At 45.5% G+C, this 236038-nt stretch overlaps 2 protein-coding genes, 1 long non-coding RNA gene and 2 pseudogenes across 4 annotated transcripts; 3 read left to right on the top strand and 2 right to left on the bottom strand.

Moving 5' to 3' along the window:
- Window positions 1–49799: 49799 nt before the first annotated feature.
- LOC126540242 (uncharacterized) lies at window positions 49800–56844 on the top strand. The gene is made up of 2 exons (XR_007601490.2): window positions 49800–50126; window positions 56539–56844. It is a non-coding gene; the product is annotated as an uncharacterized lncRNA (long non-coding RNA).
- A 32299-nt stretch (window positions 56845–89143) lies between these two features.
- On the bottom strand, window positions 89144–89312 carry LOC126541015 (U2 spliceosomal RNA; annotated as a pseudogene).
- A 23362-nt stretch (window positions 89313–112674) lies between these two features.
- Window positions 112675–233725, bottom strand: LOC126540243 (polypeptide N-acetylgalactosaminyltransferase 11-like). 2 transcript variants are annotated; one of them, XM_050187044.3, is made up of 14 exons: window positions 233393–233725; window positions 231980–232068; window positions 224536–224695; window positions 218828–218908; window positions 211070–211158; window positions 201786–201955; window positions 193665–193795; window positions 186496–186734; window positions 183547–183664; window positions 175980–176132; window positions 157388–157633; window positions 154295–154396; window positions 138762–138893; window positions 112675–131403 (listed from the first exon to the last, which is right to left on the bottom strand). In XM_050187044.3, exons 2-14 carry the CDS (start codon window positions 231982–231984, stop codon window positions 131260–131262), a joined length of 1770 nt encoding a protein of 589 aa, XP_050043001.1. In that variant the 5' UTR covers window positions 231985–232068; window positions 233393–233725; the 3' UTR covers window positions 112675–131259. The 2 variants fall into 2 exon arrangements, with proteins under 2 accessions (XP_050043001.1, XP_054931881.1); XM_055075906.2 differs by having other exon boundaries at window positions 233577–233725.
- On the top strand, window positions 148206–150117 carry LOC140216173 (uncharacterized; annotated as a pseudogene).
- Window positions 211986–218263, top strand: LOC140216172 (uncharacterized). The gene is made up of 4 exons (XM_072286585.1): window positions 211986–212011; window positions 212613–212796; window positions 213037–214602; window positions 218186–218263. The coding sequence occupies exons 1-4, from the start codon at window positions 211986–211988 to the stop codon at window positions 218261–218263; spliced, it is 1854 nt and encodes a 617-aa protein (XP_072142686.1).
- Window positions 233726–236038: the final 2313 nt, after the last annotated feature.

Raw genomic sequence — 236038 nt, 5'->3', positions numbered from 1 at the left:
TCTGTCGCTGCGCTGTTTTGCAGCCCTGTGGATCCAGCAGGTAGCGTAGTAGATTCCATATCCTAGTTAGGCCTATATTTCCGTCCATCCTATCGCAGGTGGACTCCCAGTTCTGCCTGGTTAGTTTGAGCGCGTAATCTTCTATACTTTTATTGAGCCTAGCGATCCGTCTCCTGAGATTGCGGTTCCACCTTTGCCTCCTGAGCCGTTTTTCCATGCTGAGCTTAGCTTCCCACATATGGAGGAGGTGGCTGTCCGCTATCTCCAGTGCGGAGTCCTCCGTTATCTCCTTGGTTGCGTTTTTAACGTTTTTAACGAGGTTGCGAAATCAAATCCCGGCCACGGCAGCCACATTTCGATGCAGTCGAACTGTTTAACCACCCGACTACTTAATTTAGATGCACGTTGAAGAACCCCAGGTGGTCCAAAATAATCCTGAGCCCCCTCCTACGGCGTGCCTCGTAATCAGGTCGTCGTTTTGGCACATAAAACCACATAATTTCATTAACTTTAATTTTTAGATACATGGGCAATCCAATTACTTCTGTGTTTCAATGCATAGAAGACCGCTTTGGTAAAAAAGTACGTGGAACAACAGTGCATTTTTACGGCAAATTTGATGGCACGCATTTCCAAATGGCGTCATTCCTGAAATTCATTCTAAGTGGATAGATAAGCCTTGCAGGCTCACTGGCTACAATCCGTGAATGGCAATATGTACCGTAACGTAATAAACAAAATGATAATTCGTTTATTTATGTTAATCAGTTGAATATATGTTTCCGTTTGTCGTGCAAGTAATCGCAGCCTCGCTGAATAATCCAGCTCAATGACTTGAATTATGTTAGTAACAACAGGCTATTTTTAAAAATTCAATAAAACTTAAAAATGACCACCGTGCATGGGCTTCCAAATTATGTACCAGAATATATGCAATTGTTAAGATCGCCGGACATGTTCGCATGTGACATGAACGTAAACCGTGACGTCACAATTGCAGTAGAGACCGTACACTATTACTATACGGGCGCCGAACCAATAATAAGCGCACGTGCAGTTTTCGTTCCTCTCTCAAAGGGCCTCTTACCAGGCTTGGGAATTGTAAACCGACAAGTGCGGAGCGTACGTGGTGACGATCGCGTCCCCAAAGTGTCAGCTGCACGGCGCGAAAACCGTCGAAATTTCACACAGAAGCCTCGGCGGAGCCTCGCATACAGAGTCGAGCTCAAATGCCTCTCTCCGCGCAAGACGCACTGTCCGCGACGTCACCGATTACAGCACGTGACATCGGTAAACCGTCTAACGCAAAATGCGCAATACCGCCATAGGGAGTGCGGCGCGTACAAAATGGCAGAGAAGGGACCTAGGGACCGCGTGACGCGGTCCCTAGGCTGAGCTATGGAGGGAGGAGGGGAAGTCGCTTGCGGAGGCTAGCCGAGCTAGAAGGAGATGGCCTACGTCGGCAGTGAATGTCGACTCCTGACAACAAGGCCACGCAACATTTCCATGTCTTTTATCGCCTCCAATAGTGAACCATTCTGAAGAACACCTGCAGTAAGGAGGTGCCCTACAGCTCCCAATATTTAAAGTAAGACCAGTGCACAACAAAATTAGTTTTGGAGAAAGGCTCAGGAACATTGATTAAGAGGCACAGGCAGCTAAAGCGCGGAAACGTACTTGGTCCTTCTACAAAATCTTGTACCCCCCCCCCCCCCCAAAAAAAAGAAAAGGCATTTTCAAATAAAGTAACGGCTCCTACGGAGACGGGCTGTCCGCGGTGTGCCCATGGGCTTAAAGGCAATAGGTGGTACTTAGTCGCTAATGAACACATACACATGAATTACTCTAATCTTTCTTTTTCTAATTTTAGCGGGCTCGCTGTAATTGGGAAATTCAAGCGAGTTCTGCGTGCAAGAAATATAAACTCATGCATCTGGCCACATGCGAGTAAACTGTGGCAGAACAAACTGCGCGCGCCTTTCACATTGCGCGATACCAAACTGAGAGGCTGAAACGGGCGCGTGGCCGTACATGGTCGTACCCCTCGAGGTGACGTTACTGCTTACGTCACCGCGCGGCGATCAGCCAACGCGCTGCGCCTTCATCGAGTGCGTAGAGCGCAGTTGCTGCCAGGTGGCGCTTGTTTTCCGGCCGCGGACGGGAACCAAAGGTCAATGGGTCGCCTCGCATTGGGCGCTCACGGGAATACTACAAATGAAGCTGTGCAGGGTGATATGGGCTGGACTAGTTTTGAAGTGAGGGAAGCTCGCAATAAAATTGAGTATGAAGAACGGCTGAGAAATGGGGAAGAAAGTAAATGGGCTGTCAGAGTGTTCAGGTATCTGTACAGGAAAAACATTGATTCACAGTGGAGGTAAAGAACTAGGAAACTTACCAGCAAGTATGCGGCCTGTAGGGTGAGCAACACAGCAACAAAGAAGGTCAAGCGGAAAGTTAGAGAGGCTGAATTAATCTCATGGGTGGCGGCAATGGAAAAGAAACCTGCCATGAGTAACTTCTTAAGAGGAAAAAACGAAATCAGGAAAGAAAGCATTTATGATAACTCAAAGGGAAGCTCATTACTTTTCGAAGCGAGATCGGGATGCCTTAGAACACGCACCTATAAAGCGAGATATAAGAAGGAAGAAGAAGCATGTGCTTGCTGCGGTAAAGCTAGGCAAACTAGGGAGCATGTTTTATTAGAATGTGAGGACGTCTACCCAGCGGTCGATTTAGGCACCACTGGCCTCCTTGAAGCCCTTGGGTTCAGAGGGAGCAGTGATAAAGCAAACATGTCCGCAATAGACATTAGTAAGAGGCGACTGGAGGATTGGTGAAAGAAAAGTAGGGAAACGACAAAACACGGAGACGTACAAAAGCACAGTTAGCAATAGGGGATCAGAAAATTTGGGCGTGGTAGTTCAGAGTGTTTTTTTTTTTTCTTTTTTCCATTGTTTAACCTAGGTACGATATTATGCAGTATAGTAGCAAGAGCTTGGTGGCGCAACCCACCGCCCCGTTCCAAAGGGGACGCTCATAATATCCATCCATACATCCATCCGCTAAAGTCCCTTGATAATTTGAAAGTATCGATACTATTTGAACACTGCCGCTGCCGCGCGACCTACTCGCCTCCTCCTCGCCCCCTTGCGCGTTCCCCCGTGGCAACCAGTTTTGCCCCCGTTTTTCTGCACGACGATTGGTCTCCCTGCCGTTGGCCTTGGAAACGCGCGGATCTTCAGTTTTGCTTGTGTTTGTCTTTTTCGTTCGGGCCATTTCCCTCCTGAGCACGGCTGGCTCGGCGCTTTAGCTCGGCGTAGTGAACGTTGTACGCTTTTCCTCCCCTATGTGCTTGCGCTATGCCGGGATGTTGCGCATATAACTGCAGCAAGAAGCCTGAAGATTGTTATGCCGTTTTTATGATACCACAAGTAAAGCGTGACGGCTTGCGCAGGAAGCAGTGGCTGCATGACATTGGCCGAAAGAACTCTCATTCGACAAAGAACAGCGTTGTTTGCGAGCTGAGGCGTCTTTCTTACAGCTCGTAGCAAAGCATCCCGTAACGCTGCATTTTTTTTTTTCATTCTTCCGGCCTACCAGCGTTTTTGTTGCGGTTGTCCTCAGTATGCTTAATATTCTGGGGTGGCCCCATGCATCACCTCGCACGTCGCTAACTGTTGTTATTCAGTCGAAAGTGCAGCATTATAGATTCTGCTTTGCGCCCTGAAAAAATTAGTGGCAAGTATACCAGTGGTATTGCAGGTGATGAGCGTTAGCTAGTCAACATTGCATTTTTTTGTTTTAAGGCAAAAGCATTTACATCTCTGTTTCAAGGTCGCGTTGTAAACTGGAAGTATCACGAGACCCAAGGAAGGCCACAGGTGACCCAAAGCATGTCCACCCCTGTATAAGAGAATGATTACCCAAGTTGATTAATGAATCATTATGATTGACATAAAGTGGATTAGGGAGGATTAAGGTTGATTAGATTGCAACAAAGATTAAGGTGGATTAGAGTGCATTAAAGAAGATTAAGATGCATGAATACAGATTAAGGTGGGTGGTGGAAGATTAGGTGGATTATGGTGGATAAAGGTGGAGGGTTGATGAAAGGGTGTTAGGGTGGATTAGGGTGCATAAACAAGGATTAGGAGGGATTAAGGTGGTTAAAGAAAGATTAAGGTCGATTAATGTGGGTTAAGGTGAATTATGGTTGATAAAGGAGGATTAAGACCGATTAGGATGAATTGGGGTAGATTAAGGTGGATTAGGGATCATGGAGCTGGATTAGGGTGTATTAAGGTATATTGGGAGTATTAAGCAGGATTAAGTTTGATTAATATGCATGAATAAGGATTAAGGTGGATGAATGAGGATTAAGGCGGATTATAATGGATTAGGGTTGATAAAGAAGGATTAAGACCGTATAGGGTAGGCTAAGGTGCATTAGGGGCGATGTAGGTTGATTAGGTTGTATTAAGGTGGATAAGGGTGGACTAAGGTGAATTAGGGTTCATTGAGTGACGCCTCTGCATCGGCGTATAATACAGAAATAACATATACTGGTGCCTGGCTGCCACAAAGTTTCAAAGTGCGTTCGAGATACCTCGGTGCATTGCCTAGTACGATAGATCTGTGCGTGACATAGTCAATGCCTTTGAAGGCGAAAAAAAAAAAGAAAAGCTGAGTAAACGAGAAAGAAATATTACGCAGTTGCAACGCACATGTTGGAATCTATGTGCTGCGAAGATTTCGTGAAGAGGTTAATTGAATGCTACAAAACTTAGCGTGAGGCGTGCAAAAAGATTTCTTTGACGTCGTCCTATGCAATGCGTCATGTCACGAAATGTTTTTGTTTATGCGCCGCTCAGGTCGCAACTTTAATGTCATGCAATATTTATGCTCTACACCGTCGCAAGCTGTGCCGGAAGGCAAACAGCAGTTCGTGGGAGGAAAAGATCTTAATGAAGAGAAAGCGTGTCTCTATAGTTTGCTCCTCTTCACTGGAATAAAGCGAAGTGCAAGACACCGGGAAAGAGAGAGGTTGATGGAAGGTAGCTGCAAGGTAGTACAATGGAAGGTAGTACAATGATTTACTATATACACGTTATTTAATTCGCGCATGTGCCTTTTAGACGAACTGCGTGCAGCAGTAATCGCGCCCACACAAAACATACGAAGTCGAATCAGAAAGTCTTTTCCTCTATTTTTTTTATTAGCCAAAATAGGGTACATATAGGTAATTACAAATATAAACGTACTTTTCTACGTACCTTGCACTATTTTTCCACATAGTCCCCACACCTGTTGAGACATCTGTCATATCGCAACACTAAATTTGAGATACGCCTGTGGCAGAATTCGTCCGGCTCACTGTGGAACCACCGTCGGACTGTTGTCTTGGTTTCACCGTTGCACGTGAATCGCTGTCCTGCCACGAACTTCTTCAGCGTAGCGATAACGTAGAAATCGCTAGGAGCGAGGTCCGGACTGCATGGTCGGTGGTCCAGACTCTCCCAGTGAAATGACCGGAGCTTGTCGGCGGTTCTGATTAGCACATGTGGCCTCGCTTGTCGTAGAGGATAACCGCGTTGTCCACATCGAGAATCCCTCGGTGTTTTTGCCTGATGGTAACCAGCCGACGTGACAGTGTGGAACAATAACTGTCGGCATCGATGGTTGCACCTTGTGGCATGAAATCCAGCAGGAGCGGTCCTCGGCGATCCTAGAAGACCACTAACATGACTTTCCCAACAGATGGCACTGAACAGAATTTTTTGTCACAAGCGAACCCGGATGTCTCCACACCATGCTCTGCTGCTTCGATTCCGGCGTAAAATGCAGTATCCACGTTTCATCTAGAGTAGCATGTGGTCCAGGAAACTTTCACCCTCCTAAGCATACCATTGTCGATGGTTCAGTGAAGCAATCATTCGCTTGCCTTTCATCATGTCATCCAACTGCGTAGGCACCCACCGACATGAAACCTTCCTGTACCTTAAGGACCCGTGAAGGATGTAGTAAACGCTCCCATACGAAATGTCAAGCTCCTGGGAAATGTCTTTGAGGTGCACACGCCTATCCACTTTCACCATTGCATCCACTAGTGAAATTCCAGTCAGCGACGCATGCGGCCTCCCCGAATGTTCATTGCCATGCAAGTCTTCACGGCCTTTTGCTAACTCACAACACCACCACCTCACACTCCTCAAAGCGAGGCATCTTTCTCCATACGTCGGCTGCATTTCCATGTGGATTTCGATGGGCATTCGTCCTTTGCTCCATAGAAAACGAATCACAGTCCGTTGCTCGTACGCCGTGGACGTGTGGAGCACAACCGCCACCTTCAACAACAGACAGCAGCGCCGTGCCGCGGACTTACCGGCAGATAAGGCCGGGCCGGCCCAAGAAAGGTTCAACACGGGGAATGAATATGTTGCCTTCGCATTTACAGCCGTAATTTGGCTAAAAAAATAGGGCAAAGACTTTTTGATTCGCCCTCGTATAAGGCAATGTTTCACCATTGCACAAATCTGATATGCACCGAAGGCATTTTAAACGAATTCACCACCTTTTAGTCTTTACGGTTACCGAAACCAATTGGTTGCTATCTACTACAAGAGTGCATCACACATCTGAGCTGCGCAATTAAGATGATTAGGCAGGTATTAGGATTATATTGCTCAAAACTGTAAAAGTACAATTTATTTAGGCATAAAATAATTGCACAGCGCCCTCAAATTCTCAAACACAACTCGTGACTCTTTGTTGGCATTGGATAAGTGGCGAACGCGACACATTGGAAATGAGGGACGGCTCAGTGGAGGGCTCTGGAATAATTTCTACCACCTGGGGTTCTTTAACGTGCACTCACCTCGCGCAGTATGCAGACGCCTTTCGTTTCGCCTCCATCGAAACGCGGCCTCAGCGACTGGGACTGAACCCATCCTCGACCACAGACGCCGAGTCAGTCCGTAAAGATTGCTTTCACCGTTGCACAACGCCCAGAAATCATCAAACCTAGCTGAAAAATATGCGCCTTTGGATAATGCTTGGCAATTACGCTATCTCAAAAGGACGCCGGCTTTACTGGCGGCCATCTCGGACAGCACGCCAGCAAGCCGACAGCGGCTCTCGAGTGGTCTTGCCCAACCAGGAAAATTAGAAGGAAATGTACACAGTCTGTTAACGGTATGGATTTTTACGATGACATAAACGCACGGGTACAACTGAATTTAACTTAAGACCTCTATCGATAGAATTTCTGGCTATAAAAATATTTACGAACGGCTGATACAACACGCGCGATTCATACGAAGAAACCTGGCCTTAGGATGGCAAATAAGGAACTGCCAAAGATGTCGAAAATACTGTCTCGCTTCTCTGCAACTATTTATAGTCAAGTTTCACTTTAGTTGACAGTGAAGTTTCGTGATTTAAACGCGCTGGGCAGTGAAATGAACTGTACCGCGGACTTTTGAAGAGTGAAATGCTCAGACTCCATAGCTTCGGTGATGAAAATGCTCTTCAAGAACAGCAAACGCTCCGGAAGTGCCAGAAGAGCTCTTATCGAATACGGAAAAAGTCAGAATGTACCATTTAAATTAAGATATAACAAGCTACTAATTGGTAAGAAATGCTATGTATACGACGCCACTGAGCAAAAGGTCTGTGAATTGAAGCCGTTAAGTAGCACCTCAGATGATGCCACGGCGTCTGTTCTATCCTTAAGATCAGGCCGCAATGTTCTAACGGCGCGCCCATAGGATAACGCGAGGGGTAGGGACCTCGATCCTATAATATCAAAACTACCGGTTCTTTTTACTAATATTCGTAGCTTCTTACCTAAAAAAGGTGATCTCTGTAGCCAAATAAATGATTGTGATGCAGACATAATTGCATTAACCGAAACGTGTTTGACGAGTAAAGCAACAAACTCTGAGTTATTCTACTGTAATAAAAAGTATAATATTTACCGTACTGATCGCGCTAACACACTAGGCGGTGGTGTCTTAATTGTTGTTAATGAATGCTTTGACTGTTTACCTGTAGCCATATCATGTAACATTGAATGTGTATGGTGCTGCATTTCTGAAAATTTCAAAAAAGTTGTGATCGGTGTTTGTTACCGACCACCATCATCAGCCCCTACTTTTTGCGATAGCATGTACGATTGCTTGTGCCAGATTAGTGTTCGCTTCCCCGGAACGCCAATATTACTCATGGGCGATTTTAACTTCCCGAATATTTCCTGGTCAAGCATGTGTCCTTTACTAAATACAACTTCCGTTGAATCAAAGCATTTTGTAGAGATATGTGCTGATTTCAACCTGGTTCAGGTAGTTACTTCCCCTACACGTGTAACAACCACCACATCATCTCTTTTAGATCTTGTTTTAACATCATCAACAGATATCATATCTAACGTTACACACTCACCCGGCTTGAGTGATCACGACGTCTTGCATTTTTTCATTAGCTTGGCAATCCTACCGTCCCAAAACAGTATTAAAACCATTCGTGATTATAAAAACGGCAACTTCACCGCTATCAACAACGAACTTGCTCTTTTCCTTGATAATTACCTGCCTAAAGTTGCTGAGCGCTGACTGGATACTAACTGGAATATATTCAAAGAAAAAATTCACGATCTTGTTAACACGTTTATTCCGAAGAGGCGCGTTTTTTCGAATAACAATGCTTCATGGTATACTAAATCTTTGAAACGCCTATCTAACAGAAAAAAACGTCTTTTTCGCACCGCTACGCGGACGGAAAGCCAGGCTAAATGGTCTGCTTACAAAGAAGCTGCCTCGGCCTACTCATCTGCGATAAAGAACACAAAATTTTCTTTTTTCAATAATACCCTTCCGAACATGCTCATCAATAATCCAAGGAGCTTCTGGAATGTAGTAAGGCCTAGTGCATCGAAAATCATATCACTTAGCACGTCTTCCGGTGAGCCTATACCTCGGCAGCACTGCGCTACGATTTTAAATAACGTATTTATAAAAGCTTTCACTCCTTCAGCACATGATAACGACCTTCCTAGGCTACCATGCTGCAATTTTTTTCCTATGGATCCTGTAATTTTAAGCTCTACTGGCATAAAAAAAAATAATAGACGCTCTTAAACTTACGTCTTCTTGTGGAATAGACGAAATCACGACGAAATTTCTAAAAAATACTAGTGAGTATTCCTCTATCATCTTAGAGAGCATTTTTTCACAATCGTACCTGTCCTCATCCTTGCCTCATGACTGGAAAACAGCAAAGATTATTCATATCCACAAATCTGGCGAAACTCAAGATCCTTTTAACTACAGGCCCATATCGATTACCTCAGTACCATGCAAAATTATGGAGCATATCATATTTTCTAACCTCGTCAACTTTCTTGAAGAAAATAATTTTTTCTCTAACAGTCAACATGGCTTTCGCAAATGTTTTTCTTGTGAGACCCAGCTGGTAACTTTCACTAATGACTTACATGTATATCTTGATAGCGGTTTTTTGACTGATTGCATATTGTTGGATTTTTCTAAAGCTTTTGACAAAGTGAAACATGTACTGCTACTACACAAACTAAGCGCACTCAACATTGACCCGGGAGTACTCAGCTGGATCCAATCGTTCCTTTCTTCTCGTTCCCAATTTGTTGTAACTAATGACTCCACATTTCGCGCGGCTCCAGTTGAATCAGGTGTTCCACAAGGGTCTGTTCTTGGTCCTCTTTTATTTTTAATATATATTAACGATTTACCTGATAACATTTCCTCACAAATTTGTTTATTCGCTGACGACTGCGTTATATATCGAAAAGTGACTAATGCATCTGATATAGCTACCCTTCAATCCAATTTAAATAACATATCTAACTGGTGCCTCACTTGGTGCATGGAACTCAACATTAATAAATGCAAATCTATGCGGATTTCTCGCTCTAACACAACTTGCCCTACCTACGCCCTTAATGACTGCCCCCTTCAATCCGTTACATGCTACCGTTATCTTGGCATTCATATAACTAGCGATCTTTCTTGGAAGCAGCATGTACAGTATGTAATATCTAAAACTAACCGCTCCTTAGGATATTTGATGAGAAATTTTTCGCTTGCGCCAGTTTCATTAAAACGGCTTTTGTACACGGTTCGGCAGCGGTGCACTTGTGTTCAACGTCACTGAGATTCATATCTGCTCTTTGCAGTTCTTTCATCGCAGAAGCCGTAGAAGATTGCTATCGGCCAGCACAGACCGCACTGCTGGGATCGACGTGAAGGCAAGACTGACGCCCCCCAGACATCGGCTGTTAACCGCAAGCATTGGTTTTGCGACGACAGAGGGCTGCAAGCATCTTCTGCTGGGCTTAAAAGGGATCGCCGAATCCTTCCTCACGGCAGTTCGGCAGCGGTGCACTTGTGTTCAACGTCACTGAGATTCATATCTGCTCTTTGCAGTTCTTTCATCGCAGAAGCCGTAGAAGATTGCTATCGGCCAGCACAGACCGCACTGCTGGGATCGACGTGAAGGCAAGACTGACGCCCCCCAGACATCGGCTGTTAACCGCAAGCATTGGTTTTGCGACGACAGAGGGCTGCAAGCATCTTCTGCTGGGCTTAAAAGGGATCGCCGAATCCTTCCTCACGGCAGTTCGGCAGCGGTGCACTTGTGTTCAACGTCACTGAGATTCATATCTGCTCTTTGCAGGTAAGCATTGTCCTTTGCTATTCCAAAACAATACCAGTGCACCGCTGCCGAACGCACCTGCCGAATGTACATGTGGCCTAGTCTGCTGCTGATTTACTTGTTGTAAATCTTTGTTTACTTTTGCATCGATTTATTATGCCAGGGGAAACGGCTAAAGCGATTGAGGACTTGCGGCGGGAGCTGAGAGCTGAGCTCAGGGCAATCAAAGATAGCTTGCAAGATGTAAAGACACTGAAAGAAGACATTCAGGACCTAAGGACACTAAGAGATGACATTCATAATTTGCTTCAAGAAAATAAAGATCTTAAAGCTGACAACGCGCGACTGTCACGCCGCATCGAGGAGCTGGAGCAATACCAGAGGGGAAATAACCTCGAAATTAAGGGAGTGCCACTTGATGGCGAGCCAGTGATCATAATTAAAAAGATTGGTGCGCTTGTGGATGAAGAAATTACCGATGCCGACATTGATGCATGCCACAGAGTGCCGACTGCAAGACATGATGAGACAAATATCATCGTTCGTTTTGTCCGACGCACAAAACGCAATGCTGTCCTTCAGAAGGCCAGAAAAATCCGGATTAACACTACAAAACTGGGTTTTGAAGAATCTAAGCCAGTCTACGTGAATGAGCATCTTACCCGTCATGGTAAGCAGCTTCTCGGTGCGGCGACAAAGAAAAAGCGTGAAGTAGGCTGGAAGTTTGTGTGGACAAACGGTGGCAAAATCTTTGCTCGAAGGGACGAACAGTCTGCAACTTTGCGGATAAACGCTACGAGTGACCTGGAAAAAATATCCCGCGAAACTAAGTGAAGTGATTAACCACATGCCAGAAATAGCAACAAGCAAGAATATGGCAGCTTTAAACTCTTCTCACTACTATACTATAAACGCCTTCAATTCTTTGGCAGAGACTACTCAGAACCAATTGCGAGTGTTCCACTTGAACGTGCGCAGTATAAGAAACAAACAAGAAGAATTACGCGACTTCTTCACTTCATTGACCGTTGAATTTAATTTGATGTTATTCACAGAAACGTGGTTAAGAGTTGAAGAACAACCCCCATTCTTTCAAAACTATGCTTATCAAGGTGCTGTTAGGTCGCATGGAAGGGGCGGTGGCGTAGCCGCGTACATCAAACGACCTATGTCTCATGAAGTTCTGCGTGATTTTTCGGTCGTTAACAATGATGTTGAGTGCCTTACCATACATGTGGAAAACAATGTAGCTGCCGTTATCTATAGGCCACCCGCAGGTAACAAAACAAATTTCTTCGAGTTCCTAGACAATCTACTGCGACACCTTACTTGTACTGGTCTGTCTTTCGTGATAATGGGTGACGTCAACATAGATATGCTATCGCATGATGCCCCTTCAAGACAACTGACAGAATTAGTCACATCTTACGCATGTGTAAACACTATCGTCGAAGCAACAAGAGTGACACCCAATATTGCAACTTTGCTTGATGTATGTATTACGAACATACACCCACCGAATTGTGCTGCTGGATTGCTGACGCTAGGAATTAGTGATCACCTTCCAGTTTTTTGTCTTATCCCCTCTTTGTGTGGTAAACGTAGTCATGTACCAAAGAAGATCATCCGCAGGATAAATGATCAGTCATTGAAACTCTTTTACGTTCTGGTTGCTACCGTTGATTGGGCATGCGTATTAAAAGAAGACGACCCTAGTAAGGCGTACAATATTTTTCTTGATAAACTTATTGCATGCTACAATCAAGCATTTCCAACGGAACTGAGTAGGCCAAGATGTAAAAGAATACGGAAGCCCTGGATTAACAACTCCTTATTAAAGAAAATAACAAAAAAGAACCGTTTGTTCCATATGTTTTTAAAAACGCGAGGAGAAGATGCCCTAATCACTTTCAAACAGTATAGAAATAAACTGAGCAGTGAAATTAAAAATGCTAAGGTAGAATATTATGAACAGGTTTTTGCCAAAATAGGTAAGGATCCTAGGAAAATATGGAATGAAGTAAAAAATCTAACTGGGAAGAAAGAACAATGTACCGTACTAAAAATAGTCACACCTACAGGCACACTAACCGGTCTTGAAGCGGCCACCGCCCTTAACGCCTATTTTGCCACGAGCGCAGTGTACGAGCAGGAAAATGATGAAGAGCATAACTTGGTTGATAACAGCGTTACGATAGTGAACTCTATGGTTCTCGCACCAGTAACTCCTCACGAAATCAACAAACTTATCAATGGGATTAGAAATGATGTTGCTTCTGGTTCTGATGAAATTAAAGCAATGCCAATTAAACATGTGTCTGAAATCCTATCCCCCATCCTAGCAGACATAATAAATAAAATGTTTGAGACTGGAATCTTCCCTGACTCGCTCAAGATAGCCCGCATCTGTCCTATTCACAAGGGTGGTGCTGAAGGAGACATAAGCAACTATAGGCCAATCTCGGTCCTGCCTGTTCTATCGAAAGTATTTGAAGGGGCCATAAATATAAGACTAGAAAAATTCTTTGCGAAATATGGGGTAATAAGTGACATGCAGTTCGGATTTCAAAAAGGAAAATCTACCGAGGACGCACTTCTCAGTATCAAGCATGATATTATACATAACTTTGAGCACAGGCTTTACACGCTAGGACTGTTTGTAGATCTACGAAAAGCTTTTGACTCAGTGTGTCATGATGTGCTATTAATTAAACTAAAAAGATACGGTGTTCGCGGCGTCGTCCTTAAACTAATAGAGAGTTACTTAAGCAATAGGCTTCAATATGTAAGTGTCCACCAAGGAACGACTACAAAAATAGTAATTAAACAAGGTGTTCCTCAAGGCTCTATTCTTGGACCGCTATTATTCTTAGTCTATATTAATGATCTCTGTAGCATCTATAATTCCCCTAAACTAATAATGTACGCAGATGACACGAATATTTTCTTCACTGCACGTACCCTTACAGAGCTTCAGGAGATTGTTAATAAGTATATGGAGTCACTTTCTGACTGGTTACATGCCAACAGGTTACAGTTGAATACTAATAAAACCAAATATATTATATTCGCTCCGATTAACAAACCAATGAAGAATGATATTCATATTACCTTTCGGGGCACTCCGTTAAAACAAGAGGTTAAGCAAAAATTTCTGGGAGTATGGTTCCAAGAAAATTTGTCTTGGAACACCCACATTGATAATCTTGCTTTGGAGCTCAGTAGATCGCTCGGCTGCTTGTATAGAATAAGCTCACTTATACCTTTGTGGCTTAAAGTTTCTCTTTATTATACTCTCTTTTATTCCAGACTTTCCTACTGTATTTTGGTTTGGGGTACAACCTCTAGTAGAAACTACCTCCGAATACTAAAGTTTCAGAAGCGTGTACTTCGCCTACTCGAAAGATATGCAGGACACCCACAAGACTTGCCAACAGGTCCACTGTTTGTAAAGTATTCTCTGCTAAGAGCTGATGAAATTTATTGCTTCAAGTTATTGCAGTATGTACAAAAACATAAACTACACGCATTTAGCAATCCCGCTGAAACACACACGCTCGCCCTTCGAAGGCAAGAGCGCAGAAAGCCTCGAACACGCACGAATTATGGAAAACAACTTTTAAATTACCAAATTCCGGTGCTTCTAAATAAACTTCCAGATGATGTCGACCTCAACAAATCGATTAAGAAAAAAACATTCAAAACAATGGTTATCGAGAAAGAAATTCGCTACCAGTGACATCTCATTTAAAACCATATGTAGCGTTTGTCTGTAAAACAGTGCTCTTTTACTGTGTGTTGGATGTCGCCTTTTTTCTCTTTTTTCATATGTTCGCTACGATGATTGACATTTTGCATTTGCGTTCATATGTTTTTTTTTTTTTTTTTTTTTTCCCGTTCTGTCACATCTATGACAAGAAATCTGTTTTATATATTTGTGTGCAGTGATATGAACTAGATCCTCTATGACATAGAACTGTGTAGAGTGTAACTACAAATGTGTGTGCTGTTTTTCTCAAATCTCTTTTGTAATATTGTCGAAACTGTATGCGGAGGGAGGGCCTCGTCAGGCTAGTAGCCTTTAGCTCTCCCTTCGCTTTTTCCTTGTATTGGAAAGAAACCAATAAACAAACAAACAAACAAACAGACATACGTCCGCCACCAATTAGAATATGCCTCATCCGTTTGGGATCCTCATCAGATTACATTAATTAACGAAATTGAATCGGTGCAAAATCGGTCGGTTCGTTTCATCTTAGCTAACTACCATCGCACTGCTAGTGTTACATTAATGAAGAGAACCCTTCAAATTCCATTATTATCTCTTCGCAGAAAAGAATCACGCATTTCCCTTTTTCATAAAATCTACTACCACAACGCATCTCTTCGCCCTCTTTGGATCCAACCTGCGCCTTATTATTCGGCTCGTCGTGACCACTTACACAAAGTTAACGTACCCTGTCATAACACCGTCGCGTGCTCACAATCATTCCTTCCTAGGACTTCAGTCGACTGGAATAATCTACCAACATCATTAGTAAGCATCAGTGACCCCACTCGTTTTAAGAATGCACTAATCAACATAAAATAATGTATGGTAGCAAATGGCATGATTATGTGTTTATTCGTGAACATTGTCTGCTTGCTAAAGTGTATTCTTTGTGTATTATCATGTTATGTAAGCCTCTGATATTTGTTATGAATGTATTACTACTTTTTTCATATTGCTTTTGTTCGTTGGAAATTCCTTGAACTAATCCTGCATTTTTTACTCTTCGAATGTATTCTCGCCCCTCCCCTCTGCAAAGTACAATTATGTACCTTGAGGGTATCACAAATAAATAAATAAATAAATAAATAAATAAATAAAGTATCAAGTACGACGCCATTTTGAAAACATCGCATGACGACGATTTTGTTTGCTTCTGTGATTGGCTGGCGGAACAACACAGCCCAGCGCGGTCGTGTGCCTTTGTTGCCATGACATCATCGGCGACTGGGTGGTGGCGCACGCTTCTGTCGCGCAGTCACGTAGCTGGTCGCCGCCGTGAAGCACGTTCCGTGCGGCACTCCGCTTTCCTCCTCACGCTTTCACATCACTCTACTCTTACGCTGTCCTTTTGACCCTGTCGTCATACGCTCGTTTTGCGCTTTCCTTTTTGCGCTCTCTACGCTATCGCAGTCTTTCATAATCCGCGTGCATGTAACGCACGGTTACATGCATGCGAAGCCGAATGTTAGAAAACCTCAAAACATCTGAAGTTTAGTTAAAAATAAACTAAATAGGGCTGTTCGAATAGTGAAACTTCCCAATCGAATCGCATACGAATATTCGAGAGAAAAAAATATTGAAATATCCATCGAATATTTTTTTCATGTGTAACGAAGTTAAAAGTAAAGTTCGTGTGGAGTTTGTTTCGTAAATAAAAATCTGGAGGACGCTTCAGCTTCACCTTTAGGAGTGGAACGCGATAGCATTCAAAGATCCCCGACTGCTTCTAACGGTTCCATGCAACTGCAGCTCATGTAAACGTAACGTTTACCGGGAAACGAAGGCGGCGAACGCTATGCACGAATGCGAGGTTTCTGGTAGAAGCACCGCCTCTTGCAGGGACCGCGATGGATCGATGGATGGATGTTATGAGCGTCCCCTTTGTAACGGGGCAGTGGGTTGCGCCACTAAGCTCTTGCTATTATACTGTCTAAAGTACCTACCTAGATTAAAGAAGAAAAAAAAGACAAGATGAATTCCCATAACCACATTTTCTGATACCCTATTATGAACCTTGTTCTTGTACGTATTCGTTTTTGTCGTTTCCCTACTTTTCATCCACCAATCTACCAATTGGAATCGCCTCTTACTAAACCCTACTTCGCAGATGTTTAGTTTCCCCTTGCTCTCGCTGAACCCAAGGGCTTCAAGGAGGCCAGGGAAGCCTAAATCGGCCGCTGGGCACATATCTTCACGTTCTAATAAAACATTCTCCATCGTTTCCCTAGCTTTACCACGGCAAGTTCATGCGTCTTCTTCCTTCTTATATCTCGCTTTATAGTGCGTGTTGTAAGGCATCCTGATCTCGCTTCGAAAAGTAATGAGCTTTCCTTTGAGTAATCATAAATTCTTTCTTTGCTGATTTAGTTTTTTCCTCTTCAGTAGTTACTCATGGCAGGTTTCTTTTCCGTTACCGCCATCCACGAGATTATTTCAGCCTCTCTGACTTTCCACTTGACTTTTTTGTTCCTGTGTTGCTCACCCTACAGGCCGCATCCTTGCTGGTAAGCTTCCTAGTTCTTTTCCTCCACTGTTAATCAATGTTTTTTTTTTCCTGTAGAAATACCTCAACACTCTCCCAGTTCATTTACCTTCTTCCATATTCCTCAGTCATTCATGATAATTGATTTTACTGTGAGCTTCCCTCACTTCAAAACCTGTCCAGCCCATATCACCCTGCCCAGCTTCATTTGTAGTCTTCCCGTGAGCGCCCAGTGCGAGGCGTCCCACTGACCGTTGGTTGCCATCGAGTCCTGATTGTACCCCTGATTTCAAGCAAACAACCGCATTACCAAAAGTAAGTCCTCGAACCATTACACCTTTCCACATAGCCTGGAGCACCTCGTATCTATTGTATTCTCATAGCGTCCTGTGTTTTATTATGGCTGTATTTCTCTTCCCCTTTACTGTTATTGTTTTTTCCTGTTTCCATATATGTATAGCCTTCGTTTATCCAGATACCAAGGTATTTATATTCTCTTAGACGAGGTATTTTCTGGCCCTGTATTGCCACTGCCTGTTCACTGTTTTCATTAAATATCATGACACCTGATTTTCTAACACGAAATTTCAAAGCTAAATTGTTGCCTTCCTGTCCACAGATATTAGCTAGACGTAGCAAATCACTTTGGTTGTTAGCTAGCAACACAATGTTCTCCACATAAAATAAACCTGGAAGCTGCTGCAACACTTCTGTATCCGCCTGTTTGTATGAGAGAATAAACCCGATATTACTTCCTTCTAGTGCCCTCTCCATCCTCAACATGTACATCGTAAACAGCAGTGGGGATAAGGGGCATCCCTGCCTCAGTCCCTTGTTGATATCAACTTTCTCCTCGCTCCGCATCCCTTTTAATTCAACGCAAACGGTATTTTCTTGGTAAATCGCTCTCAAAAGCTGTAAACAATCGTCACCTAAGCCTTCCCCTTCCAGAATATCCCACAAAATGTTGCGGTCTGCGTTGTCATAAGCTTCTGTAATGTCTAAAAAGGCCAAATATAACGGTCTGCTGTCTGCTTTTCATACTTCAATACACTGAGTAAGAACAAATAAGTTATCATCCAAACGCCTACATATTGTAACGAACACTTAAGGGAGTCCAGACACAACTATATATTGTGGGCTAACTTGTGCCCTGGGGGTAAATAAAAAGCACTGCCGCGTTCTAAACAGGAGATCAGGAATGCCTTTTTCTTGTCTCTCGAGCGTCGCGTCCCCTCTTCTTCCTCTTGTAGACGCCGACAACGGCCACCTACGATGCGAGTGCGTGCGGCGAAAACACGTGCCATTATTTCGTCGTCTTTTCCACCAATACGCCGTTGTCCTCTTGAGCGGGCGCACGAACCTGCGCGCGTTGTTTAAATATGTTTCTGTCTTGTATCATCATCCCCCCTCCAAAACGCATCGTCCCGATGCGTAAATAGACAAAATTGTTCCTCAAGTTGTTGTCCATACTAAAGTGGTATAAGGCACAGAATAGATGTTTGGTCGAATATTCACTGTCTGTCATAATATGGCTTCAGTCTGACCACATGTACAGTTTCTGTGCGACGCCGGCATCGTGATGAGCTCACTTGTCCTTCTGGCGTAACTTCGTAGTTCAGGGGACCGATGCGGCGAAGTACTCGGTAAGGGCCGAAATAACGGCGCAAAAGCTTTTCGGACAGGCCGCGCGTCCGCACGGGAGTCCACACCCATACTCTGTCGCCTGGTGCATAGTCGACTTCCCTTCGCCGCAGGTTGTATCGGTCCGCGTCGATGCGCTGCCTTTGTTGAATGCGATGTCGTGCCAGCTGACGTGCTTCTTCTGCCCTCTGTGCAAAGTCGCTGATGTCAGGGTTCTGTTCTGTACTGTCGCTGACAGGCAGCATTGCATCCTAAGGTGTGGTAACTGTTCGACCAAAAACAAGCTGGAATGGCGTTACTTGAGTGGTCTCTTGCAATTCGGTATTGTAGGCGAATGTTGCATAGGGTAGTATCTTGTCCCATGTACGGTGCTCTAAGTCTGCGTAAATTGACAACATATCGGTCAGCGTCCTGTTCAATCGCTCGGTTAGCCCATTTGTTTGAGAGTGATAGGCAGTTGTTTTCCTGTGGCTGGTATGAGTTGGTTTCATAATGGATTGCATCAAATCGGCTGTGAACGAAGTTCCTCGGCCCGTGATAATAATAGCAGGGGCACCGTGTCGTAATACTATCTCGGTGACAAAGAATTGAGCCACTTCAACGGCCGTTGCACTGATTAGAGATGATGGCTCGGCATATCGGTTTAGGTAATCCGTCGCTACTACAATCCATCGTTTCCCTGATGACGATGTCGGAAAGGGACCGAGCAAGTCCATTCCTACTTGTTCGAACGGGGCTCCTGGGGGTTTTATTGGTTGAAGGAGGCCTGCGGGGTTTAATGGAGGCGTTTTGCGTCTTTGGCAATCCCGACATGTTCGTACATATTGCTGTACTGAATTCCATTGCTTTGGCCAGTAGTACTTAGCATGAATTCGGGCGAACGTTCTGCTCACTCCGAGGTGTCCTGCTGATGGGTCATCGTGACAGGCTTCCAAGATTTCTGATCGCAAAGCTGAAGGAACGACGGGTAGAAATTTCTCTGTGCTGTGCTCAAAATTTCTTTGTACAGGACGCCATTTCTCATCACATACGATGACAATCCTCGGCAGAAAACTCGCGGAACATGGACGGGGTGTCCTTCGAGGTGCCTGATGAGTAGGAGCAACTCGGCGTCAGACTGCTGGTGTTTGGCCATCTCAGATGTGGTCACTGCTTCAAGAAACGGAAAGTCGTGTCCATCTTTTACAAGAGCAGATTCGACCGGCGCACGTGATAAACAATCAGCGTCACTGTGCTTGCGACCTGACTTGTACACGACCGTTATGTCCTATTCCTGCAGCCTCAGACTCCATCTAACAAGTCGTCCAGAAGGATCTTCCAGGTTGGCAAGCCAGCACAATGAGTGATGGTCGCTGATTGCTCGGAACGGTCTACCGTATAAGTATCGTCGGAATTTTCCTATGGCCCATATTACTGCGAGGCATTCTTTTTCTGTGGCTGAATAGTTGGTTTCAGCCCTCGAAAGAGTGCGGCTGGCGTATGCAATCACTCTTTCCTCGCCATTTTGCCATTGAACGAGGACGGCACCGAGTTCTAAATTGCTGGCGTCTGTATGGATGTCTGTTTCCGCTTCCTCCCCAAAGTGCGCAAGGACCTGGTGGTTTTGAAGTAGCCATCGTAGCTCATTGAATGCATCTTCTTGTTCACTTTGCCAGACGAAAGGAATATCTTCTTTCGTTAATGGCATTAACGGTTCGGCAATCTTCGAAACATTTTTGACGAAACGCCTGTAGTAGGCACAAAGTCCTATGAATCACCTAGCGGCCTTTTCATCGGTTGGTCTAGGAAACTTTTCTACTGCTGCGGTCTTCTCAGAGTCAGGACGGATGCCTTCGGAGCTAATCACATGGCTGAGGAAAAGTAGCTCATGGAAGCCGAGGTGACATTTCTGTGGCTTTATCGTCAGCCCTGCTGAACTAATAGCTTTGAGCACAGTCCTTAGTCGTTCCACATGCTGAGAAAAGGTGGTAGAAATAATCACGACATCGTCAAGATAAACCAGACAGGCCTACCACTTTAACCCGGAGAGCACAGTGTCCATGCGCTGAAAGGTACCAAGTGCGTAACAGAGGCCGAACGGAAGTACCTTGAATTCGTATAGTCCGTCTGGTGTGGCGAATGCTGTCTTCTCACGATCTCGTTCGTCCACTTCTATTTGCCAGTATCCGCTTTTGAGGTCGAGAGAGAAAAAGAATTTCGCATCCCGTAGTCTATCGAGGGTGTCATCGATCCTCGGAAGTGGATAGACATCCCGCTTTGTGACGACGTTTAGCTTCCGATAATCAACGCAGAAGCGCAAGGTCTGATCCTTTTTCTTTACCAGCAACACAGGCGAAGCCCACTGGCTGGTCAATGGTTGAATTACGTCGTCTCTAAGCATTTCTTCGACTTGTTTGCCGATGACCTTTCTCTCCTTCGGTGACACGCGGTAGGGATGCTGGCAAATAGGCCTCACAGCTTCGTCGACAATGATACGGTGCTTGGCGATGGATGTTCTCTGGACTTTCGATGTCGTTGAGAAACACAAAGCGAATTCTCGTACAAGGTTCTCTATTTGCTGCTTCTGGCTCGGTGATAATGCTGCTTCGGTGTTGACGGATGCGAGTATGGAGTCTACGTTGTCAGAATCCAGTAGTGCAGCATCGGAAGGACTCAAATCCGTAATCTGTGCATAATCGTTAAGGCGGGCAATGATGGTTCCCTTCGCAACATGCTGGACTTCATTTCCAAAATTAGTCAGGAAGACAGTTGACCACCCGTCACGCAGCCGAACAAGACCCCTTGCCATACAGATCCCTTTTTTGAGTAAGAGACCAGTGTTACTGTCTGCTATTCCTTCATAGTCGCTGAATACGGTGCTTCTTACGGCGACAGCTATGCTGTATCTTGAGGGTATCGTGACGTCGTCGTCTATAATATGAAGCGCATCAAATTGTTGTTCACACTCGAACGTCGCGATGGCGTGCTTTGTTGAGAACGACACACAGGATTCCTGCAAGTTGATAACTGCACCCTTGACCTGCAAAAAGTCCTTTCCAATAATTAAATCCCTTGAGCATTCTGACAGGACAATGCAACTGGCGACGTATGTAAAGCCGCGTATTCCGATTCTAGAAGTGCACCTGCCCACCGGGTTGATAAGGTGTCCTCCCGCGGTTCGAATTTGCGGTCCTCTCCTTGTCAGCACTTTTTCAGTCTTCTGGCAAGTACTTTACTTATAACGGATTGGTCTGCGCCTGTGTCTACTAAAGCAGTAATTTTGCAGCCGTCTATAAACACACATAAATCGGAAGCAACGTCACTCTTTTCGCAACTGCTCTCGCGTCCGTTCGTTATATTTCAGAATTGGCGCTGGAGGCTCTGTTCTTGTGGCGACAGTGGCCTCACCTCCACAGGTCACCGGTATTAGTTTTCCCGACGTGGGCTTTGGGGGCGTCGCCTTGGGGAGCTTGAGGATGAACGCGGGCTCGGTGATCGATACCTCAGCGGCACTGTTGACCGAGGTTGATGTTGCTGTGTAGACTGCGGACTTTGGCGCGTTGACAAATACTCCTGGATCTCGAAAGGGCGTTCACCCTTTCTTGGGCAAGGAGCGTTTAAGGAAAACCCCCGAACTCCCGCTCTGCGGTATTCGCACATCCTGTAGAGATGACCAGCTTCGCCGCAGTGGTAGCGCAGTGGGATTCTATCAGGAGTGCGCCATATGTAAGCCTTCCGGAATCTCGTCTCCGGCGGAGACGGCAAGAACCGAGGTTCGGGTAGATGCGTAGTTGCCGCGACGAAAGTACGTCCTGGAGATCCTCTGAGTACCTCGGCGCACGATACTGTCCGCCGTACCGGTGACGACACTTCCGGCTGTGCTGGCGGGTCCTGTTCGCGGACTGCTTGTCTCACTTCTTCGCGAACCACTTCTGCTAACGAAGAGACCGCTGTGGGGCCGTTGTTCAGCTGTTGCCTCTGGAGTTCTCGAAGCACAGTTCTTACGAGTTCTCGTAAGACCTCGACGCTGTTCCCGAACATTGCCGACATCGCATCCATAGAGGCGACATTCATATCGCGGTTGTAGAGTCTCGCACGCTGTTGAAGAGTCCTTTCCATAGTTATTGCCTCGGAGCGGAATTCCGCGACGGTGCGTGGAGGGCTGCGAACCAAACCGGCAAAAAGCTCCTGCTTCACACCGCGCATCAGGTGCCGCAGCTTCTTGTCCTCGCTCATGCTCGGATCGGCCCAGCAGAATAAGCGGGACATACCTTCGAGATATATTGCCACGCTTTCGTTGTTTCATTGGCTTCTTGCTTGCAAAGCGGCTTCAGGTCTTTCCCGGCGGTCTGTGTTCGGATACGTGGCCAACAGCTCCCGTCGGAAGTCATTCCACGACCGGAGGACAGCTTCATGGTTTTCAAACCACGTTCGCGCACAGTCTTGAAACGCGAAGTAAACGTTGCGGCGCTCCCGGTTTTCGTCTCATCCATCGTAGTCAGCGACGCGCTCAAAGCCTACCAACCAGTCCTCGGCGTCTTCGAAGGTGTCGCCGTGAAAAGGCTCGGGCGTCCGCGGCTGATCAACAACGATGCGGGTTGAGCCTCTCTGGGATGTCATTTCAGTATTGTCTGCTGCTGCTATTGTAGTTTGCTCCGGCAAGAGGAAACTCAGGCGGCTCACCACGTAGGCGACGGCTCGTGCGCTGGTGGACAGGCGTGAGCTCGTGTCTGAGACGGCGTGGTTCCGGGCTGCTTTCTCCAACTCGAATTGGGCTGGAAATCATTGCCCCGCACCTCCACCAGAATTGTAACGAACAGTTAAGGGAGTCCAGACACAACTATTTATTGTGGGCTAACTTGTGCCCTGGGGGTAAATAAAAAGCACTGTCGCGTTCTGAACAGGAGATCAGGAATGCCTTGTTGTTGTTGTTGTTGTTGTTGTTGTTGTTGTTGTTGTTGTTGTTGTTGTTGTTGTTGTTGTTGTTGTTGTTGTTGTTGTTGTTGTTGTTGTTGTTGTGCTGAGTGGCCGTGGCACATACCCACAGTGGGGGATTGGCCATGAATCGGGTGGTTCAATTAGGTGTATAAAAGTAATAATAATAAAAAGGGAGTAAACAATTTGAGCATTGGAGTTTAAAAGTACACGTTTTGTGTTTGGAGAAAAAAGAAATAATCCGAAGAAAACCGGGTATAAAATAATAATAATAATAATAATAGATAAGAAATAAAAGAAAGCTATGGTTGGGAGGGGAACGATCAGTCTAACATAGGAATCGATTGGTTTTGATGAGGTAATTTCGGATTGCCAAGCAAACATTTCTGTGACTGAACCCAATAATGGAGGTTCCAAAAGATAGGATCACAGGCACTGATAAATTTAGACCAACAGAGCGAAGCGGGATTTCGAGTAGTCCTTTTCTTATAATAGCAAAACGCCTGCAAGACAACAAGAGATGGTCTATTGTCTCCGCTTCGCCACAGAATGCGCATAATAGTGAGCGAACCAGACCCGACCTGTGGAGGTAGAAGTTCAACGCAGGTATACGGCAGCGCAGCCTCGTGATGGACGCTTAAGTTTTCCGCGTTCGGCAAAAATCTCTGCGCCAAGTGTGCAGAAGATGTCGGAAATCCACAGAGTTGGTAATTGCGGAGCCTGACACTGCCTGTATAATGACACTCCTGCGAAATCTAGAAGCAGTAACATGAGCAGTCAAAGGGCAGCAAGGGAGAATGAGGCCACTTATCGATGCCTTGGCTAGAGAGTCTGCAATTTCATTTATGATTAGCCCTTTATGGCCAGGCACCCAAATCAAACGCACGCGTCTCAAGTATCTAGGTACCAGCGATTGAAACGTCCTCATCGCGCGAGAATCACTAGAAGCAGTAAGGTATGAGCACAATGATAACGAATCAGTGACTATCACGGCTGACGTAATTGATGGTCCTAATTTGCGTAATGCCAGCACCACGGCCATGAATTCGGACAAAAAGATCGGTATGAAATCTGGCAGCCGAACAGAAAATGTCCAATCGATAATCGAGGAAAATATTCCTACACCTGACTTTTCTTCACATTGTGAAGCATCTGTCGCAACTACAATGTTTGTTTGAAGGTTTTTCCGATGATCTTGTAATATACCGTCTAGAATACGGTGTGCAAGTAATTTTGCATTATTAGGAAAAATGTCATCGAATTAAATATCCGTTGCAACAGCACTGTCGGGAATAGGAAGTACATCGCATATGCGCACGCCCAAAGAGTCAAGTAATTTTTGCACGAATATAATTTGCGGAGTATGTAGTCGCGGCCAGATGACACCGAAAAACAATGCAGGAGATGAAATAAAGATTGTTTGGGGATGACGCAGCGGTGATTCATAATTGCTTAAGAACGCCTGCACTGTCAAAAGCCGGAACCTGCACGAAAGAGGAGGAACACGGGATTCTAGATAAAGAATAGAATTTGCAAAAAATTTAGGAAGACCTAAACACAGGCGTAATGCCTCTCTTTCTAAGAAGATTAGAGGACGGGACGTGTAGGCTGGAGCTCCAGAGAAGAGCACGCAACCAAATTCTAATACAGGGCGAACGTACACACAATATATCATTAGGAGTGTATCTCTTCTCAATCCTATTCGACGACTGCTCAGCCTACGCAATATGCCAATTGCGCGGGTACCTTTTCCAATCACATGATCTATGTGTGGGCGCCAGTTGAGAGAGGCGTTATAAATAATTCCGAGGTATTTAACAGATTCCACCTGTGGTATGTCTTGAAAGTGGTAAGACAATGAAATTTGCACTATGTCACGTATCGGAAAAACGAGAACAGCACATTTGCTGGCATTGAGTGTAAAGTGACTAACGTCTAACCACCTCTCCCTAGCATAAAGGTAAGTTTTCAGTCGTTGTTATAGCGTGTGGATTTCATTTGCAAATGCGAAAAACGCAATATCGTCTGCCTAAACATAAGTAGTTACTTCTTGATGACAAGGTAGTGTGCTCATGAGAATATTAAAAAGCACCGGGGAAAGGACTGAGCCTTGCGGTACGCCTCTCGTTTGTTTGTGCTTAGAAGAAGAAACGCCGCTTTCGTAGCAATAGAATTCTCTTTCACCTAAGAATGACTGAATCCACGCTACTATATACCCAGGAACACCACAGGATGTTAACCGATTGATCAATACAGTGTTCTCCACAGTGTCGTAAGCTTTAGCGATATCGAGCGTCACTAAGGCAGCGTATTGTTTATGACGTCGAGCGAGTTGTATTCGGCTTTCTAAGTCGACGTGGGCATGCCAAATGGAGCAGCCGGCCCGGAAACCAATCTGACACGGACTAAGAATGGAATTATCATTAAAAAATTTCATGATACGAAGCTGAAGAAGCCTCTCAGTGAATTTTACTACGTTTGATGTAAGCGCCATAAGCCTAATGTTCTCCAATACACACCTTCCTTCTTGTTTCTTAAGTATCAATATTACTTTGGCGAGCTTCCTTTGCAACGGAATCCAAGCATATTTAATTGAATAATACACCTGGTCTAAAAGAACGTTAGGTGATTCCTGTAACAATATTTTTAACATTGCATTTGTGACACCGTCAGGGCTGAATTCGGTAAGCATATGCACTCTCATTTAGTTCAGCTAAGGAAATTGGAGTAAAGCCATCCCAAGGATCTAATGTAGAATGAAGAACCGGAAGCCTGGCCGTAAATCGATTTTCTAAGCCTTCGGCAATCTCTTCTAGGGAGGCGCTCAGTTCTAGCGGGGTCAAAACAATTGAGTCTAATGTTAAGGGTGTTGGTAGCACCTTCCTTGCACGTAGGAATGCAAATAAAGCACGCTTGTATTTTTTTATTTGATAGATAATCGTAATGCCTAATATCGTATTCCTCTTTGGCTCGATTAACAGTACGCTTAAATACACCAGCGTGAAACTGATAATTTTTCCAATTTGTCGGGCACTGATTATGCAGGAGCATTTTCCAAGCGGCCTTTCTTTTTCTATAGTCCCGCGTACACTCATTATTCCACCAACGACAGCGGTGCCTTTAGCCGAAGGGATGACAAATTCAGCTTGCTTCCGGGAATCCACTAGAATTGAGCAAATGGTTGAAGTGATTTCCTTATCATTGGCATTGGCAACTTTCGAAACGGCTGAAAGCAAGAAAGTCTTAAATTTCGTATGGTCCACAAATCTGCATGCCTCGTATTCTAAAGATGTTATTGTACAATTGATTTCAAATGACAAAGGAAGATGATCACTGTTGGTTGCTGAGTCAACCGCTACCCACGACAAAACCTTGATGCCAGCGCTACAATATGTTAAACCCAACCGAACGAAAGGGACCTCTAGCAAACGTTACTTGTCCGGTGTTCTGACATGAAAGGCGACTATCAATAGACCACTCCCATAGTCGCTTACCACACAAATCTGTTTTTAGCCCCCACGACACGTGATGCGAATTAAAATCCCCTGCAAACAAAATTTCTTTTCTACAGGCAGCCACAGCCCTATCAAGTTGACGTGTACTTTGCACACCGGTGGGGAAATAAGTATGTGTAATTGAAAGTGGATGGTATCCTGGGAGACATAAATCTATGGCCAAAATTTCACAGTTGGAGTCCATGATTTGAAAAGAAATTTTTGCCTTCTGACAGATTTTACTGGAAACAAGTATCATTAATCCTCCACCTCACGAGTCTCGATCTAATCGGAAAGACCGAAAACCTTTTAAATGAAAATTTTTCTCTGGTGAAAGCCACGTTTCTTGAGGAAGTAAGATATCTGGATTGAATTGAATAGATTGCGAAGATAAATCAGTTAAAGCTGAAAATACAGAGCGACAGTTCCACTGCAACACTTTCAACTGTCCAATGGTGTTGAACGCACAGCAGGGGCAACTGCCGCCTTTAGAATACTTTCTGTAAGCACAGGAGATGGTTGACTCTTTTTTGATTTTGGTTTCATAGTTTTTGAAATTGGGGACCCCATACGTTTGGGAGCTCGAGTGTCTAGTTCCATATCTGTGACACTAACAGTGTCTGAATAAGAGGGCTCATCTTCGCCTGGTTGGGCTAGCGGAGTAGCGTCTGTGGAATGTTCTGCAACTGTGGAAGGCGTCTCTACGTCGTTGCTAGGCATTCGAGGTGTGGTGTTAGATACTGGGCACTGTATTGGTGTCTTAGTGGTCTGCATTATTTGCATCATGTGACTCGAAATGATTAGCGCTAAGCAATCAAAGAGACTGGATATCAATTTATCCATAGCTTTAGCCATTGCTTTTTCCACAGCAGAGTCAATTGCTTCTGAGAGATTAAGATCCATCCTTGGAGTGTTGCGCGCTGTAACACCAGAGTATCCGAAGGCCTGGTCTTTGATAACTGAAACTGCAGCTCTTCGGGAGCAGTGACGGCGGTCGATTATTTCAAGAATTTGTATTTCTTGAGCGCGAGCTGAGCAGTCCGAATAGTATGCTTGGTGTACTCCCCCACAGAGGCAGCGCTTTTGAGATTGAATAGAGCATTCACTTGAAGAATGACCATCCCCACAGGTGCGGCAACGCAAGCTAGACTTACATCATCCTGCGTTGTGCCCGAATCTCCAACAATTCTGACACCGGATTGTACGTGACGCAAGCGGCTCCACACGGAAAACAAGAGGCCGCACCTTTATTTCACATGGACGTGATGTGCCCACAAACGTTGCAATTGTAGATTCTGTCGGTACCCTCTCGTTATTTGCCGGTCGATTGCAACGGTACATAGCAATGACGTCTGCTGCGGAGAGCTTGTCCAGGGTTTCAGTAGGACATAATCGGGAGTCTACGCCCCGTACAAGACCCTTGGTGCACGCAAAGTGAGGCGGAATAAAAGCACTCACCGGGGTGGAAGCGAATGAAGTGCATTTCAAGAGGTCTTCAACACAGGTTTGGTCGGGTGAACGACGCACTATACCTCCCCGTCTGAACGCTCGCACATCAGTGATGGTCTGGAAGTGGTTGGACGTGGCCTTAAGTGCCTTCTGGACAGCCTGTGGGTTCGTGATACTGATGGAACCTCCATTAGTAGGCACAAGCGCCACAGGAATGTTGCTGACGCCACTGCGAAAAAATAAATCTATAGGCAATTTGTTAGGTGGCAGGGATGCTGACAGGAGGATCGCGCCTGGCCAGGAGAACTGGTCGACATCAACTCAAGACGGCTGACGCAAAGAATGCCAATCAACCAGGAACATAAGGTTAGTGAGACATCTGAAACCACCCGATACTTAGCCAAAACACCACTGCAGGTCAAAGAAACGGTCGCTCTGTCGAGGCGAGCAGCCAGTCTTCGTCCTTCTTCCCAAGGATTTCAAGTTCCCCGTGGTCCATTGGGTAGCAATAGGGCAGCACTCACTTCTCTTTCGAGCGTCGCTTCACCTATTCTTCTTCTTGTAGGCGCCGACAATGGCCACCTACGATGCGAGTGCGTGCGCCGAAAACACGTGCCATTATTTCATAGTCTTTTCCTCCAATACGCCGTTGTCCTCTTAAGGGGGCGCACGAACCTGCGCGCGTTGTTTAAATGTTTTTGTCTTGTATCAATATTCTAAAGCCATTCTGAAGTTCCCGAAAGTGCCATTATTTTTTGTCCATGCTTGCAGGTTTAATTTGATGGCCTGCATTGCTAGCCTGCATATTGCCGATGGTCGACGGTCTACACGAGTGAATCCTATCTTTCTCCCCCTTATCTTTATAAATTAAATTCATTCTACTCTGTCGCCAACTGTCTGGTATTCGCGTATCTTTTAAAACATTTTCCACTGCTTCCACCAAAGCTTCCTTACTTTTTGGTCCTAGATCATTATACAGCCTAACAGGAACCTCGTCTAGCTCTGTGGCTGTGCGCTTAGGAATTTTCTCTTCGGCTTTCTTTCAGTTGAAATTTGTCAGCACCAGCTCCTTTTCCACCTGGGTCTCTTTCATGCTCTTTTTTTCTTCAAATACAACCTCGTCATTGCCTTGGAAAGATTCGGCTGTTATTTTTCGAATGTACTTTATTGCCCCTTCCAGTTTGTTTCCATCTTCGTCAAGGATATGTTGTATTGTTGTTGACTTCCTGCCTAATAATTTTATGTGGTTCCAAAATATTCTAGGTGCGGCCTTCTTTTTCTCACGTATTTCTGACAACCAACGTTCACTTTCACCTTTTATCTTTGTTTGCACCAGTATTTGAACCATAGACTTTTTCTCCCGGTATATTTCCCATTTACTGGTTACTTCACCCTGCGGCAACTGCACCTTCTTTGCCTGCCTGTGCTCTCGGGATGCTTTCTGTCGTTCGGCGATCGCTTCCCGTATCTCCCTGTTCCACCAGCTTTTCCGTTTCTTTCTTCCTTTCCAACGAACATGTTGTTTCTCTTTCCGTATTTCTGTCGTTATTACACTTAGAAGCTCACCATAGTCCCACTCTTTACTTAGCCATTTGCCAAGTACTTCCTCGACTCTAGTGACTATATTTGCTACTTCTTCAGCTTTCAAATTTGGACTGGCCATGTTGCGCTTCTTGCTCTATTTCCCAACTACATATCCCATTTTCAAAATGATGCGTTTATGGTCACTCCCCATGCTGTTAAACCCTTCCTCATCAATGACCATTTCTCTCAACTTATCATGCATTTCTTCTGTCATCAGACACTAATCAAAGGTTGACTGCCGCTTTCCCACTTCCCACGTGATCTGCCCTTCACACTTAGGCCCTATATTCACGATAACGAGGTTATGTTGCTCACAACGGTCACATTGACTTCCCGCTGTTGCCGGTATAGCCATCTAAATCCTGTATGTGGGCATTCATGTCACCTATTAGGATAATTTCAGTATCATTCCCGAAACCCTTAATATAAGCACTTATGCGTTCCACTAACTCTTTATTCTTCTGTGTGCAATTATTTCCGGCCCACAAATACTTAACGACCAGCCAAGTTCTTTTCCCACTCATTGTACCTGATAACCAAAGATGCTCTTGACATTTTGAATTTACTTTTTTCCATTTGGCTCCCTGATGGATGAGCATTCCGACTTAGTTCTGTTGAACCCTTCCGAAACATAATTCTCAATCACTGGTGGCTCTTCCGAGTCTCTAAGGCGCGTTTCTGTAACCGCATACACCCCTATTTGTTCTCTATTTAACGGCTCCTCAATCTATACACACTTTTCCTTTCTTCTGCCGCCCTGCATGTTCATGTAGCCTATTGCATGGTGAGCTCTCGAAATGCGGCGGCGGCGAGCGCCACTTGGATGTGTTCCAAGGAACCGGAGGCGCCGCTTTATGGCCTTTGGTATGCGCGGCGGCACGCGCAAATCTCGGAGGCCATGGCCATTCTATGAATTCTACAAACACCACAAAGGAGGGTTCTGTTTTGAGTTTCCGCGTAACATAATTATGTTTTTTTTTGTATATTCAGATTACGGTCCGACGCACTCATGTCTGCAGGTTGCGAGTAACTCGTACTTGACGATTTTTTGACGTATTTTACAATGAGGAATTCAATTATTTAAGTAATGTCCTTGCGCTACGTGTAGGGCCTGTGTGGTTGGTTATGCGTGGTTCAAAATGATTTTTGCCAAAACAAGGGTCGACGCTGCACGCGGGACGCCGGATTTTCTGAGACACGGTGCCGTTAAGGCTTTCGCGTTGAAAGAGGCCTAATTATGCCATCCATGCATCGGCAGTGCGTGCAATGGCCGTTCGGTCAACACAGGGGTGACTAAATGAAATACAGCTGCTTTCAGTTATCCGGTGCATCAGGACAATGGCAAACGTGAACCGCAAGTCACCAGATTCCCATTGAGTTCTGTGTTTCCTGAAGGACGGAATTGTGATACTGCAGCAACTCACAATGTTTTAAAGGGACGCAAACGTGGCTAATATGGCCGAATCACAAATTCCTTCGGCTGAATTCGAACAACAGATTTTTAATTATTTGTCTACTGCACCGCCTATAGAGGCGCCACTGATAGCCACTTAGCGGGCGCATCCAACAGTGGGCTCGGGAGCAGCAGCAGACAATCCTTTGCAGCAAGGATAGCTGAAGTTCGCGGCTGCGATTTCTCCTTTGTTCGGGTACCAGGCTGCTTCTTCTGCGGTAACAGCTGTAGGGAAGACGCTGGCCTCTGTGGGAGCGGGTATGAACACGATGTTACCGGTGTTTGGGACAACATAGTCACATACGTGCCAGGTGCGTCCCGCAGACAAACTCCACGAACCCCGTTTACATGAAGTGGAGCTCATGTTAACTAGCCGCTAAATTTTGTTGAGCAATGCGATGTCTCAATCGTTCTTCTTTTTTTTAAATTCTACCCTTGCCGTAATGCTGCTTCTGTACCTCAACAATAAGCACCCGTCGTCAGTGCAGACTTATATCAAACAAATCGGCATGGTGCAATGTCTGCACATGCTGTTGTTATTTTTCTTCCGATGAATACATGTGAAATCGCCGAATACGTGCAGTCAAAGTCGCCTCAAGAAGAGTAATTGCGAATTTATTGATGGAAACGCGTACACAAGTCAACAAAGTCACCAAACGCACGGGTTAATAAAAGCGCGTGTTAGCACCATACCGCCTATGCAATTCTGCTGCATACGCCGATTAACTGCTATTCCCGCTGCAGTTTTTGCAATTTTAGATTCCCCAAGGGAGCTACTTGGCAACGTACAAAGCTACAGTCTAACCAACTTTTCAGTACTTTTTTAATGTTACTTGAGAGTGAGGCCACATGATATATTTAAAGGAGGAGCAGTGCCAGTTGAAGTAGGACCGCTGGCGGCAAGGCCGGGTTCAGTCCTCTGCGGCGTAAGCATAATAACAAAGAATTCAATTCAGTACAAAATTCTCATGCAAGAAGGAACTACGTTGTGAAAAAAACAAATCACTCGGCGTGTTCAGTCTGCTCAGACAGCATCGAAGTGTGATGACTTCCCAGATGTGACGCGAACTTTTCAGCGAAAAATGGAACAAAGATACCATATGCAGCGACTATTAGCAATTCTCGCCCTGAACTACCTATTTTCTAAACACATTTCCCAAAAAACCACAATATCTAAGATGCCCTCGGGCGAGAAGAATAAAACTGTTAAAAAAGCGTTTGTTTGGTATCATTCCTATAAGACACATCACGATTTAGACCCTTTACAAACGAGGCAGGGTGAAAACCTCGCACCTCAAAAACAACAGTTATACATGAAACGACTAGCAATAGTTCAACATGCGCGAAGCGACACATAAAATAGATGGAAAAACATTAAGTGCTTGACAGCTAGTGCGAAGATTTACCGGGCCACATAAAAGCAAAAATTTCAGTTCTTGCAAGCTTCAGTAGCTTTAACATACAACAAAATGTGCTCGTGTATCCGTGCTGTGTCTAGCTAGCGCAACGCGTTTAAGAAGCGGCAAACAATATAAGCGACAAATGGCATTCGGAACTTTAGTGAAATGCCTTTTAACCGCTTGCTGCCGACGAACTTCGTCGGTGACCCGTTTAAACATGATCGAGTGGAAAAAACAACGACGCGACAAAGGAAAGGATGAGAACAAGAAATTTGCCGACGAACGGCGGTGATCCATTGCTACCGTTGCTCCCGCTGATGAGGCTTTGCGGGGAATGATTAGAACCGTATCGCTAGCACGATTTGCCGGTATTTGAGCCCCCCGCATTCAAGAATTCTTCTTCAACATTCCTTGAAGCTTTCGCCAGTCCACACATGCGAAGGCTGTTGCTTGTCTTGCTCTGGAAACGTGAATAAGACAGAGAAGCACGATCAACGACGCAGCAAACAACGGCGCGCGGCAGGCTCCCTACCCGAGTGTTCTGCGCAAGGCCGCCACCAGTGGCGCGTCCGTCGGCGCGCACTCATATTGAGGAGCAGTTACAGAGAGAACAAATAGGGGTGTGTGCGGTTACAGAAACGCACCTTAGAGACTCGGAAGAGCCGCCAGTGATTGAAAATTATGTTTGAGACGGATGCAACAGAACTCAGTCGGAAAGAAAGGGCGGGCGAGTCGGAATGCTCATCCATCAGGGAGCCAAATGGAAAAGAGTAAATTCGAAATGTCAAGAGCACCTTTGGTTGTCAGGTACAATGAATGGGGAAAAAACTTGGCTGGGCGTTACGTATTTGTGGACCGGCAATAATTGCGCAGAGAATAACGAAGAGTTAGTGGAATGCATCAGTGCTGATATTATAAGGGTTTCGGGAATGGTGCTGAAATTATCCTGTTAGGCAACATGAATGCCCACATACAGGATTTAAATGGCTATACCTAGAACCACGGGAAGTCAATGCTAGACCTTTGTGAGCAACATAACCTCGTTATCGTGAATACAGGGCCTAAGTTTGAAGGGCAGATCACATGGAAAGCGGGAAACCGGCAATCAGCCATTTATTACTGTTTGATGACAGAAGGAATTCATGATAAGTTGAGAGAAATGGTCATTGATGAGGAAGGTTATAGCAGCATAGGGATTGACCATAAACGTGTCAGTTTGAAAATGGGATATGTAGTTGGGAAAGACAACAAGGAGTGCAAAATGGCCAGTCCACATTTGAACGGTGAACAAATAACAAATATAGTCACTAGAGTCGACGAAGAACTTTGCAAATGGCCAAGTAAACAATGCGAATATAGTCAGCTTCTAGGTGTAATAACGACAGAAATACGGAAATAGAAAGAACATGTTCTTTGGAAAAGAAAAAAGAAACCTAAAAGGTGGTGGAACAGGGAGACATCGGAAGCGATCGCCGAACGACAGAAAGCATCCCGAGAGCACGGGAAGGCAAAGAAGGCGCAGTTGCCGCAAAATGATGTATCTAGTAAATGGGAAATTTGCCGGGACAAAAAGTCTATGGTTCAAATACAGGTGCAAGCACAGATAAAAGGTGAAAGTGGACGTTTGTTGAGAGAAATACGTGAGAAAAAGAAGGCCGCACCTAGAGTAATTTACAACCACATAAAATTATTAGGCAGGAAGTCAACAATACAACACCATATCCCAGACGGAGATGGCAACAAATTGGAAGGGAAAGCGGCATTATATTACGTCCGAAAAAATATCAGCCGAATCTTTTCAAGGCAATGACGAGGTTGTATTTGGAGAAAAAAAGAACATGAAAGAGAACCAGATGAGAAAGGATCTGGTGCTGACAAATTTCAACTGAAAGAAAACCGAAGAGAAAATTCCTAAGCGAACAGCCACGGGGCTAGACGAGGTTACCGTTAGGCTGATGGATGAACTAGGATCAAAAAGTAAGGAAGCTCTGGTGAAAACAGAGGAAAAATTAACTTTAAACGAAAGACGAATACCAGACAGTTGGCGACAAAGTAGAATGAATTTAATTTTTAAAGGTAAGGAGGAGAAAGATAGAATTCACTCGTATAGACCGTTGACCATTAGATCGGTAATATACAGGCTAGCAATGCAGGCAATTAAATTACAGCTTCAAGCCTGGGCAGAGAATAATAGCATTTTGGGAATACTTCAGAATGGCTTCAGAATAGGTAGGCGTTTGGATGATAACTTATTTGTTCTTACTCAGTGTATTGAAATATCAAGAAAAGACTTGGAGGTCCCTCCCCAGTCTTTGACTATGGGTCTTCCTGGAGTTACTTTTTCCGTACACAATTTCAATCGCATCAATACACTGACATTGAAACTGAGTAAGCAGACCGTTATATGTGGCCTTTTTATACATTACAGGAGCCTATGGCAACGTAGACCGCAACTTATTATGGGATATTCTGGAAGGGGATGGCTTAGGTGACGATTCACAGCTTTTGAGATAAATCTACCTAGAAAATACCGTTTGCGTTGAATGGGAAGGGATGAGGAGTGAGGAGAAAGATTATATCAACAAGGAACTGAGGGAGGGGTGCCCTTTATCCCCACTGCTGTTTATGATGTACATGGTGAGGATGCAGAGGGCGCTGGAAGGAAGTAATATCGGGTTTAGTCTCTCATACAAACAGGTGGGTACAGTAGTAGAGCAGCAGCTTCCAGGTTTATTTTATGCGGGCGACATTCTGTTGCTAGCTAACAAGCAAAGTGATTTGTAACGTCTGGCTAATATCTGTGGACAGAAAGTCGGGAATTTCGGTTTGAAATTTAGTGTTAGAATATCAGGTGTTATGGCATTGAATGAAAACATTGAACAGACAGTGGCAATACAGGGCCAGGTAATACCTCGGGTAACAGAATTTAAATACCTTGGTATATGGATAAACGAAGGCAATAGATATATGGAAACCCAGCAAAACACAATAACAGTGACGGGGAAGAGAAGTGCAGCCATAATGAAGCACAGAGCGCTATGGGGATACAATAGGTACTGTTGCGACTTTGAGGTGATCCCGTAGCCCTCATCACCCGTTTCGTGACAGAGCATTGTCAGGTCTCTAGTCGGTAGCGAAGACTCCGAGTCAGGCGTCGGAGAGAATAAAAACGGGATATTATACACTATATACAGGTCATTATACAGGACAAGATCGGATCCGCACGGGGGCCGAGAGCTAACAGCAAACGCGACTGTTCCCGCACGGCGACGTCCGGCATGACTCCAACGCGTAACACATCTCACTCCACTCGAGAGCGGCACTCGGCTCACGGTGGTTCCGTGGATCCGGTTCTCCAGGCGGCAGCGTTGGGGCGTATAAAGCCCCGGGAGACGGTTGTCACTCAAACGGCTCAATACAAAGCCAGCACCTGACGGTCGTCCGAGAGGTCCAACCAGCGACCGCGCTGGCCACCCGCTTCAAGTTTGCCGCGTGCGGTACCTCCGGGGAAAAGAAAGACTGGCGCCTGGCTGTCTAGCAATTTGCTGCACGTTTGGACATGTCGCTCGCCGATGCTCCTCCACAGGATTCCGCTGCCTGGCGGCGCAGCATTTTGACTTGTCAAGGGAGCGTTAGGACGCTGTTCCCCTGCGGCGCAGCACCGGGTTTGTCCAAAGGGCGTACGCAGGGTAAATTCTTTATCTTGTATATTCGGAATCCGGGCTAGTTTTACGGGCACAACAGCATCCCCGCCATCAGATAAGGCGCCGGGAAGACGAGCTGCCTCCACGTGGCTCGGATTCCAGGCGCGCACGTTCGTCAGGCTCGTGCAAGTTCATGTCCAGTGTTCGGACGCCAGGTAACTTCACGTGCTTAGGTCCCACTCGCCGGGACAGGAGCTCTGCTCACAGCATTGTCGCCAAGGCACCTTGACCAGCTCCGCTGGGGTCGTTCCGATGCCCTTGCTTCTCGCCACTGGTCATGTTTGGTCGTTCTGCAGCTTGTAAAACCGACCGGAAAAGTCAACACCCAACACGAGCAAGTGCTCTCTGTCTCCCATCAAACACCAGACAAGGCCATAATCCAAATCAACCTAACTAAATTGCTATCCCCCTTTTTACTCCCGCTGCAACAAGAGGCAGGTGTACGATCTGGTGCACAAGGCTCAAACAACCATTTTTCCAATTAACAACACACCAAAATGTCAGAAACAATTAATAATCAACAATAATAATGAAAATTGGAATGCTCCCCTTGAAATCACTTGGGCCAAAAACATACGACTGAGGAAGCAAATGAGGTCATTCAATCTTTTTCCCCATTCCCTTTAAATCCTCCTTTTGGGCGGCACATAGACGCGCGTCCAACGTCAGCTGTTCCAGCATTAGCTCTAAATCACATACCTTCATATCAGCCGTCGTCAGGATTTCGGCCCCTTCCTCATCGGTAGCACTTACCGTCATGCTTATAATCGCGTGACGCTGAATGTGGGGTTTCATCAAGTTGCTGTGGTAAATTTTGTAGGGCCGTCTCCTTAATTTAACTTCGTAGTTGGTATCGCAAAGCTTGCGGGCCCCTCCCAATGAACCTCGAGCTTGTTCTTTTTTTTTTTTTTTTTTCGACGGTCGCACCAACATCACTTGGCTACCTACTTCGAAGGTGCGTTTTTTTGCTGACTTGTCGTAGTATTTCTTTGATAAGGTTTTCGCCGCCTTCATGTAATTCTCTACAATATGTTTGGTTTTCCCGAGCCTCTGGAGGAGGTCCAGGACGTTCGAGACCACATTTGGGTCGTCGTCACTGCCTTCCCAAGACTATCGCAGCATGCGCAGCGGAGTTCTTAGGCTCCAGCCATATACAAGCTCCGCGGGGCTAAAGCCAGTGCTCTCGTGGGGAGCCTATCTCAAGGCGAACATAGCGGCGGGAATGCAGGCCTCCCAGTCACAGTGACGCTCAAAGCACAGGGCTCTGAATATTCGCTTCAGCACCGAGTGCATCCGCTCTACTGGGTTAGATTGCGGGTGATGGATGGAACTGTGCACTACTTTAATGCCGCATGTTTCCAAAAAAGTAGAAGTTAGGCAGCTGGTGAAGACGCTGCCATTGTCGCACTGAACCTCGGAAGGGAACCCGACGCGTGCGAATATTGAGAGCAGAGCGTCCACGAACTGGGAGGAATTTAGCTCCTTAAGAGGTACTGCCTCGGGGAACTTGGTCGCGACACACAGGGCGGTCAGAACATACCTACAAAGGTCAGAACATACCTACAACCGTTCGTTGATTCTGGCAGAGGGCCTACAATATCGATTACTAGTCGCCGAAAAGGTTCGGATATGACTGGCACCAACTTCATCGGTGCCTTCCACTTGTCAGTGGATTTGCCGACTCTGGCAGGTGTCGCAAGATCGCACGAATTGTTCGACATCCTTCCAACAATACGGCCAATAAAACTCCTGAGCCATTCTAGCCTTGGTCTTTTTTAAGCCAAGATGCCCTGCCCACGCATTTTCGTGCGCAAGTTCCAGTAACTGTCGGCGATATTTTCGAGTAATCAGAAGCTGCTCATATTTGCGACCCTGCTTATCCGTGTAGCGGCGGTACGATAAGTCAGATTCCTCGTAAAATGAAACCCCTCTTTTTTTCCACTCCCAGTTTCACGCGCTTCATCAGATCGGCTATTGAACAGTCTTCCTGTTGCTCGCGAATCAGTTTCCCTTTCAACTGCAGCTAGCTCCTGCCAGCTGGCGGAAACCGGAGCGAGTGTGGAGCCCGCGTCGCCTAACTGCGGCGTCGTGTCCATATCGCGGCTAGCACTGCACCTGTCACTCCCAGTCACTTCCAAGACACGCTCACCCAGGCCAGCCTCCGAGCTCTGCCTCTCCCGTGCCTGCTCGCCACTCAAGTTACCTTGATGGGTCCGTGTGCCGCACCGCTGTTCGCTCACCGACGCAAAGTCAAGTTCCCTCGACAGCTGGCGCGCTTTGGATCGCGTGAGGGCCATGTACGCCACGTCGGCAAAGAATGATTTGCCCTGAACCTTCAGCAGCTGCTCCGAGCTATTTGAGAAGAGGTAGGCAAAGTGCTCCAGGAGGGCAGCAGACGCAGTGGCTTCTGTGTTGTTTCCCAAACTCTCCTTCAATGATAACCGTTGCGATCGGTAAACAGACACTCTCCTCATCGGCCACTGGCCGTATCCAAGCGCACTCTCCCGTAAAATCACTCGAGGAGACGAAAGACGGGCGGACAACGTCCATAGTTGCTGCAGAGTCCCGAAGTGCTCTGCACTTCTTTCCGTTTACCTTTATTTCTTGCATATATGGCTCCACTAGTCGCATGTTTTTGTTAGTTTCCTGTATTGTTGCAAAAGCAATTTTCTCTTGGCAGTTCGCAGCGATATGTGCCCTTGCTTTTTGCAGGTTAACGGCTTCCGTTTTTCAAAAGAACGCGTCGTATCGTTTCGCTGCTTGGGACCATCGTTAGCATTCTGAGATGCATTCTGTCCTTCCCTTAGAGTTTCTTTGGTAAAGGACTCGTCTTGCGGAAACTCGCGACGCGTGATTTGCTTCCGTTCGTCGGGCTTCCCGGAAAAACCATCTTTCCTATCTGCTTTTTTTACGCGCATTGCCTTGCTGTGCAAGCTGCCGCGGGTGTAATACTCTTCCGCTAACTCCTGCTGCCTTGTTTAACTTAACCTCCCTTAGCCTATCTTGCAGCCAGAGCCTGACATCCTCATCAATGCAGCGGTATAACAGCTCCAACGCGATGGATTCGACTATTTTGTCGCGGTCGTCGTGAACCTCTTCGCCCTTCAGCCATTCCACCAGGTCGGCTTTTAGACGAAACGCGAAGTCAACATTCGACTCCCTGCCCTTTTTTGCATACCGGAACCTTTGCCGGAAAGCTTCGGGCGACAATTTGTACTTCCGCAGTAGCGCTTCCTTCACATCACTGTAGCTTTCAAACGCCTCTTTCGATAAGCAAGTTATTACGTCTGATGCCTCCCCAGGAAGCAATGCTAACAGATTCTGTGCCCAGAGGGATCGCTCAATGCCATTCCGTTCGCACACGCGCTCAAAATTCACGAGGTGTTTGGCCATATCCTCTCCGACGACAAAGGGTGGAAGTTGATCGCGTATTCTGGGACCGTTAGAAGTGAGACTAGGCGCCGGCGAGCTATTTCGGGTATCCAACTATTTCATTTTAACCTCGTGCTCGCGACGTTCCTTCTGTTTCCTTTCCTCCTCGCAACGTTCCTTCTCCCTCTTTTCCTCCTCGCGACGTTCCTTGTCTCCCTGCCGCTCGCGACGTTCATTGATATCCGCCCAGGCCTCTCCGGCTTCATCAGCCGTTACGTCCACAGTCCTCATGACCTCAAGGATCGCATTCTTTCTTTTTGTTGAGCCCAACTTCTCACAAATTTGGAGAAGTTCCTTGACCTTGTACTTCTCCATCGTTCACACTGTCCTCTCGCTGTTTACCTTTCTTGAATATACCTGCCGCACGTTACTACAACGCTGCTAGTAAGACATCCGCAAGTATTTCACACAGTGCCCTGTTTACCCCTTCAGCATCTCCTGGTTTTCAAAACACTCTCACTAGGCTTGAAACACACAAGGTTAACACAATGCAACACCAAATCCTTCCCTAAGCTACTATAACCTGCGCCAGAGAAAGTCTGGTGTTTGAGGTAAACTTCAGGCACTCACCGCGCCGAGGTAGCCGATGCCGGTCAACCCCGAGCTGCCATCCAGTGTTGCCATTTTGAGGTGGTCCCGTGGCGCTCGTCACCCGTTTCGTGACAGAGCGTTGCCAGCTTTCTAGTCGGTAGCGAAGACTCCGAGTCAGGCGTCGGTGAGAATAACAAAAGGGACTTTATACACTATATACAGGTCATTATACAGGACAAGATCGGATCAGCACGGGGGCCGAGAGCTAACAGCAAACGCGACTGTTCCCGCACGGCGACGTCCGGCATGACTCCAACGCGTAACACATCTCCCTCCACTCGAGAGCGGCACTCGGCTCACGGTGGTTCGGTGGATCCGGTTCTCCAGGCGGCAGCGTTGGGGCGTATAAAGCCCCGGCAAACGGTTGTCACTCAAACGGCCCAATACAAAGCCAGCACCTGACGGTCGTCCGAGAGGTCCAACCAGCGACCGCGCTGGCCACCCGCTTCAAGTTTGCCGCGTGCGGTGACCGCCAGGGAAAAGGAAGACCGGCGCCTGGCTGTCTAGCAATTTGCTGCACGTTTGGACATGTCGCTCGTCTGTCCTGCTGCATGGCGGCGCAGCATCTTGACTTATCAAGGGAGCGTTAGGGCGCTGTTCCCCTGCGGCCCAGCACCGGGTTTGTCCACAGGGCGTTCGCAGGATAAATTCTGTATCTTATAGATTCGGAATCCGGGCTGGTTGTACGGGCGCAACAGTACGAGGTGCTCCGAGGTATGTGGAAATGTGTAATGGTTCCAGGACTTACTTTTGGAAATGCGGTTGTTTGCTTTAAATCAGGGGTACAATGAGGACTCGATGGGAACCAAAGGTCAGTGGGACGCCTCACATTGGGCGCTCATGGGAAGACTACAAATGAAGCTGTCCAGGGTGATATGGGCTGGACAAGTTTCGAAGTGAGGGAAGCTCACAGTAAAATTAAGTATGAAGAACGACTGAGGAATATGGAAGAAAGTTAGTTGGGCTGGGAGAGTGTTGAGGTATCTGTACTGGAAAATCATTGAATCACAGTAGAAGAAAAGAACTAGGAAGCTTATCAGCAAGTATGCGGCCTGTAGGGTGGCTAACCCAGCAACAAAGAGCATCAAGTGGAAAGTCAGAGAGGCTGAAATAATCTCATGGTTGGCGGCAATGAAAAAAAAAACCTGCCATGAGTAACTACTTAAGAGGAAAAACGAAATGAGGAAAGAAATAACCTATAATAGATCAAAGGGAAGCTCATTACTTTTCGAAGCGAGATCGAGATGCCTTAGAACACGCACCTATAAAGCGAGATATAAGAAGGAAGAAGACGCATGTGCTTGCTGCTGTAAAGCTAGGGAAACTATGGCGCATGTTTTATTAGAATGTGAAGACGTCTACCCAGCGGTCGATTTAGGCACCACTGGCCTCCTTGAAGCCCTTGGATTCAGCGAGAGCAGGGGAAAAGTAAACGTATCCGCAATAGAGATTAGTAAGAGGCGATCGGGAAATTGGTGGAAGAAAAGTAGGGAAACGACAAAAAACGGAGACGTACAAAATCAAAGTTCGCAACAGGGGGCCAGAAAATGTGCTTGTGAGAGTTCGTAGCGGTTTCTTTTTCTTTCTTTTTTTTCTTTTTTAACTTGGGTAGGACATTAGGCAGTATAATAGCAAGAGCTTGGTGGCGCAGCCCACCGCCCCGTTCCAAAGGGGACGCTCATAACATCCATCCATCCATCGATCCACTACGCGAATGGGCTGCCTCAAATCGAATGATTCCTATTGAATCGCTGAAAGTTCCGTTCATTAAGGGTCTGGTCCGTCTGCGCAGCAACTGCGGTTGCCGTGCAGCAGAATGGTTCGGAACAGTATTTATTTGCGTCGGCTTGTCTACTATCCCGGCACTGAAAGGTGCGGTTATTCCTTACATTCGACTAGGAACGAATGTCCGACAATATTTAACAGTTAACCTTCGAATTTAAACGAGTCGAACAGGAATACGGAATATGAAATATAAAAATAGAATAGGAAATTCGTATATCAGGTGTCTGTCTCATTGCGTGGCATTCAACCGAAGCTTTTCGAGAATGCTTAGCTTAATGTATATTAAACAGGAGCGTTTTAGAGCTGTCTTTCGTTTTCTTTCTTTTTTGTCGTTTCAGTGGATGTTGGGCCCTTCGCCCCTTTTTTCTGCTTTGTGGGTGTCGCCCGGAAACCCTATTGCTTCGACGCTATCAGCTCGATGATTCAAATTACCTGATGCGCCATTACAGAAGGTATATGGGAAGCGTCCTACCCTGGGACTTTCTGAGAGGGTGAAGCACATCACAAGAAGGAGTTGTCGAATAGCATGCAGTGACACATTCAGCGGGGCGCGATCAAGCGGAGGGTGCGCACTCCACGTGACCGGAAAGCCTAGCAGAATTCACGCTTCGCGCATTTCTCGGAACATCGTGTATGATGTATAAAAATACTGACCACCTGCCTTGCGTAAGAACATGGCGGTGGCCTTCAAAGCAAAGAGCATCGCCGTGCACCTGACCAAACGAGTCAACGTCGCTTTAATTTGCGATTTCTGTGCTTGCTTAGCTTCTGAAATTCTTTTACTCATTTCCAAAGATACTGTCAACGTCAGTTCTTCAGTCCTTCGTCCTCAATAATCGGTAGCACTGCTTAGTTGCGTCCTCTTTCTTAAGAAAAACGGTACCATTAAATAAAAGTTTATTACTTCAAATTGAGAATACTTCGGATCTACAGCAAAGGGTCCCATGGTCTCCGTCTTGACTGAAGGCTCTTGGCAAAAATAAAATATGTGTGGAATGAAACAGGCCTATGACTTAAAGTTGCGAAAATCAGCAAGGCAATGAAACAAGGTCTGCGAGAAATCTGCAACGAGAATATATAGACGAGATAACTTATCAGTCTTCTATGTTTAGCTTAACCCGCGTCCGGGCTTGACAGGACGCCGAAGCATAAAGCGTAATTGTGCTTGGCAGCCTTCGTGAGCCGCTCGGAAGATATTGAAATCGAATACACTTATTCGAGTCAAGGTATTCAAATCGGAAATCTGAAGTTCTATTTCTTCTTCATCGTGTTTTATGCTTCTTGCACTTCCAAGAATGAAGCGCCCTACCACACGATTCTGTAATACCCGCAATGACCTTGAAATTTGCGCGGCTGAGTACAAAGGCTACTACGATTGCTGAAGCATCGCAGCAAGGGAAACAGCATCGCACACGTATATGATCCCTCAGGGCAAGCGTTGTGAGAGTGTAAGGAACAACAATGATCCTTCGCTGGTAGCTTACTATAAATCTTCCAATTTTAGGGGACTAGGCAGAAGCACCGGTGTGTTCAGGGAAATGAGCAGGATTAATGATGTTTTATTATTAATAGACAAGATACCGTAGAAGGGAATATTACACAGGAGTTCCCGAGGGCAAAAAGGGTAATGGGACCTCCTGTACAGCGTATAAGTAAAATATAAACAACAGTTGCATCAAATAATGTAAAATATATTAAAAAACAGCAAACGTAGCATTGGTTTAGATTTGACAGTACTAATACAAATCAGCTGCAGACATGCTAGTAAAAAAGTATAATAATTATTATTACATTCTACTAATTACAGAACTATAACGCCATTATGAAAGTAAATGGATAATGAGACATAACCAAACAAACTTTTATTAGTGCAGCGTAACCAAATGTACATTTGGAAGGGAGAAAAGGATGCCCTTGTATTATCTTTCCTTTCCATGTCATATTGATTTTTACGTCTAAAGGTACATAAATTTGATATTCCAAGCGCGTACTTCAAATGTGCCTATTGAATTTGATTTTTTTTTAAAGTTGCCAATATTCAAATTTCGAGTACGAATCGAATAGTCTAATATTCGATGCGTATTCGATTCGAGAGTTCACTATCCCATATTGTCGAATATTCGTTTCTTTCGTGTACGTAATGGATAACTTCACTTATTTGAGTCTCGAGGGAGACAGAAAGATAAAAGCGGGGATTTTTCGGAATGACTCGGCTGCATGAGAGTTGTGTTTGCTGCGCGAATGCATCCGTTTATTAGCAAACACGGGGAAAATCACTTCTGTTCAACAATTTGCAGTCATTCAATGCGAATTACTCACTTTAGAAAGCCTATATACAAACTTATGGTCGTGATCAAGGGCAAAACAATTTATTATTTGGCCATTTGCACCACGATTCCATCCATTGAAAGCAATGTGCGGTGTTGTAATATCCCACTTCTCCCCTTGAACGTACTCAAAATTCTACGTTCAGGTGATGACGCGCTGTTTCTTTTTTTTTTCGTTACAGAATTTGTCATAGTGCAACAGATAAACTAAAGCTGTTTTTTCTCATTTACAAGCTCCTCGATTGACCGGACATCCTGTCGTGAACGCCATTACACGCATAATCTGTGCAAATAATCCATGCGAGTAATGTCATAGGCCCAGTTCCTTCCTTTTCTTTTACAAGGAAAATTACACGCAAACTTTATATTTCGCTGGGTTTACAAATAAGACATTCAATATTCGATTCGATATCTGCAGGTTATCCTTCTCGAATATTCGTACTCGACTGAATTCGAATATTTCAGAATATAACTAATTCGAATTTAAATATTTGAACACGCCACCAGTTATGTCAATTGGAGACTATTAACATGAATAATATTTTTTACCTAATAGCTCTGCGGAAACCGCAAGGTGGAGAGAGGGAAATAATAAAGGGAAAATGAGGCGCCCACCCAATCGTAGCAATTGCTTCAAAAGAAACCCATACGGGTTCCTCGAAAGAAAAGCCTCGCAGTTGAAGAAAAATTTGTCCTAGTCCGGGACTCGAACCCGAGACCTCCGCCTATCCGGGGCAGCCGCTCTACCAACTGAGCTAACCAGATAGTTAGCAGATTGCAAGGCGAAGTCGAACTTGTTAACAAGTCGGGGCAAAGGCAAGAGTTAATAGTTCTGCGCAAGCCCTCAAGGTGGGTTTCGCGTATGGGTTTCTTTTCTAACAATTGCTATACGATTGGGTGGATATCTCATTTTCCGTTTATTAATCGTGTCTTTTAAGCCATAAATATGTAAAGAGACATATATAGCTAGGCTAACTGGTTCATAATTGGCTCGTCTTAAAGCAAGCGAGTAGTTCGTTAATCAACACTGACTACCACATGTGCTAAACATAGCTGGCTTCGTAGGGTGGTTATAAACGTGGTTATATAGTTATCAAGCTACGAAAGAAGTAAATTGGTCCATGGATTATGCGATATTTGTGCGAGATTCATTCTTCTCATTACTCTCTTCCTGATCCATTCTCCCGCCGCACGATGGAGCCACTACTGTGCGATCCGTCGTCCATGCGTTTTTCAAACATAAGTACTTGACAGGGTTCGCACGGGTGTCGCTGACCCAGTGCAGACGGCGACTCTGTACGCCTTCGCTTGCGCACTTATCCTAAAGCACTGACGGTCAGCTTAGGCGGGGCCAGTATTTTACAAAACACGTGAATGGCAAAAAGACGAGAAAGATGCTTTGGGGGGAAAGGCACTTTACGTAACCATATAAAGGCCCACTGTTCTCAAGTCGGCACGACTACAGGCACGCATTTGAAACGGCGGCAGCGCAAAAAAAGAAAGACATGGGTGGAGGTAGGACAAGGACGACAAGTTTATGTTAGGTAAACCACATCTCATTAACTGATCGATGCAATGTTAATGTTTATAGTCAGATTACAAATAAGTACAGAGAATATAACTAACCTATCTACTTTGATTTTTGTTAACTAGGAAACAGTGCTCAATGACGTAGTAATATCGAAAGTCATCAGGAGTGGAATACGTCAGAGAGATAAAAAAGCAAATATGCACAACTGATATTCTAGTGAAATATATAACAGAAAGCAGTAAAGGTAGAGTTGTGTAGGTTCTTTAGTGGGGGCGGAACGGATAATGAGTGGTCTCGCACACTAATACGGGAGCGTGTTTTGTCACGATTCATTCCTTAACAATTGATTCGTCATTGGCTGTGGTGCAACTGCGACGACGTTATCGCCTGGATCGACCACTCGACACCGCAAATCCTAAGGATATTGCGAAAATGAAGCGGGTCGCTAAAGAACACGGTTCGAGCATGAGTGCTAGCAGAAAGCGAACGCACCTAAGGATTCGGCAGCAATGCGAAGGGCTTTGAAGACATAGAAGGCTGACGCCGGACGAATGTAAAGGAGAGCATTTCGCTATTGAGCCGAGTAAAAAAAAATGTGAAGACGGTGGTGGCAGAAAGTTGGCTTACGGTTTACATTTAGATACTCCTTGTACATGGGCACACATCAGGATTTAGCGGCCTTCCTTCTTTACCTGAAAAAAAGAATACTTTATTGTTCGGGAAGTCCTCCACACATTACTAATGTACTTTAAATCCTATTTACCTCTAGTTTTACTATGCTCCGCAACATGCAATTCTTAAGGTTTCCGGTAATGTAGCTCCGGGGTTTCTTGTATGTATGAGCTGTAGAGCTCTTAGCGGTCTCGGGGAACCAGCCCACAAAGTTGAGAAATTCTCACAATTTTTTTAAATGTTGGCGCTTCTCTTCTTTACTCGATACATGTTTTTGACAACGGTCATATATTTATGAAGATTATTTACAAGCATTTGCAAATTATTTTTTATTTCGCCCGTTAAGGACTTCATTGAGGGAAGATTTCACAAATGGTTATCGCATATATATGTGCACCCACAGAGAAAAAGTAAAATTTGGACAACATAGAGCGCTTTCAAAGAGCTCGTGGTCATTATAGTTAGCCTATATCATAACGGCGTCGCTGCTATGAGCTCCCCCAGCGATGTCCAATGGCTCATGTTTCGCGCCAGCCAAACTCCTCATATGCCCGCAAATCCTCAAGTAATTTTCAGGCATTTTCCTGGAAAATTTTTTGTTATTCTGCAGGCTGCAGTTTTCCGCTCTGCGTGGCCTGCCCAAATCCATTCCTTTACCGTCGTCTTAACCAGAACAACAGCTACATCCGTTCACTCTGTACGTCATGCGCCCTGCTTCTGTCTGGGCATTGCGCCTACAATTGTGTCCGCTCTACAGTCTGATTTCGTGGCCGTTGTGACCGTCGTCGTCGACGTTGTTCCTCTTTCAAAACATGGCTCATGCTTATTAGCCACACTGAAGGCAATGAAAAGCAGATTTAACAAGAACAGATGAAATAATGAAAAAAAAAACTCGAAAAAGAAATATTGCGCAACACACGGACAGCAGAATTATGATACAGCATGCATTTTAAAAAATTATGTACACCGTGCTTGGCACATTTAGGAGCGTAACTTCCCAGCTGCTTTATTAAGCTTTTGCCAAGCTGCTATATTGGACTTATCGTTAGTACCCAAGTGACAATAGGCTTTAGGTCGGTAAACGTAAGCCTTGATATCTAAATAGAAGTACACAAGTGTGCATAAATTACAATATAAAAGCTTCATTCTCGTCTTCTTAAACAAATTTAGCATTTTCTCGCTAACCCCTCTAAGTTCGTTTAGGCTAACAACTCAAATTCACAATTAGGCGAAGTGCAATATACCGTAACACGGGTCACGGTACTGGTCCCTCTTCTTTTTTTTCTCAGTCATAATTAATAATTTGCAGTCTCGAGTTTCTTCATGTATTCATTTGACATTGACTGTTCGTCTTTTTATAAATAAAATGCCCTAACACAACATTCTTCAATCACGCATTAACGCTGTCTCAGAATGGTGAGGCGTTTTGAAGCAAAGTAACAAATCGAAATTTGTGCGTGTGTCTAGATTAGCTGCTAATTTACGTGCCTGTAGCTTCAATAACATCCCAATAAGCAGTGTGCAGTCTTATAAACACCTTGGCGCTGACATTGGTAGTAATTCTGCATAAAATATCCGTATAACGTGCACTGTCAACCACGCTGACTGTTCGGATACCTTCGCCATATCTTTGCCAAGTCACCTACTGTCGTTAAATTGATGTTGTACAAAACACTTGTCCATACAGAAGTAGAATATGCAGTCTAATATCCATGTCATGCTGATTTAGTATACTCTCGCGAACTGTTCCTAAATATCTCGGTCCGTTCAATAATCTCTAAATATAACCGAACCGCGAGCGTCAAATACATGACAAGGTCTCTGGAACTACATTGCCTTGCGTCTAGACGTAACTTTTCGACTAAACGTCTTTTACAAAGTTTTTCATCATGCTTACCTGCACAATCAACTAGTTCCTTCTGCCCAATACACTTCACACCGCATGGATTATATATATATATATATATATATATATATATATATATATATACACACACACTTACCGTGCACATACATACTACATCTCAGAAGTTGTCGGCGGCACTATGGAAGCTGCAAGGCTCCTAGCCAATGGGAAGGCCGAATTCCGTGTGTTCATCCGCGCCGCGTCGTCTGCTCACCGCCAGAGTAATTGGCGCCACACGACGTGCACGCGCAAAGGTCACAACAGTTTGTCACGCGTCGCGTACGTGTCGCGTACGTATTGCGCTCCATTGCAGGCAAAAATACAACTGTTTAATCGCGCGAACAATCAGACAGTTACACCCGGAACTACGCAAGGATATTACCTATGTACGCCTCGTGCCATCGGTGGTGCTGCAAACGAGATGCAGCATAAAGAGTGGGCGTGTTTTCCTGAACTTATGATAACCATTCAATACTATAACAATCTAATGACCGCATATTTGATGTCAAGTGCAGCTCTCATTATCGTGCTTTTCCTTTGTCCGCTGTCTTTAGTTTTAGCTAACATTTTACAAATCGGAACAATTTTGTGACCTATTAACCCTTCGTTTTTGTACTGTATAACTCTCGACTCCCCTCTGTCTTTTGATCCTGATTGGCATGTCTTGACCTGACCATAAATAAGTAAATCTACGGCTTGTGAGCAAGCATTTAGGCCCAGAAACAAAGAATCCTGTTTACGAAACTTCTCTCTCAGAAAAGCCTTGCTTCATTGACAGGCACACGCAAGCCAGGAATGACAATTAGCCTCATGGCACCCCGGTCGCCGCCGGCGCTTGCGTAAGAGGATCTTCGAGACCATGGGCCCTAATTTGGGCTCCCAGTGTAGCAAGTTCAAAAGCGCATCAACGCTAGCGTACGCGGTTCGCCAGAGCGGCTCTTCGGTGCCGTTTCGTAAGCGCTCTCCCTCAGCCGGATGTACTTGCGCGACCCCCAACCCCTCTTTCTCTGAACGTGTGTCACTTAGAGAAACAAGTTATATGAACAACCGCTTCGCTTTCTTTTTTTTCTAATTGTTTGTTGCGAGCGCCTACAACCGCATGCCCGTAGGCGCGCGGAGACCTTTACTCTCCTACGTTGGTGTCTGCACGGGCTAAAAAACAAAAGAAGAAAAAAACAAGTGCTGAATGACGCGCGTAACGGCTGTCGGCAGACAAGCATCGGCCACCGAGCGACAGCCACGTCCAACCATCGGCACCAGGCGCCTTGCGGGCCGACCGCTCTTGCAACGCAGTAAATCCGTAAGTGACGATACCGCAACCTTCTTTCTCCAATGATTAAGCCGAAAAGATGCTCAAAGTTTGTAAAGGCACAAAAGAAGTCGGAAACAACCAGAAACTGTTGTGAATACGTGAATAGGAAGCACGCCGGCGAGCAATACCTTAGTGCCTTCGACACAATATGCAGGTAGCTGAGTAAGAAACAAAACGCTGTATAATTACCTAAAACACTGGGCGCGTGTTTCGTGATATTTCTTTTTCATCTACCATTATTTTTGCCCTTAATCACTGGCTCGCCCGAAGGCGTGTCCCTTTAGCAGAACGGGCAGAACGGGCAGAATTAGCAGAACGGGCAGAAATTTCCTTATGAAATCGCAGCTTTGGATCTTACACCATTGCATCAACAATTATTTATCTAATCAGATAACTGGCGAACTGGGCGAATTAATTCCGATACCGCTATCAACACCACCTAGATAACAATTCTTTTGCCAATCTTTACGCCTACCCAAATGGCGGTGGCATAAGAGGCGACCTGGGCGGCTTATAGCCATTGTGGAACCAACTTTTCGAACGTTTATTTTCAGTTTACATTCTTTCCGGCCTTCCTCGTTCGTTTGCATACGACACCGCGTACTTGTTATCGCTGGAATCGGCCGCTCAGCGTGGCGCAGGATAAGAGAAATCAATAAAATGGCCTATTACAAAATACCGCCCCTGCCGTTCAGCAAGCTACGCTTGATAGTCGAAATGTCGGCCCTGCTATGTGACCTGTCTGCACTAGGCGCTCATGGCTGTGAGGTTGGTTAAATACACGGCTAAATCATTAAAACTAAGTTCTTCCGTTTGGCGATAAGGACCATGTTCCGATAAACTGAATCGCCTTTGCCTTTCACGCAGTATTAGGTATACGTATACGTCGGGTTAAAACAATGCGACGACAGCTTTTATCTGCCGTCAGGATGTCATGACCTGACCAATGCCAACTAATGTTACCGCGTGCTCATCGCATGGCTTTGCATAACTTTCTGTCCTGTCCCCTAAGTCAGCTCACGGGATCTAGTCGCTGATTTTCTAAATAAAGAATATACTCATTCATACACGCACGAATGTCGATGGGCTGCGGTACACTTTGCAATCCTACAGTGCAATCCTACCACCACATAATTAGGTTCCGGTAACATACACAGAACACAAAATGCATCAGGTGCCGGGCCTCTCGCCTTCCACTGCAGACAATAGGGATGCGATCCAAAGCCAGAGGGAGCAACCTTTATTAGCGGTATACCAGAGAAGAACGGGCGGCAAATTTTAGACGCTGATGAGGCTTCAACGCTCCAAGACAGGTGTACACCGGTATCCCGTCATATACTTAATATTTCGTGTAAGAAATATCAATTTTTACAGATCAGTGCGCTTGCTGCACTAGTGATAGTCGATGAGAGTCAATAGAGATGCATGTGACTTTCCTTCTTGCGTCACTGATTATTTTGTCTGTTATTTATGTTCCGGAATGCTTGTTCTATATGCCTTAGACCTTGGCCAATATGCCTTGTCGGCTATTGAGTCATAAAATTAAACCTCTTTTTTTTTTTCATTCTCTTCTCACGCTGCCGACGAAGTAAGGTGCAAACTTCTCTCAGACAAGGCTTTCGAACTGGCCAATTGGTTTGCACTAATTATGGCGAAACAGCGCAGACGACCTCACAGTCTATATAAGGAAGAGGGCGCAGAGGGCACTACGTTCTCTGTAAGTGACTCGGGCTGCCGGAACGAAAAGACGGTAAAGAACAGACAATAAGCAGGTCATACTTGATGCCAAAGACAAAAAAAGAACATGAGTTGAAAGAGTGACTTGAGTAGCATAGCAGCAATACGTCGAGTAATTTTGAAGTAGTTAAGATGGCGACGAGGAGTCTGCGGTGCAATGTATGGGGTGACTGAAAGGCAGCGGCATGGTCTTTCAAGGGGCATTGCCCCAGTCGCTCAACGTAGGTGTCGTTGCGGCGCAATCCAGAAATGGCGATACCCTGGGTTGAGGCGCCGAAAAAGGCATATTGACTTCGGAATGTGTTGGTGAGGGTGTTTCAAAAAATATATTTAAAAAAAAAGGAAATAAGAGGGGGGGGGGGCGAAACCGGAATAACAAATGGGAGGGTGACGTGCGCAGAAGTGGGCGGGGGCAAGTGTACATGGGAGAAGGGGGTCGTACAGTTGATATACACGTAAACACCTGAAAGAGTATATTAAATTGAGTAGTAGGCAGGAAGAACATTCGAAATGGAAAAGTAGGTGAGGTCAAGAATTAAGGTTAGCTGTTGGCATAATGTGTTTTGTGTCTTGGTTGATGATATGAGAATTTCAGATTAAGGTAACCGCTTTTAACGTTGCCACGGGCCAAATTAATTCCCGTCGGGTGTAGGCAATTAAACTTGTGTATGAGGTATGATTCCGTATATTTCCTTTTGCGAGGTGAACGGAAGTTTGTTTTTAGTATATAAAGCTTTGCTTTGTCAAATATATGACCATGTTTATTAATGTGGCTGGCTACTGCTTTAGGTAAATTGTGTTTTGTGTCCGCGCGGTGACCGTTGAGTCTTGTATGAATTTGTTGTCCAGTCTCACCTATGTAATTTTTGCTACAAGCGGCACATTCTAGACAGTAGACTACGTTGCTTGATGTGCAGGTGAAAGCCGAAGTTACCTTGTGCGCGTAATTCGACGCTGTACTTTTCTCTCCCTTTATAACCAGCCGCCACCGACAACAAATGCACGTGACGTCACTGCACTAACTCTTTAAAACTAACATGCCGAGGATGACGAGGCCGCCTTTAACGAAGATAGGTCCTGCTATCGAAACGTTGACCAGCCTTTCTGAGGCACCTTATCCCTGTTTACAAACTTTCTACCACAGTGGCAAGTATCAGGGCATCCTCAGTAATTTGCTACCCTACTTATTTCTACGAGCTACTCTTAGTTTGTAGGTGTGGGGGTCATGACGTCACTGGTTTGCTCCACTGCTGCGATAACTGCGGCTGTCACGTGCGGGTTGTCGCGAAAAGGAAACGTTTTGTGTTCCGGGCTCGTTACCAGAAGTCGTTATCTGGCGTTAATGATTACGGCGAACCTGTTCATGCCCATCGAATACTCAAATAATTCCTTACAAATAACGGTATGAAAGGGGAAAATTGGCATCCGCCCGAATTGTAGCACGAAGCTCCGAAGGAAACCCATGCGGATTTTTCAGAAAGAAAGCCTCGCAGTTCTAAAGGTGTTCAGGTACCTCGGACTTCTCTTCCCTCATAATTTGTCTTGTAACAAGCATACCTACCTCTCACGCACACTAAGAAACATGGAATAAATGAATAACAAGAGCTTGGCTACTTCCGACAAACCTTTCGTGCGGTTCCTATAAAACCAAAGCGGCAAACATACAAAATGATAATTCACCCAATCTTCCACTATGAGTCTAATGCTCGGAACCCTATTAAAAAAATGATATGAAATATATTAAGTTTACGCAGAAGAAAGCTGAAGGAAAGCCCAGAAGATGACCAAGTTAAAGGAAATTTGATAATGCGTCATGCCTGCCAATATTATACTAATCCATAAAAAGAGATTACTAAAAGAAATGAAGGATTATAGGCCCATTGTCTCGCTTTCAATAGTGTATAAAATGCTCACCAAAATAATTTTCTTTAGAATCAGAGCAACAATTGAGTTAGGCTAAACACCCTCCACCTCCCCCTCCCCTCCACGGGTAGTCAAAATCAATTCGAAACCTCACTATAAGGCGTGCCTCACAATCGAATCGTAATTTCGGCACATAAAACGCCAGAATTCAACTTCGTGTTTTCAAATAACGTTCGCTCTTTATTCGGCGCGCCTGTTCCCAGAAAAACAAGTGGCGCCCAACGACAGCTCCGAGCACGCTCGGCAGCCGTCGAAAATCTGAACAGCGCGTCAAACGCGTCTGCTTTTAGACACGACTCGTCGAAGGTTCCAGAATGTCTTTCGCTGTGGTTCCGGCGCTGGCGCCCGCGTGCTTTCCAAAAAGTAGCACGATGCAATCCGCGAGTCACGCATACGGTCAGATTATAAAAGGTGCGGCGACGCCAGACAACGGATAGAATTAGTAACATCTTCATATTTAGAACCGAGGTTGAACAGCGCGAATAAAACAAGGATACGAAGTCAGAAAAAGAAATAGTTTTTTTTTTTTTTTTAATGAAAGATTATGATGCTGATGTATATGTGACTGGTGTACGTATGACTCTGCCGGGAAAGGCATAAAATGGCTGAAGAATATAAAATAAACTTCCAGTTGGCCGTCAGCGCTTGTCTGTGGCATTTGTTTCTTCGTGTCCTTGTTTTATTTGCACTCTTCAACCTTAGTTCTAAACGGATATAACTGTCGCTAACATTCGAGGAACTTAAAAATACGCGCAGGCGCCTCCTGCGCCGAGCAATAATGTTCAACATTTGTTAGCCGGTGAAACGCAGTCACAGGAGGAAGATAAAGAAGTGTGTCAATATGACGATGACGATGACGACGTTACGGCCCCCACATGGGAGCCTTGTGTTTTCTTCATGCTGATTCCTTCCGTCGTGATTTCTCCCAAACAAAGGAGTTCATCAGACTGTCTACTTCGACTGGAGAAAGCTATCCGTCTAATATACCGCAAATATGACAGGGATTTTGCACGTCCCTTTAACCTACCTTTAACCCCCCTTTAACCCTTTAACCTAATATATCACTTATTGTCTTTACAGTGATACCTTCAACTTCCTTTTCCTACCCTAATTAGCTCCAACATGCTCTTTCATTCACGAAATCTTACTCATTTCGCATTGGAATTGCCAACAACGCTCTCTGCAATGCCTGTCCTTGCGAGGAGATGCTAGAACGCATTCTGTGCGACTGTCCTGAATATAATGTTCAGAGACAGTCCCTGGCTTCCGTTCTAGCGCACCTTGACAATAGACCATTGTCAGTTGAAACGATTTTCACATGTCGGCGACAGAAGACAGCTGAAGGCAACGAAGGGACTACTTCGGTTTTTGAAAAAGACGGACTTTGACAAGCGGCTGTGACAGTGATGTCACGTGCCACGGAAGAGTGACGGTCTGTAACTAACGATGTGTGTGCTGTGCTACGTGCTCTCTCTCTCTTTCCTTCCCATCTTTCAACCCCCCCCCCCCCCAACCGCTCGCATGTGTAGGGCAGCAAACCGGTAGACCTAAACTGGTTAACCTCCCTGCCTTTCCTTCTCCACTTTTTCCTTTTCCTTGCCCCTCACATAAATGCATAATCACTAAACCTCTACGTTTCCGTAGCTGTCGCAGCTTAAACCTTTGCCTAGAACCAACATACCTAACAGCTTACCTGCCCTCACAATTTTTTTCGTAAAGTTTAGAAATTAGAGATCCTTTTACGATTTCACGAATGTTGCATCAAGTTTTAAGAAAAATAAATTCTTTGCGAAAATGTTCACTCATCGGTTTTGCGACTTGCCGTTTGAAGTTTTCTCGTGGCGAAGTGATTTCAGAAGGGTACGTTGTTCGAGTATGTGTATACAGACAGTTTCCTGAAGAAGCTGAAATTAACGACAGCAAATGCGCTGAAGAAGTCACTGTTCTCTGTTTTGTTGCTTGTCAGTCTCCAGTGTTCCAAGTTTGCTGCATCTAAAGGTTCGAAAGGTCTAAAGGGTCGTCAGTAAAGTATATATTAGTTGTCAAAGCTAATTTTACCGAAGCTGTTCAGCAACAACAAAAGAAGCACAAAACGCGGTGCATGATCCAATCATAAGACCTACGGTGCTCGGTCGACAGACCTGTGACGATAGGGCGCATAATTATAATTATATCTTCCACTGTGTTTTGTTCATTTGTTTCGTTGAACAGCTTGGGTAACGTTTCTCCAGTGACGTCGGGTATGCATCCCTCAAAAGCAGTACGTAAGTTTTTAAATGAGTATGCAAGTAAAGTTTAAAGTAAGCTTTAAAAAAGAAGGAAACTTCATGCAATCCCTCCTCTCCCCTTTGTGTGTGCGTGCGTGCGTGCGTGCGTGTGTGTGTGTGTGTGTGTGTGTGCGTGTGCGTGTGCGGGTGTGTGTGTGTGCGTGTGTGTGTGTGTGTGTGTGTGTGTGTGTGTGTGTGTGTGTGTGTGTGTGTGTGTGTGTGTGTGTGTGTGTGTGTGTGTGTGATTTTCCGAATTTAAAGTTGACCAAGCTGGCAGTAAAATAAAAGGTTTCTTTCTTAATTTCAGTGCAGAACGTAGGGGTGTTCTACCTGAGGTGCTCGTTCATTGCCCTTAACTGATTTTTGTTACTCCGTTTCATACCTGATCTTCTCCCTTCTCCTGAAATGACCCCTGCGGGGATAAAGGACAAATCATTAAGTCAATCAATTAATAAATAAACCTTTACCTGCAGCTGTCCTATCCATGGCCAGTATGGTCGGCAAGGCCACCTTGGCAGGCGTCACACTCCTTACTATCGTGATGCTGGTGGCAACCGTGGCCCAGGCCTGCGACCCTTCGGAGTGCAACTCTCGGTGCATTGGCGACGGCGGACGCTCGGGCCGGTGCATCGGGCGCGTCTGCCAGTGCAGACAACACGGCAAACGCAGCGTCGATAGTCACCTGCGCACGTGGCCAAAGTACAGGATTGCGTCATGAAGTGTGCGGACACTTATGTGGTGTTGCCAGCGTTCAATAAATACGTGTTTCGATCATCGTACATGCTCTTGTGAACTGCTCGCAGCCTTTTCCAAATCTTTTGAATCAAAAGCCGCTGCGCGAGTGACTAGAACCCTCACCGAAGCCAGTGGTTGGGCCTCTAAGGGCCAGCTACGCGGAAGCTTTGTCCGTAACAGCAGCGCCACTGCGCATTCAGTAGCCGCTGGAGGAAGCATTTCGCGGCGTGATGCGGATGTTATGCATCTGGGACTACTCGTCATCCATTCCGTAAAGCTGGATTCAGACGACAGGGCGGTTGTTCGCTGGTCCAGACCGCTGACGAGCATGATCAGGCTGGGCTGCAACGAAATCGCGCCGCCCGCAGCTCGTCCGCAGAGTCCTTGTGCGTGGCGAGATTCAGTGGCACTGATCCATGTCATGCTTGTCAGAGGACTGAATCAACGACCCTTCTAGCCAAGTCGCCCTGTAAACCCAAACTAACGGTTTGAAAGAAAGTCGGTCAGTGACACTGACTGTCCCGGTTTTCATTTTAAGCAAGATATGCTTTTGCTCACATTGTCGGCGACCTTCAAGTGACCTTGAGCCAAAAGCCAGAGCAGTTATCCGGGCACTAAAACGAGAACATCCGGGCTTGTTGACAAGAAAATTTGTTCACCCCTAGGCACGCGTACAACTGTAGTATAAACATAAAGTACAATATAACGTATAGCACATGTAATACGTCATACTTTATATAAACAAAACAGGTTAGCAAATGAAATAGTAAATGATGTCTGCTTGACACTGGCTTTGCCACACATATACAAAAAAAAGACACCATTACAACGTCCATGTAAAAACATTATTGTCAGCTTCTAATTCACGAATGACACCCGGCGCACATACAAGTACAAAGTCTCTACTCAGACAAACAGAATTAGGGCATCATTTTGGCTGTAGGAAGACTATGCCTCGGGAGACGGTTAGGCGCCGCGTTGACCAGAGGCGAAGAAACTCGGTACTCGGCTTCAAGATGACCCCATACTACAATCCGTAGTCTGCGCATTCTGGGGTACATTGCCCTATTTGACTGTCCAGATCGTTCTGAAGTTTTGCGGAAGCACCACAAAACGTAGCTAGCGCTGTAGTATACGAGACTTGCAATCTGATCTCGGCGCTGTGGTGGTCGCACGATGGATGTTCCAAATATTCTTGCAACTAGCTTCCAGAAGGTGCGTGCTACAAGCCACTCCTTTACTACATGCGCGTTGGTCTGCTTGTGCGCAATGCATATATTTATCATTCGCTACCATATGCCAGCGTTCAAGCCTGTTTCGTGTACTTAAAATGCCCCTCTGATATTTCCAACGAAAATCCTTCATTTAAGAGGGCATATCAGGTGAAAGCACGGCTGTCCATGTTTGTGTACCAGCTGTCCCTGGATGTACAGCTGTCTCACTCATTTCACAAAGTCTTGAAACTGGTGTCGCACGCCACTTTGTATTTCTTAGTTGTACAAGCTCGCTTTGCAAGCACGCAGCCGCCGCATAGTGCGGTGCTGGCGTTACCGCTGTGGGAAACAAGTTGCCTGTATTTCACGGCGTAAGCGTTCGATGGTAATGGCCCAGCCAATAAAGGAGCAGTGGCCTACCTGGGTACTCATCATCATCAAGTAGATCACACGTACTGTTAGTGCACAGCAGCGTACCAAATGTAACTATGCACGGCAAGCTCCATTCTCCGTTGGAGTTCGGCAGACGCAAAACTGCTGCGCTATGTCTTGCGACTTGTTTAGCCAGAACCATGAAAAAATAAGCGAGTTTACTACGTGTACTGTTGGTGAAGGCGGGAGAGCTACCCTTGCAGCATACCACAGTTTACTGCACAATACGTCCTTAATAAAGAAAGCCTTTTCTCTTTTCTGCTAGTGGTAGTGTTGACGCGGTCACTGCTTCCGACTGTTCTTGAATGAAGCTGACAATGTCTCTCCACGTGTGAGATGAAACACCACTTGTGCAAAATTTGATGCCTAGTATATGCATATGCGCGTTCTGTTTAATGCGAGAACAAAACGAGTAATTATCCAGTCAACCACTGAAAAAACGCGGTCTCTGGCCCCTACCCTTTGCACAGGACCGCATTACATTCGCTAGTTACTGCCCGAACAAGTTACAAAAATATTGTATCCGAGTTCCTCCTAATATTTGTTCACAACATCCCTCAAGCTGTAACTTCTAGAACAGTGAAGTTTATTTGTCATTTCCAGTTGCGCGTTCAAAAGGCACATACAGGGCACCATACATATTGTCACAGTCGGTAATGTGGGAAGAAGAGGACGATGATGGTGGCCTTGGAGACGACGAAGAAGAGTGTAGTATTAGTGTAGGGTAGTATTAGACCGACCTACAAGAGGTGGCGGATTAATTACATTTATCTCATCTAAAATTTGCCATAAGGCTAAAATTTCATTTCAACTTTCTACTCCAGAGTGTGAAATCCTAGCGATAGAGCTGGTTCTCCCGGAATGTTGTCCCTTTCCCGTAGTTAATACATATTTTCCAGCTGGCGTACAGGACACTAGCACACTGGATAGTGTTATTAGCTCTTGCGGACGTGACCTTGTAATCACAGGTGATCTCAATTCTCACCATACCTCATGGGGTTTAAGAACAGATTTGTGCGGCACCCGATTGTGGAACTGGTCGTTGGACAATCGACTAACGTGTGTAAACTCCGGATCTATTACGTTTGTGAGAGACCGATCTTACTCTTCACTAGATCTTACATTCTGTGGCCCGAGTCTCTCCGTAACTTCTTGGTCGACCATTGATTGGTCGACAAGCAGTGATCACCTTCCAATAGTATTTGACGTTGCACGTCCTGTAACATTTCTGATTGACCAGGTTCGAACTTTCATAAATTACAACATTTTTAAAAAATGCTTACGAGATGTTCTTTCATCTCTGTCCGATGCGCCTACAGAACACAAAACCACGATTATCTGTTCCGCTTTGGAAAGTTCTCAAAAAAAGGCTCAATTTGAGATTAGATTGAATAAAAGAAATTCTTACAGTCCCTGGTGGAATGAAGAATGCACTCGAGACTACAGAAAGAGAAAGGCTGCTTGGAAAAAATTATTGCATAAACAAAGTCCCAAAAATTGGAGTGACTATAAATTTGTTCAAGCTGTCTTCAAGCATACAGTTTCTAAAGCCAAAGATGAATTCGACTGTAAGCGTTTTGATTTCTTGTCTAACAATAAAAATAAGCGTGCATTGTTCCGTTTTCTCCGCGGCAGAAAAGTTCTTCCGCGTCCAAATTAATACTGACTCTATAATCTTAAGTAGCGATGAAATGAAACAATCACTAGAAGAAATCGCGAAGGGATTAGAAATTCGATTTTCTTCTGTCTTGCCAAGTTGGTCTCGCTTACGAAGGGCATCAGATGATTTTACAGCAATCTCCATGTTAGAATTGGCTGAAATCGTGGAACGACTTCCAGATTCAGCTCCCGGCGTGGATGGGGTAACATCTACTATGATCAGAATTTTATTTAAGGAAGCTTCTGATGACCTTTTAGCTTTTGTAAATTGCTCAATTCGGTTCTCATGGATTCCGTCTGCGTGGAAAATTGCTAAAGTCATCCCTATTCTTAAAAATCATGGGGAAGCATATACGATAGATAACATAAGGCCAATTGCGCTAACTTCAAATTTTGTTAAATTAATTGAAAGAATTCTATATGCCCGCATGATTAAATTTATACAGAACAAAGGCTTGCTTAGCCCCTGCCAAATTGGATTCCGACCATCATGTTCAATTTGGCATGCTCACGTGGACTTAGAAAGTAGAATAAAATTAGCACGGCGACAGAGGCAAATAGGTGGTCTTGTGACATTAGATATTTCCAAAGCCTACGACAGTGTATAACACTTAACTTTACTAGATATGTTGCGAAATCTAGATATTCCAAATTATTTTTCAAACTGGATTGGTGAATTTTTAAATGGAAGAACATTTTACTGCTGTCTAAGAGGCGTTTCCTCGAGTATATATAATCAATCACGAGGTGTTCCTCAAGGAGCTGTCACTTCACCATTACTATTTAATATGCTGATTTGTTCCATTCCTCTTCATCAAGATGTACAAACATACGTAGACGCGGATGACATTGCTTTCTTTGCATCCGACAGTGATATTCACTCTCTATATTATCGACTACAGAACTACCTCAACGCCATAGAAACCTGGTTAAACAAAATTCGCCTTTCACTTAACGTTAGAAAATGCTCGTTATTGGTTTTCCCTCTTAACAATCCCGTTAACATATCGATATCCTATCGCCTCGTAACTATACCTCAAGTGGAGTCGGTGAAATATTTAGGTGTAGTATATGACGGTACCCTCAGCTGGCTCGGCCATATTGACCAGTTTGAGTCAATATGGTCAGAAGCCTGGTGGTCAGTAGAGTGACGTACAGCCTCCCGTACTACCACTGTACGAAGCACGAAATGCAACAAGCGGACGCAATCCTGAGGAAAGCCCTCAAGACGGCGCTCCACCTACCGCAGTCAACATCGACCGACAAACTCCTGGCCCTGGGGCTACACAACAGTCTCGAGGAGCTCCAAGAAGCGCAGATAATCGCGCAAATGCAACGACTAAAGCTATCGGCAACGGGCAGAAGACTCCTGAGCAGATACGGCGGTGAAGCTACCATAAAGGAGACACAAAGCACGGAGACAATACCGGACGAATACAGAAACACCATCAAAGTAGCACCGATACCCAGCAATATGGACCCGAACCTACACATGGCACGAAGACAAGCAAAAGCAGAGTATGTACAAAGAACACTGGCAACTAGACACGACACAGTGTACGTAGACGCCGCTACCTACACTCAGGCCAGAAACCACAAGAAAAGCAAAGTCGCAACGGTGATCAACTCGGAGCTAAAAGAAATCACCAGCGCATCAATTCGGAACTGTACGGTAGTTGAGGCCGAAGAGGCAGCCGTGGCTCTAGCGGCAGCGGAGGGCTACCGATCCAACAGGTCCTTAACCATACTCACAGACTCCCAAGCAGCATGCCGCAACTACCTAAACGGCAGAATCAGCCACAGCGCGCTCCGCATCCTCCGCTCAAGTGGCAAAACCGTCAACAACCAGGGCAAACACACGATAGTTTGGGTGCCGAGACATACCGACATTACGGGAAATCAGGAGGCGGATAGGATAGCTCAAGGGCACGCAACAAACCGAGCATCCAACAATCCCGACCCCGCTGAGGAACCCGAGCCGGTAGCCCAAAGCTATTCAGAGATACTAAACTACTACAGAGGCATCAGACGAAAATACCCGCCCCCTCACAAACAACTAAATAGAGAAGACGCCGTAGCATGGCGACAGCTACAAACGGGAACATTCCCGTGCCTAAACATGCTAAGCAAGATCTACCCCACGCAGTACGAGAGCAAGTGCCCATGGTGCGGAGACAAACCAACCCTACACCATACCACATGGGCTTGCCAGAAAACAGATGGGCTAGCCATAATAAAAAACCCGAGTGCGGAACAGTGGGAGAGGATGCTATCCAGCGACATCCTGAAAGTCCAACAAGGACTAGTAAGGCGTGCACGCAGGGCAGCTACCCTCAGCGGAGCCCTGGACTAGGGGAACCGACCCTGGAGAGAAGATGGAAGACTCCATCTGAAGCCGCAAAAATCACTGCAAAATAGAGCAAATAAACGTTTTTCATCATCATCATCGGCCATATTGACCATATAGTTAAAAAGGGAGTGCGAGCAGTTGGTATGCTACGTAAGCTGTGCAACAGTCGGTCCGGAATGCGGAGAGATCCACTTTTAATGATATACAAAATGTATGTGCGGCCCATTTTATAATTTGGATGTGTTTTATTTTCTGGTTCTCCAGCTTATAAATTACGTCCCCTTGTTCTACTTGAGCGAGAAGCCCTACGACTGTATTGCGGATTACCGAAATGTGTTGCCAATAGCATACTACACCAAGAAGTCAGGCTGCCCTCAATATTGTGTAGATTTCGTTTACTGACGGTGCAAGCAGTCTTAAAATTGTATGAGTCCCTTATTACAAGATTGGAGTACATATTCATTTCCCAGCCTGCACTATTCTTCGGAGTACACTGGCATTGTTTTCATACACCACAGGTGGTCTACGTACAAACATTGTTCAATCCCTTAACTGTACGTCTCTGGGAGGTACCACCTATTTGTGATGTGCGAGAGAACCTACAAATTATATATGACATCTACCCAAATAATGCAAAACTTCTCTCTTATAATATATTAAACGGCTTATTACAGGACCATTTATTGAGTTTATCTATAAGTACGGTCATTGCGACAGACGCCTCACAGTGTGAAGAAAAATCTGGAATTGGCGTTTTCTCTCCCGCTCTAGACTGGTCATTTGCAATCAGGATTCCGGACTTCTTTTCCGTATTTTTGGCTGAATTTATAGCTGTAGTTCTAGCCTTACGCAAACTAAATTCGTCAGTATCGGCGGTAGTAATAATAACAGATTCTTTATCCTTATGCTCCTCGCTCATAGCAAATGGTGTCACTAACCTTTTACGTACATTTCATTTTCTAGTGCCTGCCCGCATAAATTTAATTAGATTGCCTTGGGTGCCTGGACATAAAGGATTAGTCATGAACGAAATGGCTGACTGTCTCGCGAGAGCGGCCCTCAGTGGCCCTGTATTACCATTACTTCCTACAATAGCTTACCTAACGACTACCAGATTCAGGAGATATGCAATTATTCAATACTTTTTGAACCTAGCTGTAGCTAATTTTTCAGAATATCGACAGCTCCTATTCCCTTGGCCCAAAAATTCCTTTCACACCGGAAAAACTGAAGTCATCTTTGCCCGATTACGTTGTCGAATACCAAAATTAAGCTTCTATCGTCACAGGGCTGGACTGGTGCCCTCCCCTCTGTGCCCAGTCTGTCGAGAAGATGAAACAATAGATAATTTTTTCATATTCTGCCGACGTTTTACTTCTTTAAGAAAAAATATTCTGGAAGCAAGATTTACACAGCTTGGTTTAAGCTTTTCAATTATAAATATCCTTTCTCTAGGAGCCTCCTCTCTAGGAAAGTGCCACAGGAATATTTGCTCAACCGTTGAGGAATTTATAATTGCTACAAAGAGATTGTCTTGAATTCTTAAACATATTATTTTTGTTCGTTTCCTCCAGTTAGTTTTACCAATTTTAGTGTTTAATAAAGATTGCCTAATTTCACCCAAACCTTGGCCAATCCCCCACAGTCGGTGTGCGGCATCGCACAAGGAATACCATACCATACCTATCGCTGCTCTACGCTTGTTGGCTCAGCCATTAAAAGCCATCTGTCTATTTAGACGCACGCTTCTTCCTTCCCGTAACATCATTGGTGGACGTGCGGGGTAATCACTTGTGCAAGACGGAGCTCCACAGCGGATGTAACCTGGCCGCCATGTCATCCGAAGGAGAGAGTTCAACCACGGCCCCGTCGTCGCCACCGACGGTCATCCTGGCCCAGCCTCGCGACCCTGGCATGTTTTCCGGGATCGACAACGTTGACGTCGATGACTGGTTGCAGAATTACGAACCGGTCAGCGCACACAACAGGTGGGATGACACACTTATGCTGGCCAATATAATATTCTACCTCAAGAAAATAGTGCGGGTCTGGTTCGGAACACACGAAGAAGAGATTACGAGTTGGGACCAGTGCAAACAGAAGCTTATAGAGATTTGTTCGGCAAGCCAGTCGGCCGCCAACGTGCTGCGAAGGACCTTGGGACGCGTGTACAGACGTCCACTGAATCTTACGTTGCGTATATCCAGGACGTCCTTGCCCTTTGCCGCAAAGTGTATAACAATATGGCAGAGGCAGACCAGGTCAGCCACAATTTAAAAGGCATCGCGGACGATGCGTTTAACCTGCTTGTTTACAAGAACATAACAACGGTCAATGAGATCATTAACGAATGTCGCCGCTTTGAAGACGCGAAGAGTCGCCGCATAGTTCTACAGTTTACGCGTCTACCTAATACCGCAGCTTCATCGACGTGCGAAGACATTTGTTCACCGCGTGAGCCCACTTCCTGCGAGAACGTCGTACGTATCGTTCGGCGAGAAATCGAAGCAGCGTCTCCTGCCACGCAGTGAAACAGTGCTTTGACGATTCCCGACCGCTTGTGTCTCTCATTCAGTCGGTAATTCGCCAAGAACTTGCCAATGTGGGTCTTCCGCCCATCTGCTCCGCCAGCCGTCCTGACTTTGCTTCGTCTGCTGCCTCTGCCCCTGTTCACCGGAGCCAATACGGTCCATATCCGAGCTATCGCAACCCAGCCGAATGGCGCACACATGACGATAGACCCATATGCTTTTACTGTGGACGTGTGGGCCACATCTCTCGCCACTGTCGAAGTTCCTGGCCAGCCCACTCTCGACCAAGCTTTCACGCCTACCGCCGCTGCCCAACGAATCCTCGCCCGCCATCACTCTCCACCGAGGTTGAAGACGCTCCTGACAACGCTCGAGCCACTGTGACCAGCCGCTCACCATCACCACATACTCGCCGCTCCCGTTCGCCCTAGCTGCGTCGCTCTCCATCCCCTGCTTACCGTCGCCGCTCTCCGACGGGAAACTAACTGGGGCAGCTCCTAGAGATGACGCTGCTCTAGAAGCCCTGCCTGAAATTCCTCTGCTGACCCTGCCTACTAATCGGAACCTTCTGGACGGGGACGTGGATGGTTTGCCCGTTACAGCACTCATCGACACTGGAGCCCAAATTTCCATCATGAGTGCGGAGCTTCGCACGCTCTTGAAGAAAGTACTGACTCCTGCTCCGACTCGCCTGCTGCAGGTCGCCGGCGGTGGAACTCCGGCTGTGCTTGGAATGCGTACTGCTCGTGTCAATGTCGCCTGTCGCCACACGTACATTTTGTTTAGTGAGCTCGAACGTTGTCCTCACAATGTGATCCTCGTATTCAACTTTTTGGCCGCCCATTCTGCTCTGATTGACTGTTCCGCCGGTGTTGTACAACTTGACCTACCCCTACCTGTTCCCGTTGACCTTCCTGCTCAAGCTCCAACTCAGCTTTGTTCCGCGGATTTTATACGCCTGCCATCTCTTGCAGCAACCAGCATCCCTGTCTTAGCCGGCCCACCTGTACCTGACGGAGATTATGTCCTTACTCCCGCGACTTCAGTCCTGCTTTCTCACTATGTCTCCTTCCCGCACACCATCGTTTCTGTTGCGGACAATCAGACATGTCTTCCCATCCTAAATTTCGGACAGTGCCCACAAGTACTTCCTCGTGGCATGTCTCCTGCCACATTGTCACCGACGCACGAGTGCCACATTTCCGCTCTATCTGTTGCGCCGTCTTCGACCAATGCTCATTCTGCGCCTTCTGCATCAGCCCCGACCGATGACTTTACAAAGATGATTGCACCGGACCTCTCAACCCAACAAGCCGCAGAACTCCGTGGTCTCCTCGAATCCTACTCCGACATTTTCGACCTGAACTATCGCCCTTTGTGTCAAATTACGGTCGTGAAGCATCGTATACATACCGGCGATGCAGCAGCTGTTCACCGATGCCCATACCGGGTGTCGCCTTCTGAGCGACAAGTTATCCAGAGTGAGGTTGACAAGACGCTTGCCAAAGGGATTATTGAACACTCTTCCAGCCCGTGGGCGTCCCCTATTGTTCTCGTCAAAAAGAAGGATAACAGCTGGCGATTCTGCGTTGACTATCGTCATCTAAACCCGATCACCAAGAAGATGTATAACCATTTCCCCGCATTGACGACGCTCTGGATTGTCTCCACGGTGCCACTTATTTTTCATCTATAGACCTTCGCTCTGGATATTGGCAAATTTCCGTGGATGAAATGGACCGTGAAAAGACCGCATTCGTCACACCAGACGGCCTATATCAGTTCCGGGTAATGCCTTTTGGCTTGTGCAATGCCCCGGCGGCATTTGAACGGATGATGGACATGCTCTTGCGTGGTGTGAAATGGTCCATCTGTTTGTGCTACTTGGATGACGTCATCGTATTCTCTTCAACTTTTGCGACTCATCTTGAAAGACTTTCATCTGTTCTTTCTGTTTTTCGCACCGCTGGCTTGCAGCTCAACTCATCACAGAAACCTTGAGATTAAGGGCGTTGCAGAAACTCCGAATGAGTGTTTAACCAATATCCTCGCTAAAATAGGTGCGGCCATCAGTGAACCCGTCTCCGCCAGCGATATAGACGTAATTCACAGGGTGGCAACCAAAGACAAAACAAAGAAGAACATTATTGTACAGTTCATAAAGCGCGAAAAGCGAGACAAAGTCTTAGAGAAGGCAAAGAAAACAAAACTTACGAACGGAAACCTGGGTTTGTCACTGGAAGCTTCCGAAACAGAGGCAAATTTGCCTATCTTTGTAAATGAACACCTGTGCCAATTTTTGAAGAGATTGCTTGGTATGGCGGTTGCGCGCAAGCGCGAACATGCCTGGAAGTTTGTCTGGGTCAAAAAAGGTGGCATTTTTGCCCGTCGCGATGAAGCGTCAGCCGTTGTGGCAATAAGACGCGAGAGCGATCTGGACAAGATTACTGCGACAGGATAAGAGTGCGCATGCTTGGCGCGAGCACTAAGATTTCTCAGCATGTGCAAACATGGCTACCGATTGTGTGCTACCTCAGGACATACGCGGTATCACAACTCAGAATCCAGACAGGCTTTTTAAGCTTTTTCATCTAAACGTAAGATCCATTCAGTATAAATTTGACGAAATTATCACCCTTTTAGAATCATGCAGCGTTAGATTTGATGCACTCATGTTCACTGAGACTTGGTATGGTGAAAACTCGGATCACTTTGTTTTACCGTGTTACAATCATTTCTTTTTAAATCGGAAAAATTGCAGAGGCGGCGGAGTCTCCATTCAGGTTGCTGTACCAGGTTTTGAAATGCTACACGAATTTAGCACCGTTACCAGTGATATTGAAATAATTTGTATTAAGAAAAATAAGAATGTGTTCGCTGTGCTGTACAGACCTCCAAGCGGCAATCTCGTCACGTTCTTAAACTACCTTGATTCTTTACTTTCTTGTGCCAATGAAAATGGATGGTTACTAGCAATAGGCGGTGATATGAATATCGATGTTCAAAAGGTCTCAAGCCGGGCGTATGACTTTTTGTTTTTGTTGCAGAGTAATGGTTTTCAGAATGTTATAGCAACGCCAACACGCGTTACTCTTTCAACTGCATCTGTGCTAGATTTATTCATTACTAACTTAAATCCTAATAACGTTTTCTCTGGTGTCATAAACAGTGACCTCAGTGATCACTTACCTACATTTTGTATGCTTCAGCGTAACAGCGCATTGAAACAAAAGGAGTGGCCTGAACTCACGTACCGGGAAATATCATCTATCACGTTAGAAAATTTTAGGGATAAGATCGCTCAAACAGACTGGAAGGAAACATTTACTTTTGAAAACAGCAACAAGTGCTATGACTCATTTTTAAGAATCTTCAAGAAACATTATTTCGAGTCTTTCCCATTACGCACATACCGTAAACAAAAAAGGTTGCGTAAACCATGGATCACACATGAACATATCAAGCTTATTAAGCATAAGAACAAACTCTTTGACAACTTTCTTAAGTCACGTAGCATGGAAAAATTAAAAGAATTTAGAATGTTTCGAAAAAGGTTGAATAAAGATATAAAAAGATCAAAAAGCGAATATTATAAGCGTGTATTTGACAACAACTGCTTGCGTGATAGCGGCAAAGTGTGGAGGAAAATTAACGACGCATTAAACAAGAGCACTAAGGATGCCACGATTGACAACCTTGTTATACATAACAAAAAGGTTCGTGGAAAAGAATTAGCTAACCTTTTTAACGATTTCTTTGTTGAAATTGGCACTAGTACATACTGTCATGAAGCTGCTAATCATATTCCGAGATTACCCCACACAATGTACTTACTGCCTACATCCATCGCTGAAGTAACAACATTATATCAGGAGCTTAAAGATAGCCGTAGCCGTGATGTAGATGATCTAGAAATCAAACCAATCAAATACGTCATAGATTTAATTGCGCCAGTGCTTACACACATATATAACGTCTCTCTTTCGACGGGGATTTTTCCAAACAACATGCAGGTAGCAAGGGTTTCAGTAATCTACAAGAATGGTGACAAAAATTGTTTAGGTAATTATCGCCCTGTGTCAATCTTGCCTGTATTCTCTAAGGGACTCGAGAAAGTGATTAATTCTCGCATTGAGAAATTTACTAGAAAATATAACCTTTTAACGGACTACCAATTTGGTTTCAGAAAGGGACGCTGCACCGAGACAGCACTTCTAGCTCAGAAGGAAGAAATATTAAACAATTTTGAAAATAAGTTAATGACATTGGGTATACTCTTAGACTTTAGCAAAGCCTTCGATCGAGTCAACCATCCAATATTGTTAGATAAATTAGAGCATTATGGGTTTCGTGGCACAACACTACAACTTATTAAATCTTACTTGAGTGCGCGCCATCGTCGAAGTAAATAAGCATAAATCTCACCTACGGTCTATTGAATTTGGAGTTCCACAGGGTAGCATACTGGGACCAATTCTCTTTCTTTTCTATATTAATGACATTGTAAAAATATATGAGGATTGTAGATATGTTATTTATGCCGATGATTGCTCGGTGCTCGTTAAAGGAAAAAAACATTGATACTGTAAGACAAAAGGGAAGTGCGTTCTGTCACAACTTGCAGATTTGGTGCCAGAACAATAGGCTCATTCTTAATGAGTCAAAAACTAAGTGTGTGTTGTTTCGCACCCCAGGTACCTTAGAAAATATAGACGACCATATTGCTCTCGGGCCATTCAAAATTAAAATAGAAAAGTTTGTTAAAATTCTAGGTGTCATTTTTTCAGAAAACATGTCTTGGAATGAACATGTGAAAACTTTATTACCAAAATTAAGCAGAGCCGCCGGTGTATTAAGCCAGAACCGTCACACTTTTCCACTCAGCATTAAAAAGATGTTATATTTTGCACTCTTTAACTCTCACTTACATTACTGCATGCTAATATGGGGAAACACGACAGCATTGAACTTGCAGAAACTCTTCCTTATTCCGAAGAAAGCACTTAGATCTATAGAAAATTCCCCGTTCTTAGAACACACAGAACCACTCTTTCACAAACATAAAATTCTAAAAATCCACAATATATACAAATACAAATTATTAAGAACCTATAAAAACGCCACATTAGGTAGGGCGGAACTATTCCAAGAATTATCAAATCTCAGGAAAAGTACAATTTCCTACCCATTCCGATATCAAACGCCATACTACGTTCCCTCCTCGCGCACCCATTATGGGAAAGAAAAACTTGACTACGCCCTGGCAACTGCACTAAATGAGCTAGACCGGAAAGGTGTGGACGTTCTGACCCTTACTAACAAAACCTTATTTGACCTGTTTGTTTGACTGTATTGAAACTGCTTATGCTTCTAAATGTTCTTGTAATTGTCATTTGTGATCGGACTGTCTTATCGTTTATTTGCTGATATGTTTATATAACTGAATCAAGATAACAAATCGTCGTGTCACTGCTGTTGTAAGGGGTGGCTAGAGCTTAGTCAAGCTGCACATATGCAGCTTTTTTCTCTGGCCCCCTATTTTCGCAGTAACAATGTATTGTCTGCAGCGAAAATAAAACTTGATTGATTGATTGATTGATTGATTGATTGATTGATTGACTGATTGACTGATTGATTGATTGATTGATTGATTGATTGATTGATTGATTGATTGATTGATCGATTGATTGATTGATTGATTGATTGATTGATTGATTGATTGATTGATTGATTGATTGATTGATTGATTGATTGATTGATTGATCCAAGTGCCACTTCGGTCACCGCCAAATAATCATGCTCGGACACCTCGTCGATTGGTCAGGCATTCGCCCCGACCCCGCTAAAGTTCATGCTATGCAGAATTTCCCCGTACCAACTTGTGCCAAAGATGTTCGCAGCTTTATTGGCCTTTACTCGTACTTCCGCAGGTTTGTGGAAAATTTCGCCCATGTTGCCCGTCCCCTGACTGACCTCCTGAAGAAAGACGCTCCTTTCAGTTGGGGCTCTGAACAAGCGTCTGCTTTCTCGCAGCTCATCACGCTGCTCATCACACCTCCTGTTCTCACCCATTTTGACGCCTCCGCACCGACAGAAATCCGCACTGACGCCAGTGGCTACGGCGTCGGCGCAGCTTTAGCTCAACGCCAATGTGGGCACGACCGCGTCATCGCCTACGCCAACCGCCTCCTCTCTCCCGCAGAGCGCAATTACTCGATTACTGAGCGCGTGTGTCTGGCCCTCATTTGGGCAGTGGGCAAGTTCCGACCTTACATATATGGTCGACCAATTACAGTTACAAGCGACCACCACTCCCTTTGTTGGCTTTCCTCCCTCAAGGATCCCACCGGACGCCTCAGCCGCTGGGCCCTACGGCTGCAGGAATACGCATACAATGTGGTCTACAAGTCGGGTCGTCTACATCAGGACGCCGACTGCCTGTCTCGTCATCCCGTCGAAGTACCGGATGGTTTAGTGGATGTCGCACCGATCTGCGTTCTTTCGCTCTCTGCCTTGCATGACATTGGCGCTGAACAACGACGCGATGAGTCGTTACGCCCCATTATCGAACGCCTGCTCTCTGATCCGTCTGACCCATCCCTTCACATGTTCGTACTACAAAATGGCATCCTGTATCGCCGCAACATGCACCCCGACGGGCCCGAGCTCCTAAGCGTCATTCCGTCGCATCTGCGACAGATTGTACTGCAGCAACTGCACGACGTTCCCACCGCTGCACACTTTGGCGTCACGCGGACCTATGACCGGATTCGGCGACGGTTTTTCTGGCCCCGTCTCAACCGCTCCGTCCGGCGCTATGATGCCGCGTGTGAGTCGTGTCAACGCCGGAAAAGACCAGCTGTGCCATCTGCCGGACTGCTGCAGCCTTTAGATATACCGGCCGACCCTTTTTTCGCGTTGGCGTTGATCTTCTCGGACCATTCCCTGTATCAAATGACGGAAATAGGTGGATTGCCGTCGCTACAAACTATACAACTCGCTATGCCATTACTAGAGCCCTACCGACCAGCTGCGCTACAGACGTCGCTGATTTCTTGCTTCAGGACGTTATCTTGCACCACGGTGCACCTCGTCAACTTCTCACCGATCGCAGCAGATACTTTTTTTCCAAAGTCATTGACGACCTACTTCGATCATGTGCTACTAAACACAAACTTACTACCACTTACCATCCTCAAACTAACGGTCTTACTGAACGCCTGAACCGCACATTAACTGACATGCTAGCAATGTATGTTTCCTCCGATCATCGCGACTGGGACATTGCTCTACCATTTGTCACGTCCGCCTACAATTCCTCGCGCCACGACACAGCTGGCTATTCACCCTTCTATCTCCTCTTCTGCCGTGAGCCGACTTTTCCTTTCGAGACTATCCTTTCGACCACACTCGACTCGCCGACAGAGTACACTCGGGATGTCATAGCCACAGCGACCCAAGCACGCCAGATTGCCCGCATTCGTCTTTCGGCTTCACAGACACGCCAGAAGTGTTACGACCAGCGCCATCACGACGTGCATTACGAACCAGGTGCTCTTGTGCTAGTTTGGTATCCAACTCGGCGTGTTGGTCTTACGGAAAAATTCCTCTCGCGATACTATGGCCATTACCGCGTCCTTCGCCAGGTGACCCCTGTCACATATGAAGTGTCTCCGCTGAATGCCACGGTGCCTTCACCTCTCTCTGACATCATCCACGTTAGCCGTCTCAAACCTTACCTTTCTCAGACCGATGAGCCGCACCAATAAGGTGCTTTTTCCGACGGGGGTGATGTCGCAGTCGGTAATGTGGGAAGAAGAGGACGATGATGGTGGCCTTGGAGACGACGAAGAGTGTAGTATTATCGCTGCTCTACGCTTGTTGGCTCAGCCATTAAAAGCCATCTGTAAATAGACGCACGCTTCTTCCTTCCCGTAACAATATCATTGTCTTTTGGCGCTGAGCGCTCTTTGAACGCCATCGGTCCATGAGTACCGCGGCGCGGGTTTCGCGTCGCCTCGAGAGATGGCGTCTCCTGGCGTGGCGCCTGATTAATGGCGTGGCGTGGCGCTGATTAATGAACTAGGACCAAAAAGTAAGGAAGCTCTGGTGAAAGCAGTGGAAAAAACTTTGAAAGATAGACGAATACCAGACAGTTGGCGACAAAGTAAAATGAATTTAATTTATAAAGGCAAGGGGGGAAAAGATGGAATTCACTCGTAAAGACCGTTGACCATTACATCGGTAATATACAGGGTAGCAATGCAGGCAATCAGATTAAAGCTTCAAGCATGCGCAGAGAATAATAGCGTTTTGGGAGAACCTCAGAATGGCTTCAGAATAGGTAGGCGTTTAGATGATAACTTATTTGTTCTTACTCAGTGTATTGAAATATCTAAAGTGGAAAGCAGACCGTTATATGTGGCCTTTTTAGACATTACAGGAGCCTATGACAACGTAGACCGCAACATTTTGTGGGATATTTTGGAAGGGGAAGAATTAGGTGACGATTGTTTACAGCTTTTGAGAGAGATTTACCTTGAAAATACCGTTTGCGTTAAATGGGGAGGGATGAGGAGCCAGGAAAAAGTTCATATCAACAAGGGACTAAGGCAGCGGTGCCCTTTAACCCCGCTCCTGTTTATGATGTACATGCTGAGGATGGAGAGGGCGCTAGAAGGAAGTAATATCGGGTTTAATCTCTCATACAAGCAGGCGGGTACAGTAATAGAGCAGCAGCTCTCAGGTTTATTTTATGCGGACGACATTGTGTTGCTAGCTAACAAGCAAAGTGATTTGCAACGTCTGGCTAATATCTGTGGGCAGGGAGGCAATTTAGGTTTGAAATTTAGTGTTAGAAATTCAGGTGTTATGGTATTCAATGAAAACAGTGAACAGACAGTAGGGATACAGGACCAGGAAATACCTCGGGTAACAGAATATAAATACCTTGGTATATGGATAAACGAGGGCAATAGATAAATGGAGACACAGGAAAAAACAATAACTGTGAAGGGGAAGAGAAATGCAGCCATAATGCAGCACGGAGTGCTATGGGGATACAATAGGTACGAGGTCCTCCGAGGTATGTGGAAAGGTGTAATGGTTCCAGGACTTACTTTTGGAAATGCGGTTGTTTGCTTTAAATCAGGTGTACAATCAGGACTCGATGGGAACCAAAGGTCAGTGGGTCGCCTCGCATAGGGCGCTCACGGGAAGACTGCAAATGAAGCTGTGCAGGGTGATATGGGCTGGACTAGTTTTGAAGTGAGGGAAACTTGCAGTAAAATTGAATATGAAGAACGGCTGAGGAATATGGAAGAAAGTAAATGGGCGGGAAAAGTGTTCAGGTATCTGCACAGGAAAAACACTAATTCACAGTGAAGGAAAAGGACTAGGAAGCTTACCAGCAAGTATGCGGCCTCTAGGGTGGGCAACACAACAAAGAAAGTCAAACGGAAAGTCAGAGAGGCTGAAATAATCTCATGGGTGGCGGCGATGGAAAAGAAATCTGCCATAAGTAATTACCTAAGAGGAAAAAACGAAATCAGGAAAGAAACAATTTATGATAAATCAAAGGGAAGCTCATTACTTTTCGAAGCGAGATCGAGATGCCTTAGAACACGCACCTATAAAGCGAGATATAAGAAGGAAGAAGACGCATGTGCTTGCTGCGGTAAAGCTAGGGAAACTATGGCGCATGTTTTATTAGAATGTGAAGACATCTACCCAGCGGTCTACTTAGGCACCACTGGCCTCCTTAAAGCACTTGGGTTCAGCGAGAGCAGTGGAGAAGTAAACATGCCTGCAGTAGGCATTAGTAAAAGGCGATTGGAGGATTGGCGGAAGAAAAGTAGGGAAACGACAAAAAACGGAGACGTACAAAAGCCCAGTTCGAAATAGGGGATCAGAAAAGTTGGGTGAGGTAGGTCATAGTGTTTGTTTTCTCTTTTTTATTGTTTTACCTAGGTAGGACATTAGGCACTATAATAGCAAGAGCTTGGTGGCGCAACCCACTGCCCCGTTCCAAGGGGGGCGCTCATAACATCCATCCATCCTCCTCCAGGCGCTTCTACCCGCCGCGCTGGCTTAGCGGTTATGGTGTTGCGCTGCTGATCACAAGGTCGCGGGATCAAATTCCGGCCGCGGCGACCACATTTCGATGGAGGCTAAATGCAAAAACGTCCGCGTCCCGTGCATTGGGGGCACGTTAAAGATCTCCTGGTGGTCAAAATTAATCCGGAGTCCGCCAATACGGCGTGCCTCTTAGTCAAATCATGGTTTTGGCACGTAAAACCCCACAATTCAATTCCGTCTTCTCTAGCTGGGCAGTGCGCTCTGTCTCCCTGGCGACTTTCGCTGCCTGTCGAGCGGCCTTCAGCCGGTTTCATTGCGATAGCAACTATATGGACACTCTAGGCTGATTTCTTCCTTCACCGTCGGCGTCGCCGTGAGGTTCCGTATGAGTGAAAGCGTGTGAGGGTGAGCCGGCGAACGCTGTTCAGACTCGCGTGCGCTAGCGAGGAACGCGGCCCGGATGCGTGCCCTCTCCTGTGGTGCGCAAGGCAGGCGGTCAGGCGACAGAGAATGGGCGTTCTTCTCCGCCGGCTGCTGCGGTGCCTCGATGCCCTCTTCGCCCGCCGCTCCGTACAGAGTGGAGACAACCGCGGCGTCTACTACGGCGTTGTATACGCTTTACGTAGTATACGCTAGTATACGTAGGGCGAGTTCATCCAAAACGAGATCATTCGGGCAACCAGTCAAGACCGCATTACATACGCTACTTACTTCCAAAACATTGGCTGGGGCTTAGCTAAGGTTAAGCCTGGATATCTCGAAGCGAAAAGGTTCGGTGATGCTGCGTAGTGAAGCTTTTCGCTTCAAAAAAGTTACAAAAATATTGGTTCCGAGTTCTTCCATATGTTTGTTCACAATATCACTCAAGCTGAAACTTACAGTACACTGAGGTTTTATTTGTCATTTGCCACAGCAACGTTCAAAATGCAGATACAGGGCGCTATGCACTTGATTGTCATCTTTTGGCGCTGAGACGGAGTTGCGTGTGCTCTTTTCCACACCAGTCTGTGAGGTCCCCCCGGCGCGTCCGGCATGCCGGCAGCGCCGGTAGCGTCCGAACTCATTAACGTCCAAGCCGGTAGCGTCCGGTGCACCGCTGATGGCTGTTTGACCGAGAACAGATTTGCAATGAGGTTCTGTCTGTGACAAGAAACTATTGCGTCCATATGAACTAGTGCACAGTATGGCGTGGTGCGGTGTGGTTGAGTGTGCCGTTGCGAACATGCACTACACCCATTTTAAGATTCAAGCTAGTATCATCTCCAACCAATTTGCTGTGCCAGTAGCCATTTCATGCTTACGTCTGCTCTCCATTACGGGAGAGCCAGCATTTTATCCTTCTAGCAGGGCAGCGTACATGTGGACCAGTGCACAGTATGGCGTGGTGCAGTGTGATGTAGTGAGGTGTGCCACTGCGAACATGCACTACACCCATTTTAAGATTGTGGCTAGTATCATCTCCAACCAATCTACTTTGCCGGTTGCCATAATCATCCTGCGCATAATCATTCTGGAGACGCAGCGGTGGTGTAGAGGTAGAGCATCCGCCTCGCGTGCAAGAGCACCGTGGTTCGAATCCCGGTGTCGCGCAATTTTCCACCGGATTAAAAGAAATGAATGAATGTTTAATGGCGCAAGGGCCAGGTATGGCCAAAGAGCGCCATGCTAAAGTTAATGAGTTCGTAGTGGTCTAATGGGATCTGTGAAGTTAGTGAGACGTGGCTGTAAAGGGGCCTAAAAGACGTTGGTGCAAATGGCATAAAATCTACGCGTAATAAAATAACGTCATTGATTAATGACGTTTACTCTCAACACTAAAATGCGTCGGGAAAAATTATGCAATATACAAAATATGTGAGATGATAAAATTGTCTAAGAGCACTACTGCCTCGCCAGAGCCCTTGAAAAAGGGCCGAGAGGCATGTGCTATGCGAAACAACTATCACAGCGCTATCCTCTGGAGAGAGTAGGTGCTACGAACATATGGGGCTAAATTACATGTAACACAACATCTTTCAGGAAACCTAAGACTGCGTTGGTGTCAAAGAGCGGTTCTGGGCCGGCTAACATTACAGGATGAAGGGGAATGTGCTGCCGGCATGCTAAGGTAAAATGTTTCTTTCTCTCAGATTCGGCTTTCCGACACTCCAGGAGGACGTGGAGGACGGTCAGCCTCTCCCGCATCTCCCACAGGTTGGAGGCTCATTTCCAGTGAGCAAAAAATTATGGGTGCCAAATGTGTGTCCTATTCTTAGACGACAGAATAGGACGTCTGTTCGGCGTGATTTTGTTGCAGTAGGCCAGAACACTAATCGTGGCCTTATTACCTGCAGCTTATTATTTGTTTCTCTGTTCCACAAGCGTTGCCAGTAGTTTCGCGGTTTCCTGCGCAAGAAGGGCCTCAGATCTGTGACAGGGACTGCATCGGTAGGATTAACAGAATACGATGCAATTGATATGGCCATCTGGTGCGCCAGAACGTTACCTTCGATGCCCCTATGACCCGGCACCCAGCATATGATGACATGCTGGTTACATACATACGCTTTACATGGGACGGAATATAGTTCATTGATTACTGGATTTTTGTGCTTACAGAATGACATGAAGGCCTTCGCAGCACTTAAGGAGTCCGTATATATAACAGATTTTCGGGTTTTGTTTTCCTTTTATACTGCACAGCCGACAATAGTGCGTAGGCCTCAGCCGTAAAGATGCTTGTTTCCGGATGCAGTACATCGGATTCCGAGAAGGATGGACCGACGTCTGCATAGGACACCCCCTCGCGTGACTTCGATGCGTCTGTGTAGAACTCCGTGCAGGAGTGCTTGTACTGGAGTTCCAGGAAATGCATTCGGATTTCGATATCTGGGGCGTGCTTTGTAACTTGTAGGATAGATATATCACATTGTATCAGCTGCCACTCCCAAGGCGGTAGCAGCTTAGCTGGAGGCATTAAACGATGTTTGAGGAGTGGAACATCCATTTCAACACTAAGCCTTCTTACACGAAGTGAAAAGGGCTGTCTTACAGAGGGACGATTACGAAAGAGTGTAGCATATGTCATATCATTAACGGTATTAAAACACGGACGTTGAGGATTAGAGTGAACTTGCAGAAGATATGTTGGGCTGGTGTGTGTTCTCTGCAGATGGAGGGACTACTCATATGATTCGACATACACACTTTCAATGGGACTTGTTCTGAAAGCGCCAGTGGCCAGTCGGATCCCTAGATGGTGGACCGGATCTAGCATCTATAGCGCGCTCGGGGCGGCAGAATGATAGATCACGGTACCGTAGTCCAACCGTGATCGAATGAGGCTCTTGTAAAGATTCATTAAACATTTCCTGTTGCTGCCCCATGTTGTGTGGGATAAAACTTTCAGTAAGTTCATTGTTTTTAAGCAATTGACTTTGAGATATATTATGTGTGGAATAAAAGTTAGTTTAGAATCAAGTATGATGCCTAAGAACTTGTGTTCTTTGTTCACAGGTATTCGTTGACCATACATTTCGATACTGGGATCTGCAATGAGCCCTTTGTTTCTCGTGAAAAGCACACAAGAACTCTTGTTGGGGTTCACTTTAAATCCGTTTTCGTCTGCCCATTTGGACACTTTGTTCAGGCCGTGTTGTACTTGCCTCTCACACACTGCAAGGTTGCAGGATTTGAAGCCTATTTGTATGTCGTCTACATAAACGGAATAAAGGATGGCTGGCGGCAATGAAGCACGAAGGGTGTTCCTTTTCACAATAAAGAGCGTGCAGCTAAGCACACCTCCTTGGGGTACACCAGTTTCTTGTACAAAAGCTCGTGACAATACATTTCCGATTTTCACGCGGAAGGTACGTTTGGACAGATAGCTTTCTAGTATGTTTAACATATTTCTACGGATGCCCATTCGCGATAAGTCTCGCAGGATCCCGTATCGCCACGTTGTGTCATACGCCTTTTCCATATCGAGGAATATCGACAAGAAGAACTGTTTACGTACAAATGCATCACGGATATTTCCTTCAATGCGCACCAGATGATCAGTCGTAGACCGCCCTTTTCTGAACCCACATTGATAGGGATCAAGCATATTGTTAAGTTCAAGGAAGTGTACTAGTCGACGATTAATCATTTTTTTCAAATAGTTTACACAGGCAACTTGTAAGAGCTATCGGACGATAACTTGCCGCCAAGGAAGGGTCTTTACCCAGCTTCAAGACGGGAATAACAATAGCTTCCTTCCATGAGGATGGGAGGTATCCGGCAGCCCAGATACATTCGAAGAGAGCCAGAAGTGTCATCTGTGTGTCGCTGTGTAAGTTTTTAATCATGTCATATATGATTCTATCAGCTCCCGGTGCTGAGCTTCTACACGTGCTTAAGGCAGTTTTGAGCTCGGCAATATTAAAAGGACGGTTGTATGGTTCATCCGGACGGCATTTGCGATCCAAAGCCTTAAGTTCAGCTATTTGTTTATACTTCACGAATGATCTTGTATAATGTGTGGAGCTTGATACATGTTCGAAGTGTTTGCCCAGAGCGCTGGCCTGGTCTTGCAAGGTAGTCCCTTGGTCGTCTACTAAGGGCAAAGGGTGGATTTGCTGCCCCTTTAGCTTTCGTACGCCATTCCATACCTTAGACTCTTGAGTGTAGGATGTGATGCCCGAGAGAAACCTCTCCCAGCAAGCCTTCCTGGCCTGCCTCCGGGTGCGCCTTCCGTGTGATTTTACGAGTTTAAATTCCATGAGATGTTCTGCAGTTGGGAAACGACGCAGCAAACCCCACGGTTTTTTTTTGTTTGTTTCTTTCGCGCCAGTCTGCACTGCTCATTCCACCAGGGTATCCGTCTTTTACAAGAGAGACCCTGTGTTTGTGGAATGAACTTTTGAGCTGCGTCGAGTATAACACAAGTAAAATATGCTACTGCTTCTTCTATGTTAAAATCACTGATAAGATCTCGTGATAAGTAAGTGGATGCGTTAAAATGATTCCATTCGGCGGAGGCTAGGTTTCCACCGGGGAGCGTGTGGAGGGCATTCATGTTGATGTATTAAATTTAACGTTATAGGGAAGTGGTCACTTCCGTAGGGATTTTTGGTTACATGCCATTGTAAATCAGGGAGAATTGAGGCAGAGCCAAGCGACAGGTCTATTGACAATAATGAATTATGATAAATGAAATGATAAACGATAAATTAAATGATAAATGAAAAAAAAGAAAATCCGCGTGTTGATAAAATTGCATAAACAGGCCTGGAATGCGGCCTGATCCTGGTGACCAGAACCGGTAACGCACTCTCTCACCAGTGCAGGATTGTCCACCCTGGTGCACTACTTGGCTACAACCTCCTATATGAATACAACAATCAAACCCCGACCCTCAGTCCCCAGCAGCTGCGAAGCAACTGACCACGGCGGTGGCCAGACTGCGACGCATCAGAGGGTGCTAAGAATCCCTGGTTCCGGACAGGCCGCCATTGTAATCTGAACCTGGCAACGTTTAACGCTAGAACGTTATCTAGTGAGGCGAGTCTAGCAGTGCTATTGGAGGAATTAGAGGGCAGTAAATGGGATATAATCGGGCTCAGTGAAGTTAGGTGGACAAAAGAAGCACAAACAGTGCTAAAAAGCAGCCACGTCCTGTGCTACCGGGGCTTAGCGGAGAGAGGAGAACTAGGAGTCGGATTCCCGATTAATAAGGATATAGCCGGTAAAATACAGGAATTCTGTAGCATTAACGAGACGGTGGCAGGCCTTGTTCTGAAATGTATTAAGAGGTACAAATTGAAGGTCGTACAGGTCTACGCCCCTACATCTAGTCATGATGACCAGGAAGTCGAAAGCTTCTATGAAGACGTGGAATCGGCGATGGGTAAAGTCAAAGCAAAATACACTATACTGATGGGCGACTTCAATGACGGGTAGGCAAGAAGCAGGCTGGAGACAAATCAGTGGGGGAATATGGCATAGGCTCTAGGAATAGCAGGGAAGAGCTATTAGTAGAGTTTGCAGAACAGAATAATATGCGGATAATGAATACCTTCTTCCGCAAGCGGGATAGCCCAAAGTGGACGTGGAGGAGCCCGGATGGCGAGACTAGAAATGAAATATACTTTATACTCTGCGCTAACCCTGGCATCATACAAGATGTGGACGTGCTCGGCAAAGTGCGAAGCAGTGACCATGGGATAGTAAGAACTCGAATTAGCCTAGACTTGAGGATGGAACGGAACAAACTGGTACGTAAAAATCCGAACATTGAGTTAGCGGTAAGAGGGAAAATAGAGGAATTCCGGATAAAGCTAGAGAACAGGTATTCGGCTTTAACTCAGGAAGAGGACCTTAGTGTTGAAGACATGAACGACAATCTTATGGGCATTATTAAGGAGTGTGCAATAGAGGTCGGTGGTAACTCTGTTAGACAGGATGCCAGTAAGCTATCGCAGGAGACGAAAGATCTGATCAAGAAGCGCCAATGTATGAAAGCCTCTAACCCTACAGCTAGAATATAACTGGCAGAACTTTCCAAGTTTATCAACAAGCGTAACACAGCTGACATAAGGAAGTATAATATGGATAGCATTGAACATGCTCTCAGGAACGGAGGAAGCTTAAAAGCAGTGAAGAAGAAACTAGGAATAGGCAAGAATCAGATGTATGCGTTAAGAGACAAAGCCGGCAATATCGTTACTAATATGGATGAGATAGTTCAAGTGGCTGAGGAGTTCTATAGAGATTTATACAGTACCAGTAACACCCACGACGATAATGCAAGAGAGAATAGTCTAGAGGAATTTGAAATCCCACAAGTAACGCCGGAAGAAGTAAAGAAAGCCTTGGGAGCTATGCTAAGGGGGAAGGCAGCTGGGGAGGATCAGGTAACTGCAGATTTGTTGAAGGATGGTGGGCAGATTGTTCTAGAGAAACTGGCCACCCTGTACACGCAATGCCTCAGGACTTCGAGCGTACCGGAATCTTGGAAAAACGCTAACATAATCCTAATCCATAAGAAAGGGGACGCCAAAGACTTGAAAAATTATAGACCGATCAGTTTACTGTCCGTTGCCTACAAAGTATTTACTAAGGTAATTGCAAATAGAATCAGGAACACCTTAGACTTCTGTCAACCAAAGGACCAGGCAGGATTCCGTAAAGGCTACACAATAATAGACCATATTCACACTATCAATCAGGTGATAGAGAAATGTGCGGAATATAACCAACCATTATATATAGCTTTCATTGATTACGAGTAAGCGTTTGATTCAGCCGAAACCTCAGCAGTCATGGAGGCATTAGGGAATCAGGGTGTAGACGAGCCGTATGTTAAAATACTGAAAGATTTCTACAGCGGCTCCACAGCCACCGTAGTCCTCCATAAAGAAAGCAACAAAATCCCAATAAAGAAAGGCGGCAGGCAGGGAGATACGATCTCTCCAATGCTATTCACAGCGTGTTTACAGGAAGTATTCAGAGACCTGGATAAGGTTAATGGAGAATACCTTGGTAACTTGCGATTCGCTGACGATATTGCCTTGCTTAGTAACTCAGGGGACCAATTGCAATGCATGCTCAATGATCTGGAGAGGCAAGCAGAAGGATGGGTCTAAAAATTATTCTGCAGAAAACTAAAGTAATGTTTGACAGTCTCGGAAGAGAACAGCAGTTTACGATAGGTAGCGAGGCACTGGAAGTGGTAAGGGAATACATCTACTTAGGGCAGGTAGTGACTGCGGATCTGGGTCATGAGACTGAAATGATCAGAAGAATAAGAATGGGCTGGGGTGCGCTTGGCAGGCATTCTCAGACATGAACAGCAGGTTGCCATTATCCCTCAAGAGAAAAGTGTATAACAGCTGTGTCTTACCAGTACTCACGTACGGGGCAGAAACCTGGAGGCTTACGAAAAGGGTTCTACTGAAATTGAGGACGACGCAACGAGCTATGGAAAGAAGAATGATGGATGTAACGTTAAGGGATAAGAAAAGAGCACATTGGGTGAGGGAACACACGCGGGTTAATGGCATCTTAGTTGAAATCAAGAAAAAGAAATGGGCATGGGCCGGACATGTAATGAGAAGGGAAGATAACCGATGGTCATTAAGGGTTACGGACTGTATTCCAAGGAAAGGGAAGCTAGCAGGGGGCGGTAGAAAGTTAGGTGGGTGGATGACATTAAGAAGGTTGCAGGGACAACATGGCCACAATTAGTACATGAACGGGGTAGTTGGAGAAGTATGGGAGAGGCCTTTGCCCTGCAGTGGGCGTAACCAGGCTGATGATAGTGATTATGATAATCATTCTGACATGTACTCTCGACTACGGAAGAGCCAGCAATTCTTTTTTTTAGGGGGGGGGGGGGGGGGGGGGGAGTGCAGTGCTAGCACGGCGTCTCCGGTGCGTTCATTCGCAGATAACGGCGTTCTCGAATATGGCATATCAAATTGCTTTCGAGCTTCTAGAACGCCCAATCACGCGTGGCAGGCTGCACATGTTCGGCTCGCGATGCAGCCGAGTCTGACGGCACAGGGAGTACCCCTAGGCACCCTCGCGGCAATGAAGGAGAGTCAATACACAGCCACGATATTTATGCATGTTCACAGTGCTTCTTATTAGACGGTATCCCCAAATATGTACCAAAGCAACACACTGCAGTCATTGCGCATCCAAGCAAAGTGTGGGATGTGGGATTGGTGTGGTACAAGGCAGGCATGATCGCAGAACGAGGACGTGTGGAACGCAAGGGCAGGACAACAGAAAATAGGGAAGAAGGCCACCTATGGGCAAGACAAGCTGGCAGTTGAGTACTGCAGGCAATCGATGAGGATAGCAATAGGGGCTTGTTGGTACGGCATATCTTATTTTGTTATAGCCCAAGCTTGACACGGACAACAGAAGGCACATATGACACTCACAGCGCTGTGTGTGTCAGATGTGCCTTCTGTTGTCCGTGTCAAGCTTGCGCTTTAACAAAATAAGATACTGCAGACAAGCTGGATTTCATTAACATATAACAAAGCGCACGCGCCGCTATCTCGAACGCTATCGTCACCACGCAAGCGTTGACGTATACGTGCCTGAGATAAGGACTCGGTCTATTACCTCGGCGATAAAACTGATTTGATTCGTAATCCCGATGCACAAACTGGAATTGACGAGTACACTTATACGTTCGCAATGCCAAGCTCGGACTGTGGTTCACAATTTCAGATAACAATCGTATATATAGGTGTACAAAAATGCCGCAGTTTCGCCCGAAAGGCGAACCATCGATTATGATAGCAAACTAAAAAAATAAATTATGGGGTTTTACGTGCCAAAACCACTTTGTGATTATGAGGCACGACGTAGTGGAGGACTCCGGAAATTTCGACCACCTGGGGTTCTTTAACGTGCACCTAAATCTAAGTGCACGGATCTTTTCGCATTTCGCCCCCATCGAAATGCGGCCGCCGTGGCCGGGATTCGATCCCGCGACATCGTGCTCAGCAGCCCAACACCATAGCCACTGAGCAGATAGCAAATTAGTAGGCAGCTATAAGTAAGGATAGTAGTTTTATTGGCCACATAACCTTGCAAACATTCACTTGCTAAATAAATTAAAAAGCACGGTGTAACGCGCGCACAAGCAAACATGAACTTATCTCACTCGATGACAGCAGAAACTGGCTGTCAAAACGCTGTAGTGAGGAAGCACGGCAGCAACAAGCGAGGGAATTCACATTCGCGCAGCCTCTCGCTTCAGCTAAGCGGTGAAAACACAGCGCACACGAAGCTATCAGCACTCCCTGCATTCTGACCCCATCGCAGATCGCTTTCAAGATAGGGTCCACGCAGCCGCGCCATACGCAGCAGCCACCGGAGTGGAACGCCTCCCCGCCTCCCTCCCCTTCAACCGGTGCCTTGCGTGCGACGGAAGACGGTGCGCTTCCTCCCGCTTTCCCCCCTTGCGTGCATAATATTGAGCCGCAATCTTCAGCTCATCCCCGAAGCTTTCACTTGCACGTACAGCATACACCTTTAAAAATTTTGCACCCTTTGGGTCGTGTCTTGTCCCACAACAATAATCTTAATGTCTTGCCCGCATTTCCTTTCCTTAACGCTAAATACCCGGTACTTCCAAGTTGCAAACGGCTTGCACGTTATCAGCGTCACACAGCATTTTCAACAGGGAAGTAGCAAGCGCCGAGTTTTCAAGAATGGAAACGCAAGCGAGGCAGATGATAATTATTGTTGGGAGACAAGATAACCCTCAAAGGGTGTAAACTTTTTTAAAGAGTGTATGGCGCGCAGCAATGTTATCGTCCTTGGACTTTATATAGAACATGAAGGCTACGGCGATGGCAGAAATGCATGTGGAGTGTCCGTAATATTGCTATCGCCTTAAATATATTCTTTATTTGCGCAAGGCCTGGTCCGTATACTTATTTTGCTCAAGGGAGTAGGTGGCTACGTGTCTGGAGGCACTCAAAGAGTCACTAAAGAGAAACATAAAATCCTATTACACAGAGAAAGTGCCCTTTCAACCTAAGCTTTACTTTCATTATATTCGAAGTAATATGTAGAACTACTAGAGGAAAGAAATAAATTCCACAGTTCCATCCTTTGAATTTCGCTTAGAAACCCCAACGCCGGTAAGTTAGTGTGGCGTCACGGATTCCAAAGTATGTTTTAGCGTTTGGGTCGTTGTGACTGTGTATAAGTCCGTACAATTTGCCAACTTGTGTCTTGGCTCTTTTACAATACAACGTAGTCTTTCTCTGCCGATAAAAAAATAACTAAGCCCGCTAGCATGCCCGCCCACGGCAATGCTAGTGGGGGAACTTTAGGGCATCTTCGCCACCTGTCTTTATAGTTTTCGCGCCTTTTCTGGCTGACGACGCCTCTTGTCAAGGTAAGAGGGTCTTTTTTTACTACTGCAAATTCGTCATTTACTAATAACTTTCTTTTTTGTTTTTGATTAGTCTTTGTCCCTCTAAAGCCAACTTTCCCACAGTGACGGTGACGCGGGGCCCTCCGTAATAGGAATCAACCTTCGACGTGCGAACGTTTTCCGGCCATAAGTTAGAAGCAGGTGGCTTACCCACACTGGCGATGAAAGTGAGCCCCCAGCGATATTCTTTGATTAACCTATGAAGTGAGGGAAGACAACAATAAGCGCTGTGCCTTCCCGCATGCAAAGGATCGACCTAGAATTATTTCTGGGGCCCCGAGTTTAACTGCAGTGTGGGGAAGTCGCGGTACCGAAGCCCTCAGTCATAATTCGTCCTACGTTGTGCGGAAAATGCTTCGCGTGCATTAACATAGTTGCCACAATGCACGGTATATCTGCTTAGCTTTATTTTTTTAAATCTTTACGCCTCTTGCGACACCTTTTAAGCAGCCTATATGCCGGAATGTTATGCACAGATCTGGAAGCTTATGAACCAACAGACAAAATCACAGCACACAGCAGTGGTTTATAAAGCACTGGTGTCTTACGAATTAAAACATCTTCATAATGGAAAAGTACTTATTTTAAAATTGTTCGCTTAAATAGCATTCTCATCATCAAATAATTTTTTTGTAAATACATTTTCTCTATGGTGCCTCTTGTTTTCTGGTTTCACTATCACATCACATTGATTGGCCACCTTGCTGTTGTAACATTGCCACAAATTGTAAGTCATAATGATTTGTCTCTGGTATGATATCAAGTGCTTGGTTGCGTGCTCTAGTGAAAGTGATTTAATTAAGCTAGACTAGATACACCGCACAATTATGTGCTATGATATACCATAAGTGAATTTCTGGATAAAGTGCTTCATAAAATTGGAGGACGCTTAAGCTTCGCCTTCAAGAGTGGAACGCGATAGTGTTATCGCACCCCGTTCGCACCGCCCGCTCATTCGCTCGGTATGCTCTTGAGTCGGCCCCAATGCGTTCAAACGAGACGAAGGGGAGAAGCGGGCGAGTGGCGCGCCACCTGTCGGAGCAGCGCCGTACATTGCGAGGAGGAGGTCTTCTGTGTTTGCCGCAAGATGGCTCTGCGCGTGCGCCAAGCGCAGAAGAAATGTAGCGGAAACGTACTCCGCTATTCGTTTAACTGCGACTTCTGTAATTTACATGCTCATAATTACCGATATACACCACAGTATAACTTTCTACGGCACGTTTCTAAGGCAACACCGCATTCACTAGAGGCGCTTTCGTCGCGCTTTGAACCATCAAACTCATGGCTGAGTGGTAGCGTATCCGTCTCATACTCCGGAGACCCTGGTTCGATTCCCACCTAGCCCATCTAGCAAGTTTTTATTTATGAATTGCCTTCCGAGATTTTTCGCTCACGGCCAACGACGCCGACGACACCTGTTTTGCTGCGACACGAGTTCCTTATTGCTGTCGCGTTAAAATACTTTCTGCTTGAGCTGCAAAAAGGTACAAGGAAGCTTCAGTGAAATTCGCTTTCCTGAATACACATGGAGAGGTATGTATTCTTGTGTTGTACTCTACGTAAGGCATGATGTGTATATGGCTGGGGAGCACGCTAGTATACTAATGAAAGTATACCTAAGTGTGGTAAATAAAAAACTAATAGGTACCACGATGTGGTTGGCACTTGTTGCATTGATAACAATCATGCTGCAATTCTAATCCATGCATGGTTCGGCCTCCTGCGCATTGATGTGCGCCACAGCGGCCAAAACAGACACCGCTCTCCGGGCGTAATTTGTGCATGCATCGCGGGTCCGACAGCGAATTGGCAGGCCTCTGGAAGGATGCGCAAAGCCCAGTTTTTGAAAGAAGGTACATGCTTGCTTCGTGAAAAGGTGCAAGAATGCTGTTTGCCCTCGTATCATTACTGTACAGCTGTTAGCCTTTCCTTTGTCCGCATTTTTCGTGACCGCATCCGCGGACAAAATTGTCGGCCGATCCCGGAGGCAGTGCAATATCGGGCCGACCCGCGGCAAAGGTGAAGCAGGCTTCAGCACTCGCAAAAGTGAAGGGAATAGTGCATACATTATTATTTAGAATTACGCAAAGAGCATACAGAACAGCATTCGTTTCAATAAAGAACAAGCACAAACCAAGTATCGAAACCGCATATTTGATGATAAGACGCTCCTGAAAACAATGAAAAGCACGTCGCGCTCCCCGCATACGTTCTTGGTAAAGATTACTCTTGCGCAAGATGCCACGGCGACAGCAGCGTGCGACGTGGTAAGTGACGTCACTAGCCTTTCGTATATAAAAGAACCAATGCCCGATGCGATTGCTTATATAGTGGCTATGGTCTTGGGCTACTAGTGGTGACGGTATCAAATCGCAGCCACAGTAGCCGCATTTCAATGGGGCGAAATGCGAAAACACCCGTATACTTAGATTTACGTGAACATTAAAGAACCCCAGGTGGTCCAAATTTCCGGAGTCTCCCACAACGGTGTGCCTCATAATCCCATCGGGATTTTGGCACGTAAAACCCCATAATTTCAAAAAAAGTACTAATTTCATTGTTGTTGCAGAACCGCTATTTGTAGGGAACGCTCAGTTAGGACTGCCGAGGAGCAGCGTGAATACGAGGAGCGGCAAATGAAAAAAAAACGGCAATACGACTAGCGGGGACAGGCTGTCAAAATTACCATTACTGCCGTTATTCTGAATTAACACTGCTACCATTAGTCTAAAGTAATAAAGCATTGCATACCCACCTCAGCTCCAGGCCCCTATACAGCCTCGCATTTATTAAGGGTGATCTAACTTTAGACGCAGCACAGAAGAAGCGACAAAGTTGGAACCGCATGGAGTGATAAGCAACGCGTTATTTTTAGCTCCTCCCTCGGCACGGTTGTAGTGGTGGTTTTGAACAGCTTCGCTGGACATCCGCTTTCGCAGAGCCGGCATGGCGAGAAGAAAAGAAACTTTATTAAAAAGAATGGTGCGGCAGTCTTGGTTGTGGGGATGGCGAATTATATATATTTTTTCTCCCCGTGTGTACAGCGCTAGCGTGAGGTCACATAAACAGACTGAGACATAAAAGCATAGCTGTATATGGCTAGGGTTCCTGTATTTTTCATGTCCCTGCGTCAGCAATAAAAAAAAAACGTGAGCGTGGGACAAATCCGGAGATAGTGCAATACCGGGGCGGCCAACGGCGGAGGTGAAGCAGGCTTCAGGCCCTCCACCCACTACAACAATAATAATATTTATTGCCACATTGTAGAGGATACACAGAGGTTCAGGCCCGTCAAAGCCAACAGGAGGCTTGAAGGACTGGGCCCGGTAGTTTACGGCAGAGGTAACAAAATAGAAACAACAAACGGAACATTGATTCAAAGGAACAATAGGTTCAGCTGAAGAAATAGAAAAACAAGGCAATCACAAAACCAGTACCAAGGACATCAGTGCTAACTCCAAGGAAACAAAACTTAAGATACATAATCTCATAATTCTAAGCACAACTGTAAAAGAATACAAGAATCAACACAACGCTCTCAAATGAGTCTTTAGGTTCCGCATAGAGTTTGCAGCAAAAAGTTCTTTTGGTAACCCATTAAAAATGTCCGGCACATAAGCACACCGTCTTGCCTTTTCATACCTTGTTACGCTCCGTGGTGCATAATATCTAATGGTTTTTCGCAACTTCCGGTTAGGATCATATTTAATTAAAAAGTATGAATTCCAAAAGTGGCGACGAACAATTGTTTGTACGAAAAGAGAATGGAATGAAGACGTAAGAAGCTGAAAATGTCATTCATTCATTCATTCATTTTTATTTCCTTAAAGACCCCCGAGGGGGTATTACATAAGGGGTGGGGTTTTTTTGTTAGACAGAATATTGTTGATAACGATCAGTGCGATGTTATATTTGATATGCTATGCATGAAGCACTTGTATCCATCCGCCCATCCGCCCCGGATGGGATATGACAATTATATGCAATGATCTTGAACATGTTTTTCAAGACGCTATCAATTCGTCAATGCCAACGGGAAGGACGTGACGCAAATAAGGTGATTCCGTATCTAAAAACACTATACGCAAGTGCATAAATTAGTTTTCTTCACATACATTGGAGCCAAAGATCTGATATTAAAGGGTAACGATGAAACCTTCCGTAGCCTGGTACAACCGTAAGCCAAGTGGTCATGCCATGATAAACTGCTATCGAAAACCACCCCGAGATATTTGTACGAATTTACGTATTCAACGGGTTCGCAACGACAAGAGAGAATCATGATCATGTAAAAATACTTGTTTGTCTATAAGGGCTGTCTTTAGCGGATTTCTAAAACATTATTTTGGTTTTCTGTGTGTTAGCTGAAACTCCGTTCTCAGCGACCATTTCATTACATGAATCACGTTTTCCTGCAACATATTAACTGCTGTCTCGTAGTTTATATGTCTTGTGAGCAAAACAGTGTCGTCCGCGTACTGAAATATTAAACACTCGGAAGTTATTAAGCTCAAGTCATTTGTAAATATATTAAATAGTAGTGGGGATAGAATGGATCATTGTGGTACACCAGCCTTCACAGGCAGCTTGCTACTATATTCTGATTGGCTGTTTAAACTAAAAATTTGAGAACGACCGCTCAAAAAGTTCTTGAGAATGGCATAAAAGGGACCTCGAAAGCCTAGTAAGTACAGTTTTTCGAAAAGAATACTATGGTGAACAGTATCAAAAGCTTTCTTTACGTCTAGAAAGAGAGCACAGCTAAACGAGTTTTCCTGAAATGCTGCGTACAACTGGTCTGCAAATTCCTCCAGAAGATGTATGGTGCCCCTTCCTGGGATAAAACCATATTGACGGTTTGAAAGGACAGCAAATTTGTTTAAGAAGGACATCATGCGTTCAAATAGAAATTTCTCCAGTATTTGGGAAAGGATCGGCAAAACAGATCGGTCGATAGTTCTCAACTGCGTTCTTCTGACCTCCCTTGAACAGTGGTCTTACAATAGCGGCCTTCAACTTTTCTGGCAAGACAGCATGTTCCGAGAAATTGTTAATCAGAAAGAGCATAATGTCCGAAAGAGCGTCAAAGTTCCGTTGCAACAGTGCCGCCGATAAGTCATCTATTCCAGCGGCCTTACTCCGCTTGAAGCTAAACACTAATCTGGCAAGATCTTCCTTTGATAACTTAGGAAGATATGTGGAAGCTGACAGATTCTTTTAAAGTGCATTTTACGCCTTGTCGAGCTGCTGCCATTTCTGCTGCGAGCGTGAAATGCTTATTGAAACTATCAGCTTTTGAAACAGGCTCTTCTACTGAAATATCAAAACTAGGCACATTCCCGTCTTGTCCACGAAGATGGTTATTCAGGGACCACATCTTTGCAGGATTTTTAAATGCTCGTTTGAACTGCTGTTGAAAGTACAGCCGTCGAGCTGATCGAATAAGTGCTACAACTTTGTTTCTGGCGGCCCTGTAATCTGAGCGAATGGCTCCGTTTTTAGGAGCCTGCTTGAAACGTCTCCAAAGCCAGTCTCTGTTCGCGATTGCCCGTAAAATTTCAGGACTAAGTCAATCATGATTCCGCCTTCTTTTAGGCGTAAATTTTCACGTACACGTTTTTTTTTTTTTGAGCTCGTCAACTTTACGGCACATCTTTAAGTAAACTACCTCTGCTGAATCGGCCGCAATTAAACTTGCCCAGTGAAAAGATGCCACAATGCATCCAACTTTCTTTCATCTGTTATTGACACGGGTATCTCACTAACATCCCTGAAACTTGTTCACTGTTCCAGACTGAGGAGAAAAACGGCATGCGGTTAAATAATGATCAGCTAGCCGCTGAGAAATGATACATGAGGTCAAGGTGTGATTCGGCGCACGAACAGCGATGTGGTCAAGACATGATTTAACTTGACAACCGCTCAAGAAATCTTCACGGGTGGGGGAAGTGATCGTGTTTTTGTTTTCAATTCCATAGGCTGAAAGTGAGGATAGGTAATCTGAAATAGAAATTTTGTCTGTGCTTAAGATATCAATGTTCAGATCACCTGTTAGGCAGAACAACTAAGCATCTTTGTACCTGAGAAGTATTTCCTCGAGTTCAATTACAAATCTTGTCATGCTACCAGATGGCGGTCTGTATACCGCGAGTAATGTAAAAGCCGCGTGTAATAAATTCACGTTTAGAGCCAAACATTCCGCATGCATAAATGTAATGTCAACAGCTGAAACATCGTATTTTTCACTCGCAAAGACAGTGATCCCTTCTCCACGGCGTACCGGGCGTACAATAAAACTAGCACGATAACTGTTTACTGTGAACGTATCTAAACAGGGCTCTGATGCAGTTATCTCGGTGAGCACAAATATATCCACAAAACCTATAGATTCTGCTAAAATCTTGAATTGTTCCCAATATTTGCGGAGACTACGAATATTCAAGTTTATCAACGTGAATTCATGATCTTCGTTTCGGCCGAAGTTTGCCTTAAACGTGGCAAAGTCTGGAAATTCTAGTGTGCGAGGTAATGATCGATCAGACATTTTATCTTATCGATGTCCGAGTCGCAAGTAATTCGTATGAGTGTTGCGGCTATGTCTTTCTTTGCAAAGATTTTGACGCCTCTTACACATATGAATTTGTAGCCTGCTTTCTTTCCTGTGGTCCTTGCTAACCAAAATAACCTCCTGTTGAACTGCGACAGATTTTCATTGAAATACAGCTAATCCAATGATTCCGATTCACAAAAGCTCTGAAGCTTGCCTCGCGCTGCGTACCAGCGTTCCCGAACAGTAATTGAAGCGAATTGTACCAGGATCGGCGGAGATGGCTTCTTGCTTCGAAGACGGTGTATAGACACCACTTCTCCATTACGAGGCTTCTCTAGCTCGAGTTTCTCGGCCAGCTCATCAAGGAACTCAATCAGGTTTTCATCTGTTCTCGATTTCAAGCCATGAATTTCCGTGTTGACGTTCCTGCTATGTTGTTCGGAATCATTTAGGCCTTGCTGCAGTTGATGAATCAATGATTCTTGGGCGAGTACCTTTTCTTGTAGTTGCTGCACTTCTTTCCTGCAAACCGGGACTTCCTCTTTATCAGCTCTAAGTTGTTCGACCGCATCATTGTATTGTGCAGATAGGAACTTCACGGATTCCTCTACGTCATTAACCACTGTACAAAGCCTTGTGAATTCTGCCTTTAACAGAAGCAGGGAATCCACCTTCGCGTGGAGCTCTGGCAGCGATTCCACATTTCGTTTGATGTCCTTTATCTCCGCTAAAAGTGCTGCTAGCGTATCAGAGCTGTCCGTAGGTTGTGGCACCTGTTGCGAATTGGAGACAGTACGTTTTTTGTTAGTACGGCAGGTTTTTCACACCCAGACTTCTTTCTCGTTTCTGTGGTCCCATCGTATTGAACGTGTTTGGAGCAATGCCAGAGCAGTTCTGCCCCAAACGGTACGGTTCTTTGCAATCCATACATTTAATATAACGGTCATCGTCGGGCAAAGCCTTCTGACACACAATACATTCATCACCGTCACCCATAACAGCGCAACAATACACACTAACACTCGACAGTCAGCAGTCGGCGGCAAAAAAAAAGAAACTATGAAACTAAAGACAAGGTACAGAAAAGCACTCTACCTGTGCAGAAAATAAACGTCAGGCTGTGGCAAAAATCTGCCGCCGACTGCAGAAGGCCGGGAATCAGTCCAGGCTTTTATAGGCAGCGCTGAGACGAACAGAAGCCCTCTGGTGCTCTGGCTGGTCGAAGGGGAGGCGATCTTGCTTGTACCAGCGTGAAAATCGCCGCGTGAAGATCTTTCGGTTATCACTCTTGGTTGCTGACAGACGATCGCTAGATGACCCGGGCTGTACGACGCATGCTCCTTGTCTGCATTCCCTTGAAGTGCCTGTGCAGAAAATAAACGTCAGGCTGTGGCAAAAATCTGCCGCCGACTGCAGAAGGCCGGGAATCAGTCCAGGCATTTATAGGCAGCGCTGAGACGAACAGGAGCCCTCTGGTGCTCTGGCTGGTCGAAGGGGAGGCAATCTTGCTTGTACCGGCTTGAAAATCGCCGCGTGAAGATCTTTCGGTTATCATTCTTGGTTGCTGACAGACGATCGCTAGATGACCCGGGCTGTACGACGCATGCTCCTTGTCTGCATTCCCTTGAAGTGCCTGTGCAGAAAATAAACGTCAGGCTGTGGCAAAAATCTGCCGCCGACTGCAGAAGGCCGGGAATCAGTCCAGGCATTTATAGGCAGCGCTGAGACGAACAGGAGCCCTCTGGTGCTCTGGCTGGTCGAAGGGGAGGCAATCTTGCTTGTACCGGCTTGAAAATCGCCGCGTGAAGATCTTTCGGTTATCATTCTTGGTTGCTGACAGACGATCGCTAGATGACCCGGGCTGTACGACGCATGCTCCTTGTCTGCATTCCCTTGAAGTGCCTGTGCAGAAAATAAACGTCAGGCTGTGGCAAAAATCTGCCGCCGACTGCAGAAGGCCGGGAATCAGTCCAGGCATTTATAGGCAGCGCTGAGACGAACAGGAGCCCTCTGGTGCTCTGGCTGGTCGAAGGGGAGGCAATCTTGCTTGTACCGGCTTGAAAATCGCCGCGTGAAGATCTTTCGGTTATCATTCTTGGTTGCTGACAGACGATCGCTAGATGACCCGGGCTGTACGACGCATGCTCCTTGTCTGCATTCCCTTGAAGTGCCTGTGCAGAAAATAAACGTCAGGCTGTGGCAAAAATCTGCCGCCGACTGCAGAAGGCCGGGAATCAGTCCAGGCATTTATAGGCAGCGCTGAGACGAACAGGAGCCCTCTGGTGCTCTGGCTGGTCGAAGGGGAGGCAATCTTGCTTGTACCGGCTTGAAAATCGCCGCGTGAAGATCTTTCGGTTATCATTCTTGGTTGCTGACAGACGATCGCTAGATGACCCGGGCTGTACGACGCATGCTCCTTGTCTGCATTCCCTTGAAGTGCCTGTGCAGAAAATAAACGTCAGGCTGTGGCAAAAATCTGCCGCCGACTGCAGAAGGCCGGGAATCAGTCCAGGCTTTTATAGGCAGCGCTGAGACGAACAGAAGCCCTCTGGTGCTCTGGCTGGTCGAAGGGGAGGCAATCTTGCTTGTACCGGCTTGAAAATCGCCGCGTGAAGATCTTTCGGTTATCATTCTTGGTTGCTGACAGACGATCGCTAGATGACCCGGGCTGTACGACGCATGCTCCTTGTCTGCATTCCCTTGAAGTAACTGTGCAGAAAATAAACGTCAGGCTGTGGCAAAAATCTGCCGCCGACTGCCGTATCCTTATCCTAATAATAATAATAATAATAAAATTAATAATAATAAATATGCATTGTTGAAAATGTATGTCCAACCATACACCCTTGACTCGCAGAAGGACAATGCCAGCGACTGTGTGGATGTCCGTGCCGTACAAATGATACCCGCTGTGTGTATATCTCCAGGCACACCCAAGTGAGATATCGAAAAGTTAATTCATGACTACACACTTTGCATGGGTTAACCACGATGGCATTGCCCCTGTGATGATCATCGTTGGAGACTTCAACGAGGGCATTTAAAAACCAAACAAGAAATGGTTCCCTTAGTTTGTGCTGGAAGAAATTCGTTTGAGGTGCCACACCAACCCAAGTCACTCAACTGCTCAACAACGGTCCTGTACAGATTTTACTTTGATCAAGATTCTGTCTAAGGTTGTAACCGAACCAATCAGTGTATATCACAATAATAATAATAATAATAATAACAATATTTATTTCCATCGGGATGATGAAGGAGGTTGTGGGTAAAAGATGCTAGTAAACGGCAGCTTGACAAAGGCCCACAGCCCCCCTCTACAGGGCAACAACAGCAAAGCAGGGAAAGACACACACCAGTATAGATATAATCTCTTCGCAATTTAGCAGAGCCAAAAATAGCAGGATCATTTCATAAATAAAATAAAATAGAAACAAAGAGAATAGAACAACAATAAATACAATAAATACAGAAGGTATAAAGCAGTACAATAAATACATGATTAAATATACACATTATAGGAATGCATGTGGAGTTCTTAAGAATGTGTGCAGTGAAGCTGTCGTAATTCATGTTTAGATATTTTAAGTAGGTCAGTCCCGGATTTTTTATAGTTGTATAATAGAGTTGGAAGTGTGAAGGACAGTTTTCCATTGCGTAGTTGGTTCTAGGAGTTGGTACAATCCACTCCTCTTTATGACGGGTAGGGTAACACTCAGTGCTCTTTTCCAGTAATGACAACTCATGCAGAGATTCAAGATGATATTTTAGTTCGCGCTGGAATGCAAGTGCTAGCTTATAATTGTAAAGATTCAATACTGGTATTATGTATGCTTTGGAGAAAAGACCTTGTGATTTACTGTTGTATGGTAGATTAAAAAGTATTCTGATTAGCTTTTTTTTTAAGTATAAAGATCTCTTGCGAATTTGCATACGTGGAGACTTGTTCTGCAACCCCTACGGTCAATCACAAAGATATCGTCACTAGCATTACCAAATGTTGAAAATAAATGCATGTACCGCTGCCTAACCCTGCGCGATGTGCTACAGCTTCGCTGGTCATCCACCTTCACAGACTGAAACGGCTCCTCAATTTGGTAATGACAGTGCAAACAATGACCGTGAGCTTCAGGAACTTGATGCTGATTTCCTGTACGTCAGCATCAATGCTCTACAATAGAGTGAAACAAATGTTAGGCAAACGTGTCTGCTCGAAGGAGTAATGTTTACCAGTCACTCACCTAGGTATGCATATCAGCGTCATCATCAGCCTATTTTTGTGTCCAATGGGGGGAAGGCAGAACGAAGGCTTCTCCCTGCAATCTCCAATTACTCGTGTCTTGCACTAGCTGATTCCAACTCGTGCCTGCAAATTTTCTCATTGCATCACCCCACCTAATTTTCTGCTGTCCTCGACTGCGCTTCCCTTCCCTTGGCACCCATTCTGTAACTTTAATGGTCCTTATACAGAATACATACCGCAGTAGGAACAAAGGACAGGTCGAGACAGGACAAGCACTGTCAATACCTGTCCTTTGTTCTTACTGCGATATGCATAGGCGGAAAGCTTTCATTTTTCCCGGAGGGGGGGGGCGGTTCTGGGGCGCGACCTGCCTTCCTGACTCCACCTATATAATATATATATATATATATATATATATATATATATATATATATATATATATATATATATTGCTACGGCACAGTACTTGCGATGACAAAGAGGCGAGCAGTGTGACGACGACGACGACGACGACTATGGGAGGCTAGCGCGAGCTGTTGCCTCTTGGCCAAGTGCGGCGTACTTACTTGTAAATATACTTGTATATAGCTTTTCGTCTGCGTCTTCCTACGTAACATATCTGGTGGAGGTGGACGTTCCCTGTACCTCGTCACGGAGCTTCACAGCGGACGGTACGTCGAGCCTTCCTTCATGGCTCCCGGCGACAACAACTCGACTCAGCCGCCTCCGACACCTGCTGCCACTTCGACGACCTACATCGCTCTCCCCGCTCCCCGTGATCCTCGCGTATTCTCGGACAAAGATGGGGAAGATGTCGAGGACTGGATCAGCCTGTACGAACACGTCAGCCGCAATAACCGGTGGTACCCTACTATCATGCTCGCCAATGTAGTCTTTTACCTCGGTGGCACACCTCAAGTTTGGTTTTGGACGCACGAAAATGAGCTCACCAGTTGGGATTCGCTTAAGCAAAAGCTCCGAGACTTGTTCGGCAACGCCTACGGTCACCAACTTGCCGCGCAGAAGGCTTTATCCGGCCGTGTGCAGACGTCAACAGAGCCCTACGTCACGTACATTCAGGACGTCTTGGCTCTGTGCCGCAAAGTTGACGCATACATGACTGAGTCAGACAAGGTTTCCCACATCCTCAAAGGCATTGCCGATGACGCCTTCAACTTGCTCGTTTTCAACAACGTGGCGACGGTGGATGCAGTTATAGAAGAGTGCCGCCACCTGGAACTCGCTAAAAACCGACGTATCGACCAGCAGTTTGCCCGTCTGCCCAACACCCCAGCGATATCTTCCTGTGCCAACGCGTCTCGTCCCAACAACACTGGTGGTGTTACCAGGATCGTCCGGCGTGAGATCGAGGCCGCCTATCCGGCTGCCTTCGACTCCAGCTCCTCCAACACACCTGCCGTCACGGTTTCCCTGATCCAGGCAGTTGTCCGACAGGAGTTCGAAAACATGGGTCTTCACACCATCTGCTCGGCCCATCGCCTTGATACCTACCCGGCTTCTTCGATTCCGCCCCGTCCCGCATCTTATTACCCACCACGTTTCAGCGACCCATTTGAATGGCGCACTGATGACAATCCCATTTGTTTTCACTGCCGTCGAATCGGGCACATTTCTCGGCACTGTCACAGTCGCTGGAGTAACCCGACCCGGTCTACTTATACTGCCTACTCTCGCCCCCCAGGTGGCCCTTCTCGTCCCTATGCCGCACGTTCCGATAATGCCGCCACTGATTCTCCTGCGCCGAACCGCCCCTATTCTGGTTCACCTTCGCCCCAACGATGACAATCTCGCTCTCCCCAGCCCCGTCTCCTTTTCGCCGACTCCCTTCGGACGCCGCTCCCAGCCGGAAAACTAGACGATGCAGCGCCTCGAGGTGACGCTGCATTGCTCCCTACGCCGCCAAATCCTCTACTGACGTTGCCCACTCATCTGAACCTTCTTGACGCGCAAGTCGACGGTGTTTCTGTATCTGCTCTTATAGACACTTTGGCGCATTTGTCGGTAATGAGCGCTGACCTTCGTAACCACCTGAAGAAAATAATCACGCCCGCCACGAACGCCTGTTGTCCGTGTCGCCGATGGCGGAACAGCCCCCGTAATTGGTATGTGTACCGCCCGCGTCTCCTTCGCCGATCGCTCCACTATCATGCTATTCAAAGTCATCGCCCACTGTCCCCACGACATCATCCTCGGCTTAGACTTCCTCTCCGCACATTCTGCTCTCATCTATTGTTCCGCCAGTATTGCCTTGACCTTGACCTGCCTGTTATGGATCCCGCTGAACCACACCCCAGTCGCCTCAGTTCCGTCGACTTCGTTCGCTTGCCACCTTCGGCACTGACTTACGTTGACTTAATGTCATCCCCACCAGTGCCCGACGGTCACTACATCGCGGCTTCTATGTAAGACGTCCTCCTTACACACGGGATTACAGTACCTCATACAGTTTTATCTGTTATGGCGAATTGCGTCTGCCTGCCAGTGGTCAATTTTGGCTTGACGACACAAGTGCTACCACGCGGGATGTCTCTGGCCCAGCTTTGCTCATTCGAGGATCACTCAGCAGCATCTATTGCAGTAGACGACAATTCAGCCAATCTTCCTCTACCATCGCAGTCGGCAACTTGTACCATCGCCAACTTACTGGAAATGATTGCGCCCGACATGCCGTCCGAGCACGCTCGTGAGCTCTACCGCGTTCTGTTTTCTTACCACGATATTTTTTACTTTAACGATCGTCCTTTGGCCCAAACTATACCTGTTAAACATCGCATTAATACCGGTGATGCCCCTCCTATTCATCGCCGCCCGTATCGAGCGTCACCGGCAGAGCGTCAAGTTATTCACGCAGAAGTTCGCAAAATGCTTGCCAAAAACATTATTGAACGGTCATGTAGTTCATGGGCGTCACCTGTAGTGCTGGTAAAAAAGGACGGCTCGTGGCGCTTTTGCGTGGATTATCGGCACCTTAACAGGGTTGCCAAAAAGGACGTGTATCCCCTACCTCGGATTGATGACGCCCTTGACTGCCTCCACGGTGCTCGCTCTTTCTCCTGTATTGACCTTCGCTCCGGCTACTGGCAGATTGCCGTGGACGATCTCGACCGCGAGAAGACTGCTTTTGTTACACCCGACGGTCTTTATCAATTCAAAGTGATGTCGTTCGGTCTATGTAACGCTCCTGCCACTTTTGAAAGCATGATGGACTCCCTTTTTCACGGTTTCAAATGGTCCACGTGTCTGTGCTACTCGGACGACGGTATAGTATTCTCCCCAACGTTCACTTCCACCTCGAGCGCCTCTCAGCAGTTGTGGACGTTTTTCGTCGAGCCGGTCTGCAACTCAACGCATCGAAGTGCCTATTCGGCCGTCACGAGATTACCGTACTCCTTGGACATCTCGTTGACGCGAACGGAGTGCAACCGGACCCAGGCAAGATCCATGCTGTTACGCACTTACCTCTTTCGAAGTGCGTCAAGGATGTGCGCAGCTTCATTGTCCTTTGTTCGTATTTCCGCCGTTTCGTGAAAATTTTTGCGGCCATAGCACGACCACTAACCGAGCTTTTGAAAAAAGACGCCCCTTTCCAGTGGGACGATAACGAGACCTCTGCATTCTCGCATCTAATCGACCTTCTCACAACGCCTCCCGTTCTGGCCCATTTCGATCCTTCCGCCTACCGAAGTCCGTACTTATGCCAGCGGTAACGGAATTGGCGCAGTACTGGCACAATGCCAGCGCGGCAACGACCGTTATTGCTTACGCCAGCAGGCTCCTCTCACCCTCGGAGCCCAACTATTCCATCACTGAGCATGAGTGTCTAGCCCTAGTTTGGGCGGTTGCGAAGTTCCGCCCATACTTATATGGCCGACCCTTTTCCGTTGTCACAGACTATCACGCGCTTTGCTGGTTATGCTCACTGAAAGATCCTACTGGAAGACTTGGTCGCTGGGCCTTAAGCCTCCAAGAATATTCGTATTCTGTCACCTACAAATCTGGCCGACTACACAAGGACGCTGACTGCCCGTCTCGCTACCCGGTAGATCAACCTGACGACGCCGACAGTAGTACCACCAACGGCATTTTCGCTAACATCGCCGATGAGCAGTACCGAGACCTATCGCTGCGAGCACACATCGAGCGTCTGCGCTCTACACCAACCGGCCGGCGCAGCCGTTCGCCGATATGTCCTTCAGGGCGGCATTCTGTATCGAAGGGACTTCCTCCCTGACGGATCTGATCTTCTTGTCGTGCCAAAATATCTACGACGGACTGTGCTCTTTGAGATGCATGACGCACCCACTGCAGGACATCTTGGGGTAACCCGCACGTACAACCACGTCCGCCGCCGCTTTTATTGCCCTGGTCTCGCTCGCTCCGTCCGACGCTATGTTGCTGCCTGTGATCCCTGCCAGCGTCGGAAAACACCTAAAGTGCTACCTGCCGGTCATCTCCAGCCGATCATCGTCCCTGTGAAACCGTTCTTTCGTGTTGGATTAGGCCTCTTCGGTCCCTTTCCCATGTCATCCTCTGGGAACAAATGGGTAGCCGTCGCAACTGATTACGCCACCTGATACGCTATCACGCGGGCTCTCCCTACCAGTTGCGCCACTGAAGTCGCGGACTTTCTCTTGTGTGACATTATCTTACTTCATGGCGCCCCGCGACAGCTGCTTACTGACCGTGGTCGTAACTTCCTCTCGAAAGTTATCGCCGATATTGTGCGTTCCTGCTCCACTCAACACAAGCTGACTACCTCATACCATCCTCAAACCAATGGCCTGACAGAGCGGTTAAACCGTACTCTTACCGATATGCTGTCCCAGTACGTTTCCAAGGAACACCATGACTGGGACATTGCCCTTCCTTACGTCACATTTGCGTATAATTCTTCCCAGCACGACACCGCCAGATTTTCTCCGTTTTATCTACTGTACGGTCGCAAACCTACCTTGCCCCTTGACACGGCACTTCCTCCTGCTGCGCGATCTCAACAAGCGAGTATGCGCGCGACGCCATCGCCCTCGCCGACCATGCACGCCAGCTTGCCCGTACTCGACTGACGGCCTCGCAAACCACTCAGCAGCGTCAGTACAACGCCCGCCACCGTGACGTACAGTTTTCGCCTGGTGCGGTCGTGCTCCTGTGGTTGCCCTCTCGTCACGTCGGACTTTCAGAAAAGCTCTTGTCGCGATACACATGGCCCTACCGCGTGCTGCGCCAGGTGACGCCTGTGACGTACGAAATTGCTCCTGTGAGATCAACCTCGTCCTCTACTCTGGCATCTAGTGATGTCGTGCACGTCAGGAGGCTCAAGGCCTACTACACTGCTTCCGAGTCCTGCGTTTAGTCGCTCCGGGACGGCGCTTTTGCCGCCGGGGGTAGTGCTACGGAACAGTATTGGCGATGACGAAGAGGCGAGCAGTGTGTGAGGCGACGACGACGATGAGAGGCTAGCGCGAGCTGTTGCCTTGATCTTGGCCAAGTGCGGCGTATTTCCTTGTAAATATACTTGTATATAGCTTTTCATCTGCGTCTTCCTGCGTAACAATATATTATGGGAACTCCGGCATCGGAACCAGCAGTCGAATAAGTGGAGGACAAAGTCGCTCGTGAGCGCAAGCGGTGGTTCGAGGCTCGGCTGGGCGCTCTTAGTTCGCGGCCGGCCAGGACTGGGGCCTGCTGGCGTGAAAATACTATAAGACAATCACATGAAGGGAGATTACACCACCGAGAGACGCCACCGGCTGTGAAATTGAACTGGCTCCTATTATGAGGTCTTGCAAATACTAATCTAAAGCCGTCACTTCAGTGAACAATACTTCGAGTTCAAGCGAAATTTCTTCAAGTGCAACTGTAACTAATACTGCTTCGCCTTTCCGGCGAGACTGCAGCGAAGCCGCTCGTTGGTCGGCATTTTGTTGCGATAGCATTTATATGGACACTCCAAGCCCATTTCTGTCGTCGGTGTCCCCGTCACCATCAGGGCCGGATTAAGAAAAATGGGGGCCCGGGGCTAATGCGCATGCAGGCCCCCTTTCCCTATACTGACCCCCCCCCCACCCTGTTGCCTGCTACGCTACTGGAAATATGCCATGTTTCATTTTAATTCCACAAAATTAAAGAGAACGAAGTGCGAACAACGGGATTATTATTAATGTTATTATTATCGGGAAAACAACAAAACTTGCTTGAAACGCGTGCTGTTGTAAACAGCAACACATATGTTCACTTTGTGATTAATCTGCATTCTGTTTTCAGCAAAATCTAGGCTTTAAGGAAAAGTTTAGTGCACTCAAGACGAACAAGAACGTAGAAAAGACAACAAAGCTCAGAGTTGATCCTTCTGAAGCTAGGCTTTGTTTGCATCACCAAGTTTAATCCCGTGAGGAGATGCATGGTTGTATCCAAAACATTCTTTATTAAAATTCAAGTATCAGACTGCAGTAATCGTTATACACGTAACTGTATAAATATGTAATAGATATACACAATACTTAAGGCAATACAAACACCATAAAAATGCACTACAATACAGATGAAAATTACCAACTGCAATTACAAAACAATATTTAAAGGTAAGACAAGCAAGGACGAAACGAAATAAACGTAGCATTATCAAAAACAACAAAAATACAGTTCTTTATAAGCACATTAAATATCACAAGAAGAACAAATAAGAGATGAACGAAGATTTGCATACCTTGAATTACACTGCTCAGCATTTTATTGGCAACGTGGAGGCTGCGAGGCGACACAACGAACTTATTGGAACTATTCATGTATAGCGCGAACAGCCCTCTCTTAAAATGGCATCTTTCGTGCCTTCGCTTTGGCGAAATCAGATATAGTCTGTGCGAAGGATAGATCGCGGAGGTCACTTAAATTGGACATGATAGTAAGCGAGTTCACCTTGTCGTCAAGGGGGCTCGAACAAAGGCGATTTTTTATCAGCAACAACTTGGAAAACGATCGTTTGGTCTCACAGTTTGCCAAAGGTATGCTTAAGTGCATTCGCAAAGCAATAGAAAGGTTCGAAAACACATCAATAACCTTTCTTTCGTGAAGCAAGTTCATTATTCCCGGGGGCTTGTGTCCTGGCACATAGAGTTGTGCAGAAACTGAACGATTTCAGCGGAAAATGCTTGCTCCAAATCATTTTTGTAGGTTTTCACCAACTTCTAAGCCTGCTGTGCCAGAGAGGCCTCGCTCCCAACTTCTGTCAGCAATTTTAAGAATCCGAACCTTTCGCAGAGTTCAGTGTAGGCAGCCCATCGCACTCGCAAAGCAGAGCCTATACTGTCAAGTGCAACATTGTAGGTCTCTACGATAAACTTTTTACTACCTTGTAGCGCACTATCGCTTTTTCCGTCTGGGTGCCTACTCAAAACGATGCGTTTTCCCTCATCCTGATAACATTGATTGGTACTTAGCGTGCGTGGTCTCTCTTCGAAGGTATCAAAGTGAGGTCGCAAAGAATTAACAAAGCCTTCTAGAGAGCTCAGCCGGTCTATAGCAGTTGAAATGTCTAGGCCTGGTTTCTGAAGAGCTACGCTCGTTTTGTCAAAGCGCTCCAAGATTTCACTCCAGAAGATCGCCATGAATGCAGTCTCTAGTTTTGTCATTTTCTTGAAGAGAGAGTGCCCTTCGTTCCTTGTGTCACCGTTTTCTTCCTCGTTCTTTGATATAGCTTCAAGGCAACACAAGACTGCATTGAATTTTTTCAGAATGGCCTTGCATGATTCAGCGTGTCTTGACCATCTGGTCTTAGAGAGACTTTTCAAAACAAGCTGCTGGCCAGTTCCGCCCATGCTGTCCAAAAGATACCTCCATCGCTTAGGTGAGGCAGCAAAGAACACGTACAGTCTCTGAATTACAGTGAAAAATTTGACTGCCTCAAGGCAAACTGTCAATGCTACACGCGCCAACTAAGTTCAGTGAATGACCAGCACATGGGACATAGACTGCCGATTCGTTCAGATGTTTGATTTGTGCTTGCAGTCCTTTGTATTTTCCTGACATATTACTTGCATTATCATAAGCTTGGCCCCTACATCATCACTTGAGATGCTACAGGGACATCACAGTATCGAAAAGATACAAGCCGGTATGCGATTCAATTGGAACAAATCCAAGAAAGCGTTCGTAGACCTTCCCATTTAAATTATCGTAAAACAACTGACAGCTGATCAATGTGAGTAAGGTCTGGAGTCGAATCAACAATTAAAGAGAAGTATTTTGCGTATTTCACTTCGTCAACGAGACGTTCCTTGACTGCCTTTGCCATATGCTCGATAAATTCATCACAAATGGTTTTTGACAGATACGATGGGTGACCTTTTCCTTTGTTCCCGTAGCGTTTGATGTGCTCCTCTAGAAAGGGATCGAACTTGGCAATGGCCTCAAGTACTCCCATATAATTGCCATTTCTCGATTAACCTAAAAATCTCCTCACTGCCCCTAAACGCTAGGTTGCGCTCAGCTAGATGCTTAACTACAATGACTACGGGCTTCAACATCTCTGTCCAGTGAGCGGTCTCAGTGACAAGATGCTTAACCAGCTCCTTGTCAACTGTGCTGCTCGAGTTAGAGCGGGCAAACCATGCTGCCACGCAGTTCCGGTGCTCGACGCTATTTTCATGTGCGCAAACCTTTTCTTCTGCTCTTTTCCAATCAGAAAAGCGGTGCGTGGTGAAAGCACTGGGGTTGCTTGAAATCGAAAATAGTTTGCACATGAAACAGTAAACGGAACCTTTGGACTCCGAGTACATTAACCAGTGTCGCTCGTACGCCTCCCCATTTACAGCCTTTCGCACGAGAAGATAAAGTGACATATAGCGTTTCTGAGTTTTGTATTGCCTTTCGAAAGACGGAAAATTTTCTGCCCGATTTTGAAAATGCAATGGCCCTTTCTCAAGGCATACACTGCGAAAGCTGTCAGTACTAACGTCTGGCCACTTAGCAGGGTCCCTTCGGGGAACCTCGCAACGTTCCTCTTGCTGCGGGGGTGTCTGTACTTCTCTGTTGCCGCAACGAGAAGCCGTCTCATTCGTCCTCTCAAGGCACACTTTGTGGGTGGGAACATGAATATTTGAAGCCAAACTAACAGGAAACAAGTGAGTCGGTTCTTGGAGTGTTGTTTCCTGGCGCTCGTCAGTAAAAGGAGGCTCATCGGAGAGGTTTGGCACCAGTTGATCAGCAGTAGCAGAAATCGGGCGTGGCGGACTGGACACCTGGAGCCCTGTGGCAGGGCCCCGGACGAGTAGCATAGACATTGATGACTCAGGAACAGGACGGGGCTCGGTTAGCGTCGGTTGCTCAGAAATATGGACGACCGAGGTTGGCACCGATCCAGACAACCAAGACAGTGGGGTAGCCAGAAATTTCGTTCGGGGGGGGCTCATATTAAGCTCGGCCTCCTCCTAAGAGGAAACATTAGGTCGGATGCTCCTGTCTAAATGCATGTAGAAAGAGAATTCGTTTTTCTCGGCAACCATTGCACCAAATTTGATCAGGTTTGTAGCATTTAAAAGAAACACTTATATTCTAGTGACTGCTTGTTTCGAATTATCGATTTAGGTCGTCGATATTTTATTAAAAAGTGGCAAAAATCGAAAATTTTCAGAAAATGACACAATGAAGGTTACAACTCTGGAAATCAGCAATGAAAATTGATATCACAATTCTGTGAATTGCACATTATAGTACATCTACAGCGGACAAATTTGATATGTTACACATGAGCCTCAAAAAATGAAGTATTAGGGAAATACGGCTCTTACAGAACCCTTGTACATAAAATAACCAATTCACGTAAGATACAAAAGGACATATCGAATTTGTCCACTTTGAATGGTGTAATGGATGCCGTTTACAGAACCGCGATCTCTGTTCTTGATGCAGAGCTATTAGTTTGTGAACTTCGTCCTTATATTTTTTTCGAAGTTTCGAATTTTTCTAAATATTTTAAACAAAGTTCCGACCCTAAATCGAAATTCCGCTTCCAACAGACACTAGAATTTAACTTACTCTCTCAAATGCAACAAATTTCATTAAGAGCGATTCAGGAGTTATCTCAGAAAAGCGTGTCTGCGTTTTACTTGTATCTGAATAGGCCGCGTCGGAGTGGGGCCAAGCTAAAGCTTCCTCTTAAACAATTTGCCTAGGGATCAAATACATGAATAATAACTGCATTGCCATTGCAAAAGATGCTGTAAACGAATTCTTGAACGCTACGCACTGTCAATACAAGTAAAATATGTATTTTTTCATAAAATATTATACTCGTATGTGCCAAAAGTTGTGCCCAACATAACTGATGTCAATGCTTCCATGTTTTTGTCTATTTAATAAGTGAATAAAATATCACACGAGCTTCAGAACTACATCAGTTAGATACCAACAAAGCAGTGCATGCCGCTGATATGAAAAATCTAAAGACCATAAAATGAACAAGTTGAGCACAAATATGTTAATGAAACTTTGTCATTCAAGATCCTTGTTTACATTCTTGTACATATGCAACGGCCAGTGAAAAATCTCAATGACGCTGTCATTTGTTCCGCTGTATTAAGCAGGAGCAGCTGTCACCGGTCTTGTATCGTGAGTAATTGCACCGAAAGTATAGTCGCAGCAGAGAGCACGTATAAAAAGCAGGAGTTCTGCAGAATATACGAGGGCGAGTCAAATGAAAGTGAGGCAATGCGAATATATGACAAACGGGGTACTTTATTTAAAGTAGCCTCCATGAGCATTTAGACATTTGTCCCATTGACTAACGAGTCGCGCGATTCCCGTCTCATCAAGCTCCTTGGGTTGCTGCTTCAAAAAGTCTGCAACTGACTTTCACGTCATCGTCCGAGACGAATCTGGTTCCCTTGAGCTGTTTCTCCGGTTGCCCCAAAATGTGGAAGTTGCAAGGCGACAGATCTGAGCTGTATGGCGCATATTGCAGCGTTTCTCACTTGAACTTCGCCAGTTTTGTACTAACCACATCAGCGACGTTCGGACGGGCATTGTCGTGGAACAAGATGACCCCATTCGTCAATTTTTCACGTAGTTTGTTCTTGATTGAGACACGCAGCCGATCCGGCGTTTCACAATATGGGAAACAATTGATAGTCTTTCAAGATTTAGCAAGTTCTATCAGCAATGGCCCCTGACGATCGAAAAATAAAAGTGAACAACACCTTTCCGGCGGAAATGATAGCCTTTGCTTTCTTGGGGGGTGGTGAATTCGAATGTTTCCATTGTAAGATTTGCCGTCGTGTTTCAGGCTCGTAGTAGTGGCACCATGGTTCGTCCCCGATCACAATTGCAGACAAGAAATCGTCACCCTTATTGTGATACCGGATCAGATGAGTAAAGGCAGCACCGAACTTATCCGTATTCTGGCGGTGGTTCAAAATCTTGGGCATCCATTGGGCACACAAGAGCCGATAACCGAGATGTTCATGAATGATGGCGTGAACGGTGACGGTGAACAAAACTGTGACTGATGTTCACACGCTCTGCCAGTTCATCGATGCTTATCCTCCGTTCTTGTGTCATCAGTTCATCAACTACTGCAATTTCGTTAGGGGTGATTGCACGATGGCTTTGGCCCGGTCTGGGATCGTCTTTGCAACTTTCACGTCCTTCTTTGAACCGTTTGTTCAAACGCTTCACAGTAGCCAATGAAATGCAATGTTCAATGTACACGGCAGCCATACGGCGACTAATTTCTTTTTGGGAAACCCCCCACCTTCAGCTGACAAAAACCTCACGGCAACACGCTGCTCAACTTCTGGAGCGTCCATTACGTCACGCAACCATGTTCAACCCAGTGTACGAGCGCATTAAAGAACATTTATCCTCACACCTGCGAGCCACTTTTGTAAATGAGAGTTGCCTGCGTGCTACGCGCAGGCCTTGCAGATAATGAACAGAACCATAATTGCGCGGGGTGGGTAGGCTCACTGTCATTTGACTCGCCCTCGTACATTACAAATGCGAAGATACAATGGAATATACAAATGCGAATATACAGCTTGATAAATGGCAAAAAATTGCCACTGGAGACAAAGTTCACTGCACGTATACACAAAACCTCGCAACAAGATATCCAAACATACGTATAAGTCTCCTATAAATCTACGTATCTAAGAAAAAGTCATGGCATATAATGGGTCAAACAAGGCAAATAAACCATGTTGGGCAATCACGGATTCACAGAATCCTAGATCCCGCCCCAATACCATCCACTCCCCCCGGTGCATTGCGCGCGACGGAAGGCGGCGCGCTTGCTCCCCGCTTTTCTCATTTGCGCACAAAAGACTAAGCCACCATCGTTGACTCACCCATACCCCCCCCCACACCCCCCACACGCTTTCACTCGCACATACAGCATGCGGCGCGCGGTGACGATGTTATCGCCCTTGGACTTTATGCGGAACATGAGGGCGACGGCGACGGCAGGACTGCGCCTAGAGTCTCCATATAATTGCTATCGCAATAATATAGTAAGTGTGTCCGGCAGCTGAAGCGCCCCATGGCCTATTACTTTCCGCAAAAGATGTAACAAAATAGAACTTACACCATGCGACAATTCGCTGCGCCGCAACGTTTTTTTTTTTTTTTTCATTCTTGGGGCGGGGGAACCATAATGAAAAAAGAAAACGCAAAGTATGTTGGTCACAATCGAATGCCTACTTTGGGCAACTAATGTGGCTATTAAAGGAATATCGAAGAAAACACGAGACGCTTGGTCCACCAAGAACAATGCGCATACTGCTCGGTATCCTACACCGGCGAGACAAGACTTTCTGGAGAGGTTGTGCTCAAGCGAACGCGGTGCAATCCGTCGAGTCCCCACAGTGATGGCGGCGAGCGACCATTGTTTATTTTTCTCGAGTGCTAGCTAGAAAGCGTCCAAAACTCTGCCAGGCAAAAATGCACTCGGCCAGAGAACGCGCACCGAAGTGCGCCGCGCGGTGGTCGGGGCAACACTGAAAAAACGCATGCGCTCTGGCTGGCTCTGGCAGCCCCCGGGTAGGTGAGCGAGAACAAAAAAAAATTGAAGAGGCTCAATGTGCCCTCCCGATTAAAAGTTGAAGTAGAATAAATAAATAAGAACATAGTTACCTTGGCTGGCTTTAGTGTCTTCACTGGATGCTTTGGCGCAGGTGAAAAAAAATGTTGATATTTTTTTGTGTGACATGACGGCACGAATGAACCAACACAACGCTTCGTCCCATCGGGCCTCACTGTGGGCTTTCACAACCTGTCTGATAGTGTGTTGTAGCTTGTCTCATTGTGTGGCCCGTTGTACGACTTCGGAAAAGTTAATGCACCTTTGGCATCAAATATTTATGCGAACATTAAACTTACAAAGTTCCGCAATTGAATATCTGAAGCACACGTTTGGAAATGTCAATGCACCTTTCACATCAAAAGTTTATGAGAACTTTATACCCATAATGTTTCGGAATTGACATCCACGCGCTTCGTAGATTCCATGATAGAATGTAGATTCCGCGGGCTCCGCGAGAGGCCACGGCGAGCCCCTTTGTCATCAAAACGCCATTGAAACTTTGTGCTCGGATGGGGCTGCTTGCGTTATGTGACTCCCGGTGCATGGACGTTGCCGCGAAATCCAACCCGAGTTCGCAATTGTCGCGGTGAAATGGCTTTTCGAGCGTGAAAAAGACATTTTAGACCAAATCCAGAATGATTTCCTGCGCCTGGGGTTGCTTTGGTCGGCGGTGCATGGACAGCACGAAAAAATTTCGGGGGGGGGGGGGGGCTGAAGCCCCATAAGCCCCCCCCCCCTGGCTACGCCCCTGAACCAAGATGATCGAGTCGAACCTTGCTTCTTGCCAGGAAACCGTGGTGATAGAGTTGGCAAGTGCTCCACAGAACCACAGTCAGTACTATTGGGAGTTTGACACGGACTCTGGGTAGAGCGATCATATTGCTCCGTGGAAGCTGCATTCAGTATGCACTTTGTCATCTTTGGTAGCTTCTGTTCACGCTCTTCGCTTTCTAACTTCGCCTTTCATTTAGACGCACCACTTTGATGCTTCAGACCAAGCATTTTCGCATGAATGGATGCTAATTGTTCACCGGGCACTTCGTCAGTTTGACGCGACCGCAGGTGTCTAATGGTGGCCGTCCCGATGACTGGCGCACGTTGCCTGGATGGTCCGTGGCTGGCCGAGAGGTGCATTCCCCAGGAGCTCCTCAGCGGGTGGGCTTATGCAAGTTTAACCGGCGGCTCGGGGCTGAATCGCAGCCCGTGATCAACTTCCTTTTATAGACGCGCGCCGCATCTGTCTGTTACTAGCGCCAAAGCAGGCGTTCACATACGCATAGAGTTCCTTGTACAAATTTTCTCCTTCTCCGTACAAACTCACTCTTTCTCCCGTTCCGGTCTTGTCTTCCTATTGGCTAGGAGCAATCGTCTGTTCTGGGAGGTTCTCGATTTTTCTTTCGCCCCGTCGACGCTGAGCGCGAGAACGATGGGGAGAGGTCGATTCATAGCGCGGGCGAAGTTACGCGCCCTCCGTCGCCTCTGAGTCATCTTTTTCTAACCTTTTCTGGAAAGTTCGGCGGCCAGTCTGACATACTTTTTCCGTCAATCGCGCGCGAGGGTGCGCAGCCACTAGGCAGGAATGGGCCCTGGAGACAGTCCTTTGTGCCCAGCTCTCCAACTTCCCCCTTCACTCTTCAACCCTAGCCCGAACAGTGAACATTCCATGCCCCACGGCACGCGGACGTGTGACATCTTGATTCCTTTCCTGCCTAGACTTTGCCATCAGACTCATCCTCCCCCGCCCAAATTACCATCACGGTAAAGAAAAGTCGAATGGGAGGCACTGTTGGGTACTGCAGCACATCCTTTCTATGAGAAGGACAGCGGCGGAACTATTTGAGAGGTGGAGGGTGGCGTGGTGGTGACGAGGGGCAAGGAAGATTTAGGTCCTCATCCCACATTACATGTTTTAGGTGTTTCCCCCTTGCCCCTCCTCCCCAGACAGCACTGGACAGATAGACTGACAGGAAACCACAAAAACTCTTCCAAGCAAACGCACCTTGCTTCGTAAGAAAGAGGGCCCCGCCGGGGTGGCGGGGGATTCCTGTTTCTGCAGCTCGACAAGCTCTCCCCAAATGATCAGGCTAAACGCATGCTGTTACATTAGGCGGGGGGCCCCGTCTGCTCGTTCTGGTTTTCTCACTTCATACATCTCGCTCAAAGTTGCGTTGCCCATGGTTCCATATACTAAGCAGGTTAGAATAAATGGGCCCCCTTCTCCTACTGTCCGAGGTGAGGCTCTGGGCTGCAGCCCCCTTAGCCCCCCCCCCCCCTAATCCAGCGCTGTATGTCCTCCTCATTCATGCTTTTTTGAAGGTCTTTTTGCTGCTTCACCAAAACCTACGCAGTTGTGCCAAAATTTGTCAAGGACAAGATATTAAACTTGGAATTAACACCTTTTCGTGGCAGTCACTCTACCATCCAAGCTTTGAACCTCTGTGCTGCATTTGGGTGAACAATTTTTGCTTACCCGAGACTCCCTCAGCCTTATGGATATCCACAGAGCTGATCTACTATAATCAGTGTACCTGCGCTTCGAGTGGTCTATTCATTTGGCCTTGCTAAGCGATCTGCTATTCTGGTTACTCCAACTGGTAGAGCAACCGCCCCAGAAAGTTGTTGATCCCAGGTTGCCTTCATAGCTCTGTGCTGCTGTAAGACGGATGACAATCTTTTCCCTCTTGTTAAACTTCTTCCACAGTGTGGATTTCTGCAAAACTAGTTTGCTGTGAAGATGTAGGCGTCATTTGATTTTAGCCAGCGGTCACACACAGTGAATGAGGCTGCAGGCATAGTGGAGGTGACAAGTTTTTATTCTGTAAATCACACATGTCCAAAAGGGTATCACAAGCCTAGAGAGAAAGTGGCCAGCCTATTTCCCTACCATGAAATGAGCGTGATTAACGTGAGCAGGTTCGTGCCAAAGGGCCACACAAATGGGGATTGGGAACCTATTTCACACATTGTGAAATGAGTACCAACAATGATGACCAACAACCTGCTCCGCGTGATATGAGCCAAGGTGACAGCCTTTGTGTACTTGTGCTGCAAAATGCCACAAGATCAAGATAAGCTTACACGTTGCTTGCACAGTAAAGTGCGATACAGCACGGCAGATGAGCAGCACTCCATGGCATCTCATGCTAGCTACTGGTATGATGTTTGCCTTTATTAGTTTTGAATCATTATTGGTCCTTGTATACAGGCATCAAAAGGCAGTTCACAGTGCAACACATGGCTGTCAAGTGTCTATCCAAGCTCTTCATATTGCAAACAAGATTTTATCCAAGACTCCCATTTTTGCCTTTTGCAACCTTTCTTAAAGCAAATAGGGGTGCATGTTACTTGTCATAACATCAGCACAGAGTAAGAGAGAGCAGGGAATGGCATGGCTGTTGTGACTTGAAGTGAGCACCTGCTACAAGTGAGCATTTGGCATACATTCTGCACGTACTTTTTATACTGTTCACAATAATTTTGCATGCACAAGTAAATAGAAGTCACAAAAGCATAGTTTTACAGTGACAAGTCATTCTGTTTTGTTCATAGGGCAGTGGCACCACTAACCATCCACTTCTCTTTGTTCTGCCCAAGGAGCAAGAAATTATCTGCATGACACCACATTCTGCTTTGATTTGCTTACATCATGCCCTTGCATATGCCAACGCTGTCACACCGGACAACTCAATCACCTCTGATTAGGTTACCATAACACTGTTTCCACATCATGTGTAGTGACTTACAGAAGCGATAAAAGTTCTTGAAGAAAATTTTCTCACATACCCTGCATGCAGTCTAGAATTGAAAGGTGCACTTTAGAAGTAAAAAGATAGGTATAAGGTGGATCCAAGCATTGTACAATGCTTGCTCAGGACAATGATGAGAATGCTCATTTTCTCTATTCTTTTTCGCTGCTACCAAGGTGCATCAACTCTTTTCCAGGATTTATGCATTATGCAATTTTTTCAAGTTTGTTCAGCATATAGGTAAACAAGCACACAAAACAATAAAGAATGCAATAAAAGACAAGCAGCACAAGTTCTCTATAGCCTTTGCATGCCACACAATCTCGAAACTGTGCTATCAGTTTCAAAATTGTGTGCTTGTGCACAGGCTATAGCGAACTTATGCTGCTTGTCTTTTATTGCATGAGAGAGATCTATGTGCTACCTTATGACAGCTGCACAGATCAGCATGCGTGATAGGCACTAACATGACACATGCAAGACATGATGACACAGCCAGGGTTTATTGCAGGGAATACCGCCAAAAGACATTTACCATCAGACCCACTCATAACAACACCAACTGAATATAGCAATGGGCAGTAGTTGGAACTGTTAGCTTTCTCGTGTTCTGTGTAATAATATAAACCGCCTATAACTGCTTTGAAACAGCATTATATGTAAGGACAAAATTGATGTGCTTGTTATGGTGTGGTTTGAAAGGGAATAAAGAGCTCACAAAAATCTTGAGACAGAAGTGAAATACTCTGTGCACATTTAATAGTGCACATTTTGAGGCCATGTGGGAAGCACTGCAGGTTGCTATCCTACGTGGGACCACGTAATTTCGCATCATTCTATCTTCTTCCATGCTTGGATGTGCATTGCAGATTTGGCACAGTCAGGTACGGTCATCGGCATAAAGTTTCACGGAAGGCCTTTTTAAAAGGACACGAATGTTCTAGGTATGAAAGGGGCAAAGCTGGTAGAGGATTTTGCACTGTGAATAAACAGATTACTCTATTCTGTTTCAGTAGCTTAAGAATGTTAAGTACTTTCAAGTTAATTGAGCACCCATTGTGAAGTTCCCCTGCTATGGCAGCGTGCAGTCTACACCTGAAAAATTCTGACTTACTTTCAATAGCATATTTGAACTTAAATCTCGTGACAACCTGGCATATTCCACCAAATTGTTTTAAAACAGTCTGCTTTTTGAAATTGCATTTCCCTTGTTCCAGCCCTCTAAAGGCCAAATGCATAGAAATTTCACTTTCGCTAAATTAGTTATAAATGAGTATAATTCAAAAGTAATCTTCGAAAAGCTGTAGCAATGAAAATAGTCAAAATTTTAATTTAACAGCCTTAAGGTATCACCTTGGTAGATGCGATGCACATCCCACAACATGGCTTCCGAGAGGTTAAGTGCTTTCTACAGACATCACCGTGATCGCAGAGGTTCACTGATTGATTAATGGGCTTGAACAGCGCAAGGGCCAGTTCTGGCCAAAGAGTGCCAATCTCAGAGGTAATTCTCAGGCTAGTTGTGAATGTTCCAGATACTGCATCATTTCTGCTGAGTAGTAATGACAGTATTATAATTTTGGTGTCAAAAAGCTATATTTTCATGCATTTACTTGATTTTCTAACCTAGAAAACTGTTCTATGACTACCCTATTGAAAACTAAGCCTTTTATGCAGTAAGAAATTTCACTGCAGCTGGCCTTTAAGCGACTCGCAGTCGCTGTCAGTGGCATCAGTGGTGTGGTAATGGCATCACAAGTGCTAGCGTATTCTATTGAATGCATAAAGTGATATAAAGATCCTTGAAAGGACAACCTCAGGACTACCATTGATAGCGTTGACTTTTTTCCTATACAGTCAAACCTTGTTGCAATGAAATCAGGTATAATGAAATAATGCATATAACAAAGTGAAGTTACCCTTTGAATCCCCATAGAGATTTATAGCGCAGTGCGAGGCTTTACGGCACATTTTTTGCCAGTCTGGACTTGCAGACAGTCTTTGACCTTTTGGCATCTGGACTTAACTTGTTTCTTATTCATAGCTTTTTGCTACTTTTCAACTGATGTTTATTTTCGAGTCTACTTCATGTCTATTCAAATGCCTCGTATGAAGTAGAAAGCTTGCATTAAAGTCTCTCTCCATTGCCCCAACAGGTTTTAGCAACTTGCTTTTATGGCTCGTTGCTATGGCTTGCTGCTGTGATTACCTTGTTGCTAATGTGACCTTGCACATCACTTGAAACCAAGGTGGGAAGCGGCTTTTGCTGTTAACGGTGACAAAAAGGTGGGCTTGATGGCCCTTCACAATTTTTTTTTAGTTTCTCAAACTGGCTTGAAACAATGTGTGTGGGGCGGATAGTTTTACTTCCTCCTAGTTTTTTGTAGTACAGTCCCATTCTTTACAAGGTGAATGCATACATTTGTTTAAGTTAATATAGCATCTCGGTGCCATTACCTTCGTGCCTCTTTGGAATTACTTTTGCTATGTTTGTATGCAATATCAAACACACACACCGGCTTTGCAGTACTCATTATTATTAGATCAGAGTAAATATCCTTTCACTATAAATCTTTAACCCTACTGTTAGTGCTTTACAATTGTTACAAGTTGAGAAGAAACATTTAGACAACCTACGTTCAGACACCCAAAGAAACTACACAAGTTGTCAAATGCAGCATGCTTTATGGCGTAGAAATATCTAGGATATGTAGAAACATTAATTGAAAGAATGCATAACAGCTACCTCTGTAATATTTTAGAAGTGGAAGGCAGCAGCAAGGCAAAGAACACCTGGTTGCCCAGACGAATGTCCCCCGACAATAAGCCTGTCATGGCTCACGAGAGCTTGCGCTCGGCAACAGGTGTGACAGTAAATGGCGTGAGGCATGTAATTACTACTGATAACTACAGCAGTTGCTTGGGCATTTCAGAAAAACTTAGGCAGCTGATTCACTGCACGGTGCATTATAACACGAGCAACCAGACAAATTGTGGCTGGCAAGCAGACGGCCTTTTCAGAGCAAGCACAAATTAGCAGTATGGCGCATCTAAGAACAGCCCAAAACAAGCACGATATTTCACCTAAAGGATGAGCTCATGGGATGATGTGATCAGAGTTAAAATTATATAGTACTGCGTGAGGTATAACTCTCTACAGGAGTTGGAAACAAAGGTCGCCGATATACCTAAAGTGACCAAGAACTGGCCACTCTTATTGACTGCAATGCTATGTTGCATTAAGCAATGAAAGCCATTAGGTTGTTCCCTTCATTCAAAACAATAGTACCACGTTTCAGTGAATGTATAACTCGAAGTCACTTAACGATCGGACTGTGAGGAAGAAGTTGGAAAGGTAAGAAAATTAATCAAGTTAGCATTTTCAGGCATGGCCAGAAAAACAATAAGTGTCAACAAGCCCAACAGACTGATACAAAAAACTGTGCCCCTTTAGAGGTAATGCAGCAAAAGGCTATAAGATCTTCACATCGGGAGGAAAGCTTGAGTTCACATGGAAACACGAGCTGTGGCATGACTTAGTTGACCCTCATTTTGAAGCAACGGAAGCTACATGGTTGTGAACATCTTGCGGATGAGCATGGCACTTACTACAGCAGTCAAAACATACGGCAAAGAAAGAAAACAGTGGAAGACATCAAGTTCTCGTTGACAGCTTCATGTTGGTAAGTATGCTGGTGATGGATCATGTACCGCAGTTCACCACCTGTTTCAGTGACCGCAAAGCCTCGTTATGAGCAGCACTCGACGGAAATGTTGCCAAACCTACTATGGGCCCACGCTGGCACATTGGAACACGGTATCATACACAATTTACCTGGATGCACGCTAGCAGTGGTGTCATCTCTACAGGAATGATGCTCAATAGGTTGACACTAGTTCACTTGGCTGAGAATGAACTTGAATGTACTTTTGGGCACAAACATAAATGCCAACTACAAGGGGGGTGGGGGTGGGGGTCTAGGGCACGAGCCCCCTCCAGAGTTCTCCTGGAGGGGGGGGGCTGTGGCGATGCTGAAGCGCCCTCAACTCCCCCCCCCCCCCCTTCCCCCAAATACACATACCTAAAGTGCCATTACCAGAGCTTTCTCAGCAACATCGTTTGAGGTTTCTTTTGACTTGCCTCGACCCTTTCACTTGAAATGTTATTTGTGCTAATAGCTTACTGCATCATTGTTGGCGCAAATGTGCACAGCTTTTAATTCATACTTTTGCTTTGTTTCTGCAAATCCTGACAATAGGAGGACAAGCACATTAGAAGCACTAGCGGTGGCTGCCTCCCCCGTATTTTCTAACTTCAACATTTTTTTCAATTTCCACTATAAACACCATGCACATATACAATATTGTTACACCCACAAAAGGCATCACTTTGAAGCCGGGTCGCATTAGATGCGATGGCCTTGATCAGGTGAGCGCCTGTCGAGATTCAGCTAGCCAGCCACCCGTCGTCTTCTTCATTCACCACTCTTTGGTGCCCCCGCATACTGTTTGTTGAGGTGTGAACCCACTATGCACGTAAGAGCGTCACATTTCCCTCCGCGCAGACGAAGCCCGCCGGGCAAGTCAAACAGGCTGTTGAGAAATAAAGGGCTTTAAACGGGCGACATGCGAAAGTTCAGTCTTTGCTGACCGTCAGCCATTTGATGTGAGACGTGCTATGCGGTAGGTTAATTCGCTGATACGCTCAGTAATAACATAGGGTCCAACATAGTGGGCCAGCAGTTTTTCACATAATCCACGTTTCCTGGTTGGTTTCCAGAGCAACACTAAATCACCAGGGTCATATATCACGTGTCGGCGTCGGCGGTCGCAGCGTGCCTTCGAGGGGTCTTGTGAAACAAGAGTGCGTAAAGAAGCAAGTCGTTGGGCTTCTTCAGCAAGACAGACTGTCTCTGATATACAAAGATTATTGTGGCTGGAAAACTGGAAGATTGTGTCTAGTGTATAACGAGGCGGACGAGCGTAAAGAAGAAAGAAGGGATTGTAGCCCGTAACTTCATGCTTTGAGCTGTTAAATGCGTACGTAATGGTAGCATGCTGTCCCAGTTCTTATGATCTGACGCGACATACATGGACAGAATGTTAGTAAGAGTTCTGTTCGTGCGTTCCGTAAGGCCATTTGTTTGGGGATGATACGGCGTGGAATGTCGAAACCTTGAAGCACATAGACGAAGCATCTCTTCACAATATGTTTAAATATACAAACAGGACAAAGTTTATTATATCTTTGGAAGAGATGGAGGTAGCCCATTAAAAATTATTTCTAAAGGTATGGATAGCCTATGCCTAGGAAATGAATATGTTGCTGTATGTTCACTTTGCTTCAAAATTGCTTTGCGTGCTTTTTTGACCATGAAAAAAAACTAGACTTCAGTGACTCCTTCGACAAAGTCTTTTATCAATGGCGTGTGAAATGCACGTGAATGATGTGTGTTTCAGTAATGCTTTCTCTTTCCAGTAAGCAATGCTAACGACTCACGAAAAAAAAACATTTCTAATAATTTACAAATTTATTAGGGATGGAAACATCACTCGCACGCAGAGGTCATAAATATATACAGGGTGTCCTATTAACTATCATGCACCAAGATAAAATAAAAGAGCAATGTGTTACTCGAAGAAAACCTAGTGCATATTGTTTCCAGTAGAGCGGAGTAGCTGCCAGTAATTTTTTTGTTACTGAGACTTAATTGGGTAATTGTAATTACCTAACTCGAGAAATACTGTCCTAATTATCGAAGTGTCAATGAGGTGCTTGTAGGCACAGCCAAGGGACATCTAACTGCAGTGCTTTCAGCGACATACTAATTACGTACTAATTTTTTCCGAATGATAAACAAACTACATCAAATATGGAGAATGCCACGTGACTGTGCTCCCACCCGAATTTTAATCAGCGCCCTCGAACAGGTTCCCTCAGTTATCCAGAACGAAATAAAGGAAATAAAGGAAAACATCGTAACTGAGCTAGTGCCTTATCTGCTTTGCCCGTCCGAAATAACACATAGCATTTGGTGTTAGTTGGAAACAAGCTGCGATAGCTGTTGTCTTAGCGAAGTAAAGTGCATTGATGCATTTTTTTTTTGCCACCTGTCACCATAAAAGCGAACTGATGTCAGTGCAAAGATTTAAAGGCCTGTTTTGTTTTGTCCCAGTCGCCATGTCTTTCTCTAATGAGCAGAAGGTAAACACGATCCTTGCCTTGGGAGCTGCAAATGGCAACAAGAGGAAGGTCGCAAATATATATATCAGTCATGGAAGTGCAGCGGTAGGCCAAACACAGACTATCATAAGAAATTATGAAAACCTGAGACAAGCTGGTAGCTTCAAGAAACAGTGGCAGAGGACTCCATCTTTTAGTCCTAGGCACAGATGTTCTAGCATTTATGGCCTCAAACCCTCATGCTAGCGTGCGGGACGTCGCTGCCCAGGTACCAATTTCCAAGTCATCAGTTTGGAGGATTCTAAATGATGGCCTTTCAACCGTACCACCTTAACCAGCACCAATGCTTGGAGGATAGGGAGCTGTAGAATCGTCTACATTTCTCTAATTGGGACCTCACAAAAAACGACGAGTCTCCGGACTTTTTGAGCAACATTATGTGCACAGACAAAGCCAATTTTAGCCGAAATGCCTAGATAAATTTGCATAATGCACACTACTGGAGGCACCAATACCAGTGGTCGCTCAATGTGTGGTTCGGAATAATGTCGGTGCTATAATTGGTCCCATCTTCTGCGATCACACACTGACTGGAGAGTGTTACGTGGACAAAATCCTTGAAGTGGTGGTGGATGAGTTTCTCAGCGAAGTCCCGCTGTCACGTCTTCGACTTCTGTGGTATCAGCAAGATGGAGTACCAGCACACAGCAGCATCCGAGCACGACACTGGCTGGATGCGACTTTCATGCACAATAGATTGGAAGGCACGGGCCAGTAAATTGGCCAGCTAGGTCACCTGACCTCTCTCCCCTAGATTTCTTTCTTTGAGGTTATGTGAAAGATTGTGCTTACACGATCGAGATGGACGTCAGATTAGTTCAAGGCAAGAATAATAGATGTCTGCCATAGAATTCCAGCGTTCGTCATCAAGAAAGCCACTAAAGATGTGATAAAGCGTACTCAGTACTGTGTAGCTGCAAAAAGAGACCTATTCGAACACATTCTCTTGGCAGCAGCTGGTGTTCAACGGTACTTATGAATTCGTAGGTAATAAGGGCACACTGAAATCTGATTTTTTTTTTGTGTGCAGACATCCTGATTGCCAATTTGGCTCATTTAGAAGTGGTATATTTACTTTCTTTAAAGCATTAGTTTTGCCTTTTCTCTACATGTTGGTTGCTTCCCGGTCGCATTATTTCGCTTTTATTTTTTGACAGGAACCTGTTTTTGCAGCACGTATACACTTTCATGAAAAATAAAACGGTCACTTTAATTTGGCGTTGGTCCGAAACAAGTTTCGGGCACGAAATATGGCTTTGCATGTGCTCTTTTGATGCGGTGCGAGCAAAGCCAGGATTTTGAAACATTCTGCGCCTATTACATTGCTTTTCGCATTTCGTGTGTGGCCAGAGTGGCACTTCGGCTGCGTTAGCAAGAGGCTTTTGTCATCAATCATTTTTTTTTTAGATTATGGTGTCTTACGCGCCAAAACCACTTTCTGATTATGAGGCACGCCGTAGTGGAGGACTCCGGAAATTTCGACCACCTGGGGTTCTTTAATGTGCACCTAAATCTAAGTACATGGGTGTTTTCACATTTCGCCCCCATCGAAATGCGGCTGCCGTGGCCGGGATTCGATCCCGCGATTTTGTTATCAATGTGATCAGTCAGCCTTGAGAGACGGATAATAAGTGTGACATAGAAATGAGAGGAAGGAATAGCTGGGAAGCTGCGAAACCTGCTGTTGGTGCTCCTTCTGTACTGTTATCAAGGGTACATACCATCAAGGGTGCCTCTTCTTGTTTTCTACAGGCAATGCAGTTGCTTTTAATGAGCTTATATGAAGGCACTGCTTTATGATCAAGGGTGGGAGCGCACTCACGTGGTATTCCTCATATTTCGTGAGGTTTCTCTTCCAGATAGAAAAAAATTGTATGCTGTTATTACATCACTGAAAACACAGCAATTAGATGTGATTTGTTGGTGCCTACAAATGCATCATTGAGAATTTGATAATTAGGACTGTTCTTCTCGAGTTAGATAATTAACTGCAATTACCGAATTAGCTCTCACTAACGAAAGAATTACTGGCGACTACTCCACTGTACTGGAAACAATATGCACTAGGTTTTCTTCGAGTAACGCAACTGCTCCTTTTTTAAGTCTTAGTGCATGACAGTTGGGGAACACTGTATAATCCACTCAGTAACCGAAATGAGGCCAAGCAATATTCACTCGAAATCAGAATCAACAGCAGTCATGCACAGGAGCACTTATACTCGGACTCACGCAAAAAGAAAGATAGAGAGAGAGAGGCTGCAGTTTTGCTGGAAAGGTGAAGCAGTATTAGTGATAGCGAAGTATACAACAATTACACGGAGGAAGATTAAACGATTGAGAGGACTCAGACTGTGAAATTGAACTGTCTCCTACTATGAGGTCTTGTATATACTCATATAACGCCGTCACCTCGGCGATCAATTCTTCGAGGTCACGCGAAGTTTCTTCAAATGCAATATATATATATATATATATATATATATATATATATATATATATACATGGGGTTCACAAAGCTGGTCGGACGCCAGCCCCCCCACCCCTGAAAAATAAAAACTCTGCCTATGGGCACCAATGTCCTGGGCTCCTCTATAGCAACAAATCATAAGCCCTGGAAAATAATTCAATTCCCTTGCGAAATTTCATTGCTTAAAGTAAGCAATGATTGCTTAGTCCATTCGCACTAGCAAATCTGGGCTAGATCTTCATTGTGACAGGCATTTTGTCTGATGTCATATTAAACAATTAACACCATGAAATGCCTTGAACATGCTGAACGGTACAACACTTAGAAATGCTCTAAAATCACAACTGACGTTATGAAAAGCTTTTCACATTTTGCAAAATATGAAGCAATCGCAGCAGTGCATCAGGCATGCGTGGCTTGCTGATGCATGTGCATGGCACCCAACACACGTGGTTGGAGGAGAATGTTAAAAGTTGACAGAACTTACAGAGTGGTAATGTTTGTTGCCATGACGTCCGTAGCACGTGACTAGAAGTGCACTAGCGGCTGCCTGCCATTGCACCACATTGCAAACCGACCCGGCAACTTAATGACAATTAGTTGATCTTAAAACTGAGCAATGCTTTCCAACTCCAAAATGAGCAGTCATGAAAGCAAGAGGTCACAGGCCGAGCTGAGAAGGCAATACACCCTGAAAACACAGCCTTCAATGCACATGGATTATAAGCAAAGTCAAGGAAAGCATCAGAAAATTACCTGTTTCTAAGTGAAGTGCAGAATCCTTTCCTTGGCTTCATATTATTGTATTCAAAGAAACGAGCTTCTCGGCAGACCTGATTCTCCTGCCTTCCCTGCTTCTCCCACTTGATCAATAAAGGGAGAAGATACGTTGAGATCATAATGTAGATCATATGATCAGTATCAGTACATGACCGATACTGGGAGATTGTATGCCCCTCCTATAAAGCAAATCACTTGTATATCAAACATGACATCAATGCCAAGGCACCAAACTTGCAGAAAGCTTCTGTGGAGATTACGCCATTTGCATATTGCAAGAACACCACATGAGCACAATAACCTTTTCGTCTCACTGTCCTTACAAAACGAAAGAGAAAGCTCCTGTTTTACCGTAGTCTTGGCTTCGTAATTTAGTGAATTTTGGTGGAAAGGCTGTTGAATCACTATTATTTCGATGTCTTGCTGTTGAGACATTATCTGTGAAGTAGACATTGTGCTTTGCACGTGAGGAAACTGCCGATTCACTAACACACCGCCGCGGTGTCCTCATTGCCTGGAAATGACCACTTTCTCCAATATAGTCTGGTCCAAATATCCTGTAGATCAAAACATTTTCTTAGTGTATTCTTTTGAACACTGAAAACTTGGTCCTTTGCAAGTGTAACTTGTGAACTTGCTAGCACGCAGCATACACAAGACCGCGAGAAACAAGGCAAATTGCAGCATAGAGCTTATAGCCAAACGTTGGACCCACAGCACACGTGCCGAGAAGGCTTATAAACAAATATGACACAATTTTTCTAAGCTATAAATACTTGGTTCATCCTGCCACCAACTGAAAGTCCAGAACTAGAATGGCTTATGGCTGAGGCATCACACGCAGCTATAGCCATAGCGAATGCATGTTGCTGATCAGGATTGCCAAGTTTGGATAGTTCGCAGTAAAGTACTAGCTATACTTTAGGCACTCGTAGCTACATAAATTTTAGTTTCCCTAGCGCTCTGCTACATTCTGGCACACCTTTATAAATTCTGGAGTTTTATATAATAAAGCTACGATCTGATTACAGGTGTGTTGTAGTAGAGAACTCCAGATTAATTTTGACCACCTTGGGTTTTTTTTTTTTAATGTGCACCTAAATCTAAGTACACGAGCGTTTTTCCATTTGGCCCCCGTCGAGGCTGGGATTTCACCCACGACCTCGAGCTCCGCAGCGCAACACCAGTCAGTGAGGCAGGTCTTTCTGGCTACTGTAGTTGTTCGAATATAGGTCAGCATTGCTTTTCTTTTAGAAAAATATTACCCAAAATGACCTACTGACCGAAATTTGCGGACACGGAATCTCGACCTATATTCGTAAACAAAGCTAGCAATAGTATGAGCTAGTAGTGCTTCTCTGTTGCACCTACCGTAAAACTGGCTTCGAGATTATCCGCACTGCGTTTAGGAAGTACTGCATATGAAATGCACTCAGCGACACCGAGGGTGACTTTGGGGCGCTGAGGATGCCAGCAAAGCATCCGACGAGGACGCAGCTTGGGGCCCCGACTAGCAAGACTTAGTAGCCAAGTTTAGGGTAAAGAAAGACGTGTCGTGTTAGTTTCTCTTACTTTTTATTATTTTACATAGCTATGGGTCGACTAATATTCACATTATATTCTTTTATTTCTCGGCGAGTTTAGTACATAGGGGTCGACAATATTCGTGTTTGACGTATCGTCAAATAAAAATGGTACTTTTTAAATGGTACATTAGTATCACAAAAATCAAACATTGCCTCTGGTCTACGTTTGTGCCTTTATTATAGCATTCTCGTATGCCTATCCCTATCCCTGAAATGCTGGCTGCTGTCCATTTATATCATTTTTAAATGCTAAGCACGTTTATGATTTCTTCTCTGTCGCGCACTGATTATCACCACAGCAACCAAACGCTTCTAACACACTTTACTTTCTTATTGAAGTTTCTGTAAATACAAAGGTTCTTGGTGGATTAAATCTGATGCCAGAAAGAACTGCAATTGACTGACAGAAGACACTCTGCACTTTTTTCCACTGCGTTCTTCCACCAGCAAGGAAATGATCCTAGTGCCACATTATCAAGCTAAAGCAGCTGACTAATTGTTTAGGTGCCAACTAACATATCAAGGGGATGCAGAAACAGCAAGGAACACTGTAGTGGAGGGCTCCATAAAATTTGGATAAATGGGGTGCTCAAACGTACAACTTAAGCTAGATGCAAGAGCATTTTCCCACTCTTCCCCTGTTCAAAAGCACTCACCGCCGCTGGGAAGTGAACCTGGTAATGCTAAGGTAATAAATCATGTCTTCAAGAGATACGGCACAGCAAAGCAGTCATTTCAATTTTACCTTGTCACAAACAGATGGGGCAGTCGTAGTAAGGGTAATATGTAAGGGCACACACATGGAGCAAAGAGGCTCCATAACTATTCTGCGATTCTGTAGTTAATATTTACTGTTACCATGCACATGACACTTAAAGGCGATGCCAACATTCGAATAAATACGAATGCTGTGCATAGAAAAAATGGCATGCAGCTCTCCAAGCAACTGTCTGCTAGCACATGCAGCAGAAAGGGCACTGCTACAGCTTCTGTCTTTCCATGTGGGGTAAAATGACCTTGATTGACACACATCCAGTTTTAGAGCAATGCCTTGCTCAGGGACCTTTGTGGCAGTTTCATGCTTTGTCCACATGACAATGCTTGTACCATAAAGTTATGTTCATTCCTTAGTTCTTCCTTTAGTGCAATTCCAAGTGCAATACAATCATGAACAGCAGAAGTCTAGGAAAACTTCTGTTTTTGGAGTGACTTAGCAGAGTGTCAAAAAGTGAGAAAGTAGTTTTAAAAGCAGGATATGTTTGTACCGTAGTGGGTAAAACTTTGGAGGCAACAGTGGCAGCCAAAAATTAAGGTTTTCTTTTGGTGTAGCTCTGCAGCCTGAAATTCAGACATACACCTCACTGATGGAACATGCACACATATGTTGTGCCACTCGATTTGATGTGCCACACATCAAGGATCCATGACGCAAAGATTTGTTTCTTTTTTTTTTCTTTCTTTCCTTTACAGCACCTGCAGTCTCTACACTTTAGCTTGCAACTGCCTGTCACTTGTCAAGGTGCTGTACTACTGTAAGCATGCCACACCACAACTCACTGCACCCCAACTGTCGTGGCTTTGTATTAATTGCACGAGCAATTTGCTCCATGCAGTATGAAGAACACCTATTTACAGATGTACAGTGCAAGATGGAAAGCCAACTTTACAAGGTAACCACAGTGCTAGATGAATGAAGCCAGGGTAATGTAGAAGTCTCCTCAGCCAGTGAGCACCCCAACCACTGTGTTAACACTAACCCCTTGAGTGTCTGCTGTCTCCCTGAACAGCCGTGGCCTGATGTGTTAGCACGGTGTCAAATATGCCCTTGAAAAGTGATACAGCTTGTGCAAAAGCGGATTATTTCCCCACTACAAGGGGAAGGAATTTGTGGCAAGAGACGAAGATGATGGAAGTACGTAACGGTAAATTTCGCGAGTGTGCTAACCTCCTCCTGACTTTTGTGCCATCTATGTTCTTACTTTTCCTATTCTTATTCTGCATTGGGAAAATGGCCCAAGAACAGAAGCAGTGACGAGCATAACACTCTGGCCAAATGGTCCTTACACGTGAAAATTTCGCTACAGAAATACACCGTTTCCCCTTTATGACACCCTCCATTTCCCCTTCCGTTTCTGGCTGCCTTGATAAACCTAAAGTCCCGGACTGCAAACTCTTTTTCTCAGATAAGCTCAAATCACCAATAGTAGGTAAATAACTGGTACAGGCTATCCATTACCTGCGATTTGAAGCTGCATTGATGTGCAACCTATGTATCATTGTTTCGCGCAGTGGCTCTGCTCAGCGACCCAGAATTAGTGACCCACAACACGGCAACAACAGTGTGACCTGCCATGAGTGGTAGGTGCCTAAGCAGATGGTAAAATCAAGGTAAAAGACCACTCAAAGCCTGGTTGAGTGTAATACACAGAGAAAGAAAAGGCAGTTTTGCATGACTGTGTGACTACAGCAGAACCTCGTTCATACATTTTGGAGAATAATGCAGGAAAGAATGCGCTATGATGAGACATACGATCCAAAATCACCAAAAAATTTGACAGGCTCAAGTGTGGCTTACATCTACGTACTGCAAAGCATTGCAGCAGGAAATTCCAATGCATGGCACGCCGGTGGGGCCCGAGCAATTCAAGATGGGCATTGCTGTTCTTGTGGCTTTGGCAAGCTTGTGCTCGTGTTCTTCGAATTCAGCCTGGGAAGTTTTGACGTGCCCACTCGGCACGAATTGTTGTGACACGAGCTGCCGATGAGCGTCGAGCTGATGGGGCCCAAATGATGCGAGATGCACATTCTCGTTTTCCTAAATCGACGGGAAACCGAAACGAAATCGAGCTGGTGGGAGACATCGGAATATGATGCCTACGATGCCCCCAGAGTGAAACGTGATGCTCACTTTGCTCTGCAGCAGGTAATGACAGCGCATATTAGGTTTATCCCCTATTAAAAGCGGCACTACGCCCAATGCACTGTGACACAGATAGGTGAAAATGCTTATTGCAATCGGGTTGACGACTATAGCAACACTAGCAAGGCCAAAAGCCTCATGGACTTCCTTTGTAGTGTAGCTACGGTGCGAGATTTGAGTCACCCGAGTAGACATCGCTCCTCCTAGGTGGCAAACCAGGAGGAGATTTGCTGCTACCATAATAGGAAACTCAGTGCCAGCCGGCATATTCACGTGAGACAGGCGGACAATGTATATTGTGAGAAAGCTGCTGTGGCAGGCAGCTGCCGTTCTCGATACCTCTTGCCTCGCACTTTTTCTTGTTTACATGAGATCTAGTGACTGTAAAACATATACAATTGCAGTTTGGTGCTGAAAGAATATATTTTTCCGGGAACGCATTAAGCGCAAAAGAAGGAACCGCCACTGTGTTGGGTAACTTTTTGAGTTGGCGCTGAGAAACGTTGGCGCTGAGAAACTGTATGTAACCGGATTGTATCAACGAGGGTCTACTGTTTCCACAAGTTCACCCTTTCAAAACAATAGAAGCATCAGATTTACAAGCAAAATTATTTTCAAAGAAAGCATTCTGTTCCTGGGCGTCATTTTGTGACATACCAATAATATAACTTTTAATTCCAAGGCACCAAAATATGTGATGCAATTATTTTTGGCACCTCTTGTGATTCCAACAGTGCAACTCCGACAGCAGTGCACTCTAACATTTCAGCCACAACAAGCGGGTTTTCCCACTACAATGCACTGTCTCTTATCGCCGCTACAATAGTTTTGGGGACCAGTAACCTGCAGAACCCTAAGTAGGTACAAAATAAAAGAAGCCCCTGTATTCTCCCAGCGCCACAGCCGTACTCTCGAGATTGCACAGTAAAATAGAAAAATGCCAGACAACAGATACGTAAGCACATGGCCTGCCTACAAAACCAGTTGTACAGACATGCAATAAATAGAAAAAAGAGTTCGGATACGATGTCACATATAACAAACCTGCAGTACCACTAACAATGTCTAACTATATTACAATCTCAGTCACAGGCAGCAAAGGAGAAATAAGAAGTGGAGAGTATGATTCGCACGATTAGCCTCAAGTAGTAATTGTCACTATTGGGCACATGCCCCTAGTAAACCTTCTAAGCTGGGAGGAGAGCTACTCATTTTAGTAAGCTCCTTAATTTCCTTCATATCTGACAGATCAAATGCTCAACTGGAGAATAACGTTTTCATTCATGGCACCGCCCTTGGGACTTAAATGTGAGTGTTTTCTGGGTGAACTTTTCTCCTTGCTAAAACATCAAATGGTGGGTGTAATTACAACTAGACTTAGTTATTATCATCTGCAATAGGTAGCAGTATACACTAAACTTGTTATCACCAGCACAAGCATGTGCCCGGCTTTCTCCGCACGTCCCATCAAATTTATGGCTTTACCCTATGGTGCGTTAGTATCTCGCTTTTGCAACAGACACGTGCACCTCAAGTTGCATGCCACATTTAGGGGATTCCTAAAAGAAGAGCATGAGATTCACTTCAAGTACTCCACAAGCAAGGTGGCGAGCCAATTTATCCACAGCCAAACACTACAAACACCCCAGACGTGGCAAGGCAGCATCTGACATGCAGTGGCTGGGGTGAATAGTGCCACAGCTCTTCAATCATGCCAGTTGCAAAATTCTCCATAGCCCTCATGTCCAGACACGGTGATTGGCAGAAAGCATGGAGGTCTGCCGATTCTTGCATCCCTATGGACGACAAGACTAAATGGGCACAGTAACAAGAAGAAAAACAGATCTATGAGCCCACTCTAAGCAAAACCAAATAAACAAACAGCATTTTCTTTCTTCTTTCCTTTTCCTTTTTATCGCAATGGAGATGTGCCTTAAGGCATAATGTTTGGCATTTCCCAACAGCCAGATTTGCCATTTTCGGCACTCTAAAGCACTTCATAGGCTACAACACACCAAAGCAGTTTCATTTTGTCACTGACTGATGGCATGTAGGTCAACAGATTCTGCAAAGGATCAACAGTACGAAGCACATTTACAAAATTAGTATGATTAAAGACCTCGACCTGGCACAGCTGTCAGGGCTCCTAATCGTAACAGCAGGCCTGGCAGTTGCTACAGCTATAGTGGGCCACAGACACACTTGGCTGCTCACCATGAAAGCCCCTGCAGAGCTCCCTGCCTGTAAAGGGCAGAGCTCAGCTCGCGTCCATATGGAGTGATGCTAGGCAAGGCTCAAACACGACATTGATTTCACGAGACAAGAGGGCTTACATTCGGCTATCTATATTGCTTGCGAAAAAAAATAAATATCAGGCACCTTCCATGCTAGCTGACTGCGTGAGACGTCCCATTGTCCTTGCACATCCATAAGTAGCGAGGCGAATATCCTTTGTCATCAAGAATGTACAGTCCTATGCAGCCCACAGACACATCAATTAATTGTCCTTACATTTAGAAAGGGTAGTCAGAAATGGGCATAGAAAGGTTAACATTGTGGCGGCAACCACTGCAATAATGCAGGTTCGGGTATAAAGACACGTCATCACCAATTATACATGCATTCGCCATACCAACAGAAGTTTTCCCTTATGGGTGCTTGCAGTGGGTTTTTGCATTCTTTATGTTCTGACTCTGCCTATCGCCGAATTCTAAATAAAAGTGTCATTTAATCTTGCATGATGTTTATCACAGTTACTGAAAAAAAGTAATGGTGTTAACATCTATGCACAACCACACATTAAGAGACACTGGAGCGAAGTATTAAGGTAATCTACATTGCCAGATTAACATGCAGCAATAGCAGATAGGTCAGCCTTATCATCAGTGAAGGCTTGAAAAGCCAGTGAAAAAGATTAATAAATAAACAAAAGACAATTGGTGACGCAGCTTTGAAATCCTTGAGCCACCTTCCCACGAAACCATAGATTTTGATGGCCTATTCATGGCTAGATCATTTTAACCAATAAAGAGAACAGATTGCACTCGAAGTTAAGTAAAGGCTCAAATTGGCCATCTTCATCTCATTTTCCTGCACAGAATGGTCCCACATAAAATAAGAAATCTTATGCCCATAACCCTACAGTGACTGCAGTGTGGGCTCGAAATTCAGAAATAAATATTTCGGCCACAATTTTTTCTCATTTAAAGAAATCAACGTCTCTGGCAAAATTTGGAAGAATGCTGCACCGATATAAAGCTGATCCAATATTCTACTTAAGTGTCTCTTCAGTACCAGTCAAAAAGCAAGTACCACTGACTTTGCCTCAAATGCAGAATTCTCCCAACTTTCTATCCCTATGAGTCACCCAAATACACAGAGGCCGCAGAGAACACCAACTGCACAGAAAACTGCGCACGCTACTGTGCATGGCAGCCGAGATTCAGACACTGTTTGAACACACATTAAACATACATATTCAGTGCAAAGTCTCTCATAGCGCCTCACAAAGGCGAAGAAGGGTGTCATCACAAAGAATGTCCACGTGATCACATGCAGCACACCGGTATGTTTTGTCACGGGATCGCTCACATACTCTGACAGAGACTCTGCATGGTGACTGCTAAGATTCGGCGCGTCAGTGCGCACCCACCAGGCGGAAGTCCCAGTGGTGCACCACCTTTGAGTCATTGCACATCTCAAGCGTGACATGCTGTCCAGCGCTGGCCTTCTTGGCGCCCAGGCAGAGGCCAGCCGCCAGGTTGTACAGGGCGGTGCTTTTCTGCAAGGACACGCACAATAATGTCATAGCATTAGCGGGAGCACTTCTGAACGTTCATCCTCTGTTGCAGGTCAGAAAGCATAAATGAGTGGGCAAACAGCGGTGAGTGACATTGTCACGTGGTGTAGAAGTGAGTTGATGACAAAGGAATTAACTGAATAATTAAGGACAGACATTTAGTGGGCAAACTTGTGCCGGCAAGAAAAAGGAATAACTCGGTGGCAACGATTGTGAGAAGCACAGCAGACGTCACCGAACCAAATGAAGCAGCAGCTCTTGCTTAGCCATTATGTATGCGTGACGCAGAAGTTTCTCAATGACTTGCGTATAGCATGGCAAATGTTCCTGAATGAGCTAGAAGCTTCGCACTGAAAGCGTTTTCAGACAGGGCAATAAGAGCACAGCTTTGAAGAAGAAGAAGAAAAAGACGAAAACATTTATTTGTGGTGATGTTTAGTCTGCATCGCAACACAGCTTTGAGAATGGACTGATGAGCACACATAATGCAAGAACGCACACTACAGGCCTTTTTCGCAGAGCAGCTTGCTCTAGAAGAACGAGACAGCACTTGCGGCGGCATGCGACACATTGCCTCGGCAAAAGAGCACAAACACAGAACCGCTTCTGCCCTACTACCGTACGATCAAGTGTCAGAAATGCAGGTGGGTGATCGCTAATGCGCTGCGCTTCATTCATGCTGCAAAATGAGCAGCGTTAGAGAGAAGAGGTGAGTCAGTCATGATTCCAGTAACAAAAATACTGACTGAAATATTAAGGAATAAAATCAACATGTGAGACCAAGTCCACGCACCACTGCTACGTAAGCACTGCCTGTATGGCAAGCCCTTTGAAATGCATGGCTTTCCTCGAGAATAAAAAAATTCACTCACACACCAGCATTGTGTCGCTAACCTCGAAAGAAAGAACTTAAATCCCAAAACGTCAGAAAGAGTGAGAGCCGCCCGTTACACTGTGACAAGAGGAGTAGCGCCGCTTTGTTGCAAAAGTTTCTCGCACATTATCTTTACACATGCACTGAACTAGCAGCAAATTTAAAGCCACTCTATCGACAACGTTTTTAAGAATAAGTAAATGGGTGCAAACTTAAATCAATGCGCTGAAGCATCCGTGACGTACACCGACAACACATGAATGTTTAAAGCTGAATGTTTCACGACAATCCACAGGGTAGGCGAGCGACTAGCGATAATGCGCCTTTGCTACAGGCTATTACAACGTACAGGACATGTATGGTCAAAGTCTTGTGAGCGGCAAGAACAATTCTGTCACAACCGAGCACCCCCATGACCGATTAGACATTTAATAAACGATCAGATAGTGACCGCGGCGAGGAACTTTATACCGAGTCAGAAGCGTGAGAAGCTGCTGCTTCAAAGTGTTAGCCAAATAAAGAATGAAGAGTAAAACAAACTGATCCTGATTTAATTCACAGGCGAAAAGTCTGGACATCATGAAATACATTTCTAGCCCCATTTATACAGGAAAACCTCGTTAATTCGGACTCATCCTCTGGTCCCAGCAGGCGTATGCATTATATAATGCAATCAAACTCTCATTAATTCGAGCTTATTTGGCTGCACATAGGTTAATTCAGGCAACTCTCGGAGCTTGGCGAGCAAGGAGCACCGCAAAATCGCAAAAATGGTGCCATCGTACAACCGAAACAAAGCGGGCAAGTCTCCATCACCGTAGTCATCAGCGGGAATAGTATGTGAATGACAGCAGCAATGGAACAATTTGTGCTTATTGGTGCCTTTAAAGCCCTAATTCTTGTATTTATCGCCACACATAACACTGCGTTGGTCGCGTGCCATCATAGCTGCATAGTCGCCATCTGTGATTGAGTCGATAGTTACCCCGGTTTCGTCTACAATGGTCGCGGTAAACAGTAGTTTTGTCTTGACTCGGCACGCGCGTCGCCCACCTGCCTTCGGAACCGCAATGTTGCCATCCATGATCATGCCGATAGCGACTGCGGTTTGGTCTGCAGCTGTTGCAGCAGATGGTTGTTTCATTTTGACTCATTGTAAATCTCTCGAGGCCGAAGAGCACCGGCTACATTGTGATGTAAGGACCACCTGTTGGCGACCGGCTCATTGACAAAAAAATAATCGGGATATGCGTGTGGTAGTGAAAAGCATCTCAGATGAAGGCACGCACCACGGCCGCACTGTGAAAAAAGTCGCGAGGCCTTTGCCACTGAGAGTGCTAAGCGAGAGTGACAAGAATTGCAGCTTCTGCACCATTTCTGTGCACAATAGAAACAGAATTTGCTCATTCATTCAGTAAATAAAAGCATGTTGATTTTAGTAGGCACTTGTTTATTGTTTTCTTGATTTCCTCAATAATTTGACATTCAGTTAAGCTGGAAGTTTTTTTTTTTTCAGTCCCATGAAATATGAATTAACAACGTTTTGCTACAGTGCAAACACTGAATACAATGCTCGCACCGTTTGGACAGGGTGTCGTGAGCTCCGAAAGCACTTACATGTGCTCTGAAGCTGTGGCCAAAGATTCGTGTCGTCCACCCAGTCCCTGTCTACGATATGCGCCGGAAATCAGCGTCCCGCATATAAATTATGTGCACAGAGGATGCTGAGACAAGCAACGGACATGTCACCACCTGATAAAACGTGGCGGCGCTCACGGGATCACCATGAAAACGGTCTATAATATGATAAGACATTGCTACAGCAAGAAAAAAAACAATCAAGTGAAGTTGACGCCTTACGCAGCAATATTATAGTCGAGATTAAGAGCAAAAAGTGGATTTGAGATTGGAACAGGACATACAATGGTGCACAGCAGATAAAGCAGTGGCCTATTGGAGAAATGCAGTCAAGAAATTTCCAGGCACAGAATGTGTTTTTTTTGTTTTGTTTATTACCTACACACCAACATGAATGACATATAGGATGGTTTCAGCTGAGACAAGACATGGGTACCTAATTTAAGGTTGCTGTGAGATCTCACAGTCTAACAGTCGACGTATATGCTGATGACAATCATGTAGAAACTGTTGTGCTCGAGATGACGTCCCTGAACTTGCCAGCTGAGGGGGCGGAGTAGCCACACTTTTCACACCATACTAACACCTTTATGTTGAGTGTTAGCTGCAGATTGACAGGCACATCAGGAGGTGTCATTCCACTGGCAAGCTCGGGAGCTTCATTACCAACAGCTGTGAAGCTTCATCAAAAAACATGCAATCCGAGCCAAGCAAGCAGGAATGTGAATTTGAAAGGCATTGTTTTACACGATTTAGTGGGAATGTGCACGAACGTTTTGTTCAGGAAAACCACGAAAGCGTGTGATATGGTGTAAGGCAGCAGAATAACACACAAGAACGATGCAGACAAGTACAGACAGAACAGTAGTAATAATGAGATATAAATCTGAGGTCTCCCTTATGTATCTGCAGCTTTCTTCCACTAGTCTTTGAAACTGCAACACACGGTGCAAGTGTAGCATACCATTCATTGCAGGCATGTGCAAACTGTGTAGAAAAGCACAGTGACAGTGATGCTGCATCATTGGCTACAGGATGCTAAGCCTTTCTTTCTTTTTCTTATTTGTGGACATTATTATGTTATGCTATATTTGTTATGCTTTCTATCACAGAGGTGCTGTCAAATCTGGATAACTGCATTCAAAGGGACCCGAAAATTTATTCGAAGTTCCACTTAAAGGGAAGCTCACTGAATGTAGGACTTAGGTGCAGCACTGCGTTAGGCGGTGCTTGTGCACTGAGCTAACACACAAGTGATAAGTTCCATGGCAGCACTCATCGTGTGCTGCCATGAATATCCCACAAAATTTAGTAAGCAGTACAGCAAAACATTGTTAACTCAAACATTGTTGATTCAGAAAATTAGATAATTCATGCTCGCACTTTGGTAATGGCAACTGTGTGCACTATTTAATGTCACCAAACTTCTGTTCATTCAAACCTATCTGGTCTCGTACCAGTTAATTCAGACGACCCTCGCTGTGCGCCGAGCACCGCTTGCCGCAAACGTGCCATGCGAAAGGGGCGAAAGAGGCACTAGCGTAGAACCAAAATGAAGTGGCAGAGTCCACGTTGCCATTGACATAGGCGGCACCGTATAAGAACAACCAGGTACGGTTTGTGCCTTTAAATTCTTGCATTTACCACCGCGCGTGACACCGGGTTGGCCACATGCCTTCGGGAGCGTCTGGGGTCCCCTCTGGTCCCACTGACAGAAACCACGGATTTTTCTGCCGTGGCTGCGGCGAGCAGCTGTCTCATTTTGACTCAGCGGAAGGTGCATGCAACGTGTGATGTCACATACACCGTGGAAGCCGTCGAGAATGAAAAGTATCTCTACCGTGGCTTGCGCCGTTGGTGTTGAACCCGCCGGCTACACTGTGATGAGCAATCTGTTGCTGACCAGATCGCTGGCAAAATATAACCGGGATGTGTGTGCAGCAGTGAAAAGCACGTCTACTAGGATGATGCAAATCCACCACCATAGCAACACTGCAAAGGAAGTCCACGAGGCCTTCGCCCCTGCAAGTGCCAATCGGTCCAAAACAATGATAATCGCAACTTGTGCGCTAATTCTATGCCAAAAAGAAATGAGGGTTGCGGATTTCTTCAGTTAGTAAAGGCATGTTGATGTATTAAGCATTTGCTTATTGTTTTCTTAATTAGTACATTCAATAATATGACATTTGGTGAATTCTGACATTTTTTCTGGTGCCAAGAAATCCGAATTAACAAGGTTTTACTCAATGCTGATACGCTCGGACCTTTCCACTCTGAGCTTGAGTGAAAAGCTCCAATGAAGTAACATGAACACATCCTTATATGTTTCTTGGAAGGGACTCACGACCTTGAATGCACACATCATATTTTTAAGCATGAAATACTTTTAGCTCCCACTGTCAGTGACCTTAAAGTGACCTTGAGCCAAAAGCCAGAGCCGTTATCCTGGCACTCAAATGAGAAGAACCGAGCAAGTTGCGAGAACAAAACGAGAGCACCAAGGCAACCAATCAAAACTTCAAAAATGCGGTCTCTGGCCCCCAACGCTTTATACAGGACTGCATTACATACGCTAGTTACTGCCCAAACATGTTACAAAAAATATTGCTTCCGAGTTCTTCCTAATGTTTGATCACAATATCACTCAAGCTGTAACTTCTAGTACGCTGAAGCCTTATTTGTCATTTCCAACAGCGACATTCAAAAGGCGGATACAGGGCACTACACAAATAAAATTTTTTCAGTTGGCGAGTGCATGTTTATTCAGCCATATACACTTTGCTGTCATCTTTTGCTGCTGGGTGCTGAACACCAGCGGCCCACGAGCTCCACAGCACGTGTTTTGAGTCACCTCAAGAGACAGCGCCTCACTGCATGGCGCCTCCTTCAGAAGCTTATAACCACCACGGTGGCTCAGCAATTATGGTGTTGTGCTGCTAAGCACGAGGTCGTGGGGTCAAATCCCAGCTGCGGTGACCGCATTTCGATGGAGGCGAAATGCGAAAACATCGGTGCCCGTTGCATTGGGGGTACATAAAGATCCCTTCGTGGTCAAAGTTAATCCGGAGTCTCCCACTATGGCGTGCCTCAAAATCAAATTGTGGTTTTGGTTACGTAAAACCACATCATTCAATTCATTCTTCCTCTACCTAAGCAGTGCACTTTGTCTCCCTGGCAGCTTCTGCTGCCTGTCGGGCGGCCTTCAGCCGGTTTTCTTCTTCTAGCTGGGCAGCGTCCATATGCACCAGCGCACATCATGGCATGGTGTGGTGTAGTGTGCCGTTGCAAACATGCACTAGCACTCGCCCTGTCTTCTTCTAGTCTGTATGTTTGTCAATTCACGCTACAATTCAAGAATATGAACATGCAGTACATCCATTCTAAGACTGTGGCTAGTATCATCTACAACAAATCTGCTTTGCTGGTTGCCATTCATCTGCACACCCTACGTCAATTGTCCACTTAAAGGAGCCCTGAACCACTTTTTATCAATGTGGAGAAAGGCATTTGGAGTGAAAATAGGCTAATTCAGGAATACTTTGCCACAAAAAGTACTTGAATGTGTTCAGCAGGAGCGGAGTTATTGGTAATCAAACATGGCCTTCACTGTGCTCACACTCCTTCTTCAATGCCTTGCTCATGGAAGGCTACGATGCGGTGGGGCGTGCTCACAACCTCCCACCTTCTAAGTGTCACTGTGGAATGCAGTTCAACTTTTGTTTTGGATGTTAACGCAGGTGCCATGACTTCCGCTTTTGGTGCCTACGATGCGCTGAACATAAGCCAAATGCGGTTGACCTCTGCAAGCCACAGTGCGCTCAACCAGTGGACTTGTGGCGGCACCCCACGGCGGTGGCAGTATCTACACCACGTAGCCGACCGCAGCTTGATGTCAGCTATCGGCCAATATTAGCCGTCTAAAAAAATGATGACATAGTGCGTCTGATGATGAAACAGTGCGTCTAGAAGAGAGTGAGGACAGGGCCTGCTGATGAAAAGAGAGAGTTTGAGATAAAGGTGACTTCGCAATCCGCTTGCGCGCTCCATGCACCGCATACAACAGCAAAACTTGGCCGAGATGTTAACAGCAGCATATGCCACCTGCACACTATTTTTTCACCCAGCCCGAGGGGTGGTTCAGGGCCCCTTTAACAAACTTGCACCGGGTTTTTTAGAAATAGTCTAAACATCCATAGTGTACTTTGAATTTAAATTTATCCAGTTTGCTTGAAACCGTTGCTATGTCTAGTAGTAGCGTTTCCTTGCCTTTTCATGTCCCATTTTCTCTCTCCTGCCCTCCCCCCATGCATGCAAGCTGCAAGGCTAGAGTGGCAAGGTTGTTGGTCACTTGTTTCCTGACAGCGTTAGTTCTACCCATTCTCTGCCTCCTCTCTGCCGTTCTATCTAACCCCCCTCCAGACTGTTGCACATTAGTAGAAAGCTAAGCACTGCATTTTATGGCGGTTACAAATAAATACGGCAGTTGATGAGGTATTGTGGCAATGCGATGGAAAGGTCCAAACAAGTTTCTCGCGCCGCTTTTCCTCTCTGTCGTGCTCCTGCCATGTATATACACACTATGAACCACCTCTCAATGCGTCGTGCGCCACCACCACCACCACCACATGACGATAGTGACGCAGCAGCAGCAGTGGAGAAGTTGAAGGAAGAGAAAAGGAAAGCTTCGCTTTAAAAACCAGACAGGAAAGAGGGTCTGTCCCATACAGTCATTCCTTCATATGGTTTCGTATCTTTTCCACCATAATTTGCAAAAGTGTACTTTAACAGCTCTGGCAGGCCATCATTGCGTGCACAGCGAGCGACTCACATTGCTGGAATGGCGCCAGTCTTGGGAGCCGCCCATCTCGTGGCACTTGGCAAGTCGTGGGTACTCGTCGCCCCCATCTAGGCACAGCCGCTGCGCCAAGCGCAGGTCGTGCAGCGCCGTCTCGTACCACAGCTGCAGCAGTTGAGGCAAGAATGGTACAGTCGAGCCAACTTGTAACAACCCTAGTTATAACGCACGCTCGGTTATTACAAACGAACACAGCATGAGAGTCATTTATTATTATTTATTTACAGATACTGCTGTCTCAATACATGAGACATAGCAGGAGTGGATACACCAGAGATTAGATCAAAACAACATACAATGAATTTGAAACGTAATTACAAAATGTTGTTAGACAATTTTTTCAAAAACTCTTCATTAGGTTTTTCTCGCAAGGAACCAGCTAGGTTGTTCCAAATTTCAACAGTGCTTGGAAAAAACGAATACTTAAAACAATTTACAAAAGACTGGAAAGGAACAATATTAAGTGGGTGTGAACGGCACGTGGCACGCCCAGTGGGATGACTGAAGGAAATCGGGGCATCAATGCAACTTTGGCCGTGTACAATCTTGTGTAGCAAAGTCATACGTTCAAGTGTGCGTCGATGAGCCAAGGGTTCTATTGATAATGAGCATGCGTGAGATGAGGGAGAAAAGTTGCGGTCATATCGGCGAAAAATGAACCGTATTGCTTTCTTTTGTATGGCTTCAAGCTTGCTAATGTCAAGTGCAGTGTATGGTGCCCATACCACTGAGGCGTACTCTAGTAATGGTCTGACAAGGGATTTGTAAGCTGTCAATTTGCAGTCCTTAGTTGAGCATTTGAGGGTTCGCTTTAAATATCCCAGTTTCCTAAGTGCCCTAGCGCAAATTGTTTCAATATGAAGATGCCATTTTAAGTTTTCAGTGAAGGTAACTCCAAGATATTTGAAGGTAGTCACAGAGTTTAGGTAGTGCCCATTGTAGCTATAACTGAAATTGAGCGGCTGCTTTTTATTAGTGAAAGTCATTTGTACAGTTTTTTGGTAATTAATACTCATTTGCCACGTATTGCTCCAACTACAAAAGGACGAAAATACATTGTTAAGAACCTCTTGATCTCATCTGTTAGTTACTCTGGTATAGAGCACGCAGTCGTCAGCGTACAATCGCAGTTTTACTGGTGTGTCCCTAATGACCTGTGTGACATCATTAATATAAATAATGAACAGCAGGGGCCCAAGGACTGAGCTAGAGTGTACTAGAATGTTTGAGTGGAAGGAGCGGAGACCGGTTCTATTGTTAGCCGGCGCCCCCGCTTGCGTAGAAAGTTGCGGCGGCGCTGTCATCGACCGCACTTGAAGAGCCTTGCTTGCTGGGAATGGTTGTTGTGCTTGATTTTGGCAGTTCTTCCTATCGAGAAATCTCTGCTGGCCTGCTGTTCATCTGTGATGCCTCCCAAGCGACGGCTAAATCACTGTTACGCGCCTGGGTGCAAGACGGGATATGCTCGAACAGGACATAACCCCAAGCTGTCCCTTTTCAAAGCTCCAGCTGACGAAGAACGGCAACTGGTTTGGCAACGGAATTTACACAGGTCTGACAAACCACTGGACGTCGACTGTGCAGTGTGCGAGCTGCATTTTGAGTCGCGTTTCATTGTAAGAGACTATGTGCACATTGTGAATGGTGCTGAAGTGCGAATTCCTAGAGGATCACCTACTCTTTCCCCCGATGCGGTGCTGACAATCTTGCCGAACTTGCCCAGCTACCTGAGCGTGAAAACCCCAGCACCGAGGCCAGAGAGGAAACGACGACAAATAGTGACTCCTAAAAAGAATATAAAGCGTCGTCGCACGGATGCTTTATCTCCTACTCGATCAGACGACGTTGATCGTGGTGCAGTGGGACACGAAGGAAACGATGCTAGTGCTGACTGCGTTGGCCTAGCTGATCTTCGCAAGCTTGCGCTTCCTTCGAAGTCATGGGCACCGCATGAATTTCAAAATTTTCCTGGAGTGTCATACGTGGCCTGCACACTGGACTCCCGCTCAAACGAGCTCGCAATTGATAGAGCCGTGTTTTTTGATTGTTCAAGCCAGGATAGCGTCGAGTGTAAAGTGTTTGTTTCAGGAAAGCTCGTAAATAAGTGTCGTTTGATGACCGTGCAAGAAGCAACAGAGCTCTTGCAAAGAGCTGCAAAAATTCCTGTGTGCTGTGTCCTATGCTTTTCAGCTATTCAGCTCGGACACTCTAAGAGGCCTGCATCTCTACAAGCCCCAGCTTGAAAAACGTTGTGGAAACATTGCAGCAACACAGATGTTCTTCCGGTGTGTATTGTTAATTCAGCCCTCCTTTTGATATTCGAAATTATTATCATCTTACGCTTGCTTTTGCATTCTTATCCTGTACCTTTGCAAAGGCCTATAAATCCCAACATCCAAAAGCGACATGGGGTATATGAGATCCCCACTTAAAGATGTTTAAAGGGCACTCATGTTGTACAGCACATGGGCTATTTTGCATTTCACGTTTTTCTTCGAATTGCAGCTACTGTGGCTATAATTCAATATAGTATTTTCATTTATTTTTGCAGTACTTAGATGTTCTTGGCATTTTCTTTATCTGCAATGTCACACCCTTTTCATCATTGATACCGTCAATACAGCAACCTTAAAACCAAATATGGTTACTTTTCTACAGGAGGATGGAGTTCCTGATCACCACAATGACGTCACGTTTCCCATCTGAAGCTTTGAAGCCTGACTCACCTGCAGTGCAGGAGCTTGTTAATTTCCTGGACTTCCTGAATAAGTGGGAAGCTCATGCAAAGAAGGGGAAGTTCCTGAGTGAATCAACAGCTGAAGGACTGAGAGTCACTCTTACAAGTACCTTGGAGCTGTTGAAGTATGCAAATTCAGAGCTTGGCTTTTCATATGTGATGACATCACGCCTGAGCCAAGACAAGCTCGAGAGCACGTTCGGTATAGTAAGGCAGTCGTCAGGCTGTAATGCCCACCCAAGCCCACAGCAATTCCTAATAACCATCAACTGCCTCAATTATTACAATCTGGCAAAGAGCGTCGCCGGGTCAAATGTGCCTGAGGTTATGGTTAGCTCGCTTCTATCAGTCAAGGACCAAGCGGCAGGTTCTCACAAGCAGCAGAAACTTATTGATATGCTGATCAACATGGGTAATCTTGATGAAGCTGAAAGAGCTCTTAACAATAAAGAAGCTATGACTGAACATTCTTATAACAATCAGAGGAGTGACTCAAGGCTTACGTACTATATTGCAGGGTATGTTGCAAGAAAGTGTATCTTGAAAACAAAATGTCGTGTGTGCATGGATCAGCTTCTGTTACCAGATCACGATGGCAAAAATTTGAATGCTGCCACATTTACAAAAGCATGCGATTTTGATGGCTTGCTCTACCCTGCATTGAGCCTCTTCAAGTTTATCAGTCAGCTTGAGGACGTTTTCACAGGATGTTTTAGCTCTGGAGAACTGCATCATGACAGCATCATGGATGTGCTTGCTCTTCTGAACAAGACAGGCATGGACCGTATTGGATGCGATCAGCACTTCAAGGAGCTCACCTCAAGTTTGACTGGGTTTTATCTTGTGACCAGAATGCATTTTTTTGTCAAAGGTCTCAACAAGTCTCGTGACTTCGCCCGAAGGAAAGCACAGCAGCATTTAAAGTTGAGCCGTGTGTAGAAAATTGAGATGCAAGATTTTGTTGAGGACTGAGTGGGGCACAGTATATGTGAATAAAATTAGTTGTGTCATGCATATTCATGTATATTTTTTTAAGCGGGGGGGGGCGGCTACTGCTGCCTGAAGACTGGGTTGTCGTGCACAAAGTTTGCCTGACCTATTGGGGCACTTCTCTCAAGTTCGCGGAAATTTGGTATTAGATGCATGAACTAGAACTGCACTTTTACTAGGTACAGCCTTTGACAAGAGCTCAGAGGTCACGGGGTTTGCTTCAAGGCCGTGTAGTGGGGCTCCTGTAGCAATTTTGGGCGTTCACCCCATTGGAGGTAGCGGGACCAAAAATCTTACCTTCAGGAAGATGCTGGAAATGCATTACGAGCTACGTGGTGCGGCTCGGAAGCGAACCCCGTCGGCTCGAAATTTTTTACAAAGGCTCTACTTGCACTGATGCTGCAAGCAAGTCCACTAGCTCGCCCTTCTAAAGAACTGCGTGCGCTAAAAGACAACGAAAGCGTTACATGTGACCGAGGCACGCTCCTCGCCGAACCCTGTCCCATTCCCCGCCCGCCGTTGGTGTGTGCGATGGCATTAAGGCAACAACATTGCAGTCACTGCATGCAGCAAGGCTGTTACGTAATTCCGTGTCGCAGCGTCGTGAAAAATAAACAAGATCGCGGATGTACACGGGGAGGGAGCTCCTGTGTAAATTTCCAGGCATTTCACCTACAGCTACGCATTGTTTTAGAGTTCTTTATGGGGTGCGTGAGGTCACAGAGAATTTGCATAATTAATTTTTCTAAAGAGGAACGATGCATTAATCTGAACATCACGCGGGCATACGCAGCGACTTCCGTACGCTGCAGCAGACGGCAGGCTGGCCGCGAAGACGCATTCAAGTGCGGTTGACTGCAGCGCCACCGCCAACTTCCACGCTCACCGGCCCTCTCCGCGGCGGCCGGTCGCGCCATTTAAAACATTCTAGTACACTCTAACTGAGCCCTGTGGTACCCCGGAAGTGACTGTGGCCGGCGATGACTGCGCGTGATTAAAGGTAACATACTGAGATCTTAAATGTAGCCAATCAGCTATCCAGCCGAGTATTTTGTCATTGTTAATAATTTTACTGAGCCTAAGAAGAAGTTGTCTGTGACACACCATATCAAACGCTTTGCTATAATCTATGAATATGGCATCAACCTGTCCTCGATTATTTAGAGCCGAAGCGATGTCATGAGTGAATTCAATGAGTTGAGTAGTTGTAGAAAAACCAGAGCGGAAACCGTGTTGATTCCGCGACAATATATTATTATTAGTTAAATACTGAAGGACATGTTTGTGAATTACGTGCTCTAAGAGTTTGCAACAAGTACTTGTTAACAAGATAGGCCTGTAGTTGGAAATTAGTTGCTTATTACCCAATTTGAACACAGGAATTACATTGGCGATTTTCCAAATGGTCGGTACAGTACATGTCTCTAATGACTTACAAAAAATTATGGTTAGGTAATGAGCATTCCATTCTGCATAGTGCTTCAAAAACGTGTTTGGTATACCATCCGGTCCGGCACCCTTAGTAATGTCGATGTTCAAGAGAAGGTTATAAATACCGTTATAGCTAATCTCAATTCTTGTGGAGTCATAATTTTCATGTGGTCTATGGCAGCACGTTTCAGGTAGAACCGAGTTTTCGGAGCTCTGAGATCCTTCAGAACAAACGCATCAGTACGGCTGTGCAAGCTCATCTTCAGCAAAGCTCTCAGTGATGAGCACTTGCTTGCTTTGAGCAAGACAGTCAGCATTCAAGAAGCAAAGATAGCTTACCGATTACGTTGGTAAATAATATTTTTGCCATTTTGTTGTAAGTGGGCTTGACTACGTATGGTAAAGCCGCTTGTTGGGGGGAGTGGAACAGCGCACACAGAAATCTAACATCTATGCAGAAAGAAAAGCAACAGGAAAATGGCAGGCATAATTTTGAGAAAAAGGCGAAGAGAAATATGGATTACGGAGAAAACATGGGTGACCATTAGTCTAGTTGAGATCAAGAGGAGGAAAAGGATTTGGACAGGTTATGTAATGCATAGGGCAGTTAACCGGTGGTTGGTTACGGAAGCACTAGTACCAAGGCAATGGAAATACAGTCGAGGATGGCAATAAATTATGTAGTGCGATGAAATTATGAAGTTTGCATGCATAGGAAGGAAGCCACATGTTGTTCTGATCACCTTTGTCCTGCAGTGGACATGCTATAGGCTGATGATGAATGAATGTCAATGAATGATGTGATGACGAATAAGCACTCTGATTTAAAGCGTGCCTCATTTTATAGCAGAACAAATGTAGCATGCCTCCATTGCTGGAAATCAGAAATACGATGAAAGCTGCAGAGTTTAGCTTTCCGTAACGAAAATTTACTTATGCGTAATGCCCATCAGTGTCAATCTCTGATAGCTTTTCATCGCTGTCTATGGACCACAACATGTTGCCCTCCTTGTGGCCCATTGTGTCTGATATTCCACTTTTATCGAACAACTCCACAAAAATGACAAATTTGATAGCAGCCCATGCCTATGCTAACTAGTTTGTCCTGCAATGGATACAAGGCGCTGACGTGATCATAACATATGACAGTACTCTGTCATCTTATTCCCCAAAGTTAAGACACAACCAAGGGCAGAAGAAATCTTTAGAACAGGAAAGAGCGTCACGCAGTGCTATGTCCTTCACCTTTACCTTACTTACCAAGCATTTCAGCCCTTTGCAGGGATGAAATGCTTGGCAATTGCTTGTGCAGCTTTTTCACAAAAGACCCGGCAAGATAACACAAAGAAGCCACCTTCCTTGTTTGCTTGTAGGAGGCGAATGTTGTTTTGTTTGAAGTAAGTGACGACGGCAGGGGTTCAGTCATGAGGGTGTAGCTGTGGAACTCTGCCATCGCTAGCTTAGCATGTAAAGTTATGTATCTTTCGAACAAGCTTTCATGATTACAGTCTGCAAGTGGCATGCTATTGCAATCCTACAAGAAAACTTGTTCTGCTGCCATCTTGCAATGAAAATGATGCTGGCTCTGATGGCACTGGAGCTCGCTTGAACAATATTCTGCCTGGTGTTGCCCACAGGCAATAAATTAGGCTATTGATAAAAATTGTTTCCCCCCAAAATGTCTTCTTTTTGTTGAATACCTTATGAACTCGCATAACTTATGCACATTTTCCCCCAATAATTTACCCATGTGGGTTAATTAACAAGGGTAGACTTTTGAGCTACAGTCGCCGACTAATTTTTCGGACTCCAAAAATTCGGACATGCTCGATTATTCGGTCTGCTTTGCAGCACCGCCATTCTCGCCATTGACCATAATGTATAACAACTGCCAAAAGTTCGGACACCTTGCAACCTCTTGTCCGATTTTTCCGACACTCCTTGAGCCAACTCGATCGAGAGCACCATGCACCGACCCTGACCGGTGCATGGTTCGACTCGCTGAACGCCATTTTTGTTTTGAACAGAGCCTCCTTGCTGCCCCATGAAGTGGCGCTACTGCAAATCTCCGCTCATCATCATCGTTTCTGCCTGGTTCGTGGCTACAGCCATTGCTACAGCAGTTCCAGTCTCAGCTTGGTAAGCCATGTCAAGACAATCCAGCAGCTGATTTGTTTCTTCGTGCACGACGCTGTGAGTAGGCGACGTTTTTCGTTTGTGCGACTGGTGTCGGCGTGACGGTGCAGTGATGTTTGCTTTGTGTGCTGGGTCGAGGTTGCGGTGATCCAACGTGGCATACAGAAACATAGCGTCAAGTGTCTAACTGCACCGACAGTGCCTGCGCAGACTGCGCTGGGGAATGCCAGCAAGCGGGTGCCGGGAGGCCTAGGATTTGTCGCCTTCCGATGTGCTCCCTACTGACGGCGAAAATGTTCGTCCGAGCATTGCGATTCCAGACACCGTCTCATTTGACAGTTTCACAGGTGCTGACACTGCTGTACTGACGGGCAGAACTCGACGACGGCAAGATCATTCATCAGGTTTCTGCTGCACCGCCGGACGATGACTCCGAATCGAAAGATGACGCACCATGTGCTACGCTGCCGTTGCATGCGGAGCGCGTACAAGCTGTGACTGTGCTTTCAGCCGCCTATAGGGACCGTACGACCCTCTCCGAGATTCAGGCTTATCTGATTGCGCATAAACGGAACAGCGTGCAACTGCGCGTTCACAATTTCTTCAAGCCTACTGCTGAGCCCGAATAAGTGCGTGGAAATAAAGGATTTAGTTTTTTTTTTTTCTTAATCTGCTTTTTTGGACACCTGTTTATTCGGACATTTCCCCAGTCCCTGTGAGGTCCGAATAAACGGTCGGCGACTGTAATTCTTTTATGTGGCCATTAGTAAGCCTAATCTACGGCACTAAGATTGTGCCCCCGAAAAACAGCTACCAATGAACCGGGCATAAGTAATGGAAACGGGCAGTCTTCTATTTTTGCAACCTTGAAAACACTAATTCCAAATCCAAATTTGTGTACAAGGAACCCACACATCTGGCTGCCCCTTCAACCGCTTAAACTTAATAGGATCGTCTCAGAACAAGTGGTCCTCAGTAGAGTCAAATAACCTTGAAATTGCAGTTCTCTTGAAGATGATGACAGTGTCATATAATTCATCCTACACGTCTCTAGGATTCAAATGCACAACAGTTTTACCTGCAGCTTTTTAATCTTGCCTCACGGCATTGGAGGATGATCACTCTTGGTTGCATGAAGCACGTTGTCCAACCACTGCTCGCATTGAAGTTTGCATCAAGGATGGCCTGCTTCCTTGCCAGGGTGCCTACCAAGTTGACATTTCTAAATTCCCTGAGTTTTCCAGGTGTTCCCTGAATGCCTTTGCAAATTGCCCTGAGCGACGCAGAACTATGTTTTATGTCAAACGGGAAACCATGTCGCCCGATGCTGTCACTATCTAATAAGCATGTTAAAATTAAAAAAACTATTTAATCCCCTATGAATACTAAGGAGTAGTGTTTATTTTATTCAAAAAGAGAATAGAAGGGAGGGGTTAGTAAAATGCACAACAAATAAAATGTCTTAAAAAAAAATTGCAAATCAAGTCAGACATTCTCAAATACGAATAAAAATAAGATGCATACAGAAGCATTTTCGAATATGAACTATTTCTATCAACTGATAGGAAGCTCAGTGGTATGAGGCCCAAACTTTGTCATAATTCAGATTCTCTCGCAACAGCTCGTAAGTCAAACTCAACTGTCCCGACATGCTCTCAGCTTGTGTACGATGCCTCAGTGTTGCGCTTCACTGCTTTAAAGAGTTTATTTTGGTTTGTATGAGGGACATCTGCATCTTGGCGTCAGCCAAAACTGTTTTTTGAGCTCAAGCTCCTTCAAACTGGCCGAAGCACGCTTCCTTTCCTGTTTGTTGTGTATGTGCAACATTTATCAAGCGTATTGTCTCTTGTCACTGTGAGCCACGTATCTGATGCACACGGTCACTGTTCACATGTGCTATTGTATTGATAGCAAATCGCATGCCTCAGCTGCACCCATGCTCCCTTTATAAGGCGAAGCCACTGAATCATTGCTGTCTGTTATGTTCATGTTGCTGTCCGAATAAATGCTCGACTTCACGGCGTCTCTGGCCAACATGGCGACGAGGGTGGGATCGTCGGGCAGAGGCAATGACCAAGCCTGAGGAAACGGCAACGATGCCACGGCAAGCGAGGACATCAGTGATGACCACCACCCTGGGATCTTTGGCCGAGTTCTGCCCAGACTGGCAATATCGAAGTCTACCTGGAAAGGTTGGACCTGTATGCAACCGCCAATGGAATATACGCAAGTAAGAAGTTGCAAGTCTTCTTAACAATCCTGGGTGAAAAGGCTTACGTGACTCTGCGTAGCCTGCTGCTGCCGAAGAAACCATCAGAAGTCAAGTATGAAGAAGCTATAGAAGCTCTCTGAAAGCACTAGGCTCCAAAACGGTCAGTGGTTACCGAACGGTATCACTTTTACCAGCGAAAGCAAGAGCCGGAAGAAAGCCTAAAACAGTTTATCGTCGAGCTGAAAAGACTGGTTGCGACATGCTCTTTTGGAAGCTTTTTGGAAGAAGCGCTCCGGGATCGACTGATTGCTGGAATCAGGACGGATTCGATTCGATGCCGTCTTCTTGCTCTGTCAGACGATGAAGTCACCTGGGAGCGAGTATGCAAAGTTGCCACTGCCTTGGAAACGGCCCAGAAAGACACCCGCGAAATGCTACCGGAGGGGCCAACCGCCAGTCCTGCCGACGTTTACTGGCATCGGGAGCCCACCACCCAAGGCAGGCGACACGCGACGAAGACCGCTAGCAACGAGCAGCGTGACCCCCAAAATGGTCCAAGGAAGCAATGTGGGAAAGGCATTGTTCGCGCCTGTCATAGATGCGGCGGACTGCATGCGCCAGTGAGTTGTCCTTTTCTCAAAAGTACCTGCTTCAAATGCTTAAAGCCAGGGCATGTAGCGAAAATGTGCAAAACAAAGGTCGTGCACAAAGTTGAGGAGACCATGCCGTCAACAGACTTGCTTACTGTTAGTACGACTAACCAAGTTCATAGCTCTCCGCCTATTGTGCTTAAAGTAAAAGTAAACGGCAAGGAGATTCCTATGGAACTAGACACGGGAGCAGCTGTGACCATAATGTCTGAAAGAGATTTTGATGAAAATTTTCCAAACTACCCATGTTCCTAAGACAACGTGCGTCTAGGAGTGTATAATGGCACTGCACTCAAAGTGAAAGGTGTAGCAAACGTCAATGTATCTTATCAGAACCGAAGCTACGATCTGCCTCTGATAGTTGCAAAGCAAGAAAATGAAGCCCGCATGCCGACGCTTTTAGGTCGCGATTGGATGACTAAACTAAAAGTTGACCTGCAGAATGCTGTTCAGCAGTTGCAACGTGACGTAGATAACGTACAGGAGGGCAGGCCGGTGGTAGCAGCGGAAGCTGAAAAGAAGTTGAAACAGTTGTACGGTGATGTGTTTGAGCCAGGCTATGGTTCTATCAAAGGATTCACTGGTAGTATCCGAATGAAAACCGATGTGCATCCAACTTTTTGTAAGGCGAGACCAGTACCATATGCTTTGCGCGAACAAGTGGAGAATGAATTGCATGACCTTGAGAAAGCTGGTGTGGTGTACAGAGTCAGGCACAGTGATTGGGCTACACTGCTAGTTATCGTGCCAAAGGAAACAGGAAAAGAAATTAGGATATGTGGGGACTACCGAGTCATGGTCAATCGGGATATTGAACTTGACCACTATCCATTGCCTCTGCCAGAGGACATATTCGCGTCGCTGGTTGGAGGGACCGTGTTCACCTTACTGGATTTGTCAAAGGCTTACCTACAGCTTGAGCTGGATGAGCAGGCACAGCAACTGCTCACGGTGAATACGCACATGGGATTTTTCAGGTTCCGGCGATTGCCATATGGAGTGGCAAGCGCACCTGCAATGTTTCAGGCCGTGATGGATCAGGTTTTACGAAACATCCCTGGGACAGCCTGTTACCTGGATGATGTGTTAATAGCAGGTAAAAACCTGACAGAGAGTGCTATCACCGTTCCCAGCAAGTGCTACAAGCGCTCAGTAAGCACGGCATTCGTGTAAACGCAGGGAAATGCAAATTTTTCCAAGAAAATGTTTGTTACTTGGGGCACGAGCTAGACAAGCATGGCGTACATCCAGCAGCGGAAAAGGTAAAGGCGATTCGAGAAGCGCCAAAACCAAGTGTTGTGACTCAGCTAAAGGCATTTTTGGGCCTAGTAAATAGTAAACTACTACGCCAAATTTTTGCCTGACCTAGAAAATGTGCTAGAACCTCTCCACCAACTGTTGCGCAAGGGCAGCACATGGAAATGGTCGAGCCAGTGTGACGCATGTTTCAGTCGCTGTAAGAATTTGATCAGTGAAGACATGGTCTTGGAACTGTATGATGTAACGAAGGAAATACAGCTGACATGTGACGCTTCTGCTTACGGCTTAGGCGCAGTGCTGTCGCACATGGTTGAGGGCATAGAGCGACCGATCGCGTTTGCATCACGGACGATGACGCCTGCTGAGCGTAACTACGCGGAAGTGGAAAAAGAAGCTTTTGCAGTTGTTTTTGGAGTGAAGAAATTTCATAAATATCTGTACGGGCGTACTTTCAGTGTAATCACTGATCACCAGTCGCTCACAGTCATATTTGAGGCAAAGCACCACACAAATGCAGTAGCTGCAGCTCGTGTGCACCGCTGGGGAATTTTTCTTGCAAACTACAGGTTTCGTATTTTGCACACACCAGGAACAAAGATAGCCAATGCAGAGGGATTATCACTCCTTCCACTGCCGGAAGCCGGTGACGAGGCAGAAGAAATCTTTTATTTTTCGCCTGTCAATAAACTCCCCATAACTGCAAAAGATATCGAGCGTGAAACTGTGAAAGATCCAGTTCTCAGGGCTGTTCGTGAAATGGTATGGCACGGATGACCGCGTGCTGTGGATGCTCATTATCAGCCTTTCTTCGTGAGGCGATTTGAACTTTCAGTGGATTGTGGTTGTGTGGTGTGGAACAACAGAGTAGTGATACCAAATTCGCTTCAAAGTGAAGTTATGTGTTTGTTGCATGAGCAACACATTGGCATTACAAAGATGAAAGCCCTTGCAAGGTCAATGGTTTGGTGGCCAAAGATAGACAACTGCTTGGAACAAACTGTAAAGCAGTGTGAAATTTGTCAAAGCACAAAATCTGCGGTGCCACTAGCGCCGCTTTCATCTTGAAAGTGGTGCACAAGCAGTTCGGAGAAGATACATCTAGACTTTGCTGAAAAAGAAAAAAAGATGTTCCTTTTAGCTGTAGATTCCTATTCCAAATGGTTGGAAATAAGAGTCATGACGTCAACGACCGCGCAAAGCACGATCGAAACAGTGCGCTCGTTGTTCGCAAGTCGTGGCCTACCGACAGAGGTAGTCACTGATAACGAGCCGTAGTTTCGTGCAAAAGAGTTTGAGGACTTCCTATTGTGAAACGGGGTTAAGCACACCACCCTTACTCTGCCATATCATCCTCGGTCCAACGGTTCGACCGAACGTGCGGTTCAAACAGTAAAGCAGTCGCTATTGAAGCAATTGCTGGAAGACCAGAGGAATAAAAGTTCCAGGTCACTGCAGCACAGAACTGATAATTTTCTGTTCGCTTACAGAACAGCGCCGCATACATTCACCGGCCAAACACCAGCTGAACTCTTCGTGAGGAGGAAGTTGTGCACAAGGTTGTCATTATTGAAGCCAGATCTGCAGGATGCAATAAATGCCGAATCTGAGAGGAATGTATGTAGTGCAAACAAGAGGAGGAGTTCGCCCAGAGTGTTTTCTGTTGGGAATAGTGTTTGTGCGTTCAGTACATGGGGAACAGGTGAAATGGCGTTCAGGCAAGATTGTGGATGTGAAATCGGCAATGACATACCTTGTGGTTGTGGATGGACAGACGCGGTTTGTGCACGCGGCCTGGTACTAGTGTTGTGAAAGAAAATGATGTACCTTTGCCACATGCAAGTGAACTGCTTGAAAGTGAAAGTTTCCTTGCACCCGCCTCAATTCGGCAAGTGTTGAATCGGAGTGATGGTTGCCCACTCTCACGTGGAGCCCAAAGTGCATCAACGTCAGAACAGAACGATGCCGGTTCACCTGTGCTACCCAGGCGCAGCGCTCGTGATAAGCGGAAGCCAGATCGTCTGACGTATGACAGATTCTGATCTTGTTGGAGGGGAAGTGTTGTATCTGTGCAACGTTTATCAAGCGTATTGTCTCTTGTCACTGTGTGCCGCGTATCTGATGCACGCGGTCACTGTTCACATGTGCTATTGTATCGCTAGCCAATCGCTAGCCAATCGCATGCCTTGGCTGCACCCATGCTCCCTTTATAAGGCAAAGCCACTGAATCGTTGCTGTCTGTTATGTTCACGTTGCTGTCCGAATAAATGCTTGACCTCACGGTGTCTCTGGCCAACACTGTTCATTCCTCAATGCGTAAGTCCTTTCCGTTTTCGTCCTCTTTATGCCGCGCGTTCACCCCACGGACCATTTGAAGCATCTTTTTGGTCCCTAGGGGCCACGAAAACGTTCGAAAAATTGGCCAGTTGGAAAAAATGAATGCATGTCTTTTACTGCCCTCAAGGGCTCAAACCACCACAGGCACGTTCGAAAAAGCTCTGAAGGCCTATGGGTACACTTATTAGGCATATTGGTGTTTGTACTGTGACAGGAGATACCAAGTGCACGTGTGTATAATTAAGGAATACATATTGTGTCCCGTGGCAATTGCCCCTTCCCATGCTTTTTATGCTTCACTACAATACTTTTGCGTATGGCTCACCAAGTAACATTTCTGTATAGAGGCGAAGCTGACTTTGGGGAACCGCCGGTGTGCAACGCACAGCCCTTTCCAAGCTTCGAAGCCAATCGTGAGGACTACAAAGGCGGAGTCAATGACATTGCTGATAGCAGCGAATTCTTTAAATGAAAAACACTGCGCCCAACGGCAAGAAGCTTAATAGCAAACGTCTAAGCAGTTAGGCCTAGCGTTGCTGCAGTGGTGGCTACGGCTTCCAGAGAATCTGCGTGCGAGAGCGCCGGTTCGAGGTAGCGAGGTAATCAAAACAACAGATGCGATGGCTTTGATTAATGCCATTTCGGACCTGTGGTCACACCAAAAGGTCAGGAAAATCGGAGGGCGAAAGGTTCTTGCGTGCGAAATTTCAGACGTTCTGATACAGTGATTCTATGGGGTACGTGGTGTTGCCGCGAAACCGTCCGAATTATCGGGCATTCGAAAAGTCGGTCATTGACTGTACACTGGCAACTCCTCCAGCCGACAAAAGGCCGTCAATGACGATTCATTACGATTGCTATCTGTTACTCGAGCCAGCATTACCCGCAACTTTGGTTCCCTTTCAACAAATTTACAGCTAATTTTCCCTGATAGAAGCACAAATTCCCTGAGTTTTCCTTGAGTTTTTCCAGACTACTCAAAATCCCTGAGAATCCCCATTTTCCCCAGTTTTCCCGGTTGGTAGACACCCTGCTTGCAGGTCGGTGAGCCTTGTTCTGTATCGTTTCAGTTGATACAGCACAGCGTGTATTGCTGGTAGCCTTCACCTTTCTGTGCTGCTGTCCTCAAACGCACGTGCACACTTCATCAATGCTGAAATGCCTTCCTGATGTGTGGCTGTCATTCCTCAAACCATACTCAACAGCTACGAGCTTGAAGCCGGTGGTGTAGCTTGCATACTACTCCATTGTGCAACAATCCAGCTGCCAGATCACACCACACATGCCAACATGACCAACAACCCGACCGACTTGACAAAGAAAAACATGGTGGAATAATGGCCATCTACAGGCGGCGCTAGGGAACATCCAGCCTTCCCAGTCGGGCCACCACCATCAGTCAAAATTGAAACCAGGTCACCACTCACGACAACAAGTTCAGGTTTGACCACTATATGAGGAAAATAATATGTGCATTCTTAGTGGCCAATTAGGGGAATGCATTCATTATGCAAATGTGTTCACTAGGCGAGTAACTACGGTATCTTTATTCTCTGTGTATGTTGCACATTTTGACAAAAAATTAACATTTACTTCGGGTATTTCTTATGTCTCGTCCTTAAAGGGTTAACTGAGAGTTGAACTAATGGAAGTCTACTGCAGCAAACCTAACGTCACACCTATGTCACATCGGGCCAACGTTCATACTGTCAGGGCACATAGAAAGATAGAAAGTAAGTGAAGTGTGATAACCCACCTGGCGCTTAACCTTGGCGCATTCCTGCAGCAAGAACACAGTGCCCTTGGTGGTGACGTCGTCCTCGGACTCTACGCACAGATGAGTACCCGACAGCTGCAGCTGCATGCAGAGAGAGCAAAGACGCACACCGGTGAGACAACAATCAGCAGTGTTCTCCAGCCTATTAGGTGTTAGCACCCACCTTTAGTTATGCCATTTTGTATCAGAATGGGGTGAGGATGCCTTTCTATCAGAGACAATGTTTATAATTCGTGGGCCAACCATGTGTTGTCACTACAGGGAGCCTGCAACTTTCTCAATGCCAGTCTCACAAACCATGTACTACACCAAGAGGATTAAAAGCTGTCTGTGGGTCAATCGGAGTTCTATTGGTGCCTAGGAATGCAAAAACAAAGAAAGAATAAGTAAGTGAAAAAATGAGTTTTGATTGACATTTGGGGGCTTGTTGATTTATGCTTTCTCAACCAGTGAAAGACAAACCAGTACATACATGTGTTTTAGGGCAACTCCTAATGTTCGCTGCGGGACAAACACCCCTCCTAGTTATCTTTATTTGATCCTATCTTGCATCAGCCAACACCACACTATGCCTGCAAATGTCCTAACCTTGGCACCATCTAATCCGCTGCTGTCCTGGACTGTGTTTCCCTTCTTCCCTTGGCAACTACAGTCGAACCTCAATATAATGAATCTGGATATAACTAATCGTTAGATATAATAAATAGAAAATTTTGTTGGTCATGCTTTAGTTCAATGGAGTATTCTACAGTAGAATCTAATTTATTTGAACTCCAAGGGAACAGGAGATTTATATGAATAAAACAAGAGTTAGAACAAAGGAGAGCCCCTTTGAATACAGCGTCCTTTGCGCTATATTTAAATTGTGCTATATGTTAAAGTGTGCACTACAGCGCCAAAGACGTCACGAATTTGAACTCCAAAAACCATGCAACGGTTATTTCAAAGAAAATCTCCCATTCTCATGCACCTCTCTTCAGGCAAATCCGAACCAAAGGTCAAAATTCCATGCGTCGCTAGCTGCCGTAATGACAGCAGTGGCAGTGACGATGAGATTGACAATGGCCCATCTTTGACACCTACCCCGATGTTTATGCAATGTGCGCTGTCATTGATCCAGTCGCTCATGGGTTTCGCACATGCTAAAGGATTACCGCCAGTGTTCACGCAGCTGGTGGACGCGATGCACACCGAGGTTGTGAACCTGAAACTGCCACGAAAGCAAGTGCAGATTGCTGACTATTTCAGTGCACTTAATGTTTGACACACTGTTTAGAGGTATAAATAAACATTTTATTCTTTGCAGCCTAATTCCTAGAACGTCTATTCTATAGTGCAAGTAGCAAATTTGTGTTTGTAGCTACCAAGGTACGTTCAGCAGCCTTTTTTTTTACAGCAGTCCAGATATAGTAGCGATGATCAGTTATAACAATATAACTTTTTTTTCTTTTTTTTTATATTGTTATTAGTGGACTGCACTGTACCACTGTCCAATCCATAAGCGATTGCAAAAGCAACAAAAACATCAACAGTAAAATAAATTACCACAGACAAACGGGTTTACGTGATAGTCGCACAACCACGCGGTGCAGCGTCTTCCTGTCCACCGTAATGCGGATGCTGGTTGCTGACAGATCGCACTTTCACCATACTGCAGCATATACACACCTACACAGATTAATGGCCAGCACAATGGCGGGAAACCAGCCAGCCAGCTCAGCCGTGTCAGCCACATGGCCCGAGCACATTGCTGTCGTCATTGATAAACATCAGCTACACTTTGTTCGTCACAAGAAACAGTGGCCAGTTGTATAAACCGACGTCCTAATTTTATAATTCGTGACAAGCGACGACTACTGTCCAATCTGTTGCACAAATGAGAGCTGCGGTATGAGGAAAGTTCAACTCGGAGCCCACATCTGGACACTGCTGCACTGCATGCGAGACGACTCAACCACATCATGTGTGCCATGCAGTGCATACACCGCAAATAGCAGCATATCTGCTCTTTTTTGTGAATTGATGTGATGAAACATAAAGAGTCCTCAAAACGGTGCATTTTGTGATCATCTGCAGTTGTTTTTGAAGCTGGCTAGGCCTAGCGAAACCTTATGCCATAGAGTTAATAAATCCAACTCTAGAGGCAAAACTTACCATAGCACCTACACATCAAAATCGGTAACCGTGAGGGCGCCGCCACATTGCTACTCAGACAATGAGGTGGGATTCAGACGAGACGCGCAATCAATGCGGTTCCGAGCCTTCCCCAGTACGGTGGCACCATCTAATTTAGGCACCTGCAAATGCATCCTTTCATGCACCATAAATTTTAATTGAAATTTGACAAATAGCTAGAACATATTTCTCAAAAATAAAGAATAAACTTTACACCTTGTTCATACGTACGTGCTACATGCAAATTCTTGTTTTTGCATTATATTTTTATTATTTTAGCATTACAAAAATCAGAAGTAGCAACATGGTGGCATCCTTGCAGTTGCCACTCTTTTTTGCCCAGCTTTTCCTATAGAGTCAGTATAAGAACTCTGTGCCCTCAGAGCTTGCTCGGGCCAGAGCAGACAGCAGTGGGCGGCTGTGGTTCGCTTGTGCAGTCGATACGAATAGTACTATCCCCTGGCAGGGCGTGGCGCACCACTTTGTTACGAGAAGCTGGCCACTAGCGCATTCGTTCCGTATGAAAAAGTGTGTTTTTGCAAATTCTGCAGGCACTTGGAAACAGTTGTGTGCAGTGCACTGCCACAAGCATGCGCCGCTGCAGCATCAAAGTGTATTATGTTTACGCCATCTAGCCAAAATATGCCCAGAAATCTGTCTTGTGTAGCCCACAGTCTGTTATAGCCGGTTACGTCAAAAATATAGGCAGACGAAACTAAGTGAAGAGAATGGTCTGTCACATCCGAAAAAAATGTTGTATGCAGATTTGTTGTAACGGGCCTGGACTGTATAACCACATTGGCACCTCTACATATAGTTACCATGATATATTGACAATATAGTTGAACAACCATGTCATGGCCATGTCATGTTAGGATGGCGGGGAGGGACAGTCACCTGAAAGCGGCCAACAACGGTGGGAGTCTTTCGGCGCAGCAGGTCAAGGTTCCTGGGTGGAGGGAACTTCTTGCGCTTCTTGGGGGGTGCCAGGTCTTCGGGGCTGGGCGGCCTCAGCTCTGGGTAGACGTTGTGCATGTACCAGTCAAAGGAGTGGCACTTGAGCCGTTTACGCAGTTCCTTTCGTGCCGACACGTCCCCGTACCACTGGTTGCGGGCATCCCTCCGTGTCTGCAGGTAGTACGTCTGCAACACAAAGAAGGAGAAAGAAACAGTTGTCGTGCGAGGCATTGCTGCTCACGTACTGTAAGTTGCTGCACATGACAAAACTCTTCTGTCTCACCCTCTATTTTAGCAAAGCTTCCGTTGTGACGCAGGAGAAGCTTTAATGCTGTGGTGATTAAACTTGGAAGAGGAGAGAGGGTGAGATAAGTAAGCAAAAAAAAAAAGGCAAGATCCACTGAATTTGTTAGCTCAAGCTAAATTTTCAGATTGCACTTCTCAAACAGCAAAGGCCTAAATTCTACCAAGAGCGTGCTCAGCCAGAATATTGTTACGTGTAGCTGGAGCCCAATACCACATATATACAATTTATTTACAGGGAAGCTAACGGAAGGCCAAAATGGTGACGCTATATCAAGTGGGCCCACGTCGTCTTCTTTCTTCTCAGTGCAGCCACACTGTGGCGGCTGTTTTGTAGCATCACCCCCGGCAGTAGAAGCACCATCCCGGTGCTTAACCTACACATCCGCGGTGAAAGGTGTGTGGTATGGCTTTAGTCTCGTCACGTGAACGATGTCACTTGCAGCCGACGATGATGCTGAGAGGTTGGCGGGGATGACTTCATACGTGACATCAGTCACTTGTCGCAACACATGGTATGGGCCAGTGTAGCACGACAGCAGCTTTTCGGAAATGCCCACACGTCGGATGGGTGACCAGAGAAGCACCGGAGAACCCGGAGTAAAGTGCATGTTGCGATGGTGGCAATCATAGAGGCGTCTCTGATGCTCCTGCAAGGCCTCAAGACTGGTGCGGGCAAGCTGGCGCGTGTGGTCGGCGTGTGCGAATTCATCGCGGGCGTATTCGGTGGCTGAACGTGTGGCCGAGGGCAACAAAGTGTCTAAGGGCAACGCGGGTTCTCGGCCATATAGGAGATAGAATGATGAATAGCCGGTGGTGTGGTTACGCGATGAATTATACGCGAACGTCACATATGGTAAGTGAAGATCCCAGTCGTGGTGGTCGGTCGCAACATACTTTGATAGCATGTCGGCAATGGTCCGGTTGAGGCTCTCCGTGAGGCCGTTGGTCTGTGGGTGGTAGGACGTGCTGAACTTGTGCTTTGTCGAGCAGGAGCGGAGGATGTCCTCGACGACTGCCGACAGAAAGCTGCGGCCACAGTCAGTGAGTAATTGGCGTGGAGCACCGTGCACTAAAATGATGTCATAGAGCAGAAAGTCAGCAACGTCAGTAGCACAACTCGTTGGAAGGGCTCTGGTGAATGCCTACCGCGTAGCATAATCAGTAGCGACGGCGACCCATTTATTTCCGGAGCCCAAAGAGGAAACGGTCCAAGAAGGTCCAGACCAACACGGAAAAAGGGTTCCAGTGGGATATCGATCAGCTGGAGACATCCAGCTGGAGGTGTGGAGGGCTTCTTCCGGCGCTGACAGGGCTCACAAGCGGCAACGTAGCGCCGCACGAAGCGGGCGAGACCCGGCCAAAAGAATCGACGGCGTACACGGTCGTATGTGCGCGAACCGCCCAAGTGTCCAGCCAAGGGAGCGTCGTGAAGTTGTTGGAGGATGGTCGAACGCAGGTGTGATGGAATTACGAGCAGAAGGTCAAGGCCGTGTGGATCGAGATTGCGGCGGTATAATGTCCCCTCCTTAAGGAGAAACATCCGGAGAGAGGCGTCGCCAGGCGTTGACTCCAGATGGTCGATGAGGGCTCGTAATGAAGGATTGCGGCGTTGCTCGTTGCAGATTTCAAGCAACTGGGACACAGAGAAAACACAAGCGATGGCGTCCGCATCAGCCGGTTCATCGACGGGGTAGCGGGACAAACAATCGGCATCCTGGTGCAAGCGTCCCGTCTCATATACCACGAGAAGGTATATTCTCACAGGCGTAACGCCCAGCGAGCGAGTCGTCCCGTGGGGTCCTTGAGCGAGGATAGCCAGCAGAGCGCGTGGTGATCAGTGATGACACAGAAGGGGCGTCCGTACAAGTATGGACAAAACTTCGCAACAACCCACACAAGAGCGAGGCACTCGCCCTCTGTGATTGAATAATTGCGCTCAGCAGGTGATAGAAGTCGGCTGGCATAGGCTATAACACGATCATGTCCACGCTGGCGTTGTGCTAACACTGCTCCTATGCCGTGACCACTGGCATCAGTTCGAACTTCAGATGAGGCAGACGGGTCAAAGTGGGCCAGAATTGGAGGCGTGGTAAGGAGAGTAGTGAGCTGCAAAAAAGATGCGGCATGGTCAGGTCCCCAAGAAAATAGGGCGTCTTTCTTCAAGAGGTCGATAAAGGGACGTGCGATGGTCGCAAAATCCTTCACAAAGCGTCGGAAATAGGAGCACAGCCCTACGAAACTACGAACGTCCTTGGCAGACTTCGGAATAGGAAAGTTCGTAACGGCACGAATTTTGTCCGGATCAGGTCGCACGCCTCTGGCGTCCACGAAGTGTCCAAGGACGGTGATTTGGCGGCGAGCGAAGTAACATTTTGACGAGTTCAACTGGAGACCAGCGCGGCGGAACATGTCAAGAATTGCTGAAAGACGGTCTAGATGCATGTCAAATGTGGGCGAATAAACGATGACGTCGTCCAGATAGCACAAACAGGTGGACCACTTGAACCCCTGTAGCAAAGAGTCCATAATTTGTTCGAAGATGGTGGGCGCGTTACAGAGACCGAAAGGCATCACCTTGAACTGATAAAGGCCGTCAGGGGTAATAAATGCAGTCTTCTCTCAGTCCATGTCGTCGACGAATATCTGCCAGTAGCCGGACCGTAAGTCGATAGAAGAAAAATACATTTATTTATTTATTTATTTATTTATTAGTACCTCAAAGGCCCCATTGAAGGGGTATTACATGAGATGGCACCGTACAGGCAGTCTAGAGCGTCATCAATACGTGGCAAAGGGTACACATCCTTTTTTTGTGATTTTGTTCAGGTGGCGATAATCTACACAAAAACGCCACGTGCCATCCTTCTTTTTGACAAGTACGACGGGAGAAGCCCAGGGACCACAGGAAGGCTTGATAATGACCTTTGCAAGCATCTTTTTGACTTCCTGTTGAATAACAGCTCATTCGGGACGCAGAAACACGATATGGACGTCGGTCAATAGGGTTCGCATCGCCAGTGTTTATGCGGTGGATCACGACAGACGTTTGACCTAAGGGTTGATCGTCAAAGTCAAAAATGTCGCGATAGCCTTCAAGAACGCGGCAAAGAGCTTCAGCTTGAACAGGTGTAAGGTCAGAGGAAACCATCTTCTCAATGTCGACGTCAGTACCGTGCGATGACGTCACAGTATGGGCTGAGCTGTGACGATCTTCCACTGTGAATGGCTCAATCTCATCATCCTGCAAAGCGCTAATTATAGCCAATGAAATCCCCTGAGGCAGAACTTGCACGGTTAGCGCGAAATTGACAAGGGGAAGGCAGGTGCGGTTACCAGTAATTGCAAGCACAGTGTGCGGCACGGTAACACAATGTGCAAGTATAACTGCCGGAATTGGTGCGACCATGTAATTACCGTCAGGTACAGCTGGTGAGGACAGCAAGTCGATGTGTGTCACAGATAGGCGAATAAAATCCATGCAGCTCAAACGGCTTGGAGGCGGGTCCACATGGTCGGCAAGAAGAGGCAAGTCAAGGCGAAGTGAGCCGGTCGAACAGTCAATGAGAGCAGAATGATGGGGCAAGAAAATCCAGACCGAGAATGAGTTCGTGAGGGCAATGCTCGATGACGGTGAAGAGAACGACGGTGTGTCTCTCAGCAATGGTGAGTCGGGCAGAGCACATGCCAACAATAGCGACAGTCCCTCCGTCGGCGACTTGTACAACTCGGTTTGGGGCGGGCGTCAGAACTTTCTTGAGCCGACGGCGAAGAGCAGCACTCATAATGGACACATGCGCCCCGGTGTCAATCAACGCGCACACAGGAATATTGTCGACGAGAACGTCCAAAAGATTCTTGTTCGTGGGTAAAGTGAAGCGAGGATTTCGTGCCAATTTCGTCATTGCAGCTTCCCCTCCAGAAGCTGCACTGTCTAGTTTTCCGGTTGGGGGTGCGGCGAGTAGGTCGGAGAAGGAGCACGGCGTGACGGGGGCGAACGAGATTGACGACAGGAGGGAGAAGGCGAGCGGGAGTAGCGGGGTCGTGTCAAATGTGTCGCAGGGTCAGATGATGAAGCGGGCATAGAAGGGGCGAAGGAAAAGGACGTGCTAGAGGGGCAAGGGAGGTAATAAGGAGAATAGCGCACCGGAGAAGTCCAGCGGCTGTGGCAGTGGTGAGCGACATGTCCTATGCGTCGGCAGTCCACAGTAAGTAAACTGAGTTCAATTTTTGGAAGCCATCGATAGGATTCTCCAGTAACTTGGCATATTTGTTTAGGTTGGGCATGTTCGTGCTCTTGTTGCCAAAATGAATAATTTCATGTGGACTTATTTCATGTAAATGCTTATTGCAGGGATGGCTGATGCAACAAAGCCTCAGTAGACATGGCGGCTGCCTTAGACAATGATCAAGCATTGCTCCTTGCTTCACAGACCACATGTCACTAGAAATGCAGTTAAAACATGATATAAAAAACTTCTATATAATGAAATTCTCGATATAACAAATTAGTTAACTTCTTTTAAATGGTCTATGAAACACACTATGTAATTTTAACTTCAATATAACGAAAGTGTTTAAACATAATTTTAATACAGTGTGACCTTGACATAATGAAGTCAGTAAAATCGGCAATTTGCTTCGTTATATTCAAATTTTGCTATATTGAAATTCAACATTTTATGCAAGTGCTGTCACAGATGTATTTTTCTTACGTGGACTGGGCTGCAAAATTTTATGAATTATCGGGCAACCGGAATAAGCAAATGTTAACGAGAAAAAAATTCACTTCGTTGTATACGACAGTCGGCGATGAAAAATAGTCAGGCCATGTAGACGATATTTTCACACTAGCAGTACGGAGCAACTCATGTTTTCGCATCCACGCCAACCCCGCAGTTGATAGTCTCGCCCACAGTGGGACAACGCTGTCATGAAAAGCACCAGCAGTGGGGAAGGAATGCTTCTTCTGCCTCTCGCTTTAAGGCCTCTGAAACTCGAAATTATGCAACCTCCAGTACTAAACACGCAGGAAGACAGTGCACGATTCCAAGGCATCTCGGCGCACCTCCTCTTCCCACATGCGGCGATTACTTCTAGGGAGCACAGACTGCATATATGGTCAGCCATGCTGACAGCCATCCACAGCTGTGCTAGAAAAGGATATGCACACTAACCTGCCCCCAACCTCACGCTCGCTTGATTGTATTACCGCAAGCTCGCGCCCCACCCCCCTTTTTCCTCTTGCACTCACAGAAGAATGGCGCTTATCAAGCCACCATCCTTCTGGGTTCGACCTTCCACGCTTTCATTCGTTTCCAAAGCACAGAGCACGCGGGACGCGACAGCATCTTATCGCACTTGGGCTTTCCACAGAGCATGACGCTGCCCTGCTTCGGCGGTTGCTCTTAATCACGCGGCACCAAACTTGAGAGATGTACTCACAAGCAGCCGCATGTAACTAAGCAATCTGACCATTTGCGTCTGCAGATGTTTCCGTTTATATTCACACCATTCCATTGCAGCAGCAGTGAAATTTTGTTATATTGAAGCCTTGCATAAACACACTTCATTACATTGAGGGTTTAAGTATGTGGTTTTCTATGGACAAGAAGTCATGATAAGTTAAGAGGAAGCTTTAGCTCAGGCCCAACTCCGATGCCACCTATACAAATACATGTAAAATGCAGAAATAGCTTTCTGGGATAACCCCTTGACCGATTTTAACTAAATTAGTTACATTTGAGAGATAAAGTTAAATTCTAGTGACTGCTAAAAGCAGAATTACAATTTAGGGCATGAATGGTTTAAAAATAATTTCCAAAAGTTGGTAAGCTTGAAAAAGCATAGATGCACAAAGTTTTACAAATTCGTAGCTCTGCACCAAAACAGATATCTCAGTTCTATCAATTGCATCCATTATATCATCCAAAGCGGACAAATCTAATATGTCAATTTATATCCTAAATGATTTTGTTACATTGTTAACAAAGGTTTTGCAAAAGTGTCATTTATATATTAGTGGTTTATTCAGGGTGTCTACCAAGTTCACATTCCCAAATTCCCTGAGTTTTCCAGGTTTTCCCTGATAGCCTTTGCAAAATTCCATGAATGAGCCTGAACTCTGTTTTATGTCAGGACATGCTGACACCATGTTGCCCGATGCTGTAGTATGCATGTTGAAACAAAAAAATGACTTAATCCAGTTTGAATAGTAAGGAGTAATATCTATTTTATTTAAAAAGAAAACAGAAGGAAGGTGTTAGTAAAATGCACAGCAAAAGAAATGAAAAATACATAGCAAATTGGGTCGAACATATTCAAATATGAATTGTAAGGAGATGCATACAGAAGTAAATATTTTTGAATATGAGCTATTTCTATCAACTGATAGCAAGCTCATCGGTATGAAGCCTGAACTTTGTCACAACTAAGATTCTCTCTCAGCAGCTGGGAAGTCAACCTCAACTGCCCTGACATACTCTCAGCCCGTACACAACATCTCAGTGTTGGGTTTCACTGCTTTAAAGAGCTTATTTTGGTTTGGATAAGGGACACCTGCATCTCGGCATCAGCCAACGCTTTGTTTTTTGAGCTCAAGCTCCTTCAAAGAGGCGGCGGCACGCTTCCTTTCCTGTTAATTCCTCAGTACGTCGGTCCTTCCTGTTCTCATCCTCCTTCTGCCATGTGTTCACTCCCTGGATCATTTGAAGCATCCTCTTTGTAAGTTGTACAGTCAACGTCCCATTTTTCGGACTCCCTAGGGGCCGCAAGAACATCCGAAAAATCGGGCAGTCCGAAAAAAAGGAATGCATGTCCTATCTGCCCGCTAAAATTGCCACAGACACGTCCGAAAAAGCTCCTAAGGCCTGCCAGTACACTTATTAGGCATATCGGTGCTCGTACTGTGACAGGAGATGCCAAAATGTGTGTATACATACTGTGTCCTCTGACAATTGCCCCTTGCCACGCTTGTTATGCTTCACCGCGTAACATTGCTGTACTGAGGCGAAGCTAACTTTCGGACACTGTCATTACGCACCGCGCTGTAAGCTATTCGCGAGGATTACAAAGGCGGAGTCGGTGCCATTGCTGACAGCGGCGAATTCTTTCAATGAAAAGACACCGCACCGCACGGCAAGAAGCTTAGTAGCGAACATAGAAGCAGCTAGACCTAACGTTGCCGCGGTGGTGGCTACGGCCGCCAGCGGATCTGCGTGGTTCGAGGCGGCGAGATTAAATGGCGGCAGTGGTGGCTTTGATTATTGCCATTTCAGGCCTGCAGTCAGGACAATATACACTGATTATATGGAGTACGTGGTGGTGCCGCAAAGCCGTGCGAATTATCGGGCATGTCCGATAAATTGGGCGTCTGGAAAATCGGTCGTTAACTACTCTGGCAATACCTCGTGCCGACGACACGGCGTCAATGACGATTCGTTGCAATTCCTGTTACTGGAGTCAGCATTAACACGACTTTCGTTCCCTTTCAATGAAGTTACAGCTAATTTTCCCTGATAGAAGCACAAATTCCCTGAGTTTTCCCTGAGTATTTTCAGACTATTCAAATTCCCTGAGAATTCCCGGTTTTCCCGGTTTTCCAGGTTAGTAGACACCCTGTATTTATTTGAGAGCCATGCATAACATATCAATTTTGTCCGCTTTAGATGTACTATTAGGTGCCATTTAGAGAATTGTAATATTGTGCTCATTGCTGAGTTAGAGTTGTAAACTTGATAGTCTTGTTTTTGGAGCACTTGCGATTTTTGCCAATATTTATTTTAAAAAATGACGACATGAATTGAGAATTCGCAACCAACAGTCACTAGATTTCAACTTTTTCTTTTAAATACAACCTATCTAATGAAATCTGATTTCTCCTTTCCGATGTGTTTAGACGGAAGCCCCCGAGCTAAAGCTTCTCAAGGAAGAATGGCCCAAACAGGGACGAAATAAAAATACCGCCTTCACGAGAGTTTGTATGCTTTACCTCGTAACTCGGGTGTATTGCGGCAAAGCCGACCTTAAGAAACCAGCCGCCGTTGTGGGACGCATATTTAGACCATTTTTTACAGCGAATTACATCGAAGCCGTATACGGCTAGGGTTTCGTGCATTTTTGTTTTCCGTGAACAAAAACGATCATCATCAATGGCTCATACCCCCGTAAGCATTCATGCTCCCGTAAGCAAGCAAACAATGCAATGGCTCGTAGCCCCATAAGGCAGAGACTACAAGCACTCAGAAAGTGAACAGTCCTCAAATTCCTTCTAATCACACATACCACACACAGAACAGCATGTCGAAAACAGTCATCAATGGTTCATACTCCCATGAGCAATGGCTCATAGCCACGTAAGCAAGTAAAAAATGCAATTATTCATAGTCCCATAAGGTTCATGGCTACTCACTTTGCGTGAATTAGCTGCAATAACACTACTTTTGTTGTCGTTGTCGGTGATTTCAATGTGGATGTGTCTGTACCGAAAAGGGAGCAGCTTGTGCGTTCCGTGTTGCAGACATGTCTTTTGCGATGCCACAACAATCCGGCCCAACCGACCAAGCAGCGGCGCAATCAAGCAAAAAATGCAATGACTCATACTCCCACAAGGTTCATGGCTACTCACTTCTCATGAATTAGCTGCGATAACGCTACCCCTGTTGTCGTGGTCGGTGATTTCAATGTGGATGTGTAGGTACTGAAAAGGGAGCGGTTTCTGCATTACATGTTGCAGACATGTCCCTTCCGATGCCGCAAGGACCCGACCCAACCCAACCGACGACCCAGCAGCGTACATGCATCGATTTGACATTATCAAAGAATATGATTGCAGTTGCGAGGGAAATAATGACCACCCATCAAGACAATAAATGAGTTCTTACTACCTCTGTTCAAAATTATGTGTCACCTCTGCGTCGTGTGCTAAACAGTTTCACTGGTCAACCACTTTCAGAGTTGAATGGCTCAAGATTTTAAATTTTTTTTTTTTGCTAAAAACAAAACAAAAACAGGTGCACATCCGTTTTCTACTTTGTTTAGGGGCTTTGATGTGATTTCTACATCAGTTTTTTACTTTGGACACTTAGAAAGTGGGCACGCATTCAATGCAGGGACATCTTAAAATCTGAAAGGATACTGCCAAATTAATCAGCGTATGCTTTAGAATCTTTTCCACATCTTGCTTAATTCGACCCGCAGGTAATTCAACCAATTTTTGCCGGTCACGTCAAGGTCGAATTCATGAACGTCAACTGTATAACAAACTTTTTATGCTATAACGCTGCACCCTCCACTTTTTGTATGTTTTCCATGGTGAAATAACCTGTTTGCTACAACACCCCGATGCCGCATTATCAGTTATAACGATGAAGTTTGGCTGCTAGGTGTCTGAGCCAGAAGGTAGTGAAATGTGAAATCCTTGAAAAGAAAATGAGAAATTCGTGCCGCTGCATGATGGGCCACTGCCTCTAACAGCCGCCGCACGTTCATTTTCCAGCCATCTCCGCACGGCTCTCTCCCGTTGCCCTTCCACCCCTTCGAACACGAATGGGCTTCCACGAATGGCCTTCCAAAACACGAATGGAAAGCGCCAACTGCATCGCAAGCACATTGCTCGCATGTTGCTCGCTGGCTCTTCATTGAGTGCAGTTCTGCGAACAGCTTAATTGCTCGCTTTCGTCATTGTTGGTTGCGTCGAAGTAGTTCCTGGCCGTGCGGTTTCTCAGCCTCACTTGACACGCCACCAAAACGGAAGATGGCTGATCCGCCCGCTGATCATTGGCAATGCACGACATTGCCAGTGAAAAGAAAGCGCATGGCTACAGATTTGAAAACTAAGTGCTTCTATTGTCAGTGTCTGTCAGTGTTCCTTTCGTTTGTGTGTGTTTTTTTGGTGCTGCTGTTATGCCTGCAATAAGTGCTTCTAACCGATGAGACGATCGTCACGAATGTGCTTGCATCAGATGGCGACAGTGACGACGGCAGCAATGACGCGGTAGGGCAGGCTGCCGCAACATTGTCCTCACAGGAGGTCCAGCAGATGATTAAGTCCTTCCGGGCCTTCGTTTTTGCAAGGAACCTTCCGCTGCACAACGTAGAGCACTTGGATGCCTTGGAGAACGATGTCGGCAAGCTTCGTGTAAAGCATGCAAGGCTGACTGGCATAGGCTTTTCTCGTGAAAGCCAGTGGAAAGTCCTTGGCGAGATGCTTGTGGCGATCTGTCCTCGGCGTTTCTTTTGGATTTCTCGAGCTGACAGGCTTCCACGACAGCCTTCTCACAATTTTTAAAAGGGGGCCACCAAAGCGATGCCTCGGCGGTGCTTGCATATTGCTTGCTCCCCGTGACACCTCTTTGCAGTTGTTATAGCAGTGCCATTCTTTAACGCCGACAGCCGTGGCTTGTTACATGCGATCGGAGTGCCCAGGAAGTAGTTAAACGAGTGAACAAAATCAGAAGCCGGGCAGAGGAAGGTGGTGGGGAGGGGCCCTGGCCTCCCTGCCCGTATAGTTTTCTCATATCAGCTCTGCCATCTCTCTATTTTGATTTTTTTTAATGCAACTCTGTTATAACAATGGAATTTTCATGGCACTTGAATGTTGTTATAAGTGGGTTCAACTGTATTCAGGTTTAACTGTAGTGCTAAGTGACCACTGTTTTCATTATGTATCAGTGCAACAGGCAGACACAGATGAAAAAGGAATGAACACAAGCGCTGTTGTTCAATGGAAGGTTTATTACGCACACATATATACAACGCAGATTGAACCAAAACATGAAAAGCAGACAGAAAGGTATTAACCAACATCTTTAACAGCACAATGCCAACAACTGGTGAGTAAACATGATCCAAAAAGGCATATTCAGCCTTTGTTCGGCTGATTTATGCATTTCTGTGCATGCTTATGGATGTGAAATGCTTCCACAATCTCACGATGGATGGCAACAACGATGATGCTACATCATGTTATCATTACTGTGCAGGAAATGCTAGTTGTCCTGGAAGATTCGTTTGCATTGCTGTCACTTTTACAGCAAGATAGGTCCATCCTAATCAGACTCTGTACATTGTGAAAACTGCAGCAGATTCTCGAACCGATGCAAGCACCATTGGCTGCTCCAGAATGTCCAATGATGAATGTAATTGAAAGCAGCCAGACTCAAGCACCATGACAAAATTCAGTAATGTCACACTGTGCTTACGGCATCGTCATGCCTCAGTGCTGCTTTGCTTTCTGTGGACAAGTTTACCTATTAAGTACAGTGGAATCTCGTTAATTCAAACCACCAGTTAATTCAAACAGATGCTTTGGTCCCATCATAGTTATGTGTATCCCAATGTGCAAAAACGCCCGGTAATTCGAACTGTTGAGCATTAGCGTTGCTTAATTCAAACAGGTCGCACCCCGAGCCCCCCTTCTGCGGCCAGCATATTATTAACCCAAGTGGTGGTAGGACCCGGCGCCGGCGGCACGCTGGCTGCTGCTGTTGCAGTGAGGGCTGCGAGTAACTAGGGTAGCCGATCACGTGGCGACCTTGAGACTCGTTAGTACTGTCAGCCTGGTTGACCGAGCAGCGAGGCGCAGTTTTGGCACATATTGATAGTGGTGCCGTGTGTACCCTGTCAAGTGCGGTACGATGTCACATGAAACTAGGCTTCAAGTGAGTTTTCTGAAGTCACGGACGAAGAAATACCACATTACCAGTCATTTAATTTTAATCATGACAACGTTGTTGTACAGAAAAACAAAAATAAGTCGACGTGGCCTCAACCATCACAAAACTTGCAAAATTTCCCGTAGACATTACTTCAATGAAGCAGAACATGTAGCAATATTCTGTAAAGAAGTTTTCCACGGTGCTGCAGTTGTAAAAAATAAATGATGACATTGATTTTCCCCATTGAAATTAGTTTTTCTCAAACTGCCCCATTATTTGGACATTTTTACGACCCCGTCTGTGACCAAGAATCGGCAAAAAATCACCACAGAGCGTTGATTTTGCATTTTTTTCTGGCTCAACAGTGTGCTGCACGGTCACTGTGAAGAGGAATTGGTTGGCGCAGCATCAAACCGTTGTGAGGGTACCGAGCAGACGCCAGGTGGCATAGAGTCTCAGGCACGAGACGGTAGTCAACGGTCTCGTGTTTCATTTCATTTTATTTATTTACTCTCAAGACTGTACAGGCATTTCAGACAGGAACGGCAATAGTAAAAAAGAAAAGAAAGAAAAAATGGCTAATGAGGCAGCACATGATCACAGATAGCCGACTTGAATACATCATGATCTGTGATAGCGACGAAGGCGGGAAGGGGATTCCAGTCTTGACTTGTTTTCGGAATGAAGGCTTCAAGGTGTGCCTTGCTTTTGCACTGAGGCCCCCCAACCTTCATTCAGTGATCAATACGGGATGACAAATGGCTTGGAGGTGAAAGGAAGTGTCATTTTTAGGTCATTATTAGTGTGGTACATTTTATGAAACAGGCACAAGCGGAAAATGTTACGTCTAGTAGAAAGGAGAGGTACGTGTCAAGTTGTTGCTTCATGCTAGAAACACTGGCTAAGCAGTAGCAGTTTGAGAGGATAGACCTAGCTGAGCAATTGTGAACGGATTCTAAGGACTGTGTAAGTGAGATAGTGTACAGGTCCCATATGGGTTAAACGTATTCGAGTTCAGAACACACGAGTGTTTTATGTAGTGATAGTTTCAAAGGAACGGGAGCGAGGGGGAAATTCCGGCAAAAGAAACCAAGGATACTGTTAGCTTTGTTAATAACAAGGTGGATATGTTTCTGCCAAGACAGGTTTTTAGTCATATGGACGCCTAGATACTTGTAGCTGTCGACGAACTGAAGAGGGCAACCGTTAAAATCATATCCTTAAGAAGTAGACTGGTGAATTTTTCGACACACCCTCACTGCTTTACATTCGTTAATGTTCAGTTTCATAAGCCATGCGTCACACCAGAAGGAAATTATATTAAGGTCAGATTGAAGAACGAAGTCACTCATTAGAAATTACGTGGTACAGAACACATTCTTCTGCAAGAGCCTTATATTAGAAGTAACAGAATCAGGTAGGTCATTAATATAGATTAGAAAAAGAAGAGGCCCAAGGACTGACGCCTGAGGAATACTGGATGTGACATAGCATGATTTAAAGTCATGATCATTAACATGTGCAGTGCATCTGAACTGAACGCAGACTCTCTCTCTCTCTGTGCGTAGTGCATGCATGGGCACCCCCCCCCACACACCAAGGAATTCCCGAAATAAATAATGTACTTGACAAGTGGGAGACTGATCCATATGGATGCAGCATGGAGAACCAAGGATCGCCTACAAGTACAACCTGCCAGTACCACCCAGTCAATTGCACAGCCTCTCCTGCCTTCTTCGATCGTCTAACAACTGCTGGCTTCGACCTCTGGGAACACAATAGAAGGGGAGAGATTCGCAGCTGAAATAGCTCAAATTTTGCACACCACATCACTCAGCGACATGGTTAGGCCTGACGAGACAACCGGTGCGGGGCGAGCGCTCAACATCAAAAGCGCACCCATCCCACTGCCGAAATTCAGAGGCTACCAGGACCGACACTCACCATGGGACCTTGTAGAGGAGTACTCAGAGTACTCTGATATCACAGCGATTCCCCCTGACCACTATTTGCAGCTGCTTCCAGCAGCACTGGAGGGGTCAGCCAAACAATGGTGGTGCATCTCAGGTGGGTACCCTGACTGGCAGTCCTTTCCGTCTGAATTTATGGCGGAGTTTACCACCGTTGACTACAAGTTTAAACTAAAAGCAGAACTAGATCAGGACACTCAGCATCCAGCAGAAAACTTCAAGCAGTTCACCAATCCACTGCCAAATACTATGACCGTATAGCACAGCCTGCTTCAGATGCCGAAAAGGTGGAATCCGTGCGAAGACAAATGCATCCAACATTCCAAGACCTAAATGCCAGCATAAGCTTTGCAAACCTGCAAGAAATGGCAAAGGCGGCCAGCCCTATCATGGAACGTGTTTGGCATCTACTACGTTACGTGCCACTGCCGCTGCCACATATTGCACAGGCAGCAGCTGATTCAGCCTTCGTCAATTCAGCTTCGCACATCTCGGCAATGTCCAACTAAATCCTCCCAGGACAGCAACAAGAGCGGCAGCTACAGGTACAGCCTACAAGTATCCATGGTCAACGACACTTTGCGCTGGAGCCCCGGAACGAAATCCCCCCACCTGTGCCATTCACTTGTACACCGAACGTAAAGGTCAAGAGCCTGATGAAGATGTTGTTAGCTCTCTTACAGGCACTTTCTGCAGATGTACAGGATGTATGCCACAATACCACTGAGAGTGGTGAGTATATTCTAAAGAACCTTCGGGAGGTGCAGAAGCAGAAACTTAATAACATCCTTGCAGACCATAGCCATACTTTTACCGCTCTACCAGGTTGCACGTCCCTGGTGGTTCAAAAAATAGACACAGGCCGCCACCCACCAGCTGGATGCAAGCTGCGCCCAGTTAACAGCCAAAGAGAAAAATCCTTGATGGGTGTATCCAAGATTTGCTGAGCCAAGACCTCATTGAGCCCTGCTCGAGTTCCTGGGCCAGTGCCCCTGTATTAGTATAGAAGAAAACTGGAGGATATCGCCTTGCGGTCAACTACAGACCCTTAAATGCAATCACAACTGTGCCAGTATATCCCATGCCCCGCACAGGCCTGGTACTGGCTCAGCTCGGCCGCGCTATGTGGTTCACGAGCCTCGACGTTGCTCGGGGTTTCTCTCGAGTGTCTGTTGCTCCCGAAGATGTACCGAAGACTGCATTCCAGTGCCATAGAGGAGTGTTTCAATTTAAGCGAATGCTATTTGGGGTAGCAGGTGGGCCAGCAACATTTCAGTCTCTCATGGACAAAGCTTTAGATAGCGTAAAACACAAGTACTGCATGGCATGTCGTGACGATGTGCTCATTTATTCAGACTTTTGAGGACCCCCTAAAACATATCGATGAGGTATAGCAACCAATGAGGTATAGTGAAGAATTGGCTCAGCAGACCTGATAATCAATCCCAACAAAGAGGCATTCTGGGAACAGGCATTAAAGTTCCTTGGACATGTTATCTCTCCAGGCAAATGACAACCTGATCCAGACAAGGTGAGAGCGGTTGCAGAGTTTCCATCTAAAATGGCCAAGGAACTCCAAATGTTTTTGGGCTTGGTAGGATTTTACAGAAATTTTATCCCCTCGTTTTCTGACAAGGCCAGACCCCTGACAGCTCTCCTCAAGAAAGGAGCCTATTAGGTTTGGCGTGTCGTGCAACAGACAGCATTCAAGTCTTTGGGGCTAATGCTGACAGGAGAGGTGGCAATGGTATTGCCTGACCTGAGCAGGAGGCCCTTTGTGACAGAAACAGATGCCAGTGGCACTGGCATAGCAGCAGTGTTATTGAAGGAAGTCAGAGATAAACTCAGGCCTGTGTTATTTATAAGCAGAACCCTCAGCACTGCTGAAAAGAACTATACTGTCCAAGAATGGAAATGCTTTGCTGTGGTGTGGGCTGCCGATAAATTTCGGTCATATATAGAATGCACACCATCTGAGGTGCATTGTGACCCTGCGTCATTGGCTTGGATGTTTACGACTGAGCAGACATGGTTGAGAGTGCGACATAGGGTGCCAAGATTACAAGGGTTCAAGTGCACCATAAGGCATCGTAAAGGTCGGGCCAACGTCCTAGCGGATGCACTAAGTAGGTGCATCCGCTAGGATGCTGGACCTGCTCAGCCTTGTTTGGCGGAGGACTAGTTTTCAATTGCAGTGCAAGAGCCACAACAAACCATTCATTTCAAATTAGCAGCCCCTGTTGACGTGACTAATATGTCCACACTCCCCGACACTGCAAAGTTCCAGTTGGAACAACGCAAGGAGCCACTGCTACTGCAGCTGCTGCAATACTTGGAGAATGCCCTGCTACCTGATGATGCTAAAGAGTCCAAGAGAATACAGGACCTAGCTGAAGACAGTAAATATGAAACAATGGTATCCTTATGTGCATGGTCAGTGAATGTTAGGTCGCCTGGCTTCCCCAACACTTACGAAACATGGCACTGAAAATGGAACATAACTACCCCCTGAGTGGATATTTAAAACTTGGAAACGTGTGTAGAGCCGGTTCACATGGCTCGGTATCCGCTCCGATATCTCCTGTTACATGTGCAGCTGCCAGCAGTGCCAGGCTTTCAAACCTCACTGGCAAAAACCAAACGGACTGATGGACAGTTCATAGGTCACCCACCCAATGCAGCAGCTAAGTTATGGACCTTATCGGGCCACTGCCCACAACCCCTTAGCGTCACAAGTACATCCTGGTGGTGCTGGACAAGTTCACGAAGTTTGTGGAGCTTTTCCCATAACGTGCACCTGCCTCCAAATTAATCATCGATAAAATGATCTATGCTTTCCACCGGCACGGTGTGCCTAGCTCCATTTCTACTGCGGCTGAACTGAATGCAGACTCTGTCTGTGTGTACGCATGCAAGTAATCCCTGAAATAAATAAGGTACAGTAAAGGCTTGTAAATTCAAATTCTACAGGGTTGCTACAAATATTCTAATTATACAAAATTCGAACAAATGAAAGTTCAAGAATATGTCAGTCAGTTAAGGTGCGTATATAGTTCGACGTAGCCTGAGCATGCACGCGCTATGTCACATTGCCAAGAACAACTACGTCCATAGTTTGACGCAATGTTGCAGCCAATGAAACCAGGCGCTGCCAACGTGGCCCGACGTCAAGATGACTTTTGCTCCATTCGCACATCCGTCGCGCCGACTGCGCCAACCCACAATGCATGGTGCAGAGAAAAAAGGTGCCTACGCTGTTTCGCCAAAGGTAGCAGACAGCAGTTCAGAGAGGTGCGCGGGTTGGAGATCATTTTGTGCATGCTCCCAAGAGAGCAACCAATGGCGTGCACATCAAAGTGTAGAGGGGACAGCATTTTGGCTCGCACAGCGCAAGCGGCATAGCGCGACTGGCTGCAAGCGACGCAGGCGAAAAACGTCAGACAATAAACGCGCCTTTGCGCCACCGACGCTCACCGCAAGAACAAGAGCTGCACTCTAAAATGCACTCGTTAAACGCCCACAACCTCCTGCGATGTTGGTCTCTGTTGTACTGTCGTAGCTGCACCGGCTGCATGCTGTCGAGTTCTACTATATGTATACGTGTTGCCGAAACATACATCTCAAGGATGCTTTCGTTTGAGTAACAGCCACAAATCTGAAAGGCTATGCTTTTTCGTACTGCGAGCACCGATAAACGTCATGGCAGCCACGTTTGTAGAGATTGCCTGGTGCCACTTCTCGGCAGAACACCTCATAGAAAAAGAGCATAGCCTCGAAGATGTACCATGAAAGAAAGAAAGAAAGAAAAGAAAGAAAAAGAGACACGCAGCGCTATGCTTGCGTTTTTATCTTGAAGGTCTTGAGAGAGGGAGAGGACCGACCTGCAACAGAGGCACTGGCCATGCCTGGCCAGGCACAAATGTATCTCTCTCTAGTCAGGCCTAAACAGAGGGCTGTAAATACGAAGAGCAACACTGTGCGGTCCACATGGCGACACCAGCGTCGCCAACGTACTCCAGTGCACTAGCAATCTCCCCATCAACGATGGCGCGAAGTTCGAGATATCGGTGGCTGTGCAGATTTCAGTGTGAATTAGAGGGATGCATTACATACTGTTTTCAATACATTGTTGGACGGACCGTGGTGGCTACTTCGAATTATCAAACATTTTGCATTAACGAGTCATGAATCAACAAGCTTTTACTGTACTTGACACTGCAAAAGTAGTCGCTGGCTCTTAAGCTCAAGAATTCCTTTCTTTATTTTAAAATGTGGTTTTTCAGAGTGCCTGATTTTTCAGGCATTCATTACTGCCCTTTCTATGCGAAAAAAGAATTGGCGGGCCACTCTGCCTTGCATAAAAGGTCGAATTTCAATGTAGCAACATTTCAACAGAAGTAAGCAAAGTGCCAATTTTACTGACTTTGTTATATCGAGGTTTAACTGCAGCAAGAAGCCATTCCAAAAACAAAGCTGGGGAACAGCGACTGCTGTTGACCACAACATCAAGGTTCTGTTTCAATGAGCCTTCATATCTGGATGACGAATAAGAAGCATGCGACGTGATGGCACGTAGAGCAACGTGGAGAGGAGGGTGCCCACCTTGTACTCGTCCATCCAGACGTGCGCCACGCGAAGCGAGTTCTTTGTCAGTGTGTCCTCGCCACTTGGAGATCCATAGGGGCGCCTGCGCCGGAACACGTGCCCCACCCGTGAGCAGGGCAGGATCTCCAGCCGCCCTCCGCACATCCAGATCTGCACACGTGAGCAGGACACAGTTGGTGGTGATGACTCAACTTGAACATATCAAGCCTACATAGAGGACGTCAAAGACAAAGCAGGGGGCGTTTGCCTTGGATTAACACGTACTCCTTATCTGAAGACACAAGTTCTGAAAGTGAGAACTTAAAAGGTTTCCCTGTATATATTTCGAAAGCATAGTGACACAAATGTGTGTAGCATTCATTTTGAAGTTTTTTTTTTTTTTCATAACATGCTTAACACAAAGAAAATGCTTCTGCAGAACCCTCATTGTATGCAACCTCCCCCCCCCCCCCCCCCCCATAAGGTAATGCCTACAGTTACTTACAGTGACAATAAGTGAATTGAAACGCTACCATTACTGCTGCACCTTGCAAATTTTTTTTTTTTTTCTGTAACATCAAGCACGCAGACTTGCAGCAACAGTTTACTTCATTGTGTTCTGTACTTTAAAAAAATTACAAACTGGTCAAATTCATGTAAGCTCATGACTACCAAAAGCAAGAGGACACATAAAATACCTCTGAATAGTGGTCATCCTGCATTCTTCAGCTGTTTTTGTGTTTCTTCAAGCTTTCAAAGACATACGTGTACAGTTAATCGTCGATGTAATGAAGTCTGTAAGACCGGCACTCTACTTTGTTATACCGAAATTTTATTATTTTGAAATTCGACCTTTTATGCAAATAAGTACAGTAATCAGTTATTTTTATTATACAGAAGGGGTCAAAAAATTTCTTAATTATCAGGCAATCGAAAAAACTAATCTGAATGATAAAAAAATTAATTGTATGGAATTTGAAAGTCGGCAACGAAGTGGTTTCACAGCGTGTCGCCGATGTCTTCAAATGGGCGGTACAAAGCGAAGCCAGTCACGCTTTCACGTCTACTCCACCCCCGTGGCTGATAGTGTCGATTGCAGTGGGACGACGCTATCATGAAAAGGACCGGCAGTAGGGAGCAACTGCTCCACCTGCCTCCCATTCGATGCACTCAGCCGTGCTGACAGCCATGCTCAGCTGCGGCCGCACTACAGAAAGTCACAGGCCTGCACAGCTCAGTCACAGCGTAAGATGGCAGAGTGGCTCCATAGGACTCTCATTTTTGGTACCACGTACTACAGGGCCTTCGCGGCAAAGTCTCATCGCATTGTTTTCACGAAAACGATCTGAACTGCATGCCCGGCATCAACTGCAAGCTGCGGCTTGTCCTGCGCTCTGCACAGCGGTCTGCTGAGCCCGGTGTTGCCTGGTTGCAGCCATGCGCGTAGCCCTACAATTCGCTTCTTCAGCAGTGGTTCGTACCTAGCAGGGAGGCGCCATAACGTGTACCGAAGGGTAAACACAGGTATCCAGACTACGTGGTGCATATGTCACGTCCCTTGACCCGTGGCACAATACAATGCTGTTGCTGATGATGACAGTTTATTGGCATGCCATTTGAAATGAGGTCGTGTGAAATGAGGTCGTGACAAATGGTCGCCTAGCCTGCTTGAGTTAACTAGGTTCAGCTACATGTAGCATGCAAGTGCTATATGCAACTGCTGCATGTCGGGACACCTGATGGAATATAATGGAACTGCAGTGCAAAGTTTGTATGTATCAATGCTACGTGGCACGCATGTCAAATTGCGTGACAAGTGGCATGATATGATGCTAATGATGGTGGTGACGATGGTTTATTGGCATCCCTTTTGAAATGTGGCAGTGGACATAGTCACCTAGCCAGCTTGATTTAATCAGGTACACCATATATATATATTTTTTAGAATTCTTGTATATATCTCCTTAAAGGGCCCCTCGCACCAGGTCTGGCCATGTTGAGCTGACAAACACAGAGCATACAATGTGCAATGATGATCCTGTCTGCACAGTATTACATCGCTACATGCTGTAGAAAGATTTGAAATTTCAAACCGGTCGCCGTTTTTCCTTCTCCTAGCGGCTGCCCCACTCCAAGCTGGAGGATGACGTATACGCGCTAGTGCGCCTACATACCGTATTTACTCGAATGTAAGTCGACCCCCCATATTGCGTGTGACAGGGAAAAAAAAAAGAAGGACATACCACGGCCGCATTCCATAACGAAAATTTATTAGTAGCTGGCATGGTCACTGGACTATTCGTCTTCACTTGTGCCGTCATCCTCACTAGTGCTGCGATAGTCACTGCTGCTATGGTCCCACAGCACATCGTCATCCAGCGAAATTCCGCATTTGTGTACATAAGTGCATCTGCATACACACATAAATCCATGCTGAAAGCACCCAACCACACACAGCCGTCGGAGAGGCTCTTTTGACATGTCCGGTTGGCGTAAGTTTGCGGCCTTCTGCCGCCAGCCACTCGTATTCATGGCGGAGCAGGTCCTTAAAGGACGAAGATCCAGGCTTGTCTCATGACCATGCCATACGTCACTGGCAGGGACCCATCATGCATCTCAGCGACACATGCCGTAAGCTTGGCCTCCAGCTCTGGAAAGCGTCCCGACATCGGCCAGCGGGAACCTCTTCGCTTGCTGTCACAGGTGAAACTTTTGCTTCGCTGCAGTCACCACTCTCGCACCACCCATTAAGAAACATCAAACTTGCAGCCTGCTGCACAGTTATTTGTTTCCTCAGCGTAAAGGATGGCAGCTCTCTTGAACGCTGCTGTGCACGAGCGCCGAATGTTTAGTGGACTTAGAGCACTCATGACGACTGAGGAAGCATAGAAGTAGCACGTAGCCGGCACTCAAATCGAACGCTTGAAACTAAAGAGCTACAGGGAAAGAGAAACACGTGTGTGATGTCTGCTCTTCCATGAACTATCAATACTCCCTGCAAGCGCCGCTGTTTTGAGGGCGCCACCGCAAGTGGAACAGCGGCACTTCCATGAACTATCGACACTCCCCCCCTCATGAGGGCCGTGTGTACTGTAAAACTCTCAAAGATGTTGAAAAACCCTTCCGAAAAGCAAACAAATGCACGGGATGGCTGAGAGCTATGGGTAGGGCCGCAGAGCAAACATATAATTGTAACTACGTTGTAGCTCCCCTGATATTTCATCGGTCTCGCTTTTTTGCGGTGCCATGTTTTGGTTTCGATTGTAAGTCGAACCCCCACTTCAGATTTTCAAGATTTTAAAAATAGGTCGACTTACATTCATGTAAATACAGCACATGTGTTTGCGCTATGACGTCGCTCATGGTGACGCGGGACTTTAAGAATTATTCAAGCAAACATCTGTCATTTGTGTAATATGTTGCTAGAATAGACAAATTAAAGCTTAGAGAAATAATAAAACACATAAACCGAATGTCTGCATGTTTTTGTTTTACTTCGCACTGCAGCAAGAGAGATGTATGTACTTCCGTTTCGTCCGCTTGTTCCCACGTCGTGCAGTCGCACACGCAGACACCAAAACAATGTAATTTTTTACCGTGTTCCAGGGCAGGATCATGCTCTGTGATCCACTTGTGTCTGCCTCAGTATTCATGTAGCACTAGCTATACCACTAGTCAGGTGTCCTGGTGCACAGCACGCAAAATCGTGTGCTGCGCGATACAAGACAAACGCCAACAGCTCGCTGGTGACGCCGTCAGCAGAAGTGCTCCGCGCCGCAAAAAAGCAAGGAGAAAAAGAAATGAAGGAGGGGCCCGTGACGTATGCGTCACGCGATCCTTGAGGTCCGGTATGAGAGAACGCAGGGAAGGAATTTTGCTTGCGGTGGCTAGACAGGGTGAGTGGAGAGAGTGTTTGCTTGGCAGTGGAGCTCGCCTCTTGAAATCATTGGTTCGCGGCACCGAAATATTTCTATCTGACCTATTAATGAGCCGATTTGAAAAATGTTTACGGCAGAACTCTCCCTATAGGACACGTAACAACTTCCAGTGTATAACGAAAAATTTGCTATGGGACCTGGTGAGGGGCCCTTCAAATTTCCTTTATTTCCTCAGACCTTTTCTAACTACCTCGTACCGCTACCTGTGCATCTGCTACATGGAGTTCTACCTGGTGTAATAATATGCAAAATGAAATGCAAAATGTGCACATATATACGCTATACGGTGCACATGTCACGTCGCATGTCTCCTCTCGTGCTAGGACGCGTTTATAGGGCATTGCGTTTACAGGGCAAGCGCTGGTTTGGCCCAGTGGTAGAGTAGCTGACTCCCACGCAACAGGCCCGAGATCTATCCCGGTAGGAACTAGGTATTTTTTTCTGATTCCCGGTGACAGCTGCGACGGACAGCAGACACCAGCAGCAGCAGTGGACACCATTGCAAACTGAAACGGCTATTGGAATGAGCCCATAACAGCTTACACTGTAAATGAGATGTGCACCAACCTGCTCCCCACTTCCTCCCCCCCCTCGTCTCTTGCGCAATTGATGACATTACCACAAGCTCACTCCACTCCTTGCCTCCCCCCTTTCCCCTTGCTCGAGTGGGAAAACGGTGTTAACCAAACCACTGTTGTTCATAGCTCACCTTCGCACGCTTTCACTCACACCCAAAGCCTACAGTGTGCAGAGCACGACAGGAAGTTATTGCACTTGGACCTTACATGCAACATGACGCTGCTCTGCTTCAGTCATAGTTCTTGGTCACACGGTGCACAATTTGAGAGGTGCATTCGCAAGCAGTCGCTTGTAATTCAACCATTTGATTATCTGCATCCACAGAAGTTTCTATTCGTTGTCTCATTATCCCTTGTTGGTGGAGTGAAATCTTGTTATAGTAGCAAAATCATGTATAAGTACACTTCGTCATAGTAAGGCCATAAACATATACATAGTGTTATATGAAGAGAGGTTATAAAAGGTTAAATATACCTTGTTATATTGAAAATTTTGTTATGTTGAAGTTCATTATACTGAGTTTCACCTGTAAATATCCCATTGTTTTACAGAGGTTCACTTGATCTTTCTGTTAATTCAATTCTGAACAAAGGTCCCGGATGCTATTTCAATCCTAAAATTGACCTTCATCAAATAATTTGAATTCTACCAGTCAGAAGGCACGCGCTTGACCCTTACGGTGATCCCATTAGCGACCCCTTTACTGGCAGCGTCTGTCTCGGCAGAGTTCAGGGGACAGTGAATGTGCTGCACATGTCAATTTTCCATCGAAAACGCCCATTTCCAGCCTGGCCTAGAAAGATTTTCAAGCAAGAACTGTAGCTCGCAATGCCTGATTACAGTATTCACTTGATTAAAACGTGCACCTTCCCTTTTTCTTGGAAATTGGGCCTGCGTGATGCAATCGAATACGAAACCAATACTGCCTTCACGATGTCCATATGCTTTACCGCACAACATCAATGTACAGCAGAGAAGCCAACTTTAGGAAACCGGCCACCACTGTGCAACACATATTAGAGCCTCGCCTACTTAACAGTGAAGCTGTATACGGCTAGGATCCCGGGATTCTTCCACGTCTGTCCTGGGCCGTCCAGCAGGTCTCGGCAGCTCTTGAAAGACAAAGGCCGAGCGAAACCGATGGAACATTGCCCCTCAGGGCGACTGACCGCGGGAGTAACACGCACTGGAGTTGAGTAGAGACCACCCACTGAGAAGACGTCAGGGCCCGCATCACGCCGCCATTTAGTCATGGTGTCATTCTGCAGATGACTAAATAAAGTTGTTTCCCTCTCTCTCTCTCCACGTCCGTTGACAGAAAACTATCATCCTCAATGGCTCATACCACCATAAGCACTCGTAGCCCCCCGCAAGCAAGCAAAAAATGCAACGGCTCATAGCCCCAGAGCAGAGGCTACAAGCACTTGGCAAAGTGAAGCGAGCAGCGCTTACATTCTTTGAAATCACGCATACAACATACAGAACAGCATACGTTTCAATAAAGAACAAGCTCAAAACAAGCATCGGAACAACATAATTGATGATAAGGCACTCGTGACAGCAATGTAAAGCACGTAGCACTCCCCACATACGTTTCCCAGTAAAGATTACTGCTGCCCAAGCGCCCACAGCTATGCCAGCCTGCGACATGTGGTGTGACGTCCCTAGCCTTTCATATATAAAATTACCAGCCTAGCAACTGATTTCAATACTGATGCAGCACTGCTACGGGTGCTGGCGTGACGTTGAAATTACTATCACTTCCATTCCTACCACAACTAACATATCGCTACTACCATTACTCTAAGGCCATAAAGCATTGCACACCACCCTCATGAGTTGTAGTGGTGGTTTTCAACAGCTTCGCTGGACATACACGTTTGCACAGCCGGGATAGCGAGTTTTTTCTTTTTCTTGCTAAAAAATTGGATGCACATTTGATTTCTACTTCGTTTAGCAGCTTTAATGTCATTTTACATTATTTTTTCTACTTCAGGCACATAGAATGTGGACGCACATTTGATTCGGGAACATGTTAGAGCTGGGCACAAATACTGCCAAATGAATCGGCAGCGTGTTTTGCCACTCTTTCTGCGTCTTGTTCAATTCAACCCACTGGATAATTCAATCGATTTCGACGGTTCCGTTACGGTCGAATTTGACTGTAGTTCCAACTTCACTGGTCAGTTCGCACAATGCCCAACACCTAATGGTGACAAGCAATGGTGACCCTAATGGCTGCAGCATTCGTTTGTGTAAGCAGTAGGACACAATGAACAATTCGAAGACAGTTCGGTCTGTCTTCGAATTCGAACAATTCGGTCTGCTAATTTTCAGCACAAAATTAGCAGACCTTCAAACAAAATCAGCAGCACAGCATGAATGATTGTAGTTGGCAAAGCTTTGGGTGATGTCCACATACCCACATTAGCCGATGCGTGTGAAGCAGAGTTTGGGTGCCCCAGGCAATGAGCTGGCAACTACCATGAATGCCTACCAAGTTTGTGCATACGCTTATTGGATGGAATGGCATAAGCTTGCGTGCATGTAGAAAGTCAATAAATTACAACTGCTTTTACACAGCATAGCCTAAACTGACACTGCCGCTGAGTCAACCTCACCAAGTCCGCTATCTGCACACCATCACAACCCTCGACCTGGTGGCCTCATGTAAGGCCTGCACTCTAACAAATCCTTACACGAGTAAATACAGTATTTTAAGAGCGCCTCAATAGGATAATCTTGCCATCTCACACCACCTGTAGGGGATGCTCAAATGATATTTCATAGCAATAAAGAATTTAATGATAGCTTCAAAAAGGAAATGTAAAATGAAAAAAGAAGGCTTTCTAAATGACTAAAAGTAACGTCTTCATGAACATTGGCTTGGCTCGAGCCTTGATGCAATATTCCTAGCAGACTGACGTGCTGGTAGAAGAGCTGACGTTTGGCTCGGGCTGCTCAGGAATCTTGCTAGGCCTTTGTTCTGCTGAAATAACTTTAATAACAAGCCCGTAGCCCTGTAAGCTGCATCACATGGCAATTGTATTTGTTTTGGAACTGCTCACCCGGAAGGAGATCTCCAGGTTCTCACCCCCCCAGATGTCCATGCCGTCATCATACTCGCCCAGCTCGTGGAAGTACCGCCGGTCCATGGCAAACAGGCCACCGGCCATGGTCGGTGAACTGCATGCAGCACAGCGGGTGAGAGGCAGACGCATACAGGCACTGCTGTACACACAAGCTCAGAGCAACAAGAACTGGCCATGCTCGACACAAGCTATGCTTCAGATGCGGCAAAAGTTGGTGAGTTAATTGGTTGGACATTATCGTCTTTATCTTCATGTCACCACCTCAAGTAAGCTTTCGTCACTCAACAACTTGCACTTCTCAAGACCACACTTCCTTAATGCACGGTAAGGCCTCCGCTAGCGTTCAGTGATACATTTCTGATAAGAGCATTGTGTGCAGTACCATGCAGGAGACACTAGGTGCTATAGTCTAACTCACTTGTAACAATACTCAGGTGCCAAGGAAATCCCATTGTTATAGCCAACAATTGTTCAACCGGGTTGCACGTAGAAAACAGAGGAACAAAAACGCAAACATTTTTAGACAGAAAGAAGCACAGTCAAACCCACTTATAGCAATGCAGGTTTAACAATGCCCGAAAGTAACAATGAGCAGCTACCCCAACCTGAACTTTTGCCTGTGTTCTATGGTAAAATGAACCGCTTACTACAATGTTCTCGTGCAGCATTATTGGCTACAAATAAATCTGGATAGTGGGTGTCTGTGCCGAAAAGAAAAAGAACACCAGCCACTTCACCACTCCCACCCTTGCGCTGCGCACCCGCACATCACGCCTTAGTCGCCCCTTTCCAGTCTCCTCTCCCTTCCTCTAACAATGGCGAAAAGGTGGAAGGCGCGATCAGCCATGCAGGGTGTGTGGCACAAAGGCAGGTGTAATGGCTTGCATTTTTTCCCCAGGATTTAGCATTTTTTTCCCTTTCAGAGCACACGCACCCTGTAGCCAGATTTAACTGTTTAATCAATAAAGTGGCATGGACACATTGTAGTAAGTGGTTTATTTTAGTGTAGAAAACGTGTAAAAGTGGACGGTGCATGGGCTGCTCATTGTTATATCCGATATATTGTTAATACCGTTACCGTTATAAGTGGGTTTGGCTGTATATTCGGAAGGGCTCTAGCTACATTAAACTTACTATTATTCAAATAAATTTCCGGTCCCTTTGGAGTTCAAATCAATGAGGTTTCACTGTACTTGCAGTTGCTCTTTAATCCATGCTGCCTTCCTGTTTACAGCTATCATTTGTGGTTTCATCAACCAGTGCACAGTCTTTAGCTTCCTTTCAAGTACATTACTCCAACTTTCAGCACCAGAGGTTAGTACTGGCAGATTACAATACCTATATATTTTTCTTTTGAAGTATATTGGTAAGCTGGCACTTATGACTTCAAACTTCCCGCCCAAATGCACTCCAACCTCATTTTTATTCGCCTGCACATTTCGTTATCGTGATCAAAGGCTTCTTTGACTATGCTGCCTAGGTATATGCTGTGTGTTGTACTAGGGCGCTTGGTTTCACTTTCAAGGCGGTTTGTCAACTTTCCGAGTGTCACGTGGCAGCTGCGAAAGCATACGCACCAGATTGGCACCAAACTGTAACACTGGTCGGTGACACTTGATGACGCCGATTAGGCCTCATGGCCTGAGCAGTCTGGCCACAACAAAATTAACCTCAAGCCGCCACGTAACACTTGCTGCTAATATGTTTTTACGGGTGGATCGTCATGTGATTGGTCCCGAGGTGATGAGTGCGGATTAGATTGACGACTCATACCTATGGATGGCTGTTGAAGTGGTGTGAAGTTGGTCAGCGCATTTTCAACAAGATATGCAAGATTATCAGTGGCTTATTGGCCCGATCTTCACACATGCTTTTGCACTTTACGAAATACGTGCTGCTTCTGTTTCCATTCCCTCTGTCCACGTCGCATAGTTATTCAACTGGTCCTGTCGATTGGGACACATCTTGTAGCAGCAGAGGCAGCCTCAGCGCGCACGGCACTAGCCTGTGAACTGCAATGTTCGGGCGCTGTGTGTGCAATCCCTGCCTCGAGACGGGTTAGGTGGCCCGTCGTTCCTTTTCACCAAAAGCGTTCCTTTTGCACCGAAAACGAAGTGACATGTTGACTTATGTGGCCTCACGCATGAGGGGCTCCACAGCACAAGCGACGTGTGGCACTGCACAGGTCTCTACACCAAATATTTGAAAAGTCCAATAGTAGATATTCGACTTGCGAATCAAATTACTCAAACATTCACTCTTTGATTTGGTGATATTCGATATTTGTACACCCCTACTTAGCAGCCATATTTTAGCTATAATATTGAGACCACCATTTGTCAGCTCTATTCAACACATGAACTGCCTAACTCAGTTTCCTTCTCCTAATCTCAGCCAGGATACTGGATACAGCAGTCGGCTGTGTAGGGCATGCTATAGTCTTCCTGCCTCTTAATGTTATGCCTGTGATATTTCATTCCGTCGCTCGTTGTGCAGTTCTTAGCTTCTTCTCCAGCTGTTTGTTTGAAGAAATATGTACGGTTGTATAGAAGGTTAAAAGAAATATGTATAACCTAAGATCACAACAGCAAATACAGCACTGTCCAACTCAAAAGGACCTGTATGGGTGTGCCAGCCAATTACATTCGCTTATTTCCATTATGCCACGGTGAAAGCAAACTACATTCAACGTTATTGTCTCTGGGGCACTATGATTAGGAGCACGGAGGCACCAGGGTACAGTGCAGTTTTCTGGACGGAGCTTATACTGAATTCTTAAGTTGTAATCAAGTACAATAACATATTCTTATTTTGAGGAAACACATACGTCAGCCTCCAAACCTAGCTTCTATATAACAAAAGTACACTAACATTCCCAACTCCTGTATGTGCCGACACTATCTCGTTGCTCTCGCATGCACTCACGGTATGGGGTCAATGGCTTGCCGCGGCCCCCGCAGCCTGGGTGGAGATTCCCACTTGAAGTGGAGTCCCCAGTTGAAGCCGCCGCGCACAATGGGCGATGCACTGTACTCGAAGGTGTCCGCATTGATGATGTCGATGACGGGGCAAGTGACCGTGGTGCGGTTGGCCCCAATGCGTGCCAGCATGGGCTCTAGCCAGCCCACATTGACTTCGCAGTGGCTGTCCAGGAACACCAGCACCTGTGCACAGAGCGGCGCGAACGTTCAGAGGCACAACCTCACTTGCATGAAGTAATTCTCTGTGTTACGAGCAAGTAGAATAGGAAGTTGGACACTGTCCATCTAATTGTCACCGGTTAAAAAAGAAATTAAATTATGGGGTTTTACATGCCAAAACCACTTTCTGATTATGAGGCACGCCGTAGTGGAGGACTCCGGAAATTTCGACCACCTGAGGTTCTTTAACGTGCACCTAAATCTAAGTACACGGGTGTTTTCGCATTTCGCCCCCATCGAGATGCGGCCACCGTGGCCGAGATTCGATCCCGCGACCTCGTGCTCAGCAGCCTAACACCATAGCCACTGAGCAACCACGGCGGGTAATTGTCACCGGTTGTGGTTGGGGAAACACTCATGCTTGTCTTGCCTCAGCACCTGCCTTCTTTATTTTCACAGGTTTGGAAGATGGCAATCTCTCAAAACAAGTGCCTGCAGTTTCTGTATCCTGAAGGACAATGGCAGGAAACTTAAGCAGACTAGCCATTCCTTCGACTCTGTACTCGTTTACTGCCCCCCTGACTTTAATAATAATAATAATAATAATAATAATAATAATAATAATAATAATAATAATAACTTTATTTACATCAATATACAAGACGGTTATGCGATGTCTGGATTCTTTGTTACAGGCTAGTTATGGATACATGCAATTAATCAAGAAAAATAAATGATTTGGACATGCACACATTCATTTTTGTTTTGCGTTTAAAAGTCCCGAACTTTGTGAGAAAAAATAAAGAAAGAAAGAAAAGCAACCAAACAAAAACCAACAAACAATGGTGCAGACCGCCGCAGGAACAAAAAGGCCACAACCTCTCCCGGCTCAAGCGTGCGCCAGACCCCACAAGCCAGCAACAAAACCATCAGCACTCAAAAGCAGAAAGGCTTAGCTGCCACCAAAACTGATCAGTGGCACCCACGACGGTGACCCCTCAAAGCCAGTGAGGGAGCGTGCATCCGAGACAAGACCCATGCCTGTCCCCACACATGCATGCTGGCAATAAGGATGCATGAATACAACTGCTACACATAACGTCATTGTTGTACACATGTGACATTACAGCAACTAGTTAAACATTGTAATGTTTTAGCTGTTTACGAAAAGACTTAACACCTACTTATTATTCAATCAATGTGGCAATAATGTACACTGATACGCTATACACACATTGGGATGCATTTGATTCACAGCATGTCAAGTAAAAACATGGGTACACACACACATTTGCACTTACATTACTGTACATCCATAAACACATACACAGCAGCAACAAGCAAGTATGACAGTAATGCCATAGCTAGTAGCTGGCATCGCTATAACCTTAGTTAAAACACATTTTAGATCAGAAAGATTATTTTACCATAGTACAGTCAACAACTTATTATCCACAAGCCCAATTTTTCGGATATGCCAGATACTTCGGACGCCTTTGCAGCACCCCATAAAGTCAATGTACAAGAACGTCTGAAATTTCACACGCAAGAAACGTTTGCTGTCCGATTTTCTGGGGTTTTTGCCGTTACCGCAGGTCCGAAACGGCATTTATCAAAGCTACCACCGCCGCCGCCATTTTGATTATCTCATTGCCTCCAACCGGCGCTCTCGCACGCAAATCGGCTGGCAGCCGCAGCCACCAATGCGGCAATGTTAGGCGTAGATACCTCAACGTTCGCTACCAAGGTTCTTGCTGCTCGGTGCCATGTTTTTCATTGAAACAATGTGCCGCTGTTGGCAATGGCATCGACTCCACCTTAGAATTCCTCGCCAATGGCTTCGAAGCTCGGAAAGCACGGAGCGTTGCATAATGCCAGTTTCCTAAAGTCAGCCTCGCCTCAATATAGCATTGCTACACGGTGAAGCATACTCAATGTAGTGCGGCGAACCATATTAGAAGTGAGGAGGGGCAATTGTTACGGGACACGATATGTTCACCTTAATAACACACCTCCTAACACAGTACGAGCACCTATATGCCTAATAAGTATACTGGCAGGCCTTTATAGCTATTTCGGACGTGCCTGTGGCGATTTGAGCCCTTGAGGGCAGTAAAAGGCATGCATTCATTTTTTCAAACTGCCCGATTTTTTATAAGTGTTTCACGGCCTCTAGGGTGTCCGAAAAATCGGACATTGACTGTATTGAAATTACCTTTCTCCTTAATGTTTGTAACGTGCAAGTTCCATAATTTTACACCTACATAATGTATGCACCACTGTCTGTATTAGTTGTGACACATCAGAACCAGAAATTTCTTGTAAAAGGCTGAGTTATTGTTAACTGTCGGTGCATTTAAGATAGTGGCAGGAAATGACATGTTACGTCTAGTTATTGAGCATACTAATAGGGCAATGCGGTAATCTACCAGGTGGGATAATCACATTACTCTGTTCGCAAGAAAAATACTTCTTGATGGTGAAGTAAAGATTGCATAATTGATTATCCGCAAAACTCTCTTCTGAAGCCATACTACAGGCTCCAAGTATGTTTTGTAGGTAAATTGCCAGGCTTTAATGCAATAAGCTAAGTGAGAATGAACGAGACAAATATATAAGATTCTCAATGTTTTGAAACTGAAATGACTGCGCCTTCGTCAGCATGAAGCATGCGGAAGAGAGATTACCACATGGCCTGTCGATATGAGGCTCTCAGTTCAGAACCGAATCGAGGGTTACCCCTAAGCAAAGTGCAGAGTCGACTTTTTCTATTCCATCACAGCCAATAGTAATGCGTACCGCATTACTATTGGCTGGCGATAACAAAGAAACTTCTCAGAAGTTTTTTCTTAAACGGGGATTTAAAAAGAACAAATTTCATTTTTTTAGAATTTAAAGAAAGCTGATTAATTTCAAACCATTTACTGATGTATTGAAGCTTAGTGTAGATTGCTTCAATTGCGTTACTTAAAGAATTACTGCTGACCACAAGAGCAGTGTCACCGGCATATATGAAGGCATGTGCTTCATTTAAGCAGCCCGGAAGTTCGTTGATATATATTGTACATAATATCGGCCCAAGTACCAATCCTTGTGGTACACCTATAGCAATGTCAGAGAGACTTGAGACACACTCATTGATGACTACTGCTTGTTTACGGCCACCGGGATAGCTTTTTAAAATGTCTAAGGAAATGACTCGAAATACAAGTCTTTTGAATTTCATAAATAAAACACGACAGTCAAGTGTCAAATTCCTTTCTTAAATCTAAAAATACTCCTATTCATATTTCATTGGTGTTCAAGGCTTCCTTTATTATATCAGTTAAAGACAAAACAGCCGTAGTTGTCAATCGAGACTTCTGAAATCCATGTGGACGCAAGGATAGGATATGTTTATATAAAGGCTTGGTTATTCTACTAGCCAGCAGCTTCTTGAAAGTTATATTTACACAGTTCAGCACAGATTTAGATTGGTAATTACCTAAATTATTGGGTTCCCTACTTTTATAAACAGGTGTCACTCTCGCTACATTTAATACATCTCAATATGTACCCGTGTAAAAATCTTTTTTTAAACAATGTAGTGATAGTATGCGCCAAAATTTCTATATTATTTTTCAGCATGAACACTGCAATACCATCGAAACCAGATGCCTTTTCTCTGTCTATTAAGTTCTTGCTAATAATAAGTAATTGCTGCTATCCTGCTCAGCCCCCTTACTGTACGCAACTACAATGGCTAAAAAGTGATGAAAGTGGCCAAGTTTTAACGTTAAGGACTTTTCCCACCAGCTCAACAACGTTGCGATGTGCACAATATGGTCGTCGCCTGCTACACAAGTGACAGGCACATAGATATGTACCATCAGCATATATAGAAAAGCAAGCACGAAAAAACTGATAGGAACACCTGTTCCTTGAAAACCGAAAGGAAGTTCAATATGCAATCATTCTGTAGCCAGTCTTTAAGCATAGCATGGACCCAGATGCACATTGTGGAGCTTGTATAAAGTACATATGCAGGCGAAGCCGGAAACAAAATAATGAGGCCTAGTTGCTTTCAATTAGTTTGAATGAATTCAAATTTATGGTGATAGTACAGCGATGTTGCAAAGCTGACACAGCTGAGCTTTGTAAGATCACTGTATAGTCAAGTGCAAAAGTTTACGGCAAGCAGGATCTGAGAAAAAGTCAAATATTCTAGCAGTTCGTGTCTGTATCCAGGAGAGCCATATGACACTGTGATGCTCGCATAAGCTGTGCATAAGCACAGTGAAAATCTGAATACAGTGAAACCTTGTTCATACTGCTTGGAAAAGTGTACCAAGCAGAAAAACGTAGGATCTGAAGTCACCAAATGATTTGGCAACTCCACTGCAGTTGACGTCTACATAATGCAAATTATTACAGCCCGAGGTGCCAGCACGTACCATGCTGGTGGGGCTCGAGTGGACCGAGAGACACATCACTGTTTTTGTGGCTTTGGCCAGCTTACGTTTGCGCTCCTCGAATTGAGCCTACATCAACAGTTTCTTCAGGCAGGGCACTTGGTGGGACGTTTTGGCTTTCCCAGTCGTTTTGGCATGAAATGTTGGCGTACATCGACCTGATGGGGCCTGAGGTGCGCTTTATCGTTTTTCTGTTGCGTGTTTCAACACTTTCCTGTCCACACCCATTCTTATCAATACCCCACTATTGATGGTTACAAATTCATATTTTAACACTCTCTGAGCGCTTTTATGCAGCAAGAGCCATCGAATGGATTAAACAAGAACTATATTTCTAGGTTCCACTTTTGCGTTTCTTTTTTCCACTGCGCGGGGATTTCAATGTGCCTTCCTAGTTGGGGTGACCAGCGCTAGTAGTTTCCAATATGGCATCAAGGTCGTGAGCTGCTGCTTCACAGAAACAACAAATTTCAATGGACACTGGATCAACCAGAGGTGAGGATATTGTGTAAATGCGACTAGTGTGAGGCGAGCCCAGTGAGTGATGATCAGGCGAGGGAGAGATGCTTCTCCAGGGCACAAAGGGCCCTGTAGCAGTGTTCACCGACGGTGTCGACAAGAATGGGATTCGCCAACAAGGTGTGTTTGTTAATCCAAGAAAACCTAAAGCACCAATCACTGCTTATGGGCCAAAGCTCTTGCAAAAGTGACCGATTAGGTGCAGCAGCTGTGCTAGGTTGAGTGTGTATGTTTCAGTGTATTCAAAAAGTCTAGAGAGCAAAGGTACTTTCTACAGTTCATAGTGGGTCTATGGAGCATCTTCTATGGTAGAGTAGCTTAGAGTTAAGGGTTGCCCAGAAAACGATCATTCACAGGGAGGCTAATCAAAGTGCATCTCACTAACGTGTGCTGGCACACGTCTCAACCAGGAGAGAAGCATACTTTGCACGAGGGAGAAGCGCCAGTGCACTAGCTGCCCCCATGCCATCTTCCTTGTGCAGCAGGAGTTTCCAGAGACTGGGCTGAAAAAATGTCTGCCAACATGTGTGAGCTGGGAACAAGTAGCAGAAAGGCGCCTTGATTCTCACTAAGACATCCTCAAAACCTTCCAGCAATGTTTCTGCCTAAATCAGGGAATGCTGTAATTAAATAGACTAGACTTTCATTCATTCAACTCTGGTTAATTTGATCCTGACCGAAGGTCCCTATGGGCCCAAACTTTCGTTATTTCAATCCTGAAATTGGTCTTTGCCAGATAATTAAAACTTGACCAGTCAGCACGCACGTGACTGACCCGTATAGTGACCCCAATAGCAACCCCTTTAGTGGCAGCGTCTGTCTTGGCAGAGCATAGGGGACAGTGAATGCGTTGAACATGCGCCATCTCCCGTCGAAAACGCCTATTTTCCGCTTGCCCTAGGAAGATATTCAAGCAATTAACTGTAGCTCAGAATGTATGATTATGGTATTTACCCCATTCCACGGAAGAAGACATTTAGGAGGTGAAACTCCCATCAGCACAAGCGAGCGCAGGCGACCCTATAAGGTCACAATTGTATGCGCCAACGGGGCCGTATGCAGTGGCGGTGCCATGCGGCGCATCGTAGAAGCCGCAGCGAAAAAAAAAAAATGCAGCGCCCGGGCAGGTGGCTCCGGCGCGCTCTCCGGCCACTTTCTCCGTGCCCTCAATAGAAGTCAGGCGCGCGCGGCCGAACGGGAGCAACACACTCGACCGGTTGCCCTGGCAACTGAAATGGCGGTAATTTCTTTCCAGGCCGCCAGCATGATAATGGCTCCGCGGGCTTGTGATCTTTTCTGGTCGCCGCGAACAGCGGAGTTTCCACTCCTAAATGTTTCTTGCTCCATGTCCCATTCTAAAGTGGGCTTTCTTTTTTTTTCTTTTCATGAAAACTGGGCCGAAAATTGCCTGCGCGGTGCAGTCAGATACGAAACCAAAATCGCCTTCGCAGCATTTGTATGCTTTACCGCATAACACTAAGGTATTACGGCGAAGGTGACTTTAGCGAACCGGCCACCATTCTGTCGCACATATTTTTCTTGCTGAAACATCAAATGCGTGTTAAATTTCCACTTTGTTTAGGAGCTCTAATGTGGTTTCTACATTAGTTTTCTACTTTGGACATATATAAAGTGAGGTGTGCGTTTGATTCGGGGGCATGTTAGCTGGCAAATACTGCCAAATGAACCAACAGTGATGCACAAATGCACATTTTTGTGCATTTTGTTTAACTCAACCCACTGGATAATTTGGTCAATTTTGACGGTTCACTCAGGGCCAAATTAATGAAAGTCGACAGTATATTTCCAAACATTAAGAGAATGCCAGAACCAGAGTAAGTTTCTAAGAGGGAATGAATATTCATCTTCCCCTGACTGAAGTGGTCTCACCAAAATGAAGTCACAATTTCACTGGTGCTTTAACGGACACCCTACGTATTTATCACCAATGTTATGACACTGTCATGGCTCCTTTCAGTCTCACCTGTCCTGAAGCATTTCGTGCACCGTACATGCGGGCACGGATGAGTCCCTCTCGTGCTGGTGTGCGTATGAGGCGCACGTTGTATGGCAGCTCGGAAGAAACGTAGCGAGCCAGCTGCATCCCCAGCTCCGCTACAAATGCAAAGAGAAAACAGTGCAGAGGTTTTCAGACATACCCTGTAGGTGTGACAACCAGCATTTGCCACAGGGTTATGACATGCACGAAATTTGTTAGTGATACAGTCTATGCTTGTTGCAATGGACCCGCGTACAACGGACTTTCGGATATAACAGACCATACATCAACCATAGTTTGCTCTATCTATTTTATTAATGCAACGAAGTTCACTTTTAACGGACCATGCTACAACGGACTATCGGCTACAGCAGACGAAATTAGCTGCAATTTGTGTCAAAATAGGGCATACAAAATGGACTTTTGCCACATCGACGCAGGCTGGCAACTGACTTGCGAGGGTCAGCCGACGGTCGTGGTTCAATATTGTGCACGCAAAAGAGGGGGGAAAGCGGGGCAGAAACGCACTATATGTCGTGCGTGAGGCACCGGTGGGGGGAGGGAGTGAGGGAGAGGGGACGGAGGTTCTACTCGGGTGGCTACTGTTAATAGCGTGGCCACCGTATCTTGAAAGCGATCTGCGATGTGGACGAAGTGCACCCAGTGCCGGTAGCTTCATATGCGCTGTGCTTTCTATGTTTAGTTCACCTTGATGCGAGAGACAGCACAAAGGTCAATTCGCTCGCTGTTGCGCCTTCTCACTCCAATGTTTTAACAGCGACTTTCCGCGGAGATGAGATCGGGAGATTGAGAGAGATGTGTTCCTGTAACCTGAGTGCGTGTGACACAGTGCTTGTTAATTTAGTAAGTAAGCTAATGTTTACAACTTTCTACGGCCGATAAAACTACCATATTTATTCGAATCTAGGCTGATAGTTATTTTTAAAATAATCACATACAAAGAACTCTGGGTCGGCTTAGATTAGAGGATTTTTAAAAATGCGCCAGTTTGTAACTGAAAATGATAAATATGGTGCATAGCTAGCGCCATCTAGAAAAGTCAGTACTGCAGCCGATACTAGCCAGGCCAGTAGCCAACTGAAGTACATGAGCAAAGTTGTCGCTTTGAACCATCTCGTATCAGAGCTGGTTCTTTATGCATCGGCATGCGGCACGGCGTTATGGTAATGGTACCAAACAGGCGATGCCACTATAGTGCTGCATTCAAACGAAAAGTTGTGCTAGCCGCAGAGGCATGGTAAGCCAGGCGGGACTTCAGCATTGATGAGAAAAACGTCTGTCTTTGGAAGGGGCAACGGGAGATGCTTTTATGTGTGCCGCAATGAGGAGATGACAGCGATAAGATAAGTGCGCAATAACAGAGAAGAGCTGTTCACCGAGATCACACTGCATTTCGACGCGTGCGATGCTGCACTGCTTGCGCATGCATGGGCGCGCGGATGCAAGCTTGCACACGTCGCAACAGTATGTGCGGTCTGGGCTACAGGCTCCGTACACTTGAGTTTGCGGCTACTCTGGCGCCATCTGCCACAGCGATGCGACAGTACTGGGAAGGTGGCTCTCAGGTCGGCTGGCTCGACACGTATTACTTCATGCGCACTGCACTTTGTGTCAGCCGCGGTTGGGGCCGTTTTGCTTTGTTAATTAGCCCTCATTTTTTTTCGGACACATCTTGCAACGGTGCGATGGCATGCGCTTCGTAGACAAGCGCCAAAATTACGGAGGTGCTAAAAAAAAACTTGTGGAACTGGTGATACCACTGCGTCAGACTCGCAGTCAAGGCCAGCCCGGGATAAATTGGCACATGTCTCTTGGCAGGCCTTACGAAGTAGAACGGCGAAAGAAATGGTTCACTGCTGTGAGGGGAGTTAAGTAAGCAAGCTTTTGTCATCATATTTGTGAGAAGGGTTTGTTTTGCAAACCATGCTACATGTGCGCATTTCGCAGCTTGTACAACGCCAGCGGTCATGGCTGGGCCAGCTGCTCAACATTTAAGGCATTTGTCACGACTCTGCTGATTTGACGACTGCTTAGTGTAGCCTTAGCATTTGATGTGACTAGGATAACACTGACGTGTGTGATGAGCAATATTTTATGCCGAGGAAGCTCCTTGTATGCTGGCGAGCACTTATTCATAGACAATACTCGTTCCGGCTGCTGGTGTCAGAGGTACAGTTTCACATGGTGCGATTTTTCTTGTGACTTTACATTTGCGAAATCGCCTTGCAAAAAGCAAAGCGCTTGTGCAAACAAACAAATTTGCAAGCAAAATCAAACCTTGTGAAAAGACCACAATGAACCTCGACCATTGTACTTGATGAAAAACGAACATTCGCGTCATATAAATTCTGATCTTGTGGCTAATAAATCTCATTTTTCAGCTGCAGATGGCTCCGAATGGGTCCCAAACGAGCCAACCCGGATATGCCGTAATCATTTCGTCAATGGAGAAAAAAGCACAACTAAAAGTCATCCTGACGCTATTTCCAGACGTTTACAAAGGGCGGCAAGCTGACGAGAATAATTAGATGAATAAAAAGGCCTGAAAAGTAAGGGCTTGTTTGCCTCACTAGCCACGCGAAGCGACTTGTAGTTGCGCTGATTAAGTCGGCAAGTTGGTGCCGGTTCTGTGTTCTGCAGTGAGCCATGACACACCGCTTACAACTGCTTCAAAACCACTAAAGGTTTCGTTTTCGAGTCGTGCCAGATGACGAAGCACAGAGAATGTTACAGTACCACGGTGTCACACAGTCACTTTCAATCAAGATCGCGTCCGACCGGACCAAATTTCTCAATTTCGATCAAGCATGGTCACTGCTACAAAGTCCAACGATTCGAATCAAGTTAGTTTAGCTCACTCAGCATCAAGGCCGTTCGTCTAGGCCGTTCACTTCTTTCACAGAGAGAACATGTGAAATAGCGTACAGCTTGTCTCTGCTGGTTAACGCAGCAACATGAAAGTACTCTCCAGTTCCCTTAATGTGCCTAAACCCGCAAAAAGTATTTGTGACATCACCTAGGACCACGCTTGCACCTTCATGTACACAAAAAACAGTGAATCACAATATACGTGGGGCTTTTGGCAACATGTGCACGAAGTTTAAATTTCCACGGTCTTCCCTCTTTCCCAGTTTCGCGCCACTCGCCACAGATGGCGCTGAGCAGTGTGGCACTGCTGGTGCTCAGTGGCGCCGCCTGTTCACTGGATGAAGCCTATGGGGACGAGGCTAGCGGCAGTGACGACACAGAGTGAGCTCGGCATGTTCATAATAAATTATCATTTTGTGAACGCTGTCCTCACTTTTTTGTTTGGCCTACATTTGAGGTAATTTTTTTTATGTTTTGTGGCCTCGAACATTCGGGGGTCGGCTTAGAATCGGGGCCGGCCTAGATTCGAGTAAATACGTTACTATCGTTACTTTGCATAGCTGTCTACTAATTTGCTGTCAGAATCGATGCTTTGCCTTTCAGGCGAAACTGCAACTTTTTTTTTTTTCACTTCGGACATTCGTCACTCACTCTTTGCAATAACATTGTTACACATCCCAACCAAAGTTTTGCAAGTAAGGTTTTGGATATTACAGACTTCGGATAAAACGGACAACTTTTGTCGGATTATCAGTCTGTTGTAAGGAGAGTCGACTTATTACATATGAACACCAAAGCAGATAACAGTTTGAGGTTTTATGCTTTCAACTTGCACAGTACAATATGAGGGACACCAGAGTGGAAAGCTTTAGGAGAATTTCCACCATTTCGGGATATTTGAAATGTAAAAACTTATCATCAGCTCATTTCCTGTCCCGTCTCTTGCAGCGATCTCTGCTACCCCTGTCTCGAACCAGCCAGCTCCATCCTCTGCCCATGTTTGCTAATGATATCACGCCACCTAATCCTCTGCCATCCTTGATAGCATTTAATTTTCCCTGGCACGTATTCCGTTACTCCCACAGACCACTGGTTATCTCAATTTATTTCGTCACATTACCTGCCCACCTCCTGTGCATCCACTGCACCCCTCAATTATGAGCCAGCTACCAGCGCTTGCTCTCTAATATATATTGCCACTTCTTTGTCCCTCAATATTACAGCTACAGTGGAACCCACTTAAAACGATACCTGCTTTAACAATATATCGGTTATAACAATGAGAACCTGCTGCACAGACAACTTTTGTATGTTTTTTATGGTGAAATAACCAGCTTAATATAATGCCCCGGTGACGAATCATTGGTTATAACTAAAATGTCTGGCTGCTGGGTGCCCGTGCCAAAAGGTAATGAAATGTGAAACCCTTCAAAAGAAAAAGAGTGAAAGAGAAATCTGAGCCATTGCACAATTGTCCGATGCCCTAACGGCTGCCGCGCGCTCATTTTCCAGCCTTCTCCACATCGCCAGCCTCACATGCCTCTGTCTCATCACCCATCCTCCCCTCCGAACACATGGGCTGTACCCATAGCTCTAAGCCGTGCCACACTCCGATACACGAATGGGCCACGCCAACTGCGCCGCGTTGCTCCCAGGTTTCTCGCTGGCCCCCCATTCTGCGCAGTTCTGCCAACAGATTAAGTCACTCGTGCTCATCTTTGTTGGTTGCGTCGAAGTCATTCCTGGCCACCTTGTTTGACTCGTTGCCAGAACGGCAAGTCAAACGGGGCAAAGGAGCGAAACAAGCCAGCAAGAAGTACGTGGCGAGATGCTTGTGGTGATCTCGCCCGAGCGTTACTTCTGCATTTCTCAAGTTGACAGGTTGCCGCGGATACCTTCTCGCATGTTTTAAAAGGCCCTTTCAGGGCCACCAAAGCAATGCCTTGGCAGAGCTCACGCACTGCTTGTTGCCTGTGGCCCCCCTTTGCAGTTATTATAGCAGTGCCATTCTTGAACGCCAACAGCCACGGCTTGTTGCATGTGATTGGAGCAAGCCGGATAGCAGAGTTAAACAGTTAAATGAGTTAGTGCAATCAGCAGCCGGATGGAGAAAGGTGGTGGGGAGGGGCAAAGGCATCCCCGCCATTATAGTTTTCTCACGACAGCTCTGCCATCTCCCTATTTTGCTTTTCTTCCTGCAACCCGGTTATAACAATTATTGGTCATAACAATGGAATTTTTATGGCACTTGAATGCTGTCATAAGTGGGTTTGACTGTATATAATTTTTTGCTCTGCTGCTCATTATGAAAACAAGCTTCTTGTTAAGTTTCAGCTCCCCCCCATAGGTTAGCCCCATAAATTTCAGCCTCATGGGTGTCACAATATCTGCACATACATATATGACAACAGGTTCTTCAAATAAACCCGTTGAAGATTTGTGCTGTGTGTCTCGTCCCTTCTTTTGTCTACATCTGTTTAGCATGTTCACAAGCACACAAGGAGTCTTACGTCTCATGGGCCAAAGAATGCCACAATATGAGAGCAAAGCTTGGCACGAGACGCAAATTATTAGAGGCACCAGGCAACGTGTATACCTGTCAACCTGCAAACATTAAAACTCATTAAAACTCAATGGACGCAAACTAGTGGAAGAGGAAGGGAGGACATGATGCGCAAACATTGTTTTTAATGTTTGACTGAGCACACACCATTTGTTTGTGATACAATGCGCATGTTATTAGCAATGGTTTAGCTTTACACACAGCACACAAGTAGCAGCAAACTTGGAACAGCACAAGCTGACAAGCAACATGCTGTTTTTAGATCACAGTGACTTTTTCAGTGATTTTGTGGCTGCTCATTTTGCCTGCTTCTGGAACTTGTCTGAATAAACTAGACTGTAAAAAGCCCCGCCAGTAGAAGTCATTGTACGCTGCCACACGAGGGCAGCACAGGCACTATCACTATAATATTTTCATGCGTTTTTCCAACCTTGAGCCACCTAATCTTTCAACACCTTGCAAGCTTTCTGGCGAACAGCATTTACCATTCGTAAAATCATAGAACGAGTCCAAATTCATAACCGTTACAAAAAAATTGGGAGAGTTGGCAGATATGGACATTACGCTATACCTGCATAAAAAATATTTGAAAATGAGATACGGAAATTATGCGCCAAACAAAGCTTTCACACCATGATGCTTTGGTTAGTAGCTACCTTTCATTTAAGGTCACCTTTTCACAGCTTTCAAAATAATAGACAGAGAGAGAGAAAGCTTTTAATACGAGAAAAGGAAAGAGGTTGTTCTCTCACCTGGTCAGCTACACTACATAGGGTTACACGGAGAAGGGGATTGGGGTGGCATTTACTCAACATTACCTTCCCGAGCTAAGCTGCAAAAATGACCCCAACAGTGCGGCACGTGAGACTTAGAGACGACATACCCTGCGACTGCAATAATTAGGGCACAGGACGCGAGGCACCTAACCCTGTTTGTACGACAGGCCTTTATGGAGCAGAAGTTTGCCAGGGTGTGGAACAATGGTCAAAGTGTACTGCAAGGCCTTCTGACGTTCTTATAGGGCCCCTGAAATGGTTCAGACAAATTTTGTAGACATGTAGAGTACAGCTAAAGTTAATCATTCGCACCACAATTTGTGTGAACTGTCTCATATTCAGAGAGCTACGGACGATTACAAGTTACCCTCCTCTATATTCATGCATTTTCTTCTCAACTCATTTGCCGAGTGATCGGGGCTAAGCTCCGCCTGCACTGGCTCTACGTCATGATGGCACGTCGTGTCGTCGACTTCCGGTTCTCCAGGAGCGAGCGCGCGAAGCCTCTCTAAACTCTCCGCCAGCTGCTTGGCAGTCGACCCCAAGCAAGAGCTATCAAAGCAGCATGTGTTGCAAGCCTTCTGTCGCAGAGCCAAATGTGTATGGTGTTCCGGTAACCAAAGGCTAGCAGGGCGTTTCAACGGAACAGTGGAGGCATAAACTCAAGCTGATAAAGGAGCTTTACCGTAGACGTACATGAGCTGCCTGATTGGTCTCCACGGTCCAGCCACCCGTTGGCGCAGAGCTTAACCAGCCAAACAAAGAGCTAATATTGCTTTAACCAAGTGTAAACATTTTAAACATTTACAAGAACAATGTGTTAACAATTACACTCCTGCGAAAAATTTACACCAGCAGCAAAGAAGAATACATTTTGTTACTGCTACTGTGTGTGCTTGAGCTCTGTGCCACCAGGTGGCTGCACCGTGCAGACTATTCACGTTTGCGTTTCTGCTCATCCCACGAAACGACACGCAAGGGGACACGGCCAGGACCTGTCCCGTTGCACTTGCGTTTACCCTAATAGTGGACTCGCGAAACGCTATTGAGTTAGTAATCTTCCGGTGTAAAGTGACGGCTGCAAACGTGCAAATCCTGGCACCGATCGGATAGCGGCAGTCCGATGCGCTGCAGCCAGTCCACTTGTCTGCTGCCTTGCAGAGGGACACAATGTCGCAGCTTGACATATTGCCAGTCGCTACGTTGGCAGTCCACAATGCAACGAATCATAGTGCTCGCGAAAAGACTGGCTGACCATGGAGCTCGTCAAAATGAAGCACGTTGTAACACAAGCAGACGATGCTTGCTGTGTGCTGGAAGTTCTCAATTGTAGTGAGAAATTGTTCTTGTGCATTCTCTTTCTGTTACGTTATTTTTATAAACAAATTGACTAACATTCCAACTATTACGAACATCATCTGCTCGCCATAAAGGTGGAAAAATTATTTATGATCCGCCCTGGGCAGCCAATCGGATAGCTCGCCCACATGACGTCGATTGGGTGATTTACGTCCTATGGGTAGGGGCGGCTGAAAATTCCACCGAGCAGTGTGCTGTGATTGCCAGCGACATACATTTTTAAAACCGTATAATAAATTGCACGCTTTACGCGGAGCACTTAGATTCGTCAATTAATGATCAGAAGGACCTACTCTAACGACTCAGTACGTTTGTAGAAAATCGTCAAAATCGTTTCAGGGCCCCTTTAACAGACAGCAGCCTCACATCCAAGCTCTAGCACTGCATGCCTGCACATTGTGAAGTTCTCTGCGCACAGCACGTATGCACATCACACGTATACACAGTTCGCAGTAACCTCTACAGTGGCTGTAGCTAAGCAAACTCTGGCGCACACAGCTGTGCCAGACAGGTACTCACGCAAGGTGCTGTTGTCATCCACGAGGATAAGCTCATAAAGGAGAGCGGCTGGGGTGCGCTCGAGGACAGTGTGCACGGTGCGCACCAGTGCCGACCAGGCCTCGTTGTAGAAGCACACCACCACGCTGGCTGTCGGCAGTGACTGCTCATCAAACACCTGCTGACGGCAGCTGGCAGAAGAGACAAAAAATGTGGCTCAGCATGTATGACAATCGCTACCATAACCAAAATAAACCTCAAGTGTTCCATAAGGACGCCAAGGATATACTTCATGACTATTCTAGCAAAACTGCTGGCTCGTTAATGTGGAATATTCAGACAGGGGCAGCGTTTCCTGGTGCATGCTGTGTGATCCAATAGTTGGGTTCACCGCTTGTCTATTTCTTGCTGACTAAATATTAAGCATGCGTTGTCTTCAACAATGACAGACGAAAGAAGTAGTCGAAAGACATTCTCACAAATGGAACGGTGCTTTCTGTCCTTGTCAGAGGAAGACAGTGTGCACACCGTATCTCGCTGTTAAGTAACAGGTGGCGTCATCGTACTGCTCCTGCAAAATGTGTATTTGTTGCCTGTTGCTGCTGCAGACGTGCACTTCTGACTTGTTCTAAATGAAATAAAATTTGGCCGCGTGTTACACTCCAGTAACACGTGAAGGCGAAAGCTTGCTGCACACTTGGTAATGCGCCGTCTCGCGCCGTCACGTTGCTGCTTTTGAAGTTCAGCTTCTTTGGCTCGTTTTTGACACTTAGCTGCGGCTTCGTGCGCTCATACAGCGGGATTACACTCGTGCCGCCGATGTTTCTCTTCGACATTACATTGCATCCTCTCAACAGGGGATTGAAACATATGCTGTTCTGTGTGTCGTATGGGTGATTTCAATGAAAATATGCGCTGTTCACTTCACTTTGCTCAGCGCTTGTAGCCTCAGACTTACAGGGGTATGAACCATTGCATTTTTTGCTTGCTTACGAGGTATGAGTCATTGTTTATGGGATTATGAGCCATTGAGAAACTCCCATAGTATTTTTGTACCACTCGACTAGACGCCACATTTCTGTATGTTATACGCGTGATTTCTTTAACGTATGCAAGGTACACGTCACTTTGATAAGCGCTTGTAGCCTCTGCATTACGAGAGGGATGAGACATAGCATTTTTCACTTGTTTAGGGGGGTATGAGCTATTGCTGGTGATTGACAGTTTTTGCACCACTGGACAAAATGACATGTTTTTTGTCAAGGTCATCAGTGGTATGAGCCACTTAAAGGGACACTAAAGGCAAATATTAAGTCATGCTAATGTGATAGATTAGTGCTCGAGAATCTCTAAAGCGTCAGTACTATTGCAAACAGAGCCTTAATAACCAAGAAATTGAGGTAAATGCAGGACATGATTAGAGACTTCCCCAGTTCATTCAAGTACTTGCCCGATGACGAAAGCACTCCTCAGTCAAATTCTGTCACTAGTACTCAACCACTCATTGCAGAAAACATCCTTGTGTTGTATTATAAGACGATATAAAATGCTACTTGTTCAGCTCTATTTCATTTTTAGAAAAACTCACTGAAATTACCCTTGACAACGACACGGGCGGTCCAACAGCTTCGTTTTTGCTGGACTCCACGCCACCCACACTATCGTGTTTCACAGTACTTGCGTCATCGCATAGTTCTGCGCTGCTTTTGCTGGCTCGCGAAACTTGCAAATTGCAAGTAGCAGAGAATTTCAACGTCTATGTGATGTCACAGGATGCCCAAACGGTCTGCGCCACTTGATCATACAGCAGCTGCAGCCGTGAATCCACGGCTCTGTCTTGGCTCAGTACCACCGTCTGTCGGGCGCCGTTTCACTCACCGACGGCAGAAAAGGGTGGTGATGGCATATGCAACGTCACCACTCCTCCGGTTGGGCGGCGGGAAATTTGAATTGCAGTAAAGGTATTCAGACTCTTAAGATGCAATTTTCTCGTAAACTAAGTCTTTTCTTGGCACGAAACAAGCGTTGCGAAGTTTCTGGAATGGTATTTAAACAGTTCATGCCAACTTAGTATTTGCCTTTAGTGTCCCCTTAAGGCTTTCACCTTAATAACACAGTACAGTACAGTCAATACAAGATATATCGAACTCAAAGGGGTTCACAATATAGCTTGATATACAGTCAAACCCACTTACAACAATACCAGTTTTAACAATATATCGATTAAAACAATGAGAAGCTGATGCACTGTCAACTTTTGTATGTTTTATATGTTGAAATAACCCATTCACAATGTCCCCATGCCACAATATCGATTAAAAGGATGAAGTCTGGCTGCTAAGTGCCTGTGCCGAAAGGTAACAGAATGTGAAATCCTTGAAAAGAAAAAAAGAAAAAGAGAAATTCGAGCCACTGCACCCTCTTCAACCCCCCAACAGCCGCCGTGCACTCATACAATAGTCTGTTTTCCAGCCTTCTATGCATCGGTACCCTAGCGCGCCTCTCTCCCATCACCTTTCCACCCCTCGAAACACGAATGAGCTATCGAGCTATTACAAGCTAGTATGAACTATCGCAGCTGACAGTGTAGACAAACATCTACTCAGCAGAGAAGTTCAACAAAGGAAACTGCTTAGTTGACAAATAGCGCAAACATCTTCGACAAGGTGTCTATAGGGAGGTGGAAGAGGCCCTCTATGAGTGGTTTCTCGGCACCCTTGCCATGAACTTGCCCATGAACGGGCCAATTCTGGCCACAAAGGCGAAGCAGTTTGCCTTACTCATCAACAATGTGAACTTCCAGCCAGGTGGTGGCTGGGTACAGCGCTTCAAAGACAGGCACGGCATTTTTTAAAAAGCCGTCACTGATGAGTGAGCTTCGCTTGATGTGGAGGCGAAGCAGAAGTTGGTGGTGGAAAAGCTGCCCCGAATCTCTCTGCGACTACGTTGACACCGACGTATACAATGGCGACGAAACAGGAGTATTGTTCCAGATATTGCCGTCCAAGACACATGCACTCAAAGGAGACACGTGTAAGGGCGCTAAAAACAGCAAGCTGCGCCTCACTGTATTCTTGTGTGCCAAGATGAACGGGAGCTACCAGTGCCCAACATTTGTCATTGTCTTCCGCGGTACTGCCAGGATACCAGTTCGCTACCATCACAACCACAAATGGATGACACGAGAACTTTTCCGTGAGTGGCTCTTGGAGTTCAATCAGCCCATTGAGCTATATAAAAGGAAGGTGGCTCTCATCCTAGATAATTATAGTGCCCACCACTCCGTGCCTAAGCTCTGAAGCGTGAAAGATTCTTTCCCTGCTGCTGGACATGACAGCAGGCTTGCAGCCCATAAGTACTGGCATGGTCGCCAATCTTAAGGTCATGTATCATCACCGCATCCTGAGCATCCTTGTTGATGGACACAGACACGCAGGGAGCAACCAGACTTGAAGATCAATGTACTGATGGCCATGCAGTTTATATTTGGTGCATGGTCTGAAGTAAGTGCTTCTATGGTGCGGAACTACTTTAGAAAAGCGTGCTTTGTCCGAGGCAGCAGTCACTTACACGAAGCCTGCAAAGCTACCAGTGATGAAGTGATGCCTGAGCTTTGGTTCACAGTTGACAAGGATGCTCCAGAACTCAAAAGAGTTTCTACATGCAAACGACACACCAGAAACATAAGTTCTAACCAATGAGGCAATTGTTGCAAACATGCTTGCATCAGATAGTGATGATGACATTGATGGCGACAACAGCAGCGATGATGCGGTAGAGCAGGCTGCCTCAACGTTGTCCTCGCAGGAGGCCCTGCAGATCATTCAGCCCTTCCGGGGCCTTGTTTTCACAAGGAACCCTCTGCTGCACTGCATGGAGCACCTGGATGCCTTGGAGAAGGATATCGGCACACTTCACATCAAGCAAGCAAGGCTGACGGACATGGGGCTTTCTTGTGCGAGCCAGCAAGAAGCATGTGGCGAGATATTTGTAGCAATCTCACCCCAGTGTTTCTTCTTGATTTCTCAAGCTGAGAGGCTGCCGTGGCAACCTTCTCAAATTCTTTAAAAGGCCTCTTTTGGGGCCACCAAACAAATGCCTATGCGGAGCTCGCATGTCACTTGCCATCCGTGACCCCTTTTCACAGTTGTTATAGCAGTGCAATTCTTGAACGGCAACAGCCGTGGCTTGTTACACACAATTAGACACAGGAAGCAGAGTTAAACAGTTAAACAAGTCAAAGCAATCACCAGTTAGATGGAGAAAGGTGGAGGGGAGGGCCACAGGCCTCCCCACCTATACAGTTTTTTCACAGCAGCTCTGCCATCCTCCTATTTTGCTTCTTTTTATGCAACCCAGTTATGATAATTATTTGTTTTATAAATGGAATTTTTGTGGCATTTGAATATTGCTATAAGTGGGTTCAATGGCACTGATAATTCAAAATATAGGATATGCCTATATGAAGCTTATTATCCGAGACCTCTGCATTTCTCTAACAGTTTCTCAAGATCATGATGAGCGGGAATTAACGATTTGATACTCCAAGGCCATGTCGAATGCAAAAATGTTGACTTATTTTTTGCATGCAAATGTTGCAAGTCATTCACACGGCAGAAAGATCTTTGATATACTGACCACAACACTAATCCTGACAGCCCGCATAGCTCGATCAAATACGGAGCACGGTGTGGCTCGTACACGTTGAAGTGCTTGTTTCGGGGTTTTATTCGAGATAAGGTAGAAACGGACACATTGCGGCAGTAAAGCAGCCTATTGAATATGCGCTGCGCTGCCATCAACGCACTTCTACTGTGAGTGACGTGTGAATGTTCTCGGCCATGTGTCCATTACGATATCCAGAATACGCCTCTTAAACGGTCAATAATCATACGTGGGCAACAAGCCAGGCTGACTGTTGTGTTGAGTTATGGAATTGACTTCCTGTTGGAACCAGTCATCTTCTCAACCTCCCTAAATACTTTGTGCATCTCCTGTGTGCTGATCAGAGCCCCAACGCCTTGTGGTCCCTCTCTCTCCACCTGCAGCATTGGTGACTGCCGACCCCGCACACATGCTGTTAGTTTTGGTAGTGGCATTCAGCTTGCAAAACACGCGAGTCCACTCCCACTCGTGTGTAACTGTGTGAGCACAAATAAAATCCGTTTGGCGCAGACCCTCGAATCGCACAGCAATAAGTCTTGCACACCGCTGCCGCCGCGGGGAGTCTTTCTGGAAAAGTACAGATGTGGCGTGCGGTAGTAATTAAATTCAAACTATAATGTAAAGATCTGTCCAAGTGGAGGTTGGGGTCGAATTTGCTTTGGCCTCTCACAGAACCCTAAAATTTTATTTGCGGAAAGTGCTTGTCTACGAGAAGACAAATCTGGTGGCACAGATGTCTCCAGTTCGGCATGCCATACCTGGCCCCATTCACTTAATATATCGAGTGTCATCCACGCTTTCTTGTGTAACGTGTATCGGAACGGGTGGCAGTTCACTTTCTTGAAGCAGAGTGGCAATCTGTTTTTGCCAAAGATCAATGGCCGCAGTTCGCAAACCATGGTTCCATATGCATAGCAAGCAAAACTAAGAGCGCCTTGCTAATTTTTATATGCTGTCCTTATTTATATAATGCTGCCATATGCTACCCTTATTTCAGAGTCATTCTCCTCTTTAATCCCTTCAGTGTTTTGGGCGAGCTGAGATCATCAACGGCAATAATCTCATTTTCAAAGCTATTTGGATGAGCTCAATATGTCCACTTAATAATAGATGGATCCAGTGCAAGAGCTTGAAATCTGCGGTTATTTCACTCTTTGTTGTTTGACTGCATAAATCTCGGGGATTTTTCAGCACTTCACAGCCCAAGTTGACTGACATCTTCATGTAGCACAACAAAGATAGCGGCCATTTTGTCAGCGCTGGAGGGGCACGTTTATTGCAGTAATTGTGTTCTACTATATCGATGTAAGCACTCTGTTAGCACTCAAAGGCCGTGTTTTTTGCACTTTCTGGCACATTTGGAGTGATGGCGTCCACTACTGATGGCTCACGGGCGAGTTGCCCGCGAGTCGCACATGCAAAAAAAAGCGGCCGTTCAAATCTGACAGTGAAAGTGAGGGTGAAAGCTATACACTAGAGCATTGTTCTTCGAACAAAGGATGATGACAGTCTTCTCATTGCTTCTTGTACCGAAAGTGATGACTCGGAAAACGAAAACAACATTGAGGTGGCCCGACAGCGGTGCAGTGCGGGCACGGACAGCACCCCTTCATTTCCGGAAGCAGATTATTTTGCAGGAATGCAAGAAAAATGTTTTTCGGTGGAGAACACGCTTCAAAGAATAGCCGATATAGAACTGTTTTCTAACTGTACCATTTGTGGCAATGACAAGTACATATATATTGCACAGTGAAGAAGTCAAACGAAGTTTACACATTTGAAACATGAAGTAAATTGGTTGAAAAAGCTTTACAAGGGTTTTTGATAAAGTGAAGTTTGAAAATAAACCATAAAAAAATGAAAAATAAGGTCACTCTTGGTCAGAATAATAAAACACTTAAGGGGTTAACAACATCTGACAAAACGGTGCCGTTTCAAATTTATCAGCATTAAATGTTTCCGATGATGCGAGAGTAATTGTGTGGCATTAGGACAAGTGCACTTGCAGAGGTGCGCTGTGCCGCGGCATTCGATACACTGAATACACTGAATTGCTATACTTTTTGCATACGAATTCCACGAGGATTTTACAAGTTTTCAATATTGACAATAACTCAATATATCTGAGTTCGATATATCCTAGACTGAGTGTATATTTGGTTATTGAATATTTGTATATTTGTAACTTGTATACAGTTGACTTCCTTTAACTCGATCCTGATGGGACAAATGAAACTGGTCGAATTGTCAAGCAGGTCAAGTTAAACAAAAGGCACACAAAACGCCCAAACGCGCGGTTGATACACTTGGGCAGTATTTGTTTTTAAAGTTGGCTTCACCGCAACACAGTTGAGTTCTGAGGTGAAGCATACCAGATGAGGAAACATACGAAACATACGAGACATAGAACATGTTCCTTAATTTACACACGCACATGCACCGTCTCTGGTCACAGTCCAAGAATCTAGATGCCTAATAAGATTACTGGCAGGTTTTCAGTCTTGGATAGAGTCTTTCAGTCTTTTGTTGGCTTTAAATGTCCCCTCGACTGCCTGAATTTTTTCATCTTGCCGCTTTCCTTTATGCTAGTTTTCCCTAAACACAGAAGGCCTTTCTCCCCTTCTCGGTGCATGGTGCTTATAATTAAGGAACGCGTGCTAGGCCCCATTAACAGTCTCACATATAAGACACGCATAGTGGGTGAGGCAAGAGCTCAGATAGCCACAGCAATGTCAAACAGAATGGCTACCAGTATGCTTATTAGGTGTCTGTGTACTCGTATGTAACTGGAGATGAAGCATGTGACCCTGTATAATTAATATATGCAGTCAATGTCCCGAGACACTGACCCCTTTCCAGTCTTGGCATGCTTCACCACATAACAACTCTCTATTGAGGCGAAGCTTACCGGTCAAGAATGAATTATTTGCTGAAAGCCAATGTTGAGATCGATATAACAGAAGTTTGAACATATAGAAATGTATAGGTGCCGGCCGGTACCATCGGTCAGGATCGAATTAATGGAAGTCTACTGTATTTGGAAGCACTTTTGTTGGCCTGTGATCTGTCCCTGGTTGTGCTAAATTTTTTATGTACTTTCTCTTTAATTTTTTGCTTGTCTTTCTTTTGCTTTTGCGTATGCAGAACTGCTGTACACTGCTATCTTTTGACCTCCTCTACTGTATTGCCCACTGGGCGATATGTAGGCACATAAACAAATATAGTTTAAATTGTGGGGTTGAACGTCCCGAAACAGCGCAGTGGGCTATGAGATAAGAAGTACATAGCTATAGGTTATGGAATATTTTTGACCATCTGGTATTCTTTAACATGCATTCAAACCATGACACACAAGCGTTTTTTTTTTCCTCATTCTGTCCCCCAATGACAATGCGGCCACAGCAGTCAGGATTTGAATCTAAGGCCTTGTCCTCAGCAGTGCAATGCTACAGCCGTTGGGCGACCACAGTAGGTACGACATAGGCAGGTAATGCACATAAATGTGGCACTCTTAAATTAGACATACAGTGAAATGCAATCCTTGTTCAAAATTTCAGTGCAAGCAAGCTATCGACTGTGTTGCTAGAACCATGCCCCACAGTGTGATCCACTGTTAAACAGAACACTCAAATGAGCAGCTCTCACTTAGCTGGCACTGCGAAGCTATGTCAATGCACTGCACAGGTGTATAGAAAGGTGTCAGTGTCATCAAGCAGAAGTCGTCTGCTGCAAAGCCAGGTAACTGCACACTTGCAAGAAGACTGTACCACACTGTACATCTGGCTCACGTAACGTTTGAAACGTTGAACAACATTCCCACAGCTTTCCAATCATCCCTTTTCTGTGCTGGTCACACCTACTGTGTAGCCACAAAAAATGCATAGCTTCATCACTTTGCTTTATCCTTTTTAGGATGACAGACTAGTCTTTCCTGTCAACCTAAAAGACACTAGTATCTGTCTTATATAAGCTCTGCCCCAGTTCATTTCACTTTTTCAATTACTTCACGCCATGGGTTGCAATTTAGGAATGGAAGCCAGTAAGTGATCACGACACATCCGCTTACTAAGTACACTACAGCCACGACAAAATCCACTATGAAATACGTTGCTGTCACGCAGCTTTTTCTGCAGTGTGCAAAAGAGGCTTCTTATTTTTTTTTTTGCAAGAATAACAGGAGTGTGAATGCATTTTGCCATAAGTCTTCCAGAAAATATTGCAACACTGGTGCATGTGTTCACACATCTATCAGGTGGATATGCCCGGCACACTGATTGGGTTCAATTTGGCAATTGTGACAAGTTACTCAATGCCGCTAAATTAGGAAAAGTTAATCTGTGAAACTACGTTAATTAGAGTTATTCAGCAATAATCATAGATTTTTTTATGTACACCAGCAGCAGCAACATATGAGCACAACACAACACAATATTACACGTTTTAATTCTGTGAAAAAAAAAATTTAGCATTTAGGAGAAAAGGGAAATGGTGAAGCATTTTCTCATTGAAACAAGAAACTTGATAGTTGTACTTCATGCCACGTGCCTGCCCATTTAGCATAGTATTTTTTTGTAACTTTAGCAAAGAAAAGAATGTTAAGCTCAATCAACCACAGCGACGTATGCAGTGTTCAAACTTACAGGGGGTTGCGTGTATCTGGCAGGGTGCGCACCTTTCCCAGTCGGTTGCTGATGAGCATGTTGAAGGCGTGCTGGTGGTAGCCCTCCACCTTCCCATCAAGAGAGTTCGATTCACATTTGTCAGGCACACAAGTCGCTGGAATGCTGGTTTGACTAAAATTGGACAACAGCTTCACAACTCCACGAAAGTGGAGGGGCATTTGATGCCCCAGAAATAGCAGGCATCAAATCTCACACAAGGATGCAGTAGACTTTGATTATCTCTTCTCCAGTTAATTTGATTTTTTGGTCAATTTGATCCAGACCAAAAGTCCCGGCTGGCGGCCACACATTTCTATGGGTTCAAGCTTCCGTTATTTCTATCTCAATATTGGCCTTCACCTAATAATTCATTCTTGACCGCTCTGCTTCGCCTCGATAGAGCCTTGTTAAGCGGTGAAGCATACTCATACTGTGACCGCAAACGGCACATCTGCGTGCGTAAATTAAGGAACATGTGCCTTGTCCCATAACAATTACATTTTTCCCTGTTTGGTAGGCTTCACCTCACAACAAGGCTGTATTGTGGCGAATCTAACTTTAAAGGCAAATACTGACGAGTGATCAACAGCATGTTTGTGGGTTTTCTGCCTTTTGTTCGACCTGCCGGATAATTCGAGCAGTTTCGTCAGTTATATCGGGATCATATTAACGGAAGCCGACCACATTGCAACGACAAAAGGATCCTGAAAGCCAAACAATCATGCATTGGCCAATTGCTCAATATATCAAATTGATTAGGGGCAGACAAGCACTGTTTAGTAAACCAAGAATGAAACAAGTCTTTATAAAGAAGTTGCAGAGCTATATTTATTAAATAAACTTGGTTTTTGGTAATGCAGCACTCACTGCAAATATAGTGCACCAGCAATTCGTTATGCAGTCTGAAGAAACAACTTTCAGGTATCTCACAAGACTCCTATGCTCACCTTCAACCACGCGGAAGTTTTGGACTGCCTCTACCCTAACAAATGTACTTTTGTGACCGAGGATAATTTTTGGTAGACTTGGCATAATCATTAAAACAACTATACTAGCACGTTTGTGGGGAAGAATTCACGTTATTATACACAGCACAGTTCTCTTATCTAAAGTTATTCCTTCCCAACAGACTGGAAGATGCATGCAGCATGTGGAATATGGGAACTGTGGCCAAACTGCATCCCAATGCCCACTAGCAGCCACAAGGGGAAGCAAAAAATTAGATTACGCATGCAAGCAGACAGGCGATGATAGAAGTTCAATTCTAATGCCCTCTAGCAGCCTTGAGGGTGCTATAGTTGGCGGTAAAAACTTAAGTGCAAACAGTATTTCTGAACATAAGACTGCTGTCGTATAGTGTCGCCCCCTGTCAGATCTCTGTGTCATCGCACATGTATGTTTTGTAATTGCTTAGCTAGATGGCGTACCCCCCTTCTGTCATGTGACAAGCTTGGACCAATCGGGATGTGTCATCTAGCATGTGAAGCCTTTATAAGTAATAAACGGCCGTGGGTCGGTCGAGTCTTCGTTCCGGTTTTCATCGGGAGCAGTTAGCTCCGTGTCTCCTTTACTGCGCCGGCGCTAGCCGCGCGTTCGCCCGTCGGGGCCCCCCGCTTGCCTGCCGCTGCCGACACAACATCTTTTGGCGACGAGGATGGGATTCCCGCAGCGGTTCCGACCGAAGCCCCGGGAAACCAACGAGCTTCGTAAGTGAAGCGACCCTTCCCGTGTCCGCACGGCAGGCAAACGCCGCCGACGCACTCGGCGTCGCGAGGCTTCCGAGCCTAGGCCTACTCGCCCCTTTGTTCTTGCCCCATTCCTGCGGCGAGCTCCGGCTTGCCTCCTGCACGCTACCCGCCATGGCTTTTACTGCGAACCTTCCCGTTTTTCTTGAAGTGCCCGGCCCACCGTTAATCCCTTGGTATCGCTGGAAAAAAATTTTTCAGGCCCACCTCGAAGCGGCCGGCGGTGGCGACTGGACGGACGCGCGACGAGCGTCCGCGCTCGTCAGCGCTCTCGGGCGTGAGGGACAACGGAAGTACTTTGCAGACGAGGAGCAGGAAGCAGCAAGGCAGTTAACCAGCGCAGCGTCAGCTTCAAGCGAAGCAGCAAGGCAGTCAACCGGCGCAGCGTCAACGTCAAGTGATGCGGTCCCGCCAGCGTCAGAGTTTCCGAGACTCTTGGAGCGGCTTGACCGGCTGTTCGCCGCGTCAACAAATGTCCTGGCGGAACGGCACGAATTCACCAGTCGGAAGCAGTTCGACGGAGAAGGATTCCTGGAATTCGTGACCGCATTGAAGGAGAAGGCGGTACAGTGCAACTTCGGCACAACCTATGGCGAGCGCGTCCGAGACCAAATCATACATGGGGTAGCGAACGTCAGCGTTCGCGAAAAGTTGCTGGCTCATGGCGAAACCCTGTCCCTGGACAAGGCAGAAGAAATTGGACGCTCGTTAGAAGCCTTGCATCGAGCGAACCGCGCGTTCGGCTCCGAAAATGTACGAAGAATCGAGGCATCTCAACTTGGCGTTCCGTCGACGGGCCAAGATGGCCGACTTCTTCCGGGGAGCCGCCAAGATGGCCGACGTAGTCCGGGAGGCCATGAAGACGACCCACTTCTTCCGGGAAGCCGCCGAGACGACCGACTTCTTCCGAGAAGCCGCCGAGACGACCGACTTCTTCCGAGAAGCCGCCGAGACGACCGACTTCTTCCGAGAGGCCGCCGAGACGACCGACTTCTTCCGGGAAGCCGCCAAGAGGGCCGACATTTCGCACATGGCTCCTCCGGGAACCGTGGTGCATGCGATCGGTGTGGCAGCACGAAGCATATTGCAACGTACAGGAATTGTCCAGCAAGGAATCGGCGGTGCAACGCCTGGCACACGTTGGGCCATTTTGCATCAGTATGCCGAAAAACCCGTACTGTTCAACACGTCTCTTCCGCAGAGACGCTGTCTTCAACTTCCGCAGGGCAGCCGTCCGCGTCTGTCTTGACGGTAAGCGCTTTTGAAACTAAAAAACATTTGGAAGTTCCAGTCGTAGTGAACGGCGTCTCCATGCGACTGCCGGTGGATACGGGAGCGTCTGTCTCATTGATGACGACCGAAGATTTTGAAAAGCACTTTGGTCGACAGCACAGACTGTCACAAACAGTGGACTTGAAAAATTTCTCCAAGCAACGTATCGACATTCAAGGCCTGTTTCAAGCCACTGTCCAGTTTTTCCAAAGGTCATGCTCCGTCACGTTCCACGTAACGACTACAGGAACATCACTGCTGGGTTTAGACGCCATCCAACGCTTGGGCATACAGATCGACGGTACGTCGCTGACATGTCGTCTACCATCGCTTCCTTCGGTACAGAGCCCCACAGGTGTGCCTCCGGATTTTGATCACCTTTCCAGTGACGAATTGGGTCTCGTCAACAACTTTGTGCACCGAATTCATCGGCAGCAAGATGCGAAACCAGCATCTTCAAAGTTGGGCCGACTGCCCCTGGCTCTCCGTGACCAGGTCGCACATGAATTGCGACGTCTCGAGGACTGCGACGTCATCGAGCGCGTCGAGGCTACTGAGTGGGTGTCTCCACTCGTGGTGGTGCGCAAGAAGGATGGAACCACGCGGCTCTGTGTTGATCTACGAGAACAGGACAGTCTCGTGCCTCAAGTTCAAGAAAGGGTCTTGCAGAAACAGTGGCAGACTAAACAATACGTAGACAAACGTAGAGGTGCTCAGGCAACTCGTATCAAGGTGGGAGACACCGTCAGAATAAGATTTAACAGGAAAGGATTCTTTAAGTACAGTAAACCTCGTAAAGTCAAGGCCCAGATAGGACCATCTATTTTTGTACTCAGTGATGGGAAGACGTGGCATGTGTCTAAGTTAACCGTAGTAATGAAGGATCCAGCAGGTAGTACATTGTGCACAAGTGATAGAAACTTTTTGTACTCATATCCAAACTTGGATAGTCATTCCGATGACTTGTCTGTAGTGACAGCGTCTTCTCATAGTCATAAGCTTCAGTTAAGTTGTGCGTCTGACTGTATCACTTCCGAGTCTACACAGTCAGCAGTCGTCTCTGATTCCGTTGGGGAATTGGTAGCCTCCCAAGACTTGTTGGGACGTCGAGAGGAGCTTCCTGGGCAACCCTCTCCAGCTTTGAGCGACAACCACATTCAGTTTTCCAACCAGGGGGAGGTAAATAATAGTGGGACGACTGGGTCTTTAAAGTCGACCGATACGCGTCGCAACCCCCAAAGTTCTTCTGAGGTACGCACGCGTTCTCATCGTGACAGAAAACGGCCTCCGTGGCTCGATGATTTTGTTTTTGTAGTGTAGAGCGTATTTACGTCTTCGAAATGCCACGGCTAGGGGCCTCGTTGTGACATTTAGGAGACAGTCCACATGTTTCATTAACACAGGTATAAAATGTGCTCCTTGTTGCGGTGCAGTGAGTTTGTGCCATGTTCTTTGTCAGACTTAGTGACTGCCTGTGTTTTGGTGCCCAAGACTGGTGCACGTGTATGTGAACTTGGGCGGGGATGGATTGAATTTGTGGACTTAAGTGCGTGCTTTGTGTGCAACTGGTGCGCGTGTGTGAACATGGGGGGGAATGAACTGAAATTGCCTTTGGACTTAAGTGTGCGTCTTGTGTGCGCGTTTCACTGTATGCTTGCTTTGTTTCCAGGGGGGGATGATGTCGTATAGTGTCGCCCCCTGTCAGATCTCTGTGTCATCGCACATGTATGTTTTGTAATTGCTTAGCTAGATGGCGTACCCCCCTTCTGTCATGTGACAAGCTTGGACCGATCGGGATGTGTCATCTAGCATGTGAAGCCTTTATAAGTAATAAACGGCCGTGGGTCGGTCGAGTCTTCGTTCCGGTTTTCATCGGGAGCAGTTAGCTCCGTGTCTCCTTTACTGCGCCGGCGCTAGCCGCGCGTTCGCCCGTCGGGGCCCCCCGCTTGCCTGCCGCTGCCGACACAACAACTGCCTTTGCCACAAAACTCAGTTCTATGTTTTAGATTGCAAGAAAATTAACCTCAGGAAAGTTATCCCAAAGCGGTGCTACAGTGAGACCACAAAGTAATAGAACCCGAAAGCAATGTTGACAGAAGTGAGCACACAGACGTCCCTCTTGTGCAGCAAAAAAAAAAAAAGGAATACCGTAGACTTCTGCTAATTCAACTTTCGTTAATTCGATCGCAACTAAATGTTCTGGCTGGCACTCGTACATCTATTTCCAGAGGCCTATACTTTTGTTTTTTTGATCCTGAAATTGGCCTTTGCTGGATAATTTTGACTTCGTTGGTGAGCACACACACAAATGACCCCAATGGTGACTCCAGTAATAGCTCCAATAGCGGCAGTGGCTGCACTGACGGCACTTAGGGTACAGTGAATGTATTGAACATGTTACCTACCACTGAAAACACATATTCTTGGCTATCTGCAGGAAGATTTAAAAGCAACAACAGTAGCTCACAATTAATTATTACAGTTGTTACTCCAATTCTAATGCACGCCTTCCTTTAATGAAAAAATTAATCCGAATATTGCTTTCACAGTGCAATCCAATACGTTGCGTTGCCAACAAGTGCACATTGCAACCCTCGCGAAATCAAAGCCAAAACCATGTTCGCAGCGTTTGGAACAGCCTACCATCACAGCCAGCCTTAGCAAGCAGCATCATCGCCATTGCCATTACAAGATGACGACCATGAAAGTTCTCACATGGCATGACGACGACACACCACTTTCAGTCTGATTATGAAAGCACATTTAAACACTAAGACATCTTACCTGATAAGCTAGCGGCAACAATTTGCGTCCCATGTTCTTCGCATTGTGGAGGATCGCATGCATCGCAATACTGACTAACGAAGTGGTTAGTGGGCCACCATTCCATTTGTGACAATAACAGAACCGTTTGATAAATGCTGAATATCAAATGCTCCATGCACCGTACATAGCACGTGTTGTGGTTCTTCATAGACAGTGATAAATTGCTGTCTGAGACTGATGAAGATGGCCATTAGGTAAATAAAGTTCCATCCTGTGAAGGTAAGGTTGGCTAGTCACATCTTTTTTTTCTTTTTGGCAGAAACGGAGACAGGCTACATTTTTGTTTCCTCAAAAATTGGGTGCATGTTCAATTTCTCTTTTCTTTAGGAGCCTTAAGGTCCTTTTTACATTAGTTCTCTACTTTGAATCCATAATGAGTGCATATGAGTTCGATTTGGAGACATGTTAGAATTGAGGCAAGTACTGCCTAATCAATGAGTGATGCATCTGCTGTTTTTTCTGCCTCTTATTTAATTAGACTCACCAGATAATTTGCCTAATTTCATCAATCACTTCACGGTCAAATTAAAGGAAGTTGACTGCATAGTGCGCAAACTATTAATTACGCACTCTGGAGGAACAAGAACTTCCAGGTATCACATAAAACACCTGCACTAAACTTCAACCATGACGAAGTTGCAGACAGCCTTAACAACCACAAATATAGTAACTGAGGAGAACATCTGCTAGACTTTGCGCAACCATTAGAAACAAAACAAAAAATCTGTACTAGCATGTTTATGGTTTGGATTTCACATTATTAGACACTGCACGTTTCTCCTCCCCAAGAGACTGGAAGGGTGCGTGCAAGTACAAGCCCACCAAACAACACCCATGCACCTTACGGTTGTAGCTGTTGCGAGTTCCTTGAGCTCTCAACATGTTCGTATGCTTACCCATGAGCTGCACTAGATTATGTCAAACGGAGGTAGCAGAACACTCATAAAACACTAAATGTAGAGAGCTAGGTACAGAATTGCAATGCCGAGAGTATTTAACATTAAACATAACATAAAACAGCCATTACCGCAAAGCTCAATTCTATGTTCAATATCATCAGCAAATTCCTCACAGGAAATGTTAGCCCAGAGGAGTACAGCAAAATCACAAATTAATGGGACCTGTAAGCAACACTGCCAGATATGAACATGCACGGCTGCCTGAAACAATGCATTTCACTACAGTGCTTGCAAATAAAGCAAAAAATGTTTGATGAACATGTGAAGAAAACTTTATGTGCATATTTGTGTAGGCTACTTCCATACAAAAAATGATGGGTTACTCGAGGCTAAGCAAAGAAATGAATGTGTTCATGCTGCAACAACTGTGACTTGTAGGATGTTTTGTGGGACAGTCTTTACAACACCGAAGGGGCTATCCCTTGAACAGCTATTCCATGCAAATGTGGTGCAAGATTCTACACTCATACAAGGCTTATTTAGATGCACGCCTACAGCGATCCGGAATACTGCTGTGAGAAGGAAGCTCACACAGGCACTGTTATAATCACACTGGCGACACTGCTGCACAGATTCACAAGATCATAATACCAAGCACTAGAATGATCGTAAACGGTTTCAATCCCAATTGAAATGCAGAAAAGGCTGCTTTTGCCCAACCAATCAGTGTTAGTACAAGTTCGACAGTTGCTGAAAAATGGCAATCCAGTAAAACCACCCTGAAGGCTAATCGAAACTTCACTATACTCGATCTAAGGTGAAATTTTGTTACTTTACACCCCTGCTTCTTCTGTCAACTCCCTCCTATTAAGGTTGAAAGGGTTGAAATTTAATAAGTGTTCTGTAAAATATTCCATTAAAAAATGCTGAACCTCGTGGCAGCAAGTGACACAAGGAAACATCGACCACTGTGTTATGCCATCATGGCAAGTCACCTTGATCCGTTGATCCTCTGCATTGTAGATTGCCCCTAATCGTGAGGCATCGGGGACTGCAGCAGCTCCGACAGCGTCTGCCTGTGAAGGAGCCCACAATGTACTGTTGCATCTTGGAAGGCAAGGAGTGCTGGAGTTCAATCATGCTTATTTCGGTGAATCCAGCATTCTGCACCTCATACTGCAATGTGAAAGGCAGGCTGGCAAATTGCTTGACTGCCACTGCCTTTGTAGATATGACCTGGCATAATCATTCCTTTAATTCTTAAACTGATTGCTTCCTATAGAAGTTGACCACAGAGCAAATTGCGTGAAAAGTGATGGATGTGCAGGGGTATGTACAGTGGTGATCACTGTTAAAACAGACATTCTGACGCATGACCCTGCAACTGCTGGCACTTTGACTGCAGGTGCCAGTCAAAGCTGTGTCAATGCAATGTAGAGGTTCCTGGAAAAGTGCCAGCGCCACCAACCACAAATTATCTGCTGCAGAACGGGGCAAATGTACACCTGCAGCCACTGGAAATCTTGGGCAAGTGGCGTACGTTCATACCTGACAAATTAACATAGGTTAAGAAGTTAAAATAGGTGGCACTTGTGTGTGAACCTGTCTTAACTTCTTTGATCTCGTCTTTATTAGCACTGTTTTGTGTCAAGCATAAACATGCACTTGCGAGAGGGAAAAATTCATGCAAGCTCTACACTCACACAGTTCCCTTTAACAGTGCACTGCGATACACAAGAATTATAGTAACCAGATACCCGATCCATCGGCAGGTAACTTTTAGACAAGCAATAAACGAGCTGAAGTGCAACAACTATGGTTGTGTGAATGAGTAAGTTTCGAGACCAAATCAAACATGATTCGAATCAAATACTTTTCAAATAATGAGCAGCCATTTCTTGTGTTCTACGTCTTCTATGGTCGCCGGAATAGAAATCAGAGCGCATTTGGTGATTTGAAGCATTCAAAAACTATTAGAAAAATATTCTCATTTACGAATAGTGGCTGTTCAATTTAAGGAGTGATTTGAATAGAGAAATATTCAATCCATTATTCGAAACGTTCGAATATTCCCACACCCCTACACACAACAGGCACATACAAGTCATGAGAAGCAGCCCAGATGTCCTCGAAAAGAAGGGTATATAACCAGCACATTCTTCTAACACTACGCTACAGGGCACTAACTTGTAGGATAAAAAAAGAAACTTCAGAAGTATCTAAGGACTGTGCAATGAGAGGTGGAATGTAAAATGATAGAAGGCATACCATTGAAGGCAAAGCAAGACAGCATTGCGTATTAGAGAGCAAACAAGCCCAACTGAGATTCTAGCTGACATCAAGAGGAATACTGAAGTTGGGTAGGAAATATAAATGGCAAAGAACACATAATCTGTTATCTATACTATTAGAGTAGCAGAATGAGTGCCTAGGAAAGGGGTGCAGAGCCAAGGCTGGCAGAGGGATGGGTGGTGTTACAATGTTTGGAAATTTACAGTTGGTACCAGCTGACAAAACACAAGGGCAGTGGGAGGTTGCTGGGAGAAGCCACCATCCTGCAGTGAACCTAAAATATGCTGATGACAATGATAACATGCAGCACTTCCGGTAGTACAAAGAGTTCATGAGAGAGTGTCATTGTCCTCCTGTTTATACAATTCTGTGAAGCACATAAAGCTCATTGAAAAGGTCATCTGGGATTCCCTTCTGGACATGCAGATTGGCTGATGCAATGGAATTGGACATAATGAAGCAAGTTAGGTGCAGACACATCCCAATTAGCATAGCATTCATGTTGCATTAAGTGGGACTACAGATATGCGCACACCAGTGCACACCAGCTCTCTCCACAAGCTCATGCCTCTGCTACATCTTACGAGAAAAAGCAGTGTGCACCCAACAGTGCTGACAGCAAGAGATGTGGAGACAAGATATGAAATAGAGCTGACCATCTCAAGATTTTAGCAGCAATATTTCAAAGACATGAAGCTATCCAAATTGGTGCAATTGCTGTTTTTCCTGGACTATAAGTTGCACTTTTGTATAGGTCGCACCCCCCCTCCTAGTTGCTATACAAGATGCAACTATTTTAACTCGGTGAGCATATTAAAACAATTATGCACACTTGTACACTCATTTGCAAAATGCCGTACTTACCATTTCGAGGCCTTAAACTTCCCTAGAGGAAATTTTTATGAGCTGCAAATTCTAGCAGAAAAAGATTCATGCAGAAACCCCTCTAGGAGTTGTTTAAGCATGCGTAAGTATTATGCCACTTGCTCATCTGTTATAAAACTTGATCCGACAAGTATAAGCTCTTATCTACCTTTATCAGTTGTTATCGACCTCATCAGACTAGAGCTGACACTTATCAACCCTTGCGGGTTGCTGTCAACTTTTCGGACTTGATTCAAGCCTTATAAACCCTTATCGGCTGGAATCAACCTTATTGCAACCGATCTGATCCTTATCAACCCTTACCTGTTCTTATCAACCTTATTGGACAATGATCTGACCCTTATCGGTGTTTATTAAGCTTATCAGAATTTATCCGACCATTATAAGCCCTTATCGCTCTTAAGCATCTTATCCATCTGCGTCAAACCATCATCAACCATGATGGGACCCATATAATGCCTCATCACTCCTTATCATCCTTATCAAGTCATTGATACTTATCTGTCTGTGTTGCACAGTGAGAAGCACATGAGCCCTTGGAAATTGGTGGCATTTTGATCAGTGAAGGAAGGCCCCAATGGAAGGCACATCCCACAACCACCAAAACGCATCATGATGTGGCATGTTTGGCATTAAATTTCGCAAAATTTGAATTTTCTTTAAGTCTACAATGCTCCAAGTCGGCTCTACATGTGGTCCTAGGGATGAGATTTATTCCACCACTGCCAAATCTTTGAACAAAGCCTTCATAGAAACTGTTCTCCTTGGACATTTGTACCGCGGGTACAACACATTCATATTATTCAGATATATTCACCTTCTGCAAGCATGGGTGTTCAGCCTACTGGCTAAGACACTTGACTACTGAGCGTGGGGTCGTAGATCCAAAACTCACCATCTCTAACATTTTTCTTTTCAAAATTATTTTGTTTTATACATTAATTGCTCTACAGCGATCCATATCATGTGACATACAGGCAGACAGACAGTTTTCCTCATTCAGTAGGTATAGAAGTGCTTCCAAATTTAAAACTCCTCTTAGGCGCAGAAAATCAATTGTAATGCACTTCACTTGAAGCCATCAAAGTCTTCCGATGCAGTTAAAAGTTGAACTACTTCAGCTGGCAGCATCGCTGGGTGACCATTGTCGATCTCTGAATAACTCTTATTGGGCATTGTAGGCACATTGCGGTTATTGCTTCTGCAGCCCGACTTGTTCCGAAAAAACAAAACAAAAACACTCATATTGGTCGCGTCAAAATGCATGGTTTTATGCACATATAAGTCACACCGTTGTATAATATGCAGTGAAGAAAATTTTGCGAAAAAATTGCAACTTATAGTCCAGAAAACAAGGTGAGTGCCAAGAATGCCCCTTCACATCAAACTCATTTCAGCATCTTTCATGAGCAGTCATTGTCAGCAAAATAAGAGGTACAGCAATAAGATTAGGAATGCTGATAGTCGAACATTCAATGATACAATTTGCAAATGTTCAATGACGTGAGGAAATCAATACTGACATGTGCACACTGCTTCCCTTTTTCTGGTGACCACTTTTCACCTGCTCACGACTATTACAATGATATGGCTCAGCGCGAAGCACACCTTTATGAACCAGAACTTTCTTGAATGTTGCCGCCGATTCTATAGCAAAAGAATCTTGGCTGTAATCAGATTGCATGCGGAACAAGGATAGTAATGCACATTCTAGAGCATATGCACGCACCAATGATAATCCTGTAGTGTATGATGAGCCATACATAAATAGCCAATGTGCCTGACCCATAGATCAGATTTCGACGATCGAAGACTGCACTTACTATTGCTCTGCTCTGCGTGCTTACTTGTTTTGCTGGGCAAAAGTTCAACCAATAAAAGTCACCTCCTTAAGTCATGCATCTGGCAGTGTCTTATTTATCCCCCATCGTGACAATGTCACAATATTGTTGCAATTGAAGGGACACTAAAGGCAAACACAAAGTAAAGCTAAAGTGAAAGATTAGTGCTCTAGAACGTCTAAGGCATCAATATTATCACGAAAAAAGCTTTAGTAATCAAGAAATTGAGGTAAATGAAGGACACGACTGGAGACTCCCCTGGGGCATTCAAGTACTAGCCCAATGACGGAGGCACTCCTCATTAAAATTCTGTTCTAGTATTCAACCATTCGTAATAAAAAGATGATTGTATTGCATTATATGACGAGAGAAAATGCTACTTGTTCAGTTCTATTCAATCTTTAAAAAAAGAACTCATTGACATTACCACTGACGGTGATGCGGGCGGTCAAAAGGCTTTGTTTTCTTCACTATGCACCACCAGTGTTTTCGCGTTTTAGTTGTTTCATTATCACGTAGTGCCATGCTGGTTTTGCTGTCTCGCAAAGCTCACACAAACTGCAAGTAGCAGAGAATGCCACATCCATGTGATGTCGTGGGATTCCTGAATGGTCGATGCCACTTGACTAAGAGCAGCTGCAGCAGCGAATCCAACGTTCTGTCTTGGTTCGGTTTCTCCGTGGTCGCGCGTTTGCGTTTTGTACAGAAAACCATAGTGCCGCCTGTCGGGCACCATTTTACTCACCAATAACATACTAGCTGGGGAAAGCCATCGGGCTTTGGGCCAGAGCTTTTTCACCCCTACCAGAACCTAGACAACTCTTCTTTGTGGCTTCCAAATGGCTCCAAGTTACTTCGAGACTTCCCGGTGATGGCGTATACAATGTCACCACTCCCTGCTCGAGGGGTGGGTGATTTGAATTGTGCTAAAGGTATGCGGACCTTTCACACACAATTTTCTCGTAAACTAAGTCTTGGCACAAAACGAACGTTGCGAGGTTTGCAGAATGGTATTTCAACAGTACACGTCGACCTAATATTTGCCTTTAGTGTGCCTTTAAACACTAAATATGGAATAAGTGAAGGCCAGGTGAAAGCAAAGCTCGTACAAAGGCTGTAAAAGATTGATGCAGGAACAACTCAGGAGTGTCTCATAAATGCCTTAGTGAAGACGAAATCCATGCAGGAGCAGTGAGGGAAGCGGTATGAACAAAAACAACTTCAAGTTTATGGCAGTAAGTGATTGAAGACTGCAAAGGCTGCAGTGAGTGTCCGTTTGCTAATTGTCTTGTCCTTTCTTCTTTCAACTCTTCACCTGCCAATTGCAATGCCGCCTCCTCAAAGTTGTCTGCATCAGCACTGGAAAGAGACTTAAGGCTGCGGCTCTCCTGCAAAGATGGCAAAGTAACAAAGCCCTCGTACGTGACCCAGATGGCCCTTTGGAGGTGTGATTTCCTCCTCTTAAGCAGCACTCTCCACTTCCCTGTTGTGTATAGCCCACAGGGCCTTACATGTTACGCACATAGCCTGAATTGAGTTGGAGAGCCCTGCAAAGGTCTGTGCTCCCAAACAAAGCAATAACAGCAAGCAATACAACAAGAGGGGCAAATTTATCAGAAACTGAGGGCACCGAGAAGGCCCACTACATCAGGTAAAGAACCTCCACATTGAGGGGGAATGCTCACCCTGGTTGTACTCCGAGTGCCAGCGCGAAAGTGAAGTCGAGAGGCACTGCCCTGGCGTGACTGTAGCCGTGGGTGGTGCCCGGGCGACTCGACCAGTGGTAGCAGCACCAGTACGGACACACCGCTGATTGCCACTATCACCACCAGACAGCACCACAACCTGGAGCACACAGTAATTTCTTGTCAAAACAACAAGGAGTTCTTGTTGAAATCTTGTCAGAAGTCACATCCATTGGTGGACTTTTCAAACATGTAAAACGGAAGCAAATCAGTGACTGAAGCAAATGCTTATTAACCACTCAAGCAAGGGTGACGGTGGCTTGATGAGGGGGGCCTTCACTGGAATATGTTATGTCTAGTATTTCAGCCACGTTGACAAAGCTCAACAACATGTTAGGTTGTTTGGACAGATCTGCATAGATGAGCTGCATAGATGAGTAATTAGATGAGCCGCAAGGGAAAGAAATGAATGTCCTAAGGTAGATGTTTAAGCCAGGCAGCACACTTGTGTGGCCTTGCACAATCATAGCCCAATTTACAGCAAAGCTGTTTCTTTCAAGCAGTTGCATTAAGAATTTCAACTGCCCGAAATTAAACCACATACTTTAAAATATTGCCCAAATATGATGCTTTCTAGCACTTTCTTAAGAAATTTTGTTACGAAAGCTGCGTTTGATTTAAGTCTAAACAGCGTGAAGGAAAGGACAAGCAAGAATACTGTGAAGAGCATAGCATGCGAGAACTGTCAAGTACAGTGCTTGTGGTGCCACAAAATCAACAACCGACAGAGATGAATACCCTTGAGGACGTACAGCAGAGCTAAAAAAGATTTGGAAAGAAGAAGAATCGGAAGCAAAAATATAGAAAAGGGCAACCAATCGGGTACCCTCACGAAAGTGGGTTGGGAGAAGGGGAAGAAACAATAAGAAGTAGGAGACAAGGATAGGAATGTGGCGGTTGTGCTCATGCTCCAAGGAGTGTCAACGCCCGCCAGAAGCTGGGGAAAGCCGTCGGGCTTTGGGCCAGAGCTTTTTCACCCCTACCGGAACCTAGACAACTCTTCTTTGTGGCTTCCAAATGGCTCCAAGTTACTTCGAGACTTCCCGGTGCTTGCTGCAGAAGCGACTGGGTAACTTGCACCGCTGCCATCCTTACAGCCCTCATGCCAGAGACATCCAAGCGACATTCGGTGAGCTGTCCTCACCATTCACTCCAGTGCATTGCCACTGCATCCTCTGCATCTTCAGTTATGGACTACAGTAGTTAACACTTGGTTTTCGTACAGACATACCTTTCTTACTCATTTGGTTAACATGTGCAGCTGTTGGTTTCCTTTATGCAAGCTGTACCACTTTCCTTTGTTAATTCTTGTACACTAATATTATCTTTCCTATCTTCAAAGTATATTTTTACCCCATCTGTTTTTCTTAACAAACGGTCTTGTTCTCATTCAATGGGTTCAATATACTCTTGCCAAAGAAATTAACCTCACAAACGAGGAAATCCTGCCTTCATTTGTGTTCTTGTTCGTTCCATCCTTCGCACTGTGCAGACTTCAACATACACCAGCTAGCCCACGTCAATGTATTTTATCTACATGCATTTGACTTCGCATACAGATTTTGCATAGTGATACAGGTTTGCCCCACCAACTGCTTGTGTGAACCACACACCAAGACATTTGTAGAAACTCAGGTGCCATTGCTTATGACACAGAACAAGACTGCAAGATTTTTACTACGCAGTATTTATGAACCATCCACCAAAATGATTCTGAAATTCCTCGATGAATTACAGGAACCTTTATCAAACATCTTTATCAAACATAGAAAAACAGGACAATGAGATTTTGGCAGTGAACATCAACACTGAAATGACTTCACCAGGGAAAACTTCACCAGGGTTAAGAACTAGTTAAAAGCATCCTGCAACTTGCCAGGGAAATCTTGCTGAGCATTACCAATAGCGGTGATGTTGTGTACTTCGTAGACAGGGCGTGACGTAAGAGTTTGACACACTATTGCAAGTAAATGCAATACTGTGTCATTGCAGTGCATTTTAAAGCGATTTTAGGTCTTGCAGAGTCACAGGCAAGGTGTTGGAACCATAGGAATGACCCACCACATGCCTAGCACTTTGGCACACCAATGGCCACTTCACGGGAGCTGTTGTAACCATAAACGTGGTGCCATGGCCTATGAAATCAGACCACATGCTGCACGATCACGGAGGCTATGAGAAAGCCATGGAACATCATCAACAGGTTGAGTGGGCTTGGCAAACATGGCATGCCATCTTCAACTAATGCCCTGCTTATAATGGTTGTCACCATTTGATGTTATGGGAGAGTGAAATGTGCACCTTAAAGGTGCGAAAATTCAAGTGGAGGGTAACTCGTTTTGCTTGTATTCTGATTTTTCTCTGACCAATAATTCTGGTTTGTGCAGGTAAATCTTTACAATTCCTCTTGCTCTGTCATTCATTCATGTCATCGCTCTGTCATTCATGCTCTGTCAATTCATTCTTTCATTCCTGTCAACATGGTTTCAGAAAAATGTACTCGTGCGAAAAACCAAATAGCTTGCTTTACTACTGATCTTTTTGCTGCATCTGACAATAACTTTGACGTTGACTGTATTTTCTTGGACTATGCTAAGGCCTTTGATACCGTAAAACATGATCTACTAAACCTTAAACTCGATCAGCTTAACATTGATACTTTAGTATTAGCCTGGATTAAGGACTTCCTTTCCAATCGAACTCAGTACGTAACTGCCAATAACGCTTCCCCTGCTTTTTCATCAGTTACATCAGGGGTCCCGCAGGGATCCGTCCTCGGGCCTCTCCTGTTTCTAATTTATATTAACGATCTCCCTGACTGCGTGAAATCGTCTTCAATTAACCTATTTGCTGATGACTGCGTAATATATCATAAGATTAGTGACCCCGCCGATTCCACTAAATTACAAGAAGACCTTAACAATTTATCCAAATGGTGCAATGCGTGGAACATGAAACTAAACGTAAATAAATGTAAATATATGTGCATATCACGCCGCTCTAACAATACTGACACACGCATGTATTTTCTGAATAGTGCTCCTCTCTGTCAAGTTAATTTTTATAAGTATCTCGGCCTTTACATCACTCACGATCTATCGTGGCACAAGCATGTTGAATTTATAACTTCTAACGCTAATCGCACGCTAGGCTATCTACGCAGAAACTTTTACGCCGTCCCTGCATCTTTAAAACTGACGCTCTACAAAACACTTGTTCGATCAAAATTAGAATATGCCTCGGCCATCTGGGATCCCCCTCAAGTATCACTAACCCTCTCCCTCGAAGCCATTCAGAACCGCGCGTGCCGCTTTATTCTATCTAATTATTCTCGTCATGCTAGCGTAACACTCATGAAGCAAACCCTTAACATACCGGAACTTTCAGTACGTCGTGCATACAGTCGCCTCTGCCTTTTCCACAAGATTTACCACAACCTGGTATTAAAAGAAAAACTTCTTACTCCCCCTTCCTACTTTTCATCTCGCAGCGATCACCTTCATAAAGTTTTCGTGCCATTTTGTCGCACGAACGCGTACTATTACTCTTTTTTGCCTCGCACCTACAATGACTGGAACCACCTCCCCGCATCGGTCGCTACTATTATAGACTCATCGGGGTTCAAGACTGCTGTTTTCCATGCCATCTAACAAATACTGTATTCATTGATCTGCATTCTTTTTCTATGTATATGTACCACTCCTTTCTGTAGCGCCTACGGGCCTTGAAAGTATTTAAAATAAATAAATAAATAAATACTGAGAAGAGAACTAGAGCAAATATGGCGACCCAGGAACAGCGTTCCAGGGCCCCCTTAACTCTTCAAGCTTTTTCAGCAATAGGGGGAAACATCAGGCAAGAAATTGGGAATGCGCTTCACCCCAAGTCACCTATGGCTCCATGTGGAATTTGTACAGGCAGCTCTTATATGTGACCCACAGCTGTACATCTCATTTGTTCATCAGGTGCGTGACACCGGTGCAGCCAGAAATCAACCTGTGTCCTCTGAGCATGCTTTCAAGAGAAAGCATGCCTCATCCTGTGTTCCTGCTTAAAATTTATATCAGGGTAAGGCATAGAACACAATTGCAAGGTTTACAGGCAAATAATTTCTTGGAAATAAGTTTACAAGGTCATGCGTAGATCATATACTCAGACAGGTTGTTACAAACGAGAACTGATGTCATACAAGAAAAACTTAATTTTTTGCTCTAGCTGCACTTCCTAGTGATTCCTAGATAACAATGAACTGGCAAAAGAATAAATTTTTCAAACCATAAGATGACTTAATAAAAGAAACTTCCATTGAGGAACCCAGTTCAAGTTAGAGCCAAGTATAAGCATACGAAGGATTAATAACTGGACTGCAATCAATAACCTATAGATGTTGCAAGATAGCTTTTCTCAAATAACAAAAAGTTGGAAAACCTTGAATAACTGAGCAATTAATAAATTGCTGTAATGTTAAAGAAAAACAGTGGTGGCGAAGCAATGACTGTAGGGCAAATAACAGCTCCAGAGAAGAGGAAATATTATGAAAGTAAAATAAATTACAACTTCCAGCATTCAAGAAAGACATTGAATGTCATGAATGGTTGGGTAGGCAATTGATGAAGTGCTCAGCAACAACTCTCCTCTAAGACAAGTTAAGGAGCTTGGCGATGAATTCAAGCAATGTTTTATGAGCATTACTAAAAAAGCAATGCTAATAAGAAAATCTAACACTAATTCGATTTAGCTGAGTGAAATAACAGAATAAAAGATTTGCCAAGTACTTCGAGGTCTTCATGCACGAGGTCTTGCTAAAGTTTGTGTCAGAGTATTAGAAACAGAAACATTACAGACATGTTAAACATGCTCATGACATAAATTTGTTGTAGGATATTGTAACCAGTACCAATCTGATAGGCTATGAAGATATCCCTAATTAGACTTATCTACAAAATCCATTAAAAATAAAGCAACTCAGAACAAATTACCAGCTTACAGCAATATCATCATTATTTTGCCTGCATATTCCAAAGCTCCTTTATGCTGAAATGGTTTCATTTTGCGACAAAACCTCAGGCTGTCAGCCCAAATATCACAGTAAAAAAGAACACAACCACTTTCCAAGAGGACATTGTCTATTTCGTAAATGGAGAAATCGATGAAGGCAATATATAGTATGGGCATTTTTAAAGATTTACAGAAGGCATTCGACACCTGTGATCATAAGATACTACTGAAGAGGTGTTTAGGGTTTCAAATTAAGCCTGTATCAGAAGCCTATTGGTTCACTTTTTTGAAGTAAATGATAAATTGTTCTAACCATTAGCAGCGACAGTGATTTTCTGCCCAGAGAATATGGAGAACCACAAGGGTCGTCACTGAGCCCATACTGTTCAACCAGAATCCTTTGGCTGAACTTCATTTCACCTCAAAGCTGTGTCAGCTCACGAATGGCACTGCTACAGTATCGGTGCATAAAAGCTACAAAATAGGAAGTTGTTTTTAGAAGAGAGACACATTTTAATTTTTAAATTGTTGGCCCTAATTAATGTTTTTTCTCCACGAAGAAAAAAAAGCAATTAGCGTGTTTTCATAGACATTAAAGAAATAATTAATGAACTAAGCAGCTCTATTTGCACAGAGCTTGACGTACGAGCTGTTCTTGTCCAAGTATTAATTGCCTGTCAAAGCTGAAATAACTTGCTTTGACATTTGATGGAACTTTTTATTCCGTTACCTCATCAAGTACTTTGCTCAAAGGCTTGGAGTAGTTTGACATGTGTTCCGTACATGATTTTAAATTTAGAAAAAAGAATTTAGGAGGCTCAGGATAACTCATGGCCAAGACATGAGTCAACCGTTTAGAGGTTTGCATCACAAGCTGTCTACATTACTCAATAGTTTAGCAAGCAATCCAACAATTTGTATTGCACATATTGCAAACCTAGGAACACTGGTAACACATCACAGTTAATGGGACGACATAAAGTATTTTACGTCAAACGGCTTTTTCTTTACGTTGTCTCGTATAGCTGATTAAAATAAAAAAATGTAAAAGTGCATTGGCCTCACAATATTTGAAGATTTGTCCTGAACAGTTTTCGATTTCTGAATTTGACAACACAAGTCTTTCTCGCCTAAAGGCTGACATGCGCCAAACATGAAATCGTTTTTGTGTGTTGAATGCAAGTGAGCTGCTCAGCCTTGCAATAGAACTGGTTGGCCACTGTGTTCCATAGATACGCCAGACATGAAAAAAATGAAAAAGCTAGGAATTCACTACAATTTCACTGGCATCCTATTTTAGTGACGTTTAATCCGAGTCTTAAGAGATGACACGGTACAATGAACTTAATGTAACAACTTGCACACTTCTATTTCAGAAACCTGTATTTCCTGAAGACCGGTGCAACTTGGCTATACAGCAGTTATGTATAATGTTTGATGTCTCAGCCACATCAACAGGCCTTCAACACAATTATACCCTCCTCAGACCCAAAGACAGCTCAGGGAAACAATTGCTTTTCAAGTCAGTTTCTATTACTGCCCAATACATTGTGAAAATGAATATTTTTGTTTCAGTACCACAATTTTTCACGGAAAGATGCACACGCACGTATGTAGAGAACGACACCGTCCGCTCACATTTCCTATCATAACAACCCCTTTTCTATTAACAAACACCGAGACAAATGCACATATGATAGGATGGCATGTTGATGCTACATTCTCGATTTTCATCTCAAATTGCGGTATTCTAAACAAACTTAAGGGGTACTTTTCATTGTCTGTGACAATGAAATGATCTAGACCAAATTAGTATCGCTTTTCACGCAAGTTGACAGCTTGCTTAAGAATATGCTTATGTTGCTTCCACTACTTTTTAGTTATTCACTTCTAAGTTAATCTTGAAAAGGACTGAAGGCAATGTGCATAATAATGTAAAAGTGGTCGCACGAGGATATCTCTGGCTTAACAGCACTCCACTGCATACTGCAGCTCCCTGTTGTGTCCCTCACCTATGCCATCAGCTCACTAGAAAGCACGCAAACTAGCCTTGTTTGCACACTTTCACGCCGTCCACTAGAAGTTATGTTCCTTGCCATCCACATCAGCCTTGGAAGAAAACGCAAGATGGTGACTGTCCAGAAAAGCAGCCATCTACACCAAAATTTAGAACACTCTGTTTGTGACTGATTACTTGTCATGCATGGAGAGAGTGTTCTAAATTTTAGTCACAATGCCCCGCAATGCTTCAAAAATGCTCAAAGCAGTTCGTTCAAAACATAATCGAGTGCTCTTGATAAGAGCAAGGTCTACTGCCTTCACAACTGCGTAGTTAGCACCAAGCTACTGTGCTGCAAATACTTCTGCGATCTTCCAAGTTCCTCACCTCATAATCTTCCAAGGGGGACCCTCAGGAGGTCACAGGTCTATGAGGAGGTCCCATTCCCATCGTCCTGACTACAAAGGGAGCCATGCCTGGAGAACAAGAAAGTATGCTCTCACTAGTGGACTTCAGAGTTACGCAGTACCGGGTAATGCCACTGCTCCCGCAACAACCACAAACACAGCTCGCTAAGTAGACTATGGCTTGTTGGTGCATCTCTGACAAACAGCACACACACAAAAACAGGAGGTCTGTACAAATCGCCTGCACTCCAGAACAAGTTCAGAAGGAGCTGCACTTCGCTAATGCATATACCAGTTCAACATGCAGCATCTGCAAGTCACCACTGATTTGACACAGTGCGAGTTCACAGCATATCTTGCACTCGTTTAAAAGGTAGTGCAGGGCATGTGCAAGATAGTACCAGGCCTGTTCCTGCATGAACAGGAACTGGCACTGAACTGGTGTAAACTAGTTCCCGAAGTGTACAGCGAATCAAATGGACCTGGGGATAGAGGCAGGAATAACACCACAGTGCTGATCATAGGGGGAGCGCTGTGCTCGCGTCTTTGCTTCTGTCCCTGTGTTCACGTGAGCACTGTTTATTCGTTCATCACAGCTGGCAAGGAAGAAAAATATCTGCGAATCTGATACTAATAAGGTGCATAGTGTGCTTTCTATGACAAACAAACCTCTTCAGACTTTCTATTGTTTTTCCATGCGTGCCTTGTACTTAATTGGTCTGCACTGAAAATGCGCACATACTTTGTATGCACTCCTCTCGATGCACTTGTTGTTCTTTAACGCGAGTTTTGTACGTAAGGAATTTAAGAGAATTTCGTTCGGTGTTCGAACAGAATGAAGCACAGTCCAGTGGTGTAGACTCTTTCCATAGCTATACCAAGAGCAGAACTCAAAGTTTCAGGCGGAGGGTCCCTTTCCAGATAGAGCGCTCAATCGAGCAGACGTTTGCAACAAGCATGCATCCCAAAGAACGAAGTTCTGGCATTAAACTAGTGACGCCGTATCAGGCGGATAACTGCGTTTGAAAACGCTGGTTTGTGTTTTGTTATGCAGTTACGAAGTTACGGCAATCACCAACCACCCGCGGTAATCTTTAATTAAAATCTGAACAAAGCTTCTCCGTTACATACGAAATATAACACGTTTTAAAATATAACAGTCTGCGCATCGACTGTTTCAACTCTGTTGTTTTACGGGAAGGTTGTGCTCGACAATAAGTTCACAACGATCGTTATTTTCTACGCACAACTTCCTTGTAAGTGGATTTTGCTATTACTTTCCGTTTCAACGTAATACGAACACACGAAAGGTCGCGCAATTTTAGCACAAATACCGACGCTTTCACGCACACGCACATCCACTTCCAATCTTTTACTTCCGCCACGCACTTACTCAGGCAACTCTCGTTGCAATGTTTATCCGCATTTCAACTGCATGAATCCTTCGCACTTGAAGCAGCCGGTGCATAACTGCACACTTGCTGCCCATCCCACCATGCCAGTCTTGAGCACACCGCCGCACACAGTACACAACTACGCGCAACGGAAGCGCGTTGGCCGCATCTCGTAGGACACACCTAATTGCTTCCTCACACGCTGCAATGTAAAGCTGGCGAAGCTTCCTCTTTGCAGGCAAGCTCAATGTGCAAATTTTCAGAACCACCGGCGCCAGCGCGCATGCCAGCACGCATACACACACGTAGCGAGCGCGCCCACAGAACACCTATGTGCGCCAGCGCCGGTACGTCATGGTACGTCACATCGGATGTTATTACGTATCCAACCGGCTGCCGGAAGCAAAAGCGACGGCCGACGTGCAAATAAGAACTATTTTACAGGCAGCGCGAAATTTCAATTCACCGAACTACGTAATCGAACTTCATCGAACAGGCAGCGGTTTTAATCGTCGTAAACGACAAGATGGCTCTGCCCTTTATGTGCAAATGCCCTTAAGAGGAAGCGTTAGTTCGAGTGCTCCTATCTAAATACATGTAAAAGGAGAATTAGTTTTTCTCGGCAACCACTGCACCAAATGTGACGAGGTTTGTTGCATTTAAAAGAAAAACTTAAGATATAGTGACTGTTGGTTTCGAATTTTTGAGTCAGGTTGTCAATTTCTTTTTAAAAATTGGCAAAAATAGAAAATCTTCAAAAAACGAAACTATCAAGTTTACAACTCTGTAACTCAACAACTAAAAATGATAATACAATTCTGTGAATTGCATCTAATAGTACATCTAAAGCGGACAAAATTGATATGTTACACATGAATATAAAAAAATTTAATAATAGGGAAATACAACTTTTGCAATACCCTTGTAACCAACGTAACAAATTCACGTAAGATGTAACATGACACTGAATTTGTCCGCTTTGAGTGATCTAATGGATGCCGTTTACAGAACCGCGATATCTATTCTTGATGCAGAGCTACTAGTTTGTAAACTTCCTGCTTCTATTTTTTTTTCAAACTTATGAATTCTTGAAAATATTGTTAACAATATTCAAGCCCCAAATCAAAATTCCGCTTCCAACAGTCACTATAATTGACTCCTCTTAAGAGGAGCTAAAGCTTCCTCTTAAGAGGAAGTTTTAGCTCCGGCCCAACTCCGACGGGGCCTATTCAAATACATGTAAAACGCAAAAACGTTTTTTTTTTTTTTTTTTTGCTGCGCGTCACGTGCAGACATTGGCAGACGCACCGCCAAGCCATGAACAAGTGTATACCGACGCAGCTTTCGACCCACGCACCAGCGAAGGAGCAGTCGCCTACCACGTAGTGGGTTCTTGTGAGACACATTCTATCTTTACAACTGCTGATGCTGACGACCCAACGGAACTTGAACTCCGCGCAATAGTCTCGGCATTACATAGAGTTTCAAGCACCACGCAAGCAAAACACATCGATATATACACCGACTCTCAGTATGCGCTGCATGCCTGCAAGTCGCGCCACACAGCATCATCGGAAGTACTCCTCGTCAAGCAGGCCTTCAGGCGTGCGGAGGCCCACGGGGTCACTGCAACACTTCATTCGATCCCTGGTCACCAGGGCATCGAGGGAAATGAGAGAGCCCATGAGGCGGCGCGCGCCCTTCTTTCCAACCGCGTCGTCTCCCGGCATCCTTCAGAAACCCTCACAAACAGCACAAGCAACACGACAAATGGAGCCCCGTATGGCCCAGACAGAGCTCTGAGAGCAGCAGCCAACCGACGCAAGAGGGAACTCCGTGCGAGTGTCCCCTCAGACCCACTTACAGTGGGTCTTCCCAGGTCGGGGCAGGTGCTGCTGCATAGGCTCCGTTCCGGCTTCGTCCTCACACCGGATGTGCTGGAGCGGTGGCGACAGTACCGGCCACGCCGGGAAAGACGCCCTCTATCTCCGTCTCCCAACTCCCTTCCATCGCAGGAGCCCGGCCATCCCACAGCCTCCGCGGACCAAGAGGCGCTCCAGACCCCACACAGGTGCCCTGACTGCGACATGGCCACGCGGCCATCCGCAGCCCATCTGTTTTGGGAGTGCCAGCGACACACGCTCAACAGTGGGACCACCACCTGAGGGCGGTGCGAGTGTCGTCCTACGAGGAGTGGATTAGACCGGCAACTGGCTCGATGGATTCCGACAGGGCCATTCTGGACTCGCTCTTGGCTTTCGCCAAGGACGCGCAGCTTCTAGGACGGCTCTGAATACACCTCCCCGCCTCCTCTTCCTATTCCCCATTACAGGCCTTCGCGCCATCCCTTAATAAATACATTTTAACGCGACAGCGTTAAGGAGCTCGTGTCGCAGAAAAGCCGGTGTCGTCGGCGTCGGCGGCGTTGGCCGTGAGCGATAAATCCCAGCAGGCACTTCATGAATGAAAAACAACTTGCAAGATGGGCTGGGTGGGAATCGAACCAGGGTCTCCGGAGTGTGAGACGGAGACGTTACCACTGAGCCACGAGTTTTTTTTTTTTTTTTTTTTTTTCTTTATTCACAAAATGACATACATACATAAAAGCCCGTTGGGCTACTTGGACCAACGTGACAAGCTAAAAT

The sequence above is a fragment of the Dermacentor andersoni genome, chromosome 2 (assembly GCF_023375885.2).
Source record: "Dermacentor andersoni chromosome 2, qqDerAnde1_hic_scaffold, whole genome shotgun sequence".
NCBI lineage: Eukaryota > Metazoa > Arthropoda > Arachnida > Ixodida > Ixodidae > Dermacentor > Dermacentor andersoni.
Note: the sequence above shows the minus strand (reverse complement) of the source record. Positions and strands in the feature narration are given on the sequence as shown.

What these genes read in the sequence shown, in the direction of transcription:
- LOC126540243 (XM_050187044.3), bottom strand. An exon ending in CAAGCCATTGACCCCATACC is followed by an intron (nt 183,665 to 186,495) that starts GTGAGTGCATGC and finishes TGCTGCATGCAG; the next exon opens with TTCACCGACCATGGCCGGTG. An exon ending in TCTGGATGGACGAGTACAAG is followed by an intron (nt 157,634 to 175,979) that starts GTGGGCACCCTC and finishes TTTGTGTTGCAG; the next exon opens with ACGTACTACCTGCAGACACG.
- LOC140216172 (XM_072286585.1), top strand. Translation starts at nt 211,986, where the DNA reads ATGCAGTCTGAAGAAACAACTTTCAG. An exon ending in TCTGAAGAAACAACTTTCAG is followed by an intron (nt 212,012 to 212,612) that starts GTATCTCACAAG and finishes GGGTCGGTCGAG; the next exon opens with TCTTCGTTCCGGTTTTCATC. An exon ending in CCCTGGCTCTCCGTGACCAG is followed by an intron (nt 214,603 to 218,185) that starts GTCGCACATGAA and finishes ATATTTGTGTAG; the next exon opens with GCTACTTCCATACAAAAAAT.